The sequence below is a fragment of the Jatropha curcas genome, chromosome 5 (genome assembly GCF_041381405.1).
Source record: "Jatropha curcas cultivar XTBG-Jc1 chromosome 5, XTBG_Jcur_1.0, whole genome shotgun sequence".
Lineage (NCBI taxonomy): Eukaryota > Viridiplantae > Streptophyta > Magnoliopsida > Malpighiales > Euphorbiaceae > Jatropha > Jatropha curcas.
This window is the reverse complement of record NC_143155.1, coordinates 25,490,091-25,758,360: the sequence shown is the minus strand read 5'-3', so window position 1 is coordinate 25,758,360 and position 268,270 is coordinate 25,490,091. Positions and strand designations below refer to the sequence as shown.

The window sequence follows — 268,270 nt, the reverse complement described above, 5'->3', positions numbered from 1 at the left end:
GCAGACAAAGTTAAAAGTTTGAACTCCATCCAGATCTATGGTTATGGTTATATATGCTCCTGGTAATGGTAATAAAAATCAGCATCAGCAAGGGATCTTAAGGACGAGAAATTTCTCACCTTGTATATTTTGCCATCCTCATTTTGCAAAAGGTTCTCTTCCTTCCATTTTGCATACCTTCTGTAAGCTTAAAAGCGCTTATTCAGCTTTCTTCCATTTCCCTCAGATAAATAGAGTAGAAGTTAAATAGAGAAGAAATGGCCATTAAAGAGGAAATAGAAAATGGTAATGGTAAAAACGGTGTGCACCAAGAAGCGAGAGAGCCTTTAATGAGGAAGAATCTAGCAGATGAGGAAAATGGATCTAGAGAACAAAATAGCAGCAAAGAGAGTGTCTGGATGGTTTATCAAAGCACGTTTGTTGCGGTGTGTGGTTCTTTTGAATTTGGATGCTGTGTAAGTACCCAATTTTATATTTTCGCTAGAAGCTTAGATTAGATTGCAGCTTATGAATCATAATTTTGCTTCTATTACTAATTCAGTCAAGAAAATGTTTTTTGTTTTCAGGCAGGCTATTCCTCGCCTACTCAAGATGCCATAACAGAAGATCTCTCTCTAAGTCTAGCAGAGGTAAATTAATGGCAAGTCCACTCATCTATTAAACATCAAACCTACAGTGATAGAATTTTTGGAAGAATATACTATCACAAGCATAATAAGAATTTCATATCGCAACATCTTGGAAAAAGAAATAATAGAAAGCAATATGCATGAAAAAAAGGGAGACGTGTGTTCAAGATTTTAATTTCCAAACTGATATGTGATAGTTTGTGTTGTATGCAGTATTCTGTATTTGGTTCCATACTGACATTTGGTGCAATGATTGGTGCAATCACAAGTGGTCCAATTGCTGATTTTATTGGCCGAAAAGGGGTAAGAAATCTTTTGATGCGGTTTTCAATTCTTAGTACAGTTTGTACAATGGATATCCACCATATAACATAGTTGACATATGGAACCATGCCAGGCAATGAGAGTTTCTGCTGCCTTCTGTGTAGCAGGGTGGCTTGCCATTTACTTTGCTAAGGTTTGTGTCATCTTAAAATCTTAATCATTGCTTCAGGCTGGATAGAAACCTTAACTATGTTCCAGATATGTGATGCATTTTGTCTTGATCAACATAAAAGGGGGTTTTGGCATTAGATTTTGGAAGACTGGCAACCGGATATGGGATGGGAGTTTTTTCTTATGTGGTACACTTTCCTTTTCTCTTCCAACTTTACTTCTTATTGCTTGTTTTTATACATACTAATCAATTTTACACTGGTTGCTAATGAGTTTGATTCCATTTTGAATTTGATGGCAAGGTACCTGTGTTTATAGCTGAAATTGCACCCAAAAATCTTCGAGGAGCTCTAACAACTTTAAATCAGGTAAAGATGTGCACCTAATAGAATTTGTGAAACACAAACCTTGTTTTTTATTACAAAATAGCAAAAACAGATTGCAGATCTAATGTAATGAAATGATATATTTTATCTTATTCTACAGCTTATGATATGCGGTGGAGTGTCGGTTTTCTACATAATAGGGACAGTACTAACATGGAGGGCTCTAGCATTAACCGGTAAAATTTCTTGCTCTATTATATGCGATATTTAATCACCAAAAGAATAGAAACAGGCATATTCTTCGGGATAATATACATTTAAAATAAGAATGAACAAAAAAGAGAAATCATACTAGAACAGGAGGCTTACGTGAAGTGCTTGCAGGACTTGTCCCCTGTGGTATTCTGCTTTTAGGCCTATTTCTCACTCCAGAGTCCCCCAGATGGCTGGTAAAAGATCTCAATGCAGCAATATTTAGCAACTTTTATCTCTACACACACACATCAATTGTATAAAATTGAAAATGTATAGAACACGTCTCAAGAATGCAAATGCAGGCAAAGATGGGACGTGACAAGCAGTTTGAGACTGCACTAAAGACACTACGCGGCGAGGATGCTGATATAACTCAGGAAGCGGATGAGATTAAGGTTCTTAATCCTCAAACCTGTTGACAATGTGTTCACAGCTGCATTCAAATGAAAGTATGACAATGGGTAGTGGGTTTTTGCCTAACAGGATTATATAGAAACCCTTGAGCGGCTCCCGAAAGCCAAACTGCTAGATTTGTTTCAAAGAAGATACCTCCGCTCAGTTATTGTAATAGTTTCTCCCTAAAATCATATTTTGCTTTTACTTTCAGTTGATATCATCTTGAAAGGAAAATCAATCACAAACTCTGACATTCAACTATCACATGATCTTCTAACCCTTTACTTGTCTGACCAGATAGGAGTTGGATTGATGGTCTTTCAGCAATTTGGAGGAATCAACGGAGTCTGCTTTTATACCAGCAACATATTTGAGTCAGCAGGTAAAGATATCTCTTTAGATGAAAAGAACATTTCATTCTTTCCGTTAATCTGCTAAGAAAATATTCTTAACCATTCCTTTCAGCTCCTATATATTCATTTTGCTGTCAGAAAAAAATCAGACAACTTAATTTTGATCTGATATCTCAAAAGTTTGGGCTTTTTAGCTCCATAAACATTCTAATTCTTTTATTTGCAATGACTCAGGGTTTTCTGCCACTATTGGGACCATAGCCTATGCCATCATTCAGGTTTCTAATTTTTTCCAGCATGATAAACTTCATGTTAGTCTAAAATATATCCATCGGGCAGAAATTAACTGAAATGAAAGTATTTTGCAGGTTGTAGTTACTGGCCTTAACACAACCGTGATAGACAAAGCTGGAAGAAAGCCTCTATTATTGGTAACGTTTTATTCAAATGTCATTTAACTCAGAAGATTAAGTTGCACCCATCTCCTTTCACATACTGAAAAATAAATTTCGTTTCCCTTGTATATTAGGTTTCCGCATCAGGACTAGTCATTTCCTGCTTGATAACTGGGATTTCATTCTATCTTAAGGTTATACCTTCATTATCAGACCTAGCAACTTCTTTATAGTCTTTCTCAAATATTAACATGCAAAACAACTTTCAATGAATTAGGATCATGAAATGGCACTCACTTCTGTACCCACACTCGCCGTTACTGGCATACTGGTAATATCACAAAACATTATCAAATATGTTGTTTTCGCAGAGTGATCTCCTGCAAAAATAATTTCTAATTATTTATCTGAACTCAGTTGTATATAGGATCATTTTCAGCAGGGATGGGTGCAGTTCCCTGGGTAGTAATGTCAGAGGTAGTTAATCTACTTTGCAAATGAAAATTCTATTTATGGATTGAACAATCCCCTCCCAATATATTTAAAAAAAAAAAAACTTTTGCTGCAGATATTTCCTATAAATATTAAAGGAGTAGCAGGAAGCCTAGCAACACTAACGAACTGGTTTGGTGCATGGGCAATTTCCTACACCTACAACTTCCTTACGAGCTGGAGTTCCTATGGTAAACTGAAACAAAAATTTTATTACATGAAGAAGCCATTTTTTTCACTAATACCACAAAAAGCAAAAGAAGAAGACTTATGCGTTTGTTTTGAGATAAATGGTGCATAGAAGCTTAAAAAATTATGTTCTATGGGTTGCAGGTACCTTTGTTCTTTATGCTGCAATCAACGCATTGGGTATTGTTTTCATAGCGAAGGTGGTACCAGAAACCAAAGGAAGAACCCTGGAACAAATTCAGGCAGCCATTAATGCATAAAGAGAGACAGGAAATGAATGAACCAAAAATTGGCATCATACTTCAGAAATAAATGCTATTACCAAGCCAAGTCTAACAAAATGGGATCTGGGAAGGAATTGCTAAATGCTGATGCCCTTCATGTATAAACAAACAATTGTCACGATGGGTGCTAAGATTTGGTATATCATGTTGATTATTTAGATTCAAATCAGCTTATGTCTTCAAGGAAATGAGAAATTATCAATTTAATACAGGGGATAATGAGCAGAATGGAAATAAAGCTATAAGAGCTGAAATTATCAATAACCAACGAACTCCCAACTTTGAAAAAAAATAGCTGCATAGTTGCTTATCAAAACCATTGAAAATCAAAATAAGATGAGAAACAGTCACGAGAGAATCCAGCGGACATGATTGCCAGTTGGCTGCGCTAAAATACATTCAATCGGGCTTGATAGATCGATTAAATGAGATGGAGATTATGCAAATCGGCTGGGCGCTGGAAGACCGAGTGGCGGGAAGGAAAGGTTTTCAGATAGAGGAAAAGCTTCGGAAAACGGCGGATTCATTGTCGTTTGAGAAACGATGAGTTCGATTCTAGACGAAGAGAAAAACGACGGATTCTCGTTAGAAAAAACCGTTCTTTTCTTTCACCACTTATTTTATTTATCATGGAATTGCTCGTCCTCACATATCTTATGGAGTGTGCTTATACATGAGAATATATGGATTGTATATGTTCAGTGTTAATATGTATTGTGTTATCATCTTCCCATCACAACAATTTCTCTAGTCAAATTAGTTGAGCTATAATCCACAAGACGAGTCTGCACTTACTGCCACAAGAACAGACGATTCCATAACATCAACAATTTTGCGGTTTCTTATAATCTTTGGTGGTTTATACTGACTAGCTGGTGCTCCATTCTCCACTGCAACTAGTAATATCTCATTAAAGCTACCAGGCTTCACAATGTATACCGAAAGAGGGCCTATCTTACCCTTATCCCTCTCCACCTTGTATATGCCTCCCAAACCATCCTCGAGAGAATAACAACATTTCTTCAAAGCTTCAATTGATTCTTGCAATTTCTCCTCTCTAAGTTCTATAAAAACCTTCAATTGCTTTGGACTTGTTTCCAAGTCCAAGAAACTTGCAAACTCGATAATCTCTACTGATATCAAACTTTCCATAGCAGAAATCAAATCCCTCTCTGTTATTATTTCATCTGCAGTTTTTGGAGCTCTCATTACAAACTCCACTTCTGGGGATGAATTATGAAAACCAACAACTCTCACAATATCGCCCAACCGATAACGATATAATCCTCTATAAGTAGTCACAACTACCTCATATGTCTTCCCTACATCAACATCTGAAAAAGTCATAGCTTTTTCGCTGACAACACTCTGCTCATTCATATCAAATGGAAGAAACTCAAAATATGCAGCAGTTGGAAGCATAACGAATCGAGTTGCCTCTGGAGGTTGCCTAATATCTAAATTAATACCCACAGGACATTCTGATGCGAAGTAATCTCCACCTAAAATCATTATCTCTCCTGCATAGTACTTGAGTTTGGGATAATACTGCTTCATGCTTCCAGTTATAACACACTTAACATAACGAACATTACACCACAGTTTAGACACAATCCCATTCCAATTCTTTTCCTCAAAAATCGATCGAAATCTCTTCGACAAATCAGGTTGAGGCCCATCAAGAATATTAGAAACGGATTCTCTCATTGCAGGATTCGTAACCTGCGTGCTCAAGAACCCATTTTCAAGATCATCACATAGTTGCTTCCATTTGGACTCTAGCAGACTAAATGCTTTAACTATGCCTATAGCATAAGGAGCACGAATCCCATCAATTAAATCAGAATTTCTAAGTGCACAAAGAAGGTGGCAATACATTTGGTTCTCAATGTCAGTACCCAAAAGGACTTCAGGAGGACTAATGCAGGGAAGAACTTGAGACCAATTCACTTCACTGGTTTTTGAGAAAGGGTATGTAGATGCAGCCATAACCTTGAAACCGCCTCTTGTAGTTGTAGTAACATCAACATATAAAAACCATAGGATCTTATTCACTTCAGGCTTCGGTGGAAACAGCCTAACTCAACAAAATTCAAATCCCAATTTACAAAACAATTACTAAAAGCAAAAGATTAATTGTAATAATTAAATAAATTGATTACCTACGAAAAATTGCACTGCTGCCTTGGTGTGCTATGTAGGAAGCAGCCCTTGATAGAGCCGAATCAAAGTATGGTATCAATTTGGGGTTCATTGTACTAGTTCCAGAGCTACAATTTTTAAAAAATATAAATAATTTTGTTATGAGGGAGAGAAGAACTTGAAAAGTAAAGAAATGGAGGCACGTTTTTCACCTGTAGAAGAAACAGAGGAGTGGGTCAACGGAGAAGACTGGCTCACTATGATCGAGTTCGCCATTAGCCATTCGATTGATGTGATCAGCGTAATCATCGTAGCAAGACAACGGCACTCGGCGGTGAAAATTTGCGGCGTCAATTGATTCATGATGGCCTGCGAGGAAGGGCCGAAGATAACTTACACCAGCTTGGTGTTCAAGGATTGAGCAGAGAGTTTGAAGCTGGTGGTGCACCGCGTCTTTCGTTAAGTCCTCCAGCTTTTGCAGAAGCTCTTCGTCAGCCATCTGTGATACGGCAGCGTTTATCAATAACAGTGCAGCTATGCAGAGTTACCTTCTGCGGAGGAGAGATCAGGAACTATATTGCGGAACTCGTTAGAACTGGCCAACTATGGAGGTAAGGTAAGAAAGATAGAACGAGTTGGGTCGGTCGGGTTTTGACTTTGGAGTACGATTGATTAGCAGCTAATGGACGTATTCTTTTTTTTTTTTTTTTTTTTTTTTTTTTTTTTTTGTCCTTTTTGGCATTTATGAATTAAAAGTAAACAATAAACACATATAATTAGCTTATTCAACTAATACCTCCGTCATCGTTTGACTGATAAATTAAGAAAAGTTAGTTATTTTAGTTAACTCATAAATTTTTTTTTTCAATATCCCCTTATGTTAATATTTATAAAAATTAAATCATTCATATTAAATTATTTTTTAAATTAATCACATATTACTTAAATAAAGTTTTATTGAAAAATTAAAAATTAATATGTAATTTTATTTATATTAAAATGTTAACAACAATATGATAGTTTGACTGTTATATTTGTTGATAAAGAGATATATTAAATAAGTTTAAAATAATAAATTTTAAATATTATTTATTTCTAAAAAAAAAGAAAATATGACAATAATTTGGGACGAACGAAAAAGCAAAAGTAGAACAAAAATTACGAGATAACGGGCACATTTTAATATTTCTTGTGAGTGAGTGATTGATTTATTAATATTTTAATTTAATTTTATAAAATTATCCCTTAAATTAAGAGTATGATGAAAAAGAATAATTATGAGCACCAAAAAAATAAAAACTAAAAACAAATCACAAGCACTAACAAAGAAAATTAGAAGTAAACAATTTAATAGCATCTATCTATGATTTAATTGTTTATAAATGTCTCTAGTTTCCCCACGACCTTTAAATATGTTTTTAAATGTGTTTTTGTTGTGTTTGGCTATAAATAGCCGTGGGTATTTTATTCATTTGGATATCATACCCATTTAAAAGGGTATTTTAAATAAATTTGGAATGAATAGAATTAGTAAATTGAATATGACTACTTAAACGGATTTGTAACCATATAGATATGAGTACTAAAATTCTAAATGGATACAGATACAAAATTAGAATGAGGATAAGAAGTGAAATCGGATATAAATACTTAAACGGATCGGAATCAAAATGAGTACGGACATAAAATTTTAAACGGATAGAACTGAAATGAGTATGGATGATAAAATTATAAATAGATACGAATATGAGATAACTCAAAATTCGCGGGTATCTACTTTATTTTCAATTCCATTGTATCCAAAAAATTACAAAAATCGAAATTTTTATTACAACTACAAAATAGAATTATTTTCTTGAAAATAAAAAAATAATTTGTATTAATAATTTTATTTAAAACATTAGTAATAAAATTATTTTTCTAAGTGAAACTCACCCCAATGCAACGTACGAAAAAAGCATTATCCATTTTTCTTTTTATATATTTTTTTCTTTCAAAAACCATTTATTCTTATCTCAAATAATACTATAATTTCGGTCTCGCTAAAAGGTTTCGCTGCACCAAAATACTCAAATCACACAAACAGAAAAATGGCACGGACACAGTTATGAATATTTCCGAAAGAGCGATCGGCTTCTCTCTAACTCCCCCCAACTCCAGCGATCTCGAGTTCGTCCCCAACAATGCGGCGGTGATCGACGTCTTTCTAGGTACCGTTGGTCATGGCGGATTCGATTTCCCCAGGAAGGTTGTAGGATACGAAAGCTCGACGGAAAATACGAACGGCAACGATCTGTCAGCGGAATCATCGCCGCCGTTTGGATCACTGGCGGAGTCAAAATCTATAAAGAGAATGCCTGGGGTTAGGAGATTGAAAAAGGAGTTGGAGGATTTCCCGCCTTTTTTGTCTACACTGGATAGAAGTGGAAGGCCGAGATTTACTCTTATTAAATTGAGAAGTAATGGAAGGTTGATGATCGCTCTGGCGAGGAGCGATAGGCCTGTGATTGTACGGAGTTATGGAAGAGATGGTGGATTGATACTGGAGATGGTTAACTGGAAGCAACAATGTAACGGCGACAGCGGAGACAATGAAGAAATCGTTGAAGAAAGGGAAGACAGAGATTGTTAGTGTTTGGACATAGGAGAAGAATGATATGGATTCGGGATAGAATAACATTTTAGCAGAATTACTGGTTAAAACTTACTGGAGAAGTATTAAATTTTTTTAAGATACGATATAATTTTGTGCTTATATTGGACGGCTCAGATAAGATAAACAAGATCATATACTGATTATATGATATATTGAAATTGAATTCAATATTTTTGTCCCCGTAACAATTCACTGGCTTTTCATCCTTACAACCAAATACCCTTTGAAATTTTTAATAGTTTTATTTTTTATTTTTTAATAATTTTTTCTCATATTATCTATATATGTAATTTAATAATTATATATATATATTTTAGTTTCCTGTTAATATCCCGATACCTTTATTTATTCTAATACAAAACTAATCTATTTCGAGATTAAATCAAACTTTTAGCTTAATCCTTAACTATACATTTATGAATATAAATAAGACGGTAGAGTTTGAATATAGATAAGACAGTACAATTTATATAAGATAAGACTTTTTGACATTTTATGTATAGTACCTAATTTTATTTAAGAAATTTTTTTTAAAAATATATGCTTTTTCTTAAATAATTATGGGATCTTTAGAAATATTCATTTTGTAAAGGATGGCTATGGAAAAGAATGTGTAAAATCGTCTGCGTTTGATAGAATGACTTGTCGTTTCATGACCAAAATTGCAACTTTGTCTTTCTTTGTTCCCAAAATTGCAACTTTTTACCATGACACAACAAGAGGGAAAAAAAAAAAAAAAAGTGGCGGTGGCATCACACATAATTAAATTTCTTAACCCCAGCCTGGAAAGAATCAAGCATGACATTAAAATACCATTATGCCTATGGAGTACAACTAAGTACTAGCAGATTCAGCACTGTACAATTATGATACCAACTCAGGAAATAAAATAATTAATAAATTATCTCTTAACCCCCGTTTTGATATATTAGTGCTGAAACTCGAAAGCTAGAATCTGTAAAAAGAAATTTTGAGATTAGACCGATCGACATTACTAAAACCTTAAAATTAACTAGTTAGCCTTATACCTTTATATATCAGAAAGCAGGTCCAAAATCATCTGCTTCCTCTCTCCCATCCATCCCATGAAAAAAACCAAACCAAACCCTAAAACACTAAAACTTATTTGCCATTAAAACATAAAAGAAGGGTCAAAAACTCAAAAATCTACACCCTCTCATGGCTGTGTGCTTTCCATATACCTTTAATTGGAGAAGAGTTTGATATCTTTATAATTTTTTGTTTAGGTTGGTGTTTCTTTCTAGTAAGGACATTTTCTTGATCACCACCGTTCATTTTTATCATATCAACTTTGACAATGTGATGATCAGAAGTTCCTTTTGAAGAAAACACTGAATATGAGCCTGGAACAAACTTGTATGGTGAATTTGATGAAGCCAATATGTAATCCACCCTAGTCCCATACTTGCATGTTCCTTGCACATCTGCCAAATTATAAATTATTTAATTAATTATGAGAGGAAAAAACTTAATAAAAATAAATACTGTGATTTAAAAAAAAAAAAAAAAAAAAAAAAAAAACATACTTTGGCCTTTAGCTATCATGACCACTGATTCACATTCTCCTGCAAATTCCTTAGCATCACTGTAATGTTTACTCTTCAAAAATCTCATCACTTCTACTTTTGGAGTTGGCTTTCCCATCTCCTCATAGTACTACAATAATTAGACAATTACATAATCATATTTAAAGTGTGATAAACATGTACTTTATGATAATATATAGTTGAGTAGCTTTTAGCATTTGGATTAGGAAAAACACTAAATGTTCGATAACATAGCATTTGAACTAGGTTTTAGATGTTAAAGTAATGTTTTATAAACTATAACGTTTAGCACGCTGCAAGCTAATAGCTAATAAAACAATTAATTTTGCCGAATAAATCGTAAAATTAATCAATTACCTTGACAATATCAGTCCACCTCTCTGCAGAGTAATCAGTTTCATCAAGGGAATTAAGACCTCCAGCTAAAATATGAGGACCATCATTAGATTGTATTATGGCATTTATTTGCTTCATTCTCCAATTTTCATCAAGGTGATCAAGATGGGTGCAATAGAAATTCAATTCTCCTTTCTCAGGCACATCAATTGTGGCCTTAAGAACATTCCTGTAACCACAAGGTAATCAATGGAGACACTCTGTTAATCAAATTGTTAAATATTGAAATTACATTAATTTACTCAAACTTATCAATATTTGACTTCAATATATAGTGGGATTAGTTGTGGATTGGTTGGTGATGAAGGTATCAATTTGTCCATTTCCTTCTTGTTTTTTAATTTTGATTATGTCAATGCTTCTTTTTAAAGAAATAGAATTATTATATTGTAACCCTCATTAACCCCTCTAAATAATTTAGTATACCTAAATTTCAGCTCTAACAATGTACAGCTACTCTTGAGTTAGTTAACATGAACTTCATTTTTACACTAAATAATAAACTAAGGTTAGAATTTGTAATCAATCTTCTTTAATTTTCATTTCAATCATATAATTAAATAATTTAACTAAAATACTCTAATTAAATTGCAGTTATACTAATGTACTTCTCACCTAACTGTAGAATAAACACAGCAACAAACAAATCCTAATTTTTGACAAGACAATAAGTGATAGTAAGACTTCTTTTACATAATTTTGATGTTTTTGGCAATGAGAAAAGACAGCATACCTCAGATAATCACAGTTAACAAAAAATTAAGAAATTAGTGGAATATTTTGTTCCTCCTAGTTTACTTGTACAGAGCTATTACAGATTTTCAAAGAAGGATAAGTTACGTTTAAAGCTATTAAATTACATGTACAAAAGCACTCCATAATTGCAGACTTTTCCAAAGTAATGATATTAAAATTTTGTCTTATAATGATTTTGCCCAGTCAATGAGTAATCATGTCAAGGTAAAAAAAGCAGTTCCTAACTTTTATTATTTTCTAAAGAGGAAAAAGGTAAAATATAATCATTACAGACAGAAACAGAGCCAAAACAGAGGATTGAGACATAAATTAGAATTACTAACCTGAAATCAGTATCGTCAAAGATCTTTTGCACTCTCCATTTCTTAATTGGCCATTTGGACAAGATAGCATTTCCATACTCAGGTGCCCAACTTTCAGCAAAGACATAATTCATTCCTAAAGCAGAGGCTAAATCCGAAAGAGGCTTCATAGCTTTCTCCTCCTCTGCTTTCACATCTTGCAAAGCCAATATATCAGCATCCAACTCTTTTAAGACTTCAAGCACTGTTCTTGTACTTCTATAACTCTCTACTTCATTTCCTATACTTCTTGCACTTTGTGACCTCATAGGAGCTTTGCCTCTCAAAATTCTAGTTAAGTTACTTGCTGAAGTTGTCTCCTTTTCCTTTTCTTCTGCGAACCCCAATTGCCTATTTCTCAACAATGAAATCTCGTTATCTGGCAAATTAATCGATACCCTTAATTTTGATTTGGCATATTTTTGCTGCTTTGGTAGAATTTCATTACTATTCATGGAATTTGGATGCAGGGGAGACGGCTTTAGTATACTCTTCGGCCGATCATTTGCAGATTTGGTGCGGAAACTAAAATCTGTTGATCTGGCACCCTTTTGGGAATCTTCATTGTCAAAGTCAAAACTTGAAGAATTCGGTAATTTAGGCACTGCAGGTGCCATCGAAAACAGAGCAGCATTGAAAGTTGCTATCTTTATAGGCTGCTCTGTTTTCAAACTATCTAATTGACCGTTTGGATGCACAGTAGCAGACCCATTTGTGATAGATTCATTTTTGGTGTCATTTTGAGGCTTGGGATTTGATTTCCCGAATTTTCTTATAATAATTTTGGACTTGGACTTCCGGCGAATCGGCCACCGGAGACGGGAACAGAACCGGCGGAGCCGTTTGTTAAGGATTTTGAGCATTGTACAGAATTGGGTATGCAGAAAAAGGGATTGAAAAGATGTTTTTTATGTGTCTGAAAAATGGCATGAAACAGAGGATATTTTTGTGTGGTTCTTGGCATGAATACTAACTAAGAAGGATTAGGATTAGTGAGTAAAGATCGATTAGGTTTGTTTAGGGAGGGAGCCTTCTAGGAAATGGGTTGGTGACACTTGGCAGCAAAGTAAGGATTGATTTGGAATTTAGGGTTATTTAACAGAAAACAGGTAAGAGAAATATAAAAGCCAAGATGCTAACTGCTCTAGAAAGAGAAATGCTTGCTAAAATGCTCTTTGTGTGTATGCGTTGTACAGTAAGGAAAATGCCAGGTTTCGAACATTAACAAATTACTTATAAATTATGTCATCGCCCATGCTTTGATCATTTCCCGTGTTTCTTTCTTAATATGAAAAGTAAAAATTCTCAAATTTTCATTTTGTGATATTCTATTTAAAATCAATTAAAAGTATATAATAATAAATTATTTTCTTATCTTGAAATCAAACTAGAAGAAATTTTCTTCTTGCAAATCCTTAAAGCATAGATAATCAGTGATATTATGTTATTTATTTTAGTGTTAAGATAATCAAAAGAGTATCTTTCGAAAATTTAAAATAAAAAAAAAAAAAAAAAAATCAAAAGAGTCTTACATATCTGCAGTCTATGCAATTAGGATTCTTATTTGGAACGCCACGTCACCTGAAATACGCCGTGCATAACTCCCATGAGTGAAGTGGGACCCGACAATTAGTTTGCAGAGAGATTCATTTCTGAGTGGCTGAAAATGAAATGCGTCGAATTGTCTAAATTTATTATTTTTATAGTAATTTTTTAACATAAACTTTTTTTGGTCCAAGTCAATTTACAATAAGGTTTTCCAAGAAATAAAATAGACGGTAGACTGGTAGAGCATCATCTAATAATACTGAATATATTTCATTTATTATTCAAAATTGTTCTTTCTCCAAATTAAGAATATAAAAATAGTATCTAAGGACGTAAAAAGGTTGATAAATTGAAATCTAATTCGTACGTATAATACTAATTAAATATAAAATTTTAAATTAGGAGTTAGGTAGGTAAGGTAACAGATGGTTTTTATTTTTTTTAATATAAGATTGAATTAAATAAGTGGGTCTGTGTAGCTGGATTTGGTGTATGAAGAGTGAAGAGAAGGTATGAGTTTGAAATTACTGGACTTGTTGTGCTTGTGGTCGCTGAGTTTTCTTTTCCCCATCAGATAATCTTATTCCTGCTTTTGCATTCAAAGATCGAGACTTCACATCATATCTCACTGACCCCCTCCAAATTAAGACCTCCCATTCAAACATATGTATAAGACAAATATTTTGAGTCTCTGAATTTAATGCCGATGTCTTTCGATCTAAAAGTGTTAGGTTCGTTTGTCTTCTTGTTATGAACTGTTTGCTTTTATTTTATTCTGTTCATAGTTGAATCCACCGATATTGAAAAGTATGAAGTATATTTTTTAAGACAACTTCCGCTGCGGTGATTTTAGGTTTACCTTTTACTTTTTTTTTTTTTCCCAACACCTTCCACCATCAATGTATTGTAGTTAGAAATCATTTTAGACGTACTTCTTTCATTTTACCCTCAACTTGCTACTTTTTCCCCTAAATTATATATATTGATTGATGATATCAACAATTTTAAAAGAAAAAGAAAAAGAAAAAGGTGTACCATCTCTATTAATTTCCTCGAGCAGTAAGTATCTATAAAGGAGCAAGAAGAGGCAGTTGACTTCAGATGTGACGAATGTTGCATTGATGGAGGAATCTTATCCAAATCGTATGGACAGCTTCAATGATGAGCAGGAGTATCTTCAATGTAAAGAGACAGATGAGATGAGTAAGATTCACATGGCTGGTCACTAAAATAATTATTTGATTGAAATAAAATCTAGGTATGAAGGAGTTGATGAATGACTAGAAAGAAGTTCATCAATGCTGGAAAGGGCCACAGAGAGAGAGACACATACCATAACTGAGTTCATTAACTCAAATAGCATAATCCTGGTATCTGTTTTGTAATATAAATTACATCCAGAAAATGGACATCGCAAAATGAGAGATGATTTAGCTAGCTGCTTATTTTTCTCTATCTTCTTTTACCATATAATAATATAGGGATATATTTTTTACGGTCCACATCCCAGAAGCCCATATGTTAAGAAACTGGGCCCCAATTAGGTCCATAATTATAGAAAACAAAAAATGGAAAATGAAAATAGTATCGTCGACAGCAGGGTTCGAACCTGCGCGGGCGAAGCCCAACAGATTTCAAGTCTGTCTCCTTAACCACTCGGACATATCGACCAGTTGTTCAAGTTGTCTCCAATTTATAAATATATTAAATAATTCATATGATCAGCTATACCCATTCTAAATTTCTTTCCAATCAAATGATCAGCTCCAATAGAAAAATGTTGGAAGGGAAAAATGCTTCGAAACTATAAGTATCCTACTTTGCCTATTGGGTAGCATATATTTGCTCACTGTATTTCATTTTGGGTGGTCTATGTAATTTCCTAATTCTGATATGACCCTGCTTAGTTTGATGCCTTGACAATTATATAAGTACCGGAGTATATATGATATTCACTGGATGCATGAACTCGATTATTTGCTATTTGATTCAAACGAACAAAGATCAAGCATCCCCAGCTAAGAGAATGAACCATTTTCCAAGAGGGAAATAAAATGTCATATATCAGAACAGAACAAATAAATGAGGCAAAAAGAAGGTTCACATTTCATATATGGATTAAAAGCTTTTGACTCTATTTACAAGGTAAGTCAGCATCTCTACATGCTTCTTCGTCATTCTTTTTTTTTTCTTTCTTTCCTAGTTATACGAACTATTTATGACCCAAAAAGAACAAAATGAAACTCTCTCGTATAAAAACATAGCTTTCTCAACTCAGTTCCTGTTCCTGCAAAAAAAGATGTACAAGGCTCATTGTCATGGATTAGCAAAGCGGGCTGGAATCCGCCGCATGATAGGAGTCCGACAAGAAGGGCAGTCCTTCATCCCCTCTTCTTTGTGGAGTTCATTGCATTTTGTGCACAAGACCTGATGCGCACATGGGATAAAAACTACTGACTTCTCTTCTGATAAGCACATGACACACTCCCTCTCCCATCTTAAACCTCTAGTTCCAAAAGTTTCCTGGAAATGCACGATGTTTTCCAAGTTATTAGAGTCTTGGTTTCCCTTCATATTCACGTTAGCAGCCCAGTTGCCTGACAGGCCATAGTTTCCATCAATGCCCCTTTTAAGAGCAGCAATTCTTGAGGCGTCAGACTTCAACTTTAGATCAGATATTTCTTTCTCAAGCCTTTTGATGTCCTCCACACAATTCTTCACGTCATTTTCTGCATTTTGCCTTATCATATCCTCCTCTAGTTTTTTTGCAGCTTCAAGTTGTTCCCATTCATGCTTTATGGAGGCAGCCTGTGCAAGCCATTTTTCCTTTATCAATCTCTCCTGTTTCCATCTGGCCTGCGATTGGTTTTTTTTTTTATGCTTACAGTGAGAAAATACCAACTTATAAAATCAGGACAGACATTAAAATCTAATGCTACTTATTAACAGGCATTTCTGAGATCAGCAGAACTATACAATCCTTGACCTGATTCCTATGTAATAGGTTAAGCAACAGAGGAGATTGCCTCTTCCACATATTTTACAGATATTCTGAGAGGCTCTCAATCCTATAAAGTACCAGGTCTATCTAATCAAAAGTCAAAAATGTCACATAGTGCCATCACCAGGCATAGTTTTGAGCATGAAAATTAGGCCATTGTACTACTTACAAAGTAAAACGAGACATAAAGCAGTATTCAGCTAATAGAGATGCAAAGTCCATTAATTTAAGAGGTACTAGTATTTCTTTCTCATAAAGCATACCTCAAATTGGTTCTGTATCTTTTCTGCCTTGTCTATATTCCTTTGCAGTGTGAGCACCTTTTGTTTATGAGTTTCTAGCTCCTCCAGCAACAAGCTCTTCTGCCCATTCCATGATTGAGCATCCTTCAGGGCCTTCTGCTCTCTCTCTAGCGCTTCCTGACAACTCACGGCTGACTCTGCAGCTTGTAATTTTGCAGCCTCCAACGCCTGCTTCAGCAGAGAATGTTCCTCCTCAAGCTTCTGAATATTCGAATTAGATGTCTCAACCTGGCCAGTAGTATTAATCAAGGCATACTCCACTTCTGCTAACCTTTTCATGGCATTCTCCTCTATGACTTTCTTATCTTTCTTAAATTGTTCTGCCTCTTCCTTCTCCAGTTTGAGAGCTTTAAGCTCCGGCTTGTCTTTGCTGAGCCTACGAGCAGCCTGCATAACTTTCTGATTGGCCCACTGAGTCCAATTTTGGATATCATTCTGTAGTTCCTGCACCCGAGGAGCTATCCTTAGAATAAATTCATCTTTCTCATCTTGTGCGACATACTTCCCCACAGATTTGTCATATGGAATTCCAGCATAATAATCAGATATCTTTGGAAACAAAATGGTGTTCTCCTCTGGCTTCAATACAGGCTTCTTTCCCAAAACTGTGAGTTCAGTATTTGCTGCAGCTGAAGCATTTTTTATCCCCTCTTTCAAAGAGTCAACTGATGCAGATACAACAGGTGGAGTACTGGTAATAACATGACGACTTCCTTTCATCTCAACTTTGGCTTTTGCATTTGAAACAGAACCTTTTGTCCGGAGACCATGTGATTCAGATGGAGATTTCATTCTCTTTTCTGAAATAAAACCACCAAAACTTGTAATTTTTCCAGATTGGGAAATTGATTTACCATGATTCCTCAGAGCCCTCTCTGTATTCAAGGTTTTCTGCCAAATTGCAAGTTCTTTCTTGGTGAGTGTCTTGCGTCCTGTTTTTAATTTTCCCTCGGAGACAGATATATGGGATGTAGTTGTACTCAAGGATTTCTCAGAACTTCCTGACACAGAAAGAAAACTCTCCTTTTCTGGTTTTAGCCCATCAAGACCAAAGGAACTTTTGAGGTCAGGCAAATTTGGGAAACTTCCAAATTTTACTGTTCCTTGCGAATAACTTTGAGCATCAAATAGAGAAGAATTTGAAATATTTGGCTCCTTGTTATTCGAGGGAAAAGGTTCAGAGCTTTTGGACTTTGAACTTGATTTGGAAAGAGTAGAATCTGAAGAGCTCTCTCCTGGGATTTCTTTGACACTAAATTCACTCAGCAGATCTCCTCCCAATGCACATGCCTGTGAAATGTTCAAATCACATATTAATAACCACCACATTGCTTCCCCAGTGGACAATGAGGGCTTAACTTCCCTAAGCACATTAACCATCTCTAGCATTGTGTACTCTACCATTTGTTGCAAATTGTCAAACACAACATCTCTTATGCCATTATTTTCCTTCCCATCCTTCAATAAGGTCACAGCATCATTCACTATGTTTGCCACGAGGTCTTTATCCCCATAGTACAGCCCGAGCCTTGAAATGGCCTTTTGAGCAATATCCTCATTATACCCACTTTCAACCAGCTGCTTAATTGCATTCTGGAAAATTGTGTGTATGTTAGTCATCAATAGTTCTTGAAGTTGAAGTTCGACAGGATCACCATCCCAGTCAGTAGGCTGAGTGGAGCCCACCTCCAAACCGCCAAGTTCACTTTGTGGGTTCCGAGATTTATCTGAAGATGGCTCGAATCGAGGAAATTCAGTAAGACATGAAGATTGGTTAATCGGATTATCTGGAGAAGGATCAACTAATTTTCTCTTGTTCTTAGTTCCTTTATCTTGTTCAGACACAGATAGAGAACCTAAGTTGCTATTGCCACCACTTCTATTAGTCATTTCTCCACTTTTTGATCAATAACAAGTGTTAACCCTATGAACCAAACAAATCAAAATGAGAAAAAATTAATATATATATATATATATATAACTAAGTTAATAAAATCAACAAGAAATCAAATAGGCTATTGTTATCAATTGCAATCGGCCACAAAAATTCCATTCAATCCACTAAAACCTAAATGCAAAACATAGGATGCCATTCTACAATAAACAATCCTAACAAACAACAAGATTAAATAAAAACACAAGGAAAATAAGAAAAAATCCATACCTATATACTGAAGATAAAGAGAACGAACGGGTAATCCTTTGCTCTTTGTCGAAATGCTCGGATTGATCAAAGGGGGAAAATGAAATATTTGCCCAGAAACAAAAACGCAACAACAAACACATTACCTGCAAGGCTGCAACTAGTGAGGTAAACAAACACACACACACCTATTAACACAACAAACACCTCCTATATACAGTCAAGCATACACACACGAATACCCATTTCTCAAATGGTATACGGAACCCAAAAAACCATAAAATTAAAAAAAAGAAAAAAAAAAAAAAGAAAAGAAAAGCTATAATGCACCAAACTTTAAATGAAAACAGCAGTAAAAGAGAACCCAAATGGGAAAACAGAGACAAAATTTCTTTTACCTGAAAAAATTAGTAAAGAAGACAAAATGGGTTGGCTTCCTTCAATCCATGTGTAAGGCGCGAAGAGAATGGGAAAGTTTTAAGCAGCGCTATCCCCTCTCTGCTGTACATTTGTGACTTGTGAACTGCTGCGACGCTGCTGGGAGGTGAGTGTGGCAGTGTACTTATTTTCTGTTGTTAGGATGGGCTTATAAAGGGATTCACCAACCATGGTCCGTATTACCAATTTGTCTTTGCCTAGTCCAATCCAGCCTTTATTTTACTTCGGCTTAACCATGGTTGAAGGTACCCTTTTATGCATTTTCCTGATTTTGAAATTTATTAATTATAAAATTTGATTTATTTAAGTTTTATGAAATTAAATTTATTTGAGTTGAAAATAAATAATTTAGTTAATATAGTTAAGTGTAATTTTTGTTTTGTTTTTTTCTAACATACTCTTGTGTAAATATCCATTAAAATTAAATGACCCATATTAAATTATTTTTAAAATTAATCAAGTTATAATCAAATATTTGATTAAATTGATATTCTTAAAATATATTTTTATTTGATTTTTATATTTAATTAATGATAATGTAGTAGTTCGAATATTATATTTGTTGATAAAAAATAAAATTAAATATTGATAAGATAATAAACTTCAAATATATTAAAAATAAAGGAGATAAGACAAACTTATGGATTGTGATTGAGAATTCAATCTCCATTAAATGCATCTGTAGGGGTGAGTAAAGCTTTAACTGTGACTAAGACAAGAGCCGGATTAAAAAAAAAAAAAAAAAAAAAAAAAGACAATTATTTGTTATAGATGAAAAAGTTTAACTGTGGCTAAGTCTCAAACCGAATTAAAAAAAAAAAAAAAAAAAAGATAAGACAATTATTTGTTATCGATGAAAAAAAATAAAAAGAGATAAGGCAATTATTTGTTATGGATGAAAAAGGAAAGTAAAACAAGAATTATAGTTTAAAAGAAGCATATATAAATGAATTCATTAATGATCATATATACAATTTAAATAAATATCCAAATCTCATATTTAGCAAGTGGAGAATTATGAAGTCGAGGGTTAATTAGTTTTTTTTTTAAATGGCTTCATTTTATTAGGTTTTCTTAAAAGATTATATCATAGCAATAGATTTATAAGAAAATAATAATAATTAAATATATTATGTAAATTATTTTTTTATTCAATTGAAGGTCCGACCGACTAAAAGAACATTATAAGCCGTATAATAGAGGATAGTCCTCTCATTTTAAATTGGTAAAAACTCTTATTATGAAGAGGTCTGAAACCTATATACATATACCGTATAAAGTTGAGATATAATACTATTTATCCATTATATATAGAAATAATGATTTTCTTTTGATAATAAAATAAGAAATGAAGTGAAATATAAATGGGAATAAAAATTTTGTTCTTATATTTAGTAAGCTGGTAAGCATTAGTTTTTATTCCTAATATATATTTGCAATACTTAGCTATCCATAAATAGTTATTTTTAAGTTGAAAATTAACAAATCAAAATATTATTTTAATAATAATGTCGTTTAAATATCTTTAATTCACATTTTTTTATTATAATTGTGTGGATTGTAAATGAGTATATCTTGTCCTTAACTCATATGTACGTGCTGTCTGTTTTCTGCTAATAATTCATAATTTAGTAACCATAAAATCAAATATTAAATTAAGAAATATTTTCATTATGTAACAAACAGATTCGCAATTGTGGAAGGAAAAAAAATTTTCTATATATGTGCTATTCTGTTCTTGGAAAGGGTAGATTTTGTGCATTCATTGGATGCTCTAAATTTAGTTATTGACATATATTACCATGCATATACTATGTTCATGTTCCTGTGTATAGAATGAAATTCTTACATTCGTTGAAAATCCAATGAACCGGAATAATAATTTGGGTTTTACAATAGGGATAGTAATTGTAATTTGCTAATCAGGTTCGGTTGGTCTTCCTACAATATACACCTCGTAACTTATCTAATACGATGCATAAAGAGATATTGTTATAAACTTGTAAAAAGTCAGCAATTTTAGAAATAACATTTTGGTTTGTCAAGTATTGTTTAGGGTTTTGAGTTTAATCTTGTAGTTAATGATTTCTTAAATTTTAATTGTCTTGGACTTTAGCTTTGCTTGTTGAGATAATTGAGTATAGTTTGGTTGTGGACACAGTTGCCGAGTAGGACCAAAGAGTTGCATTTTTTGTTTTTTTTTTTAATTGTAAAATTAGACTTATTTAGATCTAGTATGTAATCTCATCCATAAACCAAATTAATAAAAATAAAATTTTTTGAAAAATTATTCATATTTATTTTTTGTTTCATCATGAACACTCTCGTTGCAACAGAAAATTATTTTTTCATTGATTTGTTTCAGTAGACCTATATACTGAATTTAAACACGTATTTTTTTTTCAATGACTTTTCAAGTGATTTGTATCAATGAATTTTATATAATGGTTTTGGAAGTTGTATAAGGATATATAGTGTTAAATATAAGCGTGAATCTTTGTATTTTTATCATGCTATGATATCGTGTCGTGCCAAATAAAATTTGGTTCTAACTAAACTTATTCATGAATCGAGTATGGGCTTGCAAAATAGTACTCAAACGTAATGAACTTGATCCATTTAATTTGTTGTAATTTTTTTTTTATCGCACCTGAGCCGAATTCTTTACCGTCCGTTTGACTTTAATCGGGCCTCTTGAATAAGAGAGAGAGAAGAGGGGGCCCCATTTGATTCGACCGTTTACAATTGTTTGCGTTACAAAAGAACTAATGACACTTGCAGAGCATGCGGAAACATCACAGCCGCGTGGGACCGACTTAGGGAGTTGCAGGGCGAATGAAATTTCGACGCGTTAATCGTGGACAGCAGCCATTGACCGAAAATAGTGCATTAACAAGTAGCTTTAAAATTTACCCATGTGCCTCCGAATTTTTGCCTTCAAAAGAACGCTGTTTGTCCAAAAACTGGAGTCAAAATGAATTCCAATTTCCCCAAATAGTGAAAGAAAAAGAGAGAGTATGGCAACCAAAGAGGACAACAGAGAAAGCCCTAAAACCTCGTCCAAGGTACGATCTTTAAAATCTCACTATTCTATTTTTATTCCGCGATCTGCACTGCTTATTTTTCTCAGCCTAGAAAATCTTGTTTGCTTCCTGAGAAAATTTAGGGGAAAAGAAATTATGAATCCAAACTTTTTGGATTTGCAGCTGTTGCCTTTGTTTGCTTACTTAGATGAATGCATCTGAATCTATAATTGTTAGAAGAGATGAACAGTAGATTATAATGCTAGTAGCAAGTTTAACAATGAGCTTTATACTGAAAATTTGGGATTTGGTTGTGGTAGTTTATACCATTCAGTGAGTGAATTTGACGTATCATATAGACTGGATATCTTAATGTGAATCCTTATATCAATTAATTCGTTAGTCCTTCCCTGCCTCTTTTCTAGCTATCTATTGCAAAATTCCTTAGCCATTGATTTCAGTTCATGGAATGAGTTATTTGTGGTATGGTTTTATGATTCCCTCCCTTTTTCTCCTTAACGTGTTAAACCTTAAACTTTAAATCTAATAACACTAAAATCTCCTAGTAAGAACCAATTCTGAGGTGTGTTCTCTGATTTTGTACCGATTAATATTTTTTTTTCAGTAAGATAAATAAGGTCATTATGAATCTTTGGAAGTATTTGCTTCCCATTGAATTACCTCCCAATTTCTTTGGAGAGTTCTGGGACAAATGAGCTCAGCTCAACTCCATTCCATCTGATGGTTTGGTTATCAGTGTTCAGAAACTTGACTCTTTTTCCAAAACCCTTAGGAGATTCTTTCTCTGCGTTTCAACAGAGATTGAAGCTCAAAAAAATTTTCCAGATCAGTGGGAAGGGTTCTAAAACATACTTCTTATTTGCTTTGGCTAATTTAACATTATATTCTTGGAGAACTATATCAATATCATTTAGACATACAGTTTCTTTCAGCTTTAGCATCTACTACGTACGACATGATACAGTCTTTCTATTATCTTCCGGTGCTACTACAGCATTATGCTTTACCTGAGAAGTTCTTTAAGGAACTCTTCAATCGTGAGAACAATCACATTTGTTAGTCTTTTTATGAAACAGATCCCTCTTAAACCTATACTTCCAATGTCAGCATCCTTCTGCATTTCTGTAGAGAGAGAGAGAGAGAGAGAGACTGTTTGATATGTCCGTTTCAATCAAGACTGTCAAGGAATTCATTGTTAAAGTAAATTTCAATGCAAATGTTCCAAAGTGCAATCTGCTACCCAGAGAGGGATCCCAGTGGTACTTGCCCGATAGGTGGCATTCTTCTTAGTCATGTGAGATTTGCTGTAACTTTTCTCCCAATATCATTTTTGAGGCTGTAAGTTTAGCGAGCTGCATGTTAAGTTTCACCTTTTGGGATAGACTTTGATTAACAATATTCTGTGATTCTAAAACTATGATCACTTTCTTGTGCTAAGGAACTTGAAAACCCACAAATATGACTCTTGCTAAGTGTTGTATCACTTCAGTGATTCCAAACATATCCATCAGTAACATAGTGAAGAAGCTTATATTGATAGGTGGTCATCCATCATAAAGATCTCCATTGTTTTGCCTGTAAATCAAACATCTGATGTCCTGAAAATGGATTTGAACATGCATGCAGCCAGTATTTTTCCTTCAATGATTGTTCTCATTGTGCTTTTAACATGGGAAGAAAATAGAAATAAAGAGATGAGACGCATATGATATTTTAATTCTGATGACAGAATCCACGAGTGGCAGTGCGATCGGTTGATACATATGCTGCACAATGTGAAACATGCTTAAAATGGAGGGTGATTCCAACACAAGAAGAGTATGAGGAAATCAGAAGCAAAATCGCAGAAAATCCCTTTGTTTGTGACAGGAAACCTGGCGTGTCTTGTGAGGATCCTGCTGACATTGAGTACAATGCAACTCGAACGTGGGTCATTGACAAGCCTGGCCTCCCAAAGACACCCAATGGTTTTAAGAGGAGCTTGGTGCTTAGACGAGATTTCTCCAAAATGGATGCATACTATATCACTCCTACAGGAAAGAAACTAAGAACAAGAAATGAAATTTCAGCATTTTTAGAAGCAAATCCAAAATACAAAGATGTATCTCTTGAGGACTTCAATTTCACATCTCCTAAGGTGATGGAAGACACCATACCTGAAGATGCAAAGAAAATTAATGCTACTGTTGGTAGTAGTGGTAAGAAAGCTAAGGCATTGAAGGATGCAGCTTGAGCCTGGAACTGTTACATCACTGAGCTGCCCTAAAGCCCATTGTTATGCGGTGTTGTGTTTTACGAGAATGGTCTGATAATGGATTTCTGCTCATTTTTCACGTCATTTGAGGATTTTGTTAGTCCAACGCATTTTGGAGATGATGGTAGAATTACAGAGCAGTTTTGTAAGAATAGTATTCGTTTTATAATTGGGTTGTCCTTCGGCATTGGTCTCATTGAAAAATTATATAAAATGTCGGATTCAATATTGGCTCAACTTTCATGCTTTAACTTTATTCATGGCACTCAATTTTTATTTTGATTTTGATTTATTAAATACTTTCAGTTATAAAGCTGTATCTATTAAAAATTTTGGACACTTCAATTTATAAAATCATCAATTAATATTTAGTGTATATCCGATAGATATATGTTATTCACCCAATAAATATTCAGTATATAAAAGTCAAAAATATGCTAATTTTTTTTTTTTTTTTTTTTGCGGTGAGGTGTATTATACTTTTAAAATTTATAAATTTAACTACATGACAAATTATTAATACAGTTTAAAATACTATATAGTCAAAATAGATAAAATTCAAGATATTATATGTAAAATTGTAAAGCTTAAAGATGTATTTATATGGTCCGCCTTAAAAGGTTTGTAGAGTAGATCCGTGTCAAAAAAAAAGTTTGAATGGTTGGAGTATGAAGCTAGCAATCCAATCATTGATACGAGTAAAATTGATTTTATTAAAGGCAAAAACTGCCACGTTGTCCCTGTAACGAAATGTGTGACAAGCTGTCAGACTTCTGAATTAGCGTCTATTACAGTGTTTGGGATCAAGTAATCATTTATTGCCGCCAATGCATAAATGCAAAAAGATGTGGGAACAGAAGCATAATTAGCTGAAAACAGCAAAGCAGCAAACATAAATAAGATGAATATGGCAAATTCATGTCCAAATAATTTGGAACTATTGTCGAGATAAAATGACTAAAAATGAGAAAGGACAGGGGATTCAGGGCATGCAACTGTACAAACCTCATTTGAATTTCCAATCATTTTTGTCGAGTTTTGTAAGAGAACTATCCAGTTTCGCTGAAAATACAGATACATACACTCTTCTGTTTCAAAGAATAGTAAAAAAGTTCTGTACAGATTTAACGGGATACTAAGAATCGTATATACAATACAACGAAAGAAAGGTATAATCTCTCTATTTGAATCGCCATAGTCCTCAGTTGTAAGTTTTCAATGCCTTTATTTCGCCACCGGTGAAATGGAATTTTTCAGATTTGGAGGCCCTGCAACTGATGATAAATAGATGGCAAATCCAGCATGCAGAATCCATCAATAGAAAAAAAAAAAGGGGATCCTCTGCAGAAACCATGTGATTCAAGTGCCGAGTGTTTCTCAGGGCCATGGAAAGAAGAATTGCTGTTAGTATATACATATATGTTCTGCTGTTAGTTGAACCTAATGTTTAGCCTTACAAGCTACTCTTGTTTGGTGTACTCAAGAAGCATATGTGGCGATCTGTATATCTTTACAAGTGTCCAGTAAAGGACTTCTTCAACTTGAAGCTCCCCCTCTGCTCTTGCAGCATATATATCCTCGCAGATGGCTATCAACCTACATCATGCAATAACTTGTTAAGTACCAGGAAGAGACTGAAACATGAAGTATCCAGAATTTTTGCTCGACATGGATGACAGAATAAAGCACACGGTTTTTTAAGAGACAGAAAGAAGCGAGGAATTCTCTTTTTGACTATGGCTACATGCAAGGTTAAATTTAGGAGTCAATTTGTTTTATTTTAAATATCAACTCACAATTTTAGTCAAATTTAAAGTGCAATTGAAAGTGGAAGTTAATACAATATGAAGACTCTGGACAGCTATCCAAGCTTTTAAGCCGGGAAAATTTTATATTTTACTGTATAATTCAAAAAGGAATTTTAGATGTAATGAAGGCAAGTGCTCCCACACTGGCCCCATTCTAAATCCGTCCTTACATTTTGTAATGATCATCACACATCAATATCTGGAAAATTAACAGACAAAAAAGAGGCCCAAAATAGAGTCTTTTTACCTGTCACAGGAAGGTAGATTTTCATATGGTATTCTCATTCTTAAGTCTGAGCACTGAAGTCTGATAAAACGGCCCACAGCGAGCACAAAAGTTATGTAGAGACCCCAGATGCTGAACTTGCTGATCGTGTCACCAAGAATACCTTCTGCAGAAGTTTTTGGGCAATAATATCATCATTGAAAAAGAAGAGAATTTTCCCACCAGATTGTCATAGCTATGACAGAGAAATGCATTTTCAAACTTACGTGGTGGAGTTTCCTCGGACATTATAATGGCCATGGGTCCTCTCAAACCTCCACAGGCACTTGCATTTGGTGAATTGATATCATGAAATGACCACCAGTTAACATCTGCATGATTTAAAATGAGATCCGCACTAACCGCAGTTTCCTGTAAATACAGTTTAGTCACGTTTCATTAAATAAAAAAAGAAAAAGCATGTCTAATGACAAGTATTAATCTTAGACTGGATAGACTACCCTTAACAGATGACATTTGGACTAATGGAAAGGTTGCTCCATAGTCACTTAGAGGTCACAGGTTCAAAGCACATAAAGTTCCTTGAAAGTTAAGGAATGCTGTGTGCATCTAACCCTCTCTAGAGTCCGCAATACAAGAAGCCTTGCACCGATTGCAGAAAATTTAATAGCTCAAGTGGCATTTCAATATAATGACTGATTTAAAGAAATGATTTAAATGTATTAAAAAGGCTTTAGAAATTACTTCCAGCTGCAACAATGTATCTAACCATAACAAATTTCTTATAACAGAAAAACACAGGACCAGAAACCAATTTCTTATGAAATACAATTAATAATTTCATCTTGCACACACACACACACACACACACACACACACACACACACAGAGGAGAGATCTGCTGAGTGAATGAAGAAAAGTAATTGGATAAAAGTGTAAAATACCTCTAATTCCAAAGGTCTGACATCACCAGAACCAGAAACACGCAAGTATCTTGGATAAAGATTGTATATCCTAAAGCTGTTTGTAGAACCATTAAGAACTTTCTGGATGTCTGATCTTTTTGGAAGATACAGAGAATCAACAGGTTTCTCATATTTCACTACTTCCTTGCCCTTTGGCCTCTCTCTGGAAAGTATCCAGACCAAAAGAATATCCATATCCATATCCCAATCAAGGGACTGGATAAATCTCCTCTGAACCACATCAGGAACAAGCCACAATGTACTTGCATCTGCTTGGCAGCATATCAACTGAATGTCATTCTTATTATAAGTATACAAATAACCATAGGGATCGAGATCAACATCAGAGTTGACATCATCCCATGGGATTTTTTCGCAAAGAGTAGTTTGATACAATGTTAATCTTCCACCCACTGTCTTGATATCAAGCTGAACACTTGCATCTTTAATGGGGTTGGCAACATTTGTTGGGTTGCCACTACTGTATATCTGTGAGAAAAAATAGATCATTTCATGAAACATTAAGATGCACAATTGCATGTTTGCTTACACTGCAGTAAGAATAAAATTCAAGTGAAATTTATTGTGTGTGCACGACCCCCTGCGTGAATGTGGCCAAATAAATAAATTTGCCCCTTAACTTCTTGAGAAATAACCACTCGCACAAATATTCTTTTATTTGGACCTATGAAACCTATGTTCTATTATTTTGGAAGAAATACCTTGGTTCTCAAGTTTGCATGTGTCCATACACTTGCAGACATGGCATAAGGATATGGAGACGATGAACTTTTTCCAAAAAGTTGTTCTAGTTTATGTATTAGGCCCATATAAATGCATGTGCACCTTTTCTCAAATAACATTAAAGATGTTCTTAGCTAGCATAAGCAGCAATTTCTGATTTCATACAACCTACTATAGTGTTTATGAATGACTTTTTCCAGAACTTGTGAAAACAAACTACTATTGGAACCATTAACAAATTTATTGGGCATGCGTACCATACAGAAAAACAGTTGTGTATTATAAGTTACTTACCAGCATAGGAGCCCAAATAACACAGAGTAAAAAGAAGAAAAGGCATATCCCATTGCAACATTTGGTCCATTTTGTTTGCCTCTCTCCTTGTTTGTGTGCAGCTCTATTCAAGACAGCATCACATTTAACAAGGTATAAACTTGCATTTATGTCTTCCAGCTAAAGAGAAAGGCTACTTATCAGTTCCAAGACTAATGAATTGATTACTTGATCTATGAAAAATAATAAAGAAATTAAAATTAATCAAATGATATCTGAGAATAATAGTGAATGCAACTTCCTACACAGGCAGAAAAGAAAACGAAACTCCATATCAAGTTAATGGAATTCAAATTTTCAAAAAGTAAACCACATTAAGAGACTTCTGAAAGCACGTATTTTCAATTGGCATATATATTAACTGAGACCCAACGACAAGAGAAGGGAAAGATTTTCCTTTCATAAACTATTTTCTGAAGGGTTTAAGGTTTGATAACAAACAATAATAGAGAGAACATTAAAACCACAATGCTAAGGCATTGGTAATTTCCATGCCACCCATGAAAGTGATAAATTAATAAAGCAAGATAAATGGAGAGTCCAATGTTAGCTAAAGCATTCTAAAATTACCTTCAGCCAGTCATACATGGTCAAAGACGTGGTTGTACATGACCAGTCCAGCACACATCGCAATTCATAAAGGAATGGCAGAGCACGGTAAAGTCTATAGCCTAAATAATTAATTCGTGAAACTTTGCTGGTCAAAAACTGTCGATACAAGGTGCTTTTATGAGGAATCCCATGACGGATTTGTATAGCCTGCAGTGCTAGAGACACTGCTTTCGCAAGAAATATAGCACGAAGCGCTACCCCTGCAGCATGCTCTTGGGAAGGTTCCAAGTGCCAAGCATATATAGTGACTGAATATGTGAAGAGGAAGAGGTTGAAAATGTAATAGATCACCTTTGCAGTGGCAAATGAACAGAGGTAAATAACGCGATCAAGGACAATCAATAAAAAGATAGCCTGCACATATGAAGCAGTTAGAAATCCAGAGAAAATAGGGGGTCACATGAACAAAAAAAAAAAAAAGATATCTGCTACACATTTCCAGCTGAGTAAGCCAGTAAAAAGGAATAAGCTCTAACTTTACTCAGAATTAAGTAATTATAAATCTCTCTCACCATATCTGCGCCTCAGATGATTCAGGGCACATGTACCATGTAAATCATTTCATGAAAAACGATGTGTCATTTGAATCATGAAACCTTGCTATGTCTGATTTAAAGCTTTTCAGAAGAAGTAGAAAAATACAAGGAGGTTTTTCAGGAGAACAATTGAAATTTTAAAGTTGCCACATTTACTAATTAAAAACATAGGGCCAAGAGCTGCCAATATAAGATGATTAATAAACATCAACTTGGTCTTATCTCTGTTAACTTCAGCACTTGCGCTTCTGAGCTAAATCAATCCCACACAGGTGATTCAATCACTATATTGAACTTGGTTTGGTTTTTGAATTACAGTACGCAGAAAAATAATATTAATACAGAAATTGATAGAGAGACTAACCATCAAGACAAATACGAACTCTTTTGGAAACTGATCTTCAAGCTGATAAACATCTAGAAATTCGCTTTTGTTTTTTATGACAGATTGGTAGAAAATTGCAACCAAGAAGAACACACACAAATCTGCACCAAATATGTATGCATAAAGATCAATCTCTCTTTTGCCTCCCCCAATGACAGAGATAATAGGGTATGGAAATCCTATTTCTTCAACAAACCCGTCACATTTTGCTTTAAGAATCTCTTTTGCTACATCAGCTGCTGGCGTTAGTGACTTGTACCATTCTGCAGATGCGCAGCTTGTCAAAGGGGAGGCATATACTACCTCAAAAACAACCAGGGCCATGTTAGGGTTTTCTTCACTTCTTTCAATGCTCTGGACATGAATCCTACTAGAAAAAGGGCAAAGATTTGGGAACTTTTCTTGGCATCTCTGATCATGAACAAGTTTAAGCAATTTGTTTATTCCCGACTCAATTCTCTCCGGCTGGATTCCATCCTCCGGCCACAAGTGGACATCCACAGACACCTGGACAAAATATGGAGGAGACTCTGCTCCTTGTGTCAGTGATTCCCAGTACCTAAAAATGCTTCTGACTATCAATTTTACCATAGTTGTCATTCCATGCAGTAATTCTTGTGCCTTTTCACTCCAGCTATAACTCATAAGAACATCTTCTCTATGCAGAGAAGCTTTTCTACAGAATTTACTGTCCACAGAAGGCATCCATTCACCATCTTTTGCAGTTATAGAGCTCTGTAGAAGGGTAAATAAGTACACAAGGAACAAAGGCAATGAACTGATGACAAAGGAGGAGTTGATTTCATGTGCAGGAAATCCTAACTCACGAAGGATGACTGAACCAATAGTCAACCCGCAGTGCTGAATGATTATCTGGTAGAGATACTGAAGCAAAATGTAAACTTCAGTATAAATCAGCATGATAACCCAGAAAACATAATTTGGGCCGGTATTTACACATAAAGCATATAAGAAAAGAGCCGCAAGATACACCATAGAAAGCAAACTAAAGTTCCACAGAAAAACAATAATGAAACAACAATAACACACGATATCGTTATTGAACCGCATTTGGGACCATACATATCGGAAGATCCTTCCTATCTGCAGACTTGTAGCATCTGAACTCATATCAGACTGCAGAGATGACGAACGGTCCAAATTAAGATGTTTATTCTTCTGGTTTTCCATCTCATCATGTATTCCATTCTCAAAAGAGAACTGTTCATTCGTATCTGAATCCTCTGGTTCAATGTTCAAGAAGCTCACAAGATTGTTGACTGCCTGATTTCCAATAGACTGCACCTGGGAAACACCATCACCTATCAGCTGCACTGCAGATCTTAAAGGATTTTCCTTTGATCGGCCCTTCTCTTTTTTTCCAGAATCAAAAAGCATGCTATCAGCTGATTCCTGTCTGATCTCGGTGATCTCACAAATTGGAGATTCTGAGGAATACTTCGGAGACATTTCTCTTTCTAGACTTTCGGTATCCAAACTAAATGGGGATTCATGCCTTTCAAAAGGACATACTGAATCCTCTCTAGTACTATGCTCTTGTTTAGCAGGGGTTTCTCCACCTTTATCAGGACTAGAAGAATCCCTTTTAGAAGTAAGAGAAATGCTCCTCCTTTTTCTTATACCTTCCCTCTCATGGGAATGGCCACCATAATTAGTAGTTGACTTAACATTGTGAAGCTCAATTTGCAAGTTGAGCATCTCAGACTTCATCTTCTCCACTTGCAAATTACGTTGGCATTTCTTCTCCTCAGATTCACGAATATGTTGCAACTGTGCAGTTTTCCATGCAGCTTTCTTCTCCTGCTCATGCACAATGGCGCCAATTTGCTCCGCTTCAAGATAACGTGAGACATGATCAAATTCACTAGAGGAGAACATATATGACTGAAGTGATACCAGTAGAAATATTATGATCTCAACCAGTGCAGATCTTGCAGTAATTCGAAACCCATAATCATATTTATAAAATCCAATCATCTCATATATGTAATCTATCGTCTCACACTTCCCAGAACTAAATACGCCCACAAAAGGAGATTGATAGGCAAGAGACAAAACAATAAGAACAAAATTGTATATGCGCAAGAACCTGAAGATCTTGTTCTTCTTCTTCAGTATTACAAGTCTCATCCGAAAGAAAACCAGGGCAAATGCAAGATAACCGAGGTGCAGAATGTCATACTCAAGGGTCCCAGTAATCAAAATCAAACAAAGCACAAGATCCAACAGATGACAATAGCAGTAAAGTCTCAGGTAGTCAAGAAATGTCCACATGCTCTTAGTTTCAAAAGACAGATCCTTCCAAACAAATATATTTTTACGTTGAGACATCATTTGACGATATGTGGATGAGCCTGAGAAACTGGAGAAACGATCAGCACGAAGTTTGAAACAAGCAAACATAAAGACCACAAAATAGCTGGCAAGCATGCGAGAATCATCCACGACAAGTCCTACAGCAAATGCAACACGTCAAATTAGCATAGGCTAACTAAGATAGAAGAAATCATGGCAGACGTAATTATCATATGAAAATTGTACGCTATGAGAATCAGACATTTTTTTTTTTTTTTGGGTTGGGGGGGTAGGGGGGGGGGGGGTGGGGATTGCAATAAGTTAGAAGACCCTATGAAACTCAACCAACTCACTAAACAATTTAAGGGGCAGGCATTCAGACTTCAAATGGAATATTTTCCAGGGCTGCAAACTTCCACAGGAATAGAAAGGAAACAATATACAAATTTAAGCATTTTGATGGTTTATTGAGAAACAAGTTTAACATGATGAGGAGAGTGAATACCTAGCCAACAGTTTTTGCAATACTGGAAATAAAGAGCAGAGCTTTTCCAGCAGTCATGACAATATACATCTGTCTCAGTTGGGGTAGGTTGATCCGCAGAAAAGATGCTATTCCAGATGGCAAAATACTCGAGGATGAGAATGGAAGCAAACAAGAAAACGAATATGGGCCACAACTTCCGTATGATGCGCCGATGTACAAGAATACAAGCAGCAAGCAATGCAATATATAGCATAGAGATAGCATTCAATAAGGCAAAGCTTGCTAGAAGCAATGCAATCATGTTTATTTCAAGGCCAAAGAGGTTAAACATATTTTCCATCCAGAACTTGAAATATATTTTCATAAGAGCCTTTTGTGTTTCAAATCTTTCCTTTCTCAAAGCAAGAATCCTCTTCTTATTCCACTTATGACTTTCCTTGGTGCTTCCCCAAATATATCCAAATGAAAATTTCCTGCTGCTACTACCTTCTGAACTACCTGTTTTATTGGATAGAATTTTAGGTGCTCGAGTAAGACCGGAGGTGAAAGAGAAAGTGCTTGTAGTTGTAACTCCCTCTATTTTTACGGATGGCAAACAATAGTCTGATGGTGGCTTATTTTCATCATTGGATATAGAACCATTTGTAAAGGCATTTTCATCTGAGACAAACAATGGACAGGGCTCTTCCCACTTGCCTCTATCTGGAACAGTATTTGGCATCTTCTCCAACCAGCGGAACACATTGTACTGAAGAGTGCAAGCAGCGATTACTAGCACTTTTCCTCTCAATCCTGACTCTAGCCCCCAAAAACCTGGCTCATACACACGGAAACCCAAAAAAAGGGAAATTTTTGAATGCTTTTGCCCGGGAAACATTCCAGCTTGTCCACCCCACATCTGAAACAGATACTCAGAAGTCACTAAAAATCCCGTATACAACAGGAATGATTTGGATGGTACCCGAGAAGTTTTGGGTAAAGTTGAACATATTACAAGGCCAAGTAAATATACAAATCCAAAAGCACTAATCGGAGATAATGAAGCATAGAATAATGCAATAAACAGGAACTTCTGACTGTGCCAAATCAGAAACCGTTTAATGAAACCAAATACCCCAGAATCCAATGGATCAGGATCCTCCGACCTGTTGTACTTGCTCTGTCTCCTCTCATAGCTATAAAGTTGCATCACTATTAAGACAGCCAGAGATTCCCAAATATTTTGCAATAATGAAGCCTCTGAGTTGTAGCCCAAATAAAAATACAGATCAATGAACTTGGAGAGCCACATCTCAAATCGGGGGAAACTGCTCAAGCTATAGATGGAGACAGAAACCATGATTGCATATACTTTTAAAGGAAACCATAGACGCCTTTTTGTTTTCTCAACAAGTTGTCTTCCAGTTATCCAAACAAGAAGCAGGAAAATATACCCAAATGATATATAATTGGGTGTTACCAAGTATACGGTGAAAAGAATAGTGAGAAATGCGATGTAGGTGCCACATGATCGATATACAGATAGAAACTTCTGTCCAACTGCACCAAGGAATGATGCTATCCTACTCTCTGAAAACAGAAAAACAAATCAGTTTTCTACGTTTGAACTTTAAAAGCAGGTCAACATATTATCATCATCAATACTACTCACAGTAGGATCACAGTTCAATTGTTGCTCTCATTTAGAATTTCTAGACCGAAGGCTAGATAAACAATGTGATTATTATTTTTTGAGATGGGATGTGACTATTACTTTTGAAATCAGATAGAGGATATATGAAAGGCTGAGAACAAGTTTCACAACTAATAAATAAAGATCAATGGGGGAGCAAACAAGCTTTGGCAAAACCACACCACCCAGGCCTCTTCACTATAAGGTTAAAAAGGGAGCTGGACTTAAAACAACGTCATTTAAAGGGAACTAGTCCTGTACAATATCAGGCAAGGAAAAACGTGGTCCTTGTAAAATATCACATGGTCTTTTTCTTTAAAGTGTCCGATCCAGATTCCTTTATCATGAGTATAAATTTTAGGGGTGAAAAGAGATGGAGATCCCAACTACCATAACCAAATTGTAAGTTCCATCAAAATGTAACAAGCAGTCGATGAATTTATACCATAAGAATGATTGTCGTGGCCATATTTGACAGTTGGAGAGGCATACACTGACAAGAGGACTGATTTGTTCAGACCCGCTTTCAAGATGCTAAATCCAACAGGAGGGCTAGTGGTATTCTGTACAATTGCTGAGAATGAAAATAACATCTCAAAGCCATGGTTATGAATGGCACAGAAGCAAGCAAGCAAGGCTATTTCCAAGAAATCCCAGGAACTATCTTGTTTATCAAGACCTGCATCAATTCATAAAGAATTATTCTGATTATTACTTTTTCCTGGTCAGACTTTGAAAACTGAAAAAAAAAAATCATGTATCAGAAGCAACTAAGAAATAAATTAAAACTCGTGCTCATGGCCATAGAGAAGGTACCAATTCAGGTTGAAGTGCTCAACATAAATGCCTACCTAACTGCAGCAAAACATCCTTACTTAAAGAGCCTGTTTGCTCCAATGCATAAGAGATCAAATCAATCTGAAGAATGTACAACAGTGCAAAGTGAGCTTCACACAGAAGAATCAGGGACTGACGCATCTTTCTGCTGATGCCATGGCTCAAAAGATAGACCAAGAAAAATATCACTGAGGCATATATCAGAACAGAACACCAATTAGCAAACTCAAATTGCCATTTTCCCAGATGCAGTCTTTATTGGTGAGTAAAAGATCTAATGCCACCACAAATTCACAAGAAAATATAGTCTTTTTGCTGAGAATATGGAACTTACTATATACAGCATGGATGAAACCAGGCTTCATGGCAATGAGGAAAATCAGTGCCAGCATAATAGCCCGAGAGCATTTTCTCAGTCCCCATGCAATTGTAGCCACAATGAACACCTTGGTATCTTCTTCCACTGTAATAATGGAACATATACCAGAATAACACAGATGAAGCATTATTGTTAAGTTACCAACACTAACTTACTTACAGAAGCAAATTAGAAATTCGAAAGTATCAAAAGCAGTGGAAGTTAGAAAAAGAATTTGAAGGACATTGGTTGATCTGTTGGTGTTTAGGGACCAAAGAGTGAGAAGAAAATCAATAATGAGAAACTTGAATATTCTAAACAATAGAAATATCTGAATGCAGTATATCTTATCAAGTAACAAACCAGGCAACCACCGATTTAGAACTCCTTAGTTTCACACAAGCTTAAAGAGGATGCAAAAAGCGATAATGCAATATTGTTTTGCAACTCAGCAAGTAACAATTGATGAGGGATTGATAGTACAATTTATTTAATATAACAACAAGACATTTAAAGAAAAATCAACCATTGAAGATGGGCTCTTGAGAGTTATAACAAAAGTGTTCAAACTAACACCAACTATTTTAACTACAACATTTTTATTGAAACTACAACTTATTATATAGAAGGATTAACATTTGACATTGACAGAGAACATAAAACACTCTATGAAACCGTATCCACTAACGATCAAAATAAACCATCAGCCTAGGGTGATTAGAAATTTTATCCTACAAGATATGTGGTCTTTTTTCAACATTTCTTTCTCAAGTAAAAACTCAATTCAGCATCTTTAGAATTGGCATTTGGATGAGTTTATTGATATTCACTCATTTTCAAGTTGCTTCAAAGGTTATTATCAACCATAAATACTGATGCTATGACAACATATTTCAAATCAAGCTCTGCACTTGCTCATTAACTCAACTCGAGTTTACTAAAAACCCAACAAGATGGTCCCCTTAAAGACCCACAATCTTTCACAAAGAATTTCAGTTGCTTGACTAAATATCAACCAGGCTTACAATATTATGATCAAACAGTAAGATACACAAAACCTAATTTTGTCACCTTGGGAATCAAATTATAACATAGTTTAAGACAAATAATACTCTTCAAAATAAATTTGATACTCCAAAAAATCACTCCTGGACAATGTTCACAAATGCGTAAGACAGACATTAAATATTAAGATATGAACCTTAAGATCAATGTAGAATAAGAATCATGTTTCTGAGTAAAAGCTAAAAAACGAGCTGATTGAAGTGCCAATTGTCACCGGATAGGTGCAAGTCTTAGGTCTCTGGGCACAAGTGGCATAAATAAACCCTAAAAATGGAAAACAGTAGCATCCATAAAGTAGACTTAAGAAACTAAAGGTTTGAGCATAAAGCAAATAAGTTCAAGTTAAAGAAACATGTGGAGGACTGGAACTAGAACATTATGATGTGTGTAGAAAAACCTTTATGGCTCAGCAGTTATTAACTTAGTTTCAGAAGAACATGCAGAGAAACAACTTTGCAAATTCACTCCAGAATAACTATAATGAATAAGGCTAGATAAGAAGCGAATGACAAAAATAAAAATAAAGAACATATATGTAGGTATATATGCAGGACAGAGTAATCTACTTATGAGTAGAATAATTAGTTGATACTGCTATAAATGTTATTTCATTACCTTCGGCAGTGGAGTTCTCATTTGAAGATCGATTGCCCTCATCAGACAAGTAAAGGAAAACAGAGTTGTTCACAAGATTGCCCAAAGCAACCAAAATACCAAGACAAAATTGAGCAAGTAGAAAGAATCCGGGAATGGGATAATGCCACAACCCAACCATCTCCCAAATTTTCATGTCCTGCATGCATATGCCAGAAATAACTCTGAACCATCTAAGATTACATTTCAATAACAGACTTATGCTGAAAGAGATAAATACCTTTCTGAGTTTCCTATTCAAGAGAGGAAAAGCTACATTGAAAATATATGTGCTCACAGCCCAAAATAGAATGAAGACAAGAAGCAGCCCATTTAACCGGTGCATACGGAACACAGAAGGGAAGGCATAAACAATGAAGCCAACATATGCAAGCAGCCCAAATGCACATAAACTGGCAAAATGAAAACTCCAGTAGGAAAGAGCGAACAAGGAAACCTATCACATAGACCGTAAGTCAAATGATTGAGCATGGATAGAATGAAATTCATTGTAATTATATCCAACACTCCACATCGCATTCATTAAACAAGAGTATTTACGGAATAGGAAAACAAACAAAAAAGAAAAAGAAAGATGGCTTTACTTTTCTATCAAAAGCTGCAACAGAATGGTTCAAGTAGAATTTGCTCCAATGTTTTCAAACCCGATTAACAGAAACCACCAAATATTAACAGACATTCAATATCAATATTCAATATTTTTGTGTATTTTTGTTATATTGAAGGAAATCGCACGATTCTAATCCAATGGGTTTTAGGGGGACACCTTTTAAGGGCATTCCTTAAAATTATTTCTCCATCTGATAATTATAACATAACAATGAGATGGTCTAGTCGAAGAAAAAGGCGATAAATGTAGTTTATGAATATGTACCGGGAACCCATACGTGAAAAAGTTGATACTAAAGGTCCGAAAAACTGCTCCCCTTAATAAAACGTTGGTATGCCTGACACCAGATCTGCAAATTATCGTGTTGTTCAGTTGGCTTGCAGCAAAAAACAAAGAGAAGTTCTATATATCTAATCAAATACTCAATCCTTTATGTCTTAGTTTGTTATTAATCAGTTCAAACATGAGCCTGCAGAAACAAAATTCTACACAAACAATTTTTATTTTGTTCATGCACAGAGGTCATCAATTCCTTTATTAGGAGAAAGAGATAGGGATTAATGAACTTTTGGGTCGGACAAACTATCAACAACACATAACACTTGAAGCAATTTTGTTGCAAGTTTGAGCATACAGCAGATAAAAATCTTTTGCTAAATACATACAAACAAAATTAAATAAGCAAATTTTCATCAGACAATTTTTCAAAAAAAAAAAAAAAATCATTGGAAAAGTTCTTAAAAAATCAGAATAATAACAGATTGTAAGAAAGCGAATTCTTCCTTTTAATTGACCTTTAGCATATAACTATAGCCCATAATTAACAAACCATGATATTACAGAATCAAAAGTGGAAAACTCTAGTTTGACTGATTGGACTTTAAATTCACAACCCATTCTGTTATAGCCTTATGTAATGGTGGCACAACATGGTGAATGGCAAGAACATGAAAAAAAAAAAAAAGAATAATAACCAGATCAACGGATGCTCCAAGTCTCACCTAGATTGACGAATGAAAAAAGAATGCCTTAAGGGGAGAAGGTGCTCCGACAAATTACTTTCTCTCATAGACATAATGAAATCCATTTCCTCCAAATCACACTTAATAAAGGATAGCTGCATCAGGAGGCAGAAAAAGATTTAGAACTGATTCAATGTAAATAACTTTGAGAAGGCAATGCATAAATTTTGAGCAGTTTGAAGAACAAGCATATTATAGATAAAAATCATTTTCTACCATAAATCACTTAAAAACCTTGTATTGCAAATTGCTATAAGATATCTTCTGAAGATATTCAAAAATGAATAGTTAATAGTTAGGTGTGCTAAAGAACTTGGATAAACTGGAAAGATATTCATCAAATCATCCATTTATCCACCAACAGCTGCTCTAGCCAAATTTGTAAGAGAAGAGTAATCAAGAGCAACTCTTCATTTGAAAGCTCTCCTTGTATGTGGAACAAATTCATCAAGTAAAATAATAAGGCTGCCCAGAATAGTTACTAATTTGCTATTTGAAAGTTTTTAAGGCAAAGGCTACCACAGAAGCACACAAACCATAGAGAACCTAGAAGGCCTCATACTCCAAAACCATAAGCACCCGAAATTGCAGCTAAAGATGTGTCTAATTAATTTCTAATAAAATTTCAACTATCTTAATCAACCAATAACATTACCCTATGCACCTTGAATAAGTGTCTTCCCATAGTTTTAATCTGATTATTTTCAAAGTTCAAACTTTTGCAAACATAGCCTTTCTTTTAGGAAGTATTTGAGAGAGAGACGAATAGGTATAGTATGAAAAGAGTTCTGCTAAATTTTAGAGATGCGTACCATGATGTAAAAAAGCACAAGGGAAATACTAGAAAAAATGTAAAGCCACTCTGTTTTCCCTGATATTTTGAATAGACCAATAAAATCAGCTATCCAGTGAAAGAGACCAGGGACCTCTATAGGAAGCTGATAGACATAAAGAAGGATAATGTTAACCCCTGCATATAGCTGAAGAGGCCTCCACCACCTTCAAGAGCAGTATAAACAAACATAAGCCACTAAGAAGATTAACATGCAATAAATAAAAACAATTAATCATGTGGATGGGACCATGTAGATGTGTGTGTATCACAAAGAAGTAACCTGAAAAGTCCTAGAAAATTGCTTGTCAGAGACCAATCCACAAGACCTGCACAGCTACCAATAAAAAAAGGAAGAGAAAGCCACGAGGGATGGCAAATACCCACACCCAGCTGAATGGGAGGCAACAACAAACAGGAAGTGACCCTGAGATAAGAGCCTTTCATGTAGACAAACAGAGAAATATTAACAAATCAATACCCATAATTTTATTTTTATTATTGTTAGGAAATACTTAAAAGAAACACAAAAATAAGATCCCTAAATTTCAATGGAAGTGTAATCTAATCTGATGAAAGTAGGACAACAAGCACTCGGGGGAAGGGGGGGGGGGGATTATAATAATGAGAATGATGAATAAATTAGGAACAAAAGAAATGATTGAGAAAAAAAATTAGACCAGGAAAATATGTCATTAATGAATGGCCAAAAGCCACCACACAATTTTCAGCAAGAGACATCAAAATGCAAATGGCTAAACAAAGCTAATCTTAAAAGTACGGCAATCTTTTTTTGAAAAAGAATAAAAAATAATTATAAGTAACCAACATGGAAATAAATTTTCAACAGCATGACTTTTGAAACAGCTCCCAAACAGGCTCATCCTTTGTTACATCTTTGCAGGCATGCTAGAAAATGACCTAAACATTTTACCAATTTGTTGGGCATTGTATTGGACAAATTATAGGCTCATCTATGCAAGTTTTCCGTATCGTAATTTAATTTGAACTGAAGAAAATCTTTTGAGATGTGCAAATAATAGTAAAAAGTGTCAATAAGGAGATCCCAACAAAAAATTGAGAAGAGCTAAATATATCCCAGGATCATAATGACTCTTTTAGCTATGTGATGAACTATTAATTAGAAACAGAAGATGTTATCTCTATTGCAATCTTAGGAGGCAACAAGCCATTTTGCTTATTGGAGTCATTCCATAAGCCAGTAAGGTAAGATAATTTTGAAAACTGAAAATTGCATAAGAACACAAACTCTTCCCTGAGATCATAAGAAAAATTCAACCCGTAAAATTAACTTGTGCTTCTGCTTCAAGAATGATGTCCAAATGATCACATTACAATTCCTATTCTAGAAGAACTTATAATAGGTGGAAAAGCAAAACTATTATGTACAAACAAATCAAAAGGTTTCAGAAATAAATGTATAAATGCGTGTGTGCGCACATGGAAATACACATATTACAAGAAGAGAACTTGGAGCTGTAGTGAACTACTGACAAACCTATCTGTTCAAGAAAAGTTAAGAAACGACCCCAGCAGGAATCTTGCCATGGAAACAGACCAAATCTGATCCCGTATATATCAACTAAAGCAACAGAAACTGTTAATAGTTGTACCACCAAGAAATAGATCACATATAGTGATTTCCAGGGCTGGACTCTGTAACAGCATACCATGGGAAAGCGTCAGTAAATACGATCCATAAAAACATGATAAAAGAACAACAGTTAAATAAAATGAAATAGATTCTTACACCATAAAACCAATTAGATGTGCCCACCAAGCATTTACTCCACTCCATCCATTTCCCTTAATCGCCCATAAAGTAAGATATACAAGTTGAGAAAGAATGACAAGAAGGGAGAACAAAATAATGGGCCACAGTAACAAAAATCGCCTCCGAAAACGAAAGCCTATAAAATTTAAACAAAAGAAAAATATATGTTAATTGAATAAAAGGGAATCAAGGGAAAAGTTCCCCCAAATTGGGATCTTATCCTATGGTGGTCTCCAATGTCCCAAAACGCATATTTCAGTACATGGAGAATATTTTCACTTTCGAGCCAATCAAGAGTTAAAGATACCAAATGAATATTATCTTAGGTATGCACTAATTGACTAAAACTGCATTCTTTTAAACCTTCCAACAACATTCATATCCAATCTCTCAACAAAAGCTGAAAAACAAGTTTTTGGTTCTTTGGAATATGACATTTATTATTAGAGTATAAAAAATAAAAATTACTGAATAAAACAAAATTATCCTTGGCTAAATTTAAAAGCTAATAATTTGATTTAACCTTATACAAACAGTAAATATCAATTTAAATTGCATTTTTTAACACATAGAAAATATATATTGAAACTTTAAATTTTGTAAAATTTGCAAAAAACGCTCTGCTTGATTATATTCAAAGGAAAACAATGATGCAAGATAAAATAAAATATAAAAATAATATATCTACATATATAATTTGTTTACTTTTTTTTCTCTCAGAATCCCATAAAATTAAAACATAAAAAGCTAACCCAAAATTAGAAATTAATCATATAAAATAAGAGCAACTATTTGAGATATTGATAATGAGAAAACTAATATGAAACTAAAATCAATGGAAATAGTTAAGAAAGAACCAGAAACATTTCACTTTTTTTACTGAATTTTTTAGTTGAGAGACTACTGAAACACAATCATGGTTATTATTATCCTCTATATGTGTACGTATACATACATACATATATTATTATTATTATTATTATTATTATTATTATTATTATTATTATTATTATTGTGAGACTAATATGACTTTTTTCAAAAATGAAGTTTAATATATAACTAACAAATTTAATCACAATATCTGCACTGAAAGTAAAGACCCAACAAGTCAAATAAATAACAGTGACAATGTGGGGCACATTGTTTACCAAGGAAGCCTCCAGTGCTCAATCAGCAAAGAGATGAATACTAATATTGATAAACTATTATTCGTGTTTGATTTTGAAGCAGCATACTTGCGCATCCCTAATAACAAATACAAGCAACAACAAGCACTGATATGCCATATCAGTCCAGATATGTTCCTCTCATTGCTGAAAATAGCATCATTATTCCAGCCAAATACCCAATTCCAAAGGAGAAAGGTTATACAACAGTATGGTCTGGAAGGCCATGAAACTGATAAGAAAATAAACAACTCACCTATTTTAGGTGCAGCATACTGAATGATAAGGAAAGCTATCAAATCAACAAGAGAAATCAAACTCCAATTAATCAAAGCAGCTGCAAAAAACAATTATAGAATAATTAATTACTTAGAAGCCATAAAAAAGACAAAAAAAAAAAAAAAAAAACAATGCATGATCCGTTCTATAAAAAGTTGTATGCAATTCCAACAATCAGAAACTGTAGTAACTATTATCCTTCCATCCTTCTGCATTGATTTCAAATAGCTCAACTGAACTCAACTAAGCCTTAAATCCAAAGCATAAAATAACCTAATTACTAATGCAGTATAGTACATGTCTACAACCCAATTGTAGAAATGTACTGTGTTTGAAATTTGAAATCGGCCATCAAAACACATCAAAGCAGCAAACTGCAAGCTACCAGTCAAAAAGCCAACAGAACAGATTGTAGAAGAAAAAAAAAAGCAGTAGAAAGTAACATCGAAAAGCATGTACCTGTTAAGAGAAGCAATGGCAAAACAAATCCGACGAGAAAATTCCCCATGAGAAAAAGGCCACTTCTTAAGACCTTAGAATCATCAGTTCTTTGTCGGTAATTTCACAATTCCATTAATGAGTTTTAAGAGTTTCATCGAAAGCATGAGAAAATCCAATTTCCCGGGAAATACAGATTTTCTCGTTTGATTGGGAGTCGTAAACCGGTAAACGCAGCGGTTGCTTAGCTCTTTGTCTTGCTTTTACTTCCAAAAACAATAATGAGAAGAGGTTTTCTAAAATTACGGGAACGATAAATAATTTTGCTTTTTTCTTTTTACATAAAATGTGCTTTGGCTATTCTGTTTATACTTCAGAATTTAGATGCTTTCTTGAAAACAATAATTTAATTAAATAAACATATATTTTTTTAAAAAATACCACGTTTTGGCATTTTCTTATATTAAAAGATCCGTGGGAACTAATTTTCGCTAATTTTTTTTAATTAGCTAATTTTCACTGATTTGGTAAGTAATTAAAATAAGTAAATGATACGGTTAAGATAAATTTGTACAAATTAAAAAGTCCAACTTATTAAAAATTTATATTTTTATTTTTATGGAATGAAATTTGATTTTTTTTCCATTATTAATCTTGAAAGCTAATTACTAGATGACTTGACGAGCATAATAATAATGCGAAAATTCTTATACAATATAATCTAATTTTAATTTAATCTTTTTAGACTTTTCGAAAGTATTTCTAATTAAAAACATAAAATAATATATTTAGATATTTTTGACATGATAATCATTTATATTTTTAATAAAATACTAGAGTAAATAGATAATTATAGAGAAGTGTAAGGAAATTAAAAAAATAAACACCTAATTTTGTAACTAAAATTAAAATTAAAATATTAATAGAAAAAAAATTGGATTTAAGATACAATAAAAACTACCTACAAAATTTAAAATTTTTAATGATATAACCAAAAAAATTATGAATTCATAATAATTTATCGAAAGTTAAATGGAGAAGGAGAATTGCCCACGGTGTATATATATATATATATATATATTTGAAAAAAGAAGATATTACATGCATCATATATCACGATGTTAATTGAAGTATTTTTTTAAATTGTCTTTTCATTAATTGCACTTTTAAATGCTATTTTAAATGCCATAAATTGTTTTTTATTTTTTTCATCTATCTTAAGTTACAGGTCACTTTATTTTTTAAAATTATAATTGATTTGTAAAATAATTAATTTATAAATTTTCTAATATGCTCATATTTAATTTATTTTCTTATCAATAGTTTTTATAATTAATTGCATCAAATAATGTAACATCAAATTTACTCTGTATAGAGAGAGAGTAAAATTTATCATTTAATTATATTATTAAGTTTTTAATCTGTATGAAAATATAATTTTTTTTTCCTTTTCTTTGATAATAAGGTTTTGGTTGAATGATAAAACTGAGATAGAGGATTCAAAAGACAACAGGAAGACAAAGGAAAATTATCCTTCAATAAACAGAAAACTTTCTCAATCATTGATGACGGGAAATTTTTCCATCCTAAATGGAAAATTTTTGTGTATGAACTTCTTTCACGGTACTCGCGGTCGTTTAAAAGACGTCGTTTTTAATTGAACAGCGGTAAAACGATGTCGTGCCAATTATTTCGCTTGGCCATACATTCATTATCTATAAACAGCTCCTCTCCCACTCGGTTCAAGAACTTACAATTGAATAGATTTTCTGGTTTTCAAGCAACATGAACTCACTAATCTCATCGTCTCTCTGCAACTGCCACATTTCAAAACTACCATTAACGCGCACCAGACTTAGATACGGACATAGATATAATTTCTGTAATATTAATGCCCAAATACCCAGCAAAAACTTGAAAATAAGTGCTAATACAAATGAAGTGGATACACAGACACTGGAGGAATCTGAGCAAGAGCTGGAGCAAGAACAAGAACCAGATGAGGCAAGCAAAGTCTCTGCTCCTGCAATCGACAAAGAGCTCAAAAAGGTTGGTTTGAGAAATTTGGGTTTTTCTGTTTTTTTTTTTTTTATTGCATATGTTTTTTAAAATTTATCTGCATAATTAAACAGGCTGTTCAAAAAACTGCTGCTACCTTTGCACCAAGAGCTTCTACAGCTACCAAAAATCCTGCAGTCCCAGGAACTGCTTTATATACAGTTTTTGAGGTTCAAGGGTATGTGTCACTGTTGTTAGGTGGAGCACTTTCTTTTAATATCATATTTCCATCAAATGAGCCAGACATATGGAGATTGATGGGGATGTGGTCTATTTGGATGTTCAGTAAGTCTTGCTTCCCTCTAATTCTGAAATTATGAGGATTTTTTTTCTTGCACCATTTCTTCAACTTCTGAGATTTGTCTTGAACATGATTGTGTTGTTTACTTGTATGTTTAACAAAAGGCTCCACAATTACATGGAATCTTAATTATTTTTGCAGCAATCCCTTCATTACGAGCTAGAGACTGCTCCAAGAATGAAAAAGAGGCTCTTAACTATCTATTTCTCCTTATCCCTTTAATCAATGTTATAATCCCTTTCTTTTGGAAGTCCTTTGCTGTTGTATGGTCTGCAGATACCGTAGCCTTCTTCGGAATGTATGCTTGGAAGGTAATAATCCTCGTTTGTTGCTTATTCAAGAACATCAAATTTTGATATTTACTTTCTCTGTTTTGATCATCACAATGAAATGTATGGGTTCTGCAGTTGGGATGGTTACAGAGAACAGAGTAAGAACTGGTTCAGTACTTTCTGCAATTTCTTTGATTGGATCGACTGAACCAATCGTATTTTCTCTGGCATGGATCGGACAAAAAATCACTTCTCAAAGATCAGAACTGCATACGTTACAGCCAACAACATGATTGCCAGTTATTGGGAATGACAGATTGATCGACTGTATTTAGGGTCTGCATTTTATACTCGCTTTTACGTTTTTGGAAGTTGATACGCTAAGGCGGAAACATGTATACAGGATTATGAAGCTCACTGTATTAAACAATTTGTAATGGCCTAATTTTGCTATATTCAAAAGAATCATAGCAAGAGCAAGAAATTATCAGAAAACATACTAGGATATAAAAAGAAATGAACATAGAAACAAAGTTCTGGAAGCATTCCCATAAGCTGATTCCAGTAAACAACACTAAACGTGGAATGAAGGGCAACACTAATAGAGGAATCTTCAAAATTTTGAATTACAAATTTGAAAATGTTTATTTACGTAGAAGTTCCAACCATTCCTGGTGGAAAACGTAATAATACAGGGAAAGAGGGGCAGGAAGTCAACTAGTCACAAATTGGGTGGATACTATTATATCTATCTGTATATATCAAAATTCCTTCAAATTTACTTACAGATCTGAATGCCACCAAAAGCAGCACATGTATTCTCAATCCTCATTCCACCAAGGTCCAGCTGTAAAAACAAGTCGCCATGTTGTTAATAATCAACAATGTCGCAGTTTTTCCAAACAAATTGTACAAGTAACAGAACATATAGAAGATACATACAACTGCAGATTATCATACAAATCCAGCTACCCACAATAGGTCGTGCTAACCACAGAAGTTATCCCAAGGCAAACTAAACTTATTATTCTCCTAAACCTTGTTCATTACAAGAACAATGAATTGCAAAAGCAAAATCAGCATTACTTTGTCCTAGTATATCTTAGTCATACGTTGGAGAATATTCAAGTTTACTGGATCCAATCTCTTTGCTCAGATAAAAACCTGCCATGAAAAAGCATCTGGTGGTTTTTAGTTTCTACACAGATAGCAAGCCAAAAAGAAAAACCCACATGATTCATGGACAATTAAAAATTTATTCCATCTCTGATAATGATATTGATATTCATAATCATGCCACTAAGAGCATTTTGTTTTCTATTGGTTCAACTCTGAAATCTATTTGGCCAATGAAATTAACAACGTATTTTGGTTTGAAATCCATTATAAAATCGAGGCAGCGAGCAAATATATAGACCTGAAAATGCTTTAAGCACCAGAATATAATTCGTTCTACATAATATGAACAGAATGAATTGTTGAATTATTTTAAATGCCTCCATAAATAATGCTTACCTCTAAAAGTACACCAACTCTACATGAAACTCTGATTTCACTAAGCCAAGATTCTTCTCCAAAGCAGACCACCACCTAATGATGACTCGTTCTTATATGTGCTCATCTTCACTGTCCTCCTCATAGTCCGAGTCAGACTCCTCACTCCTTGGTTCTATGAGAGTATTCATGTCAAATGATGGCATTTCCATCTCCTCCATGTCAATGGTCTCATAGTCCATTCTTTGTTCAAACTTCTCATCAGAACAATTAAGAAGCCAAGAAAGTGAACATTTCAGCCCCTTCTTTGAAATTCTTTTATGTCTTGGCTTTATAGTGGACTCAAGAGCATATGTAAAGAATGCTGGGAAAGTAACCAAGTCATCCAAAGGTCTTTCCATCTCCATTTTAAAGTAATCAAAGCTAAGTTTCATAATGTCAATATTCAAAGCAAGCAACTGAGGACATCCCACAACCATCTCCCTTACCTGTTGTAAGGAGAAACCACAATCCTTAAGGAAGTCCACATGCTTAACTATAGGTATTCTACTAAGGCTGACGACCTGTGGCATCTTCTCCACAATTCTGGCAAACTCTTCTGAACTCAACTCAATAACAGAATGAAGTAAACTCCATTGACTCTGAAGCTTTAACTTCAGGTCAATTCCTATAATCTCAGGATATTGTGCTATCACTGAAGGAAGTGAGACTTCTCTTACATTGAACTCTAGAAGGGATTCAACATTTGGTTTAACCGAGTCCTCTAAACCAAATCCAAGGATGTGTGGTCGCTTCTCTATCAATCTGGCTACTGCTAGTCTCGGTATACCTAAACTTTCAAGATACTCCACAAAAGGCTTGATCACCCGGCCTACTCGCATCCCCAAAATCTCTGGGTACCTAGTTAAAACACCTCCTATTTCTCTCCTTGCCACCCCAATTCCAACCAGATAAGCCACTGATGTGCTCATGGTCCCTTCAAGCTTGAATCCTAGAAGTTCTGGGTACCTCTCAAGCACCCTTGGAATATTATTTGGCTTTATATCCATACCTTGAAGATATTTAACCACTGGAGCAAGGTCTACGACAACACTAGCATGGAGGACTTGTGGGTATCTTCTTAAGAATTCAGTGAAAGAGGATTTTCTAACTCCCAGCTTTCCAAGATAGTCAAGGACAGGAATCATGTTCTTTTTCACACTACAACCAAGAACAAGAGGATAGTTGTTTATGTCTTCGATTGTGAGACCTAATTGGAGGAGAAAATCCACACGTTCCCTCATAACCTCAACCGTCACAGGAAGTTCCAATCCATCAAGTTCATCAGGAACAATGTCAATACTACGCAAAAACTCATAAACTCTGGCACGATTTGCGACTTTCTGATTCTTCATCTCTAACAAACTAGGATGGGAATACAAGGATGAGGAACCTCCTTGCTTCTTACCGAGACGAACATTGCTTGCCTTGGAAATAGATGAATCTAAAGAGCCGGATGTGAATGTTCGTTCAGCAATAGAACACCGAAATTTTGTAATGAAGCCAATCCTCTTCAGGTGACTAGGAATCCTAAGAGTTGCCACAGATTTCAGCTGCTGTTTATGATATATAAGGATAGGTAAATCTGGATGTACCAGCAAAAATCCAGGTCTAGTAATGCCACCACAGCTTCCAATCTTCATTATATGTTCAAGAAAAATCTGCAAAGAGAAAAGCGAGGTAGGTGGTTATGATCTGCAAACTGATGATCTTCCCTATACTGCACAAATTATTAAACCAAAAATCCAAACTTTTGAGCTCTGTTCTTGGGACAAAAACAAAATCTATACCAGTTTACAATACCATCTGCGACCTAGCTGAGATTGATCCCCTATTCTAGTTTTTGGCGCTATTGGTCATACTAGAAAATATATGCAAGTTTGGTCTAGATTGAACTCATGAGTGAAACATTAACACTGTCCACTTCTTTTCCTCAAGTCAGGCCTTCAAGTGTAACCAATGGCATTGTATCAAACAGTTCAACTAGTGACCAATAAAACAACGATAACCATTTTGGATATGACAAGTAGATATTAGTTAGCAGAAATAATGGAGGATAACATAAAATAATGGATTCTGAAAGACTAAATAAATAATTAAAATATCAAATCCTCAAAACACCCAATAACAAATTGAAATCCTAGAACTCAGTTGAGCTACCAACACGAGCTTTCTTTACTAAGGTTAAAAAGAAACCTAATTTCTGTTACTTTCCTACACTTCCACAGTTTATAAATAAGCAATACTTCTCACCCTAACAGCCAACTAAAGGAAATGAAAATTATCCTTGAAAAATGTGAAAACTAAACTAACATTTTAAGAGCTTTCTTAGCTCACTTCATCTTCTTAGCAATTAAAAAGCAACAAAAAGAAAAGCAAAAACTTTTCACTCGTGTAGCTGTTGAATTAGGAAAGGATGTTAATATCTAAATTCTGAATCAAAAGATGGTGAAGAAGAAGATTACTGACCTGTTAGGCAAAATCAGCTCAGAATGACAGATGCTGGTAGCCAGAGGTGAAGCTTTGGGTTAGAGAAAGAAGGGTAAGGTTTTTGGGCTCACCAATGGCTTCCTTTTCTATTGTTTTATCATGCAAACTATTTTTTGCAAACTACCCCGCAGGTTATGAAAATATCCCTTATTCCTCCTAACTTTATCTCTTTTCAATTATACCCTTCTTTTGGAAAACGCTGATTAGCTGAAGGCCCATTTTAAGATCCATCCAGAAAACCCAAACTGGTACCACACGGTCCACACCAGCGTATATAGATTCTCTATGGCAGAGGTCCTGGTGCTTGCAAGTGGCAAGAACGATTCTGGAGTTGGAAAATACAGTGACCTGGAGTGGAATTAGCGAGAAAGATGGCTTGTCAATGGCATTTCTTAAGCTTTCTCTTTATAAGTTTGCTTCTATTCCCTGCAACAACTAAGGCTTCGAAATGTTCAATCAGTGGTGGGTGAGCTTTCGCTTATATTCTCTGCCACAACAAATTTATATGCTTATTTTTAGAGGGATTGAATGTATCGATTCGTTTTGTGGCCGTTTTCAATTACAGGGTTACCGCTCGTGAGGAATATTAGTGAGCTTCCTCAGGATAGTTATGGAAGGGGAGGTTTGTCTCATATTACAGTTGCCGGTTCTGCCTTGCATGGAATGAAAGAGGTAGAAATTGAAAACTGAAATCTATCTGAAATTTTATTTTTATTCAGTGAATGTACATGAAAATCAATTATTGTATTAGAATTTTAAGGAGATTGTTCATCTGTGGAAAATCTAATTTGTTTTGAAATGTTTCTTTCTTTTTTTTTTTTTTGTCAAACATTTTGTGGATTTCATAGGTGGAGGTATGGCTTCAAACATTTTCTCCAGGTTCACAAACCCCAATCCACAGACACTCTTGTGAAGAAGTTTTTGTGGTCCTAAAGGGAAGCGGCACTCTCTATCTTGCTTCAAATTCACATGGGAAGTATCCTGGAAAGCCGCAAGAACATTTCATTTTTGCCAATAGCACGTTTCATATACCTGTCAACGACGCTCACCAGGTAAGCATTTATTTGTAATTCTTTTGGATGGATGCGAACTCAATCTGTATTATGTTATGGGAATCTGCAGTTTAGTAGTATTAGTTTGAAAAAATCAGGAATAGTGCAGTTCTTTTGTCCGGTTCTGTAAAATTTCATAACTCCTTAATCATTTAAGCTAGCAATTATTGGCTTTGGCTCATGTTCCATATCTATTTAACAATGGGGAGACCGGTCTGTTAGAATACAAAAACAGGAATGGCCTTTTACCTTGCTTAGTTTCAGCATGCTGTTGGACATGGTTTGCACCTAAATAGTTTTGCAGTCTGCTTCTTCTTGAGAAATCGTAGAAATACCACTTCCAGTAATCTTTCTTCTTGCCCCAATTCTCTATTGGTTGCTATAACAACGGTTTCTATTGTTGAAGAAATTACTTAATGCGGATAAACCAAGTAAAAGGCAGGACTGCTCACACTTTTGTTAATCTCAGTTAGTCCAAAACAATTGATCTCCTGATATTTTGCATTGTCCATGCTTTCAAGCTTAGCTGAACATATTTCAAAGCATTTGGAAATAAATATTTGAATCTTGCTTGGAACCTAAGTTTTACTGTCAAACCCAACATAGCACTTCTTTTTTAATTCTGTAGAGAATTATCCTTCTATTTGTATTGTATGATCTTTTTTAATTCAGTTGTATTTTACTGCTTATGTGCCTACTATTTAACTTAAGACTCCAATATAATTCACATGTTCCTGGATTAATGAATGACCCTATTGTTTCTCTTCTTACTGAAGTGTCTACTCTTCAACATGCTGAAATTTAGTTTGGTCAATCTGTTTCATTCCTTATTGACCACAAGGTATAGTGATTCGAGCTGTTGTTTTGTGCACTCTGTTACTTTATTTTCTTGTTGTATTTCAGGTCTGGAACACAAATGAACATGAGGATTTGCAAATTCTTGTCATAATATCTCGTCCACCTGTCAAAGTGTATGTAAACAGTAGCTCTCTTCTGCCATCCTCTTAGACTTAATAGTTATCAGCATTTTACTGCTATTTGTCTCTCTTTTTGTTTTGCTGTTAGAATGAAAATCTAACTGGTACCTGTCATGCTGTCACATCTTCCTGTGTTCATTAGTTAAATATTTGCATTTCTAGCCATTATCAAGTAAAATTTTATGACTCCCAGTTCCTTTCGGTTTGGCTCTTTAATCTGATAATTTTGATTGCTCCACTTAATGCTTGTTGTAATTGCAATTTTTCAAATGCTCTGGTTCCTCTTGTTCTATTACATCAGTGCTCACTGTAGCTTTAACTTCTCATATCTGTGTCTTCGATGGATAGTGCATGGAAACTTTCACAACTTTTATCTCCTTGTTTATGGGAGAGGGGAAACTATTCATTTCATTATTGCAAAAAAACCATCCATTCTCAAAATATGGACAGATATATAAGATCGAAGTTCACCTGATAAGATGAAGCTCAACCATCATTGTAAAACCCACCTTGGCACTGCTTCAGGGAAAATATAAAAATGTTACTCTCTCTATTGCATTTTCCAGAAAATGTTTTGGGTCTTCTATTGCAGGTTGCAAACATATTTCTTTCTTTTCTTGTTATCATTTTATACAGGATGACACTTTCAGAACATCACCTTATGGTTTCAATAGTAAGAATGTATGCCTATATTGTGGTTTTCCATGTATTTTTGAGGTCTCATAACAAGTTCTCATAATGAATTTTGAACTCATTTCAATAGTTGTTGCAACAGTCAGGTACTTCGAATTTTCTTTTCCTATCAGTTTATTATGAGGGTAAAGTTCTTGCTTACAAGGGCAAATAGTCTATTTGTAGTGCAAATGGACAGGTTGAATCACATATATGATCTAGCTCTTTACAAAGCTTGTAACGCAAAAAATACACCTTTTCTGTGTTAATATACTTTGTTAGACAGATCTTTTCTCTCCCTCTCAACCGTATTTTTTTTTTGCTTCCAGGTTCACGTACGATGACTGGTTCATGCCCCATGTTGCAGCAAAATTGAAGTTCCCCTACTACTGGGATGAACAGTGCCTTCAACTTCAAGCTTCTCCAAAAGATGAGCTTTAATCACAAACCTTACTTTTGAACTTTGATTACACGAGCATAGTAATTCTGTTGTGAACTGATAAAATACTTGATATGAAAGTTCACTTAACAAAGAGCGGAACAGAGATATTCTTGTTTGTACAACCAGAATCTGAGAATGTAAAGTTGTATATTCTAGTTAGACTGTCCCTAACAAGGAGTGGGCTTTGATTCTGAGTGATCATTGCTTGGACAATAGCTGAACAAAGGCTGCGTGCAAAACAAAGTGTGTTTGTCTTGAGGTCACGTGCAGAAAGAATACGACAGCAATAGGTACATTGAACGTGTTTCTGGCATATTCTTTTAGCTGAGAAAGAGAAACTAGTGTACGCAAACTTCACTTCCAATAACGGATAACATTATAGGGTGATGATTCAACAGCCCAAAAGCCCAAAAACCATTTCTTTTTTGTTAAAAATCAAATTCATGACTAAAGACAATATATTAATGCAATATTGATATACACTAGATCTCATTTCATGTCATGTTTGTTCGATTTAGCTATTAATCTGAGTATAATTAATCACCTCTGGTTCGAAAATTTATAGTTTTAAAAAGATACTCCAATTCATACATAGTTAGACTGTTCCCTTCCCTGCGGTTTACAGGGGCCAATAGGCAATGCTTGGCAATCAAACATGACCGGGCAAATATAGTATATTGCCAAGGACATTTCCATGATTCTGAACGAGCAATTCTGTTAATTGCGCTAACCTGCAGTCTCCAGATGACAGCCAATACATGACATTTCAGTATATGAGAATAACTCGACTCCAAGAACTCTTGACAAATTGAACAACATCATCTCTTCTTTTTTGTCAACAAACTGCGGCGTTCAGCCTCTTTTTCTGCTACCACAACATGGAACTCTGACCCAAGCATTTCATCTATACCAAGATTCAACATGCTACTCAAGTTGACAGTCTCCAGTATCACTTCTAAAGTTAAACTGAAGCCTAAAGTTGACAATACACGGATAGCATTTGCAATGCGGCAAATGTTCTGCCTTGTCTCAAGAGGTACATCTTCAGAAGCTCTACTGGATTTGGTATTTTGTTCTTCAGTATTGTTTACTTGATCTTCTGCCACAATATCTCTGGCATCAACATGTTCACCAACCCATATAAATCCATTACATCCAAGTATTAAGTCAACATCATATTGTACTAGATGATGGAAATGCTGTTTTTGTCTTTTCACAAGATAAGGAGGGACTGTCAGCAATTGACCCTTCTCAAGCTGCAACACACAATAAGTACAAGTAACAAAATTAACACAATTCTATATTTAACGAGAGCGGCTATGTTTTTCCTTTTATTTTTTTATTTTTCCCACAAGGATGCACTAAGGAATTCAGTCTTAGATTAAATAAGATAAGCTACATGAAATGAAAGCTAAGTTGTGGGATCAAATAAATGAATCAGTAGTTTTTTGGCAACAAGAATTCAAGAAGAACCAAAGGAGGAATAGGCATTAGCATTATAAGTGGAAACCTAAAGCATATAAAGTACCTTTCCTTTTACTGTAATCCAGAATGGTTGTTGTAGAAAACTGCTGTTAATTATTTATTTATTTTTAAAGTACTCAACTTCTACACAAGTAAACTAGAAATCCTGTTGTTATGTTTCTATCCCTTTTTTGGTTCCCATGTTTAATTTATCAAGATATTGAACTTAGCTCTATATCAAACCTTTCCATACTTCTGACTTCTTGCTTGCAGTTGTAAACTACCATCATTCTGAAAATTGCGAACTTCAGCCTGAAAAGGAAAGGAATGACTCATAATATTAAACCATGCATTTTTTTTTCCCTTGTGGTGACACATTGGATTGTCTTATAAAGCATTATCAAGACAAACAACGGAAGGACACAACGCTCTATACTTACACAAATAACATCATTCTCCTCGAAAACATTGCGCATGTTGAGTTCATCAACAGCAGTTCGCCGTCTCTAGCAATCAAATTTGAGAAGGCTGCACATGTTTAGTAAAGAAAGAAAGCAACAAACTACTCTATCTCTTCAATATAAACAGATATTGCAGATGTTTTATGCTTCATATAGTCATGCTCAATGTGCATCAAAATATTTTTATTATGAGAGAAGATTAATATACAAGCAAGCATCTGAATTGAGACCAGTCAACACCCGAGGTTTCATAGGACTACGAACTAGAATTGGTTCTGGAATTAAGATGGAATCTCAATCAACCACAAAATCACACTGTGTATGGAATGAGCCAGGTCATAGAAATGAATGAAATGCTTGGTCTAGAGCCCAAATGATAAACTACAGTAGCTTGCTGCTTCTCAAAACAAGAATGGATTTAGATAACTAGTACTGCAAACAGATTCGTGATCAGGACATGTATATGAAGGATTTTCATCATTTCACATAAAGCTCCTTACATGGCCTTTAATCATGAAACAAGTTACCATCAAGTATAGATGTCTTATTTATTCTCTCTTATGTTTCCAATAATATGGCTCTCAACCAATCTTGCAACACAATGAACAACTGCACACATCATAATGTGAAAGCAAAAACAATGACCAATACATGGAGAATTATATTAAGAGAGATATTTGATACCTGAATACCATCAGGTAAGTTCATGGAAGAAAGCATTAACACAGCATCTTGGTTGAAATTTATGTCCAATTTCCATCGCTTTTGGGCAACCTGGATGGTGAAGAATTAGTGGATACAATTAAAGAGAAAAAAAAAATGCTCCATTAAGCAAATTCATTAGTCTTCTAAATAATCAGATGAAAATATTAAGACACATAAAGCTTTTCCATGAGAAAATAAAATGAATGCATTTTCCATTAGTAATCATAATCAACCCTTAAACACGAAAGATCATAACATAACATCATGTTCCTTCCTAATCATAATTAATTATTACCTCAAGGACACGGGCCACTACGATATCCCCGATCTCTGGCTTATATCTAAAATTAACAACAGTATTGAATTTGTCATAGTTAGATGAAATTAATATCAAATCCTTTAACCAACAGTGACTTAGCTCTGATCAATGGACAATTACAAAATCATAAATTTGGTAATGAATGCACCTGGCGCGCAAAGACCGTACATAGACGAGCATGTTAACGCGCTCTACAACTCCACATATCGTCGCCACCATTTCACCGTCCCGCTCCGCGGTTCCATGTCCCCTTCAATTTAGTAAAAAACAAGTTACTCGAGATACACAAATCGAAAATGTAACATGTAAAAGGATAGAGCTAGGGCTAGAGAACAGACTTGAGAATGCTGTCCTCGAGGTTAATGGGGATAGTATCGGCGACGGTGACGGAAGCTTCGGAATTGACTTTGGCATGTAAAGATTCAAGCTGTTGCAGAGCTCTCTGTAATCTTACTTTTTGTGTTTGATTTAACGGTAGCTGTATTTCTCTCATCTCTCCTTCCTCTCTTAACTCCCTCTGTATTTCGTCAATGGAGAAAACCCTTAAACCCTAGTTTTAACTAAAAACCTCCCTATCCCAAAATGGTGTAGATTAAATTTTGACATGGGCCTTAAATTGGGCCTTGGTTATGTTTTCGTATAATGAGCCCATTAGGCCTTGCACATCTTTTTTTTTTTTTTTTTTACCATAAGTGTCTTGCAACTCTATTTTGTTTAAGATGTTTTACAACTTATTTTTGAGGTCAAACTAATTTCATTTTAAAATTTCTCTCTCCATAAATATTATTTTATTCAGACTAATTTCATTTTGAAATTTGCTATTATTTCTATTTATAAATTTTTTTTCACTAAATTTCATTGAACTCTTAAAATTATAAAAATGTTCCGTTAGATTTAAACGTGGTTTATTAACTGATCTTAATAGTAATATTAATCCAGTGCATAACTTTTAATTTTTAAAAATTAAATTAAATCATATGTTCACATTCAGTTATTGAAAAAGAAGTCTTACTATTGATTTGACTAACTGACCGCGTTCAACTTCAACCCTAGACAATGTTATTTTTAGTTGCTTCTCCACCAAAGAAAAACTGAGAAAACAGTATTCGTTAACTAATTTTCTTAATCAGGAAGGTAATTAGCCAATAATATAATACCCTAGTAACTTCCATTGCAAGCAGGAAGGAAAATACTGTCAGTCTTCTACCGTGTCATTTGGAAAACCACCAAACCCTTGACTTAAACCTAGTCAAATTGACCAAAAAGGTTAAAAAATAAAAAATAAAAAAACAAAAAGAGTTAAACTCTCTGTTATTAATTTTTTTACTTTTTACCACTGAAATGTAGAGAATATATAGAAATGAAAAATAGAAAGGCGTTGTCTTGATATTACATACAAGAGAGAAAAACGCAATTCCCTCCGGATAATGTTCTCTTCCTCACAATACCACCAACCTCTTTCCTTCCTTGTTAATCTGAGTCACTAATTAGTTTTGTTTTTAAACCTTCTCTTGACCGGCCAAGCAATGGCAGCAGCTACTCTTCCTCTCTAACACCACCCTAACCTTACCCTTCTCATAATCATTTTTAGGACAGGATGGCCTTTTGCACTACTCTCCATTTGCTCCTAGTTGGCCTCCTGTCTCTCCCTATTTTTCTTTCCTCCACCATTGCAGTAGCTGCTGCTGCCACCCCCACCAATGGCGGAATCCGCCTTGGCTTTATCAGAAAACCTTCATCCGATATCCCCACTTTCCGGGAAGCTCCAGCTTTTCGCAATGGGGATTCTTGTGGGACTGATAAAATCCATATTACAATGAATTTAGATGCCAATTACCTTAGAGGCACCATGGCTGCAGTTTTATCTATTCTAAAGCATTCAACTTGCCCTGAAAACTTTTCCTTTCATTTCCTCTGGTCACGTTTCCAGCCTGAAATTTTCTCCAACATAAAATCAACCTTTCCTTACCTTAACTTCAAAATATACCGCTTTGACTCTAACCATGTTCGCGGTAAAATATCTAAATCAATTCGGCAAGCATTAGACCAGCCATTAAACTATGCAAGAATTTACCTTGCTGCTATACTTCCATTGGATGTTAAAAGAGTAATTTACTTAGATTCTGATCTTGTAGTTGTTGATGATATTGCAAAGTTATGGGAAGTTGATTTAGAAGACAAAGTACTGGGTGCACCAGAATATTGCCATGCAAATTTTACTAAATATTTTACAGAACTATTCTGGTCAAATCCTGTCTGGGCCAAGACATTTGATGGAAGAAAGCCTTGTTATTTTAATACAGGAGTTATGGTTGTGGATGTGGAGAAATGGAGAAAAGGAGACTATACAAAGAAAGTGGAGGAATGGATGGAAGTGCAAAAAAATATAAGAATATATCATTTAGGGTCACTGCCACCATTTTTATTGGTTTTAGGTGGGAATATAAAAGGGGTGGATCACAGATGGAACCAACATGGATTAGGAGGAGATAATATTGAGGGCAAGTGTAGGAATTTGCATCCTGGACCTGTTAGTTTGCTGCATTGGAGTGGGAAAGGAAAACCATGGTTAAGACTTGATTCAAGAAAGCCTTGCTCTGTGGATCATCTATGGGCACCTTATGATTTATATAAATCTTCAATGCATTCTTTGGAAGAGTATAATTAATGGGAGGAGAGAATTGGAGGAGGAGTTGGGTTAAGGTAAGGGATTTGGTAGGTTAGGAGATTGAAGAAGTTGATAATATATAATAGGTAATTAAGAAACCTTAAAAGAGAGACACAGAACTTTTTTTTAATGTTCCTTTTGTTCTGTGTCTGTATATGTATATTGTTGAAATTAATTATTTTCAATAATTTTCTGGTCTCTCTTTAATGGGATTCCATTGCAAGGAGCACGAGAAGATTTTGAGTTTTGTTGTAATAAACAACTTCTCTATATATTAGTAATTGTCATTTATAAGGTTATGCCTTCTATTTTTATTTTTTTTCAACTTTTTTGTTTCTCTAGTACTTAAGAATTATTTTTATTTAATTCCTAGGAAAATATATTATTTCTTTTTAATTACAATGAAAACCAGGTAACTTAATCATGCGCAGGTGCTTCAAAAGCCACACGCATACATTTAATACAATGATATCATCAACAACAAATATTAGGAGAAAAAATTTATATATATACACATACATGAAATGAAAGCTGAATTCTCCTTATTTTGATTTATACTCAAGAGATACTTCAGGTTCCAAGTCAAGTTTCATTGCTTCCTTCCTGCTCTTGAGAAATGCATCTGATTTTTCATTAATATTAGGAGCAACACTTAAAAGATGCGGTGGATACCTCACTTTTGGGTTTTTACTTGTGCTCTCCTTTCTGCTAACAACGTTCTCTTGCTCTGGGTCCTTGTCTTGACTTGTTATATTCACTTGAACTTTAGGGAGCTCTGTATTCCGGGGCAGTTTGGTGACTTTGCTTCTCTTCTTTGTAAAATTGTCGCCTTTCTTTAATTGGGATTGATCATCATCAGAATGGATTGAAGAACCAAGCTCGTTAATGGGAGTCCAGTCGTTCAAATCTTCTTCACTTATCTTGTAATGAATCTCAATTGCATACCTTGAATCATCGAACCTTTCTTGATCTGCGTTAGCGTTTGAAGGATCACTTACAGAAACAGAACGGTCCAAAGTTGTGCGTTTAAGGCCTGGAAACATGAGGCCGCCAATGAAGTTGAAAAGCCTCAGGCAAATATTGTTAGGAGGGTGATCCTTTTTTTGCATGATTTTGATCATAACCCAAGAACGAAGATGCAAGAAATGAAGGGAGAGGTGTGTATTTGAAATGAGAATGTGCTATTCTATCCTTGGAAAATGGGTAAACAAAAGCGCATTCTTTTCCCTTTTAACCCAAAAGGGAAGTGGCTTATAAGTTATTTCTCACCCACTTTAGCAGCTAGAAACAAAAGAGAAGAGATAGGAAGAATATCAGAGAATGATCTCTATTTATCTACTTGATGATGCCAATACCATAGCATAGACAAAATGAAGTAGAATCAATTCTAACTTTGCTTGTAACTTTGAAGTTTCATATATTCCCGAATCCCAGAACACCATATGACTCACGGGGAAAACCCATATATTCCCAAATCCGAAAGCACCATGACTCGCAGGATAAACCATATTTAGTCTATTATATACCAATAATGCACAGCATTACATCGTAACAGCAAAAGTTAATCACAGAACGCTTGATTTCTCATTACACCAACATATAAATCCATGGAACAAACGTCAACATTATTTTACAGACATAAGCATGTCGAGGAAAAAGAATACTTTGGAAAGAAAAAGATCACATATCATATATAACAGTTAATATTCCATCAAACAACAAAAACAGAACTTGGAAAAAGAAAATTGCACAGGATATCATTCTATAAGTTCACATAGCCATCTATTGCCAAAATTGGAAAAATATAAAGTTTCACGAAAGGTTCAAAAACAAAATCCACCATGGGAGCAAGCCTAATACTTTTTCCTCTAGAAGACAAGCTCATGAGGCTTCATTCCTGCCTTGAGAGAAAACCTAGCAGCTAGATAAGCCTTCAAGTCTGGAACCCCCTCAATTGATTTAATTAATGCTGCATCCACAGTCTTCTGATCATCTTTCTTTTCTTCTGGAAGCACATTTTTCTCCTGAATGTGGGTTAAGACCAAAATCAATATTAGGACAGATCAACAAAATATAATAAAATATAAGTATCAATAGCAAAACCTTAGTGTTTAGCAAACAAACCTCTTTCTCTGCCTCAAAGAACTCGCCTTCTCCCTTCTTGTTCTTCTTCTCAAATTGCTTGGCAAAATATTTGTCATCAAACTTATCAACATTAACTCCAGATATGTCAACCTTGGAGGAAGTTGCAATCACATAAGATTGGTTCACTCTCCTCAAAGGGACACCATTGATCTTAAATGGTCCTGTAGTAGAAAGTGACATAAATCAACAAGTGATGCAAATGGATACGATTTACTACAAGTCTGCAACCCATAGTTACATAAGGCTCATGCCCTAGCAGACAGAACAAACAAAAACACAGAACATCTAGCTTTAAGGATATACAATTATGCTCATTAATTGTATTTAGGGTGGTTAGAATGCTTCCAGAAGACAATTAAATGATTACAGAAATGCACCAATGTGGAGATAAGATACTGAGCCGAATGCAATTGAAAATAAAAGGTGTTATCCCACTCATATAGATACATGACTAATCTTATATGCAGTTATTATTATAATAATACAGTGATACACCTTAAGGCACAGGAAAGCTCTGTCATACATGGAAATATTTTACTAAATGCCTATGCCAATCATATAATGGAAAAAAATCAAATCATCCTTACCAGTGACCAAAAGCAACCCAGAGGAAAGCTGCTTCAAAAATACAACCCTTTTGCCCTTGAACCTTCCAGCAAGAATGATCAAAACAGTACCCGGAGTAATGCTAGACCTACAGGCATAAAAAGAAACGAGACAATTGTTACACATCCTAGGCACCACTCAATGCAGATAACCCTATAAATTGATTTATCTTCTATAATCTCTATTATCATTGAAGCTAACATTATCTTAATACACAAACAAAGATAAACGAACCCAATGAAAGCAAGCTAATACATGACAAAGTTATAAAATGAATCCAGAAGTCTACTCAAATCAGTAATAGAGAGAGAAATAATGACGAAGACCTGAGCTTGGTGGGCTTAGGCTTGCGCTTGTTAAGCAGAGGTTTCTTAGCATCATCAGCTGGGTAGAACTTGGGCGGCTTCTCGGTGGGAGCAGAGGGTTTGGGTTTGGGGTCGTGCTTAGGGAAAACGCCGCCATTTTTGGCCTTAATAGCCCACAAACCCCTTTTGTGGTACATCTGAGATCTCGAAAACTTGCCGATTCCTCGAACCAAATCTGGGTTCCTGCTCACCCTCACCGTCCTTGGAGCCATCGTTTCAATTAGGGTTCTTCTCTCTCGGCAGTAGGGGTTTATGTGTTCTGCTTATGCGTTTGTAAACAAAGCTAAAATGAAATTCTATTATTATTTTAATGCCAATTTTTATAAATATTTTGTTGTCGTCACCATCATTTTATTTAAATGATTTTACTTTATTTTCATCCATCTTATTTTTATATGACTTTTTTAAAAATATAAATATGTTATAATAATATAGACTGTCTAAAACAACAAATTTCATAAAATTTTATATAATGTTTAAAACTTTATTATTTTTATTCTTATTTATTTATTATGATAGATTCAACTAATTTTTAACAAAAAGACTTAAATATAAAATCTCACATTTCTAGTATAATTGAAAAAAGATCGATCAGACTGCTATAATTTTTATTTTTATTTTATAAAATTTAATAATTTCAATAGATTTCTATTGCCTTAGTATAACCGAATTTTAAATAAAATTTATTTATAAACATATTTTTTATATTTCTAAATTAGAGAGCCGAGACCTTCCACCTCATATTAAATAAATTTTTTTTAAGGTGACAAATTTTATTATTTTTTTTTATAAAAAAAAATGCTACTAATAAAATAATTTTTTAATTAAAATAAAGATTAAAATAGCATTTGATTTGAGATATATCAAGTTTTAATACCTTATATTATTGTTTTAGAATGAAGAGATTACAGAACATACGTGAGAAAAACTAATGGCGCACGTGCAAAGCTTTAATTTGGTTAATTATTATAAATTATAGAGTAATCGATAAAAATGGTCCTTGCTGGCGCTGCTGCCGGTGCTGGTGCTGGATGTAACCGAAGCTCAGTTGCTTCATTATCAAATCTTCAACCTTGACCATCCATTTTCTCCCAATGGATTTCTTCAGATCAGTATTCTCAGAGGAACATGATTCTCCAAAATCCGAACACGAATCCAAATCCTTCAATAATCAACCCCAATCCGATTCAGATCCAAACTCCCCTCCTAACCCTAACCCGAACACCACTGATGGTGCATGGAGCTTTGGGGGTCTCATGAGAACCCTGACAACCAAATCTGAATCTGTCATCGAAATTTACCGCCGCGATCTAAAGGAATTCGGGTCGGGCCTAAAGAAGGAGATCGAGGTAGCCCATGGATCGTTAGAGACTGTGGGGCACACTATTGATGAGATTGGTAGCTCTGTGTTGAAAAGTACTGCCCAGATCATTTCCCAAGGCAAGGAAGCAATCCTCGCCGATCACGAATCCGATTCATCTGATAATAATGAGAGAAGCATTGCTAGTCAACAAAGCTTGAACTCGAAACCTTATAGTCGCTTTGATGCTCAGGTACGAGCGATTCAAGGCGATGCGACTACATACAGCGAGGAGCCAGAGGATTTGGATGATTATAGGAAATGGAAATTAGGGTTCGTTTTGGAAGAGAAGAGAGAGGAAGTTGAAAGTTTGCTTGATGAGAATGGTACTATGGAGAGTATATTTAATAGGCTCGTTCCAAATATTGTTGATGAGGAGACATTTTGGTCTAGATATTATTATAAGCTTTATAAGCTCAAGCAAGCTGAAGATGTGAGAGCTAATCTTGTAAAGCGAGCAACTTCAACAGAAGAGGAGGAGTTGAGTTGGGATGTTGATGATGATGAGGAAGAAGAAATCAAAGATGAGAGTAATGAGAAGGAGCCAATAGTGAATGCTAATGAAATTAATCAAATGGCCAACAAAGAATCTGAACAAAGTGTGAATGTAGAGAAGAAGGAGATATCTGTGCAGGAATCAAATGAAGAGAAGGCTTTGAGTGGTGAAAATGTGGCTGGTAAGCAAGGGGAATTGGAGAAGAGCAAGGAAGAGTTTGTATCAAAATCTGATGAGAAAGCAGGATCAGAAGGGAAGGGTGACAAAGAAGAATCTTCAAAAGATAGTGATGTTTCGGTTATATCGAGCCACCCATCAATGCCAGAGGAGGAAGATCTTGGGTGGGATGAGATTGAGGATCTAAGCAGTATTGATGAGAAGAAAGTGAGTCATAGTGGAAGTCCAAACAAGGTTGATTTGAGGAAGCGATTGAGTGCTGCAGAAGAAGAGGAGGATTTGAGTTGGGATATTGAAGATGATGATGAGCCAGTTAAAGCTTGAAGTAATTGTTTTGTTTATAACACCAAAATTTATTACTTTGTCTGATCTATCAGCATATTTGTGCAAGTGTTATATAGATTTTGGTTCATTTGTACCTTAAAAGTGCGAGCATTATCTCCCATTATATTACTTGAAGTGGAAACAAATGTGTGTTTAATAATAACATTTTCATTTCTTGACTTGCTTTAAGTTAAGGTACGAGAGACTCTATTGTGATGTGTATATGTATAGTTGTGATTTGATAATTTTCTCTGTTGGCTTGACAATTAGGAGCCACGCTAACCCAAGCTCTTGGAGTAACAGCAAAATTTTTGTGATGGCTACTGGTTGGCTTGCATTAAAAATGCAATGTTAACAAAGGCTTTATGAGGAATTGCAGCTTGTATGTTCAAGGCAAACAATTCAGCTAATGGATACGCATGTAAGAGAGAGTTATGCTTGATGGCATAAAGTTTCTTGCTGCTGAATGTGTACCCACTGAATCTATAGTGCTTCAGCCCCTATTGCAATGCATTTTGGTTTTAGGAATTGAAAGTTAGCTAGCATTTCAGTTGACAGAACTAAGCTGATTTTTCTGCTCTTGTTTAGTTAGTTGGGCAATCCAAGAAATTAGCAAAGAGGAATACAAGTAGATGTAGTAGAATTGTAATATCGGCTATGCATCTGCAGACGAGATCCTCGAGGCCTTTTAGTTAAAGACCAACAAGAAAAAAGAACCAATTTCTCTCTTTAGAATCTTTCATCTTCCTACATGGATTTCCCTTTTTTCTTCTTCTATCTTGCTCAAACCAAACAGTATAGGCCTGCCTGACGATTTTACGACTGGAACAGAGAGAAATGCAAGAGCTGAAAGTGTAATTGAATCAACCGGAAGTGTTTTGGCCATTGCTGCTAAGTGCTGCTGAGATTAAGATAACATTGGGAACTAGCTGAATGTGCCATGCGTACATATTCAAATATCCTACTGGAGAAATAAAGAATCAAAAACATCCAACCAGAGAGCAAATTATATGTCTACCAAAAAGATAAAAATATAAATAACTCGTTAATACAAAATCTTCCCTTACGAGAACTAATTCACACTCTGCAGACTTAAGGCTCAACTACCCCTAAAGCCCTACACGATTGGCATCAAAGAAACGTGTAGTGACCAACGCTAGAACCTAATTTACAGAGAAAAAAAAAACGGAGTAAATAAATTGAAAGAACAAACTCGTTCCGCAGCATTCAGGCCCCATTTGTACAAGTAAGAATCCTTCAGAGCAAGAAGTGCATAATAGAGACCTATCGTTGACTTGTATTTCTTCGGCCATGGGGCTGCCTCAATTTAACATCATGCAGATTTTCCTTCAACACCGACACACGTTTCAGAAGCAGAATCTGTTACATGTGTTTCAATGGAAGGCAATGTGAGAAGGCGCCTTTTCTGCGCGCGGGGTGGAAGATGCTTTGCAGGCTTTCTTGATCCTACAGTCCAGGGCAAGAAAACCCCAGTACCACCACGAGACATCCTTTTTGGACTCAACACCATTGGCCGCATTGGAGCAAGCATGACCACTGGAGTACGCAGGACTCCCCATTTAGACATCATATCCATTGCATCATACCCTCCAACAGCTCCATTAGGCATTGCATATGGGCTTGGTATGCTGGGTTGCCATAGGGTCATGGCACCTGCCATTGGACTAGTTGGTGGTGACTGGCCTTGGTTGCTGTCTGGGCGCACTCTGAAGAATGTGATGCTGACCCTATCTTTTGGAGATGAGCACATGACATGTCTTGCCATGTCAGAACTGTTTCCCCTCATCACCAAAAGAGACCTGCAAGTTTTTCGAAATCAAGTCATAAATGAACTTGTCCGCTAGAAGTTGCATGATGAAAATAAACTGGTGGCAACTTAGAAATTGTTCAAGTAAAGAAAATTTTGTTGAGATCTATATCAAGCACACAAACAATTTTATGGATGCAGCAAAATACATTTAAATGCCTCTCTGTCTACTACTACATTTGTCGCAAAACGAGTACAATGCAACATATAGAACTTAATCAAGAAAAAAATTTTGCTTAATGTAGAATTACAGTCAAACAGCTTTGATGGAGGTCTCGATGCATGTTGCATGGAATGAAGAAGATGCAGTACTAGTTGAACCTTCCATTCAAATTCAGCCACAGCAAGTGCTATTACTAGATATATAACCATAAACACAGTAAAATTATGCGATGTCGCTGCTATCTCAGTTAGTTTTTTCATGAAAAATTTGTCGAGTTGAATTTGTTCATAACTATTTTCTCATTTATGCCATCCCCAATTCTTACAGTTCTTAATTCTGCTCGGCAGAAGAGCCTGGGGGAAGATCTTAGAGTAACATAAAAATGTGGAAATTCAATTTAAAGAAACTCTCAGTGTGTACCCTTCTTTCAGTGAAAGCATAAGTGGACCTCTATAATTCCCATCATTGTCACTCACAAGAGTACGTCCAAAAGCCATTGTTGACTCTGATAGAACAAGAGTAGAGATTGGTTGATCCAAATGAGGTGGCTTCTGAAAAGGCTGTGAATATTCCTCCTGCATCCAAAACCACATACATTTGAAATTTCCTCTGTTATTTTCTCACTAACCAATAAACTGAAGATCCAAAAACAAAATGGTATATCACTCTATCCTCCTATATATGTATTCTAACTAACAATAAAGAGAAAACATGAAGATTTAGCAAAACATAAAATACCTTATCAAAGAAATGAATGATGCAACCATTTGGTTTTTTATATTCTGGTATTAGTTGCCACTGAACCAGGTGGTCAATGACACTTTCGAGAAGAGCTGGAATTGATTCTAAATCACCTGTCAAAATTTTTTTCAAAAATTGTGAAATGGCTTAATATTTTTGCAGTAATATATGCAAAGTTTTAAGGAATCCCCCATCCAAAAATGGGGAGGGAAGGAAGAAAGCCACAAGAACGAACTAATCATAAATTTTAGTTTGGTAGCACTAACTTGTTTGGTTGTTACTTATAGCTTCCTCTTTTATATGTCCAAAAATTGGAACGCCAAGCTGAATGAGCTCTCTCTTGTTTCCCTTCATCTGCTTGTTGAATAAAATATAACTGTCGCCTGCATTCATTGTTTAGGAAAATACGTTTAATTTTTATCAACAAGAAGTCTTGCCCATCAAGTGATGTGAATTTTGAATGTGAGCAAGTACAAGTTTTTCCACACCCAAATTGCATTTCAATCAACCAGCATTGAGAAATAAAAAACAAATAAAAAGAGGAGTGATATTAAAGATGTAACATGCAATAGGAATATCATAATTGCATCAACATAGGGACATTCGAATCCTTTGTATCAGCAACAAACACTTTATGATAAAAAGTGTAACAACTGCTTTTGAGAAATCTTCTTTTTTCTTTAGAAATATGTAAGGCTAACTTTTTAGAAAATAATGCAAACCCCAAAGGCTCGCTTTATCGGCCTGTTATCCAGACTTGCTAGATATCAGACGGTATCTAGGTGCTCTATTTCAAATTGAATTGGGATCGACTTACAGGTTTTAGTAACATAACATATCTTACGTAAAGCTAATGCAGCTTATTTGACCAGAGTAGAAAAATGAATGCCTAAACATATTAGAACAAAGCTTATCGTCAATTACCACAACAAAGCATGATTAATCATAAAAGTAGGACAAAGAGAAAGGTCACCTGCAAGTTCCCCATTCTGACCAGCAACTCGTAGTTCAGTAACGAAGTCAGTCAACTTAGAGAGCTCAGAATCAGTGAATAAGTCCTCATATAACTTTAAACCTTTCACAACATTCACCTGCCAGTTGTAATATCTCTCAATCAGTAACAGCTGGCTGTTTTTTTATTTTTATTTTTTTTTAAGAGCATATACTATAGGGATATCTACTCTGTGAATTCCATCTTCTTTAAGGAAAGAAGTTTTTTAAATTTTGAATTAAAGAACTCGCCATGTGCCCTTTCACTTGTTCTTTGGCAGTGAAACCTTTTGTCAACTTTATTTGATCAGGACGTGCATTGCAATCTTCATGGTTTGAACATATGTCAATGCTCTCAATTATAGGCTGCACTTCTTGAGACCCTGCATTCCAAACATAAGCAATGAAATGAACCCAGCAATGCCATGAGAATCAAACCATTATTATTAAACTTGTAATCACAAGTATCTTGGCCCATTAAAAATTTTTAAAACTAGTTCTTTTCTTTTTTTAATCAATTTGGCTTTGACTGAGTTTGAACATACAAACTAACAATCCAGAGATATTTCTGAACTTTGATAAACATGGTTCGAAGAAATTATTCCAAAAACATAATTTGGTATAGTGTTAGGACATACGTGCAAATTTATATAGGCCTAACTGTAATTGAAATTCATTTTTTAGTGATTGTTTGATGATGTGGCATAAATGTATTAAATTTTGGCAAATAAGTGCTGCATTGTCATTCATGAGACATAGGAATTGATATAAGAGAAATTGAATTGTATTGGATTTTTTAGAACAGTAAAATTCTCTTTTCTCTCTCTCCTTGATCTTCTCTCTTCTTTTACAATTTTCCTATTCAAACCCTAAGTTAGCTTCATGACTAGCAAGCCTGACAGATATCAGGTCAAAAATAAAATTGCCAAATGCATAGCAACTGTCGAACCATATGCTCATACTTACCAATATAAAGATACTCATTTTATAGAATCAAAGATAAATGACAAACCTCTGTACAAATTGATTGGCATCTAGTTGAAAGCCACTGCAGTTTTACAAGTCATAACAGGACTTTCATTCACCAACTTAAAATTCACTTTCTACAGAGAGGTTCTAATAATAGCATAATACCACAAAGTCTAATTCTTTAGAGACTAGCTAAATAACATTTTAGACAGCACTTAACATTAATGGAAGATGGTACACAAAAATCGGTGTTGCATAGTGCCATCCAATGTGAGTTACATTAATCTTCTAATAATATTTGTTTCATTAATAATAGATATTCCTTTGTCTCACTATTGTCATCTTACTATTTGATCACACATTTCCAACAAACTCAGCTGCAGCCCTTTTTTTACTTCCCTAGGATGGAAAAAATATTTGTCACATTTGTTACAAAGCTGTCACTGTCAAATTTGTACCATAAGGTACCAAATAATACCCCAACAAAACAACAAAAATGAAAAAGGTAGTTCAGCACTGTACGAGATTCGAATCTTGAATCGGCTTATTCGGCTACCCAGTCTATCACTGTCCACCACGACAATTGGGTCATACACACAACTGAGTTGACCGGGAATCTCGGCCTAGTCAACCGAGTCGACTCATACAGAGTCGTAAAAAAGAAAACTTTAGGATTAGCGATAAAAAATTGTTTTCCAACAGCCCAAAAAAGCGGGCCACCACGTGGAAGGTTCAAATGGCAGCCATGACGTCAGTGTTAACATCTGACGGTTAGCATCAAACGCCGCCTGTAATAAAATCATTGCACACATCTCCAAGTAGTTGCATCCAACGTAATGGTATTCGCTCCTCCCAAAACTAACTGTAACACCAGATGCAGACAAGCAATTTTCACCACCTCGAAACACTCAAACCCCTCTAAAACCTCGATATCGACCGTAAATATTACTACTACCACTTTTTATTTTTAATTGTTTCCCTTAAAAAAAGTTGCTTTACGGGAAAAAGAAAAATTATTTTCTATACAGTTTTTATCAGATTATAGGAATTTGATAAAAATCAAATTTCAGAAGATCCGACATGCCTTTGAAAAAAAATTAACTCAATCTAACTAGCATCGTCTAATAGAACGTTGAATTCAAAGTCAAATAAAATTGCAAAAGGGAGTTTGAATCTCGGATCTGATGGAGAAAAACTGGTTTATGTTTGATTCCTGGGAAAATGGAGGGAATAAATTAGCAGTTCCTTTTCAATATTTTAAAAAATACTATAATATAAAAGATCAGGGATTCATATATTTAAATTGCCCGGACTTTTATTTTCTAGGCTACCAAACAATACAATTAATTTAATTTGTAATATTTTATTGAAAACAAAGGAAAAAGACAAAAACAAAAACAAATAATTAAGAAGTATTCCAAACACATTGTTTGCGATGAAAAAAATAACGAAATTAAATAAAAACTATTTCTCATATTTAGCAAATCATTTTTAAAAAAGGACGCGATTTAGAAAAATTAGAAAAATTAATGTAAAATCACTTGTGAGCGATTGTCAGTCCCGATCACGATTTCCGAGAACAAACACAAACAAAATCATCAAAAGCTCACTCGCTACTGACTGATCAAAATTCTCATTCAAATTACTAAATATGAGAGAAGACAAAAGGCAAGCTCCTTTGTATAGAAAGTAATTATTTTTGAGGATAAAAGATTATACTTACCTGAATCAGTTATATCACTTTCAGGCGAATCCTCCTCTTCAACAACCTCGCCGCCGTCGTCACCGTCATCAATACCACTTTCCAGACTTTCCCTCACTTTCTCATCAACTTTCTCTTTCTCATCCAAATACACCTCCTTCAACATTACCTCATTCTTCTTCTCAATTTCACATTTCTTTTCATTCAATTTCCTCTCAGTCACTCGCCTTAGTTCCACCGCCACGTCAGCAATCGAATGATATTTCTGCATCTGGAGCACTGGGATCCAGTTCAGCCTCCTCCGATGTATGGCAGCGAAAACCGAATCATATTCCGATCCTGCTCCTCCGCTTCCGCTGACCTGCGCCAGGTGACTGCACAGCGCATCAATTATGGCGTTGGCAGCAGCGAATTCCCCGCGAAACCAGCCGAGAATGGCGTCTTTGGCGTAAGCGTCCGCCATCAACATTGGAGGCGTTTGTACGGGAACCACAGCAGGCATCACCGGGGGGACAGCTCGATCCGTCGGCGATGCTGGCCCAGCCGCCATCGGCATCAGTGATAAGTAAGGTGGACTAATTCTTCTATGTTACGTAGTATTTCACCTCTTAAAACTCCGAAACACCGGCGTTCAGAGTGTGGACTGTTACCTTCCGGGCGAGATATCGGCTGAGAATATCGGGGAGCAAGGAAGAAAAAATACGAAGAGAGAGAGGCAGGTGAAATCAAAGGGGTCACACATGGGAAGGTTTTTGGTTGATGAAACGAGGAGTATATATGAGAGAGGCACGTCCGTACATAAGTTGGGACCAGGTGCTGACATGGCAAATTGGGAGAGGCTCTGACGTGGCCAAACAGAACTGAAGGTTTGGTTGGTTGGCCGCTAAAGAAAGATGGTTAGGTCCTTTGGTGCATGTAGAACCAAAACCGGTTGTGAAACTTTGAGAGTTAGAGCTTTTGGGGAAGCTGGAAGTCAATTTACTAAAATAGGCCTCCAAAATAATTAACTGTTTTTTGTCACGTTTTTTTTTAAAAAACAATTAAAACTGATGATCGTTTCCATACTAATATTTGTCTTTTGTTTTTTTTTTTTTTTTTTTGCCAAATTATCAAATATCGTGATGATTCTCTGGTTTTTAAAAAATAGTTCTAAATCCTTTTAAAAAAAAGAAGTTCACAATCTTATTATTGAAGAAAGAAGAATATTCGAGTTTAAAACTTAAAGTACCATATGTTAAAAGAATTTAAATATATATATTTATATCATACGAATAAAAAAAAATATCAGGTATAATTTATTAATTTTACTAATTGGGGCTATCTAATAATGAAATTTCAGCTATTTGTAAATTTGGGAGAGAAAGTTCACAATATTGACGTATTGAGATTTCCTTCCAGCAACTCCTTCTAGATAATGGTACTGTTGGCCACATATTCTTACCATTGTTATTTGCTAGAAATTTGAAATTTCAGAATTTAGTGTGAAGTGTATGATGTGAGATCACATAGTTTTCATGGTGGGGTTGATTATTTTTTCTTAACTTTCTAGGGATTTGAATGAGCAGTCATACAAAGCTTCATGCATTGGATAATTTGTTGACATTTAGTTGTTACAAACAATGACAATTCCACATATTTCAAAAAAAATTTTATAATATGTACATTTTATATCTCAGCTTTTTAGAGAAATGAAATATATTATGAAAAATGAAAAGTTACTCTCAGCCGAATCAAAATAGGGAGGGTTGCCTCTGTGCCAGACAGCCACCCACCACCCCTATCTTTACCGCTGTATATATACTGATTTGCTCCCTTTGATCCTATCATGCAAGGAGTTGGGATGTTTCAGCCCCAAAAGGTAGGGAGCAGCCACGCACATTGAGGTCAAATAATAACACCCCAAAGATCAACTTTCAACTTCCTACCAAGGATTGAGTAAACCTCAAGAGACTTATTTTTATACATAAATTAATAAATAATTGTGTTCAATTATATTTTGTACATCAAACATGGAAGACTAGTACAATGTGCAATTAATGAATGAATGATTACGGTTTGTCAATCCGGATCTCAGTCATATAACTAAATTTAATACATTAATATATGGTATTTATATTTATTAAAATTACAAATGCAAAATAGCATTTCAATCGGAAAAAGAAAAAAAAAAAAAAAGCATCAATGCGATTAGCAAAAAGGGGTGAAAGCAAGGAGGAGAGAGCAGTAACTTGGTACATGTATGTAGGACCCTCGAAAGTGGCAATCCCATTCTATAGGGAAGGAGGTTCGTTTTCCTTCCATTGTTGTGGAGGGGTCCATCGAAAGCGCCTCTATTGTTGGCTTACAGGCAAGGAAGGAAAGCAAAGGAAGGTGTGTGATGTGGGCTCTCTCTCGCGGTTGGTTTTGTGCTGTGGCCACCAAACCCAAAGCGCTTTAGGCACATGCACACGATACCTTCGCCACTACTACCACAAGAGACAATCTCTACCACCCCGCTTAGCCGGCTAAACTCTAAATCCCTAGCTAAGCCGCCATTTTCACTTCTCTCTATCGGCTTCGTTTTAAAAGATTTTACTTTAATAATTTTAAAAGCCTCCCCTCTTTAGTTCTAAAGATTTTGGCTGTCTTATTCCCTCATAAAGCTTTATTTTTAATAATTTTATGTAAAATCATGTTTGCAGTTCTAAAAAAAAACAATTTGAATTAGAAATATATATAAGGACTTGTTTAATTATTATTGAACTTTATAAAATCAAGTTTATGGAAATCAAATAAATATTTTCTTTTAAATATAAACACTTGAATTTATTAATTTATTTATTATATTAAACAAGTATTAAAATTGATATATCAAATTTCATTCTCTCTATTATTAGTTTATCAATTCAATTATTTAGAGAAAAAAAAAAGAAAAACACTACCTGCCTTACGAGAATAATCACATGCTCCAAATAATAATTATTACATGCATGTGATAAGGAGAAGCATTTTATTATTATTCTATTCTATTTTTCTAAACAATGTTTTCACATTCGAATAGATTATTTTTGAGATTGTGAAGTTATAAGTTGATGCTTTGTGATTAATTAATTTTCTAAAACTGCAATTTAAATTTCTACAATTAATTTTACATATATGCATTATGTAACACTTTTAGAAATGAGTGAATTGACTAAAAACCTTTTTTTTTTTTTTGTTTTGGAAATTATTAATTACAATTACCAATACTTAACTAAAAACTTTAAACTTTAATTCAAAGATGGAAGGCATATGATTTCCAAGCTAAAGTTTTTTTCAAATTTATATTTTATTCAAATAAAAGTATAAAAAGAAATAGAAAAAGCATCAAAGAATCCCTTAAAGTTTAAAGTTTTATATTTGATTATCTGTTAATTTTCTCTATATTTTTATCTTTTATATATATATAAAATTCGAGTTTGGCTATGAAAAGATTTAGTTAAAAAGCATAACAAAGACATGTAAATTCCCATGTAGTGGGGGGAACTTCCTACCTTTGGTTAAACTTTATTGAGGTTTAGCTTTATTAGATTCTCACTTCTTAGCTAATAATAATAAATAAAAAAAAAGACTAAAATTGTAAGCAAGCCAAGCTGAACTAAAAATGTGAGACCCCACCAAACAAAAGTCAAGTGTGCACACATGAGCATGACGGGCCCATCTCAAAAGTGCCCTTAATTTGAAAGTGTACCAGTTAGATTAGGACCAATCCTTTATTCAAATCCCCAAATCACCCTGGAGAAAGTCAATTCAAATTAAACTATTCTTTCTCTCTAAATACTTGCCAATCACAATTCCATTTCTGTATTAAATCAGTATGCATAAACATCAATTTTTAATTCACAAATAGGTGTCTTATTCTTTAATGACTTATTGCTCCTCTATTATTATTAATGAGGCCAAAATAATTTTTTTTAAAAAAAAAACTCTTCCTCTTTTGTCCTTTCATTCTTTTCAAGGGATATTTTCTTATTTTCATTTTTGCTTACAAAGGAGAATATTAAAATATAAATTATTCAATATTGATTTTAATTAATTAGCTTCAACTAAAATTTAAATTCCTATTTTCAAATCCGTAGATTTTTGTCAATTTTTTTAAATTCCTTTATTCAAGTCTAATTTAATTGGTTAATGGCAAGTGAGATGTAGGTATTGGATTTAAGTTATACTATATTCATAGTTATCCTGATTTTATAATAATAATAATAATTATTATTATTATTATTATCCTTGTAATGAAAAATAAAAAACAATGGTTGTGAGTAGAAGAATCTTACCAACTTTCCAATGCCATAAAAGAAGGTCTCTCTCTTTTTTATCTGATACACTTGTATTGTGTTTTCCGGCCCCTTTTTGTGAATTACAAGTAGCATATTTATCGTGGACCATCCAAATAAACAGATGGATGGCATCCCCAAAATCAACGTTGAATGTGCCACTTGGGATCATCACGACCATCCAATATGTAAAGTAGGCAAAAATATATGGATTCCTTTGTAGATATTGTAGGATTGTTACAACACATTTTGAGTTGGCACAGAGTTTGAGATCAACAAGAATAACTATGTTAGGCCACATTATTTAAGGAATTTTTTCCATTCATCCGGTCCAACTAATATTATCGAATAACATATGATCATAATCAAATATATCTTTTTTCTTACAAAATTAAATATTCTCATTCTGTTATGCTAAATTTGATAATTTTTTATTTTTTTATTTTATATGTTATTTTAGAAAATAAAAAAAAAGTGTTAATTTGTTTTCAATCTTTTTTTTTTTTTTTTTTGTAATTTTTCAACGTTTTCATTATTTATCAGTATCCTCGTTAAATAAGTATTTACAAATTTTGTTTACTGACGTATTTAATTGCACTTTAGCAGACTTGCTTGAAAGTTAGGTTTTTGTGGACAGAAAGGGCAAAAGTCATGTGTGTAAATTAATTAAAATAGCTCCCTTTTTGAATTCCGCTAACGTGATTGTGATCGCACGGGCTTTGCCCTTTCTATGTTATCATTCTTGTGAGGTACATCTCCTTGTCACAATATTAAAATAGGACAAGAATACAACTCCTTCCTTTGATTTAGCAAAAGCTAAAAAGGTTTCAGTTTTGTTATTATGTTATTAGTCACTCTTATAATAGTTTCCACTCGAACCCCTCGGAGCCTTAGCCACCGCGCTAACTAACCCATCCACAACGCACTTACTCACCCGTCCATTTTTAGCATTTTTATTAGATTCATGATGAATTGTGTAGATTAATTTAGATTTTAATTAATAATAGAATAAGGGGAATGACTTATCTACACTCGGTGTATGAATTAACTTTATATGCGAAATTAATTAAAAATTAATTTTATTAGTTCAAATGAGAATATTTTTTATCATTCATCAAAGAAACAAATGATAAAACGGTAATAATTTTTTAAGAACTCTTTTCTTGATTGGACCACATATACACCAATTGTAGACAAAAGCTATTTGAGTCAAAATAATCTTACTTCTTTCTCTTTTCAACTATTAAACATAGCTTACTCTAATAAGGAATTTGTATAAACCATACAAGTCAAAATCAAGTTTTTATTAAGAAAAATATTTTTAAGATTTTTTTTGAAAAAGTCTTAAAAGATTATAAAATTTACTTATTTGGCAATATTTATAGTGAAAACAACACTCTTATTATCAATTTGAGTGAAGTCAATTCCAGAAATATCAACTTCAATTAACTCACCATGAAAAATTTAAAACATATTAATATATATACACAAAAAATGAGAATTCATGTTTAAAATATAAAAAAAATAAATGAAATACAATTACTTTGAAATAAATTATTAAGAAACAAGAAGATACTTAAAAGTGTCGGCTTGACCCTAAAATAAATTTCACCACTCTTTAATTAAAAAAAAAAAGGGAAAAACTATAGTTTGATAATTTTTTTTTCTTACCTTAAAATGTTGAAATTCAATAGCCCTACCTATCATATATAGGAAAGGGTACATAACTCAACAGATAGTAAAAAACAAAATATCCAAATAAAATAATTAAATGTAGAAAATAAAATAGTTGACTTTGGATACATGGATTCGACCTTTGGAGGAACTAAAGCTCTACACACATACTTCACTAATTAAGATATTAAGGCGTGCTTTCATGACCTAATTGCAAAAATCGTTTTAAATTTCTGTATTAAACCATTTTAAAAAAATAAAAATAACAGAAGAACACATGGAGATTATGTCAAAGTCAATGATTTTAAAATAATTTTGTTACAGCAAAGCCAGCATGGGCCGCTTGATCATTAGAGCTTGACCCTCGCCACACACACACCTATACATAATGGCGGTAGGTGAATATTTATTTTAAACACACTTATTTTTCTTAGGAAGAAAAAATATATTTTTTGAGTCATCCATACGGAGAGAGAATCCGAACATGAATATATTATTAGTTTATATATACAATTACCTAAAAATTGTGCTTTATTAGTAATATGCATAGGCTATTTAGATTATTCAAATTAATATGATTTTTTCACTAAGAAATATCGTACATTTCACGCTAAGACATAGCTTAATGTTAAGTGTATCTATAGTCTGACAAGAGATTCAGTTTCAAAAACTCCTTCCCAATAAAAAAAAATAATAAAAGGTCATACATTTTGGAAGCTAGACCCTATATTGGCACAGAGAGACTGAAAAAAAGGGAGAGAAAATATAACAAAAAGAAACAACAAGTGTAGCATTCCAATATTGACTTCTTTAGATAATTATACATATGCGTAAAATGAAATTAAAAATATAAAATAATAAAAAAAGCTGTTGAAATTGGCAGTTATTCTTTTACTTCAATAGAGCCTTTTATAGGTCAAAATAATACTAAATTGGTGCAAACAACTATGGTTGAGAGGACTCGAATTCAAAATCTCCTATTCCTTACATAAGTTAAAAAGAACAATCAAACCATCACCTGATTGGCAAATTGGTAATTATTATTGAATTATCATTTGAACTGGTTTAATATATGACGTAGCATTACCGTTGCATTATATAATTTCTTTTTTTTTTTTTTTTTTTTGGAAAAATATATAAGTATAGATGAAAGACAAGTGCCAACAAATCTTTGCTTCTCAATAACCCCAAAAAGCTCTAATGGTGTCATGCCAATATTACTACAATTTCTCTGTTGTTTCCTCCATTAATTTATTCTGTTCACTGCCTTTGCCTAAGTTAACTCCTACGAAGAAGAAGACAATGCAATAAACTGTTGCTGCAACAACCTTTTTTTACATATGATATATCAATACGTACAAACCAAATCCTTGACCCCAAAAAGAAGGGAAAAAGGTTAGTTTGGATCGATAAGAATAACAAAAAAGGAATGGCCATTTAACAAAAACAAAACAGTAAAAACAGAAAATGAAAAATTTCTAAATGGAGCCAAGGAATTGCCAGAGCTAACTGACTAAATCATGACAAATTGACAACTCAGTTCCCTAATTTGCATCGTCCATACAATTATAAAATGAATATTGTTACAAAAGGACCATATTTTAATTTTAAATTAGTTGAAGTCCACGTAATGAATTTTTTTTATTTTCAATTTACGTTGTTCTTAGTTAAGTCGGCATTAAGGTCAACAATTATCAAATTGAAATCTTTGGATTCCGAAGTTGAAATATTGTTACATGTTGTTATGTTATTTTAATTCATCCTGTAGCATTTTTTTTTTCCCATATGCATGCGTTAAATGAATTAACTTAAAATGGGATATTTTTAGGTCAACAAGGTGGCCTGGGCTAACTACAAGTGGGCCTGCGAGCCTGTAGTCTAATATGGTTGGTCTGGGCCCTAACCGAAAGCCTAAACTAAAAGCCTGACGCGCCTGCAGAAATTTAGCTATTTCTGAACCTATTTCACATTTTCTCATTCCAAACAGGAACCTATTTCTGAACAATTAAGGAAATATTCAAGGATGCATCATGTAAACCTTTGATAGAAATTTAGCTAAAAATAAATAATAATTTCATCAATCCAAATATAAACCTTACAATTAAGGATTTTAATACAGACAGCAATATTTTTAATGAAAAAAACAATAAAAAAAGGAAGATACTTGACAATTATTTGATCCATAATAAAAGTATTATGTATCACAAATCCTGAAATAGAAACAATCTTTATTCATCAAATTACCTTTTAATTGAAATTAGTTCATAGGCATAGCCTCTATCTCTCTTCACTTGAAAGACTTGCTCTTTCCACCAGCAAGGCTTAATGTCGTTTTGAGCTTATGCTTTGTACGATCAATGTAATCAGAGAACTTATCCTTTCCTGAAGTATTATCCAAGTTACCTTTTCCTGAAGCATTCTTTTCTTCACCAGGATGTGACACAGTTCCAATCTTAATCTTTACGCGTTTGATAAAGTCAGTAAATCTATCTTCAATGTGGACTCCTGATTTCTCATGTTCAATGGTGACATGAGATGGTTTGACAACTTTTTCAGGTTTAGCCTTAGCTCCTTGACCATGAATTGTATTTTCTGCTGTAGGTTCAGGTTTGACAGTAACTTCAGCTCCATGGGATTTCTTCTGAATGAGCTCAAATGGAGTAGCTGATGATGACTTGGGTTTCTCATTTGGAGGAGATAGGCTTGAGTAATCATATTGGATTTTAACAGCTTCAGTTGCTTGCCTAGTTCTCTTTGCTTTGGGTTTTGAAGAATTGGGTTTGGACTGGATCATATCAATGGTGTTTTCAGGCCTAGAGTGTAGGCGAGCAGAGATGCGACGAATGGTTTGGGAGGCAGGAGAGATCATGACTGTTCTACACATCTTCTCACACACTTCGATGGGGCATCTATTGCCTTTCTTTTCCATTCTTTGCATGCCTAAGAGTTTGCTAAGGTGAAGGTAAAGGAAAAGGCTGAGGCAACTGCAAGTTAGAAAGGCTCCAGGAGATGGATTTTATACTGTATAAAATAATAACACAGATAGATCGATCATATTCCTCGTGATTCTTGCGTGAAAATGAGTTGTTATGAGCAGAAATTTTGATTGGACGTTTTGTCTAATATTCCTAATAATTGCTGGTAATAAAGAGTGTAAAGAAGTCTATACATGGAAATTATTGGAAGTTTGGAACCACATTCTCTACTTTGGTGATCATTTTCCTGCAGAATCTAATAAGTACAGCTTGAAACTAAGATGAAGTAATTGATGTGATGATCCTTGAGAAAATAATGGTTCAGTTTGCTAATTTCAGCAGAATTGTCAAACAAAATAATTGATGTGAAGAACCTCTGACAGGGAAATTGGTTGTGTCGCGGAAGTCTTTTTGCTTTTCTTGCTTCAAAACGACAAGGATTCCAAAGTTAGTTCACACCCCATTCAGTTTCTTAAATGACTAGTTTTGATCTGCTAAATTGTGTGCTACCCATGGAAGAATTTGTTAAGAATTAATCTCAAATAATTCCACAATAACCTAGATCGTGCAAACCACTAGATTCAACAAAACGGATTGAATAAGAAAAGGTTGCGTACCTGACATCGTTGTTTGTCGATCTTGATGTGTAGAATTAGGTTTGCAGCCTTCCAGAGAATTGAAGAATCGATTTAGCGGAAGCAGTACGAAAGGAACGTAAAACTGAATCGTATTCAACTCCTCTGGGGACCACGACCTTTATATACCTGTAGGGTTAGTACAATTCCTATTTCGGTCCTTTAACGAAATAGGAATTATATAATGGTCTCTACACTTAATATCTATAATTAGTTGATACCTCAATAGTCAATTATTCACAATCAAGACCACATTTGAAATTGACTTTACAATTGGACTGCTGTACATATTTAATTTTACATATTAAGCCCACAATAGAAAATTAAATCCAACAATCTCCCACTTGGGCGAACATATGTTAAATAAAATACATACACCAAAATGAGCTCAACAAACGCAGTCATACAAGGTATCCAAAAACAATCTCGTCCATTAGTTATATTGATAAAGAGCTGAAGAAACATTCGCCATAGATCTCATGACTAAGTTCATCATCAACTACATTACCAATACCCCTAAATGACATAGATTCATTATAGAAGTGTAGCATGAAAACTACATGTAATGTGATCATCATGTCTGTTTCCAACTGGTCACCAACAAAAGTGAGATCAAGCAAAACAATAATAATAATACAGAGTGTAACCATCAACCAAAATGAGTACTCAACAAAATTTCATAATAAAACATATCCAAAATAAAATAGAGCATTCAAAAACATAATGTATGCATAAAGAGCAAACTCCCACTAAAACTAGACAGTCTCAAACAAAACGATACCCATATGAGCGGTGTGCTCATGGAAAACTTTCGGTATCACTGCCTTTGTAAGCGGATCCGCAATCATAGAGTTTGTTCCAATATGCTCTAAGGATATCTGTCCACTCTGTACCCTCTCCTTCACAGCCAAGAACTTAATCTCAATGTGTTTTGATCGAGAAGAGCTCCTGTTGTTGTTGGAGAATAAAACGGCTGACTTGCTGTCACAATACAACTTCAGTGGTCTTTCTATTCCACCTACTACACGCAGCCCAGTGACAAGGTTTCTCAGCCAAATAGCTTGATTGGATGCCTGATAAGATGCTACAAATTCAGCTTCCATGGTGGAGGTTGCCACTAGAGTTTGTTTCACACTCTTCCAAGAAATAGCACCGCCAGCCAATAGAAAAACGTAGCCAGATGTGGATTTTCTACTATCTTGGCATCCAGCGAAATCAGAATCAGTATACCCAATGATCTCAAGCTGATCTGATCTCCTATATGTGAGCATATGTCCCTTAGTCCTCTGAAGATATCTCATGACTCTTTTGGCTGCTTTCCAATGATCCATTCCTGGATTGCTGAGATATCTACCTAACATGCCAACTATAAAAGAAATGTCTGGACGAGTACAAACTTGAACATACATAAGACTTCCTACAGCTGACGCATAAGAAACCTTTTGCATTTCCTGAATTTCAAGTTCACTCTTTGGACATTGTTGATTTCTAAATTTATCACCTTTTGCAATAGGGGTATCCAATGGTCTAGAATTCTGCATACTAAATCTCTTGAGCACTTTATCAATATAGCTCTTTTGTGATAATCCAAGAATACCTCGAGAACGGTCTCGATGTATCTGAATCCCTAAAACAAAAGAAGCTTCACCTAAATCTTTCATCTCAAAATGCTTTGAAAGAAAAACTTTGGTTTCATGTAGCAAGACTTTACAATTAGTAGCAAGAAGTATGTCATCCACATATAAGACCAAAAAGATAAACCTACTCCCACTGAACTTATGGTACACACAATTTTCAACAGTATTTGCCTCAAAGCCAAACGAGACAATTACTTGGTTGAATTTAAAGTACCATTGACGAGAAGCTTGCTTGAGTCCATAAATGGATTTCTTTAATTTGCATACCAGATGTTTTGGATCTCCAATTATAAAACTTTCTGGTTGCACCATATATATTGTTTCATCAATGTCGCCATTGAGAAACTCAGTCTTAACATCCATTTGATGAAGCTCAAGATCAAGATTTGCAACTAAGGCCATGATTGTCCTAAAAGAATCCTTCGAAGAAACTGGAGAGAAGGTTTCTTTATAGTCAATCCCTTCCTTTTGAGTAAAGCCTTTTGCTACAAGACGTGCTTTATATCTCTCCACATTACCTTGAGAATCCCTTTTGGTTTTAAATATCCATTTGCAACCAATGGGTTTCTTTCCTTCAGGTAATTGAACAAGATCCCAAACTTGATTGTCTTGCATAGACTTATACTCTTCGTTCATTGCCTCAATCCACTTATGAGAGTCAGAACTCTGCATGGCATGATAGAAACTAACTGGATCATCATCTATCATGTCTACAGTATCCTCATGTTCCTGAAGAAACACTATATAATCATCTGGAATAGCACTTCTTCTCTCCCTAGTAGATCTCCTCAAAGGCATTTGAACAGACTCTAATTCTTGAGGTTGTTGAATTTGTTCTTGAGGAAGAATAGCATTGTCTTGAATTGGATCTTGAATAGTGACAGGAGCAACTGGAGTCTGTACGCTATCAGAAACAACAAAAGGAATGAGAACCGAATCATCCTTACTTGGTTCCTCTTCAAAGACAATGTTTCTTTCTTTATTTCTCCCTCCAAAATCAACATCCTCAAAAAATGTTGCAATTCTCGTTTCAAAAAAAGTTCTGGAAGTAGGATTATAAAACTTGTAACCCCTAGACCGCTCAGAATATCCAACAAAGTAGCTGCTGATAGTTTTGGAGTCCAGTTTTGTTTCATTCGGCTTGTAAGGCCTTGCTTCAGCTGGACATCCCCAAACATGAAGATGCTTTAGACTAGGCTTACGTCCAGTCCAAAGTTCATAAGGTGTTTTAGCAACTGCTTTAGATGGAATCCTATTGAGAAGATAAGCTGCTGTCTTTAACGCTTCACCCCACAGAGACTCTGGTAAAGTAGAATGACTAATCATACTCCTTACCATATCCATAAGAGTCCTATTACGTCTCTCAGATACACCATTCATGCTGGGAGTACCAGGCATTGTATATTGAGGGACAATTCCACATTCCTGTAGGAAAAGCGCAAAAGGTCCTGGACGTTGTTCGCCTGAACCGTCATATTTACCATAATATTCACCACCACGGTCAGATCGAACAGATTTAATCTTCTTTCCTAGTTGATTTTCAACTTCGGCTTTATAAGATTTAAACACGTCCAAAGACTCAGATTTTTCATGAATGAGATATAAGTAACCATAACGAGAATAGTCATCAATGAATGATATAAAATATCTTTGGCCATTTCTAGTTGCAATATGGAATGGACCGCAAATATCTGTATGAATCAGTTCTAAAACATTGGATGACCGAATGGCACCTAGTCTCTTTTGTTTAGTCTGTTTTCCTTTAATACACTCAATACAAGAATCCAAACCTGTGTAATCAAGTGTATCTAAGATACCATCAGAAACAAGACGCTCAATTCTCGATTTGGATAAATGACCCAAACGTCTATGCCAAAGTACAACTGAGTTATCAATATTCAACTTTCTTTTGGTACCTCTTGTAGTAACATGCAGGGATTCATGATAACTAGTATCAATGTCTAACATATATAGATTATCACATTCATTCAAGCAACCAGTACCCAAAACTTTTGAATTCATAGATAAAGTGAATACACTGTCTCCAAAAGAACAATGAAAACCAGATTTGTCCAAAAAGGAAACAGAAATCAAATTCCTTCTAAAAGAGGGAATAACAAAAGTATCTATAAGATCCAAAAAATAACCAGTACTTAAACATAATCTAAAATGTTCAATTGCCTCTACTTCAACCGGATCGCCATTTCCTACATAGACGTATCTTTCACCGTCAGTTGGCTTTCTGTAGTTGAGGCAGCCCTGCAATGAAACACTTATATGAGCGGTAGCACCAGAATCCATCCAATAAGTGTTTTTAGGAGCTGAAGTTAAATTAACTTCACAACAGACTAAAACAAGGTACTTACCCCTCTTTGCAAGCCAAATAGCAAATTTAGGACAGTCCTTTCTCAAGTGATCCGTCTTTCCACAAAAGAAGCATTTTGGCACATAAGGCTTCTTTTGTACTGGATCTACAGCAGTAGCAGCAGCAGGTTTCTCAATAGCCTTTTCAACAGTCTTTGCAAAAGGCCTCTTTCTTTTCTTGTTCTTGCCCTTCCCAGCTGAAGAAACAAAATGAGCACTCTCTCTTTTGTTAGAATTCATCTTTTCCTCCTCATCAACACAATGAGAAATGAGCTCGTTAAGAGTCCATTTATTCGGCTGACAATTATAGGAAGTCCTAATTTGTCCATACTGAGAAGGAAGAGAATTCATAACCATATGGACTAAAAGGTCATCTGGTAAAGCCATACCCAGCGCCTTCAGTCTCTTTGCAATCTGAGACATGCTAAGAATATGCTCCCGAACACCACCATTGCCAGCAAACTTCATGGAGGTTAATTTTCCTAAAAGTGTTCCCACTTCGGCTTTGTCATTCTTGACATAAGCCCTCTCCAGCTCGGCAAGATAGTTTTGAGCATTGTTCTTTTCAGCTGAGACAGAGTCTCGAACATGTTCTGGGACTCCTTTCTGCATGATCATCAGACCTAAGCGATTAGAACGCTCCCACTTCTCATACTGAACCCTTTGAACATCAGTGCTCGTATCAGTAAGAGGAGCAGGTTCGTCCATCCTGAATGCAAGATCCAAATCCATACAGCCCAGAAAGATCATAATGTCTGATTTCCAAGACTCAAAATTTGATCCCTCAAGTTTAGGGACACAATCAGGATTAAATGACATGTTAGCTGACATCGGAGAAAATAAACAAATAGATAAGTATAAGCTCACAATCCACAAATGAAACAATTCACATAAGTAGAGATCAAAAAATGGAAATAAGATACAGACACAACATTAATATTCTCATCTTTGGATGTAAAACATTAACTTGTAATTAGTATCTCAACGCAGCAATCAAATATTGATAACATAGTCCTGACAAATAATAAATCTTCCTTTGGGCCGATATATCATTGTCATGAAAATAATCAAACAATTATCACATACTTATTGCCAACATGTATTCAAAACTCAGCCAGATAGCAACCTTCCTTTGGGCCGATTAACTATCCGCAACGAATTCTAATACACCTGTCTAATATTCTAAAATAAATCAATTCAAGCAATAGAGGTCACTTTGGTGACTTATTGATCAAATCAATTTATTTTAATAAATATCAAACAGAATAGGGACTTAATCACTCCAAATTTTAATCTCAAGTCGACAAATTAATTCATTTAATTGTAATTAAAACAAAACAATTGCAATTAAATGAATTGATTGTCTAAATATTTAATAATCTAAAATTATTTAGCCCAAAAAAAAATTATAATCTAGTCTTTAAGTCACTAAATTAGAGACTAAGTTATAAAATTGGACTAAATAAATTTGAATAAACAAAGTTCGGGTTCTAAACGAAAGAAAACAAAAAATTAGGGGCCTAATACTAAAAAACAGAAAATTAGGGGGCCTAATCTGAAGTTACAGAAACTTAGGGATCTAATCTGAAGTTACAAAAACTTAGGGGCCTAATCTGAAGTTACAGAAAATTTAGGGACCTAATACGAAATTTTTCAGGGACCAAACCGTAATTTTTCATCCCTAACCCTAAAACCAACAAGAGACGGAAACTCCTTTCCGCCGACTCTCTTCAAAGAAACCTATACTGTTTTGTTTTGTTTTTTTTTTTTTTTTTTTTTTTTTTTAAACAAGATCCGGCCACCAAAAAAACAACAAAATACCAAACGAACAATTAATCGTCAATGGCGTTAGTTCAAAACCTCTTACCTGTTCTTGGAGAATCCGAAGAACAGTGAGAACAAAATTTTTTTTTTTTTATTAAACAAAACCCTCAATTCGTAAATAGTAGGGTAAACAAATAAAAAGAAAACATACGAAAATCAATCTAAAATCTAGCAATTATGCACAAGGCTCTGATACCACTTGTTAAGAATTAATCTCAAATAATTCCACAATAACCTAGATCGTGCAAACCACTAGATTCAACAAAACAGATTGAATAAGAAAAGGTTGCGTACCTGACATCGTTGTTTGTCGATCTTAATGTGTAGAATTAGGTTTGCAGCCTTCCAGAGAATTGAAGAATCGATTTAGCGGAAGCAGTACGAAAGGAACGTAAAACTGAATCGTATTCAACTCCTCTGGGGACCACGACCTTTATATACCTGTAGAGTTAGTACAATTCCTATTTCGGTCCTTTAACGAAATAGGAATTATATAATGGTCTCTACACTTAATATCTATAATTAGTTGATACCTCAATAGTCAATTATTCACAATCAAGACCACATTTGAAATTGACTTTACAATTGGACTGCTGTACATATTTAATTTTACATATTAAGCCCACAATAGAAAATTAAATCCAACAGAATTGGGAGAGGAAAAGCCAATCAGTTGGCATTAGCCCTTCATTTCCATAAGAGAATATGCTTCCAAGCTACCAAAGTCTACAAGTCAAGGAATGCCACTAAGAAAATTTTCAGAATCTTATGCCTTTTTTAGCTATGTGATACAATGTGTATCGCACCTTTCTTGTTCCTTTCAGACCTTTCTTTTTTCCTTTCATTTTTGCCTAGCTAGCACTTGAAGTTTCAATGAGGAAGAACCTTTCCTCTTTTCAATCTCTAATTCTTCCAGACAATTACCTAATTGATGAACGCAAATGTTTTCCTTAAATATTAACATGCAGTGCATCATGCATTTTCAGATATTTCCAATAATTAGAAAAAGATACTTTTATAGCTTATCTATATGATAAAAGCTGCAGACCTGCAATAATCTGTCTTATTTTTCAGTGTTTTGAAATTCGGATCAGACCAGTCGGTTCAACTGGTTGAACCATGAACCAGCCATTTTCCAGTTCTAGTTGAGCTCATATCCGGAACTTTCAAGCCCATGCATTCATTATTTGAACCAGCCAGCTTGACCTTAAACCGCTCAAAACTGGATAAATTCGGCCGGGTCAGCCGCTTCGAATCTGCTTTGGTTTTTAGTTGGTACAAAAAATTTTCTTTTTTAAAAATGTTTTTTTTGGATATTGAAACATGATCTTGGGTATAAGTTATTGTATAAGACTTGCCTATACCTAGGGTTTGTTCGGCAACTTCAATAATTCGATTTTGAAGACAAAACTGATGCAGTAGAGTTGGCAGTGTAACAGCATCAGAATACTATTACGAAGTATTTCTATCAAGTAATGGACATGCTTAAGAAGACAGAAAGCATATCCCTCCTCTGATTAGCATATATTAATATAAAGGCTGTGATATATTCAAAAAAAAAAAAAAAAAAAAGCGCCATTAACAGCCTTTTTTCATACCAGTAACCAACATTTTTGGAAGATGATGCTAAAATTAGTAATATCAATACACAAACTTAATATTATAGCTTAAAGCTTTAAGCGGACATTCAGGGAAAAAAAATGAAGAGGTACATCTCGTACAACAACAACAAATATTATTCATCAATAAACATAAAGAAGATATGTCTTGTAGTAATTATATATACTTAAAAAATTTGTGAGTTCCCTCCACCGATACTGGATGTAGTTCTGATCTTAATCCTGGCGCGATCAAGATATTCTGAAAACTCATCTTTTGCTGATGCATTCTTTCCATGATCACTAATATTATTAGGCATTGGCACATCAGTACTAATATTTGATATAGTTCTTGACATCTTGATCTTTACTCGATTGATATAGTCAGTGAAGCTATCTTCAATTTGCATTTCCAGTTTCTTTCCTTCTTCTGTATTGGTTACTTGGCCATGATTGGCAATATATGTTGCTGGAATTGGCTTAGGCTTCTCAACCGCCTTGCCCTTTTGGGTTATGAATGATTTGGGATTTTCTGAAGAATTTGGTCTGGTTTTCACAGGAATTGACGGTGAAGAACCGCGAAGTGTTTTGATAGCAGAACAGACAGTAACTGCCTTGTTGATCTTTTCATATACATCCATGGAAATTATTTTTCTGTTTCAGAAGTTATGAAGAAGAAAATGAACAGAAGCTGATAGCAACGGTAGCTTTTGTCAGGCTGAAGGATTTGGATTTTATACTGTCTTATGTATTGGGATATTAAGCAGAAGGTGATGGCTGAAGCAACTTGTGAATAACAAAATGATGATAATTTGCCAGTGTGATGGAGAAAGATTCTGAATGTTTACTAAAAAGAAAAGAAAAAAACCCTGTCAACTTTTCAAAACGATGTGATGGTATTAGACTATTAGGAATCTAGGATGTGTGAATGAACAATTAGAGGGAAAAAAAAAAACATATTTAAGCTCCAAAATTTATTGAGTTTTGCTCCATTAAGTCCTCAAACTTTTATTTGTTAATGGAGCCTCATATTTTTGTTTTAGTTAAAATATTTTGACTTATTTAATTGCAGGTTTGTATCTATTACGAGATCGCATATGTACTTACTATTGAAATAATGACTTGGTGTGCATTTAATTGCAGGTTAAAAAATAAGTAATCAGCAGATTTTGCTGAAGTAAAAATGTCATTTAAATGGCTAGTTATTTTGAATAAACTTTTATTTAATTAAAAAAATTGGTGATCCTTAGAATAATAATAATAATAATAATAATAATAATAATAATAAAAGAACTTCGACATTTTATCACAATTTAACGAAAAGGATTAACAAAAAGATTATTTCAACTAATTATTACTTATAAATTTCATTAAACCAAGTAATGATTCACCCTGTTACTGTTAGGTTATATACCACTTCCATGTTTTCTTTATAAAAATAGAATATGATAAGAACAGCTTAAATTTCAAGCTAAAATATTAGATTAGAGGGTAGTTTTCTCCTTGAAAAATGACACAAGTGAAGAAAATATCAGTACGTTTCGATGACTTTACATCAGCATCAACAAAGTATCAGATTCTGGACCCGTACCGAAATATGGCGTGAAGTAACCTCCATTGCAGGAATCTCAAATTGTAATAAGCATGACACGGGAAGAAGGTGGATCATACGCTTCCATCCAATAATTTTTTCAAATTATGCAGTAAAACTCCAAGAAATGGACATTTCAGATTCACAACAGGAAATGCAAAACATGAAAATCCTCTGCAAGCTGTCCAGGAAAAAGATTCGTGGATAATTTTCTTTTACCTCTTTTTGGAGCACTGGGAAAAGGAATCTGAAATATTTATGCCAGATGATATACACACTTGTAGATCTTTATCTGCTATCTCCTTATAATGGGAACGAATATGCAAGTATAAGAAATTTTTTATTTTTTGACAAATGCTCAAATTTGTCCCTCATTCAGCTTCTCAATTAAAACCCTTTCCCATCCATAAATTTTACAACCTAAGATGAATTGAGAAAAAGAAAACTTGTAGTAATGTCCAGCACAAAATAAAAAAAGCAGGAAAAAAAAGAAAAAAAGGAATGTTCTTTCTCAGTTGCTTACACATTCTACAATTGCAAAAGTGGGGAAAGAAGGTTGGTTTACAATATCCATTCAACAGACAATCACAGAGCTGCATACATGCGCCCATTCACTCCAGTCCCTATCCACGTTTGAGGACAGGCTATCTCTAAAAATGCATATTATCTCTTCAAGGTATAATCATTAGATTTGCAGTATGTGTCAACCATAAGAGGCAGCGTCACCAATTTCAGAAGAATTACATTTCTATTAAACGATTGCTTATAAGAACTGGAATAAAAGGCAGCTGCATTAATGAAACTTTCATTTCCTCTTCAACACCTACTATAGACAGCAATATATATATATACCTCTGAATGGCAACAAGTTACAGGGGTGCTTGACTATAAAACCTCTGTAGTTTTAAAAGATGGTTGTGAAAAATGAATTTGGTACCTAGGTGGTACAAGGACCGAAAAATTTCTCGGCACAAACAGGAATGATGACAGGACATCCGTTGGGAAGGAATCTACAATCTTAGAAAGATACATGAAAATCCTTTATGCGCAAAGAAATCAGGTCCTTATGACAAGTTTCTTTACCCAGGATACTTGCTCTCAGAAGTGAATCTTCAATGACGGAAAGTCTTCACTACCTGCTCTATACGTCTCCGGCAAAGAGGACAGTTTGTCAGATGTGAAGAGCAGGCTGTACAACAGCACATATGGCCGCACCTGTGGAATATATAATAATGAGCATACAACTGAATCACTCAGAATTCAGAACATGCCACTCTCTAAACAAAGAAGAAAAATTATTCCAAAAAATCTTTTGCAGTTATGTGCAAGTAAGGCCTAAAGACCAGATAAATGAAGACATAAAAATATATATAACTATATGACCTTATAACGTCTTTGTGTGCCTGTGCATTTCTAAATATGCATAATATTTATGTGTAAGTTGAGAATGAACTTACGGAAGAAAAACAGCATTATACTCCTGCTCAAGGCATATCACACATAGATCTGGAATTGGGCGTTCCCTCTTACCATTGTCTGATCCATTTTCAGCTTTTCCATTTGAACCTAAAAAATGATTGCAAAAATCTATCATCATATTATTCTCTTCAAAATAACTGTTATAAGCAAATTTACCTTCAGAATCTTGATCTTGTCTCTTAGCAGCAGCAGCAGCAAGAACCCTGCAAATTCCACTATTGGTCAAAATGGATAATAAGAAGAATGTAAGTAGATAGCTGGCTGGTAGGCTAATATAATACAAGTATGATTACAATATAAAATGATGAAATCCTTTCCAAGGGATCACCTAAGCTAGGAACTGAGCAAGATCTAAACTTTCACATATAAATTGCATGTACACACAATTTAAAAACAGAAGAGACCTCCACAAGTAACCTAATGCCAAGTGTGCCCTTCAGAATGACTCGTTAGAGGCAGACCAGCCTTCAGTCTGAACAACCTGCTGATGTTGAAAGACAACTTGTCTCGCATTTTCAGAATCTGTTCATTCTTGGGACATGAAACAGTCTCTTACTTCTAAGACCAGTACCAAAGCAACCAGACTTGCATTATGAATTCGAATATCCACTGGATTCTTGGTAATCATTTATTAAGACAGATGCTCATGCATATTGGAAAAACGCATTCATATTTTGTATTAAAATTTTTCATTGTGATAAATTAATTCTAACAATTCGTCATAGATAGCACTGCAAAATGAAATAAAATATTTTGTATTAAAATAGTCAATATGATAAAAATAATTCTAAGAATTCATTATAGCACTGCATAACAAAATAAAAACAATACTTTGAAGTGTGGCCCAACAGACCTTCACTAATTTACTTGCAAACACATGCTGCTATATTATAATTGTCTTGTTATTAAAAATAAAACATCATATTTGAACTTTAGCTTCACCAATCCATCGTTCATTTTCATTTCCATAAAACAAAATGATTAACTACGATGATACATACCTACTCTGCAGCTCCCAACGACGCCTTCTCTCCATAATATAATCTAAGGCATGCTTGGCAATTAGAAAAACACCAAAAACTGTCAAGCCAACTGAGGCGTATCTGTACCACCTGATACACAAACTTCCATATGTTTTAATAGTTTCATCTTTGTTAGTTAATGTCAAAGGGAAAGGAAGTATTATGTGCAAGAATCTGAACCTTGCCCACTTTCCCAAATTTCCAATGAGTTCATCAATAGATTTTGGAGATATATAAAATGGCCCTTTATGGGGACGCTGAATCCGAACTGTTCCAATATCATCTTTGACAGCCTGCTCATAGATTGAAGAAACTGAAATAGCATCAAACGAATATGATAAACCCAATATACTTCGGTTTCCAACATTGAGAGGCTAGGAAATTAAGAATTTGATTACAGCAAATATTCAGAATGATAGACCGTGAAAATGGGAGCAATGGTCACATTAAGGCTATGTTTGGTAAGCCTTAATGGAGCAATAATAGAATATAATCGAAAACATTTCTAATATAATTTTGGAACGTAATGGAATGTAATCGAAATCATTCTAAAGTAAACATTACATTAAACATACTTCTGATTACATTACATTACGTTCCATTGCGGCTTACCAAACACAGCATAACTGTAAAACATTCGTGTGTAGTCCAACATAAAAAAGTTCTAGTCATTGCTGTTCTTTTGATGTTCCCTTGGATAAGAGCTAAGTAATCCCAGACGATAGTTACATTTTGGCTGGAAGGCATTAATGGAATAGTTTGATATCTTATAACGTGGAAAACCTCTCACAAACGAATCAAAATGACATGGCCAAAAAGCAAGAGCGTGGAATCACAAATCCACACACCCCGCAACCCAAAAAAATCTCTTTTTCTTTCTTTTCCTTCTCTCCAAGATTAATGATGATGCCAATAGTGCACTAAAATTTTTCAACTATACTTGCAAAATTTGATAACACATTTACATCATCAACTATGCAAATACCTACTGAAATTGATCTATACTTCAAAATTTGAAAAAGCTAATTCTGCAGCCATCATAGTCCCCAATGATGCATATAGTAATCTCATAATTAATTACAATGGAATTGGCAACCCACCAAAAGTGTACAATAAAGACAAATGTAAATGATTCAAATTATTGAGCAAAAAAATAACATACCTCGCCAACCGCAGTCAATGAAGTGCCAGTTGGAAGCACCCTTTCAATACGCTTCACACCAAGCATCTGAAATTACAATAATCAAACAAGATTCGACAGTGCAAGCACAACTCCATATATGGAAAAACAAAGAACAATCCAAACCTTGAGGCCCTGGAGATAGTCTAACGTCCCGCGCACAATAGATCGTCCAGACTCCTCAAAAACTTCACTTCCAACAGTTAATGCAAAACCTGAGGCACCTCGGGCCCCCACGACAAATACTCGATCAGTCCCATCATCCTGACACAAGATCCCAAAACACAATTGGTGGGTTTCTTAACCAACCAAACATCATATGAAATACATTTAGACTTTAGGCAACAGTGTTTGACTTAAACAATTACGCAATCATAGTTATTAAACGCGTGCTTCACTTGCGCGCAGGGGCTGATGCCTTGAACATCAAAAGGCGGGCAAGTTGTCCAAGCAAGGGCTCAAGCACAAAGGTGCGCGCCTTGCAGGCACGAGGTGCAAAAACAGGCTTGCCTTTGTGTTTTCAATAGCTGAACATATATTTTAGGGTTTTGTGCTGTGTTTTATAATATTAGCTGTAGGATAGGCCTTTTTCAATTTTTCCCCATGCATAGTTAGCTGAAGTTTCCTTTCATGATTATATGATCTAGCCATCTTCACTATTCATATATTATATATTTACATTAATAATAATAATAATAATAATAAAAGAAGAAGAAAAGAAGAAACAATTTTCAATCAGCAACAGATTCTCTCAGTCATTCGAAACTAAGGCATGTCTCTCTACCTCTCAGACATTGAAATTAACATATGTCTCTCTCTTTCAATCTCTCTTGCTTCTACTCTCTTCTCTAATTCAATGGCTTACCAAACATAATAGGTTATGATTTTTTTCTGGTTTGCAAAATTGCAATAAAAAATAGAAAATACCATTTGTAATATAATTAATGTAACCAGGCATTAAAAGGAACAGATACTACTTTCAATCATATTTAGAAATTCTAATCATTTAATGGTGTAATTCAAGATTTTAAATGTTCAATGTTATAAATGAGAATTTTTTGTTTAATTTTTAAGTTGTAATATATTTATTAATTTTTTTTATTTTTGCATCTCACCTCACTCGGGCAAGAACCGAGGCTCCAGCAGCCCTGCCTTGCGCCTTTAATTACTATGTATGCAATATGATTAGCATTCCAGACGAGCACATGCACATACACAAACGAATATATAGAAAAGAGTTCTGCCTCACCAGGTACCATGGGACCTCTTTACTCATTGACAGCATTAAGGCTGAATCTTGAATCCAAGATCCTGCATCATTGTGCTTAAGGAAGTGTTGTTCGGCCTGAAGAATATACAAAAAAGATTATTCACATACCGTTGGAATGATAAAGACTATCACATATGATGCACATAATAAAATTAGCAACAATAATTTGGTGTTACCGTCTCCTCTACTATGACACCTCTCAAGCCACTATACTCGCAATTGATTGGAGTTTCTGAGCCAACTCTTCCAGATATAGCAACAACCAGTGGTAAGACTTTACTTTCAGTATCAAGTAATTTTGCTGAAATTAGAAAGAAAAAAAAAAACACACGTCATTTAGGGAACAAAATGTCATGGATAACAATGTAATAAATAGTTCGTTAATTTGGTTCTCAATCCTCACCAAAATCCCAACACACCAAAAAAAAAAAAAAAAAAACAGACATTTTCACCAAATATGCAAAAGATGTAACGCACAGTTGATCAAATTAAGTGCACAACCAGTGAAGAGGTTATTAAAGTTACTAATATCAGAGCCACTAAACTAAGCAGCAATTAGTTTAACCTCAACATCTAAAGCTCCGCGCTTTACCATGTAAAGAAATTATTAAAGCAGCGTCTATCACATGTATTCAACTATATTCTAGAGCTACTTAGATATTGATAGCATATTAAATAAACAAATGATCATAAAGGAATGCAAGAGTCTTGTGCGAACAACATTAACTGGAGTCAATTGGGATGTTAATATACCTAATTCCTTAAGCTGATCGACTCTTGAGACCGACTTAAGAACCTCCGCATCCCTATACCATCAGAAGACCCGCAGCAATAAGCAAACAAATAAGTACATAACAAAACATATTTGTAACTGCAATCACCATTTGTGAGTTTAAACAAGGCGTCACCTTCCACTGCTCCTGCCAAGTAAATAAAGTGCAACACCACTCAAGCAACAACTAATTCCACCCCATGGAAACATCTTCCAAAAATCAACTTAACAAAAACCAAAACCCTAAGTAACTCCAAATCCTCTGAATTTGAATTGGTACAATGATTTGTGAACAATATCGCAATTGAACAGCAACAAAAGTAAAATCCAATCTGTTGAGAAGAGGAAATAAAATCTGAAAAACTAGAAACGAAGCTAATGCAAAACGGAGAGAAAGCTAAGGCTCGTGGGAGGGAGGGAGAGAGAGAGGAGGAAAGAGAGTTTGGAAGATAGAGAGATAGAGAAAGAGAGAATCAGGTGCGAGAAGTGAAGGAAAAGGAGAAGGAAGAGAGTGAGTAAAAGTGAAGTAAATTCATCAGCTTTTTTTGTATTTATTCACTTTCTGTGGTGTCCGCACTGTTACCACTAACCCCAAACAATATATTAATTGCTAGAAATAAAAGCGTGGAGGAGGGAGAGGGACACCGACCGGCTTCCTCTTCCGTGGTGGGTGGTGACTGACGCGCGCCAGTTTACCTGTGCTAAATTATTTTAGGTTAACATAATAATTGCGTTATAATCCAAAAACTTAACCAAATGAATGATTATATCCGGTTAAAATACAATATCCGAATTCGGAACCCTATTCGTAATTAGGTATCAAAATCCATATCAAAACGCATTTTTACTGTTGGAATCTATTACCAACTCGATAAAATTATCCATTGAATAATTAAATTTATTTAAATATTGGACACAATTATATAGTAAAAGATATAAAAAATGATTATCTTTTTAAAAAATTAATTAAACGGCGGGTATTCGAATACCTACACTCAAACCCACTCCGAATCTGTTGTCCAAACCTACAGAAATTGGATTAATATTAAATCGAATTGCATAACCGACGGTTCGGGTAATATTGGTATCCGCACACATAACTAGTTGTTGGGCCGGATCCGCTAGTTTTTGTTTGGCTGGATTTTCCATATGTAATAATGGATTGACCGATAAAGAAAACGTTTCCATCCGAGAAAGAAAATTTTCCCTTTCATTGACAAATGACACAGAAAATTTTCAATATTCAACAGCAGCTGGATAATGCTATGTTTTATCTAAAATCCATTAATAATATAAATTTCTATAAAGAAAAAGGAAATAAGTTATCAGGACCCTGGACGTTGCTAGCTATTACAACATTTTGTTGTTAATGAAGTTTGATTTATCAGTAACTGTTCTATTTGCAGACAAAGGTGGGTCAGAATAATTTCCTACAAGGATTTGTTCTGAAACAAATAAGTTTGCTGCTTCAGTGTAATGGTTCCCATCCCAATTCACGTACTCAGTAGTATTATCACAGGGTCTTGCAGTCACTATACTGCCATTCAAATTCTTGGTTACTCCACAAGCGATTCGGCTGTCAAAATTCAATGGCGGCCCACCATAACCGCAACAAGCTGCTAAAGGCTGTTTGAAACCTGAAAAGCCATAGCCTATCAGATTTCGTAAATATACCTGAAACCATAATTTTTTTTTAATTGATTGATTAGTGATAACTTACCATACTGAGAAAAATTTGCTATTAGGTTCGATTTTATTGAGAAAATGTCTATATAAGTAACATTAGCATCAGGAAATCGTGCCCTAAACTGTGCACAAAGATCAAGTAATTGTTTGTTGAAAACAGTTGCTGCTCTGTTGTGTGAGTTCACACATCCAAACTGGTCAAGCTTTGATGCCTTTTTACCAAATGTTGAAATGATTCTGGGTAAGCAGCCAAGTGGTCCTGTGTTATGAATCCAGAAATTTCTGGCTCCGGAATCGTATAATATCTGGAGTGTCAGGAAAAGAATGAGTAATTTAACCTCTTCTGGTCAGAAAAATTACCTCTTCTGATTAGGAAAGTTGAAATCGATAAAAAGGAAAAACCTGAATTCCTGTCTGAAATTCTGACAAGATTTTTGGAATAAAAGCTACTACTTGACCCTCTGATTTCGAATAGAATGCACCATCTAGATCATTCTGACCGACATCAAACATATAAAGGCCTTGCTTGAAATCATTCTCCAGGGGAAGATACTTCTCAAGCTCTCCATCTAAGACCAAATATCAGGTAAGTTACGAAAATGACATTTCAAGTTTCGACCACTATCAGACATTAACGTAAAGTCCTTAATTTTATTATCTAACACAAATAAAAAATAGATACCTTTTGCTAGTAATTCAAGAACCCGAGACTTGAATCTGATAAACTGGGCCACCTGAATCCCAAATGAAAATGGACTAATGGAAGCTGCATTTGCTGGTAGTATAGTAGACCCTCCAGTCGCAAAATTACACCCCTTCTGAAAGTTTGGGGCACCAACAGAGTCCAAATACGGATTCAGAAATGGGTTGCCCATTGCTTCCACTGCCAAATAAAGTAAATTAATAAATAGAATACGTACACAAGTAGCTGCACAGTAACGAGTTCTTAAAAAAAAAGAAAGAAAGTAGAGAAAGACTACTCAGAAAATCAATAATCAAGCGGCCATCACAGAACCGGCCAGCTGGCTCCAAGAAAAAGGTTTGTCCATTAGGAGGTCCAACCGGAAAAGATACTCCGGCAACCAGACCACCAGTGTCTGAATTAGAATCACCGAAGTTGAAAACTGCAGGATAGCTAAATTCCAAAGGAGTAACAAGCAAAGGCAGAAAAGAAAAATAGAATGCTATTGCTTGCAGGGAGTAGACTTCAGAGGCCATGGTTAAGGACTTAAGGAGTTAAGGTTAATTGCAAGCTTTGAAACAATTATGGAGAAGAAAAAGAACCATCTATAATCAAATTTCTCTTAAGTAGCTGCAAAGCAAAGACAAAGATGCTTTTGCCTTGCACACAAAAAACAAACATGCGTGAATGGCTGACATCTTATATTAGCTGCTGTTCGAATTAAAAGAAGTGGCTTTGTAGTTTACCAATAATTATTGCATAAAGATGCTTGCTTCAAAATTAAGTACAAACAGAAAGATTCAAGAAATGATGGTAAATCAATACACACAGTAGCCATATAAGTCACCTTTTTTTTTTCCATACATTTTGGGTTAATTGTATTTACTATTTACTCGATGAAGCAGAGTTTTTGTAGTCTTCAGGTCTTCTCTTTTATGTTACAAATAGGTAGATGGTGATGTTCATACCATAAATTAAAAACTAATTCTAAACCACCTGTAATATTGGTCTTGAGCTTTCTCCTATGGAGACTAATAAAATAAATCATACCCATAATTCGGGTTGATTTAGTTGAGCTACCCGTATATAATTTCTGAATAAATTCATATAAAAACTTGGAATTCATAAGAAAAATGTAACATACAGTTTGAATGGGCAACCAGTTTTTATTTTTGTTTGTGAGATTTTTGTTTTCATGCATTGGAAAGGTATATTCCTACCAACTTAATTATGAATAAACTGAGAAAAGCTACATCAGTAATTCATATATTTAAAGGTTACGTATATATCCCAAAAATCCATATCAACAATATAAGAAGGAGACTCTGAATTTAGATTCATTTCTCAGTCAAGAAATATATTTGCAGAGCTCTCAATGGAAGGTGTCGTTTTTTCTAGATAGAACGACAGCTCGTTAGGAGGTTGAGTTTGGCGCGAGGCGGAGGCATGCTTCCTCATAACTGAAACGAGCCCAAAAGTAATAACCATAGGCCCATAGTTTCCTAGTCCGTTACCCGGCCCAAAAAAGAACGAAGGGAGCCATGTCGGGGAACAAAAGGCCAGTTTCTCTAAAACCCTCTTCAGCAACAACCCCTAAAACCCCCACTGAATCTCTCGTCTCCGCCTCTCTCCGGACGTTCTTCATTTCTCTCTTGCCTTCTTCGTACTAATGGCTTCAGCGGTTCTCCGTAACCCTAATTCTAAACGTGTTCTTTTCTCTTCCAAAATCTACTCCTGCTGTCGAGGATCGGCCTCCGCTCATTTCTCCATTTCCGATTCTCTCTCTGGAAATGACACAGCTTCTGTTTCCGCTGGTACTTGGTGGAGATCCATGGCCACCTTTACTAGAACGTAAGCCCAATCCTCGATTCTTCAATTTTGTAAGGGTTTTGATTTTTGCACTTAAATTTGTAACTATTTTCAATTGTAAATGGACAAACAGCAAATGACGTTTTAGTATCTTTCACTGTCAGTATCAATTTTAGTAGAAAAATACTTGTCCTGCTAGTAATTATGGTAGAACTTAGAGATTGCTTTTGGATTATTTTTTATGAAAATGGATACCGTTCGTAGTTTCGTACTGATGCATAGTAAAGAGAAACAGATTCTTTATATCTCCTCTTTTTATCCTTACAGTAAGCCTCACGTTAACGTGGGAACAATTGGGCACGTTGATCATGGGAAGACTACCCTGACTGCAGCAATTACTAAGGTTAGCTTCTTGATGTATTCAACATTTCCGTCAATATATAATTTCATTTGCTTTTAACTTTATCATTGCAGCATTTTTGGAATTTATTTGTTTGCAAATTGGTTATGGGTTTACCATGAATGGAAGATTCACTTACCTAAGACTTCTAACTATTTTGCAGGTTCTAGCAGAAGAAGGTAAAGCTAAAGCTGTAGCTTTTGATGAAATTGATAAGGCCCCTGAGGAGAAAAAGAGAGGAATTACAATTGCTACGGTTGGAATGTCATTCCTTTAGTTTGTTTCGTGCCTATAATTTAGCTATGCTGGGAATTAATGACTGCACGCTCCCATTTATCTTTTTTCCTCATTAACCAAATTTAGTTGGCCTGAACTTTTGCAGGCTCATGTGGAGTATGAAACTGCTAAACGTCACTATGCCCATGTCGACTGTCCTGGACATGCAGATTATGTCAAAGTAAGTAGGGAATTACATCATGAGGCAAAGATATATAAAAGTTTTATGGTCTTTGGCTTCATACAAAGTCAGACTCAGACCAAATTTGAGCCATTCTAAAAGATGTATAGGGTTGAGATTTTTGGCAGGTTTGGATTATGTTCAAAAGGCATGTATTTGTACATTGCTTGAAATTAAGTTATGCATCTGAAATGCTATTCAGAACTGTAGACTGTTGAACTGAGTGAATAGCAGTCATGTTTTTGGGGGCTAGTTCCTCACAGTATTTAAGTCAGCTGTGTGACTTCTAGTTTTCCCAACTAGTTTGGGATTAAGGCTTAGTTGCTATTGTTATTATTTTTGTTGTGTAGTTTTACTTCTTTTAAACCGTGTTACGGACTCATTAATTTATTTACCTAATCATTTTAATTAATTTGCAGAACATGATTACTGGAGCTGCACAAATGGATGGTGGAATTCTAGTTGTATCCGCTCCTGATGGGCCCATGCCACAGACAAAGGAACATATACTACTTGCCCGTCAGGTGAGCACCATCTTTTATAGGCTTGTGAAGCATATTATCTTGTTCCTTTTGCACCTTCCTGTTGTCTGGTTTTGTCATCTTAGGGATTTTTAAATGAATCGGACAGGTTGGTGTGCCATCACTTGTGTGTTTCCTGAATAAAGTTGATGCCGTTGATGATCCAGAGTTATTAGAGCTTGTGGAAATGGAGCTTCGTGGTAGGTTTGCCGTGCTCTTTTAATATCAGTGTGTTTATTGACTAAGGTTTCTTGCCTTTTTTTCTTTTTGTTTGCCCTCAATTCTTCAGTCTTCAATTTCTGGCAGAACTGCTTAGTTTCTACAAGTTTCCCGGAGATGAAATCCCCATTATCCGGGGATCAGCATTGTCTGCTCTTCAGGGAACAAATGAAGAAATAGGGAAAAAGGCCATCTTAAAATTGATGGATGCCGTGGATGAATACATCCCTGACCCTGTCCGCCAACTTGACAAGCCTTTCCTTATGCCAATTGAAGATGTTTTCTCAATTCAGGTAACAAGACACATTTAGTATATTTATGAAGATTGCAAAGAACAAAATGCTGTGCTACAAGCAGTATCTTTGTGTTTCCTCTTCCTTGGTTTATCTACATTCGATGGGTTTTTTAGCTCATGTTTTGGTGCTCCTAGATTCATATTACTATAAATTAGTTTTCCTTTCATCCATAAACTCTTACCACGGATGTATTATTTAAATATGTGTCTTGGGATACCTCTTTTTCTTGATTAATGTTATTAGTTGCGAACCAGATCTGTCTTGTCATTCTATTGTTGAAAAAACTATTCTAATTCTACAGAGTAAGAGGAGGAAGTTTCTGGTCTGAGTTAAACGTTTACTAAATTTTGATTTGTTTTTGTTTGTTAAAGGGACGTGGTACTGTTGCAACTGGACGGGTTGAACAAGGGACCATTAAAGTTGGTGAAGAAGTTGAGATTTTGGGATTGGTGCAGGTTAATTTTATATTCAGCTGTTCTTCCTTTTTTTTGTATGTTCTTGCAGTTTATGTTGCCTGTGAATCGTCCTTCAGTTGGTGAAGTACTCTGATTCATTTAATATTGATTTTGGTTCTTGGTGATGCTCTCAGTTTATTATTTAGCATTTATGTTGACTAAGAGATTTCGTGATGTATTTATGCTCCTGACTTTGAGCTGTCTTTTTTAGGGTGCTCCTGTAAAAACAACAGTAACTGGAGTCGAGATGTTCAAGAAAATATTGGACCAAGGACAAGTAAGTCAGTAGTTCTAACTTTCTACGCACTCAGTGGGTTATTGAGGCTTCTTTGGAGCAATTATTTGTAGAATTGTGGGTTAATGCTTTATTTATTTTACTAGGCTGGTGACAATGTGGGTCTTCTCCTACGTGGTTTGAAGCGAGATGATGTGCAAAGAGGGCAGGTAAGTGAGAACATGTGACAGTATCTGTGCATTTACTAAGACCTATATGATATCTCCAGCAGTTCAGAAAACATGTGACAGATTACTAGGGCTATTTCAGAAAACAAATTATCTGTGCATATTACTAAGACCTATATGATATATCCAGCAGTTCAGAAAACAAGAACTGTTTGATTGTTCTTTTGGTTTTGTGGGGAAACAAGAGCTAAGTTTAGGCCTGCCAATTGGGCTGGTACCCTAACATTAAATGACTTGTAATTCAAGAAGTCAAGGCTTTTAACAAGCCACTCTCAATTCTTTGAATTTTAAAAGAAGTTAAAAATAAAAGATTCTACGCAATCATTTTGTTATTTCTATTGTTTAGGTGATTGCCAAGCCTGGAACTGTGAAAACATACAAGAAGTTTGAGGCGGAAATATATGTACTCACAAAGGATGAAGGTGGGCGTCATACCGCTTTTGTTTCCAACTACAGGCCACAGTTTTACATGAGAACTGCAGATATTACTGGGAAAGTTGAGTTGCCTGAAAATATTAAGATGGTTCTGCCTGGGGACAATGTGACTGCAACTTTCGAGTTGATCTCACCCGTTCCCCTTGAAGCAGGTTTGTTCAACTAGATATCTTGTGCTTTCGAAATTAGAATATTGCGCTCCTTGTTTTATTACCAACACATTGTTTGCATGTGAACTTTTAACTTCTAGAAGTGACAAATGAATTTGGTGTTTTAACAAAGACACTAGGCGTCTGTGGGTCTCTAAAGCATAGGAAAAAAAGGTGATCTAAAGCATGTAAAGTGGTCTATGCTGTTATTCATTTACTTGTAATGACATGTGCTTGAACTTCTTAGCTATGTTTGTTGTCTCCAAAAGGGTTGTATCTATATGTTGTCTTGATATAGTACTGCCTGCATGCAACAGTTGATTTTTATATCCTTTGATATTGCCTTTTCATTTCCAGTGGACTATGAACTAATATTGATGTTATTACTTCATAAGTCAATAGATCCTATGTACGTACTGGATTTTATGCCCTTCCAAACTGAACACCTGTTTTTAGTTATTTCTGGTTTGCTATTCTGCCCCCATAAATCTATACTGTGATAAATGCATGATTATTTTCATGACTGTTGTTAACTAGGGCTGCAGCCTTTAGATATATTTTTCTATGTAACAGTGTCTGTTTTCTGACATAACAGGACAAAGATTTGCATTGAGAGAGGGAGGTAGAACAGTTGGAGCTGGCGTGGTCTCGAAAGTAATTAGCTGAGTCATTTGATGCCAAATCCTTTATGCTTTTTCCCCTTTTTCAGTAGAAGTGCTCTAGGTAAGAAGACGTGATTGATATTTGATGAGAAAAAGAAAAGGGATGTGATACTTTCTTACAAAGCATTTGATGCAATGTTGGTTCTAGGCATTACTGAAGAGATTATTAATGATCACAAATTGAGTTTAAATTTGAAAGAATGGTTGTCTCCGGGTCCCTCTTCCGCAGCATGCAATTGATCAACATAGCTTGATCTTTAAACCCTTCAGGTTTTATGTGGGTATTAAATAATTTTCCTTTCCAATTGTATTAATGTTTGACTACATGTCACTAATCATTATTACTGACGATTTTTCTGCCTAGCTTTTCATGGCTGCTACCATGTATAAAAAGCCAATTGTCATTCATAACATTTAAAAATGTTTTTACTGGACGGATAAGGCTCATGCTCTGCCTGGTTTTACCAAATTTATGCTTTGGTTCAGTAGAAACATTTATAGATTTATTGATTCAGTTCGCTGAGCAAAATGGGTGCAATTTAAGCTCCAAAAATGCCTACTTCCAGTGGCTTCTCCGAAATGCAGAGGTGGTTGCGAACTTGTCAAAAAAAAGTTAATAGTGGCAGTAAGCCAGAAGCCAATGAGTTAGCTTAGAGCTCTTTATGATTCCTATGGGTGAATGACGAAAGTTAGCATCATTTGCGACCATTACTATGTTTTCTAATCTAACGTTGCCCTGTTCATATGAAATATCTCTATGCCACAAACCTACCACTTTGGCGACGCGATTGAACCAATTAGAAAAATCATCTTTCTTTCTGGATCGGATTAAAAGCGGACCTGTTAATCAATGACTTGCACGTACATAGAGACCCAAAACGACAAAAGCAACAAGGATAATTTCCACGCAAAATTGTATATGTTCACATACTTCTGTTCCACTTAACCTCCCCTCATTCACTTCAATTACAAATGTGTAACCTAAAAATGAGAAATAGACTAAAGTTAACTGACAATAGAACATGCACGACTCAGTCTCTCAGGAGCTCAAGGAATGTTTTCAAAGCCCTACCTTCTGAAGCCAAGATCCAATGGCAGAGTCCGTACATCTCATACCATATACTCCTTGAGACTGCCAATCTGAGACATCCTTGCAAGTGCAATAAGGTCTTTCTCTCTCTCAATATAGCTCTTAAATTACAGTATTTACAGTTACAACCATCGCCCAGTCATGTCATCCAATCAATCGACTTTTTTTGCAACAGTGTCTCGCCATTCATTGCTCATGTAAACTTAAGCATTGCCACCGCCATCAGTGTTGCAGCTCTGAAGTATATGTCTTTCAAACTTTTATCCACAGTTTCCAGCATATCTTCATCCTTCATACCTAACTTACTTGCATTCTTGCTGACATATGCAATTGTGTCGCTCAGTCTATTCACTGCCCAGGAAAGCCAGACCAGCCCAAACCCAAAACCTGTAGTGAAAAGTTTTGATGCACAAAAGGGTGCCCTCCCACAGGCTAATTTGCAGACAACAGAGAAGAGAACAGCGAGACCAGTCCCAGCAATGCCAGCTGAGAACCGGGTTAAGAGTGCAGGAAGTTCAGGACCAGATTTCTTCAATGATAGGATTGCGGTTTTGCCATGCCGCTTCTTGTCCATCATCAAGGATAGAAGGCTCTCACATGCATGGAAGTAGTTTCTTTTGTAGAGATCCCTTTCTGAAATACCTCTCCTGCTATTCTTCTTCTTTAGCGATGGCTTGAGCTTTATTTTTTCAGACCTGCTAACAGCGAGGAACCATTAGATAGGAATTTTTTTAAAATTAAAAGAGAGAGATAGAGGAAGAGGAAAAAACAGAAGTAACTTGAACAAGACATTCACATCTATCAGGCCTTCCAGCATAACTATAATAATTGTCTACTGTTGTGAGGTCAGCACCAGTGGAATCCAGGAAGTAAAAAACAAAAGATCATAATACCAATTCAAGAAAAAAAAAAATGCATTTGCATTATTCTGTGGACAAGTCCATCTCATGTTATCTTATGTAGTACTTGAAGTCTTGAACTCACCAAAGAGTTTGAATATCTATACTTTTACCATTATTTCCGGTAATTCCTCATTCTAACATTCACAGCCATATATGGACATCCTCATTCTAAAATTCATTTCCAAATTATGCTGTGGATACCTTCATCCACTTTTGTGCCGACAATCATCATCATTTCAGAGTTGTACTTCATGCAAGGGAAAGGGAACATTAATTTGATAAAATGAATCTCTCCCTAATCAATCTTTGTTTCTAATTTTGGTCTCATTTTCCCTCAGCAGAATTCTCAGTCTAGCTTAAGCATAGCAATTCCAGTCTTCAAATTTAAGCTCAGAGCCTCAAAAGAAATTTAGCCACATTATTTGAGATTGCAAAAGAAAAAAGGATAAACGGATTGTCTCATTTTGGATATTCTCTCACCAAATATGCTAGTTATGGAAAGATCAAGAAATTAATAAACAAAAAATGTGAAGAAAATTAAGTGCTTCTGCAACAGATAAGAGTCAGATACCTCTTCAAAGGTGCAGCTGCCACATCGTTGACCTTCAACGAAGAACTGATAACACTAACATGTGCTTCACTTATATCAGGCCTGTACAATCAGATAATTAAGAGTTAGATGCTTAGGTTACCAGCTTGACAACAATGAAGAAATAAATAAGAATATTTGAAGTACCAGGTAATCAGATTAGCAATGGCAAATCTTAAATGTTAAGACATGTTTGCTCAACTTCAGCAACTATTAACAATAACAAATCAAGAAAATTGCAGCTCCACAGCATAATAATAACAAATACAGGAAAAAAGAAACAATGGGGCGTAAGTAGCAAATATTTATTGGAAAGGGAGAATTTACTCTTTAAGTCTTTATTACAACTTTACGTAAGAAATTTATCTTTAGTTGGTGCGACCTCTGATTTAGAAGGTGTTTAGCATTTTACAGTTCAAATTCATAGTTCAAGATCATATGCTTAATGAAAATAATGACCAATCCAGTATGCCGCTTAAAAAACTAAAGATGAGAAAGAAAAACAAGCAATTTATATAAGTTGAACCTTATGATATTTAAATGCTACATAAACTAGTGCTTGCAAACTGAATATGCTTCTGATTTAAATCAATCAGGTCTAAGTATCCGTACCAGCTAAAGTGGGGAACAAGGATAGACTGCTTTGTTTGCTTAGTTGAGTTCTTCGACAAGTAAAACTCAGCAACAATAGAAAGAATATCCTTAATCTCTGTCCCACTGCCAGTGAATAATACACGACCATCTGGATGAACTGTAATTTTAGAACTACGCGCCATATCTCCCACAAAGTCAACTAAAGGATTTGGGGCATCGTATTTTCCACTTGGATAAATGAGAGGAGCACAGGGCTGCTCATGCACATCCAAAGCCAATGTCTGAAAACCCATCAAATCAGACAGCACAGATAAATCTAATCCATCTTTCTCTGGGTCACTTGATCCGGATGTGAGAAACTTCAAGATTTTCTCATGTTTAGTGCATTGTTCAGCTATCCCATAGCTGAAGAGTACAGAGTCTGGGCAAGTGTCTGCCAGCATAAGAAGAGCATTAGTTTGATATATAAATGTATTCTGAAATTGTATATAGAAAGTTATGCTTCTGGAAATGCACAAAAATAGAAGTAAAGAAGAAGCAAGGAAGCGTGGCAGCCTTCTAGTGCAATGGACAACTGATACCATTCTTTTGACTGAACTTACCCTAACCACCAGGGTGACCTAAATCCTCTTAGGATTTTTATTAAATAAACCATTTATCGTCTCAGAGATGAATTTAGCATCATTTTGTGCACTTATACACCTATTACAATTAGTATCCCAGCAGCGTATTCCACAAAATAGTCTTTGTTTTATGCAACTGAAAATTACATAGTCCAGGTATTGCATTTCGCTGCATAGCCATCAAAAAATACAGTAAGTTACAATTACAAACCTTGCATATCAATGAGTACAGGCCTTGCAACTGTTGAGTCAATCTTGGCAAACTGGTTGTGCTCACAGAATCCACCAGTGGGTCTCCATGATTCATCATGCTGTGGCCTCAGCCTAAAGGAGTTCAGTTTTTTTATTTCTTGTCTTGCTCCCTGACTTGGCAAAAAGGGCGGGCAGTCCTGAATTAACAAAAGATTTGTCAATCATTACTTATGAACATCAGCGGCTAATAACGGGAAACAATATTTTTGTCATAAACACATTAAGATCAATTTACTGAGCATCACCCAACAAATCAGAATATTTTCATTAGGATGATAAAATCTTCCAAAGAAGCTTTTATTGCCTTCTATTAGAAAGTGAAAAGCTAAGTTATCTCAAATATAATACATGTATAAATTTACCAAAAACATATGCGGATGAATCCAATAATCAAAACATGTAAATAAATTATGCAAAACTAGCAAATAAATAGACTTCAGTGTATCACTAGTTCAATGTCAGAACTACGCCAAATTAACAGTAAATTAGAAGGATCATTTACCCATATATGGTCGAAGCAAATTGGGTCATGGAAACAAACTCGAGAGAGTTCTGCAACTTCTTGGCTGCAGGCACAGGAGTTTTACCAGTACAGTCGACAACAACAAATCATCTACTTGTCACAAGAAGACAGCATAGTTTGGAATAGTGCCATATGGTTAGTTGCATCTTTATTATCAAAAATCTTAAGTTCGAACATCACCATAAACGGTTAGAAGGAACTGAATTACCAAAACTGTGAAGTTATAGGCCTAAATCCAACAAATAACATTGTCAAAAGACGCGAGAAATTATTTATAATTCTCCATATTATCAAACGCATCAAAGCAAAAAGGAACTCGAAAAAGAAAATGCAAACAAAAACCAAAAGAATTAAAAATCACCAAAGATAGATAATCCTAGCAAAACCCAAATAAATTAAAACCAAAAAAAAATAAACAAATCCAAACTACAATTCAAAAGCTACCTTGATGACTCCTGTCCGTTCTTTGTAAAAGACTAGTCCTGGACCAGGAGGGTTTCCGTGAGAAGCCATCGAGTATAGCTTCAACATTATCTCTGGAGAGAAGAAACCCAGCTAAGAAATCAAAATTTCTGATGCCAAAATCTCTTATATTTTCTTATACCCTTGACCCTTTTCTCACAACACCATAAACTTATCCATCCATAGACCTTAAAATCCAAAGATATTGGCTAATTTTCATTTTTTTTGAGTGGTACCCACAATGAAATATGCTGAGATTGATATGAACCAATTGTTTGATCGAGAATTTTCCCAGCTTCAGGACCTGTGGCAGAGGCTCTGCCTTGAGAATCCAGATTGGGACCCTGAAACAGACAAAAACGTCTCTGCTTGTTATGTTATTGGAATTTACTCTGCGAATCCGAGTTTATTTCCTGTGTTTTTCCCTCAATTTTTTTAATTTGGTCCTGCATTTCGTTTCCGTTCTATCAACGGTTGATTTTGGTTGGTTACTAAAGTTTGTACGGCATCGATGACGAGAGGGATGATCTGCTGGAAGAAACCTAGGGAATGATACCGTCTCCCTGTGCGCTGTGCATAGATAAGTCACAAGTGGGAATAAAAATCTAGGTAGGGCCGACGAGCCACTTGTATGAGGTTTTCTCTTCCATTGCGCCAATTAAATTTCTATTTGAAAGGAAAAATCAAATTTGTGTAAGCAAGCATCCGAAGTTAGATTAGAATAATAAAATATGACCACTAAGTTAGGCAAAACCAAATTAATTAAACATAAAATTAAAATATAAAAAATTTAATTCGATTATATCTTCAATGTCATAACTATTATAAATAATATCAAATATTAAATTTAAAAATAAATAAGCGGCCCATCAAAAATACACAACTAAAGAACAAACTAAAAAATAAAAAATAAAATTTTAAATTAAGAAAAAACCAAAATTTGAAGTTTCTTCATTTTAACTGTGGATAGAAACATGGATGAGCTCTTACAAGTTGTTCAAGTTCTGGTTAAGAAAAAGCTTTAAAAAATTCAGCTTAAATTGAATTTGAGTTTAAAGAGATTCAATTCAAGAGCTTATTGAACCTTATTAAGCTATTTTTGTATATCTATCTATCTATTCATATATATTTATCTATTTATCTTTATCTATATCTATATCAATACATAAAAGTGAAAATGAGGGGAATAATGAGATTACTTGTAACGAGCTTAATGAATGTTTTAAAATCCTAAAATATCCTCAGTCATTGGATTAATAATAATAGTTTGAGTTTATTAAATAATTTGAGTTTTTAATAATTGATAAATTATGATTTTTTTATATTTTTATTAATAGATTAATATTATTCTTTTAATATATTATTTTAATTTAACTTTCAATCATTGATTATTTACGACATTAATTATTTTAAAAAATAAATTATTATTTTAATTTTAAAATAAACTTCAAAATGCAAAAACAAATACAAACATCTATTAAAAAATATTGTTTGATGCGCGCACGTGTGTGTATATATATATATATATATATATCACTTTTAGAATTTTGAAATTTTTTTCTTATTTATATCTAAGTTTTTCATAGAATTAAATCAACATTGAATAACATAGGATCATATTATTTAGTTTTTTAAAAAAGAATATGCTAATTAAAGTTTAACCTTACCATTTTCAAAAAAATTTAAGTATAGTATTATAATTAATAATAAATTTTTTATTTTATCTTCTATAAAATATAATTATTTTATTAAATATATTTGACTTTTAATGTTGTCCTATCATATTAAAATTAGTTGAATAAAAATATTATTCGCTTATACTATAAGTATTATTAATTATGTCTTAACATCATATAAATGTCTAAAGAATATAAGAGAAAAATTATAATCATACTTAATACTATATAAAAATAAATTGATGAATATAAACAACGAATAATATCAAATATTAACAACGTGCAATGCACGTCGCAAAAAACACTAGTGTGTGTGCATATATATATATATATTGCACGTTGCAAAAAACACTAGTGTGTGTGCATATATATATATATATATATATATATATATATATATATATATAGAGAGAGAGAGAGAGAGAGAGAGAGAGAGAGAGAGAGAGAGAGAGAGAGAGAGAGAGAGAGAGAGAGAGAGAGAGAACTTGTAAAAGATTCAAGCTTAACTTGACTCATTCACACTGCACGTATGTATATGGATAAATAAACTGAAGTCATCAATATATATATATAAATATAGATGATAGATAAATAATTAGATAGAAATAGATATAAAATATATAGATATGGATGCATATATTATAAAAAATTAAAAAAGAAAAATCTATAAAACAGAAAGTAAGAAACTAAATTTTTTAGGTTTATCTTTGTGTGTAAAGATAGTTAGATAATAAATAAAAATTATTTTCAAAATAAGGAGAAAATTGTAAAATTTATTTTAAAATAATAAATAAATAAATAAATAATCACTTTCTATTTGTTTCGGTTTTAACATTAAAATATATGGATAAATTTTGATTATATTAACCTTATAAAAAATTACTATCAATTTTGTTTTCAAATTAATAGGCAATTTCATATTAATATGGTCATAAAACATTCATTTTGTTTTTACTTATAGATAAATATTTCATTTTAAAATATTAATTAAACGGAAAACATGTAAGGGTGTAAATGAGCCGAGCTCAAATCTACGAGGCTCAAAGCTCGGCTTGATATAATTTAGTTCGACTCGAAAATCAATAAGTCTGAAAATTTTAAGTTTGAGTTCGGCTAGATGAAAACTCAAGTTCGATTTGAGGCTCGAGTTCAATTTAAAAATTTTGAGTTTAAGCTTGACTCCAGTAAATCTAAAATAAATAATATATATATATATATATAAAAGCTCGGCAAGATTTTGAGCTGAAAATCATTAGACTCAAACTGATTTGAGGGAGCTTTTTCAAATTTCTTTCGAGCCGAATTCGAATAACTGACAAGCCGGCCCAACTCATTTACACATTAAATGTGATGAATGTTTGAGTCATTAAATTCAACCCAGTACGAATCATTAAAACATTTGTCGGACCTATTATAATTTCACGTATCCATTGCTTATATTTGCTAAAATAAAAAAAGATTGAATTGGTTTCGCCAAATTGAGTAAATTTGTTATTCTAATTTTGCAAAAAAATGTTCACACATTCACATCGCATTAAAATTATGAAAGTAATTTACGAGCCGTGGATCAGTTGGTAATATAAACTGAATATGTAGAAATAGTTTTCAGATTAGATTCTTGCTAAAGTATCTGTAAGAAGGAACAAAAATTCTTAAATGTAATGTAATTAAGTCTCGATCTGAATCAGATGATCCTAGGATAAAAAACAATTATGGAAGTAGACCGCACAGGCCCATTATTTGGGCACAGAATCTATAGTCTCTGCCACAACCCATAGTTACGTAGCATCATCTGTTCTTTTACCCATCTCTTTATTTAAGACCGTCTCTCTCATACGCGCGTGGATTCTCACCGTGTCAAAACCGTACTTTCGAAATCCCAACATTTGCTTCAGTTCCAGCTTCCTTTCAATTGCGCGGACTATGACCGCCTTAGGCATTTGATATCGGAATTAACTATTGACAGATTACTTTTAAAAAATGAAATGATTTTTATTTTAAAAAATAAAATAATTTAAAAATTATTTTATTTTTATAGACATAATCTAAGTAAGCCTTTATGTCGCTCATCGTTTAATTTTAGATAAAGATGGAAAAATTTCCTGAAATTAATAAATAATAAACTATTGAAAGATTATTTTTAAAAATTAAATCACATGTATAATAAAGCTATAAGAGTAATAAAACTATTGAAAGATTATTTTTAAAAATTAAATCACATGTATAATAAAGCTATAAGAGTAATAAAAGGTACAATAGAAGTAAAAAAAAAAAAAAAAAACATTTTAAACAAGTTATGACTCAGCAGATAGTAAAAAACATTAAGTAGAAGGGTAAGAGCTTGCAGCTGGTAGTTACCGACAAGAAAAACAGAAGTTGCCTTGACCAGCAGCATCAAACTCATCCTTAAACATTGCCTAAAACTCAGTCAAATTTACCGAAACAACCCTATCTCCCTACACAGTTATCCTCGTCAGCGCGCGAGTCTGTTGTAACCACATACCGGGCACCAATTATTCTCTCTCCTTCCTCTTTATAATAATAACCCATTATTATTATTTTTTATTACATCACCCTTACCTCATCATCATTTTTTATCATCACTTTCCATTTATCTCTCTCTTTTTGCTTTTCTTTCTCTTCCTCGAAACCCTAGCAATCAAAATTTTATTAAATACCACAATCTTCATTCATTCGTCAAATCAAATCCCAATCCCTTGATTTTCTATCACTTCCCCGAGAGAATCTCACTTGTGTCCGGTATTATAGAGGGCATGGGAAGGATTCTCAGAGAAACTAACAGGCCCTCATCGTCTTCCTCATCGTCTGCTTCTAATTCCACCACTACATCGACTTCGGTTACGGAGACGGTGAATGGGTCCCATCAGTTTAAGATCACAGGGTATTCGTTGTCGAAAGGTTTAGGGATCGGGAAATATATTGCGTCGGATACGTTTAATGTAGGAGGTTATTCGTGGGCGATTTATTTCTATCCAGATGGGAAGAGCGTTGAGGATAATGCGACTTATGTATCGCTGTTTATAGCGTTGGCCAGTGAAGGGACCGATGTAAGGGCGCTTTTCGAGCTGACGCTTTTGGATCAGAGTGGGAAAGAGAGGCATAAGGTTCATAGTCATTTTGGGAGAGCGCTTGAGAGTGGGCCTTACACGCTCAAATATCGCGGTAGCATGTGGTCAGATATTCTTGTTTTCGCCCCTAAATCTTTTGTTAATTTCTGGAATTGATACGGTAATATCTTGATTTGGTGGGTTATTGAGGTCCACATTGCCTTGATTAGCATAATATGATTTATGATGGGATTTTGAGATGATTGCGTAATTGGAGTTAATTTTTATTTTATTTCTTATTCAAAAGAGTAATCTCCGGAGAGGGTTAGGATGGTGAAATAGGTGGTGGATTTGTGACTTTTGGTAGCTTATGCAAATGTTTTTTGGGGTTAATTTTTGCTGCTGAGCTCTTACGCTACATGAAAATGAATAGCTTGTACAGGATAAAGATAATTTAAATGGCGTGCATTTTTGAAGTTATTGGATTTTCTTGTAACTTAGAAATTTCTGAGTGATATATGATAATTTAGTTTATAATTCGAATAAGCAACCAATTTTGTTTTAGTACATTATAATTTATTCTCTGAACAATTGCATTAAAAATTGACTGACTGATAAGATTATGGTATCGTTTGAGTTGTGCAATTTTGCAATATTTCCCTCCTGCACCATAGCTTATTAGAATCTTTCCATATATACAGCATCCTTGTTTGTAAGTTTGTTGGGAGTTTCTTTTGATAATCAGAGGGATGCATGGTTACACATGCCTACCTGTCATACCTCAGAGGTTGATTTGCTAAAGGTTTTTAGCATTTGCACACGAAGTAGATATTCTAATAGCTTCCAAATTTGCACCTTTGCATGTCAGTAACGGTTTACCACTGTAAGGGAGAATGCATCTGCTTTGAACTATTAGTGGTACAGCAATTTCGTGATGATTTACTGGCCTCTAGGAACCGTATGTCATGTACTTATGACTCGGTGGCTGGTACAGTTGGCATTTTGTTATGCCTAATCTTTTTCCATAGTTCATTGTGTATGCTAAATTTTGTGGATCCATATTTTGGGTCTTGATCTTCTTTTCTGCTATCAACTAAATTTTATACTTGTTACATGCAATTGTGTTTTGAATAAATTGTTTGTATTCTTTTTCTCTGTGGCGGACTATAACGGGATTAAGTGTTGGATGCTGCAGGGGATACAAGCGGTTTTTCAAAAGGACTCTTCTAGAGTCATCAGACTACCTCAAAGATGACTGCCTTCAAGTTCATTGTAGTGTAGGTGTTGTTAAGTCATGTACAGAAGGCCCTAAGACTTATTCTATAGCAGTTCCACCTTCCAACATTGGCCAGCACTTTGGACAACTATTGGAAAATGGAAAGGGAACTGATGTAAATTTTGAAGTTGATGGAGAAGTTTTTGCTGCCCACAAATTAGTACTTGCCGCTCGATCGCCTGTATTCAGGGCCCAACTTTTTGGCCCAATGAAGGATCAAAACACCCAATTAATAAAAGTTGAAGACATGGAAGCTCCAGTTTTTAAGGTTCTATACTTTACCATCTTTCCCTTTGCTACTGGTTTCTTATTCTATCTCCCAGATTATTGGCTTTCTTCAGGATTATTTCTGCTATTTGTTTTGTGCATAAAATTAAATGTTGCATATTTACTTTCCATAAGCGCTTGCTATGTTTTGTTTTCCATAAGCATTTGCTTCCTTTACTTCATTCCTTGTGCTGCAATCACTGGACAAAGGGCAATTGTGCTATTTTTTTTATATCCCCTTCAAATTTAGCATTGCTGGGTTTTCTAGTTAATGCAACTTGTAATCATACATGGTAAACACTAGTTCTATTCACCTAATGCTTTGGTTCTCCTTCTTCAATCCTTCAGGCATTACTTCATTTTATATACTGGGATTCATTACCTGACCTAGAGGAGCTTACTGGTTTAAACTCAAAGTGGGCTTCAACTTTGATGTGTCAGCATCTGCTTGCAGCAGCTGATAGGTATGCATTGGACAGGCTTAGGCTGCTTTGTGAGGCCAATCTGTGTGAGGATGTGGCTATAAACACAGTAGCGACTACACTAGCCTTGGCGGAGCAGCATCATTGTGTTCAGCTGAAGGCTGTGTGTCTCAAGTTTGTTGCAATGCCTGAAAACCTGAGAGGTTAGCAGCTTCTTCAAAATACCCGGTGAATCAGTATTGCATGAGTTTGCAGATATGACTGTGATGCGTAATACTTTTTAATAGTTTTGAATAAATGTGTTTGCTTTTAAATACTTAAATCATGTCATAGCTTGCACTTCAAGATGGATTTGTTTTGGCTGAGTCATTTTCCAGCTGATTAGTATATAGCTTCAATATTCATACCTGTAAAAGGACAACAAATTCATTCCAGGAAGGGCTTTATTTTTCATTTCTTTATGAAACTTGTTGCCTTTTGACATTTTTGGACACATCAGCCACTTCACGCAAGTTGAATTTGCTAACTTCTTGGATTGTTTTAGTTAGTCACCCATTATGCATAACCATGGAATATGAAGTATGCAATCTATTGATCAACTGCTTAAAATTTCTAAATTCACCTGTAATGCTTCCAGTGAGGTGTTCCTTTTCCTTCTACGATGAGCTAAAGGACTCGTACTACATCACTTGAAATTCATCAGCAGTTGGAAAATATATTTTTGCCTGGAGTCAATCCTGATGTCAAACTATATTAGTGCTTTTCTGGAAGCTTACACTTGTGACATTTTTGTTTTTCAGCTGTGATGCAAACGGATGGCTTTGAATATTTGAGGGAAAGCTGCCCCTCTGTCCTTACAGAACTCTTGGAATATGTGGCTAGAGTTAGTGAACACTCAGTTATTATATGCAGACATGGGAATGAAGCTATCCTTGATGGCAGTGACCTGAATGGGAGGCGAGTGAAGCAAAGGCTATAGGGTATGCATCTTTGTAGCAACACAAACATTTAAAGAAACAAGTTGTAGGAGTAGAAAAGATTTTCTGCTTAGTTTGTAAGAAATGTAAAACTTAGTTGCTGATTCAGTGTCCATTATTGGCTTGCTATGTAAAGGTTTCTTTCGCAGGCTGCAGTCTTTCCCCTTTCCTTGAAATTTTTTCATTTATCACTTTTGCATTTTTGTTGGATGACTGGTCTGTTATTGTTTCTCCTCATTACTTGCTTAAAAATACATTGAAATCAACCACTGATGATCACAGACATTGCATGTGCGATTTGATTGTTTTTATGGTTCAGTATGACTTTTGACATTTTCCTTCTATTGGTTCAGTTTCTGTTAAATCTTGAAGCTGTAGGCATTTACCCTTAGCGGAAGGTATTACTAAGTCTTGAAAATTAATTGTTAGCATATGATGAATGCCAATCACTAAGCCAACGTTACGTTATACCGACAAAACGTGGCCTATGGTGTTATTTATAAATTTAAATTTTTATGGATCAGATGAAAAAAAAAATGAAAAAATGATAATATGAATTCAATTCTATAGATTTAAATATAATTAAATTAAATTAAATTAAATTAAATTATACTAAAGATGAAAATTGTAAATGAATTCTATAAATCTAAACAAGCCAAACCTTTTTTATAAAAATTCTTCGCCCTTTTAGCCTTCTAAAATTATTATGTTAATGATATTTTAGAAATAAAAGTAAATGAATATTTAATTTTAAATTTATTTCAAACATAAAATTAAATTATAAATGAATCTTATCTATTTTTGAATTCATTTGTACCAAATGTGTCAAAATATTGGTTTTTGATTCACCCCAATTTGATTTGACTTTCTAACTCTACAGAAGGCGATTAATAATAAATGATATATCTGATTCTAAGTATTGAAACTTTTCCCTCAATATAAACGACGCCGTTATTAAATAGTGCCTAATTGGCTCCTTTCGTCATTCGCGTCGTTTCGAAAAATCCATGTTTTCCCCAGAGCTTGAAACGACCTTGTCTTTATATGAACCTGCAAACAGAATACTCGTGGTTAGGGTTATATTGGTAAATTAAATAAAATTAGGTATTTCAACGTTAAACTGAACCTGTCTTGCTTCTTTCTTTACTTGCTTGAAGAGAGTTGTAGTGATTTGTCACCGCAGAGGAAGGAAGAGTAAAACGAGAGCCGCTTTAGTTCAATCTTCTTTCAAGATTCGATCGAAGAATTATGGTAATTTTTGTTGTCCTGTTATATAATTCATACTTCGAGTCTTTTTCTCTTATTTTATAAATTAAACAATAACCTAATTGTTCAATTTTTCTTTTCCATTCAAATACCCTCGCTTCTCCCGGCGTGGTTTGGCGGATTGTAGCTGTTCTTTTCGTATTTCAAGGACTTGGTGGGTAGAGAAGTGACCGTGGAGCTCAAGAATGATTTGGCAATTAGAGGAACGCTCCATTCTGTTGATCAGTACCTCAATATCAAGCTCGAGAATACTCGGGTTGTTGATCAAGACAAGTACCCTCACATGGTACCGCTTTTTTCCTCGTCTCCTCTTTTCAGTTAATTAGGTGTTTGAGTGTTGGCTTGCATTGTGATGGTTTCTTGTTGGCAATAGCCTTTTTGTTATTGGGGCATTAGAGTTTTGGGTGTTTTAGGTTTGGTTTCATAAGGGCAGTCCTCATAATGTGGGAATATAGGGTTTAGACTTTGTCAAGGTCAAATGTGTTTTTGGTTTTAGGGTTTTTGGCATCTCGTGATTTCTCAATGATTGACCATTGCTTATTAATGGGAAGTTTCGGTTTTGGTGTATAGCTGGGAATTTATGAATTACTCGAGTGTCTATTTCCAGTTCTCTGTTTCTTAAATCATAGGTAATTTGGTGATTTTTGGCTCTCAGTCGCAAACTACTGGTGGAATGTTGTTGGTAAACATTAGTGCAACGTGCAAATCTCTGGTCTAGTATTTAAACTAAACATCTGAGCCACTACCTCCATGGGTCAATTTTATTCGTTTGTCTGTAGATCTCAATTTCCCTTGTATGTTGTTCATTCCAATCTCTTGCATTTTCTTAAATCGCTGTAGATTAATCTCTGCCCGTTGTTATGCTTTCTTATGGGGATTTTCTCTAAAAGTTTCACATGCCTTAGGGTTTCTTATGCAAAATTTAAAATCTTGGTATCTATGTCTGGGACTGGGATTTTCTTAAATCAGGTGTTTTAGTTATCCTTGTTGTTAGTAGCCCTTACGGCATCTATGTTGGCTGTTTTCAAGTTTCAAAATTGGTGTCCAGCACGTAAATGTCCTCCAGTATTGTGCCTTAACTTACCCATGTGGTGGAGTCGTTTATAGGGATCTGTAAAATCAATTTCTCTGGTCTAGTGCCTGTGTTGGTATTAACTATATTGGTTTCTTGTTAACTTATACTGTTTGAAAGAATAGCCAACTCACCAGAACATTTGCTCTGATCATGTATGAAAGCTTTATGTGAATGGTGAAGTTGTGAATATGATCAATTTTATGGATAAACACACATAGTGGGAGCAGTACACAAAAGAATCAAGTTGGCTTGCATTATATTGTTAAAATGGATGCTGCTTATGCAACATGTTTAAAGAATATGGATTATGTGCTATTTATATCCGATTGCATATGGGAGTTTCTTGTGAATGGTGTAAAAGATTGACATGAATATTGAGTATTCTTTTGAATGATGGCATGGAGCTCAATGTAGTCAACGGATTATGAGAAATCACTGTCACAACAAGCAAGGACTGAAGATTTATGATGGATGTATAAAAAAATATTGACAGAAAGAAAAAAAAAAAAAAAAAAAAGAAAAAGAAGGAAGTGTTTATGTTGCTAGTACATTGTACGAGTTTGTCAAAGTCTATCCTCTTTCCTCCCATTTTTTCTTTAATCTCTCTGTTGGGAGTCCTGTCCATTTGGTCGAGCATGGTTCATTTTGAGTGAGCGCATATTTTTATTGATACATATTTCAAAATAACACCCAATAATATTTGTTTATTGTATAAATGCTAGGACACATGCTTATGTTAATGTGCTTATATATGTATGCATTTGTGGACCTATCTTGCGGATTAATACCATGCTCAACTCTTTGGTTTATTGATAACCTTCTCAAGATAATACTCTTTGGTTGATTTGCTCTTTATGGAGTTTGTTGACCCAACTGTTAGTTCCCTAAATCCACAAGCGCACATGTGAACCTGATGAAGTTGTTGGTTTTTCAGTTCGGCCTTTGCTGTTTCTGAATGATATTGCTACGTGGCTCTAATTATTTTGTGTTCAATGGCAGCTTTCAGTGAGGAATTGTTTCATCAGGGGATCCGTGGTTAGATACGTTCAATTGCCTCCAGAAGGTGTTGACATCGATCTGCTTCATGACGCAACAAGAAGAGAAGCTCGGGGTGGCTGATACTTGTTTTAACTGTTGCTTCGTGTTTGTATGAACATCTCATGTAGTAATTGTTTTTGTTTAAACCAAAGCCGTCTTGCCATTCAAAATTCTGTATGCTGAAGCGACACTAATCAGTTGTTTAAATGGTGAAACATTTTTCAGTCAAGAGTTTATGTTCCATCTCCTTTTCTGATCCAAAAGCTTCTCTATCCTACTTAATATAGGTGCCTGCAAAGCCCCTCTCTATGACTGCCTCTTACGGTAGTGAGAAGATGGTGCGGGTGCCCTGTATTCCTGAAAACTTTTTGGAACTAAGGTCCTTTCATTTTGACATCTTTAGGTCCAGTGGCTGTAGCGCTGGCTAAGAATATAAAAATAACATTTGATCACTTAAAATTCACCCAAATTACACTTTTATATTATTATTCTTTTTTAAATTCTCACAACCACTATTTAAATATATTTTTTAACACAAAAATTCTTTTTATTAAAACTTGATATTTTCATAATTTTCTAGAAAATTTATTAGAAGTAATATTTTAAAAAATAGAGTACCAAAGATTAGAGCAAAATTAAAGACAACGAAAATTGTTTGTTTGTTTGTAAATATAATATAAGAAATTGTTTCCTTTTAGAGTGATACATAAATCAGATTTTTCTGCATCCTATTCTTATTTCCTTTTCAATTTCCATTGATCATTCATATTTTCCTAAATATGGAAATATAAAATATTTAGGCTAATTTCCAATTTTTCAGTGAAGAAATCATATATAATATATTACCATTTTTGAGGTTTTGAGATAGTCCTTTAAAATTATGGTAAATCATAAAAGTCATACAAAAAAAGAGTTTCGATATATACATTGGCAACTTGATTTCTATTATTGAAGGTTTTTCATGGCAGAGAATAAACGTGTAAACATTCCTGTAAGATTCTAATCTTTCTCTGATCAGTATTTTCTATATGCATATAGACATGAAGACTTTTATATTTTGTTTTGTTTTTTCAATATAGACTTGTGTTCTGAAATCGGATCTCAGTTGCTGTTCAAACCGTGCAATGAAAGTGAAGGAAAAGTTGCAGAAAACCAAAGGTACAGTATTTCTAATTAAGTTTTCTGATGAAGGGTTTCAGTATTGTTTATTGTTTATTTAATCTGCTGAGCAGGAGTGTACTATATCAACATAGACACAGAAAATGGGTTGGTGCTAGTTTCAGGGTTTGTAGATCCTCCCACAGTATTGAAGACAATTGGGAAGAATACACAGCTTTTGGCTTATGAAAAGGACTCCATCGACGCAGAGAAGAAACTAAAGAAGTTATTAAGGAGAATGAAAAAAGAAAAAAATAAAAAAGATGGTATCCAAGAAACATGTTCCTGTGATTCTGATTCCGAGGATGATGATGATGATCAAAGAAAACCTTACGATACATTTTATATGTCTAATCCAAATAATGGCATTAGAGTTAATGATCCCAGAGTTTTTGGAGGTTACAGAGATCCTTCACTTTGGTATGGAAGGCCATACTATGCAACTACGCCATATGGCTACCCAGGAATTAATTATCCTGCCAATTACAACAGGCCAAGGCCACCGCCGGCAAGGCCACAAGTGTTGTCAAATGTTTACGCTGTCTACGGTGGACAGAGAGAACCGCCGGTGGGCAACTCCCTCTACCACGCTTTCAGTGATGATAATGTTAGGGCTTGCAGTATAATGTGAGTCTTACGGGTCATAGTTGGGACTAGGATGGTGATTTAGAGGATAGAATTCTAAGTTTTCTTTCTTGAACAGAACATGAGGACTAGATATGTATACGTGTATGGCAATATAAATGCAATAATATCATAGATCAATTTTCAGCCACCATCATCTTTTTTATCTGATCAAAATTTTTGAAGAATTCATAAATGAAGAAGATAATTCTTAGGTATAATTACCATTTTATTTAATTATTTTATCTCTTTATTTTCAAAAATAGATAACTTTATATTTAACGTGTAATGTGATTTCGCACTTGCATTTTTTAGGTGTAATTACTATTTTGTCCCTATATTTATAGTATATTTTGTAGAATATATGGAAAATAGGAGTGGAAGGTCAAAGTAGTAATTGTTGATTGTGAACGTTTTTTATTTTTTTCATTGTTGATTGTGAACTTGCTTCATTTTCCTTATTTATTAACTTTTTTTTTTCTCACTCTTGAAAATCAATGAAAGATTCATTTACCTTTTTATATTTGGAAACTCAATGTTAATATTGTGACATACATGCATTGTTCATGGAAGTCAAATCTTTTCTTAATTAATCAAACGATTACTCCATTTTTTTATTTTGAAAATGAAACAATTACTCAATTAGACAATTACCAAAACAAAACACTGTTTATTTCTATAAGAACACCCTCTATCCCTTGATTTATCCATACTACAATTTGTATCAATGGAAGATAGAACTCAACTTTCTTCTGAAAATCCCAGTGTGCCGGCTCCGGTAACTCTCTTGATTCAATTATGTGTTAATTAGTTTATTCTTTACTCTTGTTTTTATATTTTTAAATTGTATTATTTGCAGAATTTTCATTTGAAAGTGAATCTCAAATGTTGCCTAGCATGTCCAAGGAAGGCAAAGAAGAAGATAGAGAAATTATATGGTTTTTATTTTCTTTCTTCTCCCTCTCTTCTTTCTTTTAATTCATAAAAAAATTTCTTAACATTTTCTTTTTTGTTTTTGCTATTTCTAGGTGTGGTTGCTGTCACCATGGACAAAGATCATGGGTTAATAGGTGTTTCAGGTACTATAGACCCTCAAATACTAATAAAACAATTTGCAAAATGGGGAAGAAAAGCAGAACTTTGGTCCCCTGTTAAGGAGTCTGGAAAAATGGAAAAACACCAAGATTGTTCTTCCCATTTTGGTGATTCTAATTCTAATGCATCCAAAAATGGCAGTAATATCAGTTGGCAACACCCCGATCTTGTTTTGAAGAAACCTGTTAGCAACCGGAAACCCAAGAAATCTTGCTGGTTTTTCAGTTCGTTTTGCAAGGGAAAAGGTGAGGAAAGATCGCAGGGTAAGGTTGAGAGTGTAAGTAGTCCAGCATTCAGGCATAAAGGAGCGAGTTCTGCTGGTAATATTAGGCCATTCATTTCAAGAATGGGCAGACCTCCTGGATATGGAGTCTATGGGCCATATGGAACACAACAACCACCACCGCCTTATAGGCCGATGGTGTATGGAGGAATGGCGACGCAACCACTACCTCTGTGCGGTTATTTGGGGTCAGAGCCGCCGCCTCCTTCACCGCAGTTTAATCCCATGATCCACTACACTAGATATGAGGACAACTATACTTATTGGTGAACTGTCTATTTTCAGTATTTTATTTTTTCAAGGTTTCCGAAGAATGATGTCATGTGTTATCTTACTTGGAAATTATATAATATTATTCAATTTCAGTTTATTTTTTTAATATTAGAGACAAATATGTTGTCAGGATGTATGTGCATTTACTATTAGACTATACTTCGATATCATTTTTTTATTATTTTTATAGTTAGAACTATCTATACATATGTACATGGTTATTCAAACATTTAATTTTAAAAAATGTAACCTAGGCACAATTTATTCAACTTTTAATCATAATGATTATGCAATTTTAAAATTTCAAATATTTATAGTGCATAGAAATTGACAATAAAAAAGAAAATATTAATTTAACCTTTAAATGTTGATGTTAATTAAATTTTTTAATTATGTAGATTTTAACTTAATTACACTACTAAAAAAATTCTTAAACCAGTCCTCGAGTGTTTGCTTCCTAGTATTACACGACAAGTCAATTATTTTAGGTGACAAGTCAAACGACTGGTATCTTTGTTCCACCTTCCACGAACAATAGATTCATTTCTTGTTTGTATGTGATTTGTTCGTTTATGTACGACATAGTTGTTTATTCTTAGACGACATCAGCATGGCTCCACCCGACAAATCCCATTATATCCGTCACAAAACGACGTCAAACTTAAAACACGGCGCTTGGATGCCAAAAGTAATTTACTGATTTATCCCGCTTTCCTTCCCTCTGTAAACTTTCCCACCTTTTGATCGCCGGTGGTTTTTCCCTCTCTACTTGGTTTTGGAGATGGAGAGTACCACATTTGTTTAAATATTCTCACCTCCAATTCTTCTTTCGACTTCCTGCGAATATAAATACCTATACGAAATATCTCCTGCCAATTTCAGCTGAATATATGGATTCAGATTCTCACTCGCCAACAAAAACCCTAACAACGAGGTTACTCTCTCTCTCAATTGCTTTGTTTACCGGGGAAAATGTTGGAAAGGAAAGGAATTTGGTATATGCTTTGTGTTTGTCTAGTTTCTCTACATCTTACGTGAAGTTTTATCTGCTGCCCATTTTGTTATTTTCTGGTTACGTTAAGTCATGAACAATATATGATTGACCGACTCCAAGTGTAGGTTATACCGTCATAGTATCATGATTGGACATTGGTTCTGTTGGATTAAATGGATATCTGAAAATCTTGCATCTATTTGCAGGCACAAATGCTCTGCATGCTACAAGCAATACAAGAAAAAGGAACATCTTGTTGAGCACATGAAGAGCTCTTACCATTCAGTTCATCAGCCAAGATGTGCAGTGTGCCAGAAGCATTGCAAATCTTTTGAATCTCTGAGAATACATCTCACTGGTATGATAGTATTTGTAGTTCATCCTGTTGTGTTTGCTAATTGGTTGTCTATAATGGCTCTTACTCTTATCATTTAGGTCCGCTCGCAAAAGCAAATTGTTCGAGGATTTTCTCTGACCGAGGTTGTGATCTTTGCTTGAAAGTTTTTGATAGCTCCAATTCTCTCAGCAAGCATAGGGAAATGTGCTGCTTGTCTGCACCTGGTTCTCTTGTAAGTTGATTTTTCAAATTTGAAGCATTGGTGCCAAAATTAAGAAACAAATCTTATTGAACTTCTGGTTTATTTTGCGAATCAAGTGAATGATAAATGGAAGTTATTGCCCTCACTTATTCATAGTCATTGGGATCTGGAACCCTCGGTTTTTTTGTTGCAGGTAACGAAGGTACCACCTTTCAAAGAATCACAAGTTTATATTTCAGTACCAGCCAAAGAAACTTATGCTGGAAAAGGTGTTGAAGCTGTTGCTATTGACTGTGAAATGGTTGGTGGAGGAAGTGATGGAACACTTAACCTTTGTGGTAGGGTGTGCCTTGTTGATGAAGATGAAAATATAATTTTTCAGACGTATGTTCAACCTCAAATTCCTGTCACTAATTATAGGTACCTCTAATCTCCTCTTCTATTTCTTTAATGAATAACAAGAGAATGAAAAATATCTTTAGGGACGGGCCTTATTCTCATTCACAACCGTACATATGTTTCAGATATGAAGTGACTGGTTTAACTGAAGAACATCTAAGAGATGCTATGTCACTTCAGGAAGTGAGAAATAACATTTTGGAAATTTTGTACAATGGAGAATCTGTTGGTAAAGTAAGGTTGGATGGTGGAAAAGCAAGGCTACTTGTGGGCCATTCTTTGGACCATGATTTGGATTGCTTGAAAATGTTCTATCCTGATCATTTATTGAGGTACGTTAAAATTTTTAATAGGTCAACTTGGCGGTTGAAGCTAATTTGTTTAATATTGTATCATAATATTAAAGAAATTTGTGATCCTTTTCTAGTGGCATTAATCACCTTTGTCCAATTTTGGCCGGAGCCCTGGAAGGAATTCTAAGATTAATGTCTCTGGCATTGTTTGAGGCTTAAGTAATATTGTTGTCCATTTTATTATAACTGGAACGTAATCATATTTCCTCATACAATTGGATGTGCATATCTTTTTCTTATGTATCGGGCATTATATTGGCATTCTAGATGGGATATGTTTTGCAGTGACTTTTCTGTAGTATCATAAATGTCTAATCTCGTTCTGAGACATTTCCTTTCACATCCTGATCATATGTGTGATCAGATTGTCATAGAGGTGGTTATTTCTGTCCCTCTTTGCTGTCTTTTTTGTGGAAAGGTTAAGCGCGTTCCAAAACCCATTGGTGGCTGGCTATCTTTAAAATTACCAGAAAAATTTTATTTATTGACAAACCTGTTTTAAGCGACCACTTTGAGACAACTTCTTTATTGAATGACAAACTACGAATGAGTGCCATTCACCTATATTATGATGGGTAAAATTAGTAAATCAATAAAGGAAATAAAGTAAGCAGCTTTTTTAGAAGTTTGATGATAGAGTTAGACATTAATCCTGGAGATGCTGATATTTGAAATAAGTAGCTGTATCTTAAGGGTAAGTTTCATTTCGCTTTTCTTCCCAGATGTGGATCTGTTACGCATGGACATAGTAGGTTGAATGACAAAAAAAAACACTATTTACTTTTGATTTGACATAAAAAAACTCTATTTCTAAGAAGTAAAGCTATACGGTTTGAAGTATTATGCTCATTTTTTTCCTGCAGTAGATTGAATTATAATTATGCAGGGATACAGCTACATATCGTCCATTGATGAAGACTAATCTGGTTAGCCATTCTTTGAAATACCTCACGCAAACATATCTAGGGTAAGTTACTCTTCTTTTTTGGTTTATCACTCCCTATTTTTAATTCTTCTCTGCTACCTAAGTGCAAACATATATCTTTTGCTTTTTCCAATTAAAATTCTTGAAAGAATGAATTTAAACATTGTCTTATGCACTCTGATTCTAAAATACTAAATTTTTAGTCCCAGGATTTCTTAAGGAGATGGGCAAATCGTTCTCAATTCAAAGCAGAAAGACTGGAAACAATATTCCTAGAATAGACTACGTGCCGCTTATATGTCGTTCTCTGTTTGCAAATAACTGTTGGCAGAATTTGAGAAACATCATATCCTACTCTTCACATAGAGCACTACATTACTTTATCTCTTTCGTATTTTTATTTTTATTTTTTTGGCAACTAACAATTGTAATTTTCTGAGAGTCTGACAAAGATCATACTCTTCCTTTCCCCTGTATCTATATCTCAGGGACCTTGGTCATGCAATCTATATAAATCACATTATTGGTTTTGTGATCATAAACATTTTGCTTCACAGGTATACTATTCAGACCGGGGTACATGATCCATATGAAGATTGCGTATCTGTGGTGAGATTGTACAAGAGAATGCGCGACCAAGATCATCAGATGGTGGAAGGATCAGAATTGCAAAGTACCTGGGGTGGTTTCGACTTTTGGAAACTTAGGGAACTTGAGAAAAAGACACCAGATGAGCTATATGAGATCTCCAGATCAAATTACAGATGTTGGTGCCTGGACTTGAAAGCCAGCAATCCGGCTTAATGTGCAACATGCTTACTATGTAGAAAAACATCAGTGTCAAAAAAAAAAAAAAAAAAAAAAAAAAAAAAAAAAACCAGCTGTATTCTCCTGACTGACCTGCATCTTTCCAAGTAAATGATGTAAATGGTTGTGTTTATGTTTTAGATTTCTTGGTCAGGTCCTGTTTGCTGCTTTCTAAGCGCAATTATGATGGTATATGACCTATTTTGGCAGGTTGCAAGAGCTCCCAGAATCATGTATTATATTGAATATTAAACGGCGTATGGAAATTAAAATTCTATCTAAGCAAAATATTGATATATTTACAATAATTAATTTCTTGCAAAATTAAAGAAATAAATTAAATATAACAGAAATTTAGTTTATATCAAATCCTTAATAGTTGCAAAATCAAGGAAATTAAGGAAACTAATTAATGCTGATATCACATTCTAATAATATATATGATTTATAATATTATTTTATAGATAAAAAAATAACAAAAATTATATCTTATTATTAATTTTATACATTTCAAAGTATATTTATACCATGAGGATTTAGGGGGACCATGGCCTTGGCCCTTGGGTCTGTATAAGAATCAGAAGCAATAATAATATCTGGTACAAGTGAAGCTAGGATAATTATTTTAGAAGGGCTAAATGAAAAGTTTTTAAAACTTTTAGGAAGTTAAATAAAATTTTTCAATATTTTAAGGATTAAAATCATTTTTCATAAGAAAATTAAAAAAAAAATGTTTTTTTGGGGGCCAAAGGCCACTTAGTCCCTAAGGTAGGCTTGGCCACGGTTCCAGAACCGGCGGTTCCGGTTCCGGAACCGGCGGTTCCGGTTCCGGAACCGGCGGTTACGGTTCCGGAAAAATTGGAACTGGAACCGAACCGAAAAGGTCCGGTTCCGGTTCCAGTTTGGAACCGTCCGGTTCCGGTTCAGGTTCCGGTTCCGATCCGGTTATAAAACCGACGGTTCCGATCGGTTTTTCGGCGAATCGCATAATTTTAAATTTTAAATTTTGAAGACCGGTTTAAAAAAAAAATTATTTGAACATAAAAAATTAAAAAATACACCTAAAAAATTAAAAAATACTTCAATTAAATTTATTTTTTTTAAAGACTTGAACATAATTATTTTTTTTAAAAAAAATTTTCAACTGAATTTATTTTTTGTTTAAAAAAGTTTGAACATAATTTTAAATTTTGAAGACCGGTTTAAAAAAAAAAAATATTTGAACATAAAAAATTAAAAGATACACCTAAAAAATTAAAAAAATACTTCAATTAAATTTATTCTTTTAAAAACTTAAACAAATTTCACAACAAAATTTAAAAAAAAAAAAAAACCTGACAGTTTGGCTAGAACCGCCGGTTCGAACCGGTTCGAACCGGCGGTTCTAACCGGCCGGAGAACCGGCGGTTCCAGTCCGGTTCCGACCGGTTCTCTGGAACCGCCGGTTCCGGTTCCAGAAAATTTGGAACCGGAACCGAACTGGAATTTTCCGGTTCCGGTTCCGGTTCGGCCCGGTTCCGGTTCTCACCGGTTCCGGTTACGGTTCCGGACCGGCTCGAACCGACGGTTCCGGTTCCCGGAACCGTAATATGGCCATCTCTACCCTAAGGGAGCTCCGCCTATCTGGCAGCGAATCATAAAGGTTCATAGGACTGATCAACTGTTGTTAAAACCTAGAATTCATTTTCAGAAGAAAATTAAAAACACTTGGAACGGACAAGAAAATGGCTTTGTCACATATGGTAATTATGATTATGAGACAATGGATGATTTGTTAACCCATCGTTAATCTTAAATTTGTGCGTTTAATGATTTAATGCTCCATAATTGACAGGGAATAATATTCTGTGTGTTTCAATTGGTCAAAATACTTGAATTTTACGGTGATGCCCCTATCCCACCTCTTAAGCTTGACTTTGCTTTCAACGGTCAACACGCTAACAGTGGGAAAGCAACGTAATCACTTCGCAATTAAGTATAAACACATAGTACTTAAATTTTCTTTTGTCTTCGCTTTTCTTCTTCTTCTTCTTCTTCTTCCGTTCGCTTCTCTCTCCATGAAATTGTATGCTGTTGCCCTAATCCAGAAGCAAAATAAGTAAGTAAACAAAAAGGATGGCGGTTTCGCTGCAGCAGCCGAGTCAGCAAAGTCTATGGGACTGGGTCCTCGAACTCACCAAGTCCGCTCAGGACAAAAACAGCGACCCGCTCCTCTGGGCCATTCAGCTCAGCTCCAGACTCAACTCCGCTGGAGTTACTTTGCCGTCGACCGAGTTGGCACATCTGCTCGTCTCTCACACCTGTTTCGAGAATCACGTGCCGATCATGTGGAAGTTCCTCGAGAAGTCATTGGCTCTCAAGATCGCTCCTCCTACTCTTGTCCTCGCTCTTCTCTCTACCAGGTACGTTACTCACTTTTTGGCCGAAGTGCGCTCTTTTTTTTTTCTTCTACTGCTATTTTGGCTTTTTAAAAAGTATTTCTACGTATTTAGCTGTTGTTGTTAGAAATTTGCTCGTTTTTAACAATTGAATGCTGTATGAATTATCTACATAAGAAAAAAAAAGGTCGCTTAGTTATCATTTTATATTTTTTATTATTGGCTATACGATTGTGAATGTGCTCGTAGTCTACGGATATGTGTAAAACAGCGAGTATGTTTTCTTTAGTCCTTTACTTGGTATATTATGCTATAATTGAGTGCTTTCTTCTGTTGCTTTTTTCATGTAATTTTTGTCCTTCTTATGTTCAGCTGAATGGCGTTCCTTTATTTTGACCTATATGCATCACTTAAAAGCATAGTTTTTTCTTTATTCTTGTTTGTGTTTCTCCAGCCCATTCCTTCTTTGATTTTTTTTTTTTTTTTTTTTTTTGTGCTACAGGGTGATCCCAAATCGAAAGCTTCACCCAGCTGCATACAGGCTATATTTGGAACTCGTGAAAAGGCATGCTTTTTCGTTTTCATCTCAAATCAACGGACCAAACTATGCAAAGTAAGCTTTAGTTATTTTATTTCACAGCAGAAGATTTTCATAATTGGCATCGTTTTCCCATTGAATTTCAACTAGTATATCATCAGGTTTGGTCACAATGTATTGCTGGTCACCACTAATTGTGTAGAACACGCAATGGACCCATATTTACTCATACATCATAAATGAAGCTAGAAAGAGAAATGGGGAATATTAAGAATAAGAATTTGGATTTAGGTTGCTTAACCTGAGAATTAAACTGCCATTCAAAGGGGCCCTTTTGTGGAACTTCTTCGTGATTAGTTCTGCACATTGTTGATGATTTGTTTCTGCCAAACTTTGTGCAAATATTGGAAATAATGACTCTTAAAGTCTGTAGCTGAACATGATCATTTGACAAAGATTATTATCCATCAAAAGTATGTTTAGCTTAGGCTCTACTGTGCTATGAGTGATGCTTGTTTAAGGCATCTTTTCACTCCTGTAAAAGTTGATGGCTCTCTCAAGTAGTTCCATTGGCTGTATAAAGTATAAACCATATAGTGCCTTACAAAAGTAATTAGAAGCTAGAACCAACTCTTTTAATGTATAATTGGTCAGGCTGTTATGGTCAAATGGGTGGCTTATCTGTTCACTTACTGTATAAAGGTCTAAAGGCGAACAGCCAACCACAAATTCATTCTGAAATCGACTTTGAAGTGAATCTACTTTTTGGGCTCTTACGTGTTAGTTTTGGTACCAATATGGTGGCAGCAGTAATATCTTCGACTTCTTCTTGTTTAGGACTTTGCATCTGCAGAAACAGAAATAATTTGTGCCATTTTCTAAGTTTGCATTGGCTAGTTAGTTGCATGATAAAGATATGAACACTGGAAAACCATTTTAATTTGTAATTTGTTAATCGTTTAATGCTTGTTTCTGCAATTTAGTTCTCTTCTTATGACTTCCAAAAATATCAACATTTCTTTGGTGCAATTACAGGATTATGAAATTGACTGATGACGCTCTCCATCTTTCCCATATATTTGGCCTTCAAGTGTGTAAACCTGGGCTTATTCTGGTTGAGTTTGTCTTTTCAATGGTCTGGCAGTTACTTGATGCATCATTGGATGATGAAGGGTTACTGGATCTTACCTCAGAAAAGAAATCTAGATGGTTGACCAGTCTGCAAGATATGGACATAGATGGTCATGAAAGCTTTGGTGAGAAAAGAAATGAGCATAATGAGGGGCTGAAAAGTGCAAATACCACAATGGCTATTGAACTAATTGGAGAGTTTCTGCAAAACAAAGTAACTTCAAGGATTCTCTACTTGGCACGTAAAAACATGTAAGAATTATATTTGGGACTTTATTTTATTTTATTTTTATTGTAACTTTGGGGTTTGACTTTTCCTCTGATTGGAGATAAGAGTGAAAAAAAGAGCTTTTATTAACTTTTTATCTTCAACCTGAAAAATGCCTCATGGGTGTATTTTTGCAATTTACTGAACCATGAGAATAAGCCTGTAGTAGAAATTGGAGAAACATATTTCAACAAAATGTAATTAATGCAGGATTCTCTTATCATTCTTAGGTCCTCACACTGGCGCGGCTTTATTCAGAGAGTGCGACTGCTTGCAGCACATTCGGCAGCCTTGAGGAACTCAAAACATATAACTGCAGAGATACTTCTGCAGTTGACATCTGATACACGGCAGCTTTTGTCTGGGGATACCAAAAGAATATCACAGCAAGATTTTCATGCTGTCATGTCTTCCAGATCTCTGATATCTTCTGCTGGTCAATGCCATGGGGCTAGTTGGTCTGCGCTTTGGCTTCCAATTGATCTGTTTCTAGAAGATGCTATGGACGGATCACAAGTGGCAGCAATCAGTGCTGTAGAAAATCTTACTGGTACATGTCAATACTTGCGTTTTGATGCTTGAATATAGCCTTAGTTGAAGCTGATAGGCAGTTCATCTTCTGGCAATATTATTAATCCAGACTTAATATTGCAGGTTTAGTCAAGGCTCTGCAAGCAGTCAATGGTACCACATGGCATGATACTTTCTTAGGTCTGTGGATGGCATCTCTACGGCTTGTTCAACGGGTAGGGACTTGTGCCAACTTGTTAAAGAGATTAATCCTCTTTGGGGCATCACATAAAATCATGGTTGGAAGGATATTCTTTAAAAAAATTATCTATTACAATGCTTTTAAAAGCATTTTCTTGTTTTTCTTTTTTATAAAGTAAGATATTTTGCGTTTGACTTGCAAGTTGCTTGCTATAAGTTCTTTTTACAAACTAATTGTGTATTGGTTGAAGGTAAGGAAGATATGCAGTGTAGTGTCATGATGCATTTCAAACTCTCTGTATGGATTATGTTTGATTTAGTTCTCAATTAAATGATCCAGTTACATAAGAAAAAAATATGCAATAAGATTTTAAAGGTTGCACAATTTTCAATGTTGTTCTGGAATTTTATGCACATGTGTATGTGTGTTACACACACACCATTCCAGACTGACTTTCATATTTTTGTTCCTTTTTTCTAAGTGTTTGTCCATTTGTGGCCTTTTAGGAAAGGGAACCCAGTGAGGGTCCTGTACCTCGCCTCGACACCTGTTTGTGCATGTTATTGTGTACTACAACACTTGCAGTAGCTAATATCATTGAGGAAGAGGAAGGTGAACTCATTATGGAAACTGAATCCAACCCTACTGACCAAATGAAAGAAAAGCAAGGTCTTGGAAAATGTCGCGAGGGACTCATTACAGCATTACAGTTGCTAGGCGATTATGATAGCTTGTTGACGCCTCCTCAGTCTGTCAGTTTAGTAGCTAATCAAGCTGCTGCTAAAGCTATGCTGTTTATCTCAGGTGTCACCAGTGGCAATAGCTATTACGAAAGTATGAGCATGAATGACATGCCTATGAGCTGTTGTAAGTGATTATAGTCATCACCCATTGAAATTTCTATTTAATTGGAGGTTTTACGCTGTTAAAGAAGCAAGAAAGGTCTGATAATGTTACTGTACATTTCCAGTGTTACCTTCTGCCTACCAAAAAATTTTGGTGCAGAAAGCCATTTTACTTTCTCAAGAAATCCGACCATATATGTCGACTTCATTAAAATTTATGTAGGATTGTCTTTCTCTTCTCAGAAAAAGATCATTTTGATTATTTTATTATGTTTATATTGCCGGGTGGTCTTGCCTTGATTTGACAAGACTGGTGAGAAGCCTTTCTTCTCTCTCTCCATCTCCACCTACCAAAGTACCACTTCTTTCAACATCCTTTTGGTGTCCCTTTGCTTCTGACTTTATGAGGGTCCAGGAGTGTGAAATGAGTTAATTTTTCCTTCTCCTGATCACACTTGCATAATTTATTGTCTTCCCTAACTATTGTCGCATGTTTACAGCTCTTTTGATGACTTCTCCTGTTATAACTTTGTAATAATTTGTTGTTTGCCCATGATGCTTGTTGATCCTCTTTTCTTTGTTATTTAGCAGCTGGAAACATGAGGCACCTGATTGTTGAGGCTTGTATTGCTAGATTTCTGTTAGATACATCAGCATATGTTTGGCCAGGGTATGTGAATGCACACTCCAACCAAATACCACGTGGTGTTCTTGGCCAAATGCCTGGCTGGTCGGCATTGATGAAGGGGTCACCTCTAACTCCCTCGATGATAAACACTTTGGTGGCAACCCCAGCTTCCAGGTGAGCTGCCAGTTGTATGTTTTATTAACTAACTACAACTATTATGCGTCCCACCATGTCCCCCAGCTCCACCCCCCAGTTAAAAGATGGATGGTAATTTTTATTGTCCGATCAAACAAGATAGCAGACTGTCAGTGCCAATATGACACGATAAGCAAGTTCTTTGTTGTGGTTCACTAGTTGCTTAGCTTTGAATGCAGTTGTTTAAAAGATTGTGGATCAGTGAAAGAGGTAAGAAAAATTTTAAACATGGGTTTGAGTTTCTAAAACTCAGAGATTACAGGGTTCTCTCAACAAGCTCTAAGTGATTCCAGGGTTCTCTCTTATTGAGCCCTAATTCTATCGTTAAATTCTATCAAATACTCATAACTAGATCCAAACTTGGGACCCTAATAGGGTAATTTAGAAATTGAGTCATATTTGGTGGAAGGACAATAGAGGATAATTATCAGTTGTTTCCATAGGAGTATCGCCCAATTATGTAAATGGGTCTGCAAAAATGTCCTTAGAATTATTAGAGAATCATTAGTGTACCCTGATATTGCACTATAGCTTTTAAAATTGTAGGCCATTTTGTGTTTATTTTGTGGCCTAGTGCTGTGAGGTCTGGTTCAGGATGTGAATTTGTTTTCTTTCTCAATTTAGTTTATGCTGGGACGCTGCTGTTGGTTGTTTGTGAAGTTGAGTCTGGCCTTTATAGTTTATATACTATGCCTAATAGTCAAAAATTTCAAATGAATGGATTTGCAGTTGAAATCATTTCCCGTTTGCCATAATATCATTATTAAATAACATATACAAAAGAAAAGATTCATATTCAGACTGTAATATAACACATAAAGGCAATAGATGTGTAATTAGTGAAACTACTCCCTAATTTCCTAACTATGACCTGGTCTTCAGTTACACCATTCTTTTTCCTGAAGCCAGGTATATCAGATGCTCTTTTTTGTAAATTTACCAAGTGGTATGGCAACTGAATTTAAGCTCATGGATTTGATGGAAGTTTACCAGAGATCGAGAAAGTATATGAGATTGCACTCAATGGCTCTAATGATGAGAAGCTATCTGCTGCTACCATTCTTTGCGGAGCATCTCTTTCTCGTGGTTGGAATATACAGGTAATGGTTTGGACGTCATGTAGCTTCTGAGTATCTGTCTTATTTTCTTCGCCCGGCCCCCCACTCGATATCATTGTTATTTTATATGGTATCTGTCTGTTACTTGCAGGAACATACCATTCTTTTCATTATAAAATTGCTATCACCACCTTTTCCTGCTGATTACTCTGGGAATGACAGCCACTTGATTGATTATGCTCCACTTTTGAATATTCTTCTTGTTGGACTATCATCTGTGGACTGTGTGCAAATTTTATCCTTGCATGGTTTGGTAAGTTTGAATATTTAACAATGTGTTCTTTTACTGACTGGTTTGAGTGTGTGTTTAAGAAAAGGGAAGGACAATAATAAACCAAGCTCATAAGAGAAATCTGATAAAAATTGATTCATTCATAGAGTTACCCTCTTTTTGAAATTGTTGTCTTTTGTGTGCCAATGAAGAATGCAGTGATGCTTGTATTCAAGAACATGAGAAAATTTATGTAAAGGGCTTGTAGATGTTAAATAATGGATATCAAGCTGTGAAAATGAATGAAAAAAAATATTTAGGACTTATTATCATTAGCTAATGATTTTTTACATTTATTGTCAGGTTCCACTACTTGCTGGTGCATTGATTCCCATCTGTGAGGTCTTTGGTTCAAGTGTTCCCAAGGTCTCATGGACTCTCCCATCAGGGGAAGAAATAACTTGTCATGCCGTGTTCTCCAATGCATTCTCACTTCTGGTGAGATTGTGGAGATTTCATCATCCGCCTCTTGAGAATGTGACAGGAGATAAAACACCAGTGGCCTCCAAATTAGGTCCTGAGTACCTTTTGGTGGTACGGAACTCCCAATTAGCATCCTTTGGAAGTTCACCTAGGGATTTCATCAAAAGTAGGAGATTTTCAAAAATTTTAAATATATCTCTAGAACCCATATTCATGGATTCTTTTCCAAAATTGCAACTTTGGTATCGGCAGCATCTTGAATGCATCGCTTCCACATTTTCTGGTCTTGTAAATGGTACCCCTGTTCACCAGCTTGTTGATGCACTCCTCAATATGATGTTCAAAAGGATAAATAGAGGTGGTGTTCAGTCTTTGACTTCTACGACATCTGGTAGTAGTTCATCAGGCTCTGGAGCAGAGGAAGCTTATGTTAGACTTCAAGTTCCTGCTTGGGATATCCTAGAAGCAACTCCTTTTGCACTTGATGCAGCCCTGACAGCATGTGCCCATGGAAAATTATCCCCCCGTGAACTAGCTACAGGTTTGTAGAAATGGCTTAAGAAAGTATTCTTACATCAAGTTCAATCTTTAATGGACGAAAACAATTTAAATTTCTCAAAAAAAAAAAAAAAAAAAAAAAAGAAAGGACATATTCGGGGCATAAACCTATGAATTGATAGAAAATTTGAAGTATAACAAGGAGCTTTGGAGAAAAGAATACTGTTGAGTTCTAAGAAAAAAAAAATGTACTGTAGGCACCAGTGCTGAATGTTTTAATTGTTATATGCATTTTTCTAATCTATTTTGTCCTATCCCTTGCAACGCAGGACTCAAGGATCTTGCCGATTTTCTACCTGCATCTTTGGCTACTATAGTCAGCTACCTTTCAGCTGAAGTTACACGGGGCATATGGAAGCCAGCTTATATGAATGGAACTGATTGGCCTAGCCCTGCTGCCAATTTATCCACTGTTGAACAACAGATAAAGAAAATACTTTCTGCCACTGGTGTCGATGTCCCAAGCCTTCCTGTAGGTAATTAAATGTTCAGATGGATTATTGTTTTTCTTTTTTAAAGTTTGGTTGAGGGAACTTTCTTTATTAATTGATGAACCGTCTTTCAAGCTCCTTTAGATGTGGTTTATACATTTCGGAGATCTATAATCATATTCTTAAGTTTTAGATTCTGATTTCCATCCATATGTTAGACATGTATATCCAATTCATGCCATGCAGTTGGAAGCAATATGTGAATATGCTTTAAAGTTTTGCACAAAAAAAGCTCATGCCTGATTTAGATTGAGGAAAAAATCACAAAAGATACATTTCCAAACACCAAACTGAAAAAAAAAAAACAAATAAATAATGCAAGGGCTCTAAAGTTGTTTCTTCTTGCAGGGGGGAACTCTCCAGCTACTCTTCCTTTGCCTCTAGCTGCCCTAGTAAGCCTTACAATCACTTACAGACTTGATAAAGTGTCTGAACGACAACTTGTCCTGATTGGCCCGGCCTTGAATGCCCTTGCTTCTAGTTGCCCCTGGCCATGCATGCCCATTATAGCTGCTTTATGGGCCCAGAAGGTAAAGCGTTGGAGTGACTTCCTTGTGTTTTCTGCCTCTAGTACTGTCTTCCACCATAAGGGTGATGCTGTTGTTCAGCTACTGAAGAGTTGCTTCACAGCCACTCTAGGTTTTTCTGCCCCTCACATTTCTAGTAATGGAGGTGTTGGTGCCCTTCTGGGCCATGGCTTTGGTTCTCACTTTGTTGGTGGTATCTCTCCTGTTGCACCTGGATTCCTTTACGTGAGAGTGCATCGTTCTCTCAGAGATTTTGTGTTCTTGACAGAAAAAATTGTATCTATTCTAATGCATTCTGTTAAAGAGATTGCAAATAGTGGGCTGCCTAGAGAGACCGTGGAGAAATTGAGGAAGACCAAGTATGGCATGAGGTACGGACAAGTTTCTCTTACTGCAGCGATGATGCGTGTCAAGCTTGCAGCTTCTCTTGGAGCTTCTTTAGTTTGGATATCAGGTGGATCGAGTTTGGTTCAATCTTTAGTGAAAGAAACTTTACCCTCTTGGTTTATATCAGGCCATTCATTAGAGCAAGAAGATGCAGAATCTGGAGGTCTAGTAGCCATGCTTAGAGGTTATGCGCTTGCATACTTAGTGGTGCTTAGTGGGACATTTGCGTGGGGTATAGACTCAGAATCACCAGCATCAAAACGCCGGCCGATGGTTCTTAGTTGCCACTTAAAATTTATTGCAAGTGCACTAGATGGGAAAATATCGCTCGGTAGTGATTGGGCCACTACACGAGCATTCGCAACAGGAGTTTTGAGCTTGATGGTGGCTTGCACGCCAAAATGGTTAACTGAGGTCAATGTCGATTTATTGAAGAGACTGAGTAAGGGATTGAGGCAATGGAATGAGGAACAACTTGCTCTAGACTTGCTAGGACTTGGTGGAGTTGGTACAATGGGTGCAGCTGCTGAACTTATTATTGAAACTGGGTCATAATCCTTCTCTGCAGATATAGCTAGTAGTAGGTTTGATACCTAGAAGTAGTAGGTTTGATACCTAGAATATATCAACTCTATTTATTTATAATTTTCTGTTAAATCATACCACATGTAAATTGAAATATCATATAGTTTTGTATAAGATAATAGGATTTGTTTTCTATAGACACATTTCATATGTAGTAAATTTTGCTTTTGTTTCGTTTTCTTGACCCTAATGATTGTATTTGTAGATTAAGATTGATACAAAACCAAAGATGTCTTGACCTAAAATAAAACATTTTTACGCTTGTGATCTGCATCCACGAGGCTTATACATTTTTACATATTACTATTTTTACATTTTAGTAATAATTTGCGAAATACAATTAGATAATAAAAAAAAAAACGTGAGAATAACTTTCGATTATAAAAAAAGGTAATTACTATTTTATAGTCTTAATCTCAATCCTGTCACAGTGCCGCTCAACTTCAATCGGTGACTATTGGGTCTGTAGATTTTGCGCTCTAGCCTTCCAAGTCGAAAATACATAGAGGAGGGAATGAAGCGCGAATAAAATAAAAAGCGACTGGAAAGACTTTTTTTCTTTTGTTTTTCTTTTCTCCTCCTGATGATAAAGAAATGGAAGCAAATGTGTTCAGGTTGACATGGTCAATCCCTCTACCATCGCCTTCCTCTCTTCCTCAAGTGCGCGCCTTTCACTTTAAGTCCGGGAGGCCAGCCGGTGCAGGTTAGTCCCTACACACTCGCTTTTAACCGTTAAACCGTGTTTACGTGATATTATTTGCTCCTACTTCAACTAAACTGGAAAGCACTTTTGATTTTGGCCCAGTTTTGAGGAGGAGCCAAGCCAAAGAAGAGCCAATTCTTGAAGGATTGCCAAAGGAGTATTATGATGAGCCACTTCTTGAAGGAATGCCAAAGGAGTATTATGACGATGTACGTATGGATTTCTCTCCTTTTAATTGATAAAGTTTTGTGCTTGGTTTTGTTTATTTTTCTGAATCAGATATCGCGATTTGCTAATTCCTTTTCATGGGTCTATTCTTGACTTGTCCTTTTTATCTTCCAAATATTGTATCGTATTGCTATAAATTCTGTGCCAATGAGAAGAAATTTATTGAGAAGAAATTTAATTTTATGTTATAATTACTTTTCATGTATTTTAAGCTTCATAGCCTAAGATTCAATTATAAGTTATAAATCTAGATATTTGTATGTCTTGAAAGTGGTCTGGAAAAATGTTCTGACTATGGAACTTTGCCCTTTTCCGGGTTATAGCGTTAACTTGGAACTTGTGCGTTTAGTCTCGGGTTAACAAAATGAGGAGTTAAGGATGAGAGTTTAGTCTCAATCATTTGTGTAAAACTCAGGGCATTTCATTGCAATACTGCAGTGGCTATTAATGTATAAACAAGTTTGTTGTAATTTGGAATCCATTTGGTTTGTTTAATCACATAATATCAATTCTCTTCTCTCATCCTTTAAAAAGAATTCTTTGAATTATGAATATCTTGCTTGAATAGGTAATCAAACTATTTGTCTTTAAATGGATATTAAGACACTATTTGTGCATGTGCTGCATATTTCTGAAGATATAGTTACTTTCTTATATCATTTAAAAGTTGCCTTTTACAATATACTGGCTAGGAATGGCAAGCCGAACAAAGGAAAAAGTCTAAGGAGTTACAACGCCGCCGCCAAATCGAAGATGAAGAAGAAGAAAGAAAGATTGAAGAGTATCGTGAAATTGGTTTACGGTTGAAGGGATATCCAGAAGAAGATGTTAAGAAAGCAAGAAAATTGGTTTCAAGCTTTATAAGAGCAGAAGAAGAAGTGGAAGAGGTAATCAGCAATCACAAATGAAGAACTGATGTGAATCAGCTGCAATTATTTTTCAATTGAAAAACTTTAGGCTTTAAAATTATGAGAATGTGATAAATTTAAATTATTAATGCCCCTGCATGTAATGTGCATTGTATTCAGACAACTTGAACAAAATGGACCAATAGGTAACTTAGTAGTTAGAACTTCTTCTAGCTTGGCATGGACATTTAGAAACAGTTTGGATTACAGAACTGAGAGAAAAGTATAAATCTATGTTAAGGTAACAAGGAAGAATTTGTTAAGGTTTTCACCTTATTACTTAAGCTGTGGTTCTACAGGTTTTCCATGAGCATCCTTAATGTTCTTTGACTGCATATTCTGGCAACAGGCTATAGTTTTGACTTGGTTCTTGTAGCAGCGGATAGGAATCCTTTTTTGAAAAATGATCCTCCAAAGTGGTTCATGCTTTCTTTGTCATCCTTGTGGAGGATCTTTTTATGTTCTTGGCATTGCGACAATTTATTTTTCTGTTTTCATCCTCAGGAACTTTTCTCAGCATGATGATTTGAGTGAAAATTAAACCTGATGAATGATGAATGTTCTTATCTGTTTTGAACTTGATTTTGTGCAGAAAATTGAGGAAGCTGCAGAGAAAGGAGAACTAAATGAACTTGTTCTAATGGTCATATGGAACCGCCTTGATCTTGCTCGACGTGATGTTAGTGAATTATATCATGCTTATTATCTCTCTAGGAATTGCCATCATAAAAAATTGTTGTTTGGAGATATAACTTATGTAAAGAATGAGATCTCATGAGTGTTAGTGAATGATAACCTGATTTATGTCAAATTTGAGGCCCAGATCATGCTGGTATTAAATATATGTGCATTTTCATGAGTGCTTTCTTGCGTACTGACGCATTGGTCAATTTTTTCCAGGATGAAAAGGATGCTGTTAGAAGCCTTGATCTTTTATACAGAAGGGTTGAGGTATCCTCCAGTTCAGATTACAAGCACCTTCTGGCACGAATCAATTTCATTGTGAAATTTGCTAATTTGTTTTACTTGTCTACATGTCTAAAGAACTTCATAAGAAACTTTATTTTCATGATTGAGCTGCCCTGTGAAGCTGCCAGTCCAGTGTTCTTATGGACTTGATGTTTGGTTTTATATGTTCTTGTCTAGTGGAGTTAGATTGCATTGTTTATATGCTAATACTCTCTTGAGAGTGGGCCATAGTACAATAGTAAGGTTGCTCCTTTGGGGCCACAAGTCAAGAGTCATATGAGAAACAGCTTGTTTATAGAAAAGCAGGGGGAAGGCAGTATAAATAAATAACTGCCCTGGGGATTTAATTCAGGTTTGTTTTGCATGTGTTTTTTTCTGTCTTTTATCTGCTAGTGGTGCCTACTGCACAATATAGTGTGTTTAATTCATTAAAATGGCAGCTGTTGCAGTGTTTTAAACAGTTTTATCATGCACTGGAGTGTTTGAAATAGTTTTATCATTCATTTTTAAGGAGGAAAGATTGATTCCATGTTGTACTTGCATTTCAGATGGAGATTTTGAAACGAGAGGCTACTCCTGCCATGAGATTGCTGAACGATCTTTTGAATATGCATGATGGTTTTGACGATGAAGGATGGCTGAAAGAATGCAAAAAATGCATGATTGATACCTTTCCGCGTGAAGATCCATTCAGCATTCTTGTTCCGGCAGGGTTTGACATTGATAAGGTATGTTATGCTAGGCATATCGCCCCTTAATTTAACATTGCACATAGTTTCTATGTTTCAAACATATTAAATCATTAAAATGGCCAAATTTCTTTTTTCAATCAGCATCAAGGGCCATTGCAACCACCACTAGAAGCAGATGATGTTCTTTTGAGGGTAGATTTTGTAAGGGAGGTTGATGCTTTGCTCCAGGAAGTTCGGCATGAGCCAAGTGAAGAACAGAATATAGAAGGGTTTGATCCTGAATCTGTTGCAAGCAAGCTGAAGCAACAAGAGAAGCAACGAACAATTAGGAAAGTAGAAGCTCTGCTAGACCTAGCTATTAATTTAAAATGGTAACCATGTACTTGGTCCTCCCTTTATTGTTAGAATAGAGCTTTGCTTTATTCATAGAAAATTCTTTCTTGATTGAAGCTGTATATTTTACTATAGTATTTTGAGCCTAACTCCATTTGCCAAGTTTGCTTCTTATTACTCCCATTAACAAGGGAATCTTTTCCCTCGATTGTAAACCACATGACAACCGTCCCTGTTATGTGCAAGCTGCTCATGCACACGTCATTTGTATTTTTTTGCTTCAATTAACAACACTGAAAAGTGAAAACCAGCGAAAGAAAATGAGAAAACAAAGAAAAATTGAAACATATGGATTTGTCATCTTGTGAAAACGGACTCATAGTAAATATACAATAATTGCAAAAGCATCAATTCCTTTGGAAAGAGAATAGTACTTGAAATTTCTTAGTGGCATTATTCTACAAAAGCTCGAATCATATAATTACAAAGTTGGCACTAACAGAAACTGAGCAAGAGGGAAGACACTAACTACCAGTGCTTCTGGCTTCAAACAATATGCAGCTGTGAGATTTCATTCCATAAACAATTAACTCTGCCATCTGCTCAACAACTGGTTCACCATCATTTGAAAAGAAACCTGGGAATGGAAGAGCAGTATCAACCAAACGAAGCCATGTCATTCCTTCAGGAAGCTGGGGTAGAATAACACTCTCTGACTGGTCAGCAGCATTAAAGGCCATGAATAGATTACCAGAAGACTTGGTCCTCAACGTCATTGCCAAGAATTTGCAGGACGGATCTTCCCATCTCGGTGGAGATTGGTCAGTTCCATACCAATCAATATTTTCTTCCTTCAAGAAGTTCCTTTTTTGAAGAACATCACTCCACCGTGTTCTCAATGAACTCAAAAATGAGATGAACTGTGTCATCTGAATACCAAAACCTGTTGACAGTGAATTCCAATCAAAAGGTTTCCTATCACCATATGAAATGGAACCGCCAGAAGATTGACCACACTCATCTCCCATGTTAAGAACAGGAACACCCAATGAAACGTATAGAATAAATAAATAATTACGGATTTGTTTAAGTCGTCTTTCAAGGACAGGAATTTTGTTTGTAGGTCCTTCTTCCCCACAATTCCAACATAACTCTGAGGCTAGTTCATCACTGCTAAAGCTGACCAAGTCTACTAGAGGAAGTCCAGAATTCCTGGCAATAAAATTGAAAGAAAAAGCCGGGCCTCGTCCACTTGAAAAGATGTCTCCACTTCCACAAAGCCGTGTTGCAAGGTCACTAAGAAGACTTTCACCTCTCAAAAAGTTTCTTACATCAGAACGAAATTTTGTATTTATCTCTGCCCATCTTTTCCAATGAGGTAGGCAAATTTCCTCTGGTGTCATGTCTTCAGGGTCCCAGCAATCTGCAATAATTTTGGTATTTGAAAGTAAAGGATCAAAGGCTATTGCTTCAACCAAGGGAGGGCGCGATAAAATTTCACCATGAAACCCTCTCAGTAGAAATGAGGCATTCATGAAACAGAAACCATCAATATGGAACTCAGTCACCCAGTGCCGAAGACTATCTAAAATCATCCGTTGAACAATAGGATAATTACAGTTCAAGGCATTTCTTGACTCTAAATCTACAACTCTATTTGCATAATAATAGGAGAAGTCGTCAATTCCTTGCAGTGCTCCAGCTTCAGCAGTATGAGTGAAAACAACTTCCAGTAAAACCTCTACCCCATTAGCATGCAATTCCTTCACCATCTCCTTCATTGATGTAATGGCAGATATCGAGCCACCAGAAGGCCCATATAGATTCGATGGTGAAAAAAAATGACATGGAAAATATGGCCCTTTTCCCTCATCAAATGGAAATATTGGCTCTAATAAGACTGCATTTACACCAAGATTTTTAAAATGGTTCAACTTCTCTGTCAAACCTGCAAAGGTCCCATCAATATCACTATATAGCTTACTAGACTTGCTTTCAGTGAAATGCTTCACATTCAACCGATAGACAACTAGTTTCTCCATGGCCAAGTTTGGACGAACATCATCTCCCCACTCAAAAGCAGGTACCTCACATAACCGCCCAAGATACTTTGTAGACAAACCAGATCCATCATCTGCTGTACAGTTAACAATGATTCTAGCATAAGGATCCAAAAGAACACGCTCCACATCAACTTTACCTGTTCCCTTGCATCGATAGCCATAACTTGTAAAAGTCCATGCACTTTCCAATGAAGCGTGCCATACATCACCGGATCGATTAACATATGGATCTAGATCAAGCTCTAAAGCAGGTTTGTCTGTTGTAGAGTCATCGTACAAGCATAAAACCACACCTTCAGCATTTCTTGAAAAAAATGCAAAATTCATGGAACCATCATTTGAAAAGGAAAGACCTAGTGGATTTGGATAACCTGAACTAAAACCAATTGGCACACAAAAATTTGTCTGCCTGTGATTCCTGATTTCTAAGCTACTTGAATCACTATTGAACATAGATTTGAGCAGAAATGAGAGATAGATGGGAGTTTGTTTTGCCTCAAACTCCAGTTCAAGTGCAAATCTACCAAAAGAATTCTGTACAAATGGGGTATCCATGGTCCTGGCATCCGGGTCTAAGTGTTGAGAATCCAATGGCATGAAACATGCCGAATCAGATCTATATATCCCCCAAATGAGCGTCAGTTTGTAGTCTCTAGTACTGATATCCAGAGATGAAACCTCAATATAAACAGCATGTTTGCCATTTTTCTTTCTGACAAAAACTTTCACATGACCACCAATTTGTGACCTAAATAGATAAGTTGATACCTTTTTCCACTCATCAACTTCAGTGCTTGTAGAAAACATCCGTTCAGTTTGCTGAATAGGAACCCGCGCCGCAGCAAATGCTCTTGAATGAAGAGTCCAGGGTGGAGTTTTTCCGACATTTTTTGCGATTTCTCCAGCCAAGTGCCTTTTATCTACATCCATTCTCCCAAAGCCCCGTGCGACTCTGTTGGAAGAGATGTAATGTGCAGTGCCTATCAATTTAGATGACTCCACAACTACAAAGTTATAGCAGCATGGCCTTATCATAAGTGATGGAGGAAGAGTTGTCATCTTTGGTCTCTCCTCCGTAAAGACAGATAACTAAAAGCAGCAAGCAAGCTCAACAAAAATCCTTGCAAGCAAGAAGGAGCATGAAGTCTTCTACAAAAATGACATCCTGATTGAAATTACAGAGATTGACTCCATTAAACAAAGATCAGAAATATAAAAACGGTAAACTTCACCCCTTTTTTTTTTCTTTGAGACAAATTTCACCCATTTTGAATCTATTCCAATATATATATATATATTTAAAAAAAGACTAACTAAATAAACTCGGAATTTTACTTGTATCGAGTAACTATCAAATGAATTAATAAACTCCATTCAAAAAAATAATAATAATAATAATAATAATAAACACACAGGAAATTTTTCAAAATTCAAATTTATATATATATCCACAAACATCCATCTGAATAAATCACCTAATTATTGAATTTATAACATTAAGGTTAGAACCATATTAGAAAAATAAAAGAAACCTGATAATCAAATTTTCAAGAGGGGGTGATAAGGAAGAGCCAAGCAGAATGCAAGAAGTTAATGATGAGCATTGTATTATCCAAAATAAGAAAGAAACACAAATAAAATGAATCAAAGCATCAGAGAAAAAAAACCTAGAAGCAAACTCCATTAAAAAAACTGAACTTACATTAATGAATTAGCGATGAACAGGGATGAAGAGAGAGAGAGAGAGAGAGAGTGAGAGTGGGGAGAGTGAGAGTGGAGATGAAAATATCAACTATCATTATCAAGCTAAGAAAATAAGCTGGAACTTGTTCGTTTCTGGATTTTATAGCGCTTTTAAGCACCGCAAAACGCACGCTTATTCTTAAACGGCGACGTTTTCTCAGTTTGATACTTTTATCGTCTGGTTCAGCAATTTCAATTTAATTATTAGGCACTCAAATTTGACTAAATTTACAAATCAAATTCTTTATTGACGAATCTTAATATTTTGTCCGTTAATTTAAAAAATCCTTAAAATGGATCAAATTATTAAATTTGATTCCCAGACGTTAATAAGAAAAGATTCTAAACTTGAAGAAACGATTTAGTGTGACCAAGGTATAATTTAACGACTAGTCGTTTAATATTAGCTCCTGTCGTTCCTTCCCTTCCCACCACCACCTATAATTTTGACACCTGGTAAGTCAAAAACACGCCTTCACAATACTATGCATAAAGAAATTTCAGAAAAAGCAAAGCAAGCTGTATATATTGTAAGCTCTTCTTAATGTTTCTACATGAATTGAAAGAAAAATTAAATATTGTTTGGATACACATATTTGTAATGGGATAAAAAATTTATCTAAATTGAATAACTGTTAGAATGTTTTTCCTAATCTATGCAACTGCAGAATTGGCCTCAGAATTATGTTTACTACTCTTTTGAGTGTTTCTTACTGTTGCAACAAGCGAATTGGTTTCTTCCTCCTCAATGATCCGTCGTGTCTCAACTTCACCACCCTTGAACACTGGGTGTATGTATGCATCCTGAAGATATAGTTTCAAGTTTAGGTTTGGATCTGTAGCTCGTTCAAGTGTATCCCTCACCATTGCTTCCTGTGATTACAATGTCAGATAAGTCATTATCATGCATGCCAACAATCATAGAAATCCTAATTTAAGAGGGAAAAATGGCATCTGGATTATTTAACCCAAGTACTTAATTAAAACATTATCAGGTTCTAAAAATTGCCAGAAGTGCTCCATTAGGTATAACTAAATGATCATGAAGCTAATGTTGGTCCCACCAAATAGTTTGCCCATTCATTGTATTTACTTCATTAATATGTTTTCCGTGCAAAACCCTCCAATTAGACATCATTTAGCTAAATACAACAGTTTAATAATGACCGCCTCGAAAATCCAATATTATCTTAATCATAATTCTAGTCTCAGATTCTTAGAAATACTATCTTTGAATTCCTTGGCATATAATCATTCTTAGAAAGACTTTAAAACATATAATCATTCCTGACCAACCTGTAGTGGGAATTTTACAAATGCAGATTCAAAACGCCCCTTGCAGAGTATGTGGAACCAAATTGTCAGAATAGGAAGTGGGGCAAGTGATGGTGTCAATTCCTTGGCATCCTTTGTGCTCAGCAACCCCAACAAAAGTAGTTGAGATATCATTAAACCAATCATCAGTCGCCGATGCACATCTGGCCAGAATGCACCTCCGCTCTCATATTTTTGGTTATATACATTAATAATCTTGCAATAAGAAGCAAATAACCATAAGCAGGCCCAAACATTTAGATTCCTTGGTGATTCATATGAGAGAATTTCTATAACATTTATAGATCAGACAAATGGTTCTATAAAGTGATATTGTGAGCAAAAGAACTCTTCCCCCAGTTATTGAGCATGAGTAGTATGTTATATAAATTGTGAATAACAGTGTCTAAAAGAACGTATTAGTTTTTGAAAGTAGTGGTAAATCTTCAGAGGACAGGAAATAATTGCTGTTTTCTATGTAGAAATAATAATTATTTCTAGCTTCTGTTCATAGTCTATATTACTCTCAATCTGCTTTCTTGTGCTTATTGTGTCAGAACATGAAACAAAAGAGCCACTTCCATAAGCTACCATACCTGATGGCGAAATACCACGTAGGCAAAGGCAAAGAAGATGATGATGAAAGGAAGAAGTAAAGGTGTCACTGCAGCATAAACAAGTCCCAGCAAGAAATAAAATTGTATTCGAGGTTCATATGTTGCGAAGTCCACACAACCAGGATCCGTTGCTTGATCCCTATCTTGATCTGTCTTAACTAGAAATGTGTTCTTCAAATGGAATATGACTAATGGAACCAATCTGAGGATCTCTGCAGCAACTGCTGCCCAGCCATCCACCATTATATAAGTAATGAAGAAAGTGGCTTTTAGTGGGATCGACACACCAATGGTTTTTGGAATCCTGGAGAGAAGAATAATAATACCTGTTAGGAAGCCCTAAAATCTGACTCCTGCTGCATGGAAAAAACATCTAAAGTAAGTGAGAGTCATTAGGGAAAGTAACATACTCCGTCGCAGACTGATTAAGAAAAGTCTTAAGCTGATCCAATGCTGTTCCCGTTACAATGCTGCCAATGAACACATTAAAAAGTAGAAACAAATGATACTTTGCAGCTGATCTCCTATCCAAAGATGACAGTGATATAAATCCTTCTATTCTGGACATCATCATAAGAATCATTGGAAGTACAATAAGGAATATCTTCAGAGCAAGGCCTGGAAGAATGCCTTGGATTAAAGACTTGACAGATTTCCTGCAAAAAAATTCCCAAGGAAAAAGTTGGAGCACCACATGCTAGGAAACTATAATTCCACACGCATGACAAAGTAAAGAGTTAATCGATCCTATTATTTTTGGCAGCACAGGCATATGAATAGGCTATATTTTCCGGCCATCATTAAGATAAAGAAGCAAAGACATTTAACAAATGAATTTCACATGCTAAGCAAAGCACCAATTTGATCAAGCTCATTGTTGTGCTGCTACTCAAAAATAGTTGTTTGGCATTTATACTCACTTACCTTTTCATCTCATTAGCTCATGGAAAGTTGTATGGCATTTACATCTGTTTCTGAAAAGGTGAATGGTTGCCAATAGATGCATTTTAGGTATTAGTAAGTAATATGAGATTATTTGCTGGTAGAAGATTTTCATCCATAAGGTGGTCAGCTTATGAGATAGTGGATAAGATAGAAAAGTACTTCAAAATGCAATGAGAACATTTTGAAGATATTAGCACTTAAGAAACACAGCTGACTATTACCAAAGTAAGAAATTGAAAAATTTTAAGCATTCAGAAGGAAGGATCAATAAAAAAAAAGAAGAAAAGCTTACGTTTCTATTAAAGGTGTTAGGAAAGGAAAAACCTTCTCTATCCCCTCAATGCTGGCTAGAGACTGTACAAATGCTATAGGAATCATGAAAAAGAAAATTAAGAAAAATAGTCCGACTGCCATTAGTAATCTTCGAATGGTGAGTTCAACGTATGGTATTGCTAGATTATCCCAATATACATCACGAGGCTCAGGAGCCCTTTCAGTCAACCAAATTGTTGGGTTGCTTGTTTGCTGAGTTTGAGCACAGACAGCTGCTCCCCATCGGGATCTGAATGAAACAAATGCTACTGGAACTATAGCGTTTGGATCATTCATAACCTTTTCTCTTTCTCTATCTTCCTGCATGAAAGTGCCATAAATCAGAAGAAAACGAAGAAAATGTTGCTTTGATGCATTTCTTACTTTTATTTTCATTTGACACCCTTCATCTTTTCCTCCGGATAACATTGAATTTTACGAATTTATTTTAGTTTCATGAATAAATACCAAAATTCCCGACTCCTTTTTCTCTCTCTCTTTTTTTTTTTTTCTATTCTCAACTCTTTGATAATCAGAAGGTCATTAGTAGCAAAAGACAAAAGGAAACGAAAATATATTGGAAGTCTGCAGCATCTGTTCAATTCCATGAACATCAAAAAAATTCTGTACTTTAACGCACTAACCCATTTCTAATTCGGTTACCACTCCAGCTCACTTTTTCTCTTTCAATTATCAGCAGTGCCTTCTTTGACAGTTGACTCTTTAACATATTGACATTTCAATCTATCCTTTCCAGTCTCAAAACCTATCCACATGTAAGGCAAAAACGTTTGAGGTGTTCATAGCGTCTCTGTCTCTTTTTGGCAGGTAAGGATTGTGAAAGATCTACCAAGATCAACCCATTCATTAATCACTTGAAGCAAGAGCCATGGGAATTCCACCTCCCTTGAATTAATCAACAGTTTATTCCCAGTAAACTACTGTTAATAAACCATCACCAGTTTCTGTGACAACTGCCACATTTGCATTATGTTAAAATAGACAGAACAAAGACTTCATCCCGTTATTTAATAAGGACCAATTTCAGTGGGTTTCCATCCAAAAAAAAAAAATTTTGCAGACGATGACCCTCTTCGTTGAAATACTATTACAGAAGCAGAAAGATGGATGGAAACACAAGGGTCCGCATAAATTTTTGCCTATGACTGAAACAATAGCCACAGCAGGCGATAAAATAAAAAATATGTAAAAAAAAGATAAACTTAATGATGTCAAAGAAAACATTGAATAATAAATGGACATCAAAAAATGAATCTTCAAAATAGAATATATGAAACTCACTTCTTCACTAAGCTTTCCAATCTCAGCAATATAGAAGTCAATTGCATCGACTGTATCTCCCCAAAGACCCCAGAAACCTGTCTATAGATGGGTAGACATTGATAATTAAAATATACCAGATATTCTATTCAGACATCTTTTACTGAGAAAGAAATGTAGAGCACATAGCTATAACAGATGGTTTACCAGAAAGTACCTTTGTAGTAGGCTTTACAGAAGGATTTCTCTCATATTGGTTCTGGTGGTAAATCAACCAATTCTGCAAACTCTTCTTCTTTGCAACCAAGTTTGCAAGATTATTTGCATTGCGTACTATCTAAGAAATTAAATCAAGCATTGATAAATTATAAAACTCTAGTTGCAATGAAGTTAGAAACTCTTATTGATGCTTCCAAACAGTCCTTAAGTTCAAAGAACCTTCACTCATTAATAATGTTTCAATCCGTGTGAGAGTTCCCTACTTTTGAAATTTTTGCAGCCTTATGTGCTATTTTTTTACCAGTAATTGTTTTAATTGACACATCTTGACGAATATGCATACCTGATGAGTAAGATAATGATCAGGATGATTTACACAAAAGAAATGTTCAACATGCTCCGTGACTGATTCATCAGGATCTGGAGGAATATTCCTCACAAGAACCTGAAATTTTTTTTTATTTTTTTTAACAAGATAGAGTTAGTACCAGAAAGATAAATCAAAATTGATGGTTAAGCAACTTTTATATGGATCGCAACCAATCTTTCATAGACATCAAACATGCATATGGTATGGGGAATAGAAATGTAATCCATTTCTTAAAGTATATTGAATTGAATTTAAATATAGAATATGGAAAGCATGTGAGAACCTTAGTTCTAATTTGATGGTCTCCCATAAGAACCAATAAGGTATAGGAATCTAAAGTAAATATCAACCTGAGCTGGATAAACTATGGTTTTCCAAAAGGATCGTGATACCTATAACTTCTAAACCAAAGAAATAATATATAATTATGCACGCTGAAACAGTAAATACATAATCGAAGAAGAAACAAGCATCACATAACATCAAAAATATTTCATAAACTCACTGTGAAATGGTCAGGACGACGGCTTTCGGATGCTAAAAATTGCAACCTCATTGTAGCTATTTTCTTGTATTCATTGTAGATCACATAGAAAGTCCAAAAGGTGAAGACATATGACATTATAACGTGTGCCCAAAACCTTGAAAGGAGTAGCATAAGATTCTATTAGTTGATAGAAAAATGGATCAAGCGTCTGTAAGTTGAGAATCATTATAATCGACTTTCTAAAACCAACTGGATTACAATCAATAGTTTGAAAATTTTTGTTAGTGTAATTTGACTTGATATCAACACTCTACCAGCTAAGTCCATGATCTTTACTTGAAACCAGCTAAGTGAAATCTTTGGAGACTCTTGATGATGTTCCGATAGATCACAACCCTGTTCTAGAAGCAAGTTTATTAAATAATAGTACAGCTGTGCAGTGCACATTGGTCTATGGCATCTTAATGAGTTAATTGAAGTTTCAATCTAAACATTAAAGCAGCTACACCTAGAAGCATTGTGAAATTATAGAACTTAAATTTCAAGGCTATAATTTGTCCAACAAAATTGAAAGGTTAAAGCAGCATTTTCTCATCTGATGTCAACATTTTCACCTCTTCAATTCTCCATACCTAGAGGCATGTTATTTCCTAAATAATGTAATCAATATTTCCATATCCTTAACAAATGAGAGGTGATAAGTTCCATATTGATCAGAAAATTAAAACACATGAAAATTGGTAGCAATTTATTTCTTACCTTTGGGATCCAGCTGGAATATTTGATATTGACAACTTGTCAATGTCACTGAATGTAAGATCCTTGATTTGTTCCAATGTCTCCCCAGTCCAATTGACAGGAACCAGGACAGCAAAAGCGAGTATAGTAATGGGGACAAATATTTTCAAGCTGCACATTAAAGTCATCATATTAGATGGTTCAGCCAAGCTAAACAACAAAATTACATAGTCCACCTATTGTGCTAAGGAATATATATGCACTTGTCTCAATGCTATTTAAGATAGAATTCAAATTTGGTTTTGAAAATTGAATAGTTGATCTCACACATAAAACATTAAGTTCATTGCTAAAAAGGAACAAAGGCTATGGAAAAATTTGGTAATCATTATGATGCAAGAGGAAACAACTTGCATTTTGGATAAAGCTCTTTTATTTTCATGGTATGTAACCAATCATTTGATAAATTGACAAAAAACGGATACAATATATATATACAGACAAAATTCACAAGAGATAATCCCTAAGAAAGATCTGAACATATACATAATAAGTTCTGCATAAAGATCTTGAATATGTTCAGGATGCAAGGATAAGAAAAAGAGGGAAGAAAATGAATATACCCCAGAAGGTAAATCCGAATATAGACTACAGAATCAAGGCCAGCATGCTCTATAAGCTCTAGTTCTGGCATTCTCAAAGCTGCAGGCATCCAATTCAGAAACCGTATATATGTTCTAATGTCCAAGTTTACAAATTTGGTTACAGCTCCCCTAGAGTGTGTTGGGCTAGCTCTTATCCCTTTACGATACCATTTTGGGAAGTAAACTCTGTCATTAATGGGTTGAAGCCGTAATATTGCAAATGCCAATAGGAATGCGAATGCAGATAGAATATTAACAGCAGCTGAGTAAACAATGTCTTGAAGATTGGCCATTTCTCTCCCTGAACAAGACTAGTGGCAACCTACACTTCAAAGTGGAAAGAAGTGAGAAACATCTACAAGTTTAACTCCAGCTAGCTGGAGCTTGTTATGTCTTAACATAACAATAAATTGCTTAGTTATTAAACTTGGATTACATTCTTGGAAATTTTGCATTGGCACTCAAAGGAATTTTGCTTACCAATTGGCAGAAAATTTAAAAAATCCTAGATAGTAATAATAGCATAAATTGTGTGGATGATGTAAATACATGGCCTATGAAATCATTGTGACTCAGCCGCCCAAATTAATCCTTAAATGGAAAATCTATTACACCAGGTATAAACTCTTTAATTACATAAAAATGTTTAATGAATACAAAAACAAGGTAATTCACCCAAAAAATTGGTTTAATCATTGATAAGGCAATAAATAAATACCTACAATATAAATAAGTAGCCAAATGATCAATGTATCTTCTCCATGAAGTCTGAGAATATTAAAGAAGTTTATTCGGTTCATTCATTCAAATTTCTAGAGAACCAAACAGAAAATTCTCGGAAAACCAATGAGAAACAGAGGGAAAATAGAAAAAATAAGTACCTGTGGCCTTTTTTGCACAAAACTGAATTTGCAGGAACGAAGGGGGAAACGTAGTTCGATCATTTAAGAGGAAGAAAAGAAAAAAAAATAGGGTTTTTAATTTTGCAAGCAGAATTCGTAAACTCTTACCATGTCGATCAATAGGACAGAGAAATGCAAACGGAGGTAAGTTTGGGAATATGGCGGCAAGAAGCACGGAGCCGGTTTGTGAGGCTTGTAACGGTATATATTTGAGAACCATAAGTTGACAAACATTTGAATCCTTTGTTATTATCAATTTGACCCCTTCATTCTTTGCTTATTGTACTCCATGTCGTTAATTGCTAAGTGAATAAATATTTTATCTAATCCAAACGCGTCGTTTTATGCCGAATTAAACAATGAAACATATTTTCATTTTTATTTGCGTCATATTAAATATTATTAACTATATTTTCTTTGTACAAATAAACAAGATTATAATATTCAACAATAACAAGTAATAAAAATGAAAATTATTAAAAGAGAAAAAAAAACTTAAAATAATGTAAATGACAAACAAAATTTTAATATTTTTATATATTTATTTTAATTTTTTAATAACATACTATTGATATGCTTGCAGCAACATGTGGAATGCGATTCCTGATCTTAACGTTGGATGCAATTTCCATGTATTGATAGAATCGTTGTAACGGGAACGGGACAATGGCCGGCAGTTTTGCCGTTTACATCCCGGCTTCAATCAATTGAGGTTGGGAGAGGAGGGGATTTGATGTTCATGCTAATTAACAATTATTTAATAATTAGGCTTATTTTTAATACGAAATTGCATAAACTATTTTATTTGGTTCAATTTATTCATTTTACGTGAATTGCTCAATTTATAGTTATTCGATTTTGAATTAATCACGTATTTTAACATATTCACTGTATATAATATTAATTTCTAAAATCCATATGGAGCTACCACTTTTGGTTCAAAAATGAAAACATTTTTTTTTCTCCTTTTCTCTTCCTTAATATCTACAGTGACTAAGAAAATGAATTAAAGCTTGGATGAGATAATGGATTGACTGAAAAAAAAAAGAAAGTTTGAAAGGTTGGTGTTGGTTTGGGTAACCGTAAATTGTGGGTACGTTAACATTGAATTTTGTCAGGAATATGGCAAAAGAAGCCTGGTGTAATAGTATTTCACTTTGTGATTAAAACTTGAAATTCTACAACAACAATTTTCAGGCAATATGAGTTGGATTTAAGGGTGGACTCCACAAAGTTAGTTATTTTAACAGCATTCAGCTATTTAGCTTTGTTCGGCAACAGTCTTTGAAGTAATATTTAGTGTTTTGATTGAATTAAAATACTGATTTTAATTAATTATGTGTTTTATAATATCGTCACCTTTTGGGGAGGTTCATTTAATATCCAAAAACTGCTCAGCAACAGTTAAACAAGTAGACAATGCTAGGTGAACTAGAAAAGTTTAGATAAAGCCGAATCTCGTTTAGAGTTTGAAGTAGTGTTTCACAAAACGTTGAGTCTGTTCGATAAAATTAGTTGTTGAGTCTGTTCGGTAAAATTAATTGATTTATCAGCTGTTAACTGTTTTTAATAATGTTTAGGTGATAGTTGTTTAGTAATTTTTCATAAACTCTAAAAAACTAAACGTTACATAAATTATACAAGTGAACTTTTTATAAAACATTATATTAATCTCTAAAACTTATTTAAATGTTATGTTATAGAATAATATAAAAAATAACTATTAGCATTCTAAATGCTATTTACTGTGTTGTGAAATATATAGTTTAAAGAACTCGAATCCACAACTTTCTATGAATAAAAAATCCAATTGGTCCACGCTTAATTAGTAGAAGCCATAAGTTTTAAGTTCAACAATTGAAGGATATTTTTATGGACTTGTCCTTTTCCAATTTTATGGGGAGAACAGAACTTGGTGAGTACACATTATCATAACCTCCTCACAAGGGTTACTATGTTGACAAAGTAGAGACACCTTTACTTGTCATTTTTTGGTGAAATTTGGCAGTTGCCACGTTTTTTAAGATAAGGATGAAATTTGGATCATGCAGTAGTGGACATTCAAGGTAGGAATTGCTGTCGTTAGTGTAACGCCCATAATGCATATCGTATCTACCCATGATTGAGGCCACTAGACCGCATTTACGAATTTTTGTTTTTTTCCTAGTCACTCGAAATAAATTCACTTCACTTTTATTTTTTAAATTTATTCAATAAATAAATTAAGAAGAAGAAGGAATAAAAAGATAGAAGCAATCTAATACAAAGTCAAAATTACATAACCTCAACAATGCAAAGGATAAGAATTTCACATCCATAATCTCGAGGAAATAATGACTTCCTTCGCTTTTTCTTAGAAAAAAAAAATAAAAATAAAAGCAAAATCATGTTAGCATTTGAAAGGAGTAATCACCGTTAATAGAGTCGCAGCAGGCCCCACAACCAATATGGCAGTGAGCCGCGAATTCGATCAATTAGTGGGCCCTTGCCTCTTCACCTATGGAGCTCCAACTACCCTCCGTTACCGTCTGATTATTTTCATCAAAGTCGTCACTGCTGTGAACATCATCGTCAAGATCATCGCTGAAATCGTTTTCCTCGCCGTCGTCGTCATCGTCATCTGCGCATGCATCTGCAACTGCACCAGCACCAGCACCAGCACCAGCACGATTATCTTCATCGGAAGACAGCGGCACAAGCCAACAAGTCCCATACAAGTGGCCGTTTAAACATACAAAATACTCCAACCCACCTTCGCGCGAGCCAAGCCGCCTAGACGCGCTTTTCGGCACCAGCTGAGCTGAAGTCATACTCCACACTCGAAACCCGCAGTATGGACATCTAACTTTCGTCTCTAGCTCTACCCGCCGTCCGATTAAGCACGCTCTCGTTCTTGATTTCATAAATCCCTGAAATACCCCTCTGTAAATTCCCAAATCGTCTTCATTATCCCCTGTCGGATGCTCACACGGATCACTCACGTAGAGCAAATCGTCCCGACATTTCTTCGTTAGAAAGCTCCGACCCGATGTTTTGGAAAACCGAGAAGTTTTAACGAAGTGACCTGCTGAAGCTTGACTCACTTTGAAGTTCGGAGTTGACTCACATCCGCAACAATAAAACATAAGCTTCGCAAGCGTTTGCCAACTATCGGCGAAGGGAGCATTAGGAGCACCGTTTGTCAATGTAGCTAACATGCGCGGGGCGCGATAAACACACAGTTCTCGCCATAACAACCGTTTGGCTATAGCACGAAGCTTGCGGTTAACGGAGGCCGTCGCGCAGAGAGAGTGCAGGTCCCATTTTATGGACTCAAAGACTAGGAGGAGAATCCGCTCGTTGAGAATTCCCGACTCATCTGGGTCGGATCCAACATTCGGTGGGTTTGTTCTTAATCTCCTGCTGGCACTCATTAGGAATTTGCTTGACCTATCGGAATGTAATGCTCTTCACACCGTTGTTTATAACTCCAGGCTCTATAGCTAAACGATTGACGCGTGACCAAGACTAAAGGACATGTTTTCCTAAGACAGATGCTTGTTGTGGTGACAAACACGTGTTCTCCTACTATTGGCTAGCTGACGCGTGGTGATGTACAATTGCTTAATTTCCGTGAAAGAGAATCGAGGAATAACGTCAGCGATTGAAATTGAGTCCCGTGGCAGGACACGTGTCGTAGCCCTGATCAGATTGAGAAATATCTTTTACGTGGCTCAAAAATATCTGACGTTTTACGTGGCATCTTTGGAGGCTTTGTTTGGACACTTTAGCACACCTTAAATAACCTTAATACGCTTTTTCTATTATGAAATTTATTACTTTAACCCTTCGTAATTTATCACACCTTACTTTGCTTGTTTGTCAAAAAAAAAAAAAAATTATCACACCTTAAATTTATTAGCATTATTTAATTTTAATTTGTAAGATGAAATTAGTTTTACCTTACCATAGATTTTGGAAAAAAAAAAATTCATTATAAAATTATTTTAATTATATAGTACACAAGCCAAATTTTGAGTTTAGGCCAAATTAATTAAGATAAAGGTTTTATTTTTGGATTAATCAGACAAAATAAAAATAAGCTATTTCTTCTACACTTTAGAAAATAAAATTAAATATTAAAAAAGGTTACAAAACTAATACGCTTTAATAATATTCCAAACTTGTCAATAATCCTACATATTTAATTCAACCAAACAATGAAAAACACAATATGATCATAATTTTTTTATTTTTGATTTTTGATTTTTACATAATTTAGCTACATCCAATTAAATATAAAAAATTACCAATAAGAAAATTCGTAGAAATGAAAAATGAACTAATTGTAAATTACTACGAATCGATTTTTCTTGTTTTTAATTTTTAGTTTTAATTTTTAGTTTTTGATATTTCTTCTATTTATCTTTCAATTTTTTTATGAATTTTATTTTTTTAAAATGTACCAAAATTTTTTTGTTGCTTTATATTGAATAAAATTTAACTTTAATTTAAAAACATTATTTTATTTTTCTCGTAAAATTAAATTGAATTTAGCTGAAATAATCAAGTATTAATTGTAGAGTGGAATTTAAAAAAAAAAACCCATTTTATTAATTTCAAACATGTAAATTATATAAAGCTAAAAATTAAAAATAAACTATAATTAATACTCTCTATCCCACCATGTAATTCGTTTTAGTATGATAATTTTATTTCAAAATATAAGTTCTTTTGAAAGCTGAATGATATTTTTTTAATTTTATCTTATTTATATTAGTAGATATAATATAATGATATAAAGCAGAGTAATAATGTGAGATAAAATGAACTTTTGTTCAAATTATTTTTAATTTTATAAAAATTTAGAAAAATTAATTATTGTTTTAGTATTTATATTGTGGGAGACCAAGTAATAAGTACAATTATCGTAACTAAAAATAAAATGACTAAATTTATTAGACACGTGTCATCCCTCTTCCCTTTTTCATCCTTTTCCTTTAAAAAATTATTAATGCATTTTCCTTTTGGAGCAGCACATGCCACATGGTCGCAGCATGGACCACTAGAAAAAGTAAAAAGAGAATGCGTATGGAAGAGGCAGGAAGCACCGAGACACGAAACTAAATTTTCACAGCACGTGTGATGCACGTACTATTTACCACTTACACAGTGTTTTAAAGAACTGAATCAGAGAAATTTTTCAAAATTTAAAAAATTAAAAATTAAAAACTTAAATCAGTGTAATATTTTTTATTTGATAGAAAACTAAATTTCTGATTTTTTTTTTAAATATTCCTGTAAGTAAAAAATTTTGTGTGCCTTTCAAAATTAAAATTTTTTAGTAAGTTCCATCTTGTACAGAATTTTAAAAATCATTTAAATGAGTTAATAAAATGAAAAAAAAATCTTGAATAGCTCATTTTATATTAAACAAGTAATTAAAATCAATTTAAAATATCTCAAATTGAAAATGATACTATTAGATTTTCATTTTTAATTTGTATAATGTATTTTATACATATTCATGTATACTATTGATTAATAAGGATTCCAAGTTTCATATACCTAATTTTGTAATTATAATTCCTCAAAAAATATAATTCATTCTCATTGATTAAGCAGCGACATAATTTAGTTTTTAACTTTTGATGATACACATATTCATTTATGTTTTTACGCATTTACATAGCACACCAAAGTTAAGAATGTATGCAAAAATTTTCATTTTTTTTGTTTAGTTAGAAATTTTTATTTTATTATAAAAAATTTGAATTAGAATTGCATATGAATATTTAAAATTGAAAGAAATTAAAATTTTATTTTTTTATTTATATTTCTATAATATCTATTGATTTATGTTTATATATTTATTTCTACATTTTTATTTTTTATTTTTTTGCGTTACATAGTTATATTTAACATATTTATTACATTTCATATTTAATATTTTATTTTCCATTTATATATTTTCCTATTTGTATTTATTGTATATTATTCTATTTAATTATATATATGGCACGAATGTGGAAAAAATTTAATCAAATCTAACCGTACAATTTTTAAAATCGAAAGTAGAATCTTTGGGTTGTCAGATCGATGTGGACAAGAGCTTTTGTGTCAATGGATGAGTGGGCGACACATTGAACTGCGTACCAGACACGACGGCAATCAGTTCGACGGGTACAATATCCGCCACTAGATATATTCTTAGCCACTTAAATTCTGCCGCGCGTCCTAATTGCTTAACAACTTTCCTGCACGTGGCAACATATATGTACTGAAGTGATTGTATATTGTACTCCGGGGACACAATTATGCAGGTCAAAAAATCTTCATTCTACACGGTACACGTATACTTTTCTTTTGCAACAGTGGAGTTGCTCCACATGCATTATATATATATATATATATATATATATATATATATATATATATATATATATATATTTATTGTGAATTTAGGTTTTTAAATTATAATCAAATTTCTAGCTACCAGCTCAGGTAGGTAGCTAGAAGTCCACGTCACCGAACTTGGCCATAGTCCAATTTTTAAATAGAGTTGCAATTTATAATTTCTGTTTTTTTTTTTTAATTTTAAAATTTACTAAATGGGAGTGATTTATTAGTGTTTGAAATTTTATATAAATTTATAAAATTTTAATGTATATAAATTTTATTTATAATTTCTTTTTTTTATATAAATTTTAATGTATTTATTTCATTTGTTTTGTTGTTTTAAAATTTACAGAATATTTATTATAAATAGATATGAATATAGATAATTATGATTTTGAAAATTTGTTTTGTTTAGTATTTTGTTATGATTATCTATTTTATATGTTAAATAGGTATATAAATAATATATCTCTTGTCTCATATTTATATTTTTATTTATTATCATATTTATATTATCCATCTTTGAAATATTTTTAAATTTTTATATTTTGGAGTTGAATAATTAAAAAGAAACTTTTAATTTTTCTATGTTTTGTAGAATAAATTATATTTTACTATTAAATGATTAAATTATAAATAATAGTTACTTATATATTATTCATATTGAATTATTTGAATAATAAAATTTTATGATTCACTGAATTTTATAATTATTATCTATGACATGATAATTTAATAATGTAAAAACAAATCTTTTGATAATATAGAAAATACATTTTATAAAATAAAATATATAATAATAATGTAACTCTCAATTGGTGTAAAGCACGGGCCTCCATCTAGTTTAAAAATTATTTTTTTATTTTGGAGAATCAATTAAAAGGATAAAATTCAGAAAGAGGGACCATTTTATTTGATGGAAACAATCTATGAAAACTCTTTAATGATTGTCCAAAATAGAGAGAGGAGGTAGTGAAATAGACTAAGCCTTAGGGACCAAATCGTACTTTACGCTAAAATACTTTATTGGATCCCTTTGAGGCTTTGAGCTTTTCATGCTGTGCCACTTGTGCACAGATTGGGCTTGTATGGATCATTTTGTAGGCCCAAAACCAATATTTAAAATATGCAATTTATGACCATCTTAAAACGGCTGAAACTATTACATTAAAGGCCGGCTCAAAAGAATATTCTGGTTTCAGAGTTAAGCCCATTCTGAAATTGGCCTTGGGTACAAATGATTGTTGCAGTTGGTAAGTCACGTGTAATTGCAAAACACTCACCGCATCATCGTTGCACATCGAGCGCACGTTAGAGCGCTACCCGCTACATATTTTAACCTATACTCCTTAAGCGCACCTTAGCTTTCGTCACTACACCACACCATTTCTCATATCTTCCACAAAACACAAACAAAACTCCCAATTGGACTCTTCGAACTATCTGTCCTCTCTTCTTTATCTCACTCTCGGAGAATTAGGGTTTCTGCAGTCTCAATACTAACTTTCTCTGTCTGGTTTGTGCTTTTCAATGCCTGCTAATTACTTGCCCAAATCGCGCCTTGAAAACCCTAGACTTTGCAGAACTCCTCCATTTTGTTGGGGATTTTGGGTTATCAGTGGATTGGTGTCTTCGCTTTGGTTGGAATTGTGTGTCAGAATTTGATTGAAGCCCGCCGGCGATTCTTGGATGGCGCCAAGTCGAAGGAAGGGCGCCGGCAAAGCTGCTGCGGCTGCAGCTGCCCGCCGCCAATGGAAGGTGGGCGATCTCGTTCTTGCTAAAGTCAAAGGCTTTCCTGCTTGGCCTGCCACGGTACGCCCTAGACATATATCTCGAATATATTGCTGTATCTATATGTCAAATTTGCTTTGTAATCAGAGATGTAGTTAGGCTTTTGGGTTGCATGCTAGTGTTTCTTGGGATTTTCTCAAGTATGGTACTTGGGAGCCCCGGTCGATACTGTGGAATCTGAATCAAAGTTTTGAGTTCTTTTAGGGTTTCAAATGGGAGTGCTGGGTTGCTTTCCCACTGTTCTCTAGTGGGCTTGTAATCACCTTTGGCAGTGGAACTTTTCACTAGCCTTTGTGCGCATTTCTTAAGTTCTTTTAAGGTCTTTCCTTCTTTTGCCAACCCTCTTAATCAGTTCTCGTGTCAAAGTTAAATATTTGGTAATATTACCGGAAATTGGTTATATACCAAATGCAATGATTACCTAGAAGTAGACTGATATATAATCTGCGTCTTTAATCTAATCAAACTAAGGATTCTAGTCTTATTCCTACACACCTACTATTAATGTACATATGCTTATAAATTTGGTTGTTGATACCAGGTAAGTGAGCCAGAGAAGTGGGGCTACTCAGCCGATTGGAAGAAAGTACTTGTCTACTTCTTTGGAACGCAGCAAATGTTAGTCTTTTTGTTCAATATTAATTTTTTCAATATCATGATTTTTAGTTATTTTTCTGCTTATGTGTTACTTTATTGATAACCAATCAGTAAACTAGTTGTTGGTAGGGATGATCCTTTCAACTGTGCACTAAATTGTAATGTTTGCTTGTTTGCATCCAAGGAGTTATAGAGTTATAAGAAGTTTTGTTTTGGTATGGTAGTAAATGTAGTCATTGAGAAAAAGTGTGATTATGGTGAAGTGCTGAAAAAATGAATGGTCATGATTTAGATATTCCCCAGTTGTGGTGTTGTTTTGATAAAGAAATAAGTGATGGTTGTAATCAAAAAGGGAGTGCCTAAAGCAATGGTGAAGTGGTAGAAAATGAATGCTCATAGTTCAGAACTAAGATTCTCTATCTGGTCATGGACAGTTTAATTTGGTTCATATCGGTTTACCTGCTACAAGTCCTAAAATAACTACATAAGATGTATCTAGAATATGTTCCCCCCTCGGTCATGGTATGCTATTACAGGATGATAATTTTTCTAATAGAAGCTTTGTCAGTTTTGTCCATTTTTTTATGCTATTTATGCATATATTTATTTTTTTGTTGTATTTTAATGAGACTAACTTGTCATTTCAAGTGACTTTATCCACTTAAAATTTGTTCATTAGGTCAACAATGGACTTTTTTTTGTTTGGCTACATTAAGATGCTGCATAATCTTATGGTTGTGGGTAGTGATGGGTGTCCATGAAGGCAAGAAAATTTAGGTTTTGGTAGACAAATACCTTTTTTCTTTTCTACGCCAACTCTCAAATACTGAAAGTGCTGTCACCTGTCAAGACTGCAAAAAGAGTTCTATGAGAAGCCGTTGTAGGATATATACAAATTCATGATCCTTTTGTTCTTTTTATTTATTTATTTATTTATTCATTTTCTGTTTGTTTATCCTTTTTTTTTTTTTTTTTTTTTTTTTTTTTTTTTTGAAAATCTGTTTGTTTATCTATATATTCACGAGATATGTATTTGATGAAGTTGTGGCTAGTTGCTTCAAGTAACTTCATGAGAAAAATGTATTCATTGGTTCAACAATAGAGCTTCATGTCATTAAATGACATTAGGAAGCTTTGTTTAGACTGCATTGTGGGAGAGACAAGGTGCTTTTAATAAAAGCAATTTCAGTTCAATAAACAAATACCATATTTATCTAAGTAACACTCTTGAGGTTAATTTACCTTCTAGTAAAGGGAGAATGAGGGGCTGAATTAGGTTTTTTCGGTGTTCTCATTTCTTGAAAAAATTATATTTGATTATTTTTCCATTATATTATCTTTGTTGCAACATGTCTTTACATGTTTTAACAGTAACAATAGCACCCATAGTTGGAAACATACTTTATCCACTTGCCAATATGGTTTTAGGTTATGTTTGTGGCTTTACTGCACAAATTAGTCGAGTGAAGTGCTTGTAAATGCCCCTTGGGCCGGTAGACTGGATCTTTGAGATTGGAATTTGTAAAATTCGCCATGATATTTTTAGATTGGGATAAGGCGGCTTGTTATATCTTTCAAGAAATTTATGTAAAAAATATAGATTGGAATTTGATTTTTGCAAGGCCCTCCTATCTTGTACTTGAATGGGCTATGTGCTTAGTTATTAAAGGCATAAGACGCACCAAGGTGCAAAGGCTGCGCGCCTATGGCCAAAGCATGCCCCTTGCAATAAGTAATTATGCGATATCAGGAAAAAAAAGCCCAAAAATCTGAATAAGAATTGGCAGGATAGACGCTTATATTTTAAGGTGTTGGAGTTAATAGAGAAGGAAGTAAAAAGCAAGAACATAGAGAAAAATTAGAAAGAAAACATAAAGCAAATATGAGAAGAGAAATTAAGAGAGAGACACATTTGAATGGCTGATCATTGGAGGCTGGATTGTAGGAGGTGAGTGAGGTGTTATTGGAGGACTAGAGATTGGATAGGAAACCACAACCGGTTTTTGTGTAGCATTTTTTTCTTTTGTTTATTTATTTATTTGTAACCAAATGCTAGTGGATAGATTTATGCTAAAAGAAAACTCTAGGTGACTATTCTGGGCAAAAAAAGAAAGAAAAAACACGTTCTTTTTTTTTTGCGCGCACCTCTGCCCAGAGGCAAGTGCCTTAGTGAGGTCGCCCTCTAGACATTTGAGGCACAAGTCCTTGCACCCTAAGGAAAGTGCTTCTTTAATAATTATGGCCGTGTGTTACAATAATGATTAGACATGCAATTGGGAAGTTTATGTTCTTTTATAATTTGAGTGTCTTTTCCTCTGATTTTACAATAAAAGGAAAGAATCTTTTAGGATTAGGATGAAGAAATTGAAATGCTAGGGTTAAGACAAATTTTATGAAGCTAAATAGCTTGCCTAGAGGTCTGTTTGGTTTAACTTTTTTGTGATGGCTAGTACCTTGTAACAGTTGCTAATACGTGGTAGTTGATAGTTGTTGGTTGATGAGTGCTAGTTATTTGGTAAAGTTTAGTGATGGTTGCTGTTAAAATGTAAAATGACTTCTAAGGGTATATATATAAGGTTTTTAAAAATAAATATACTATTTTTATTTTAATGTGTCATATAAATAAAAATATTAATATTTAATAGTTATTTATTATTTTTAAAGAATTATAAATAAAATGATCACATAAAAATACTAATTTTAAGAAAAGTAGTTTTATTTGTAATTATTTTTATAAGGTTAATATAATACAAATACAAATTAGTTAACAGTTAATAGGAAAAAGTTCTAAAATGCAGCTCATGGAATGAGTGATTAATTGAGACTTGTATTAGTTATTAGCTACTAATTAAAATCTTTATCAAACACGTTTGACCTAACTATTGAGTACGAATCAACTATCAGCTGCATGAAAACACTGAATTATAGAGGCTTTCAAAGAAATGGGAATAATGTAAGTTTGGCTGACGTGAGTAAAATAACTCTATATTATTCATTATTTTTATGACCTGAGTTCAATGCTCTTACATTGCTCTTTATTGCATTAATACGGGTCAACTCGGTATCTTTTAAGACATTTCAAATGGTTATTGGAGTGTTCTGCTTTTGGCTAAGTGCATGCAAGCCATATCTGCTTCTTATTATTTCGGTAATATTTGATCTTGTGCCCTCTCTTTACATTTTTCTTGCACCATTGTTGCTGCTATGTGCTGTCTTTTGCTGTTCTGCGTTAATGCAGGAAGCATTTGCATGCGTTTTGGACATAAAGTTTTCTCGCAACATCAGAACCACAAATGCAATTTTCATCCTGAATAAAGTTATCTGCCTTTCGAAAACTGCTATTAAAATAATTATTAGTGGTTGTTCATTTTTATTTTATTTTATTTTCTGTATGACAATTATTTGTCAATCATATCATTATTGTGTTTTAGAGGACCTAGAAAATGTTATTTTCAGTGCCATATACTTAGTTATATGTATATTGCTGCTAGCATGACGATGAAGATATTGAAAAGGATTGATTGGATAAACTATTGGTGATATTTTACTAGAGGCAAAACAATTGAATGGATAATACTTAAAGGAGATGACTAGATGTCCTAGGGAGTTTGGTAGTAGTTCTTATTCTATTGTTTATTAGCATTAACTAATGACTGAGGCTACTGTGTCCATGCTAGTTTTAGCTAATTATGCAAGTGAGAGTTTTGGTATAATTTTGCATATTAAATAATGAATTCTGTGTTATGCAAAAAATATGTTCCTTGGACAACAAGGTATGGCTTCTTATGATATTATGAATCAATGAAGCTTCAATTGTTTGGCACCACTCTTCTTTGGTTTTTGTAGTTTCTTTTGGTAATCCTGTAGAGGTAGCATCCTGAGACTGTTGGTACATAAGAAGCTCACCCACCCACCCACCCACCCGAAAAAAAGATACACAAAAGCCCCTCTCATTCATTTCTTTCATACACTATGTTCCATTTTTGATGTTTGTAGCAATTTGCATGAGAGTTGTTCTTTTGTTGAAACACAATGGACTGAAATGTTCATAGGCAATAGCCCTGTTTTTTTGATTTGGAATTAGAGGCAATATTTTTATATTGTAGTACCTGTCAAATGCTAGCGACATTATGATTTTCTTCTAAAACATGTGTAAAGCATGCTTGTGGATTTGTGAATGTACTTCCATTGTTGTGTTCCATGAATGACAGTGATGTTCTATCAGATAAAAGGTGTTAGTTGAAGAAATGATTTTATGCATGGTATCCCTGAACCTTGAGTTTGTGTATCTATTGGTCTGGGATATCACTTGAGATGTTTCCATTTTTCTTTATTAGCCAATTTTCCTTGGATTGGAATGTCTTGAATTAATTTTGCCTTTGGGTGAGTATGTTGCAGAGCCTTCTGCAATCCTGCTGACGTTGAAGCATTTACTGAAGAGAAGAAACAATCTCTTTTGGTCAAACGTCAAGGAAAAGGTGCAGATTTTGTTCGTGCAGTGCAGGAGATTATCGACAGTTATGAGAAGTCAAAGAAAACAAACCAAGCTGATGATCTCAATTCTGGAGAAGAAGTTACTCTCGCAAATGGTGGGAATTCAATGGAGTCGTCGGCTGATTTTGAGTCAAAGGGTCGGACTGAAACTTCTGAAGCAACTGTTACAGGTAGAAATGATCCTTCTCTTGGAAGCAGCGTTGCTCCTGATGTCTCAAAAATCGGTTCTCTGCTTGATAAAGAGGCCTTATTAGAGCAGCCCACTGATAATGTCGTGGTCACAGCAAAACCTGTTATAACTACATATACTTCAAGAAAGAGATCTGGAGGCCTACGTACCCGTAAACGTGCCACAGAGAAACAGGATTCTTCAGTTGAAAGATCTAGAAGCTTTTCACGGTTAGAATCCTCTAGATTCCAGAACCTTATGATTCCATCTAAATTAGATGGAGACATGAATGTGGGGGATGCATCAACTGAAGTGATCCTGGATAGATCATTACGAAGGAACAAGCGAGTACGGAAATCACCAGATGCCTCTGAATGGGATGATGTGGATTCATCTGCTCATGTTTCAAATGGAAGCATCGAAGACAACAGTTCTGAAATTGTAACAGTTGATTCTGATTCTCTGAGTCTAAATGAAGGCAGCACTATAGATAGTGAATCTAAACCTGAACACTCTGAAACTGTTGTTGAGTGTTTGGAGGGAGATGTTGAGTTGAGCAAAGGGCTTGATTTTCAAATAAAAGCTGTGGTTATAAAGAAGAAAAGAAAACCAAACAGAAAGCGAGTGACTAATGAAGCAGCCGAGCAACATGTCAGGTTGGAAACAGAGGCTGATTTAGATGCTGGAGTGCATAGTAGTAGCCAAAATTCACAATCTTGTGAAAACTTGAATGAGAGGCATAATAAAGAAGATGGAGATGAGCACTTGCCTCTAGTGAAACGAGCTAGGGTTAGGATGGGCAAATTATCATCTTCGGAGGAGGAACACAGCAGCTTTTCTCAAGCTGAAGAAAAAATCTCTCATGGTGTTGCTCCCTCTGAGGTACACAATGGCTTATGTCCAGTTGAAGAAAGAAGCCCTAATGAGGTTGCAGTAGCTATGGTTGAGCAGATTGGCCCGCCAACTAACTTCAATGATGATTGCTCTGCTGATAAAGGCTTGTTTTCTGTGAAGGGAGCAGTGGATAATGCATCAACCCAAAAGGTCTTTGTTCAAATTCCGGCAAATAGGTCCCAGCTGTCAATAGTTAAGGAGAATCAGTCTTTTGGCTGCTCAGCAGATGGTGAAGCTGCTTTGCCTCCTTCCAAACGTCTTCATCGTGCTCTAGAAGCCATGTCAGCAAATGCTGCAGAAGATCAGGCATGTGGTGGGACAGCAACCATGAAAACATTAATGAATGAGAGTTCCAGTACTCTAAGGAGAAGCTCTTCTGACACGATCTTTGAAAGGAAAGAAAGTGATGGTGCAGGAGAACAGAGTGTAGAGACTCTTGGCCTTAGGACCTCTGCTTTCTGTTCAAGCTCTGACACAATTTTGGATGAACCTATCAAATCACCATTTGAAGCAGACATTTCTGTTCAACCAATAGCAGGTTCCAAGAGTCGAGAACATTGTGAAGATGTCTTGAAAGAGGCCTTGGAACATGAACGTGGCAAAGATCTTAATCAATCATGTGGAGGTCAGGCTTTTTGTACTGCTATTCAACAAAGCAGAAATAACTCTACACATAATTTTGACAGTAGACAGGCCAGTCTGCGATCCAGTGAGGGCTTATCAGATGAATTGTTACTTCTGAAGGATGAAGTCTGTTCTGAAAGACTTCAGTTAAGAGATGTTGGAGCTGAATACATTGGTTCTTCTGAGCATTCTCAACTGATTCCAGCTCTTATCTCACATGCTGATGAAGCTTCGAAGGTTACATCTCAAAATGGTTCAAATGTGCTTCAGTACAGTGCTGAGGATACTGGCTGTGAGAATACTGAATCATTGAGGTCTCCAATTCACGGCAACAATCAAGTTGATGGCATGTGAGTATCCATATAATATTTTGGCTTATATTGGCTAAATTTGCAGGCCTATGTCTCATTACAGCTAAGTTTGCAGTCCTATATTAAATGGTTTTTCACCAATAACTAGTATTTTTTTTCTCCATTTCATACAAGCATTTCACGGCAACAATCAAATCAATCGCATGTAAGTATCATTTAATTTTGGCTTATAATGGCTATTCGCAGGCCTATGTCTCATAACAGCTAAGTTTGCCGGCCTATGTTAAATGGTTTTTCACCAATAACCAGTACTTTCTTTTTTTACTCCATTCCATATGAGTTTTTCTCATAGAATTAAGAAGTAGGAACAGCTACTGTTCCTAGTCATCTTTTGTCACAGTCTAAGATCTGCTTCAAAAGGTCTGAATGTATCTGAGGGCACCCTTGTGAGATCGACAACCTTTTTTTTTTGTATAATTTCAATTATCCTTATTGTTACTGAATTTTTGTCATAGGTCTGAGGAGGCAAAAGGTCTCAAATATGAGAAAAGACGGAAGGAAGCTAGTTATGCTTCTATTTCTGATCATCATTTGCATCACAGTGGTGTCTTGGTAGCCCAGTCAAGTCCAGTTCCGGCTGATGGAACAGAATCTCCTGCACAAACATCTCCACCCACTACCTCAACATGCCATGTATCTACCTCAGAAAGTGCTAATTTTGTTCAACATAGTGGATGTTCTACTCCCAATCATTCACACCAGAAGACAACTGTATGTACATCAGTTGAAGAAGAAAAAATTGAATTACTGGTGCCGCAACTTGCAAAATCTGCTGGCAGATGGAGTAATTATGCAGAAGCGCATGCTGCTTTATCATCCTTTGAAGGAACGCTTGGATCATTGACCAGGACAAAGGAGAGCATCGGTCGAGCAACTCGCATAGCCATTGACTGTGCAAAGTTTGGTATTTCTAACAAGGTAGGATCATGGTGCTTGCATGTGTGAGCTTTACAGTTTCTTTGTGTTGGTCCTGTTAGAATAGGTGAGAATTTTTATTTGGTTAGGTTATATGATTTTGTTACCCTAATCATTCTTCTGGGCTAACTGAACGCGAGAACATTCACGAGTTGAGATTTCATTTATTGGAGAAGTGATTTCAGACTGGAATATTGTGTTCCCAGCAACCAACCATTACTAGTGGATGTGCATGTAACATTTATTAGCATGAAAGGCGTATCAAACTGATTAGAAGGTTTTATTAATGTTCAGATATTTAGCAATAAATAATAGTCTGTTTATGTAGACATGGCAAGAAAATAGGAAGAAATATGATTGTCCAATTTGAAGTTGTGGTACAACCCTTCGTTTATAAATAGAGGGTCATGTGATGCAGTATGCTAGAATCAGTATTATGGGGTTTCTGAGGGGTTTGGTTCTGGGCACAGTTTTAGAAGGTATGTATTGTTTATCAAATGCCATTTTTTTTTTAAATTTCAAAAAAAAAAAAAAAAAAGCCATACTTTTAACTCATCTTGTAACAATCCTACACTTGGTTAAGTTGCATTTCCAGTTTGTAGTATTTTGGGTTGGTTTATCATGTCTGAATATTTTTTTGATTGGTAAAATTCTGTGGTTATGTTGCATGTTATGATAAGGCTTCATGATAAGCATTATTTCTATGCTTATTTTTTTTGTTTGTAGTGTTTAGTTCAATTGAGAAAGGGAATCTTTTCTTGAAAGGAATAAATTTGTTTGAATGAAGACCAGAGTGCATGGAGTTCATTTGCTTTATCTCTGGAATAATGATTTAGTTGCAATTAAAGTATACACGTGCAATACATTGTCTTCTGATGCATAGCTTGTCTTCAAAACTTAGGTGGTAGAGATTTTAGCCCGTCATTTGGAAAGTGAGTCTAGTTTACACAGAAGGGTGGATTTGTTTTTCCTTGTGGATTCTATCACTCAGTGTTCTCGAGGTTTGAAAGGTAAAGTGCTATCCTTGTGTTATTTCAAATTGATGGGAACATGTGGTATATGTGATGTTTATTTTGGTCTTGAAATTCCAGGTGATGTGGGTGGCATATACCCTTCAGCTATTCAAGCAGTGTTGCCACGTCTGCTTTCAGCTGCTGCTCCTCCTGGAAGTTTTGCACAAGAAAATCGGAGGCAGTGTTTGAAGGCAATCCTCAGAACTCTATCTTGAATTGTGCTTTTGTTATTGGTTTTCTGTATTGGTATTATGTCTGATATCTTTGTGTTTCTTTTATAGGTTCTGAGGCTTTGGCTGGAAAGAAGGATCCTTCCAGAATCTGTTATTCGCCATCATATGCGGGAACTTGATTCACTAGGTGCTTCATCTTCCGCTGGTGCGTATTCTCGCCGTTCAGCAAGAACAGAAAGGGCTTTAGATGATCCTGTTAGAGACATGGAGGGTATGCTTGTTGACGAATATGGAAGGTTTGCTTTATTGAATTCCATGTCTATTCTAGAATAATTGAAAAAGTTGTAGAACGTGTTTTACTAAATTATTTCTTGTTGCATCAGCAATTCAAGTTTTCAGCTTCCAGGATTTTGTATGCCCTGTATGCTTAAGGATGAAGATGAAGGAAGCGATTCTGATGGGGAGAGTTTTGAGGCTGTCACTCCTGAACATAATCCTGAAACCCCTGAAGAACAAGAGACCTGCCATCCAATTGAAAAGCACACACACATCTTGGAAGATGTTGATGGTGAGCTTGAAATGGAGGATGTGGCTCCATCTTGTGAAGTTGAAGCAAGTTCAACCAATGGCATTGCTGGAGTCAATGGTGTACCGAATTTGCACGATCAATTAGAACAGAATTTTCCACTTCCCTTTGCCCCTCCTTTGCCTCAGGATGTGCCACCATCATCACCACCACTGCCAACATCACCTCCTCCACCTCCACCTCCACCGCCACCACCTCTTCCTCCTACTGGTCCCCCTTCTTGTGCGATGCCTGATTCTTATGTTAATGGTGTTGATTCAAAAATTTATACAAATTCGCATGTGAGCCCTAATTCTTGATTGCATTCTCTCTTTGTTATTTTGTCTCACGTTTCAATTTGTCATTATTTTGTTTACTGATTGAGCTGATTTTGCAGAATATGCAAGATGACTTGCGAGAATCCAGGGCTCAGCAGCCAACTGCACCAAGGATCAACCCATCATCAATGTCCAATGGAGTGCATTATCATGCTACTGAATGTAGGGATGAGATGCAGATTTGTGACTCTACAAGCTCTTTCAGCAGTTATCCTGTACACCCAGTGCACACAGACGGTTCTACCTTCCACCACAAGGCTTATCCTCCAAGGCCTCCACACCGACATCCTCCAAATCAATTCTCTTATGTCCAGTCAGGCCAGCATGTAAAGTCTCGGAGAGAGAATCCACCTCCTTATGAGCACAGATACCACCCGTCACATAATGGTGATGGTGGAAACTTTTACTATAACCACGAGAGAATGAGACCAGCCCCATATGAGCCCAGTGAAAGTTGGAGGTACCCAGCACCCCCCTTTTCTGGTAAGGTTATTGTTTGTATAAGTTCATTTCGTTCTATGACCATTTTATGTTGCCCTATTATAGCCACTCTTGCATCTTATTGTCAATGTCATGTTCCCCATCCTAGGGCCACGATATCCTGATAAAGGTAGAACACCTTACTCGCCTGGTCCATATGGTGGCCCCCCAAGAGAACAGACTAGGATACCTCATCAAGGGTGGTCATTTCCTCCCCGGGAGATGCATCATAGAAACTTTATGCCTTTTAGACCACCCCCCGAAAGTGCAATTCCAGTTTCTAATAGAGGTACATTATTTTTTAATGGATGGTTGTATTTTGAAAACAAAGTTGATTTTTTTCCTTCCTTTTTTTGTTCTCTTCGGTTTTTTACGTTGCTATTTCTTTTTACATCTTAAGATTATTAGGTCAACAAATTATTATGCAGTGGCACCTTGCTCAAGTGATTAATGTTACATGTCATATCTCATGTATCTTTCTTGTATCAGCTCCTAGCGTTTGGCGACCAAGATGAATTCCTATTACTGCATAGCTGGGAATGGTATGTTGCCACTGTTATTTTTGCATTCATTCATTTTCTTTTTTACAAGTCTTGCCAAGTCTTCATCAATATTTCTCTTACTGATCTGTAAATTTATACTGGTTTATGTATGTCAGAATCTGTTATTATCTGGCTTCTTGGCTTGTTCAAAACAAGCAAGACTATCGGGTGGTCAATGCTTACTGCTATGCACAGAATGTATCATTGAATGAGGATTTGACTCAGACAATCAGCATTTTGACATGCTTCATTGGTTGTATATATGTATTCTATCCACTGTTTGCAAAATGCAGAGGGCTGCAAGACAGTCATGACGGAGATTGGGAGAGCTGTAACTGAACTCTAGAATGCCCGTCTGTCTGTGTATCAATTTTTATTTTTCTTTGATCTTAGCATTTATATGTTGGAAAGCCTCATAGGAATTCCATAGAAATTTTCGTTGGGCCATTTGTTACTGGCTTTTTAGCTTTAAATAGTTGCCCCCCCACCACTTGATGTAAACAATTTGTTTTTTCCTTTTTTTGTTCTATAGTGAAATTTTCCTGGCCCAGCTGGATCAGAATTCAGAATGAGAAGCAAATTCAACTATATATTATTTTTATCAGCTGATTAATGATGAATGGCTGTTAGCAAGAGCTGAAAAACCAAATCTTATGTGAAACTTGATAGAAAGATAAAACCAGAGGTGTTCCTATGTTTCACCTTGTAGATTGACCAATGTATATTGTAACTTGTAACTTCTCTGTGTAGATGAAGATTTTGCTTTCAACTACTTCAATGTCTAGTTGCTTCAGGTAATAGCCAGTTTCCTGTTTCTTGTGAGCTTTGAGATGCCAAATAAAAATTATTGTGGCAATTAATTCTAGTTCATGTGCTGTTACATGATGAGATGGTCAATTGTGGGGCTATTTGTCTTGTCATTTTTTGGCTTAATCACAGGATAATGCAGCTTTCCTTGTCAGTCTTGTCTTATATAGTGCTTGATGATTTCTTTCATTAATGACAAATTCAACAAGGTGGTTGAGTGCACCCAACCTCTTTTAAGACTTTGTGAGTTGTGAGCTCACAACGTTGACAAATGATGCCAATTAGTGTTTGTACAAGTCCCATATTGTTTTCACAAATAAAGCCTGCCTATTCTTTTTGTTTTCATAAATAAATCCCAGATTGTTCCGAGTATTGAAATTGCATTTCATGTTATTGACAAAAGCTGTGCATTGCTTTTATCAGCAGATGATGTAATACTGTGATGCAGGGGAATATGTTGTCTTCATTTCTGAGCTGTTCTTTGTGTTTGGGATGCCAATTTATCTGCATTTCTCAAATATATTTGAATAGTAATTGGTGTTTGAAAATTATTTAGACCATTCTATGTATATGGAAATTATTTAGATCAATCTTTGTATGTACTGTGGTTTTTCCAATGTCGTCGCAATGCGGGGCTGGTCTTTAGGTATGTTTTGATTCGAAAAGAAAAAAAAAAAAAGATAAGAGAATTATGTAAACAAAAAACTTTTTCAAAATAAAAATAATAATTATAAAAATAAAATTAAATAAATAGTACTTATTAATTATGGGTTTCTAAATTGTAATCATTATTATTTCTTTTACAGGTAAAAATGAGCAAAAAAACAAATGCAGATATAATGGAATGCCCTAAAGAGGCAAAGTTATAACAATTATTAGATGTATCTAAACGTAACCAGTTTAACATGGATAAGAAGGCAATTTGGACATTTTACTATCTAATTTTAGAAAATTAATATCTTTTAATTTTTGCGAAGAAATGAAATGTTACTGTTAAATTGTATTATAATCCCAATTATTAGTCTGTAATGAGAAAAGTGACGTGTCATGATTTGAATCCATCGAATACCTGTTCGGAGCAAATCATTTATGGCTTCTACAAATAATTCGTCATGGCCAGTGGCCAACGAGAAATCAAACCTTTCGATTGAGAATATAATGAATTAATTAGAAATCGAAAGAGAAACCCATCGTTCAACACAAGGTTCTTAGGCGGTTCCAGACTTCCAGTCAGTCAGTCGGGCGGGAATGGGCGGTTCTGCATCTGTCCCTGAGAAATCAATCCATGAATTCACTGTCAAGGTATTCTTCTTCTCTCTTCTTGTATTTCAATTTCGAACCTCTCTTTACAGGATACGTAACTATATTTGATGGATTCGTTGTTTGGGATCAGGATGCGCGAGGCCAGGAAGTCGACCTCAGCGTCTACAAAGGGAAGGTTCTCCTTGTCGTCAATGTCGCCTCTAAATGGTTTATCTTTTTACTCGCTTTTTTCTTTTTTCCTTTTTTCCTTCTGGAGATTATTACTTGGAAATTTGAAAATTCTGAATTTTGGGTGCTTTGGAACAGTGGATTTACGGATTCAAATTACACCCAGTTGACTGAGCTTTATAAAAAGTACAAGGACCAAGGTTTTTTAACTTCCTCTCTACCTTGTTTTTCGTTTCTTTTGAAAATGTTTAGGTTCTTCTAAATTTTTGTATCTCAAGGGTGTGCTTAATTCTTTTCTAATTGGCTTATTGCGTGATAGTATCTCTAGATTACATGGCTGTTGCTATTTTATAGGAAACGGCCGGTTAAGGCAGTAGAAGAAAATATTGAAAATTTAGTTAACGGCATGGTTAAAATAGGCCTCATATAGGCTGCGGATGCTGAGTGCTTCTTATTTTCATGTGAGCGTGACTTCATAACTGAGCCTTTTGTCCAGAAAACAAGATGTCCCAAACTCATTTTCACTTCAAGAAAGTTTTTCTTTGGATCTGTATACACGTTTGCTGTTGATGTGCTTTTTTAGGTAATGATTGCTCATAGCAATTGAAGAGTTTTGAGCTTGCAACTATGCGGGTGCAAGTTCAAGTTTTGAGCTACCAGTTGATACAAAATGTTGATCTCCAGATTTTACAATCTAGGACCCAGTCTGGTGGATAACACCGAGCTTTGATAATATGTAGTGACAACAATTCCATGTCTTTCTTTTTAATGGTTCTTTTTTACAGTTTCTTTGGGTTTATGGATGCAATCTCAGGTCTTGAAATCTTGGCTTTTCCATGCAATCAATTTCTAAAACAAGAGCCTGGGTCAAGTGAAAATGCGCAAGAGTTTGCTTGTACACGATACAAGGCTGAATACCCAATCTTCCAAAAGGTATGCTACACTAAGTTGCTACTCCATTAATTGGAAGAGGTGGTTGATGTGATTATTGCTTCAACTGCAAAAGATGATCTTTTCCATGAAATGAAGTTGAGTTAAAAAATGGAACAGATTTTTCTTATCTTGCTATCAGAAGCTGCAAGAATTTGCTTTACACTTGCAATAACTTTATCTAGTTTGGTAGTTTTAGTTTAATACTTGATGCTCCTTTCTATGTCCTTTACTTCGACCCCACATATTATTATAGTGACACTGTGGTTGCTTGAGTGCTACATATAAAGTCATGCCGTTTAGCAACAACATTTGAAATTGAGTGATCGTAATTGCTCATGTAGTGGGTGGGAAAGTGATCTACTTTTTTACCACCCATGTAGTGGAAGCACATAATGTAAGCCTTTGGCAGAACTTGATCACTATATCCTTTGGGAAGAAATTATTTTTTATCTTGTACTTTGTTGAACTCCAAACACTTCCCATGCATATTAAGAGATTAAGTGCATAAAGTTAGACATTTGGTAGTTTCTGAACCTGCATGTCTTGTTAACTGTAGGTTTTTATTAATAAATTTCTATAGCTATAGATCCCTCATATTTATCTGACTGTTTATCTGTAATTGCATTATGATTTAGTGGAATAATGCATGTTAATTATCTGGTGAATGCTGACCAAAAGCTGTTATACTTGTCCATTATGATCCTCACTTCCTGGAGATATTTGCCAATGTTAGATTCTCATCTATTTTAGGTTCGTGTCAATGGGCCGAATACAGCACCTGTCTACAAATTCCTAAAGGCGAGTAAATTTGGCTTTATGGGATCTAGCATAAAGTGGAATTTTACGAAGTTTTTAATCAACAGGGAAGGGCAAGTCATCAATCGCTATGGCCCAACCACCAATCCTTTGTCTTTTGAGGTAATGTACCACCCATGTGCACCGGGGAATTTGTGGCAGCCTGCGAATGTTTGGAAAGTTTTGATATCACTCGAATACTATCATGTTGTTTGTTTGTTTCTGGATGCAGGATCATATCAAGAAAGCATTGGAAATTAAGTGAGGAATATGCTGTAAAAAGATGGGAGTAAAAAGACAAAAAGAAGAGGTTAATCGTTTAAATGGCGAAGAGGCTACTCTCCTATCAATTTAGTTATTGTATATTATGAACAGTGAAGTTTTTCTATATCTGGTATTCGGTTTGCAGATTAGAAAATACACACTCTGTAGATAGTTTGCTATCAAGTTGTTCCTTCCTATTGAGCTTTTCCAATGAAACTTCTTATGTGTGATTGTCCGGTTGAAATCTTGATTGCTTGGCTTTGGATTTGCATAATCAGAGCCTCGGACGATCACCTTGCAAATGGTTATTTAAGTGGCACTGTTTGATTAACATTCAGCAATAAGATTCTATCAGTTATCCTATTTGAAATTTTAAGTTCTTTAAAAAAATCATTAAATATGTCTAAATTATAATAAATTATTGAGTAAATTGATTATATTATTCTTATTTAATATTAATGTTATAAGAAAATTATTAAATTGAGATAATAATTATTGGTTATATACAAAGAGTAAATAAGGGAAAAAATATTTATTACCTTTTGAAACTATCATTTGAAATTATGAATATGATAAATATTTTGAAATAAATTAATTTTCAAATGTGAAAAATATTACGGACTAAATGCAATACTTTGTTGCAACTGAAATGAAATAGGAGTAAACTTAACTCCTATCCACGATAGGTTAGGTTTTGATAAAAAAGCACATGGATAGTTTGAAAGGACAAAAAAAAAATTGAAATCATTGTAGTAATATTACAAAAAGTATTATTTTCTTTTTATTTCATAAAATATATTTAAACATAAATTGAATTGTGAGCATATAATAACTATTAGCATATAAAGTTTAGAAAAATATTAGATAAAAAAAATTCATAATTTTAATAAGTTGAATATATATATATATATAGACTCGGAAACAAGTTTGAATACACTCAAAAATTAAACATATTTTATCAGATTCGCGAAATTGTAAGGGTCCTATTTAAAAAAAAAGTTAATTAATATGCTAATTGGAAAAAAAAAAAGTGGGAAAATATGAGGAGACAGAAAAAGGTAAGTCTCCTTGTATCTGTGTGTCAACACGTGGTGTCGCAAGTTAAAAAAAAATCATTGAAGTCTAAACTCAAACGAACAAAATAAAAAATCGTCCCGACAGCTTCCATTTTCATTTAGTTCAATCCAATTATGAACCAACCTATACATTGGCTACTTCTCGATGGAAACTTCAACCATTTTCTTGCCTACCCACTTCAAATCCTTGCCTATCTCTTTGCGTCTATCTACATCAAATCCATTGGGCCTTATCGCTTTCTGGTTTCTGTTTTCTTCTCCTAATCCAGATAACATTCGCAAAGAATGAAAGAAGCTTCCCGCTTGCCAAACTTTAGCTCAGCAGTAGGACATACCACAGCACGTGAAGATGGGCTCACACAGAAGTCTCTAATTAACCAAAGGTCAGAGAAAATGACCCGTGATTCCACGTGTCACAATCTCCACCCGCAAATGAGTTGATGTTGGTCCCACATGTCCCCGCTGGGGCAATGGAAGGTTGTCTCTTGAAAACGTCGTATCGCTTCCCACGCTCCCATAAACATAAGCAAACGAAGAGGAACAAGAGGCGCAAATGAGTTTGAACTGGTTTGTCACGGCCGGCAGCAATGATAAGTGGCCGGCATGTCGGATTGACTAGGACTATAAAACTTAGCTAGACATGGTGCACGTGATTATGGAGTCTAGCTAAGGTTCTTCTGCCCAGTTGTGGGCTCTACTCGTGCCAGATAGAATTTTTAGCTAAGTGTCATTTTTTTGGGGTTATCCTTTAATTGTGGCTATCTTTGCGACCTTGAGAATTAGTAGGTTCATTAGTTGGAAACCTGGAACTAATGCATATGTCATTAAGCTCTAACTACTTGTTTAATGACTAGTTTAATGGAGTAATTTACTGATCCTTCATTGATTATTCATAACGTATTGCTTCATGCTAATAATAATTAAACAATTCTCCTCTTAAGAAAAAAAAAAAAAAAAAACTCAAAATTTTGCAATCTTCTGCCAAATGGAACACGTGTCAATATAATCGACCATTTTGTTACGTGAGGGTCATTTGTTACCTTAAGAATTTAATTAGGAGTACCTAATCGCAACATTCCATAATTAGTCAAGTACCTATAATAATGATTAAAAGGTTTGGTGACAACATTCTTTTTAATATTTCCTTTGCTAGCATTTTCATATAATTGCATCTTCATTTAACAACTGCCAATTAATAATTAACAAGTCAAATATTTCATTAAGAAAAATAAATTATTTCTTTATTTCTCAACAAGATAGAAAATATAATATGCATTATTAACTAATTGTATCTAAGTTATAAAATTTATTATTTTTTTTTTATTAAATAAAAGAAAAACACAATTATGAATAAATTCTTTCACAAAACTATAATAATTTTGTAAAGGCATTATATAAATATTATTTTTTTGATTAATCTTTTTTCATTTGGTACCCATTAGACTGTTACCTTATTTTAGTTAATACATCCATAAGAGGGAGGTGTAATGTATGTGCATGAATGAAAGGAAGTTAAGCATACCATTCAAAGGATAAGCCTCAATGGAAAGAAGTTGATGACTAGTCCTTTTCAAATTGGTTTGGCTAGGAGACAAACCCTAACAGGTCTGCTTTGCATCGTTTTATAACCATGGCCCATTTGCCCAAAACTTGTCAACCACCACATATTTTTTCAATCATATCTTCTACAGTCTACACCCATTGCCCCCTTATATAAATAACTCAAAGTCCCATAATCCCTTCAAGCCATAACTCAACTTTTATTACTATATATTACACTAGTGAAACTCAAGATTACAGCTTTAATGGCGGCTGCAAGTGCATTTTCAATGAGGAGCATGAAGGTAAGGTCATGGCAGCGATTTTCAAAGCAAATTAGAGAGCAAAGAACGAGACTTTACATAATCTGGAGATGTGCAGTGATGCTTCTTTGTTGGCATGACTAGTTTTCTGGTTCTAGCTAGATCTTAATGTTGAAGGGTCAACAACTACAACGGCAATGGAAGGCTTAATCAAGTAACTGACTTTGTTAAATGAATGGAAGCTTAGATGTTGAAACATGGTTTGACTGGATCAATGTGTATATTTGAAGCCTGTAGAATCTGTCTGATCTAATTCTTAGGAAGCTGAAGAAATTAGGGTTTTAGAAAGCAGGGGAAACGTGCTGTGTATTTTATGTGTGAAATACTTGTACTATAGAAAAGAACTCTGATGATGGATGCTTTTCTCCACTTTTTATATCCAATCTCTGTAAAACAGCCCTCTTTCAGCTCTTTTTGAGGTTTCATTAAAACACCCACTAACTTCAAGTTCATGTATAATGATGCTTTATGATCTGCAACTTTGAGGAATTTGGGACTTACTGTGGTACTCAATTTTGACTACCCAGAGATTCAATTCTTGAGTAATGTGGATTTATACTGGAAGCTTAGATTTTTAAGTATTGCAGCAGTTTCAATTGGTAACAAAATTGCCCCAATTGGCTTACCTTACCATAGAATTTGAAATTTTGGGGAGCATGTAATTTTTTGTCTTGCATAATTGTGATTTAATCCTAGGATTGGCAGCTACTATGCCGCATAAAGTAGTGTGGTGAATCTTAGGATTACTGCAATTTATAGGTCAGTTTTCACTTAGATCATAGGCAAGGCATTTATGAAGGATAGAAGATGTAGGATCAACCCATATTTCCTTTTTGGCATATCCAGAATATTTAAGGGAAATGAGAGCAGTCAGGATTTGACTTTTGTTTTTTACACGTCCACTCTACAAGGTTTTGTAGATATCTTGAACTTCACCATGTTCATTTACCCTATTCCAGAAGGTCAGGTCTCGGTTCTATTCAAGTGGACCAGGCTAGGTTTGAGCATAAACTTGCAAATTTCCATCTACTTGGTATCATGAGAAAGGGGCATCAAAACATAATAACCACATGAGATTAACGTACCCAGATGAACTTATTCACAGATTTATTATTTGATCAGTCATTCAAAAATAAACTCTAAAAGTAGAGACATTATATGTAGAGTTTCATTAATCTGCAAAACTCGCATGGAATGTTAAATATGTTAAAACAAGAAAGAAAGAAATAAAAACCCAATAAAGCTATACGCAATCCATGTAGAAATAATTATCCACCATTTACAGACTGGTGCGGCTCTTACATTTCTGGTTCTTCAAAGAAATCCCATCCCTCGTCCAATAGCTCTTTCCGATCAGTCCTCTTGTCTTCTTCATGTTGGCTTTTAGGTGACTGATCATGAATAGAAGATGTAGGGCTTCTCTCTTTAGGGCTCTTAGATGTATCCCTTGGCTCAGAAGCCAGATCAGATGCACTGCTTCTAATGGATGAGCCTAAGATGGAACCTGTGCTTTTTAGAGATGATGATGAACCGGAGGAGGCTAAGATGCAACTTGTTTGGGTAGAAGAAATAGATTTACTCAGTGGAACATTCTCATCAAATCTCTCTTTCAGCAGTCTCACATCTTGACAAATAACAGATATTTCTCCTCTGCAAGAATGACAACAACAAACATCATTTCTATATACAGACAAGAATGTGTGACAACCACAAGAATTTTGGATCCACTATCCTAGTGAATAATCATCTTCGAGTCTTAAGATAAAAAGTAGTTACACTAGGGGCAATTGCAATCCAAAAAAACGGTATTGTAGGTTATTGATAAATGATGAAAAAGACACCTGTATTATGCAAATTCACAACTTAATTTTAATTGTAAGTTATGAGAAGACTTACTGTAATGTGTCAACAACATGACCGCGATCCACAAGAAACTCCCTCAACTACAGAAAACAAAATTAGAAGGATTAATTATATCATTCTTTTTATCTGTTTGGGACTTCATGACAGTAATTATCACATAGCAGCAACTATTTACTACCTTAGAATTTTCCTCTGCCTGTCTTTGTAGTATCTTGGACTCCTGTACCACCTTGTCCATGATGGCTTCTTGTTCAGCAAGAGCTTTTTTTGCAGATTCTTCCTTCTCCAGCTTCTGTTTCTCAGCAGCTTTTCTTAGCTCCTCTGCAGCAGCAAGACGAGTCTCTAGTGTTTGATTCATCTGTGTAAAAATATCATTTACATAAAATGACAAGATAATCCTTGTATGGGATCATCAGGAGGGAGAAAAGAAGAGAACAAAGAAATTCACATTAAATTTTAGTGGCGTGGGTCCAAATTTTAGTTTAAGTAATGAACATTAATTCATTGCACAAAATAGAATTTCCCCTGCTTAATGGATATGCATTTGCTACCCATGAGGAATTCTTTTGGTTTTACTGCAGGACGACGAAATGAATTTTGGATCGTAGATAATTTCTCAAGATAGCCTTTGTATTAAAGCTTTGTGTTGACTAGAGAATACATCGCACAAACAATAGATAATAATGGAAGAAGCAATACTCAATATAGATAGATAAATAATAAGTAAAATTAATTAATTTTAGTTCAGTATGTTTCTCCTACTAGAAATCCAAATATAGATGCAAAATGTGAATAATGTTATTTAGTACCAATCTCAACATGTCACTGAATACTTAAGAAATATACTCAAAGCAAGTCATGAACGGAGATGACCGACAGACAACAGTAGCAACTCAACATCTACAAGTAGGAAGCAGAGAAACAATCAACTTCATTATAAGGAATACCTCATCAAGTATTGCAAGAGCTTTATCCCTTTCATCAGACAAGCTGAGTAGCCGACCCTGCAACTCCCTCACTTCAGTTGCCAGAATTGCCTTCTCACCATAAATTTCCCCTGCATGCTGCAAAAGCAATGAAAAAAGTTCAGCATCTATTATCAGCTGTTAAACCAATATGTAATCATATCTATGACCAGTGGTTACAGAGAAAATAAAACTGTAGTACCATGTCATTTGCCTCCTTTGCATGTCTCAGCATCTGTTCAAGTTCCTCCACCTTTTTTAGAATATCCAAACCTGCACTAGCAGCTTCTTCTTTTGCTTGCTCTGCAAGCTTCTCTTGAAGCTCAACTTGTCTCATCATGTTCATACTCGACTCCATTGCTAAAAACAAAGTTTTCTGCATCATGAAATCAACAAAAGAAATGTGAATTTGTTATCGATTGGAATGTATAAGCAAATAAGAAAGAGACCTCTGTTCATGCCTCAGCTTTATGTATGGAGGAAATTCATGTTAACCATAGATTTATAGTTTTATTATTGTTCATAATAGACAAAGATTGTTTTGTTGAAATTGAAAATGGAATCACGCATCAGTTTACTTTCAAAATTAGCATAACACATCATACAAATAGTCTCAAGTGATGGTGGCCATTTGAAACTCCAAACCAGCCTTAAAATACCTTGTTGTTTTTAGCAGCTTCAACAATATCTTCAAGAAAATCTATTCTGATGTCCTCATTGGACTTCAAGGTCTTACAGCTATCAATAGGAGCAGCAGAAGTCACCAGTTGAAGATGATCCTGAACAACTTCTGTTGTCTCTTCAACGACAGAATTTTTGAGAAAAATATCAGTGACATTTACAGACTCTACATGAGGACATGTCCCAGATTGAGGCATGTCAAAATCATCAGCTGAGAGACCATTAATATCTTTCAACTTGCCACGATGCTCATTCGAGCTGCCTCCAGAACTACCATTTTTCACCATCCAAGTAGTTGGCAGGAATTGGGAAGTTTCCTCATGCCCAACACTGACATTAATGTCTGGGCTTTTACCCAATAAAGCCGGCACCTCAGTTTCAGTACTAACAAATACCTGGCTTAGATTAGTATTTTCTTCATATGAAGAAGCAGTTGACATGAGTTCAGAAGTCTGATTTGCAGATGACTGGACATCTTCTTGGCGTTGAGGCCTTACCAACAATATTAGTTCCTCATTTTCAACATTTCCATGCACCTGAATACCTTGAACTTCTGAGTCACAAGGTAACACTGCAGTTGGACTTGGTGCCTTTTCTTGATTACTTGAATCAGAACGATGGACAACACTAGTAATATCATTTGTACAGGTACTCTCGCTTGGTATTGATATTGATGGCAAATCTAAAGCAACATCCTGATGCGTTGATGATTCTGTTTGTTCCTCGTGTTCAGCTGCATATTATAATTCAATAAAATGAATGAATAAACCCTAGGAAACCATTGTAATGGGTAATGGGTAATGGGTGTATAAACTACAGTCATCATTGCCACCCACAAAATCACAAGAGTAAATTAAAGCCAAAATGGAACAACAAAATTCTGATTTTAATTTGTATCGTGCATGTAGAACAGCCTTCAATAGGACTTACCGTCAATTATATTACTTCTTCCACCTGCGACACCACCTGTACTGCAGTCCTCATGAGGAGAACCTTGAATGGACTGTCGTGGAAGATTAGGAAGAACCTCGGAAACAACATATTCAGCAGCTGCATTAGCATCTTTGGGGTGCTCAATAGCAACAGCCTTTAAAATGCGCCAATCAACCTATTGACAGTAAGATCAAAGATAAATGCTACGGTCAGAAATAAGAACCAAAAGGACAGGTTAAAGTTTAACAGTTAAACCCGACTAGAAAACATCTAAAAGAATTATTAGGTGAATCAGAAAAAAAATTCTCCATGCTTGCAGATCCATATAAACAAAAACAAGTTGTCCATGGCCAAGGCACTACCTCGTAGGCAGATAATGGGTAAAACATTAAAAGGAATCAGCAAATGCATTTCAAAGTTAACGAGAATCGAGTTATTGAGTAGGCATATCAGGTTTTGCGGCCTCCAATAGTAGAAATTTCTTATCCTAGCACTTGATAAGTTGAAAATATTCACACATGTAAACGAGCAAGTAATCATTAATTAAGCATAAGCAAAGTTATGAGGTCAGACAGACACCTGCGGAAACAGTTCCATCAAGCTTCCATGAACTGTTTTGAAACCCATGTTTAACGGCTAATAATCTGCAACATTAACAGAAAAATTAACTCCTCCAATTTGACAATTGAATGAAATTAAAAATCAGTAATCGATAGGTAATTCTCGATTAAAAAAAACAGAGAGATTGTAATCTCAGCTTCTTTGGTCAAAGATTACCACGAAATAAAAGGAATAAACAAAAAAACCTCGAATTTTAGGTTTAAATCACTCGAAACTGAGATCAATTTCAACAGAATAAAAAAAGAGTACAGTATTGGATTTCCTTCCCGTCCCTTTGCGTTTTTCTCGGCAATCAAACAGAAGGAATTACAAGCAGAAGTACTGACCTATCGGTTGCTCACGTTCTAGAGAAATCGAAACTCGAAAGGACGTATAAAGAATAATGAATCGAGAGACAGAGAAAGACGAAGGGGTTTTGCTGGGTATTTGTAGTGTTCGTTTTTGGGGAAAATAAGTCGGCTGACAAGAGGAGGTGAACCAAGGAACTAAGGAATTGGATAGAAATGTAATACCGGAAAAGGCGTAAGGGTATTTAAGTAAAAGTGGATAGTAATCAGTATTGTTTATCGATTTATTTTCATGGGGATTGGATTGGTTGTTAGGAATTTGTACATTGTAGTTTTGCATGGTGGAGATTTAGTGCGCGATATTGGGAGACGCTATGCGACTCATTACTCGTTTCTTTATAATTTATGGTTATATTGGTAATTTTGGGGCGTGCGTTTTCCTTGAACTTTCATCAATTTTCGTTTATTCAGAGTCACATGAAATATAAACTTGTATTTCACACCTACATCATTGGTGATTCTGTCACATCATGGGTCAGTCCAATCGAAGGAGACAATTCTATTCATTGGCTCAATGATGCATTTTTCTGTTGTCATTAATAATTTGAGAATAAAAATATTTTTTTATTTATTGGGAAATCCAGCAACATGAAATAACACTTGCACTTCCGATGGACCGTAAAGATAGCCTTTTCTTTTCTCGTAGTTAATCAAATTAATGAAAAATTTTTATGAAAATTAAAAAAAAAATTTTATGATTGAAAGGATTCAAATCGTGATTTCTCTTTACGGATATATACATTCTATAATATAAATGTCAGAGTAATCGGAAAGAAACGATAAATGTTTTACAAATGAAAATAGAATTATATTTCTGTAAAAACAAAGAAAAAAAGGGAAAAGTGAGCATGTACGTATATACTCCGATAATTTGTAGGCATGCCTTGTTAATGGAGTGGCTGGTTCAATGAACCGGTAGTTTCTATCACAGAAAATTATAAAATGAGACCGAATTCACTCTTTCTGGTTTCGGCCTGATTTCCATGCCAATTCCGGTTTTTGTTTTCTTTTGCCTTTTTCGGCCATTTATAGAGACAAGAATCCTGCGCCATTTCTGGCCAGTTCCGATTCCAAAGACAGGAAACAAAAGCGGCTCTGGTCCAAATTCACTTCAACCATAATCTGAACTAAGCCCAACTTCGCGTAAAGAAACAAGTTACTCATTTAAAAAGTGTTTAAAGACTCAAATTCTTTACAATATTATTTGACCAACATAACACAGGACGCTACCTAACTGAGACTATGCATGTGACATTACCAAACACAGGACACTACACAGAATTTTCATATTCATGTCCATTTTCAAATTTACTGTGGACAAAGATTGAGTATACAGAGAGAAAGAGTGAGACATGATACTGCAAGGTGGTCGACCTAACTCCTTTTCAAAATTACAAATGGCCATTCACACTGATTACAGAGGCTCCAGTGGAACAGAAATAAAACATTGGAAACTGCTGCTGTTTAATTGCCTAACTGGAATCACGCAGTCGCCTCTTATTGCCTGGCACAGGTGACTCTTGTTAGATTCGGTAGAACTCTCGATTGACAGCAATTATCCTCCAGACTTCTTTGGGATATTGTTCTGTTTACCTTGTCCTCCCTAAAAAAAACAAAAAAACTAAACTCAGGTAAAATATTATAAAGCCAGCATCTCTGAATAGATATCAACATAAAAAGTGTGCAGTTCACTGCTTTGCGCTGACAAAGGATCAACAAAATTTATAAGTTTGATGCTGTAATGCTCTTCCAAATTCCAAATATTTTGCTCCATCAAATAATTTGTACTTCTGAAGAAACCATGTCTGTAATTTTTACTTTCAGGCTAGCATAAATACTCAAAATGGAAGATGGAGAAAAAGATTCAAGTTTTGCATTTCTTGATTTGAACAAATGTGATCTATCCAAAATTAACCATCATTATTAACTGGTTCTATTATTAAGCAGCAATTAAATCAGACATGAAAACAAGAATTAACAAAGTGTTTACTCACTGCAGGCTTTTGACCAGACAACCTTCGATTGGATGGTGCTCGTGCAACAGAAGAAGCAGCTGCAGCAGCTGCCACACGAATCCTGAAAAATGTACACTCCACATTCGTGATATGAACAAGTAAATTCACTATATAATCAGACCCAGGAAAATCAAATCCATCAATACCTTTTATGTACATCTACATATACATCTGTCTCATCCACAATTTCCTCCTGCATAATATTGCGCGAAAAAAAACACCAAACATTTTCATTTTGGAAATTTGGTGCATAAAGAAACTGCAGAGATACTTTAACAGATAAAATTAGAAGTTTTGAAACCAAAGGTGGGACACTTTCTCAAGTTAGAGCCACAGCCGAGTCAAAGTCAGTGAAACCATCAGAAAATGGTGGAAAAGACTTACTTGCAGAAGTTCTTCAAAAACATCCTCTAATGTGATAATACCAATGACTTCCCCATCTTCAATATCCTCTGACAAATGAGGCATCATGTTTGTAGCTACACCATTTGGTTCAAGAGTTAGATTTTCCTTGATTGTGGTAGGCCTTGCAGCTTTCTCAATGTCAATGATGACACTTTCTGATTTATCATCATGCTTGTTTAACAAGGGTGTGTTTAACTCAGAATCTCCATTGGCAAATTTGCTATTATTGAATTTCTTGCTCTTTGCATGAACCTTCACTACAGCTGCCATATGGCTGCTTCCCTTCTGAAACTCATTGAGTATATCATACAAAGGCATATCTGATGTAACCCTGGCATGTTCAGGCATAAAAAAAACCTACTTTTGATATAAAGAACTAAATAGAAGGGGAAAAGAAAATAAAAAAAGGGAAAAATTGGATTCAAGAGCACACCTAGGAATCCTTCTGATGGATACTGCACTGACTGGAGTCTCTGTTTCTGCCCGAACTGTCAACAGACTTTTCACCTGAATGCCGGTCAAAGTAGAATTATTAAGTAACCAACTTCTAAATTACCTTGGCCAACGATACCAAGAAGTCACTTTCAACATAAGGAAATTAGAGTTTCTATTTTCACACTCACCAGAAGGAGCCCAATAATGTTCTTTTGACTTCCAGAATAGACAGGAACACGACTATGACCTCGAGCAAGAATTTTTCCAATTGCTTCCCTATGTTGCAGCAGTAGAATCAGTCTCTTCATATTTAAAGTATAAAGATGTAATTTCTAGATAATGGTGATCTTACAACAATAAAAAGTCATGCAAAAGCAATCTGTTAAAAGTAAGAAAATTCATAACAAAAACTCACCAGTCCAATTTTGAATTGACATCTAAAGAAAATGTGGATTCAATAGGTGTCATAGCCTCCTCCGCAGTCTGCATATTACAAGCATCAGAAGATCATTTTACAGGGGTCTTAGAAATTGTCCAAATGAAAAAATGAGCAAGCCCAGAACTTATATAAATCATGAAAAGATTGGCCAAACATAAAGCCATACCAGCAGAAATTACAAAATAAAAGCAAGAAAAATACACACAAATGTTACTTTTTCATCCAGCAAATGAGTAGTTGTATATCCAAACAAAATAAAATAATAATAATAATAACAACAACAATACAATAGCCTTGTTATATGCAGATATAGTTCAAATGAATAAAAGCAGCCTTTCATTTATGTAAAAAAAATAAAGGCCAGTCCTATTATTGCAAATACCACAACTAATAGCTACTGCAGCAATAGCTACCTTTTCAGTTAGATCTAGTGCTCCGCTGATAATTGTTGTTTCATCGTGTGTGAGTTCACCCCCCTTGCCAGCCTAAAATGCATGGAAATAGTATGTTAACAAATGATAAAACCAAGAGAATTAAAATCGTTCTATAGCAATCTCATCAAACTCAATTGTCAAATTTACAAGCAAGCACGTGAGGTTGCTATATCACACCCAAAACTTTTTCATCGTGCAAGAAAAACAACAAAAAAATCAATAAGACCAACAATAGAACTAAAGATTAGAACATTTTGGATAAATGTAAGCAGTTATATGCCATACGGTAAAGCAATATGTGTTACCTCTTGGCCATGGATAGAGACAAGTGCTTTAAGCTGAGCTCGTCTAAACAAAGCATCACTGTGTCCTAGTGCAGCATCCAGAATCTGAAACCACATCAAATTTGATATGATCATAAATTCAGTAATTGACTCATAGGGTAATTTGATGGACATCAACTTATCATATCACATGGAATGTCTTTTCACTTCTTCATAATACATATAATGCTTCAAAAGCTTAATATCTAGTCATAATGCGGGAACCTCATATTGTACTATCCCTAAGCGTCTTGCAGAAAAAGGTTGCCCCAGCCCCATTGCAATAAATTGCAAATGTCTCGCGGCAGTCAATGCAAAAGTATGTTTGCTTTTGTCTGCTAGTAACATGTGATATGAAAAAGTTTACCTTCCCTATCGGATAAGCAATGGGATAGCAGATGATCATCAAAATACGCACTAGCCAAACGAAATTGGCACCAACAAACAGTCCATATCTCGAACAAATTGCTTGTGGAATTACCTGATCCAGCATAAATTAGAAGTAAATTAGTCCCAGTTAAGCTAGAGTGTAACTGTTACAAATAAGCATAACCAAGTCAAAGCACATTGTACCTCCCCAAAAGCAAGGACAAAAGTAACAGATAGCAGAACAGCAACAAAAGGATGAAAGATTTTATCAAGGCATATAGGAAGGGCCTGCAGAGCAGAAATCGAGAAAATAGAACAAATCAGCGAACAGTGCAACCCTGTTTTAATTATATCTTGATTTGATTATCAGTGAACCAAAATTTTAGCTACCTCCATAGCACAAGCATTACAGAGAAGCAGAGTTACAAGAAGTTGGTGTTGCTTCTGAACCACTGGTATTATAACAGCTGCATGTAGAAGAACCAAAATATAGGTCAACAAATGAACTTCAAACATTCCATCATAAAAGATTTTCACTAACCAAACACAATTCAAGAAAAAAAAAAAGAAAAAGAAAAATCAAAATTGACCAAATAGCAAGGTGAGTAAATGAGAAACAGTGTAAAAAGGATTGATTTGTAGGGACCAGCTTGCTTCTTCTCAGTGGAGGAGCCGCTTCTCTGTAGAATTTCGAGCTCCACAAGGCCTAGAGACATCAAGCCCAACGTAAGGCCGGACATAATTCCGGCGAAGAGTACAAGCAGGCAAGACACACCGGCATAAACGAACCACCAAACATTCCCAAACTCAATGTCATCAGGCTCGAAAACGATATCATTAATGGAGAACATGGTCCTGGCCAGGGCTAGGGCATTCACGATCAACATCCTCGTCTTTCCGTTGACAGAGAAAAGAGGGACAGAGATTGTTTATGTTTTTCCTTTTCAGTTATAGGATGGTGGGGACAACAATGAAAACGACAAGGCGTACATAATGAAGATTTATGGGAGCCGGACACCAAAGCAGCCATCCGCATGCGTTTTTGTTTGTATTGGGCCCTCATCCACTGCACTTCATTCTATGAAATGCGTGTGCTGTAATGTATTGTTCCTTCCTTTGACCCAAATCTAATTAATGAATACTCAAAACTCACTTTAAACTTAATTTGAAGGAATGATGAAACAGTAACTATGTCATAAAAAATTATATATATACTAAAACAAAATCTAAAAACACTATTCATAGTATTTTTCCACAAAAACCATATCCATTTTTCATACTATTTCCATTTTGCCCTTGTGATATTTACTAAATAGTATTTTTCCAATTAAACCACATCTTTTCCATCTTTTTTCCATTTTGCCCTTTGTCATATATTAGAAGTTACTGTTCATTTGAATAGCGTTTTAGCTTCTGTTTTTACTATTTTGCCCCTATTCATTTCTAATCATTTATCATTGCAATTCTGATTGTATTTTTCTAAATTTCATCACTTTAACGTCTTTCTAACATACTCATAGCCACGTACTGAATTCTCTACCATTTTCACAATGTAAATTAAATTAATCTAATATTTTTAATAAATAAGTTACCTTGATATTCAGTATTATTAGTTTAAAATTTACGATAATTAGTTTAATTTTTGTTAATTTATATAGAACTGATAAGTTTAAATCTCAATCTATGAAATTCACTAAATAATTGCTTTAGCATTTTTTTCAGTGAATTGCCATTTAAACCATCACCTTTTTATCCTATATTATTTTTACTATTCCTAGAGGCTTCTATTTTGACTATTATATCCCTACAAATGAATTTTGGACATTAGCATGTATAGATTTATCTTTCTCTTGAACCAAAGATGACTTATTTGATATTTATCTCTTTTCCACATAAACATATATTTTATTTTAGTTTCATTGGTTAATAAGTCATTTTTTAGTACTTTTTAGATAGATTACTTATCTCAATTCTTAAAATTTAACTATTTGAATATTAAGAAATTAATTTTTTTTATTTATATAAACAAAGCTTAATACAAGTTTATAACATTAAATTAAATTGATGAATAAGTATAAATTTTAATAATTAATTTTAGAATTTATGACATAGTCAATTTATAATTAACTTAACCGATTATTTTTTTTAAATGGCAATGCATTCAACTGATTTATTATTTATTATATATTACCATGTATTCAACAAGTATAAAACCATTAAACTTTTAAATTTTTAAAATTGTTATTGTTCTATTGACTATTTTAAATTTTTTTCATTTGAAGTAATTTTTTTACTAGAATTAAAAGATTCATGAGCATTTTATGAAAGTAATTGATAAAGTATTAAAAATTTATATCACTTGATAGATAAATTTTGAGAAATTAAGGAACACCAAAATTAGATTTTTTTATGGATTCAATATTTTTCATGGCAAAAAATGATAAAAAATAAGTGTGAATTTTACATTTTTCTTAAAAAATCATTTAATATTAAAATATAAATAAATATGAGAGCATGATACCCTAATATAATTATAAAATTATTTTAAATATTATTCAAAATATGATTTTACATGTATTGATGGAATAAATTTTATATTAGTAAAATAGATGAACACATATTTCTTTTTAAAAAATATAAATAAAACTAAACATTAAATAAATAAAAATACAGTAGGTGCGGGTAAATGTGCTTGTTAATACTAAATTGTGAATAAATCCGCACCCACTTTCAAATGATTCAAACGGCACCGTTTCTCTGCCCCCGCTCAATCTCTCCCTGCGGTTTAAGTTAAACCCTAGTCCCAATTCTCAGACGACGTTCATCTGTGACTCTGGTTCTGTAGCTCTGGCTTGATTGCTTGATAAGTCCAGGTATGCCTTTCAAAACCCACTCCATCCGCGCATATTTCCATTATCTTAAAAACCCTATATGTGATTCTTTCCCAAATCCTCAATTCAACATTCAAATCAAATACATTTCGAGTCTCAAAGTTGTATGGCGCAAAGACCGTAAACTAGATTTTGCTATAGAGAAAGATAAGCGGTACAAAGTCTGCGCACGAGTTGTCAAAGAGGTCCTAAACGAACCGGGTCAAGTTATCCCGCTCAGATACCTTGAGAAAAGGCGCGAGAGATTACGCCTCAATATAAAAGTCAAAACTTTTATTAATCAAAATCCAGGCCTCTTTGATACTTACTACGACAGAATCAAACCCAAATCAGAATCTGTCTTGTTTTTGCGTGCTAGTGATCGGTTAAGGAATTTTTTGGAAGAGGAGAAAAGGATTCAGTTGGAAAATGAGGGGTTGATTGTTTCAAGACTCTGTAAATTGTTAATGATGGCAAAGGATAAGGTACTCAGTGCAGATAAATTGGTTCACGTGAAGAGAGAATTTGGTTTACCTAACGATTTTTTGGTCAATTTGGTGCCCAAATACCCCAATTATTTTAGGCTTACAGGGTGTCCTGGAGAGGGGAAATCGTTTTTGGAGTTGGTTGAGTGGAACTCTGAGTTCGCTAAATCGTTTATTGAGCAAAGAGCTGAAGAGGAGTCTCAATTGACAGGGATTCGGGTTAGGCCTAATTTCAATTATAAACTTCCACCAGGGTTTTTCCTGAGGAAGGAAATGAGGGAGTGGGTAAGAGATTGGTTGGAGCTTGATTATATTTCACCATACGAGGATGTGTCACACTTGGATCAATCTTCACCAGAAATGGAGAAGAGGACAGTTGGAGTTTTCCATGAGTTGCTTTCTCTCTCACTGTTTAAGAGAGTTCCAGTCCCTATATTGGGGAAATTTACTGAAGAGTACAGATTTTCTAATGCATTTTCTAGTGTGTTCACTAGGCATTCAGGAATATTTTACATTTCATTGAAAGGGGGGATTAAAACTGCAATGTTAAGGGAAGCTTATAAGGACAGTGAGTTGATTGATAAGGATCCGCTGCACGAAATCAAGGATAAGTTTGTTGAATTGTTGGAAGAGGGGTGGCAAGAGAGAGCAGATCAGCTGAAGACACAAAAGGAAGTGTTAAAAAATGACATGGAGATGATGGCGACGAGGAACTGGGACCTAGATGGACAAGGGAGCAGCGAGGAATCAGATGGGAGAGAGTTAGATGAGCAACCAGAAACAGAGGCGTAGAGGAATTCAGACCAGAATGGAGAAAAGAGCGATGAGAAGTCTGATGGGCAAAGTTCAATCAGCAACTGTGAGTTTGCAAGTTATTTTCTTATCGGAAATTAATACTATGAATAGCATTGTAACCTGAATTCAATTGATGATTTGTGGATCTACATGTACTTCATGATTCTTTAGAAGAGATGTGTTTATGCTCTGTTATAGGTGTAATGAGCAGTGCTTTTAACGTTAATATCTGTTTCTGGGGCAATAGGATTCGGTTTTCCACATATGTTTATCACCGTTAGAATTTCTTTTCAAGCAGATACTTTGATGGTGTAGGTTCTGGGTACAACCCTGTTGTTTAACCATTATTGGGAAATAAATGATAATAAATCGACATGAGTTCATTGTCTCTGTCTTATATATTTCATGTATATGCATATATAAACCTATCATGCAGGCTTTTGTACTTTAAGTCTCTGTTTATCATTCTGATATGTGTGTATAATTAGGTGTGGGTTTTTGGTTCCCGTATTTAATAGCTAATTTTGCTGAAAATTAGATCCTGCAGAGAACTATTTCAACGTTGCATGCTGAAAATGCTTGTGGTGTGATAAAAATAAAAAATAAAGAAAAAAAGATTTAGAAGGTTCAACATATTGCAGGGGTGTAACCTTGTTTGTCACTGTAAAACTGCTGTTTTTTTTAGTCCTTTCATACCCTAATCATGCATAATATTAGATGCAATCAACATTTTTCTGTCTTCATTCTGTAGTAACTTAAGGATGTGTTAGCTTTATTATTATAGTATCATTGTTTTATGTTCTGTCAGCTTTATTATATTATATGATTGTTCTATATTCTTAACTTGGTGCCACTTTTCCTAAGATTGTTGATACAGCCATGTCAGATGTTTTGGGTTTGAGATCTATCTATTACTCTGTTTCTTAAACTTAGCATGGTATTTCACTTCATTATTTTTGTTTCATACTTTAATTATAAGCTCATTGCCATTAATGGTCTAAAGTCCTGTTCGCGAGTGTTTGGTTTGTTTGACCATAAGACATTGTTTTTTGTGCTTTATTCTGATCAAATTAAATGGATGTTATTATTCTGCATAAAATTCTGGAGTTCAGGAAAATATGGGCCATTGTTTCAATGCTTTTTTAGAAGTTAATTATAGATGAATATGTTCATTGAATGAATTTAGTCATCATTGTGTTCCATGAAACTTTTAAAAATCTTGATGATTCACCTGATTTTTAATATGCATAATAAGTCATGAACTTCTCTTATAGGAAATTTAAATTACTTTCCATTAGGATTGGTAAGTCACCTAATTCCTTATCACACAAAATGAATGTCAAAAAAAATTCAGAACCTGTACTAGTTCTCTTCCATAACATCAACTAACAAAGTAGCCTCATCCTCTTTGTTATTCTTTTCTTTCCTTTCTTTATCGTCCTGCAAGAAAATTAAAGGAAACAAGAAATTCATGAATAGGCACATATAAAGGAAGGAACTGGTATGAGATTTGTTGAACCATTCATTCCTTGTATCAATATTTTCATGTGAGTTTGCGTAACATGCAAATGAAGATAGTCATCAACACTCTTATGTTAATGCTTGTTGCGTCTTTTTTAGGATTACAGCTAAAGATTGAAGCCCAGCCATTTCCACGCCCACTTTGCGTCTCCCAGTTTGCTCTAGTGAATTATGCATGTTCTTTGCTACCATACACTCCATTGCCACCAATAACACCTCGTCTCCCACAGCTTTCGCCAGTTCCTTCCTCTCCCGATGATGAAGATGCTAGGCATAGCCATGGAGATGATGGAGGTGATGATGACGAACACGATCACAATCATGAACATGAGCATGAACACGAGCATGGAAATGGACATAATCATAGTCATACCCATCAACATGAAGAGGGTCACAGGCATGAGCATGGGCACGGACATAGACATAGGCATAGCCATAGGCACACATACAGCAATCCACGCGAGTTAACTGCACAACAGAATTGTTGTAGGTGGTTGAATGAATTAGATGACGAGTGTGTCTGCGAGCTGCTGGTTCGCTTGCCGCCCTTCCTCTCAAGGCCTGCACATGTTTATACTCTCTATCTTGATGAGTCATGCAATGTAACTTATGCATGCCAAGGGCGAATAATAAGACGGCCATGATAATGGAATATTAGCTATGGAGTTTGTCTTTGGTCATCTAAGTTAAAACTAGCTATATAGTTGTAAGGTGTACTTACATGATTTATTACTTTCTTAATAGCTCTGGTTTTTCAGCAATTCTGTTTCCTGAGTGTTTATGTTATACTTACAGTTTGATGATTGTGCAAGCTAGGATTGTTATGGTCATGTTTTCACCTTTTTTTAATTTTTTTTTCTTTTAATATGAGAAAATAAAAATAGAAAGGCATTTTTTTCAGGAAGCTGCAATCTATTTTTTCATGTACAATTACTTATGATCTTGTTTCGGAACTCTGCAAGCTTTCTTGGGTATTTTCAGAGACCATTGAAGGAATTCCATTTAATGGAGCTCAGCTCGGTATGTCAGTATCCCCAATTTTATGCCTAAAGAGATTAGAATGGGACAGTGTTCTTCCCATTTATTAGGCAAAAACTCCTTGCTTTTGGAAGCAAATGTTGGAGGCAAAAACATCTAGGCAGGATTGCAGGTGGCTGGCAGGTGCCATTGTCTTGTTGTTTTATATAATAATTAAAAAATAATAATTTTATAATTTTATATTTAATACTATATGAAATTAAATTTAAGTAAACAAATTTAAAATAAATTTTATATTTTAAATTCATTTTAATTAAATCATATGAGAAATAAAAATCAATCTTTTTTTTTTCACATTATTGGTACGAGGAAAGAATGATAATAAAAAAAAAAGTTAGAAAAAAAGAATTGAAAAGGCCAGGCTATAAAGGAATATTAAAACTGGTTGATTCAATTTCATAGGGAGATATCGGAGATTTTCTCTATGCTTATTTGACAGTTAAGGAAACCCTAGGGATGAGCAAATGGTTCAATTAGTCGAAATTTCAAATTAATTTGATTCTATTTCAATAATTAGTTTGATTTTTAAACAATTTAGTTCATTTGATAAATTTTAGTTATTTCAATTGAGTTTGGTTTTGGCAATAAAAAAAACTAAAATTAACCAAATTGACGATAATTCAATATATTTCGAAATATTTTGCTGTATTTATATATATTATTTTATTGAATTTTCATTAATTCAGTCGAAAATTTTTAATTATTCCTGAAATTTTAATTTAATTTGATTTATCTTTTTTATGAAATTCAATGTGATTCAGCTTTCTTTGAAAAAAAAAAAATTTCAAACTTATAAAAATTTAAACGGAATCAATAAGATCCATATTGGTTTGTTCACCCCTAATAACCTAAACTCCCCCGAGCCAGTGAGTTGTTTGTAGGCTGACTCGAAATTTTTGTTTTTTTTAGAAAGCTGACTTGTAAATCGTAATTTAAGTTTATTAAAAAAAAAAAGTACAAGTCAACGGGTTAAATTTTAAAATTTTTTATCATTTCCCAAACTCGGACCCGCCTCCGAACGGAGATGTAAGTCCATAGCGCTTAATCGCCATGTGTATTCACTAGGCTAGGCTTCAATAATATTTTTATCAGCTTAAGCCTATTGGACCTTGGGCTACTCAACCTCCATGGTTTTTGAACTTGGAAGAACAATTCTGAACACTTCTTACTCTGTACATGTAATCAATGCTTAGCACAGTGGAGTTGCCTATTTATTTATTTATTTATTTTTGTTAGCAGGAATGTCTGCACCATCGGCTGAATGTATTTTTCAGATAAAAACTTTTCTACAGTAGAATCTCTAATCTTGCACGTAAAATTTATACAGTAGAACCAATATGGTATTATTATACATGGTACACCAACACAACAATGTCACCTAACAACTACTTATCACAAAAAATGAATGTTCTTCCATTAATTAACAATTCAAGAATCCGTTAAAATTCCATAACGTAAAAAACCTGGAGCTAGCCCGAGTCTTGATCACCCTCTTTTGTTTGTTTATCTACTAAGCATGAAAAACCTAATAATATAGAAAACAAGAAGATTATGACCACAAACACTGTACCAACTATATAATGAAACCTGTTAGCGAAGAACAAGCATAAGCGTCAAGCGACAAAAATGGCAGAAACCAAGCTCCCTGTAATTACCATTTTAACAGCCTTCTTCTTCTCACTGCTTATTAGTATGGGCAAGGTCGTCAATGGTATTCCACCGCAGCCATCTCAACGCCCTTTATGCGTGTCTCAATTTGCTCTAGCCAATTATGCTTGTTCAAGAATGCCACCATCGCCGGCATCCGACATTTTTTTCCCTCATCCGCATCCTCATCGGCGACCACGCCAACACGGGCATAGACACCCTCCTCCTGGAGCCCATCCGTCGGCTGTAGAGAACTGTTGCCGGTGGCTGAGTGACGTGGACAACGAATGTGTTTGCGATTTGCTTATTCGGTTGCCGATATTTCTTGCGAGACCTGCACATCAATTCACGATTGTTATTGGCGACACCTGCACTATTACTTTCTCGTGCAGCGGACGAGTGAGACCTTGATCCATGTGGCGGGGCTGCTGTTTCTAATTAATACTGATAGTAATTAATTATATTTATGTTTAGAATAAATAAAGTCTCTCTAAAATGATTTAGCTTGTTCAAATACATACTGAATTCTAAATAAATAAATTTTAAGGAATAATTAATTTAGCATTTATTTTAATTTTACCAAATTTATAACACTCCCATTACATTAAAACGATTGGTTGAAAAAGAAAAGAAAAGAAAAGATTATTCAAAGTTGATCGTCTCTTTCTAAAAAAAAAAAATATCAGTGGACTGTACCAGTTTGCAAAAAGCCATTAATTCCTTATGCATTGTATTCTATTCCTTCAAGGAGAAAGGTTTGGTTAAAAGAGGTTGTTTGTTTCTGTTGTATGTGATGCTATGCTATGCTATTGCTAGCTGCGCAATGCATGTCAATTCAATTCGAAAAATTGTGCAATAAAAAGAAAATCCTGCTCTCTTCCATCTTTCTTTTTGGTTTCCTTTTTCTCTTCTTTTACTTTTTCTTTTACTTTAAAATGACTACCTTATCTGGCCTATTTATCTTTAATAAGTTCATGTACGTGCAATGTGATTTAATGTTTCGTACTTATCATCTGTTATTAAATTATATCCTTATCATCACAATTCGAGATTTCTAATCAAGAGAAAACATCGTAACTCACTCATTAATGTCATTGAACTAAAAGTTATTTGTTTGTTATGTATTTTGGACTGATCAGGGATTTTAGTTATTGATCCAATAAAAATTATATAACTGTATAATGCCTCAATCGTTTCAGTGGATGAAATAATAGAGGTGTAAGTTATTAAGGCAATGCAAAAATGTTACTCTACCAAGAGAAGAGGCACATCAACGACAGAATCTTGATTTTTCAAGGTCGAAAACGACAAAAGCCAGAAAAGGCAACGGCGGTGAGATTCCATGCTACAATGAGGATTTCTTTTTCATCTTTTGGACATTTGAACTTAGCTTAAAAGACAGAAATAGTTTCTTATCTTGATTTTCATGTCGGTCCAAACACATTTCATTCTTGGCCATCTACCCCTCGAAGGATAGTGTAATCAAATATTGGCAAGAAATTCACAAGAGAAAATTTCTATAATTGATAAATCCAATTAAAAAAGGATAAACAGTTTGAATGAGACGGTATCTATGAAAAAGGAGATCAATAATTAAGAAGAATGATGTTGGGAAAAGTTACAGTGTTAAGGAAACCAGAAATTTTAACATGGACTCAATCTTATCTACTTTGCAAAGGCATAATAGAACAAAGGCGCTGGACCGACGAATAAAATAAATAAACAAGTCAATGCGCATTTTCATTTTTCTGTACGGAAAAGTGCATGCTTCGCTGGATTATAGCTGCAAGCGAGCGCAGATATGGATGCCCTTTTTTTTCACACAATGGTACTTCTGATTATTGCCATGTAATTAAGATTATGAAATCCAATTCATATTATAAGCTTATGGTATTTTACTATTTTTGACAAATCATCCTCTGAAAAAAACAATTACTGCTATTTATTACTCAAAATTTATTATTTTCGACAAATATGGATGATGATGATAACACATATAATTTCAAGAGACAAGACATTGTGCAATGTAATCTTTGGCTGTTCCTGCGCTAACACTACTACTTCCGGTGGCTGTCAAACTGTAAAGAAACCGTCTAACAATGGCAATACTCGGTCTACCCACAAGCGTCTTCCACATCTCATCATCATCCTTATTACGAAAAAACTCTGTAGCGTCAATTCTATGTATATTCCATCCTTTCACATTTTTAAGCCGGCGAATTTTCTCCACTTGACGGAGAGCTAATTTATAATTATTGCTCTTTATTTCGCGTATTGCTTCCTGAAGAACTCTGGCACTTTCTTCTTCATCCAAGAATAATTCACTTCTGAAATGTTTGTCTAATTCTGGAACTCCAATTGATTTCCTAATCCCTCTTGAATAATCCGCATTGGGATCAAAAATATTTCTCACTTCATCAACCATTCCTTTGTTAACCATTTCATCGACTCGCTTATAGAGAAACTCTTTCAGTACCAGCATTGAAACGTCTACCCACAAAAAGCAACAATCGTATCTTGATCGGAACTTAAACTCTGGATCATCAACTAAGGCTTCAATGTATGAATTGGAACCTCCAACAATAATTGGAAGTAAGCCTCGGATCGAAATTGATTCTATAGTTAATGAAGCCATGTTGCAGAAATCTTTTGCTGTGAAATCTGCATTGGGATTTACTACTCCTAAGAGATGGTGAGGGACTCCTGAGCTTTCTTCTTCTGTAATTTTGTTTGTGGTAACTTCAAGCCCTTTATAAACTTGCATTTTGTCGGAATTAATAATTTCAGCCGGAAATTGCATTGCTAAATCCAGAGAGAGTCTAGACTTTCCGGTTCCGGTGGCTCCCATTAAAATCACCACCTTTGATTTCTGCCACCTAGGCGTTACAATGTCCATTTTGAGCCTTCCGGTAGGAATATCAAGCACGTGACTAGGAGGGTTTGTTGCTTGGCGTAGAGACATTGACAATCTCATGATTAACCTGTCCAATTACGAGTTTATTACATTAAAAATTAACTAATGAAATGTATTTAATTAAGCATGCATATATGTATATAAAATAAATATTTTTTACTTGACTATTACCTCAACTCATGGTGGCCAAAATCCGGTTTTTGGAACCAAAATTGTCGGTTCTGAACCAGTGCGAACCGGAACCGAAACGAACCGAAATCAGTCTGAACTGGTTCGGTTTTGGTTCCACCAGTTTTGGAACCGTGAACCGGCGGTTCCAATTTCGGTTAGAACCGACGGTTCTAGTTTCGGTCAAAACCATCCCAAACCGGTCGAAATCGTTCAAAACCAGTCCGAACCGTCTGAAATCGATCAAACCGGTCGGAACCGTCGATTTTGGAAACGTTAAGGAACCGGAACTGTTTGGTTCTAAACCATAACTGGAACAAGTTAATTTTCGGTTCGGTTCCGGTTCCAAATTTTATGGAACCGTGGCCACCTCTACCTCAACTCAAGTGTGAAAACACACATATATTTACATATAAAATACTCATTCATGAACAGTGATTCAAGTGATAAGATACATATAAGTTTATTAAACAATATCTGTGAGGTCAGAATTTGACCTGTGGAAAAAACAAAACAACTGTGGAGGAGGAAAAACTGCCAATCTTGAAATGAGAATTGTCGTACATCCAAAGAGTAGAGATACTGATTAAAAGAAAAAAAGATATAATATAAAATTAATATTCTTTCAAGAACTTTACCTTAGTATTGGTATAAAGGAAAATCCAAGTTGAAAAAGTGGGGAAATGCTTTATTTTTTATTTTCAAATGTGATATTAGTTAAAAAGGATGGGTGAAAGAATTGAAAATAATATTGGAGAGAAATGGGAAAGAGAAGTAATAGACAATGATTGTCATGAAATTGGATTCAATTTTTATTTTTCTTACAAGTTTGCAGATATATTGCATGAAGCTTTGGTAAGGCTGGTATTTATAGAGATTTTTTGAATGGTGTTTTTTGGCTAAGGGCAAATTCTACCTTGACATTCTTATTCCCAAAAGCCAATCAAAAAAATGGAAAAAAAAAAAAAAAACAACAACAAAAGGAAAATGTTTGGACCATTCAGCGACATGGAAGGACATGAATAATATGGGCACAAAAAGAATCTCCTCCAGTGCTTTTGCTATTTTTTTTTTTTTTTTCGATTTCCAGCTTAATTATTTTAATAAAACAATAATTATTTAATAATTTTTCAATTTCATTAATAATTGTTTAAACAATGGAACGAATATTCGATCACTAGTTTATGAATGACGACACATGAAAAATATGACGTGTTGATTATCCGGGATGGTCGAAATTAGGCAAATGAAGATGCTGGGAGTTTGAACATATGGTGTAAGGAGCAAGGACATGCGGTACAATTACAAAAATTCAACGTTAAAGTGGACTGAGAAACTTGCTTCCGTCAAGATGCCCTATAGCCACAAGGGAATAATTATGTATATTCGCCTGGTTGTACTCGACTATAGACGACGCTACTTTTTTTTTCTTTTTCCTTAGCAAACACATCCGATTCCCTCAACCAAAGCAATGCAAGTGGCGGTGGGGGACTTCCCTTACCTGAAACTATGTTTCTTGGCAGTAACTTGAACGATGGTGATGCTATAACTTTTTACCTTACTTTTTCTCATTGCCACAGTACACATTTGGTCCCAGAAAGTGATTTGAAGACAGGTTCTTATATGATCGAGTTAATATGCATTGAGACTAGATCTTTTTCTTTGAATATATTCCTATTAGTTTGATATATTTTGTCAGCAAAATCGAACCCTAGAGTTGTACGGAAGGAAAACTCTCATCCTTAAAGATCGGATCAAGTTGTGCAATTATTTTCTTAATTTCCTATATGAAGAAATTTGTTTTAATGGGATTTGGTTGGTTTGATCTACAGACTTGTGAGCGTGATTTGCCTAGTGGCTAGCCTGGTTGCTCCCACTAATATTAAGCATAAGTCATATAGCTGGAAATGGTCCACTTACCTATACTTCTTCTGCCTTTATTTGCATTGCGCTATCATGCCCTTTTCTTTTCGCCAATACTGCCATGATCGAGTATTTACTTTTGTGGCGCAACAGGTGATATATAGATTCTAAGAATTCCTTCACTGTAAAGTGTTCTCCGTTTGACAAATCTGATAAACTGACGAATAGAAATTTATGAGAACTAAGTTTGGTAATGTGAAGCAGCTTTCAGTGATTGTGAAAATGGTGGTCTTCACTTTTACTTTACCTAAAGGAAAGTAAAGGCAGTAGGAGTATGTAGTGGTGGCGGTGGAGTAAGGTGTGCTTTGGTTTTACAAGTTACGAGCACTAAGTTAATGTTTGGCTCTGTTATGACTTGAAAATGAGCTCAATCCTGTATTTTTTTTTTTTTTCTATCAATAATTATTTCATTTGATTAAGTGCATATAATTGATGAGGATTTAGAAATATGAAACCTTTTGAATTATTATGGTCGCACAAGTCAAGATATGGCAACAACCAAATTTGAAAATGAGACATCAAAAATTTATTTTTTGAATATGAAGGGAAAATATTTACCATAATATTTGGAGATTATGAGTAAAACAATATTTCTATTTCTACCCATTTAACCGATCAAATGCATAAATTAACTCTTGCACTTTATACAAAAAATTTTATAATTTTACTGAAATTTATAAGTTTTTAAAATTAAAGTGTTTAATGAATCAAAATATAATGATAATACTACAACATTTTTTTTTATATAAATTACAAAGTGAATTTATACATTTAACAATATTTAATTATATCAAGTTAGATGCAAGAAAATATAATTTTAAAGTCGTTAGAGCTGAGTTGATTTCGATATAAAAATAAAGTTAAAGGATAATATCATATTTGTTTTTTTCTTCACGTAAAGGAAAATCTTGTAATTGAAGAAAACAAACACGGTATGCCGCGACAAGATTTGTAGGACCATATCACTTGCTCATCGCCAAATTATATTGAAGCTCCCTACTTCTTGCTTGGTGGTAGGCTAACTTTGACCTTTCTTTGCATTTTAGAATATATGGCAATTGCAAGTTGTTCTTGCTAGATGTAGATGCTAGCTTTTCATCACGTCAACTCACACTCACACTCACAATATTAATTGAACTTCTATATTCTACAATTTGCTCATAACATTTTTGTTCATTACTATCAAATTGCTAGCAATCCAAGTGATTATCATTGATTTCCCTTAATTTCGGCTTTTTGACGTCGGTCGATGGGTTGGTTGTGTCCTGCCTATCTATAGTTCCTACATTAACTATATCGGTCCGACCGGTGAATTCAAACCGAAATGTGCTCAACCCCAAGTAATAAAACAAAACTATAGGAGCCTTCTTAGGTAATGATTATATTTATATATAGGTTTTCCTCGGGTAAAGGCTTTAATGCATAAGTGGTATCATTTCAAGTACTAATCTCACAGGGATGGGATTCATATAACTACAAGCTGTGTGGCAATTATTTGTCCTTTACGCAATAATTTAAGTGCATTTCATTATCACTAAAATTCATATCACCACATTAATTCTTTTTTTTTTTTTTATATTAATGGATATTGTATAAAATGTATAATATTGACAAACGTGTGTGATAATGATAGCCATATTAATTATGTAATGCGTAATTTTTGTACTCATTCAATGAATGATAATTTAAGGTTGTCAAAATGGACGATGGAATCATATTCAAATTTTAAAAATCAAACTAAGGAGGTATTGAATTTTTAAAACCAAAAACATACTTTTATAGCCCTAGCCTTAGGTTTGCAGTAGAGCTATAATTAATTCATTACAAATGTCTTTCTATGCTTTAATTTTAAAAAATTTAAAAAAAAGAATTGCACAACATTTTTGAATAAATAAACTTGGCCCAATGCGGAACTCATGAAAGTGTGAAAGTAATATTATTGAGCCCAATGGGCTTGGCCTCTAATTATAAAAAAATCGAACCCATAGTTGGAGTTGCATTGCATGTTCCTCAACGTGCTGTGTTTGCGCAGATAAAAAACGGCACCAACCCCCAATCTGGTAAAAGTAAAACGACGAAAGAAAGTTTTTTCGTTTGGAAGCCAGAGCAAGTGAAGAGTATACTAAAGAAGGGAGTAGAGATGAAGCAAAATGTCTTATTGCAAGAAAAAGCAACGAAAGTACTTAATAACATTAAGCTAGAAATAAATTTAGCGCGAAAGCTTTTTATTTTGTTCTAAATCTAAACTGTAGGGAGATTTAGTTTGAGATTTGATTAATTGGGATTGGATAATTCTGGCAAACGTCGAAGGATTAAGGGCCCGGTCGTCCCTGAAGCCTGAAGCAACAGGCACGGGTAGAGCCGATGACGACGATGACGATACCATCGACGTCGTTTTCAAGTCCCTGAAGTGGTGGCGCCGTAGACTGTTTTCTTTAATGGCGGTTCTCTCGCTCACCAGAGGCTCTGCCTTTCGGTTCGTTCTTTTGCTTCTCCTCCTCGCTGCCGGTTTCACCGCTTTCATTTCTCTACCCATCGAGAAGGCATGTTTATACACTATATCGTGATAGGTGCTTAATACTTAGGGTTTTGTGATTGCCATTGTTTGCATTGAGCTTTTTGCTGAAAATAATTGCTTCTGTTTTGTCAGTTGTTGAAAGATCTTTTGCTATGGATTAAACACGATCTCGGGCCATGGGGTCCTCTCGTGTTGTAAGTTGCTCCACCTCACAGTTTGAATTGTACATTTCGTTTTCCTATAGCTTATTATCATTTTTGTTGATTTCGATTTAAGGTTAAACAGTGAACAGTTTATTCAAAATCGAAATCAATTTCGAGCAGTTTTTAGGGAAAGAATTTGATCTGGAATCAGAGGAAACTTCAATATGTTCACAATTTTTTTTTTTTTTTTTTTTCTGGGTACCATTCAGATATATTATGTTCTTGTCCAAGTGATTACTATTATATTTCCTTTGTCATTGGAAGCCGAGTGCATTTTTGGTTTTGTTTTCAAGTACAAAGCTTTGTAAGAAATACCTTCTAAGTTGAAGAAAATTTTCAGTGGTTTTTATGATTGTGGAACTAAATTGGTTACCCATGGCTGAGCATCTTTCATTTCTATTTCTAACTTACGTCTCATGGGATTTTGAAGGGCTGCTGTCTACATTCCTCTCACAATACTGGCCGTTCCTGCTTCAGTACTCACGGTAGGCTTTGAGCTTCTTCCTGGTGGATAATGCTTCTGTTATGTCATTTGAGCAGCTTTCCTTAGTTTCCATGGAAATATCAGGAAAATCTCAATTAAAAAGTAAAATTTGTAGTTATCAATCTTTGTTTGAGAATGACATGTTATAGATGTTTTTGATTTCCAGCTTGGGGGTGGTTACCTTTTTGGGTTGCCTGTAGGATTTGTTGCTGATTCTATTGGTGCCACCATTGGTGCAACTGCTGCATTCCTTGTTGGTAGAACAGTGAGTTTCCTCCACCTATGCTTCGTTGTTATTTGTGTGTGCACATATTGACTCATTTTGCATACTCAGAATAAGTAACTTTTTCCTGATTCTTCAGGAGATATTGGGATGTAAATTAGAATAATTTGTTTTTCTAGTCAAGCAATCAAAGTTGAATCTCTTCCAGTTTTTTAGCAGACATTAACCTTTTGTTATTCTGACTCAGATTGGAAGATCATATGTTATGTCCAAGTTAAAGAATTATCCCAAGTTTGAAGCTGTTGCAATTGCAGTTCGGAAATCTGGTTTTAAGGTAAAGCTCTATCAATCTCGTGAATTTACTGTCCAATGTATGATTTAACATCTGATTGTAGTTATTAATGTGTTTGGCAATTACTTTTCGTTTTGCTGTTAGCTGAAGCATTACTATGTCAGAATTGTAATGAAAGAAATGAAAGATGTTAATGTTTAAAGTCAGGGGAAAAAGAAACAAACAGAGGAAATCAACATTAATAGAGAAAAAGGAACCAAGAGAGAAAATTTCCCGTCAGATCTGTTAAAGTACTGCCAGACAGAAATGGTGTTAAGTTGACTTTGATCTTTCTCTTGGAAGTATTCTTTACATTGTTAAAAAGTATTCAATATTTCTGGACACATAAAGGCATGCATGAAAATATTTCAATACATTGTAGAGATTGAATTCAAATTGAGTAGATACAGTAGCTGTAAACCTACTTTACTGGAAAGCTTGTGTGTAAAGCAAGAGTGCTGGGGCTTGCTTCACTTGCTGTGCATGAATATTTAACATTTGTTAAATGAAGTTCCTTGATCCTAAATTCTTTTTGGTTTGCTGAGGGGTCAGTTATGATGAAATCTCAAACTTAGCCTAGTTCTAAAAGTTGGTTTACCTTCTGTTATGAATTGAATTCTCCACCTATAGTAGTTCATTTCTGTGTCCTATTTGGCTCCTCTGTAGATGCAAGAATATCAAATATGAGTTTGACATTATAATATTGCTTTGGTTAAATTCTTCTTTGAAGGCTGCCCCTAGTTCAGTTGTTTTCTTGGTATTACTTGACAGGTGAATTGATATGCGACATTCTTCCTGTGAATTTTCTGATTTTCTTCTTGTGATTTGTCTAACAGATAGTTTTGCTTCTACGGCTTGTTCCTTTACTTCCATTTAACATGCTGAACTACCTCCTGTCTGTAACTCCAGTTCGTACAAAAGATTTCATGCTGGCATCTCTTTTAGGAATGATGGTAAATTAGTTATTAGTCCTCCTAAAACCTTTAATAATTGTTAGTAGTCGTTTTGCTGTGTTGATCATGGTTGATGCTATTAATAGCCTGTCATCTTCTCAATTATTGTTTTAGAATCATCTTATTAAAAAAAAACTATTTTATCAGTTAACATTCTGATAATGACTTCAAAACCTGTCTGTAGATATTTTCCATTTTCATTTTATGATCATATATCTTTTAAGTGCTTTTGGGCTTTGGCTCTGTAAGACTTCAATAGGGCTTAGTTTCAAAACTTACCTAGGTGAAGAAAAGAAACGACAAATGTTATGCATTTTTTATGTGCATGTAAAATATGTGTTGAGTAAGGTTTTATTCTATTTCTCATTCCAATATGACCCAGATTTTACTACCATAGTAGCACTTGTATTCAAAACAATTTTTCTTCCCAATTAATATATATTCTTCCCATTTTTCAACGCGTGATACTGTACTGGAAATTGCAACTACTGAATTTTCCAAATTATCCATCCCTTTCAAACAAATTGAGAAAAACATAGAAAACAAAATGACAGATGAATTGGAGGTAAATAGAAATTTTAATTTTGAAAGAGTTATGCGACACACATACAAGTCTCCAAGTCTTATTGTTCTGTGAGTGACTGAGTGGTTGGGACCAACTGACCATATTGAATGTGGAATGTTAACAATTACCACTTCAACTGTTTGTTTTACAAGTTGGACTCTTTCAAGTTTTCCTGGTGCTTGTAATACTTGGTGTCACTGTCTTCTACCAGTCAAGGCATGTAATTTTTTTTTTTTTTTTGCTGTAAATGTACTTGAGCTCACTGTTTGTTTCATATGACAGCCAATCACTTTCGCACTTGTTTATATGGGAACAACTTTGAAGGATCTATCTGATGTAACACATGGATGGAATGAGGTTTCAACAACTCGTTGGGTAAGAGCTGTCCTACCATTTGTTCTTGGCTAGCACCATTCTGTCTACAAAAACAATGCAATTACTTATTCCTTTATGACTGCCGGTATTTTGCTGGCAAATAAGAGTCTAGTCTTTCGTGCATTCAGTATCCTTTATGTGTTATCAAATGCACTGAGAACTTCCGCGTCTTTGTCTTGGAATCATTTGAATGACCATCTCTAATAGTATCAGCACTGTTTTCTTGGTCTAGCTTGATGTGGTATTTACTTGTTTTAGAATGAACGCAAATGCTCTTAGGTTTTATTTGGATGGGTAGGCATTTTAAGTGAAGGCATTAAAGCGTGATGTATTATTAGTTTTAGTGTTTATGATATGTGGATTATCTTTGGCTGGGTGGAACCATTGAAAGGAGATTAAATTCATAAAGGTGAACAGTTACTTGTTTGAGTGCCAATTTAATTTTCCACTAAAGGATATCTGAATCCATTCTCCAACATTTAGAAGTTTTTTCCCTTTCTTTACAACCTAAAGTTTGAATGACATAAATTGAAGAACTAAAACTAAATTATTAAATTTCAATCTCCAATCTGAAATTCCAAATACACTATGTTCTTTTATGAAGAGCTCAGCTTTTGCTTTCTTAATGTATTCAGATGCTGCTCCATAACTATTAGTTTAGTTTAGAGCATCAAGGAATTCCTTGCATTTTATTAAATTGATCTTATATAAGATGATGCATTTCATCTTGCTTTCTTGTTTTCTTACATGCTCTTTGTGGCTGCAGATATTTATGGCTCTGGGATTTGTGATATCGGGTAAGTTGACATCAAACTTGGTCTTGTTACTTCAAACCCTACATGACTAGTAACTGAAGTGGATTAAATGCTTGTCCGATATGTTTCGACTTAGATCATATCCTGTTGGTCGGAGCTGGTGTGCTGAAGACCTAGAACTCCTAGAATAGACAAAGGAGAGGATAACCTTTTTCATTTGAGTTGGTATATAACAAGCTTGAACTAATAAGTAATAACTATAAGACATTTCGACCAACAACGTGTTGGTCGGAGTAGTAAGTGTCCTCGGTAGAAAACACAGGTTTGATCCCTGTTCTCGCTTGATAAGAGGGCAAAAAATCTCTGCATTTTATGGCCTGAAGGGGGATTAGCACTCTTGATTCTATAAAAAAATGACGTTTAAAGGAATGCAGAGTTTATTAACTTAACAGCGACATACAGGACAAAGCTATACACAAATCCTAGAACTAACCTTTTGCGGTGTACTTTAGGCATGAGGCTGAAGACCCTGAATTTTATATTATATTTTTTGATTATGACGTACTAGGGAACTATTTATGATATTATCTTCTAAGACTTATCTTCCTTTTGTGCCCTTGCTTTCTTCCAGCCATTATGATGGTTTGTGTTGCTAAAGTTGCCAAGGCTTCTCTGGACAAAGCACTGGCTGACTATGCTGAAATGGAGGGCACGATTGCAGATTCGCAATTGGATATAAATGAGCCTCTTGTAATTAAAATTGATCCAATGAATGAGGAAAATGAGAAATAATTTCATCAATATAAATTCTTTTTGACAGTTCTTTAACTTGGTTATTTTCTTAGGAATACAGAGGAGCAAAATATGATAGGAGAATTTTTTTTTTTTCTTTTTTAATTTTAATGTTCTCATACTTGGTGAATACTGAATGTAGCACCTATACATGGGATGTATGAATCTGCCCATCTATGGTAAAGTGTTATAAGGGTGAATGCACACCAATATTTTTTTTTCTTTAACCCGGAAATAATGTAAATTGAAGGTATTGTTGATTTTCCGATTGTCATTTTCTCAATAGATATAATGTAATGTAAGTGTGCTATAACGCAATTGAATGCATTTGGTTATGTTATATTATAGCTTACGAACATTGTTTAACTTATTTTCTCATTAGGCATGTATTATATAGAGCGGTAAAAAAAAAAAAAAGAATTATGTCGTGGCATTTCCAATCAAAATGACTCCCACTTTTAATCAAACCAGAATTAGTCAGAACAACAGTTCTCAGATGAACTTAACTTTTTCTTCACAAACAAAATATTAATACAGCCTTCAATAAGTATTAGATGGATTGCTGTGATATAGTGTCAGCCAAAGCCATCGGCATCACAAAAAGGCCCTTGCTCTCCAAGAACTTGGTTGCGGCAGATGGATTCACTTCCAGCAACCTTGTAAATGTCTCCTCAAGAGGTTCAGTCCTGAACTGCTCATGAACAATATAGTGATGGTATCCCTGCAAATCATCCAAGTCTGTAAGATTTCCCTGTGAAATCAGAGAGCTAAAATGGAAAGAATGGATTCTTTCGCATTCGGATTTATACCTCTAGGAAAATGGAAGGATCAGAACGCAGTTCACCTCCCAATCTGCTCCGGCTTAATTCCTGCACAGCCATTTTCCCTTTCAACTCATTAAAACAATCACCAGAAAAGTTCATAAAGAATGATATTTCAATATAGAAACACCAGTTAGCTGTTGGGTATCATCATAAATAGGATGCAACTGAACAACAGGGTCAAAGAAAAACCATGTCATGGTTAAGTACATGTTACTAAGTCATTAAGGCAAAAGTCGTTATAAAGATTATCGACAGATAGTTTGATCCTTTGGGCAAGCTATGAAACCAAGAACCTGGGAAATTGCACGAGTAGACTATATAAGTTCTGCATGTGTATGAAGTGTATGAAGAGAACTTCCAGTACATGAAGGAGGAACTTACCTTCACCTGAAGCTGCAGGAACTTGACATAGTCAATAATATCATCCACCATAGCTGTTTGGCTGCCCTGAAAAATAAAATTAACTAACAAAATAGATTAACATGTGGACTCACTAGCATGGGAAATAATAGGATTTGGGACCATTGCAGCTTTGCATAATGCAAAGGTACACGCTTACTTATTTTCTTGCTCTAGCTTTGCACTCTGCGGTATTATGCATTTTAGATGACACCATAGCTGATAACATAGACTAATATAGCATTTAAATCAAAAAAAAAAAATGCACGAATTTCATCTTTGCATGTGGTTTCCACGAAGCACGTACCTCTACAGATTGTGGAACCAAGTTGTGCAGTGCCTTGAGTCTTTCAGCAATTCGTTCCCTGCGTTGCTGAGTTAAGTAAAAGAATTTCAGGAAAATTACAACTTATAATTTTTTTTTTAAAAAAAAATATCAAAATCAAAGAGCATATGCCCATAAATTTTTGGCATGTTTCAATCTATATAATGACATTAGCAAGTCCAATGGTCTGAAAAGGTGTTCTGCTTACACGATCAGCTCTTTGTCTAGACACATTGTAGCTCGAGTTGGACAGAAAAACAGATGCAGCCACTTTTGCTCTTGGACGACTATATGATAGGTTACCAATTGCTTCACTTGGTTCCTCTTCCCATGAAGTATGACTCTGTATCATGAATTTTGCATCGCATTACCATTATAAAATTCTCAACAAAATCTTTAATCTTGGGGCAACGATTTTCAAAATGATAAGATGATTTCTAAAGCAGCAAAGTGAGAAAAATTGACCTGGGATTTGCTATGATGTTGTAAGCATTTGCATTTCTTCACGGGGTCCCCCTCATCATTTTGTTTCAAACATCTTACCTGTTTAACAAACAAGAACAACAGCATATTAGTGAATTTATCAAATTTAAAATACAGCATGTTACAGAAACCACTAAGGAGCTCAATTCCATGAAGAGAGAACTCATTTGCAAAAAACATTCGTTAATCCTTTGTTATATATATTATGGGTGAAGCAGAAAAGTCCTTTACATTGAGTGAATCTTCTTGATTGTCAACGTTGAAAATGCAGGGATGGAGGTTCAATTTCCAAGCATCCATATCAGAAGAAGAATCAACAGGGTTAGAACCACAAGCCATTCCTGAACTGTTGTACAGTAATTCAGTTTGGATTCCAGTCATTCCTTGAATGAAATGTGAGTCGCTAACAGTTTGAGGAATGCTCTCTAACACATGAGTTGGAGCTTTTTCAACGAGCGATGAATTTTCAGTAAGAAACTCATAATAATTTTGTGGTGTTCTTTGGCAGTGAAACCATTGAGACTGAGGTAAGGGCAGAGAATTAGTCATGTTCTTGCTCCTTCCATCTGACATAACAGAGTGCTGATTAAGATCATCATCAGCTCCATAAGAGACATGATTATCAATCCCATCAAGATTCGGTAACATCAGCTCTAGAGGGTTCTGATAGCAATTTTGCCCTTCCATTCTGCCAAATCCGAAACTTGCTTACCAGGAAGTATAAACAATGAGAAGAAACAAGAGCATAAACACTTAAAACAATAAGGTTTACAACTTTTTAACTGGAAGGGCGTTCAGGTTATCTTTAAACAAATTACAAATACAAATTAATGAACAAATAACGTTTTTTTCTTTTTTCTCTCAAGAAATGCGCATATAAGAGATGCATATAAAAAGCAGATATATAACAGGATTGATGGCCCAAAAAAAAAAGAAAAAAAAGGGTATTGAAATATGTGGACGGTCCGAGATTTTGGCGGAACCAACAAAAACCCATGTAACAAAAACGCATATTGGTGCATCACAAGGTGGGTCTATTCTAATCTGTGACAATAACAATGTCAGGGTTCCCAAGATCAAGACAGGCATAGATAGATCAGAAGTGATGGTCACCATCACTTCATCAAGTAGCAAACAAATATCCATATGCATAAAATCAATAACATGTATGCTAAAAACCTAATACCCACCAAAGAAAAAAAATATTGTTCAATATTTTCCTATTAGACAAACAACTTCCAGTGAAGGAAAGAAAAAGAAAAAGAAAATCTTGAAGAAAAGCAAGAGCACGGTCGAAAAAAATAGTAACCAGTGAATAAACAAAACCCATAATAAGATTGTATAGTTACTTGAGTTTGAAAAGCTAGCGAGCAGCCAAAAAAATACCAGTAAGGCAAATGTTGTAATGGAAAGAAGAGACGGCAGAAATAATTTTAGGGGAGAAAGGAAACGGCTTTTTAGCTGTGAATTTCTAGCATTTGGTTTGCTGTGTACGTACAGCGTGTTACGAACCACGCTGCCATGGCCAGAACCTAAAGGCGGTGTGGTGGCACATACAATTTTCAACTTTTCTTTTCTACCCTTGTATTGTCTTCATGCGATCCAATTAAGACTGAGACATCAGACAACTATTATTTATTTATCCCAAGGTTGCTTAATGCAAAATCAATTTCTTAATGCAAAATCAAACAAGCCTCGGTACAATACGTGAGTGTTATTATTATAAAATTATATGAATCTTCTATGAAAATTAATTTCATAAATAATAATATCATATCATGAATTTATTGCAATTGTACATACACGTTAAAGACCAAGTAAACCAAATTAATATCAATACAAAGTCGGGAAAAAATTTTTGAAAGATAATTTTAAAATCATTTAATTTAATATATTAATGAATAAAACAAAACATAAATAATAAATTAGAAAACAACTAAGCAGTTTGGGTTGAATAGGTGGAAGTAGGAGCAAAAGATAGATCCATGGTAAATTTTGCCCATTAAAAAACTAAAAATTGGGCTAAAACCAAAACTAAACTGGAGCCCAAAATTAAAAGTCAGCTGCAGGGGCTGGTTTGGTCTAAAAATGAAAACCTAAATCAAACGACATGTCTTATGACTCTTACCCAAAATACTAAATATAAACCAGATATAAACGAGAATATTCTTTCGATCGGCTCGGCTGGTGTTCTGTTGCGTTCTCAGCTAGTCATCTCTCCTTCCTTAGCGACCTCAAACTCTATTACCTGTTTTTCTCGCATCCCAATTCCCCGTTTTTCTTTCTCTTGCTTTCTTAACTCCAAAATCAACCGAAAAGGGAATAGATCAATTGTTTAATCAATCAATAATGGCAACTACTGAGGTTTTGCAGCTCATAGAAGAAGGTCTTGTGTCATCTCGTCTTCTTGATCCTACAAAAGGTACATCTTCTCCTCATTATAGAATCTCTATCTTTCTCTCTATAAATCTTCCTTGTGTGTATTTATGTTTTTACTCATTATATCAATGTAAAGTTGCCAGTTTTATCCTTATTTTTTTGGGGAGTGAAAATGAATTGCTATTAACTATTAAATTTCCTCTCACAAATGTTGGATTTGATTAGATTTGACTCCAATTTGCTGTTTTATCATATTAATTGTCGTACCCAGGTCCCATTTTTAGTTAATTTTGATTATTGTTCTGTTTTCCTTCACCTTTCTAACAATTATGCCTCTTTATGCCTTCTTGTTTCTTCACATTTAAAAACGTTGACCATAATGTTTTTCTTCCATTTAATTGTTGCCAGCTGACACTGCAAAGTCCCGAGGCCTGTCAATTGAGAAGAAGATTGAGTTCCTTGAGAGCTTGACTGGCAAAGTGACTTTCTAATTCTATCTCCTTTTGCTTTTTCTTCTAAAAGCTTATAGAGCTTTCAGCTTTGGGTATATTATATTTTTGTCTTATTTATTTTAGGTCAGCAACAGAAGATCTCGGAGATGGATAAACGACCGCTTGTTGATGGAACTTGTTCCTCGCTTAAATGCAGAAGAAATTAGAGGCTTGTTTGCTCCACCACCTTGGGGTAAGCAATGATATGTCCCAGAACTAATTGGTTTATGCTTTCATACATATATATCTTAGAACCTAGATTTTTGGATTTAAAATTACTATGCTTTCAGCTTACTACTAGTTGAAACCAATCATTTTTTAGAGTCGAATTAGACCCTGGTGAATAAAGCTATTGAGAGATTAGAGAAAATTTTGCAATTTCAATAGCAATTGATCACATAAGCTGGCAGATGATGCTGATTTCGAATCAATAATCTTTTTAGATTATTACTATCATCATGCGTCGTACGAACACTGATTTTGGGTTCTTTTACAGGCGATGATGTACCCCTGTCACCATTTTGCATGACTAATGTGGGAGAGTGGGAGAAATTTAGGAATATAGACATGGACAAACAGGTTTCTTTGGCTTTTGTTCATCAAAGCATTTTTTTTTATTTAATTTTCTCTACTGTTAAAGCAGATTCCCTTTTGTTTATCATTATTGATGTTTTTGTAGTAAAATTGAATGTGGCATTTGACAGGAATATAAGCTATTATAAATCTTTCTAATATTGTTCTAATTGTCAATCGTGAATTATTTCTCTGATATGTGATATATTATTTGGTAGACCATCTTTTGATGGTAAATGTTTCTGAACATTTCCTGCAGATACACATTTTTTATGCTAAGAGCACTGATTTTGTATATAAAATGGCAATATGCTCTAATGCAGTTTTGATTTCTTTATGTAGGCTCATATTATTGATGCGCTAAATACCCCATCCACAAAGAGGAGGGGTCGTGTGGATGCTGATAAGGTGGCTGTCTTAAATGCGTGGCGTAGAATAGATAGCCGAACGAGAGAAGCACTTCGCCGTAGCTTTCTTACAGATCTTATTGAGGGCTATGAGGTATGTTTGCCTTATGCTTGTTTGGAATCAACAAGGTCACTTGCATATTAGTTTGGAAAGTACTTTTTCTTTTTTGCAGTATTGATTTTTTGTAAATGTGCAAGTAGTGTAGGGTTTGGCTGGAATGATTTCTGCTACATTTGAACCTAACTCGAGCCTAAAGGCTGAATTTTGACCCACTTATTCAGCTGTTGATATTGATTTTCTGTACTTAATATCAATCATAACATATGTTTTTGATATTTGAATAAACATATGTTAAAGGGAATTTGAAACTGGAAGGTTCTGGCCATGTTTCAATTATTCTATGCTCATTGCATCACAGTTCAATGACAAGTTAGTCTTGTCTGTTGGCAAATGTTATTTTTATATCGCTTACTGCTTACTTATAGTCCTTTGTTTGATTCTACCACATTCATAGCAAATTCATATGGGAGTCCTGTGCTTGTTTCCCTTAGAAATCTTTATTCTTGTGAAAAGCCAGATTTCTTTTTCAGGCATGCATAAGGACCTTCATTCAGGAGAGTGGAGATGAGGAAGTTCTCGCATTACAGGTTCAAGATCCCTTTCATAGATTGTTGCTGCATGGAGTTTGTGAGGTATGTTATGGGTAGCAAAACAACTTACCTGAATTAGGCTCCGAGCAAACTCTAAGTGGGTTATTGTCGGGATAATAGAATGATTGTGGAGAAAAATATGATCACCTGATGTCTGATTATACAGATGCATTCAGTTTATGATTCTTTTTCTCTGCCTTATGACATCAAAGTACTATGTGTGACTTGTTAAGGTCTATGCATCTATGCAGTTCTACAACTTGGTGTCAGTGACGGTAATGGAGTCCAAGGACAGAGAGTCATTGAAGACAACTAGGATAAAAAAGAAGAAAATGGGGGCAGTTGAGCTACCAAATATCACCCTGTCCCACTTTCTAAAAATGTCCAAGGAAGGTGTTTGGTGACCCAATTAGGCAGGAGCTCTAAGTTGTGTTTATAAATAAAACTCGCAGTGATCGGCGGTTGTAACTCCCAGATCAGGGTGTAATACATTATCTGGATGTAACATTTGTTCTCGTTGTACCATTTATGATGTGTAGTTTATGTGACCTCTAGCTTCTCAGAAGCTAGAAATGTACATTGTATGTTTCCAATCAACTGAAAAAGTTGATTGTAATTTGTAGGTTCATTCTTCACAGTACAAGCTACTTCATTTGTTTCACCCTCCTTTTATTGGATGGATTTGAAGTTTCAGTTCTTTCACCTGCCTTTCATCTCTTGTTAAGAATCTGGTGCCAACTAACTGCAATTATTAAAGCAACGGACCTTTTAAAATGTAAATTTTCTTGAGAATTGAATGACTCCATTTTGAAGTTGCCATCATTGCGTGTTTGAAAACTAAAAAGCCCTAGAAATCATCCGCCCCCTAGCGGTCGTTGGCGTGAACAACTTGTAAAATACTTTGTGGTAAAATAAGCATATTCGCTGTTCTTCCTCTCTCAGTATCCTTTCTTTCTCTGTCAATATCAATATAGCCACTGTTTTCTTAATAATAAAATAAAATAAACGCCCGTTAGCTGCCGTTGACTCTTCTAATGTCTTTACTATGCAATGATAAAAACTCGGCTAGTATTGTTAGATAAACTCTGCTTGATGGCAATTTTATTTCTGTAGAGTATCGAATATGGGGAAACAACTTGTTAAATATTTTGTGGTACGCACTCTTTAATCTCTCCAGATATAAACAAGCACTTCTGTTGTTATATATATATATATATATCTGCTGTATCTTTCTTGATATGAATTGGTTTCGAGTTTTTAATTAGGTAGATGCGTTCACCGACTCAGCGTTCAAGGGGAACCCAGCGGGGGTGTGTTTGTTAGAAGAAGAGAAAGATGAGAAATGGTTGCAAGCTGTCGCTACTGAGTTCAATTTCCCCGGAAGCTGCCATTTGACTCGCATTAATGACTCAGGTTTTTTTTCTTCAAATCCCAGATTCCACCTTAGGTGGTTTACTCCTGTTGCTGAGGTACTCTACACTTCCTTGACTGATCTATTAGTTTTTTTTTTTTTTTTTCTGAAGAATTGGCTGGGTTTTGTTTATTTCTTCAATTAGCTGTAATTGCAGATTTTTGGTTGATTGTGCTTTCATTTAGAATTAATCAATCTAATTTCAAAATATTAAATTCCTTTCCTGCAGATTAAGCTTTGTGCTCATGCAACACTAGCAGCTTCACACACTCTCTTCTCTAATAATTTGGTAAATTCTAACATAATTGAGTTTGCTACACTATCTGGGATTTTGACTGCTAAGAAAATTCCTGAAACCAGCAATGACAAATCAAAAGAGGGATTTCTAATTGAATTAGACTTCCCAGTAGTCCCCACTATCGAATTCAACTCTGTTGATCTTGCTCCAATTTCTAAAGCTCTGAATGGTGCTTCTATCATTGATATCAAAAGGACTGCTGTCTCAGATGACCTCTTTGTAATCCCTTCTTTATCCTACAAGTAGTTGCAGGTTATATGTGGAGATATTTTATGTAGCTAAATTAAGCTCCATGTTTTATGTAGATTGTGGTGCCATCTGCTAAAGTTGTTACAGAATTAGAGCCTCAGTTTGATGAGGTACTAAAACTTCCTGGAAGAGGCTTGATTGTTACTGGGGTTGCTCCATCAGATTCTGGCTTTGATTTTTATAGTCGATTCTTTTGCCCTAAAATGGGGGTCAATGAGGTAAAGTAAATATGTTGGCATTGGGTCTCAGTTACTATTATCTAATTGCTAATTACTTCCCTTGCAATTGGAAGATTTACACTAATTTATGGAAGTAATTCAAATTAGTTCTTCATGTCAACTATCAAGCTTGTCTCAAATTCCTACGAGTATTGAGTCCTGTAAAATGTAATAGTAAGGAAAGAATTTCAATCTCAAATTGCAATTCAGAAAAAAGAATTAACTAATATAAAGACTACTCCTTTCCTGCAACTTTTCATCAGTGAATCTTGTTGGTCTAGACATGCAGGCAATGCTAAAGTCTGTATGTAGTATAAATTAATATGGAGTATGGAGCTTATTTAGAAATGATAGAATTTGGTTTTATTAATATTCAATTCCATGAAATTTAGTTTTCAGGCATTTTTAGGCCTTATAAATGAAAACAAATATGCAAGCAGTTCTCTTATGTTACGTTACATGCTTGATTGAATGCTCAGGATCCTGTTTGTGGAAGTGCGCATTGTTCTATAGCCCCCTATTGGAGTAAAAAGCTGGGGAAGTGCGATTTTATGGCATATCAGGTGCTGTCTCTCCTCTCATGCACATACTAATTCTTGTATTTTTGTGTTTCTGAACACACTAATAGAGACATTGGATGAATTTTTCTTTTTTTCGAACATTATAATATTTACTCAAATTGTTCAATTTCTTTGGACAGGCGTCAGCAAGAGGTGGAATATTGGACATTCATTTTGATGAGCAGAAGCAACGAGTGCTGCTGCGAGGAAAAGCTGTTTCTGTGATGGAAGGCTGTCTTTTCGTTTAGATTTTTGGAATTATTCCTACCGTGCATGTATAATAATTTGGAGTGATGGAATCATTGAATTGAAGATTTCCTTTCAATCCCAATTGAAAATTCTGTATCTGTGAACTGGTTTGATGCGTGTCAATGAACACCTTCTCTTATGTATCCATTTCAGATTATTTTTTCCATTTTTTTAACAATATAAGAAATTTTTTTTTGTCATTCATGGAACGTGTAAAAGAAACAAATTTGTCTCACGGGGCATCATAAAAATAAGAAAGATAATGAATTATTCATTGAGGTGATAAGCGGTATATGAATCTTACACTGAATTCTTGATAGCTCACACTAAATTTTTGATAGCTCACTTGTTGGATGGAAGATTTAAAACCCTTTACAGACTTAAAACCCTTTACCTCTTTATTCTTGGAAAAAAAAGAGAAAAAAAGACGACTAGGTATTTTGCTTAATCATCCTGCTGATAATTTACCATTCATGTGAATAGATTTTACTGTTGGACGGAATCTTTTCCGCTTGAAACGGAAAATGACATTCAAAATTTTCCTTAAACTACGGCATTATCGTAATAGGACAGCTCTGCTACTGTCCTTTCTCACTTCGCAAGTGATTTCTGTGTAAATTATGGAGAAACAGCTCGTTAAATACTCTGTGGTACTCTCTTCCTCTCCCTTATTCGCTCTTAATAGATATTTTTATACCTTGTATCGGTATGAATCGTCTTTGAGTTTCTACCAGGTGGACGCGTTCACGGACTCAGCCTTCATGGGAAACCCAGCAGCGGTATGTTTGCTAGAGGACGAAAAAAATGAGAAATGGTTGCAAGCTGTAGCTACTGAATTCAATCTGTCTGAGACCTGCTATTTGACTCGCATTACTGATGGGGAAACTGTTTCTTCAAATCCCAGGTTCCATCTCAGGTGGTTTACTCCTGTTGCTGAGGTACACAAATTAAATTAATTGTTTGTTTTTAAAATCTTAAAGGAAAACTCTCAATCGAATTCCAGTTTTTGTTGATTTTGGGTTAGTACTTTTACTTGATTAGTTTGTATTTGCTAGTTCTTGATTGGTTTCTGTTATTCTAAATTCGGAAATTGCAGATTCGTCTTTGTGGTCATGCGACTCTAGCAGCTTCACACATACTGTTCTCTAATGGCTGGGTAAATTCTAGCACAATTGAATTTGTCACACTATCTGGGTTTCTAATTGCTAAGAAAGTTACTGAAATCAGCAATCGTGAAGCAAAACAGGGCTTTTTCATTGAATTAGATTTCCCTGTCACCCCATTAACTGATGAATTCAATTCTGTTGACATTTCACAAATTTCAAAAGCCCTAAATGGTGCTTCCATAATTGATGTGAAGAAGACTACTACTGAGGGTGACCTCTTGGTAATATCTCTGCCTTCATCTCATTTGCTTTTTCTTTAGTTGAATTGAAACCAGTAATAAACTAATACTTGAGTGAGTAAATTTTTACTTGGCATATCTAAATAGTTGTTTTATGTACCTAAATGAAGCTTTGCATCCTCTGCAGGTTGTGGTGCCCTCTGCTAAAGCTGTTACAGAGATACAGCCAAATTTTGATGAGATAGTAAAATGTCCTGGATTAGGGATTATTGTTTCTGCAGTTGCTCTGCTGGAGTCTGGATTTGATTTTTATAGCCGATACTTTGCTCCTAAAATTGGGATCTATGAGGTACATGCTCACATTGCAGTGATTTTAGTGAAGTGAATGTAAGATTATTTGTCAAGTTTCATGAGCCTTCATTCCTGCAAATTAGATTAGAATATCACAGTGAGTTTCATTATTAGTAAATCCTTGTTGTTCTAGCGATCGAGGCAATGCTAGTTGCTCAAGTAAGTAGTGTAAACTAACAAATATTTTTGGCATGTTAAACATCTGGATGATGCAGGATCCTGTTACTGGAAGTGCACATTGTGCTTTAGCCAACTATTGGAGCAAGAAGCTAGGGAAGTGTGATTTTATGGCATATCAGGTACATCATCTCATCCGTGCTCCCTCGGTCTAATATGCACAGAATGATTCTTGCACTTTTTTGAATTTCCATAGAATTTGATCGTCTTAAATTACATATTAGTGATACTGTTCAATTACTTTGGTTAGGCATCATCTAGAAGCGGAACATTGAACATTCATTTGGATGAGCAGAGGCAGAGAGTGCTGCTGCGAGGGAAAGCAGTTACTGTGATGGAAGGTTCTCTTCTAGTTTAGATTTTGAAGCTAATTTGAATTGTGAAATAATGTCAGTCATTGTATTGCAGAATCTTCCTTGAATTTGTATGTCTGAAACCTGGTTTGGCACCTTTAAATGATATGATGAGATCTTATGTTACTAAATCGAACTCGATGGGTTTGGATTGGGGGGCTAAATCAGAACATTGGGGAGTTTTGAGAAGAGTAATCTAAGAACCACGAGGTAGTCAACCTAAGGCTCTCCTAACTGCCAACTGCAAACAGCCAGATGAACGAGCACGAGGTAATCAATACGTCAAAAAGATTCGTGACCAATCCTTAATTTTTCATTAATAAAAAGTATCAGATTTTTTATTAGCAGATAGCTGTAATAAATTTCTCATGCAACAGTCCTTAATCATCTTTAATTGACAGTGGATCGAGAATTTATATCTGTGTTAATTAAGACAATCAATTCTTAATCATATAAAACCACTCCACTGAATTTCTCAAGTCATCTCTCCCAAAAGAATACTATCAGAAGCATAGCGGAGGCATTTCTCCAATGGCTAATAATACTCAGGTTTTTTCTCAATTTATTTCTGCAAATCATTTAGAAAAATTCTCTTCATTGATCTAATTATGACGATTAAACACAACCCCAAATGAAAAACGCTATTGTAAATTGCTGCAGGTTTGTGTTCTGAAAATGAACATAAATTGTGAAGCTTGTGAGAAGAAGGTTAAGAAATTCTTGCAAAAAATCCATGGTAATATAAGAAGTTAACTTTAATGCCAAGAATAACCCTATTTGTTATAATTTTTGTTCACCGTTATTACTTGGTAGGTGTGCACTCTGTCCAGATAGATGCAAATGAGGGAAAGGTGACAATCTCAACCACCAGAGACCCTGAAATATTGGCAGAAGAGTTGTTTAAAAAGGCAGGAAAGAAAGCAAAGGTTTTATCGAAACAGAACTCCCTTGTTAACAACGAAAACTTAAACAATGCCGATGGATTTGAACATGTTCAACTGAAGCAACTGGAAGAATTTTCCAAGAACCCAAGGCTGAAACAAGTAGAGGTTGCCCACATAAAAAAAATAAACATGATTTTCAAAGACAACAATGATGCCGACTCGAGTCGTACTGAAAATAACCTGCCTGAGCCTAAGCCTAAAGTGGAGAATGGACCAGCCAAACCTGCCGATAATGCTGGCCCAAGTCAATCTAGTGACGGTGGAGGCAGCGGTGGTTCAGATTCTTCTCACCATGATTTCGAAATTACTTGTGGTGGTGCTGGCAAAGGTTCGTGTGAGGAGAAAGCAAAGAAGCCACTACTGCCACCCAATAGTCCTGCCACTGTTCCTCAGACACCACCATCGCCACCGGCAAACCCCCTTTATGCTGACGTAAACTGCGAACATATGAGTTGCACCATTATGTAAGCTTCAACAAATCTTTTATTAAGGATTTTCTTTTTATTTCCTATGAATAATGATATGACACTACTGCTACATTGCTTTCAATTGTAACAACAATAAATTACGTTATAAATTAGAAGTTGTCAAATTTAGAATATGAAAATGCAATTTATGCTGTTAATTCTAAAATGAGATACAATGCTATAAGCATACATTTGCAAACTAAACATGAAACCAGCAAAAAAAAAAAACTATGAAAAGGAAGTCAAGTTGAAATTGGCACATGAGGTCCCCTTTAGCAATAGAGAGGAGCTAAATCCTAATCTCTTGGACTCCATATCAAACTCCAGTAAATTATCCTCCATCTGATGCCCACCGATCACGATCGACGCTCTCGCATTCACCCCACCATCTACAAATCCCAAGCACCACAAATCCACCCCATCTCTCTCAATCATCACCATCGAATTCCATCCAAAAATCCTCCAAAACACATCCTCACTCTCCATCACGAAATCAACAGTCGGGACCCCCGGTCCCACACGCGTGCTAATGACATCAGTCGCTTGATAACACACATCGAAGGGCTTCACTACACTCGTCACAGTGAGGTTCAGCCCAGCGGATTCATTAACAAAAGCTTCTACGAAAGCCCTGTAAATAGAGCTCTCTAAGGTGGTATACGAAGTGTCGGTGCTGAGCTTTGTTCCTCCGAACCCGTTCTCATCGAAGGATAGCTGCGAGGAGTTGAGTTGAATAGGTTTTCCGTTGACTTTGACGGAAGTCAAATTTATGTAATACTCATCGGACGGTTGTTGATTGTAGGATATTACGGTGCTGCCAACTGGATTCAAAAGGAGGCCAGTGTAAACAAGCGATTTCGAGAGATCAACTCGTGGCAAAAAGTAGTAGGGGCCACTAGTTGCAAAGAACGCCACGCCGTGTTCTGTGGAGGAGCCAGAGAGACAAAGCGCAAAATAGTGCGGAGAAGAGACGGCATCACTAATCTGCACCGGAAGCGAATGTTGAGACCTGCCGAGTGCGGCTAGTCCAGTGACCTCCTTGGCAAGACCATTAAGAAGGAATGGCCTTGCACAGGAGAAGACAAACTCTGGTACAATAACCATTTCACCAATAGTTGTCCCATCGGTAGTGGGCAACGCGAGCGAATCGACCAGTGCGGTGGCTAGAGTGGCCTGGCGAGTGATAGGGTTTTCGGGGTAAAGAAAGCAGGAGTTGTTGGCGCAGGCGGGGCCAAGAGTGTCGTTGCAGTTGCCGCACGCAACGGAGTGGAAAGAAGTGCAAAGAGAAGAACTGCAGGGGATGTGTTGGTAAGAAGTGGAGTTGTAATCTCTGAAGCAGTCGAGCCAGGTGAAGGAAGCGCCTAGGTCGAGGTGTAATTTGGTGGGTTGGAGTGGGGTTTTCAAATAAACTGTGATTGTGTAAAGGAGGCTATCGGGATCTTTTTGAATAGGTGCTACTAGTGCTTTCTGGGCAACAGCCGGTGGACATAGGAGAATTGAGAAAGAGAAGAAGAAGAAGAAGAAGAAGAACAGAGGGAACATTGGGGTCGCTTCTTTGTTTCTCACTTCTCAGTGTATAGTATTGGTTTTTCTTTGAAAGTGGAAAATGACACTTACAGCACAAGATTCTATTAGGCGTTTATTTGCACCAAACTTTGACTAATACTATTACAGCTGTAAAATTTTCAAGGCTTTTTAATGGCGGTAAAGTGGAAGTCAGCGCATTTGGTCCCTTTGATCAGAAGCGAGGAGGTAAATCCCAATCTATTAGATTCTAGATCAAACTGTAGCAGATTATCTTCCATCTGATATCCACCAATCACGATCGATGTTCTTGGGTTGGCCCCACCATCCATAAACCCCAAGCACCAAACGTCCACACCTTTTGATGCCACCCTTACCATGGAATTGGATCCAAAGATCCTCCAATATACGTCTTCACCTTGCATTACAAGATCAACGGCTGGTACTCCCGGTCCCACACGAGTGTTTACTATATCCATTGCAGGGTAACAGAAACTGAATGGCTTGGCAGCTTTAGTTAGGGTGAGGTTCATAGCAGAGGATTCTTTAACAAAAGACTCGGTGACGGCCTTGTAAATTGAGGTGTGCAATATCGTGTAAGGAACAACTGTGCTGATCTTCGCCCCGCCAAAACCAGTCTCATTATCAATGGCCAAGAGTGTCTGGTTCAAAGCCACCACCTTACCGTTGACTTTAATGGAGGTCAATCCCACAAAGTACTCAGCAGACGGTTGATTTACGTATGTGATAACGGTACCTCCAATTGGATTCAAAATCAGAGGTGTGTAACTCAGTGATTTTGAGACGTCAATTCCAGGCAAGAAATTGTAGGGTCCATTAGTACCGATAAAAGCCACACCGGAAGGTTGCCGTGAACCAGACAAACAGAGAGCAAAATAGCTGGGAGCGGAGAAGGCAGCTCTAAGTTGCGCTTGCAGTGAAATGTTGGATCTTCCCATGGCAGCCATGCCTGAAACTCCTTTAGCCAGGCCTTGAAGAAGAGAAGTACGCGCACAAGAGAATATATAGCTTTCGACGAGAGCGAGCGGACCCTGAGTTGACCCATCGGTGGTAGGCAAAGCGAGGGAGTCAATTAATGCAGCTTCTAAGTTGACTTGGCGAGTGACTGAGTTCTCCGGAAAGAATTCGCAAGTGTCGTTGGCACAGGCGGGGCCAGGTGGCTCAAAGCAATTGCCGCAAGCGCGAGACTCGAAGGAATCGCAGAGAGGAGTACCGCAGGGAATGTGTTGGTAAGTGGTGGAGGTGTAGTTGTTATGGCAATCTACCCAGAAAAAGGAAGCTCCTAGATCAAGAACAAAGTCGGTTGCTTGGAGAGGAGTTTTTAGGTAAAGGGTTGTGATGTATTGGTGTGTGGTATGATCTTTTCGGATTGGTAAGAGAAAGGCTGCTTCTTGTAGAGGAAGAAGTAACAGGGAAATTAATGAGAGGAAGAAGAGAAGAGAAAGAGACATGTTTTTCAATTCAATTCTTGGTCTGTAGTGAAGTGAAGAGATGAGTCATGAATGTATAATTGACTGTAGTGTATAAATCTGGAAGTGGAGAATCCATGGCAAGATATTAGCAGGTAATTAAAATTTAAAAAAAAAAAAAAAAAAAAAAGGGCGTATATGGGTAAGCTTGCATGTAAGGAGATGAAGATCTGGGGTGCATGACAGAGTGGAGTCAACAATTATCTGCGAGCTGAGCTGTGTTGCATTTTCCATTCAACGTTCCATTGAATTAAATAATAATTTAATTTTAATAAAAATAAAAAATTTATGAACTTAGTGTTGTGTTGACAAATAATAAATCAACAAGGTAATGGATCAAATTTGATAAGTCCATTAGGTACTTGATCTGTTTAAGTTGAGTGGGCCTAGCAGCCCAACGAATGACCAGCTCTCTTTACAAGCATAAATAGAAAATGGGCCTAGAATTACATTTGACATAATTATCAAGTCCATGTCTGGACGATCTTATCTAGAATGAAATTTCCTTTTCAAGTTTTTTTCTGGAAAGAGAAAACTTGCCGATATGGCTAACGGGTTTTTCTTGTAATGTTATCCATTAATGCGTGTTGGTCTGACTAATTTGTATTACTAATATTTAATTATTAACAATATGATTAGTTAATTGATTTATTGAGTTTGTTTTTCTGAAGCAATCTGATTTGAATATGACAATTTTGGAGCTATCAGCCACTCCACCGATGTCCAACTCAATAGCCATCAAATATTATGTATTAATATAGCTCATCTTTTTTTTTAAACCATCGCTGTCCGAACTCTATTATTAAAAATTGCTTAATCCGATCAAGATTTAATTACAGTTAATGCCGCTTGCCGCTCTCTGCAGTAATATAGCTCATCTTATTACTTATTAAATATAGACATTTTTTCTCTGTATTTTATGGGTATCATCATACTTTTTTTTTTGTTATTTTCCCTTTATTAATCTAACTATCCAGGTTAGATCCTTACTAAATTTAAACTTGTGTTATCGAGCCCATGATTTATTAATTTTTAAAAACTTATATTAATTATTCTTAATATAAACATTCTATTAAACAATTAATACATTCTCTCCATTCTATACAGTTTATAAATGTCTCAAAATAATACTTCTATTTATATTTTTAGAAATATTTCTTTTTTCACTTTCCCACAACATCTTTATATAGTAATCTATGTGAGTAATCAACATTGATTGAATTTATTAAACAGCGAAAAAATTTTTAAAATAATTAATTTTGAAAGTTTAATGTATTAACTATTCATCTTATGATTCTTATTCTGAAAGTTTCAAGTACTCGTTGGCATACAACTTTCAGGGTTTTGAAGAGTAAATATGAAAAAATAAGAAAAGACTTATAATTAGATTAATTTAATTGAAAAAAAAAATGTAACACTACAACTTTGTGAAGGAGGAAGTAATAATGATAAATTAATGATCATAATGATCATATGGTCAAAGTCAAGATTAAAAAACAAATCAAGAGATTTAAAGTTGGCGTGCTTGAATTTTCCCTTCCTACGTGGGCTTTTTCTTACTACAACTGCATCTATATATAGGTAGATTTATTTATGGCTTGTCCACTGCAAACAACAATGGCTTCCTCAATTCAGCACCTTCTCTTCTCTTCTCTCCTCCTTTTCTTCCTCTCCTTATCTGTCACTGCTCAACAGTCTTTCCGTCCCAAGGCCTTAGTCCTTCCTGTCTCAAAAGACGCTGCCACTCTCCAATACGTAACCCAAATCAAACAAAGAACCCCTTTAATTTCCATCAACCTTGTCCTCCACCTTGGCGGAAAAATCCTCTGGGTTGATTGCGACCAAAATTACATCTCATCAACATACCGACCAGCTCGGTGCGGCTCCGCCCTCTGCTCACTGGGAGAAGCCAATGGTTGCGGCAATTGCTTCTCAGGGCCAAGGCCAGGCTGCAACAACAACACTTGCGGTGTTTCACCTGATAACCCTATCACTAACACTGCTACCGGCGGCGAGCTTGCTACAGATATTGTATCTGTCAATTCCACAAATGGGTCGAATCCAGGTCGGGCAGTAACCGTGCCCAAGTTCTTATTCTCTTGTGCACCTACTTTTTTATTACTGGGTCTTGCTAATGGTGTTGTGGGCATAGCTGGACTTGGTCGAACAAGAGCTGCATTACCTTCTCAATTTTCTGCTTCGTTCAGCTTCCATAGAAAGTTTGCTATTTGTTTAGCATCAAGAAATGGTGTAATATTTTTCGGAGACAGTCCATATAATTTCTTGCCTAATATCCAAATCACATCGCTCACTTACACACCTCTTTTTATAAACCCAGTAAGCACAGCTTCAACTTCTACACCAGGCGAGCCATCAGCAGAATATTTCATTGGAGTAACTTCTATTAGAATAAACGACAAAAAAGTAACATTAAACGACTCTCTTCTGACTATTGATAGCCAAGGAAATGGAGGAACTAAAATTAGCACAGTGAACCCATACACTGTTTTGGAGTCATCCATTTTTAGTGCAGTGACTGAAGCCTTTATAAGTGAGGCTGCAGAAATGAACATAAGCAGAGTGGGGTCAGTTGCACCATTTGAAGTCTGCTTTAGCAGAAGGAATGTGGTTAGCACCCGCTTAGGGTATAGAGTACCTAGTATTTCTTTAGTTCTGCAGAACGAGAATGTGGTTTGGAGGATCTTTGGTGCTAATTCAATAGTTCAGGTTAGTGATGATGTTTTGTGTCTTGGATTGATTAACGGTGGATTAAATCCAAGAACTTCGATTGTGATTGGAGGATATCAGCTGGAGGATAATTTGGTGCAGTTTGATTTGGCTACTTCAAGACTTGGATTTAGCTCTTTGCTGTTTGGAAGACAAACTACGTGCTCCAACTTTAACTTCACTTCCATTGCATAGTTTCCTTTCTCTTTTAATCTTCTCGAACAAATTATTAATAAGTGGCCATGGTAGATGATCCCTTGAGGTTGGCTGCAATTGGAAACTTTTATATAAATTTATAATGAATGTACCTTCGAAAAGATTAAACGAAAGTTTGATATTTATTAGATATCATGATTTTGACTGCTGAAATAAATAATTTGATTAAAAGATAATACGGATTAAATGCAATGCAACCAATGTTGACCAAGATAATTAAGTTATTCGGTTAACTGACCAAAACTAAAAATATTTTTCTTCTTACCAGAAATTATTCTTGTTGCCACCTTTAGTTGTCTCAAAAATTGAATTAAATTTATGACTATAATAGTGTATAGTTAACAATCAACTGTCGAATGGTTCACTTTGATTTTCATTTCATTTTAGGGTTCAATTGAAGTTCAAGTTGTTCAATTTTACATAATGAAAAGCAAACGACAAAAGGTTCAATTCTCATTTATTAAAATCAAAATCAAACTCAACTAAACTAGTTGATTTGATCTGACCTTTTCAATTCAGCTAGTTTATGCTCAAACCTACAAGCAATGAATTCATAAACTTATCTTTTTTAAAAAAAATTTATAATAATAAAAGATTTGAAAGAGTATCAGAAGCCCACACGCATGTAATTTGAAAAACTACCAATGGGTTTTAGCAACGTCATTCCTCTAAGAAAGGAAAAAAAAAAAATTCTCCGAACAGCAAACGAACGGTCGTCGAAAGAAATGACCCGGCGCAAAGGCATCACAAGAAATGAAAAACTACAGGGAAGATGACTCTGTTATTTGTATCCATAGCTTTAAATAACTGTATTTTTTGCATTGGTATCCTTTCCTTAGCTAGTGGCAAAAAAACTAAAATAAGAAAAAACAATTCAACAAGTGTCTTTTTAACAATACATTTTGGCGATTGCTCTCAGCGTAGGATTCTATCTAGCCCCTTAGCTAGTATGGCTCAAGAACACATTATAAAACTCAATTCTAATTAGGCAGAGAAGCAATCAGGGAGCACTCAGACACGCATAATAATCACTCAACATATATCATGTTAATGAACCATCACTTGTGCCGGGCTGAAGTTCTGTTTTGATGAGCCTTGATATCGTTCTGAATTCTATCAGCGTACATTGGCAAGCGAATGATCTCATCGATCTCCTTGAACAAGACCTCCTCATTAATGTTATCTCTTATGCTCCGCATTACCTGATTACATGTCAATAGCAGCTTTTTCTTGGTTTAAAGCATTCAAGAAACACATCACAAGAGGCAAAAGAAACACAAACCTTTCTATACGTATTGAACTCATTTGGGGTTGATTTGTCCGTTCTAATCCGCATAAATATCCAAACCTGCCTCTCGGAATCCCATGAGCATTCTATAATCCTCCCTGAATATAAAGACAGATCTGATGCATCTGTACATTGAGTGGTCAAAACATCAGCAGATTATTAGAGCTAGATAACCAGTGGACATCAACTTAAACTGAAAATGAAAATGAAAATAAAAATAAAAATGGTTACTTTAGTAGCAAGCCCTAACAAATATATGAACCAAATAAGTTTTTCAGGAACAGCAAGTTTGGAAAATAAATTGCAGGATAAGTTGTTGACAAACACTGATGTATACTAGCAAAAAAAACCAACCATTGAAAACAACTCTATTTCCCTCCATTAGCTTCTTTCTTCCACGTTCATAAAGAAAAAGAAGTTGGCGATTAGGATCTCTCAACTGTCAATAACAAACAAGAATTTAATTATCTCCAGCTAATCATAGTGCCAATGCAAATATACGGCAATCCAACAAGAATTGTTAGCAGTAAAACCTCAAAAAGAAAGTCAACTGAGTTCATATGAAGATATTTCCACTTTAGAAGACCTTCATGTGTGCGCGGCACATAGGGGTCATCCCATCCCTGGCAGAGCAAAAACTGTCAGCATCTGCTCCACAACCCAGTGACTAATTGAAGATAAACATGATAAGCGTTTTACACTTGCTAAATGGAAAGGGTAACACAGAAAAGGTTTGTAGTAATTAAATCACATTAATAAAATACTGACCAAGGAGTTGAATAACAATGCTCAAACATAATTATGAAGCTCTACAGGTTGGGAAAACTATAAAATAACAGTAATTCAAAAAGGTAAAGGGAAGGAAGAGGAGAAAGAGGAGGAGGAGAGAGAGAGAGAGAGAGAGAGAGAGAGTGAGAAGGAGGGGGAGACTAAGAGTTTGATATAAAACAAATACTATCAGATTCAACAATATTGTATTCATTATTTGTTCTCTATTCTGCTTAACGAGGTGTTACTAATTTTCCCAGCGCTATTTGCAGAATCCCCAAATTGCTTCTTAGTCACCTGAAATATGAGACCATCTGCTTCATGTGAAAGCCTAGGAATAAATTGCTTTAGAACCTTGTCAACAGTAGATAGCAGCCAAAAGTCCTTCCTCCTTACCTGATAAAACATCCAACTTCCATATCAATTTTCCAGAAAATGAAGGTTCTATAGATAAAATAGATGGCAGCAAATTGTTTGTGGTTTTTCCAGTACATACACTAAATGGCTCCATGTCATATCTATAATATGGATTCATGCTCTTGGAAAGAGCCTCTCGCTCCCAATTTCGAGGTTCAATCACTTCTTTAACAAGCATCTTCCATCTCTCATGGAAGGGAAGCTGTAAACGTTATATCTAATTAGAAGATGAAATTTTAGAAGTAACTAATTGAAAATAGAATACACAAAAAGAAATCTTCATTGATTTACAAGTTTGCATTTAAAGCAAAAAAGATTCAAAGAGAGAAGGAAAACAAAAGCTTCTCATAAACGAATAGTATTTTTTTTTTTCACCCAATGCGAAGTTCATGAATTAGCAAAATGGAAGGTCAATAAATTAGCAAAATGTCCTGTGAAGTTTCTGTCATCATCATAAAAAGGTAACAAAGATCACCAACACTTCTCCAAATATTGCAAGTGAGTTTCAGACTATATTTAATTTCAGCATTGTCAATTGCTCACCAGACCCTTCAGAATATTTTAATCAATTTGTTGCACGTTGTCACCATTGTTATCTTTAAAGCTGGTTCCAAACTTCCAATAATAAACAAGAGTCTATTTTCTAAAGAGGTGCTTCTTGAATCACTGGTGTAAAATTGAAGCTCCCAGTGTAGATGATGAATAAGAATGGAAAGGTCATGAAGGACTTTCTTTGGGCTAGAGCAACTAGTCAGATCATTTAATCAGTTTGGACAAGTTTGTTGGCCCAAATCTCAAGGGGGGTTAAGTATTGGAATCTGGAGTTCAAACTCCAAAATATTGCCCTAGTATGTAAAATGGTTGTCTTCAATAAAGATGCTCCAAATAAAAACTTGCATTCAAGCACTTTGAAGCTAAGCTAACCTCTATCATAGATGTTTGATTAATTGCCATCACATCATAAATAAGGTATCTTCTCTCTTGCTTCTGTGTGTTAGAGTCAGTATCAATAACCATCTCTCCATCAAGCAATGTATAGTGATGAGTCTGATCAAGCACACCCTGCAAGGGAAAATGCAAGAGAATGGCAAAGAAAAAGACTAGTATATCTGTTATAAATGGGGCAGATGAGAATCACAAGATCAGAAGCTTTTCATCTCAAGAATTGACACGCACACACCTTATTCATGTTTTTGCATGGGAACCGCATGTTGACTTTTCGGAAGTAAAAATTCCTGTCAATCAAGTAACATCCATCCCTAGTTATTAGCATCATGTACCGTGTTCCATCAGCCTTCCATGTGGCATAATAGTATCGCTGTCTTAAGAGTTGTAAGTTGTCCCTGCATATTACATCAAAAGAAAGAAAACTTTTTTAGTGATACTCAAGAATCCGCACTGGAAAAGTCAACAATGCAGAGTTCACTATTTAATAGTTGTTTTCTGATCATTTAAGGAGACAATTACAAAATATTGTAATCCCTAAAGCAAATGGAAGACCTTTTTATTTCTCCTTCAGGCCAAAGGGCGACTTGCATGGTTTGCAATATATATATATACACACCATGCAACACCAACCATACTGCTATTACCTTTTCTTCCCAGTATAGACTGACAACAGTTAAGACCACTAATGTGCCAAACCAGTCACTGAAAATAGTTTCAGACTTGCTAGATAAATCTTGAATCATTCATTCACGTTTTTATATGCTTCAGCTGATCTTATAAAGCAATTCTGATGTAAATTGCAGTCAAAAAAAACACAGAAAAAAAAATAAAATGCTCACAACAAATAGCTTCTTCCAATCAAATCCTAAATAGAAAAATATAAATTAAACTGATCATTTTGTAGAGTTACAACTCTAGAATCTAAAGGATCTTACCTATTGAGAGAAACTGGGTGAGACCCTGGAAAATGAAGATTTCTTCTTGCCTAAATAACAGAATTTAAGTTAGGTGGAAGTGATGGTGAATCAGAATCAAAATGCTCACCACATCAAGTACAAAAAAAAGCATTGAAAATCAACAATGACTTTGTTCCTTGCATATGAAAAATTCAAGATTTATATGGGCTTAGGATTAATTCTAAAACTTCAATTAGCAATTTTAAATTTTTTTACACCTACAACAGGAGAAACATATGCATAAACCATTCAACATAAACTATGCATCATCTATTTAACTCTATGGATAGACTACGACTGCCCCTGGTACAGAAGAAGAGTGTGCTTTTCAGTGATAAGACACAAAACTTACATAAAAAGTAGAATAAAGCATTGGAAACTCTTCAAATAACTGATCCATTCAAGATAAAGAAAGAATTGTACATTCCAGCAGCAGAGAATACAAATAGCATAAAAAACTAGTAAAATAAAGAATTTGGAAAATCGTCCTGAATAAAAAAATCCATAAATATGCCAAATCTGGAACTCAAAGCCTTCCAGTTAAATGGAGAAAGAAGTTGCTAGCATCAACAATAAATCAAACGAGCCATTAATGGGTCAAAATGTGATTGTATATAATTATTTGTGACAGTATGTCAGAAGCCTGAAACATATTGGAAGTAAAAAAAAAAAAAAAAAAAAAGACTTAGCACTTTTTGAAGATCAGGAAAAAAAATAATGATTTGAGAAGATACTAAATATTCAAATACCAAGATAATCATCACTTCTTGGTTCTTGCTAAACAAAGAAGATGTTGAAACAGACAGTTAAATTTGAATTTCATCTTTGCACATATACAAACATCCCACAAATGAACATAAATTAGTAAAAAGCACGGAAGACAAAAAGTTTTTCTTAGTGCTTACTGGTACTCCCAGTTTAAGTAATTGATAGCAGATCTGTCGCATTGCTTGTTGTTGATCAGAACACACAGCATTTCCCAGCAGATCATCATTGGTCATGACATGATCTCCCACATAATGCTCCTAATATTTATGAAAGAAAATGTTTCTATAATTGTCCACAGCAATACAAATCCTTAAAAGCATTATTTGCACATCAGCAACACAGAAGCCATACAGACAGGAACCAATTTCAAAAAATTTGAGCTGCACTGCAAACAAATTCACCTTCAATTCCCAAAGCTTGATGGCCGTTAAAAATTTTATTATGATATAGATGGAAATTCATCCAGAAGTACCATTTTGAGTATTACAAGATGATGAAAGCAAAAAAAATATGAAATTAGTGTTCTAAGTACATCATCCTGCAGAACATTAGTAACATATTTCCTAGGCCACATTAACAGGCACAGTTACATATAGAGAATGGAAACCAATAATATAATTTGAAAGCTAAAATATACTTTTCAGACACTACATACATGCAAAGGAGCCGCTCCATTTCTATGATCATGTACAGCTTCGCTATTAAATTCCGGATCAGATGATCTTTTCCACTCTGGAGTTTGAGGGCAAACAACTAATGCAGGTTTCTCTTCTTGATAACACATGTATAATGAATCAATGTAATCTTGCTTATAGATTCCTGGAGGACGTGCCCTAGCAAAAATATCTATTGCCTGCACAATAGACATTCTAAATCAAAGCAACTTCAACCTCAATGTTGAACATTAAATTAGACAAACATTGGAAATATGGAAACTATGTCCCCTACCTCTGTGACGGAAATTGATTTTGTACGCTTAAGAAAATGAGCAATCATATAACCTGTGCGATTATGCCCATGTGTACAGTGGACCAGAATATACTTCTCTGAGTGCGTTTCTCGGGACTGAAATTGCAAAACCTAAGAAGAATATGCAAAAATTTTGAATCAGAACTCTGAAAGATGAACAAACTTGAGGCTCCAGTACTTCCAGAACAAGTCATCAAACCACCCTTGGCACTAACATGACAATGATTCCTTATACCACCAGTAAGCTAATAAATAAATAAATAAATAAATAAAAAGAAAAATTAAAACAAGGAAAACCAGTGCATGCAAAAGTTTTCCACAGTATTACTAGGTAAAAGAAGCATACCTCATAGACAAACTTATCTATAGATGCATCATCAGGTACATCATCCCTGCCCTTGCATCTAATCTGGCTCAAGCAGATAATGTATTTATTTATCTATTAAGACCTAATTTCAACCCATGTCTGATAATGAGAGCACAATTTGATAATGAAGATTCAGTGCAAACCTTAATATGACCAATTCCTTCTCCCAACCAGGCTGATATGGGGTAGTAACGGTTAGTGTTTGTTAGATCAATCACTAAACCAAGCTGAAAAGAGCAAGATAACAACACTAAGATCTTGTTTATCACCAAATATGAGAATTTTTCATGTGAGCTTATTTCTTTAATAAGACATGCAGAGACCAGTAATATGCATTGATCTAGTTAAAATTTGTTACTTTTCAGGGGAAAATAATTCTTGGGCTGCATGCAAGAAACTGTCGCTTAGAGTATATTCTAAAAGCATCACAAATGCTACATGCAAATATAGTAAAATGGTTGTCAATATTTGACAGAGAAATCCAATAAGTCATCCAACACTTTTTTCGTCTTCTTCCATGTGTATTTCTCCCTTCCCTTCTCAAGAATTATATTAGCAAGGAGAAGGCAATAATTTAGCTAACACATTGAATACAAATAGTGTCCAACAGCTTGCAGTAAATATACTCACTTCTCTTCCCCGTTGTCTTTGTTCATATATCACATGTTTGGGCGTATATCTTTTGCTGGGAATAATTTGACTGAAGGACTCACCAAGTGGAACCTTTGAAGGAATTATACAACCTACAGCTTCACCATATGCAGGGCAATCCAACCAGCCTGAAAACAGAAATCATAATGATTATGAATTATAACATAGGATGAAATACATAGAACGAAAGACTCATAGTCTGCATACATATAACAGAAAGCGCATACCCTGGACCTTGGCTCAAATTGTCAACAAAGATGATAACATTGATTCAACCATGATAGTAAGAACTTCTATATTATTGTTTATTAGCAAAACCCAAGTATTGAACAGATGTAGAAAAGGAAAAGAAAAAGAAAGAAAAAGAAAAGCTAAAGATAAGAACCCAAAAAAAGGTAGGACAAGATAAAGCCACATACATTAATTAGCCAAAGGTCCACACAAGAAGGTCAGGTCACACCAATAACAGTCAATTTTATCCCTTTTATTCCGGGACAAGGTTTAAACAAACGCTTAATCGGATCCAACAATGAATTAAACAAAATCAATTGGCGGAACAACAGAACTTCTGCAGAAGTTGTATCAAGAGAAAGTTGATAATAAAGGAAAGATTACAGCAATGTGATCTATCAGATGATGAAAATGGGTTTTGTTTAATATTTTAGCAATGCAGAATGAATTCTACAACTCCCATATAATTGCATCTCACATGGTCCTATCCCAGCTTTCAAGTTGTAGCATCTCTAACCCAGTCCATACTGCTCTGCTCGTCTGTATTTGGTACAATCACTGGTCTTGATTGCAAATAGCCAAGTCATTTTACATAACATATCTCACATATAAACTTACTAGATAGGCTTCAAGTCCAAATTAAATATGTTCTTTTTTGTTTTTGGCACTCCTTTTTTCATTGCAATAATTTTACAAAACCTCAATCCAAAATATTAAACAGTAACTAGGGCAGATATTCCTATTCTAGTTGGCATGCTTCTTGAATCTTGGACATATCATCTCTTGTTATGTAGCATTAACTATAGCCGGGTTACAACCATTCCAAATGCTCCGCTTGCCATATATCTCCACTTCCTTAGCCCATTCAATTTATGGGCAAAAGACTTTTTCCAGCAAGTACTTCAAAGCAATCAGTCCCAAGTACTACAGACACAAAATGCAATGCAGCCGATAATGTGAAAAATCATGCAATTCATTGATTTGGGTACATATTGTCAAGATATTCAACAAAATCCGTACATGCTAGAAGAGCATAAGACCTACCATGAGGGAGCATGTTTCCATTATAAGATCCATGGTTTCCAAATTTAAACTGCCGATCATGCATATGTGATGGAGGGACATGCACTTGACCCTCGCTTGGGAATTTCCTTTTCATTCTCCATTGTCTTCCTCCACTATCCTAAGCCATCAAGCACGTAAAATCATTAATCATAAATAGAACAAAGTTAACCAGCATTTATCAGCAATTCACTATCATGCGTTATAGTACCTAAAGCACAACAAAGATTTAAAAAAATTAAAACTACATTATCTGTATTCCACATCTGCCGTCCCCAGTTAAATACAAAAGCCTAAGAATGATCTACAAAGTGCACTTCACACAGTCCACAAGCCCAATCCAAAAACCAAAAGAGACAAAGAAAAGGAGAGAAGAAGACAGGCAGAGATAAGTTGTAGATTACAAGGAAATAAAACTATTTTACAACCTCCAATGTGAAGATTAAGCTGAAGATTCTACTCAGAAAAAAAAAAATCCTAAACAATAAAGCCAATCATATAATTTGGTAAAGCAGTATAGTATTACAAGGCATAAGAAAATCAAATAATAAAAATGAGGTATTGATCTGCTTCTGCAAGAAAGAAACTTCAAGTCCAAATTCCAATTTTACTGTCCCAAACAAGAAGATTACTAGGCAAGATGGAGAAAGCAACAGACTGACAAAGTGAGAAGTAGAGATACATACTGCTGCACCTACATGCTCGCGCCCTGCAACTTCGCGAACAAGACTTTCCTCTTTATACTTTTTAGATTGCGAGGAACCATTGAAATCCATAGTGAAGTCACTAAAATTGTGCAGTAAAAATTATCGGCTTGGATTTGTGAGTCTGTTCGATTATGAAGCTAACTCATATGAATTACAGAATTAGATTGCATCAACTATAACAATGGAGCTCGATGAATAGCTTAATCGGGCTATAAAAGGAGTGATTGCAATAAAAAGAAGTTCATTGGATTTACGCATCTACTTAATCATTGCGCAATCGATAAGAAATTTGAAACAAAGAATGTAAAGTTGTTAAACTGAAGCATATACCCGTGCTTCTGCAGAGAACCTATTGAGAAGACGACCTGGTGGGAACTGGAGGCACTTCTTGCCTTCAAGGTATATATAGCTCCCTGTTTTAACTGTCTGTAATTTGCGTGCGTCAGATATTTTTACGTTTACCCAATCCGGCCTAAATTTGGAATATTTAAGCAGGTGATGTCCTCCACCCGCTCAAAATGCAGGCCGAGCTCACAACGGCCCATATTTTGGTCTTATTTTCAAAACTTTTTTTTTTTTCTTCAAAATTTTAATAATATGGTAATTTAAATGTAAAATATTAATAACTATTTAACACTGTTCAAAATTGCTCTCGCAGTCGCAAGTATTTGTCGTCTTAAATTTCATTGATGTTTTATTTGTATTTTAGTTAAAAAAAACACAGATTTAAAAAAATAAAATTACTTATTGTAACCATATAATTTGAAAGTTCCCTTCCCATCCCTTTGGCGGCCCGGCTAAACGTTTACGCGGAACTACAAGGGGCACAAATTAAATAAGTCCAGGTCTATGTACGTCGTCGTTTAGATAAGCCCGAAAACCCTTTAGAGCAGGCCCGAGCCCTAACACGATAGACTGTGCAGAGTTCAAAGGTCCCGTCCTCATCTCCCGCTCCATTGATTAGCCTTCATCGTGCTTCTTGAAACCCTAGATTTCGCCTTCCTACATCTAGTCCAAAATGAAGCTTGTCAGGTGAGTTTTTGTTTTATTTAGTGCTTTTAAATCTGCTTTTCTTAAATCTATTCTTCATGTTTCCGTTTGATAATTATTTAATTATGTATCTGGTTCCTTTGGCTCCCCATTTCCAGGTTTTTGATGAAGTTGAACAACGAGACTGTATCAATTGAGCTTAAGAACGGAACCGTTGTTCACGGCACTATTACAGGTTTTTCTTTTTCTTACATCATTTGAACACCTTTTTTTTTTTTTGGCCCAAGGGTTTTTGTTAAACCCTAGTTGGTATTTCTGATAGCTTAAGGTACATTAGTAAGTTTTTCCAGTAATTACTAGAGTTTTAGCTTGTCGAAAGTTTAATTTAAGTTAGATGCACTAGTTAGAAGCGTTTCTATATTGAAACTGAATATGAGGCACCATGATAAGTTTTCTTTATATTTTTTTTTCCATTTTTTTAATTTATTCTCACGTAATTTCGAATACCAAAATCCTAGAAGTTGAGTGGGTGCTTTTCATAATTTAATCCTTACCCAAGGTAATTTACTCACCCAATGAGTCATTCTGAAATACGGTAAAGAGTCTCTAGTAGTTGTTGAATGAATAATGTGTATGTTTTTTTTTTGAAAGGCAGAATATAGGGGATTATTTAGTCCGTTACTATGTTTAAATATTACTGTGTATTTGCTCATGGTTAATATGTTTAGCTTGGCAAGTGCTTGAGTAGTTATGCTAAAAGATGAAGTTGCACAATTTGGTCTTTTCAGCAATTTCCTAGTGACATTTGGATGTATCTGTTGCTATATATATTCCACTACCATAGCTTCTCTAGATACCTCTAGATTGACTTGAAATGAACCAAAGTTAAAGGAACATAGGTAACAGTTCGCTTGTGTAAGACCACAGGTGAGGTGTTTGATGGTTGATCTTTTGTCTTTTATGTACTAATCATTACGATTGTGTTTAAGATTCTGATACATTGTTGACTAAATGGAGTATTAAATTACTGGGTATATCATATCCTACCTACGTGTGGATATGCAGAAATGTTATCTTTCAGATGAGGCTTGTATTCTGAAAATGTATCTGTAATCCAGTATTTTTTTTTTTCTGTGATGCTTAAATCTGTTGCTCAAAATAACTGGTATGATGCATTATCTTTCTCCTTAAGAGATCTAGATATTAAAAAAGTTGTTGTTTGTTGTTGGGACTTCTCTGTTGAGAAGTAACCATAATGTTCAGGTAGTTCTTGAATATAATGTCTAATGCTAGAAATAGAGGTTTCCCTCTTGCTCTGTCTGACTTTTTTGGTTCATTGCCATTTATTGAGATTTTCTCATTTTTAACACCGTCTACATTTTCTTAAAAGTTGATTATTAAGCCCATTAGTGAAAATCAATGTCACCTATTATTAGGTATTTTTTATAATTGTTTCTTCAGATGGTGATGTGGATATACTGGATTTCTGCCTCTTTCCTTTATTAGTTAAAAAGCAATAAATTGTTCTAATTCTAGATTTTCCTAATTTGCCAAGGGTGTATTTTATGAGTTGAAGCGGATTATAATGAAGCTTCTGTAGGAGTATGAGATAGGTCATGGCTTTGATTTTCTATGGATCTTTACAGGAAGTATAAGTACTATTTATGCAAGACATTTTGATTCTTAGAGAGTTGGCTTATGCAACAGTATTTCCTTTAGCTAGCATTTTTCAATTATCTTGGACAATTGAATGTTCCAAAATTTCAATTTGTTAATGCTACTCGACCTTGGTAACTAAAGACCTATTTAGAGAGCTCAACTACATACAATTGATGAATGCAAATCTATTGAACTATTACAAGAATTGTGTTTTCCCATTCAATATGTTATCCCAGCAAACAGTTAAGCAAGTATTTAAGTATATGTTGCTTGTCTCAAATGCCATCTATGTGTTTTGCCAACAACAAATGATTCCTGCATTGTGCTAACTCGATATATTCCCCCCCCCCCCCCCCTCTCTGAATGATAGATTTGAAGAAAGATTTTTTTTTTTTCGGGATAATTAATATTTTCTGCAATTGAAAACAGCAAATACTCTTTAATTCCCTGGATATATGCCCAAACAGTTGAGAAATATTTGGTTGTAACTGGTTGATTTGCTGATTCTAGGTGTGGATATTAGTATGAATACTCATCTGAAGACTGTTAAACTAACACTTAAGGGGAAAAATCCAGTAACTTTGGATCATCTAAGTGTGAGGGGTAACAATATTCGCTATTATATCCTTCCCGACAGCTTGAATCTTGAGACTTTGCTGGTTGAAGAGACACCTAGGGTCAAACCTAAGAAGCCAACTGCTGGTATGACTATATTCTCTTCAGCTTCAGTTTGATCTGTATTTATGTCACTTTCTTGGCAATCCCACGCCCTCAAGACTATTGCTAATAGTGTTTAATGGCTTTTGAAATACAGGGAGGCCTGTGGGACGTGGTCGGGGCCGTGGACGTGGTCGTGGACGTGGTAGAGGCCGCTAGATCTGCTGCACGTATTTCAATTTTTGTGGCATCTGGTTATGTAAAACGCCTATGTTGTAAGGAGAATTTGTTGGTAAAGATAGGAACGCAAAGAATGCTATTGGTATTTTTACAATCCTTTTCGCCTTATAGAGGCTAACTTGCTGATTCTGTGAGTTCTCTCACTTCTCAATGGTTGAATTTCGTCGAGCGCTAGCAGGAAGTTGGGAATTGACGAGTTCATGATTTGTTACCAGCGATGTCTTTTATCCTTAAATATGTGTCTAGCATTTACCATCATTTTCTGAATATCCAATTCTGGATTATCATTTTACTAGAATATTGTGTCTAGCAGCAAATGATTATAACTCCCATTTTCAACCTGCGTGTGAAAGATCGTCCCAAATTGTCTCGTTCCAGTTGATAACTCGTGCTTAGCATCTGAATGATTAGATTGGGTGATTGTGGAAATCCAAATATTACAAGCGTTATCCTGAAATTCAGAAGTTCAGATTAGATTGCTGTTCTGTTTTTAGGGGCCAGCTCCCATGGAGAGCAGTATTGGATCAGTCAAACACTTGTACTCGATTTACAGCAACAAATTCTAATCTAAATTGTTACCCAACCAATGACAGTGAGCATCCCCCTTAGGACTTTCGGCCTAAATTTCTGGCCCAAGTTTTTGAACATAATATGCGTTGTGTGTGAATCTCGGAAAAATGGGATAAATTTGCTTTGGGATGCCAAACCCTAGTTACAGCCAATCTTGACCGCTAAGTGACGTGATCAAGAAATAACCTTTGTCATTGGTGGGGATTCAAATCGTATAAATTCAATCGCAACCTTCTAAACAGTGCAAAGCTAGAAAGAAAAAAACTGTTCACGGAGCTGCTGAAAAGGATGGGGACGAAACCGGTGAAACAGGCGATGGTCGTATTTGGTGCTCTGGCATTTGGATGGCTGGCGATTGAGATGGCTTTCAAGCCAATTCTGGACAGAGTTCGTTCGGCCATGGATAAATCGGATCCTGAACGTGATCCCGATGATGTGGACGATGAGTCCACTCGCAAACAATCACCCTCTACTGCTGATGATGTCATCTCCGACGAAACACCAACAACAACCTGATCCACGGCGAGTTATAGGTACTGCTTATTAGAAAGCTCTAGAAACTGTAGTATGGGTTTAAGACTTTTTCAACTGAGTTTCTGCTCTGTTATCAATTCGATTTTAATTTTAATTTTAATTTTTATTATCATTATAAGTTGTTAATTTTGAAAAATGTGCGTATATATTTATGTAATAAAATTAAAAACTGGAGATAGGTGAGGTTTAGTTAAAGATGAATGGAGTCGATTTACGTGGCAGGTGCAACCAATTGATTGTGAAATTTTGAGACATGAAGAGGTTATTAGTTTTAACTCCGGTAAAATTAAATGAAAAATCCCTCATTCTTTTAAGATTACTTCCCTCTAATTAGGTGACCTAAAGCTTTCTCCATCTATGGAAATCGATACTGCAGCACAGAGAAAATACAGCTCATAGGCAAAGTCCCTTTCTCTAAAGATTGAAGGGATGAGTTACAGTGGCCCAAATGGTATTTTGGGTATTATGTAATTGTAACCTCGTGAAATATCTATTTTTAAAAACAAGGCAAATGGTGAATTGGTGACCATGCGATTTGCATGATGGAAGTCCTCACTTCTGACCAGTAAACAAATTGATTACTGCGTGTTCTATACAACATTAAATGGTGTCGGTTCACGTCATTTCTTTGACTCCTCCAGCTTATCTTATCCAATTTATTTTCTGATTTTAAATTTTTTACATAAATAGCAGTCCATCTTAGTACGATTGCAAAAACAAGTTTAACTAATTATATATAAAGTTTGGTTTGATTAGTGTTAATCTTTGATGGATGATGATGATGATTACGAGGGCGGTATTTGTGTAATATAAAAGAAAATTAAAACTTTTCGAGCTTTGAGTAGTAATTATGTATTTATGTTGAAGATTCTCTAAGTTGGCTCATTTGGATTTGGAGAGTCCATCAACATCAGAACAATTGCTGGCATTCTTTGCTTTTCACAGTGTATTATCCTGAAATTCAATCAAGATCTTATATTTTTATATTATAATAGTAATTATAGACACATTAAATTTTAAATTTAAAAGTAAATTCTATAAAATTGTAAAATTCAGGGGTCAAAATTATACTCTGAAATGTTTTAATTATAAAGTATGTGTTTAGCAATAATTTTTTAATTTTTTAATTAAATGCCATTTTAAAAATTGCGCCGGAGGTTATATTAGAGTGTGCCTAAAAAAGTTAACTCTTAAAAAGCGAAAATTGTATTGTTATTATTATAACAAATCAAATCAGTAACCTACTCCTCCTAAAAAGTTAAGAATTTATCAACAAATGGATAAAAAATATTAATAAAAAAATATTATCCACTAATAACAATATATTGAGTTAAAAGGTTTATTTTGGATTCATTTTTTTTAAACTGAAAAAATAAATTAACAATATGGGTACTCCAAATAATTTTTTTTTAATAAATTTGAAGGGATTTAAAATTGTATTAGCAGGTGATATATTGTATATAATTACAACTAGGCAAATACACACTTACCAGTTGAAGTGCCTAATGCAAATAATTTTAATTGAACTCAATTGTTATTTTTTGATAAAATTTTATTTAGAAGGAAAATAATTATGAAAACCCTGTATGCAATGACGTGGCAGGATGTGGTCGATCCATTGAGAATCACTAGAACAGTGGTGAACCGAAGGGCAGATGAGCCAGCAGAAATGCAGAAAATCCTGTCATTTATGGACTAAAATAAACTGGATGACTCCAAAAATTAAGCTTTAAGCGTACATCAATGCACAAACAAAACCAGCTAAAAAACTTGAGAAAGTGACCCATGACCCGATCATTACTCTCGCAAATCCTCCCCCAGTAATAAAAGGAAAACCTCGTCTTCTATCTTCTCAATCTCTCTCTCCCTCTCTCTGATTTTCTTCAATATCTGCACGTTTTCTTGACCCCGAGTTTTCGTTTTTCGAGTGGGTTAATGATTGCTAATCTCCCAGGTGCGATAACTCTCTCTCTCTCTCTATTTCGTTGATGGCGTTGGTTTGTGCTTTGTGGGTATTGATTTTTTTGCCAAGGAATTGTTTCTGTATTAATTGAATGATATATGATATTTGCCCTTTTGACTGGGAAATGTAAATATAGTACTTGTGTTTTTCTTTTTTCTTTTTTTCTTTTTTTTTTTATTCATTTGTAAATATCTGAGTTTTGTAGCTTGGCTTGATTCCTCCGGATCAAACCCATTAGCTGCTGTACTTCCTTTGCATGTTCTAAAATGTAATATGTTATGGCTTTTTCTTTGTATTAAGTGTAATTTTTGGTATTTTCTGGTGACTGAAGTTTTGTTCTTTCATTTGTGTTCAACATTATATTGTTTGTTTTGGCGAGCGAATTTTTTATGCTTCAGAGCATATGATTACTGTATTTTTACCTCTTCGTCTTTCTTCTTCTTTTTTTTTTTTTTTTTTTTTTAGAAAAATCAATTAAAAATTTTGGACACAGGCTGTTGAATTTTCTCTTAACCTTCTCTGGAACCATAGAATGCCCCACAAATATTTGCTGCAATTAGTTTGGATGCACATGATCTTGTTGGGTTAGATTTGGTGGGTGTTATCTGCTTGTAGATGTTCACACTTCACAATGACAATTGCAAGACTACACTTGTTTCCACCCTGCAGCACCTTTTTGGGGAATTATTGAAGCTTTTGTGTTGCTGTTTTCTTAGTACGAGTAAAAAAGATATCAGTAAGAAGGATGCAATATTTTCACAAATCAGAAAGATATAAATTTAAACTGATTTCTTTTGTAGCTTTGTCTAGACCAAAGGAGTTGTCTGTTTTCAAGTGCTTTATAAATTTGTATGTTGTGAAAATTGTCTGTTCTATTTCTCATCTGAGCAGTTGGGATCCATTCAGGGTTTTCAGTCCAATAAGGTAGAAATTTTGGTCCCAATTACTGGAATCTATCGATCTTTTATTAGTATTTTGTTTATGGGTGCATGTCTTCCCTCCATTTGAAATCTTGTTCTTTCAATTTTCTTATTTTTTTTGTTATAGTAATTTGAGATGAAGACTTTTCATGCGGTACCCTTGTGTTAATTTACTCAACAAGAGTATGGCATCAGTTGAGAGTATGGGATCATTAAGCAGTGACATCTTCTATGACATATTGAGGCGTCTTGATGGCCCAACATTGGCAAGTGCAGCATGTGCTTGTGCTGCATTCTGCTCCATCTCAAAAGAGGAGAAGTTATGGGAAAATGTTTGTTCTTCTATGTGGCCTTCAACAAATAGGGAAGATGTGAAAAGTTTAATAGCATCCATTGGTGGATTCAGAAAGTTTTATGCAGACTGTTTTCCGCTTATTGTTAACAAGGAAGTTTTGGAGTATCAATGGAATGAGAATCTGGAGTACCCTGAAGAATGGAATGAGGCTGAATACTATGGTGACATAGATGAATTTGTGAGTATTGCACCATCAGATTTTGTTTCTATTGTTGATATTAGGTACAAGGATAAAACAATCTGTTCAAAAGTCCTGTGGGGAATTCCTAATGCCAATGGATTCAATGGCTGGTTTTACAACTGCCCATTTCGGATTGATCTCCTTACATATGCAGCCAGGGACGATGACAGTGAAGGTGAAGTCTTCCTTTCAGTCTCTGATGGTCTGCCACCAATTATATCCATGGAAAAAGAAAGAAAAGATGGAAAGCTGTGGAGGGAGCTTTGTGATGGGCTTCGGCTTAGTTGGATTGTCGTAAACAAAAAAATTAAGCAAGCTGCTAATCTTGCCAGCTGGAGTCCTCTTGGTGGGCAAAGGCATTGGCCAACAGACAAGGATTTTGTGATACGTTTTGGATCCATTCTTTCAGCGAAAGACATTCTTCCATGTCAGGTAGTAGAATGCATCCTTATTATGAAGTTTAGAGTAATTCGCACAGAAGGAGAAGGCAACCATACAACTCTCAAACTAACAGAGCTGAGTATGCAGTTGGAAGACATGGAAGGTGCTCATGTGAATGGAAAAAACAGTTTGCTCATTCTCAAGGAAGCATTGAGTTGCCGGAGGAGCAAAAACTATAGTGAAGTTGTTGAGTCATGTCATTTGTACTCAAAGGTGCAAAGTGAGTTAAAAGAGGAGAAGATGAGAAATGAAAGCAGGATAGATAGGCTTTGCATCATTAGTGGCATTGCTGCTTTCCTCACATTCTGGTACTACATTTTGTGAAATGAAGATGTAACCTTTTTTCCTTTTTAACACTGTAGTTAGCTGAATATGCTCTAACGAACTATGTACCTTTCTGCTGTAAAATCCAATTTTGCCCTAGCTAATAAAAGTTAAGTTACTGATCTTTCTTCCCCATGACATGAGGAAAAAATCTTGTATAAAGTAATTAATGAAATCAGTTCTAGTGTCATCCTTTGATATGTAAACTAGGGAATGATCTGGTATCTTGCATTGTTCTCCAGCCTGGTAGATTTGTTTCTATGTTCTGCTGCAGTTTCTACTGCCATTGGTAAAACTTTTTTTTTTTTTTTTTTTTTGTTGATTGTCTCGTGGCTCTTGTGAATCATCTTATTGCTTTCTGGAGCCAACTCTTTAGCCATCATATTTCATTGATGCTTTTAGATGAGAAATGAGTGGAACGTTACGTACTGGCAGATTTCATCAACTATATATATATATATATATGAAAAATAAATTGTTGGGTGAAATAAATTCTGATTAGGTTATATATTGTGTAGACAGGGTTAAACCCTTATCCACATTCTCCTTCTCCAAGTGGGCTAATTTGAAAATGAGAGGAAGCACTAATTAAAGTACGGTGGCAACTGGTAAGGACAGGAACGTTCTAACACTAGATGGATAAAAAGCAAAAGGAAATCATGTATCCTATCTATCCTATGCAATCATTCCATTCTCTTCTTGCTCATTATTATAATTTGACTTTTAGATAGAAATGCCTTGCAGTACTGCACCATCTCACTTTCATGCTTTGGCAGTGAATCTGAAATTGGAAGATAATGGTGTTGAGTGATTTTATTAATTAATTAATCTGTACCACCTCATTTCTGCATATGTAGCTTTCTCCTACAATTAATTCATAAATGCTGGAGACTCTTTATGTAATGCCCAATGTGCCAAAACGTAGAATCCAGTCTCTAACTAATTAATGAATGTTAAAATTTTAAATTTATACTTAAAAATTTCAATTAATTTTATCTATTATAAATAAAATAAAATTTAATTTTTCATAGCAGTAAATACTCTTTGCTAATCTCGTTGGCATTGACAACTTCCACATGGATTTCTCATCGTTGGATCTCTCCCGGCATTTCTTCTCAGTTATAATTGGAAGATCTTTTCTTTTAAGTATTGTCATTATTTTTTCTAAAAAGGAACAAAAAAAAAAAGTTGATGGGTTTGATTATTCTTTTAAAACAAAAATTACTAATTTATGCTACATTCGTAACTATTAAGGTTTCTCTCCTCTTTTTTCTCTAGTTTATTTAATCTTAATTTTTGTTTTGAGGCTGCCGCTTGTTAATCAACTGTAGTCCCTTACGTTTTTACTTTTAATCTTTTATTCGTTTTTTAATAAATTCATATATTTTTTTTAATTGGTCTGTTTTTTTATTGTTATTTTGTCTCCGTATTTAGAGTTCTTTTATCTGTAAGGGTTTAATTCATTCTTCGCGAAGGTTTATTATTAAAAAATATGATATTTGATTTTTTTTTGTTAAATAATTTAGATATTGTTTTCCTTATGTGTATTTTCAATCAACGGAGCATTTATTGATGCTATTAATGCATAATGACTTGACTTAAACTCATATGTATACGTCATATGCAATAAATTTTTGGAAAACTAATCAAAGTATAGAAGATTTAGAGAATTATTTTATCGTCCAAAGGACCAGTTGCTACTATAAAGATTTATATCGATTAAAGTTATTTTTAATAATGAATTATATTTCTAAAAAATGTATGTTTCTGATACATAATTATGTATTCGTCGCGAGGCACGTAGCGAAATGTTTGCCCACGTCAAAATCAACAACAAAAAAAAATCTATGTTCATTTCAAAATTTCTACTTATTTGGTAAAGAATTAGGTGATAATTTATAAGAATTTAATTTTTAGTTGGTCACCGCATTTAAGTTTAAGAGGCAAATTCAATCTCATTACTGTAAAAAATTTTGAGTTTTACAAATCAAAATTAACCAAAAAAAAAAAAAGAAAGAAATGCGAGAATAATTATTTTCTTAAAATAATTTTTTGATTTTAAAAGCATTAAATAAAAGATAAGATAGGAGAGGTAAATAGTCATTAATGTCGTGACGGTTGCGGGCTTGGGCTTATTAGGAAATAGAAGGGAAGGGGACCCTCGGCTGGTTTGAATAATCCAAAAATTGTTTATGCTAACTGCCAAACAGAGCCTTGTATTATTCCCGTGAATGGCTGCCATGTCAAATTGTCAAATCACTTAATAAAGCTTCCCATTCATTGGTTCACTACATTCGTTAAGTAATGGAGTGAGACCCGAGAATTTTACATGTAAATTAAAAAGAAAATATAACTATATTTTAAAATAAATAAAAAAATAATTAATATATTCAAATTAACTTCAAAAATTACAAACTACTTAAAAATATTGCAAATTTAATAATTAATATTTTCATTATAATTTTTTTTTAAGAAAAAATAATGCAATGTGCAAGCATAACGTATGTACGATAATAAATTATCTACGATATGTATAAGTATTAAGATTATAATATGATTATTCTTTTCCCCTTAATTGTGTTAATCTTGTGAATATTTATTTCTTTTTAAAATATAAATTTCTTATTTCTACGTAAGAGTAAGAGACAAGATATTTGCATTATCCTTTATAAAATGAAAGAGAACACGTTTTTTAAATCAAGTGGGGAAGAAATACAGAGAAAAAACCAAACTTGTTTCCTGTTAATTAGCGAATTCAATGGACGGGTAATTTCGTCAATGAAAAAATTGTCCTATCATCATCTGTGTTATGTACTTTTGTCGGGTTTAACTTTGGGCCACTTCTTTCGCTCACGATCCCATTTACCACCGCCACTCTCTCTGTCTCTCTGTTATATACTCTTCGAGGTATTTTCTTTTTTTACTATTCAGTGACAGAAAGATACTTCAAAAGTTAAAAGTGCTGTCTTTAATAAATCTTGTTTATTTTCTTCTTCTAGTAATCAAGTTTTTACTTCTTTAACAGTATGATATCCTCTTGAATTTTCTCAAATAAAAATTTATACCACGCCCACTGGCATTCAATTTTCAGCTGCTTCCTCTTTCTCCAATGCTAATCAACTAATCCTGAAACGTATTGAATGCTTGATAAATTTTTCTGAGCTTGTTTTGATTTTCATTTTATGATTCAGATCCTGGCTGTAAGTCAGTACAGTTCATCTCACTATTTCTTTCAAAAGCGTTTTAAATGCTTTTTAATTATTTCATTTTCTTTCTTAACTAGACAAAAGAAACCATCCCACATAATGTAAATCAGTTTTCGCCATTAAATGCTTTCTTTCTTCCATTACCCCACCTTCTGAAAGAACGCCCCTTTCGTACCATCTTTAAAGTCGAACACAATACAGTATCTCTTGAATCTTTGTTCTTTTAAACAAAATGACCAAGAATAACAGCACCGGTAACAGCAGTCCGTCTGCACGAGAGCAAGACACAATGACCCACTTGGATTTCTTCAAGAAATTTAAGCGCTTGAACCCTCTTGAGCCTTCTTTAGGCATTCTTGGATTCTTTTTTGTCACTCTTCTCTTCATTTGCTGCTTCTTCTACTTGGATTACCGGGCTTTCACTCGCGGGTTGCGCTACCATGGGTTTTCTTGGATGGGATTGGTTAGTCAAACGTCGTCAGTAGAAATGGGTACTGACAAGGGACGGCCGGGATTTCTTGATAAAGATGGTGACTCGTGTGATATCTTTGACGGGAACTGGGTTTGGGATGATAGCTATCCATTGTATCATAGTAAAGATTGCTCCTTTATAGATATTGGGTTTAGGTGTTTAGAGAATGGAAGGCCTGATAGTTTCTACACCAAGTGGCGTTGGCAGCCCAATCGTTGCGACTTGCCCAGGTACCTTTCCTTTGAATTTGATCTATCAATTTAATTTTTTTGTTTGGAGGTTTTATTCTATTTAAACCTTTTTTTCTTGGAGGCTTTATTTATTTACTTTCTTTTTCCTTTTTTTTTTTTTTCAATTCAATTCGGTGACTAAGAAAATCTGGAACGAAATGCAAGTATGGAATTATTTTTGGGCAATGTTTGGATTAGCATCGGTTAATCTGGATTTTTATCAATTAATCTTATTACCTGTTAATTTGTATTAGTTTCGTTAGTTGCTCGAGGGAATGTGCTATTTTTCTTTTTACTAAATATAATTCAGTTTCTGAATCAGTTCCTCTATCAAGTCATGCTTTATTTTCTGGAATTATTGGGTAAGTTATTATAGTTCAGTTTGAATTAATAAAAAAAAGTTCTGTTCTAAGGGAATTTCAATTCATCATTCAGCTGGAACATCTCCTTATTCTTACACTTATTCTGTCGAGACTAGATGCTTTTTGTTAAACCTTATTTGTTTTGAATTTCTAAGTCTGTTTACCTCCTCTAGCAGTCTGCAATTTTTTATGACTTGCATTTTGCTCCCTTCTTCCTTGAGAATAGATTTGATGCAAAGGTGATGTTAGAAAAGCTAAGGAACCGTCGGCTTGTATTTGTTGGCGATTCGGTTGGAAGGAACCAATGGGAGTCTCTCCTCTGTATGCTTGCCACTGCTGTTCCTGACAGTTCTTCAATCTATGAGGTGAATGGGAATCCAATAACAAAGCATAGAGGCTTTCTGTCGTTCATGTTCAAGGAATATAATTGCACTGTTGAATACTACAGAGCTCCATTTCTAACGTATCAGGGTCGGCCTCCAGCCAGAGCTCCAGAAAAGGTTAAGATGACTTTAAGAGTGGATAAATTGGACTGGACTTCACCACATTGGAGAAATGCAGATGTATTGATTTTTAACTCTGGCCATTGGTGGAATTATGAGAAGACCATAAGAGCGTAAGTACTACCTATCTAATAAGTTTCCTTAATGACTATCCGTGTGTGTGGCATGCACTGGTTTCAGCTTTCTACTATGGGATTTTGGAGAAGACCATAGAACTTTGGCTGCAGCTGATCCTCTTAGAGATATTTTGGTTTTTTCAACCCTACACAAGCATTATTTAGGTGTAGATGGGTGTGGGAGAGAAGCACCAAAAACATAATTGCCTGATGTGTCGCTTCTTCATATTGGAACTAAGTAATCTACTCAAATACCACCTTTACTGGTTAAGCCAAAAGCTGACAAGCGCATCTTTATATCGTTAAAGCACGCATGCTTATTAGTGTTTACTGATAATGATGTTCAAAACTAGGTCAGACTCCCTTAGCTATATGCTTCATAGACAGAAGAAATTTCAAAAGGAAACATGCAAAAGAATCTCTATGTTTCTTTTCACTAGGGTAATATATTACCAATCAGTTAACACATCTTACCTGCAACAGTACTGCCACCTTATTGTTGCTATTACGGACATCGGTTGCATCTCATTGCCCCCATTACTATTACCATCGCTCCTGCTATTTCCGTCATTCCACCTCATTTGTGCATGCTGCAATCTTCCATGCATCTGTTCTGAACAAATGAAAATGAACCGAACTTGATGTCTTGTTCTCCCTCTGAACCCAATTGAATGATTATCACTGGCAGAAGATTGGGCAAAACTAAACAATAAGTTGGTTGATAATTGATTTATCTTCATGCCCTTGTTTTGGAAACGGAATGTAATAACTCTGGTTTCCTACTTTCAGCTAAACTTCTCCCTTTTCCTTGTTGCCTTTTCTATATTTACTGGTTTCTTAAAGTTTAATGATACTTTGTTATTTAGATTTTGAAAGAAAATTTGAATGGGTTTTCACTTGTGTGCACATACTTCATAGTGTTTGAATTCTGGGAAGGAAATTGTGCTTGATTCATCTTGTTTTGATTATACTGATAATATATGATCTTTGGCTTTGTGCTTTTGTTAGGGATTGTTATTTCCAAGAAGGGAAAGAGGTAAAGATGGAGATGACTGTTGAAACTGCATACCGAAGGTCACTTGAAACTCTGATCGACTGGATGCATCGCCAAATAAACATGAGCAAGACCCAAGTCTTTTTTCGCACCTTTGCTCCTGTTCATTTCAGGTTTGCCTGAATCTTTTTCGTTTATTATCTTCCTCATGTACTTACTTTGTTTTGGCTTTAAAAGAATACAACAACTAAGCCAGCTTTGAGAGGCAATAACTATATAAGTATATCCACTGAGCAATTTGAGATTTATTAGAGCTTAGCTGTCCTTTTTTTACTTTAAAAAAAAATTTTCAACTAGCCATGCTCATGTTGTCGCTATGGACTCTTTGGATCAAGTTGTTTGAGCAGACTATATCCATCATGCAATCTTCTGATTGTGGGGATGAACCTGGCTTTGTTTATTTGTTTCATCTGCCACATTGCAGAATTTGTAGGATTTTGACAGAGACTTTTGATTACTTTTAGAACAATTTATTTGGTCTGGACTACTGTAATTCATCAACATTTACTCACCCTATGCTTCTAGGAAGATGTTATAGAAGCTATCTCATTGTCATCAACCTTTTATACAAGGATATCAAAGTCCATTGAGAGCTAACAAATTTGCTGGATTAACAGAGGTGGTGACTGGAAGACTGGTGGTAGCTGTCACTTGGAAAAGCTTCCTGACTTGGGTTCATTGCCAAGTTCATTGCTAGATTATCGTTTCAAAATACTTTTCGACTTGTTATTAGAACACTCGAATGACTCACTTGTGATGAACTTGGACTTATTGAATGTGACGAACATGGCAGCAAGAAGAAAGGATGGCCATGCATCTTTGTACTATTTAGAGCCAGGAATTGGTCCAGCTTCTCTCCACCGTCAAGATTGCAGCCATTGGTGCTTGCCTGGCGTCCCTGATTCCTGGAATATACTTCTTTATGCACTTTTTCTCAAGCGGGAGTCAGTTCTTGCACAAAATTCAATAGAATCTTCTCAAGCACCATTGTGATTGGTACACAAAAGCTTCCTGATTTTCCAAAATGGTTAAAGGACTGCAATTTTGTAGACAAAAATGGCACAAGCTAAAGTTTCTTACACTAACAGGCAAAATGATCATTTGTGAAGTTGGTTTCTGTTTGACCAATCATAGTTTGCCACAAGCCCTTTCGCAAACTATCAAGTGATACTATCATTTGTTGAAATGAATTTTGGCCCACTACCATGAATATACAATGATCTGTCAGTAGATGAGCCTAATAGGCTGCAAGGAAATCTTGACAGCAGATTTTTAGTACAGGCAGGTTGATGAAGCAGAGCTGATAGATAAGAAGAGATGTACAAAAGCATGTTTATGCTCGTTACATAGATTGTTTCATCAGAAAGAAAAAACAGAAATAGAAGAATGATGATTATGCTACTTTATGCAATGTATATGTGTATGTAGAGCAAGTACTGAAATTTTCGGAATGAAATTTGCTCCTCTTTTTGCTTAGTTTCATACTCAGTAAGTATTTCGTTATGCCAGTTTTGAGGATTTTATCTTAAAATTCTTCTGAAAACCACTGACTTGTGCTCGTATTTGACAGCAGTTGCATGTTACAAATCCTATGATGAGTGTTGTTCCCTTTTAAGAATTTTTGCTTACCTAACAAATTAAAGAAAATTTATTTTTTCTGCATGTTAAATATATTTTTGTTGCATTACGATCTTGCTGATTGATGATGATGATAATGCTGATGTCTTTCTAGTTTGGTTTAGGGTTTCCATCACGGACCACTAACTACAAATGGTGATTACAAGAAGTTTAAGTCCAACAAGATATCGACTTAAAACTAATTTTTGAAAATGGCGTGTGGTCACAGAGACTGGTAGAGATTTCTATTTCTGTTAATCATTCTTTTGTTTTAGCAATCTACATCCTTTTTATCTAGGGACCAGTATAGAATTTTGACCTAATGTATTCATTAATGGAAAACAACTAACAAAACCAAATATGAACACATAGCTATCCATCTTTTTTTTTAATTTTTTTCCTGTTGACTGAAGAAAGATCCAAGACCAATCAAAACATTTTTTGCACCATTTATGACTTATTGCTTTTATCTTAACAGGAAAGGAGTTTTCACTCGCTCAATGTTTCAGCTTGATTTAACAGTTAGTGGATCTAAATTTGCAGTCAATCATTCTTGTTATTACTCAATCCACAAACAAACATAAATCCATCTCTTTACAAGAATCCAAAACTAGAAAAACAGGAGATAAGAATGAAAGAAACTAGAAAATTTAATCAAACCAGAATTAGAAATGAGACCATTAATGGGGATAAGGTTGGACAGTACACTTCTTGTTATAGATAACATTCTTGGACTAAAATCAAGAAGGAAAAAGAAAAAAAAAAATCCCACTTATTGGGATCCAAGATGCTTAATCTGTAAATGGATATTGCTCATACCTAATTGAACAATCATGGAGCACAGAACGAGCACCGATCCTGTTTTGACAAGTGGAAAACATATTTGATTTAGCTGCTCCAAGACATGTTTCGCAGTCTAAATTTGTGAGGTTCTGGTTACAAACAGCATGACCATAGGCAAAAGCATTTGGATAAGGAGAGATATTGTAGAAGTCATAATTCTTGGTTGTAGGTGTCACAGTCTCTAATTCTTTAACCACGTAGTCTAGACTTATACCAAAAGGATCACCTTTTGAATATACTCCAGAGTTGCAGAGAACTGTTAGCACCTGTGTATTAGGAATGCTTGTAACTCTGTTACTGCAGAATTGAAGAAAAAATACAATTATGATTTTGGCTGCCAATTTTTGAGGAAGACCCATTTTGTGTTCTTGGTTTTTGATCAGAAACGAACCTTGTTTGACTTTTTTAACTGGTGGGTTCTTATTGGTTTCTCCATCAACTCCATGATAAATGTCTTTAGTGTTTTTTGTCTTGTTTTGTTGGTACTGTATGATTCTTGAAAATTTTTTACATGCCGGCTTTTCTCTGCTACGGTGCGTCATGGGTCATTAGTAGACTGGTGATTGAGAGTGATTATGGTGTCGTGTTGGTATCAAACAAGACTTTCCTGCTATCAAATTGAGTTTTTCTTGCTTGCCCTTGTTCCTATTATAAGATTCAATTGAAAAGGGCAAGAGGTAAATGATAATTGAATAAGTGGTTAGAATCCATATTGAGCTTGCTGTTGTTCATATCACAAAATAAATTGAAAGAATGAGATAAATAATTATCGGGTATGAGGTTAGAATCTATAATAATTACTTCTTACACAGTGGAAATCAATATATGTACTGATGTTTTTGTTTATGTGGCTTGAAACAAAGAGTGCTTTTTACGTATAAAATTAAAGCAAAATAACCTTAATATTTCTAGTTGTAACGTTATTCTTTATTAAAAAATATATATATGAAATATTTTTTGGTTTGAGAGAAAGAAATATTGCACAGTTAAATCACTACTACTTTTCATAATTTTTATCACATTTGAGAAAATAATTTGTTCCAAAATACTCGTTAAATTTGTGGTTTCAAAGAGTAATAAATTTTTTTTTTCTATGTTTACCCTTTATGTATGACTAATAATTATTACTTCAATTTAATGATTTTCCTAGAAAATTAGTGTTAAATTAAGGATAATATAATCAATTTATTCAATAATTTATTATAACTTAGATAAATATTAATGATTTTCTTGAGGGACGTGAAATTCAAAATGTGACAAGTATTATGGAATAAAGGTAGTTATCGAAAAGCATTTATCATTGGCTATGCAATATGTGTCATTAATTAAATTTACAGGACAAAATTAACCATTAATACTCTTAATTATTAAGATTTTCTCCCTCACACACTAATATTTATTTTTTAATAATTTTTCTTTCTGAAGCTGATATATATATATGTAGACACACACATAAATACTCATAATGCCCAAGCCAAAAGTTGGCAAATGGTTATTTTGGTAATTCTTGAATAAAATTAGCTAGCTTTAATAAAAATAAGCAAGCTCTCCAAGTTGTTCCACTTCCTTAACCAATTTTTCTATCTTCTCTGCCATTTCCATCAACAAGAATAGAAAGCTTGCTACTGCAAGTCCATCGCCATTCTCTAGTTGTGCTAGCTTCGGAGGAGTTATGATCTCACGTAACTCTACTCTAGCTTCTTTCAATTTTGGAACTATGAGTATCTCTGCCTGGCATTTTCTCATTTTCTTGATGCTGTCTCCTAGCTCCTTCAATGTCCATGCTATTGCTGTCCCTACTGCTTCACTTGGTTCTTTCATTGATTGTCTCAAACTTTGCGAAGGCTGATTAAAACATATAATAATATGTATTAGCTTAAAAAAAATATACAATTACGATTTTATACGTTAAATGAATTTAAAAAATTTATAATTTAATGTATAAATGAGCGGGCTCCACTTATATGATAAGACTCTTCTCATCACGTGAAAAATAATACATACGAAGTAAAATAGTTCGAACACAGTTACGCATCACACGAGAAAAAACATAAATAAAAAAAAAAGAATAATTACCTCTCTAAGGGATTCAAGGCAGGCTTTGATTGAAATGATGTTGACAGCCAAATCCCTAAGAAGCTCTCCTATTGTTAGGTATTTGTCCCATGGATGAGAGACCCCAAATTTACCATGCCATGGTTCCCATCTTGCAAAATTTGCCTGAAAAACATATAAACATAATTAAATAGTTCTCCATCATCATCCCCACAAATCTTGATAATTTATATATTATTTCTATTGCAAAAAGAACAAATTGATTATATAATATTTTAATTACCAAAGATTCATCCTTGGACTTGGAGTTGAGCAATGATTTGCATTTGCTGAAGTTGACCGGTTGCCTTTCTTTTTCACTATCAAATCTGAAATAATCCTCCAAGCAACCTACAAAATTAATTAATCAAGCAATTTTACTCTCCGAAAAACGTCAAAAAAGAAAAATTAATTAACAGTGAAAATTATGTAATTAATTAGATTTTTACCTTCAATAGAAGTGGCAAGGGCTTGGAATTTGGAGACAGTAGAATCATGAAGCTCATCACTAGCCCATATAGGAAAGATAAATAAGCTTGTGAAAATGCAGATGACGAAACCCAAAACTATCATCAGAAGCCTTTCACGTGCTATTTCAATGACCATAAAACGTCGACCAGACACTGCCACTAAACTAAATGTCAGGATAAATATCATTGCTCCATAGTCATATCTTGCTTTAATGCGCGGTGTCAATCTACAGTATGTTGCTGCTCCACCTGAAAGATTCACAATTGTAATTAAAGAGTGTCTTCAGGTAGACAATACGTGTAATATGTAATAACTAATTGAAAATTACTTGATATTTTAGTAAAATAACAGTAAATATATTTTTCAATGGTTTAAATTATTCCAAGTTGCATAATACATGCATAAAAATCATCACTTTAGAGTTTGCTGCCACACATAGTGCACAAGACAGTGGCCACTCAGTAAATTAAGAAAGATAAACCTCCAAAAATTCTGGAACACAAAGAAAATTAGAGATGGTGATGGAAAAAGAAGAAAAGAAACTGTACTAGATGACAATTAACGAAGCTTTTTGCTTCAGAACATAAATGAATTGTAACAATTAAGATTTATATAAAACTTACCGAAAATTAACATAGCAGTTCCAATAATAATGGAACTGCTAGTCCCACCAACATGTTGAGCTAAATTTGCAGTTAAACACCCTAATCCACCACCTAATATGGTTCCCATTCCACGGTTTAAGCCCTTGCCAAGTGTAGCACCTAATTAATTAAAACAAACATTCATATTATCAAAATTGATTGTAAATTAAGAAATAATAACAGTATGTATGAACTGAAGAAATTACCTGCGTAAAACTCGAAGATGACAACAACAGTCATTATAGCCCACATGGCATTATCATCTCCAACTTCCTTGTAGAGAGGATCAAGAAAGTAAAGAAGAGAAACTAAGATAAGAGCAACTCCAACTTTGATACTGTGAATCCATTTTCTCATGTCATCTTTGTTTTTCTTTTCTCTGAGAAAAGAAATGATGGGTAAAAAAGAAGGCATAATGGATTTCTTTCTCTCTTTTGTGGAAACTACTGCTGCTTGCTCTACATCATCTGGAATGTTTACCACAGCAGAACCCATTTTGGTTTTGATCTCTTCTTTTGATTTTCTACTGGAAATGCAGCAGTCAATGAATTGGAGAGAACCCAATATGTAATATTTATATGTAGAGATCGGTCAGTCTAGATTATGGCAAGTGGTGGAAATGTAGACGTTTGTCTCATTGATCTAATTAAAGTGGTCATAATTAAGTAAACATTTAGCACTTTAAATTAATTAATTAAACCATAGATAGAAATATAATTAAATAATTATCAGTAAAACATCCAAAAACGTAACATTAAAATTAAAATTTTACTAAGCATTTGTGCGTATGTGGAAGGACATCAGTGGCCATAGTGGAACACGCTCGCACAACACAAGCGTACTCTTCTTCTCACTTGTTACAGTAACTGAAGTGAAGAATGGTCTTTTCGCATAATTTCTGCAAGTTGATGAGGTCTAATGTCCTAGTTTTATTCATTAGCTGTGATGCATAAAAATGGAAATACGGAAAAAAATCTTTTTATACTATAAAAAAATGGATATTTAAAATATTTTTAAAATGCGGAAACACTTATAAATGAATATATCCGTACATCATAATTTATTTATTAACGAATAAACTACAGAAAGAGATCGAGTTAATTGATTGGAAAATCAATTTTCTTTTTAATATTTTGATTTATCATAAAAGGTTTTCCTATCCAAATATGAATGTTTTCAACAAAAATTCAAACCAAATATTTGGTAAATTAATTAGCTATTTCTTGAAAAAAAACAAATTCGTCGGTTGGCTAGTCCTTGTTATAGATGTTTTATCATTAAAATGGGTCGAAAACAAGAGAATGGGCAGCATTGATTCGAGAATATGATTTGAGAGAGCTATATATGTTTTATCATTAAATTGTTGGTCTCTTAATTAATAAGTTATATTTGAAATATATATAATAAAAAAAATTAGAATATACATTGAAATATTTCAGATATAATTATATCAAATCAAGTCAGACTACACAAGTACTAGAAAAGCAGGCAATTCGTTATTCAACAAGCACTTTGATTATCTTGTCAACCTAAATTGGTTGCAAAACTTGTTGCAGCTCATGTACTGACTCATGCTTCCTTTAAGCCCATCCCTTCCCTGTCTTTCTGTGACTCTTTTTAACAAAAAAAAAAAAAAAAAAAAAAAAAAAAATATATTTGTGCAGTAGTAAATATGAAAGGAAGTTTCGCAATGTGTGAACAAAAGAAAGAAAGTGGAAGATATATAATAATGAGATAAAGGTTTGTTGATAATATAAATATTATGAGAGATGATTGAGAAGAAAGTGAGAGCTCCTGGTAATTGCCGTCGTGGAATTTCACTCTGTCGCGTTATGCCCCCACTTTCTTATGTTTGTTACGTGATCGTGTTCGCTATCTAATACCTATTTCTTCAATTAATTTTTGTTAAACAGAGCTATTATTCCAATATTAAAAAACCATGCATTCTTTCAAAGACCCTTTTATGTACAAATCAAAAAACAAATAAAATGGTCTAAATAAGCCACATTCTTCATCTGGAATTGTACAGACATGCCATCTGGAATGCACATTCTTCATCTCTTGTAAGCAAGTATTTCTAACTCTCTAAACCAGTATTATTATTACAATCGCCAATGTTTATATAATAATCTTAAAGTTTCTGTTTAACTTTGAAAATGTTTGTACGAAAATCGTACCTTTTTCTTCCCATGCCATGTACAATCCACTAACTCATAACTATTATTCCACGCGTTTTTTTAAATGGTGTCCTGTCCTGTCCTCCATTTTTTTTATTAAAAGAATTCTTTGATACGTGAGCTTCGTCTTTCTGAACTCATTGTACGTTTGAAAAACAGAGTCAGCTGATACTGACATAAACCTGCCAATTTAAATGTGTAAATTTTGTTTTTTCATTGCACCTAAAATCTACTTAAACTATGCACAGAAGGATTAATTGGATCGACTTTTCTTTCTCCTTCATTACCCTCTTCTTTTTGGTGAGAGCCAAGAATCCAAATGACAGGTTTTAGTTATTTTGGTAATTTTACAGAAAGAAGGAACAATGAATCAAAGAATCAATTCCGTACACTTTGAGTAACATATAAATAAAAACAAAGAAAGCAAAGAGGAATTTGTTTTTCTCATTTGCAGTTTTGCCGTACGTATATCGTCTCTATCAAGGTTGATACACCGTCATCCTCCACTTGATTCCAACGGCGCAGGAATTCAATATTTTGTTTATAGTATTTACATAAACATCGGTGAGCTAGCTAGGATCTCGATCATTAATTAGTCGTGGAGTTAGGTCATCAGTGATAAGGAATGTGAAACTACCGTCCAAAGTTTGCAGAAGCTCTTCTTTCTCAAGTTGACTTGTTTTTGATTGCGTGCGTCAACTCGCATGCTAATTTATTTGATCAAATCAAATTCATCTTATGTTATTGATTTCTCCTTTTGTGGAAAAACTTTTTAAATATAAGATTATTCTCGATTTGTAATTACCCCTTTTAACGAGTGTTTGATAATAAGATCTTCATTTTAATTTTTTTATATGTTGAAATGATTTAGTAATACTTAAAAAATATTAGTATTTATTAAACAATAGAATATTAAGTCATTGTAAAATCAAAATTATGCTAGAATCTTAATTTAATCTTAAAAAAATTTTTAATAAGAATTTTGGCATATAAAAATGGTATAATTGGTTGTTTTTCTTATTCCGATTTCATGAATTTAATCATTTTTTGGGTTAGAAAATATTTAAATTATCTTTTGCATATAAATAGAAATAGGATATATTATCTTTTATCATATTTTCAAATACTTAAAAAATGAAATGTGAGGGATAATTCAGCCAATCGAACCTTATCCCATATAGGAAAATGATAATGAGTAGCACTACTTAAATTTAATACTCCTTTTCCTCTCAAAAAAAAAAAATTAATTAATACTCCTTTGTGGGCTACGAAAAATCTGCCATTGAAAGTCACCATATCTTGATTCTTGAGGTGACCAACTTATAGTAGCTTTAGCAATATTACTTGTTCCATCGAAACATTTTGAGCATTTGTTTGCCATTGACGTAGAATAATATATACAGAGAGAAAGAGAATGGCAGGCAAAGAAATTAATGGTTCTCTATCTATCTTCAAGTTGGAATGCATTTCAGTCCTCAGTTACCATAGTAATTAAAAAACCCTAGTGGGTTCGAAGAAGATGGACCCGTCTTTAATATGGAAATATAAAAATCTGAAAAAGTAACTATCCATTTAACCTGTACTATATGTAAAATGGTCTTATCTGTATTTATGATGTTTTGGAGTAATCTCCAATCCTTTACAAAATTTTGAGATGAAGAAATCAATTATCTAACGTAAATTTTAGTTTATTTTATCAACAAGCAGTTGGCTCAATAGAAATTAATTGAATTTGAATATAAAATTTACTTAAATGTAATGAATAAGCCAAGATCAAACACTATCAGGAGGATCGATGATAAAGAATGCTGCTCCACAATAGAGCTAATCAACCTCACGAAACACATGAGAGATGGTAAGAGACCAATATAGAAGAATATAAAGAAATAACAAAAGAAAACGATAAGATGTTCATCCTTAAAGTAACTGATACTTTAATCTAATGGTAAGGTGAATGAGAGTACGTATATTTTAAGAATCAGTATTAGAATTTAAATCTTAAAAATAATAAAAATATATTTAAATTAACAGTATGTTTTCGATAGAGGAAAAAGAAAAGCACACGTTTATATAAATTTGATAAACAGCCAAAACCTAGTTGAAAGGACAAAATTAGAATGTTCCTGTCAGTGATATTTTAGTGTGCACGACTAATGTTTATGGAGAAATATATATAATTAAGGAAGTGAAGAAAAAAAATATTTGAAGCTAAAGAAGTAGAAGTAGAAGATAAAAGAGGATATAAAGTGGAGAGTCCACTAAATTAAACCATGCTTTTCTGATATTGTTGCAAAGAGAATTAATGGTGCTCCCTTTTCATTCATAAACACTACTATTTTTTTTTTTTTTTTTTTTTTAATTAAGTATAGGCACTTTCTTTTGTTTTGTAGGACAAGCACGTCATTGCATGTTCCAAAACCATTGATTTAAGAAAGATGTTCGCGTCATGTCCAACCCCAATATAATAAATAAATAATATTTTTTGTGAATTGTCATCTTCTAATTCTCTGTGACTCATCCCTTCACTTCATTGCACTGTGGGAGGATAGGATGCAGAGTTGTTGGAACCCATCTAAACAACATATCAGATAAGCTATTGGTATTGGGTTATTGGACCATCCATGCTTTTCTTTTTTATTTATATTTTCCAAAAATCAGAGATTGGTTGGGTTTTAGGTATTTGATGCTGACAAGAAGAGCTCTAAGATGAAAGTTGGAGTTCATTGATTCAAATACACCACTGGTCGATCTGTTTTGGTTATTTCTGGAAGCCAACACGTTGCCAAATCCAAGCCATCTTATTTTTTTATTCTTTTTAATTGAGTATTCCATTAGTATTAATTGTTGCTGATTGAGTGTCACGATTACTGATTTTCAACTTCATGTCCAAAATTGAAAAAATTTACAATTTTAGTCAAGAACCGAATTTTTTTTTTTTTTTTTTATCACTTCTATTCATTTTCTTTTATTCTTTTTCAAATGTAGAATTATTAGGAAAATAAAGTGACTTCTTTAATTTATTAGAAGCTCAATGGGCCTCAGATAAATACCATTCTATAAATCCCCTTTGAAACTCCGTGTACTTGAACTACAAACTTGCAAGCTTCAATTTATAGTTAATTACAGGCTTCTTCAAATTTTTAGCATTCGTGATCGGTGGGTTGGGCCTGAGCCTGGCCCATTACTAAATCCCACTTGATGAGTCACTTGTGACTCATGATCCCATGTAAACATTTTCACTTTTAGTAGAAACGAACGGGGGAAAAAAAAAACATAGTATAAAAATAGTTCACCTTAGTCCTCTTCATCTAACGTTTGGTGGAATCATTAATGATGGGTCGGGTCGGGTCCTAATCCAGGCTTTACTGTTTGTCAAATCAAAAGTGGGAAAATAAATAAGGTTTGAATGCTGCAACTAAAAAAAGAATGGCCGGTGAGAAATGTTAGGGAAAATGGTAGTAGTACGAAAATACAAATGGAAGTGAGCTGTAATGTATACAGTTTATAGAATTTATACACTATCTGTCGTACCAATAGCAAATTTTTTATCGTTCACATTTTGGAAAGAAGGCGGTTGGCTAATTAACTCGTATGCCTTCATTTTTAAGGCTGTGGTAGTAAATGCTCACCTCACTCCAGTTGGTTATAAAATTTTAAATATATCTACCAACTAAATTTTCCTTTCACTTACTGTTGTGAGTGTGACCCACATTTGAAAATAAAATAAAAAATAAGGAGAAGAAAAGAAAACGTGGTACGATCCACACAGCTTGAAACTAAATGAAGAAAAGAAAATTTTCCCGTGGATCTCAATTTGTTTTTAGGTGTCGTGATTAATGCGAGAAAAAAGAGAGATTTGGAGAGTTTCAGTTTTAGAAAGGATTCTAAAATTAGGGTAGAGAAAATAGTGAAGATAATTTGGGGTGTTTTTTGGGAAACACTTTTTTGAGTGCCATTATTTTTATATTACTCTCTTTGTAATCCTACTATTTTTAGTGGAAGAAATATTGGCAGTTGTTCCGTGGACGTAGCCCTAAACAGTTAAAGGGTGAACCACTTAAATATCTGTGTCATATTTCTATTTTTCCGTTGTGTTATTATTCTCGTAATTTTATTGTCGGGACCCTAACAGGTGTCAGAGCTGAACGTTCCAATAGATCCAGCCAGGCAGATAGCGATATCGGATCCGTGGATATATTTTGAAAATAAATATACCACGACGACGAGAAAATTACGACGAATCCATTGGTGCAGTCCGTTCGAAAAAACATTGCAAAATCGACCTAGTGATGAATAGTAAAATAGTAACGCAAAGTTGATGGTGAACAGTACTATTGGCGTTACTGACTATTCACATATAGTAGTACAGTTACTATTCACGCATACAGGTACTGTTTACATATATTATTACTCTTCACGCATACGGTCACTATTCACGTATATTACTATTCACATATACGGTTTCTATTGGTGATAATATTTTGCACAAGTCAAAAATGGACGATAGAACAACAGGCAAAATGGTTAGACTCAACTCATCAAACTATGCAGTATAGAAAATATTAATGGAAGATCTTCTATGCTGCAAAGATCTCTTTGAAACGATTGAGTTGAAAGGAGTCAGGCCAACTTCAATAAATGAGACTGATTGGAAGTCGATTAACAGAAAAGCAGTCGCAACTATTAGGCAGTCTGTTGAAATGAGCGTCATAAATCATATTGCTCATGAGAAAGATGCCTATTCAATCTGGAAGAAGTTGGAGGACATGTACGAGCAGAAGAATGCCCAGAACAAAGCTTTTTTGATTAAAAAGCTTATAAATCTAAAATACAGCGATGACGAAAGTGCTTCAGATCACTTGGGCAAATTTCAAGAAATATTGAACTAATTGACGGCGTCAAAATAGTGTTTGACGACCAGTGCAGGCATTATTCTTATTGAGTTCCTTACCGGACAGTTGGGAGACGCCGACTATTACGCTCAGTAATGTGTCAGAGAGGAATCTAACCTTAACCGCAATTAAGGAAAGTATTCTGAATGAAGATACTAGACGTAAGGGGACTGGTACGAGTAGCAACTCAGATGCACTCCTTACAGTTACAGAAAGGAGGGGGAGAAGCAAAACTAGATACCCCCAAAATCCAGACAAACGTGACAATTCACGGAGAAGATCCAAGTCAAGAAAAGGTGTCACTTGTTATCATTATGGCAAGCCCTGTCACATCCAAAGACATTGCAGAAAGTGGAAGAAGGAACAAGCCAAAGAAAATGATGAGGAAAAAGACAATACGGAGGTAGCTTCAGTAGCTATTGATGTTGACGCACTTGGTGATGGTAGTGCGATGATTTCTCATGCTGGTCTCAGTGAGTGTTCCACTAGTCAACAATCTCTTTAGATTATTGACTCTACATGTTCTTATCATATTTCTTCAAAGAAGGAATATTTTTCATCACTTACCTTTGGAGATTACGGCCATATCAAGACTTTGACTGGCACATATGTAAAAAATTGTGGCATTGGAACAGTATGCATCAAAATCAATGCTGGTTATGATCTCTAGTTGGAAGATGTGAGATACACTCCTACGACAAACTTCAATCTGATCTCAGTTCATTGTCTTGATGAATTGGGTTATGCAAATCTGTTTGTCAACATAACTTGGAAGCTTTCCAAAGGTAACTTGGTGTTCGGTAGAGGAAGAAAGTTCAACACCCTCTACTACACCCAGGCCAAAGTTTGCACGGGAGTGGTGAATGCAGTTGAAGATTCATCTGCTGAGTTGTGGCACCAACGACTTGGTCATTTGAGTGAGAAAGGAATGGAGACTCTCACTAAGAAGAAAATGCTACCTTTGAAAGGTTTGCCTCTGAAAATATGCACTGATTGTTTGTCTGGTAAACAACATAGAGTTTCCTTTCAAAGATCCCCTTCTCCATCTAGAAAACCTGGTATTCTAGAATTGGTACACACTGATGTTTGCTCAATGGGTGACAAATCCTTGAGTGGTTGTTCATATTACGTCAGCTTTATTGATGACCATTCTAGAAAGGTGTGGGCTTTACCATTAAAGTCAAAAGACCAGGTGTTGGATATGTTTAAAGTCTTTCATGTCAGTGTTGAAAGACAAACGGGAAGAAAGCTAAAATGTGTTAGAGCTGATAATGGTGGTGAGTACAGAGGACCATTTGAGAGGTATTGCTCAGAACACGGCATCAGACTTCAGAAGACAGTTCCCAAAACTCTAGAACAGAATGGAGTTGCAGAGAGAATGAATAGGACCATTATTGAAAGGTTTCGATGTATGCTCTCTCATGCTAAACTTCCGAAAACCTTTTGGGTTGAAGCAATGAATATTGCAGTTTACTTGATCAACCTTTCACCTTCAACCTCCCTCAACGAAGATGTACTAGAAAAGGCGTGGTCAGGGAAAAATATTTATTACGATCATCTTAGAATATTTGGCTGCAGGGCTTTTGTTCATATTCCAAAAGATGAAAGATCCAAGCTTGATTCGTAGTCAAAACAGTGTATCTTCTTGGGTTATGAAAATGATGATTTTGGGTACAGATTATGGGATCCAGTTGAAAAGAAGCTCATCAGAAGCAGAGATGTCGTATTCCTGGAAGACCAAACCATTGAAGACTTTGAGAAAAATAAGCCAAAGTCTATCAATGAGTTTCCTGTTAGTCTTGATGCAGAACCTCATATAGAACCACAAAATGATGAAGAAGATGACGGTGAACCTATTCAGAATAATGCTGAACCAGCTCCAATAGAAGAACTGCCTCAATTGAGAAGATTTGCAAGAGGCAGGATACCTTCCCAGAGATATTCTCCTAATGAATATGACTTGTTGACTCAAGGGGGAGAACCAGAGAACTACCAGGAGGCAATGGAAGATTGTAAAAGGAATGAGTGGTTGTAAGCCATGCAAGATGAGATGGAGTCCTTGCATGAGAACCAAACTTATGAGTTGGTGAAACTGCCTCAAGGTAAGAAGGCACTGAAAAACAAATGGGTGTTCAGGTTGAAAACTGAACAGAACAACTCACAGCCGAGGTATAAGGCAAGACTGGTTGTGAAGGGATTCGGTCAGAAGAAAGGAGTTGACTTTG

At 34.8% G+C, this 268,270-nt stretch overlaps 55 protein-coding genes and 1 non-coding gene across 80 annotated transcripts in view; 30 read left to right on the top strand and 26 right to left on the bottom strand.

The window, feature by feature from the left end:
* Positions 1–3,920, top strand: part of LOC105650053 (Major facilitator superfamily protein) — a 3,925-nt gene extending 5 nt beyond the window's left edge. The window contains exons 1-19 of one of the 3 annotated variants that reach the window (XM_012236929.4): positions 1–152; positions 227–455; positions 567–629; positions 843–932; positions 1,027–1,086; positions 1,187–1,252; positions 1,367–1,432; positions 1,551–1,626; positions 1,775–1,839; positions 1,948–2,040; positions 2,129–2,209; positions 2,339–2,423; positions 2,629–2,672; positions 2,763–2,825; positions 2,924–2,983; positions 3,067–3,120; positions 3,207–3,266; positions 3,358–3,472; positions 3,615–3,920. The exon at positions 1–152 is cut by the window's left edge and continues 5 nt beyond it. In XM_012236929.4, coding sequence (XP_012092319.1) covers positions 258–455; positions 567–629; positions 843–932; positions 1,027–1,086; positions 1,187–1,252; positions 1,367–1,432; positions 1,551–1,626; positions 1,775–1,839; positions 1,948–2,040; positions 2,129–2,209; positions 2,339–2,423; positions 2,629–2,672; positions 2,763–2,825; positions 2,924–2,983; positions 3,067–3,120; positions 3,207–3,266; positions 3,358–3,472; positions 3,615–3,730 — 1,455 coding nt within the window. In that variant the 5' untranslated portion in view covers positions 1–152; positions 227–257 and the 3' untranslated portion in view covers positions 3,731–3,920. Of the gene's footprint in view, positions 456–566; positions 630–842; positions 933–1,026; positions 1,087–1,186; positions 1,253–1,366; positions 1,433–1,550; positions 1,627–1,774; positions 1,840–1,947; positions 2,041–2,128; positions 2,210–2,338; positions 2,424–2,628; positions 2,673–2,762; positions 2,826–2,923; positions 2,984–3,066; positions 3,121–3,206; positions 3,267–3,357; positions 3,473–3,614 lie in introns of all 3 variants that reach the window. The other 2 variants (XM_089721108.1, XM_089721107.1) reach the window with 2 other exon arrangements.
* A 419-nt stretch (positions 3,921–4,339) lies between these two features.
* Positions 4,340–6,552, bottom strand: LOC105650235 (putative indole-3-acetic acid-amido synthetase GH3.6). The gene is made up of 3 exons (XM_012237104.4): positions 6,109–6,552; positions 5,917–6,024; positions 4,340–5,831 (listed from the first exon to the last, which is right to left on the bottom strand). Exons 1-3 carry the CDS (start codon positions 6,393–6,395, stop codon positions 4,520–4,522), a joined length of 1,707 nt encoding a protein of 568 aa, XP_012092494.1. The 5' UTR covers positions 6,396–6,552; the 3' UTR covers positions 4,340–4,519.
* Positions 6,553–9,335: 2,783 nt separating this feature from the next.
* Positions 9,336–12,816, bottom strand: LOC105650052 (DNAse I-like superfamily protein). Of its 2 annotated transcripts, XR_001047660.4 has the most exons (5): positions 11,596–12,816; positions 10,478–10,685; positions 10,100–10,229; positions 9,581–9,997; positions 9,336–9,507 (listed from the first exon to the last, which is right to left on the bottom strand). XR_001047660.4 is itself a non-coding variant. In XM_012236927.4 (4 exons), exons 1-4 carry the CDS (start codon positions 12,474–12,476, stop codon positions 9,720–9,722), a joined length of 1,497 nt encoding a protein of 498 aa, XP_012092317.1. In that variant the 5' UTR covers positions 12,477–12,816; the 3' UTR covers positions 9,336–9,719. The 2 variants fall into 2 exon arrangements, 1 of the variants encoding a protein (XP_012092317.1); XM_012236927.4 differs by having other exon boundaries at positions 9,336–9,997.
* A 1,933-nt stretch (positions 12,817–14,749) lies between these two features.
* TRNAS-UGA (transfer RNA serine (anticodon UGA)) lies at positions 14,750–14,831 on the bottom strand. The gene has a single exon. It is a non-coding gene; the product is annotated as a tRNA-Ser (tRNA).
* Positions 14,832–15,244: 413 nt separating this feature from the next.
* Positions 15,245–19,178, bottom strand: LOC105650051 (putative E3 ubiquitin-protein ligase RF298). Of its 2 annotated transcripts, none has more exons than XM_012236926.4 (4): positions 19,006–19,178; positions 18,629–18,761; positions 16,426–18,388; positions 15,245–16,017 (listed from the first exon to the last, which is right to left on the bottom strand). In XM_012236926.4, exons 3-4 carry the CDS (start codon positions 18,352–18,354, stop codon positions 15,478–15,480), a joined length of 2,469 nt encoding a protein of 822 aa, XP_012092316.1. In that variant the 5' UTR covers positions 18,355–18,388; positions 18,629–18,761; positions 19,006–19,178; the 3' UTR covers positions 15,245–15,477. The 2 variants fall into 2 exon arrangements, with proteins under 2 accessions (XP_012092316.1, XP_012092315.1); XM_012236925.4 differs by having other exon boundaries at positions 18,629–18,753.
* A 2,774-nt stretch (positions 19,179–21,952) lies between these two features.
* Positions 21,953–24,547, top strand: LOC105650050 (methyl-CpG-binding domain-containing protein 4). The gene is made up of 2 exons (XM_012236923.4): positions 21,953–22,110; positions 23,819–24,547. The coding sequence occupies exons 1-2, from the start codon at positions 22,063–22,065 to the stop codon at positions 24,320–24,322; spliced, it is 552 nt and encodes a 183-aa protein (XP_012092313.1). The 5' UTR covers positions 21,953–22,062; the 3' UTR covers positions 24,323–24,547.
* A 777-nt stretch (positions 24,548–25,324) lies between these two features.
* LOC105650049 (piezo-type mechanosensitive ion channel component) lies at positions 25,325–43,816 on the bottom strand. 3 transcript variants are annotated; one of them, XM_012236922.4, is made up of 21 exons: positions 43,505–43,816; positions 43,023–43,103; positions 41,577–41,736; positions 41,325–41,482; positions 40,089–40,245; positions 39,786–39,972; positions 38,953–39,068; positions 38,216–38,300; positions 37,562–37,777; positions 37,303–37,480; positions 35,599–35,727; positions 35,279–35,452; positions 34,873–35,106; positions 32,774–34,324; positions 29,932–32,426; positions 28,990–29,385; positions 28,381–28,539; positions 27,322–27,831; positions 26,644–26,788; positions 26,399–26,543; positions 25,325–25,939 (listed from the first exon to the last, which is right to left on the bottom strand). In XM_012236922.4, exons 1-21 carry the CDS (start codon positions 43,551–43,553, stop codon positions 25,804–25,806), a joined length of 7,461 nt encoding a protein of 2,486 aa, XP_012092312.1. In that variant the 5' UTR covers positions 43,554–43,816; the 3' UTR covers positions 25,325–25,803. The 3 variants fall into 3 exon arrangements, with proteins under 3 accessions (XP_012092312.1, XP_037492492.1, XP_037492491.1); XM_037636564.2 differs by lacking the exons at positions 38,216–38,300; positions 39,786–39,972; positions 40,089–40,245; ... (2 more) ...; positions 43,023–43,103; positions 43,505–43,816 and having other exon boundaries at positions 38,953–39,058; XM_037636563.2 differs by lacking the exons at positions 38,953–39,068; positions 39,786–39,972; positions 40,089–40,245; ... (2 more) ...; positions 43,023–43,103; positions 43,505–43,816 and having other exon boundaries at positions 38,229–38,300.
* Positions 43,817–45,218: 1,402 nt separating this feature from the next.
* On the top strand, positions 45,219–46,579 carry RPH1 (resistance to phytophthora 1). Its single transcript, XM_012236918.4, has 4 exons — positions 45,219–45,532; positions 45,616–45,826; positions 45,984–46,153; positions 46,250–46,579. Exons 1-4 carry the CDS (start codon positions 45,269–45,271, stop codon positions 46,274–46,276), a joined length of 672 nt encoding a protein of 223 aa, XP_012092308.1. The 5' UTR covers positions 45,219–45,268; the 3' UTR covers positions 46,277–46,579.
* Positions 46,580–46,695: 116 nt separating this feature from the next.
* Positions 46,696–50,268, bottom strand: BSM (Mitochondrial transcription termination factor family protein). Of its 3 annotated transcripts, XM_020685344.3 has the most exons (4): positions 50,117–50,268; positions 47,630–49,308; positions 47,057–47,278; positions 46,696–46,961 (listed from the first exon to the last, which is right to left on the bottom strand). In XM_020685344.3, exon 2 carries the CDS (start codon positions 49,288–49,290, stop codon positions 47,722–47,724), a length of 1,569 nt encoding a protein of 522 aa, XP_020541003.1. In that variant the 5' UTR covers positions 49,291–49,308; positions 50,117–50,268; the 3' UTR covers positions 46,696–46,961; positions 47,057–47,278; positions 47,630–47,721. The 3 variants fall into 3 exon arrangements, with proteins under 3 accessions (XP_020541003.1, XP_012092310.1, XP_012092311.1); XM_012236920.4 differs by lacking the exon at positions 47,057–47,278; XM_012236921.4 differs by lacking the exon at positions 46,696–46,961 and having other exon boundaries at positions 46,963–47,278.
* Positions 50,269–50,381: 113 nt separating this feature from the next.
* ABP1 (endoplasmic reticulum auxin binding protein 1) lies at positions 50,382–53,505 on the top strand. The gene is made up of 5 exons (XM_012236917.4): positions 50,382–50,599; positions 50,703–50,809; positions 50,986–51,189; positions 52,093–52,160; positions 53,168–53,505. Exons 1-5 carry the CDS (start codon positions 50,509–50,511, stop codon positions 53,277–53,279), a joined length of 582 nt encoding a protein of 193 aa, XP_012092307.1. The 5' UTR covers positions 50,382–50,508; the 3' UTR covers positions 53,280–53,505.
* A 322-nt stretch (positions 53,506–53,827) lies between these two features.
* RRP4 (ribosomal RNA processing 4) lies at positions 53,828–56,785 on the bottom strand. Its single transcript, XM_012236916.4, has 7 exons — positions 56,568–56,785; positions 56,378–56,479; positions 56,206–56,251; positions 55,890–55,979; positions 55,185–55,250; positions 54,988–55,056; positions 53,828–54,536 (listed from the first exon to the last, which is right to left on the bottom strand). Exons 1-7 carry the CDS (start codon positions 56,720–56,722, stop codon positions 54,099–54,101), a joined length of 966 nt encoding a protein of 321 aa, XP_012092306.1. The 5' UTR covers positions 56,723–56,785; the 3' UTR covers positions 53,828–54,098.
* A 946-nt stretch (positions 56,786–57,731) lies between these two features.
* On the top strand, positions 57,732–59,002 carry LOC105650234 (putative galacturonosyltransferase-like 4). The gene has a single exon (XM_012237103.4). The coding sequence runs from the start codon at positions 57,827–57,829 to the stop codon at positions 58,895–58,897; it is 1,071 nt and encodes a 356-aa protein (XP_012092493.1). The 5' UTR covers positions 57,732–57,826; the 3' UTR covers positions 58,898–59,002.
* A 1,559-nt stretch (positions 59,003–60,561) lies between these two features.
* Positions 60,562–62,305, bottom strand: LOC105650043 (large ribosomal subunit protein eL6). The gene is made up of 4 exons (XM_012236915.4): positions 61,975–62,305; positions 61,630–61,736; positions 61,022–61,203; positions 60,562–60,921 (listed from the first exon to the last, which is right to left on the bottom strand). Exons 1-4 carry the CDS (start codon positions 62,223–62,225, stop codon positions 60,766–60,768), a joined length of 696 nt encoding a protein of 231 aa, XP_012092305.1. The 5' UTR covers positions 62,226–62,305; the 3' UTR covers positions 60,562–60,765.
* A 693-nt stretch (positions 62,306–62,998) lies between these two features.
* On the top strand, positions 62,999–64,559 carry LOC105650042 (BSD domain-containing protein). Its single transcript, XM_012236914.4, has one exon. It carries the CDS (start codon positions 63,108–63,110, stop codon positions 64,368–64,370), a length of 1,263 nt encoding a protein of 420 aa, XP_012092304.1. The 5' UTR covers positions 62,999–63,107; the 3' UTR covers positions 64,371–64,559.
* Positions 64,560–65,376: 817 nt separating this feature from the next.
* On the bottom strand, positions 65,377–71,519 carry LOC105650040 (oxidoreductase, 2OG-Fe(II) oxygenase family protein). Its single transcript, XM_020685518.2, has 7 exons — positions 70,785–71,519; positions 68,345–68,475; positions 68,076–68,193; positions 67,369–67,485; positions 67,100–67,215; positions 66,782–66,936; positions 65,377–66,190 (listed from the first exon to the last, which is right to left on the bottom strand). The coding sequence occupies exons 1-7, from the start codon at positions 71,317–71,319 to the stop codon at positions 65,704–65,706; spliced, it is 1,659 nt and encodes a 552-aa protein (XP_020541177.1). The 5' UTR covers positions 71,320–71,519; the 3' UTR covers positions 65,377–65,703.
* A 7,263-nt stretch (positions 71,520–78,782) lies between these two features.
* LOC105650039 (uncharacterized) lies at positions 78,783–79,837 on the bottom strand. Its single transcript, XM_012236911.4, has one exon. It carries the CDS (start codon positions 79,668–79,670, stop codon positions 79,020–79,022), a length of 651 nt encoding a protein of 216 aa, XP_012092301.1. The 5' UTR covers positions 79,671–79,837; the 3' UTR covers positions 78,783–79,019.
* A 7,957-nt stretch (positions 79,838–87,794) lies between these two features.
* On the bottom strand, positions 87,795–88,570 carry LOC149496465 (uncharacterized). Its single transcript, XM_089721715.1, has one exon. The coding sequence runs from the start codon at positions 88,404–88,406 to the stop codon at positions 87,954–87,956; it is 453 nt and encodes a 150-aa protein (XP_089577841.1). The 5' UTR covers positions 88,407–88,570; the 3' UTR covers positions 87,795–87,953.
* Positions 88,571–89,841: 1,271 nt separating this feature from the next.
* On the bottom strand, positions 89,842–95,744 carry DAL1 (E3 Ubiquitin ligase family protein). The gene is made up of 11 exons (XM_012236910.4): positions 95,216–95,744; positions 95,061–95,113; positions 94,484–94,608; positions 94,287–94,382; positions 93,164–93,301; positions 93,020–93,085; positions 92,038–92,150; positions 91,837–91,947; positions 90,992–91,038; positions 90,814–90,922; positions 89,842–90,571 (listed from the first exon to the last, which is right to left on the bottom strand). The coding sequence occupies exons 1-11, from the start codon at positions 95,287–95,289 to the stop codon at positions 90,469–90,471; spliced, it is 1,035 nt and encodes a 344-aa protein (XP_012092300.1). The 5' UTR covers positions 95,290–95,744; the 3' UTR covers positions 89,842–90,468.
* A 516-nt stretch (positions 95,745–96,260) lies between these two features.
* On the bottom strand, positions 96,261–98,201 carry LOC105650036 (GDSL esterase/lipase At1g54790). Its single transcript, XM_012236908.4, has 5 exons — positions 97,746–98,201; positions 97,448–97,648; positions 97,168–97,334; positions 96,800–97,070; positions 96,261–96,716 (listed from the first exon to the last, which is right to left on the bottom strand). Exons 1-5 carry the CDS (start codon positions 97,981–97,983, stop codon positions 96,430–96,432), a joined length of 1,164 nt encoding a protein of 387 aa, XP_012092298.1. The 5' UTR covers positions 97,984–98,201; the 3' UTR covers positions 96,261–96,429.
* Positions 98,202–99,018: 817 nt separating this feature from the next.
* LOC105650037 (GTP binding Elongation factor Tu family protein) lies at positions 99,019–103,675 on the top strand. 2 transcript variants are annotated; one of them, XR_002286176.3, is made up of 13 exons: positions 99,019–99,298; positions 99,584–99,659; positions 99,820–99,912; positions 100,039–100,113; positions 100,533–100,637; positions 100,744–100,834; positions 100,941–101,146; positions 101,521–101,604; positions 101,816–101,881; positions 101,986–102,048; positions 102,413–102,653; positions 103,246–103,373; positions 103,461–103,675. XR_002286176.3 is itself a non-coding variant. In XM_012236909.4 (12 exons), the coding sequence occupies exons 1-12, from the start codon at positions 99,117–99,119 to the stop codon at positions 103,314–103,316; spliced, it is 1,353 nt and encodes a 450-aa protein (XP_012092299.1). In that variant the 5' UTR covers positions 99,019–99,116; the 3' UTR covers positions 103,317–103,675. The 2 variants fall into 2 exon arrangements, 1 of the variants encoding a protein (XP_012092299.1); XM_012236909.4 differs by having other exon boundaries at positions 103,246–103,675.
* Positions 103,676–104,192: 517 nt separating this feature from the next.
* On the bottom strand, positions 104,193–108,742 carry LOC105650233 (uncharacterized). Of its 2 annotated transcripts, none has more exons than XM_037636565.2 (5): positions 108,330–108,742; positions 107,322–107,499; positions 106,506–106,920; positions 105,876–105,956; positions 104,193–105,100 (listed from the first exon to the last, which is right to left on the bottom strand). In XM_037636565.2, the coding sequence occupies exons 1-5, from the start codon at positions 108,414–108,416 to the stop codon at positions 104,596–104,598; spliced, it is 1,266 nt and encodes a 421-aa protein (XP_037492493.1). In that variant the 5' UTR covers positions 108,417–108,742; the 3' UTR covers positions 104,193–104,595. The 2 variants fall into 2 exon arrangements, with proteins under 2 accessions (XP_037492493.1, XP_037492494.1); XM_037636566.2 differs by having other exon boundaries at positions 104,193–105,097; positions 108,330–108,734.
* Positions 108,743–112,609: 3,867 nt separating this feature from the next.
* LOC105650035 (BTB/POZ and MATH domain-containing protein 2) lies at positions 112,610–116,181 on the top strand. The gene is made up of 4 exons (XM_012236907.4): positions 112,610–113,216; positions 114,287–114,635; positions 114,983–115,259; positions 115,857–116,181. Exons 1-4 carry the CDS (start codon positions 112,798–112,800, stop codon positions 116,033–116,035), a joined length of 1,224 nt encoding a protein of 407 aa, XP_012092297.1. The 5' UTR covers positions 112,610–112,797; the 3' UTR covers positions 116,036–116,181.
* Positions 116,182–117,127: 946 nt separating this feature from the next.
* LSM2 (Small nuclear ribonucleoprotein family protein) lies at positions 117,128–119,641 on the top strand. The gene is made up of 3 exons (XM_012236906.4): positions 117,128–117,284; positions 117,427–117,585; positions 119,374–119,641. The coding sequence occupies exons 1-3, from the start codon at positions 117,282–117,284 to the stop codon at positions 119,491–119,493; spliced, it is 282 nt and encodes a 93-aa protein (XP_012092296.1). The 5' UTR covers positions 117,128–117,281; the 3' UTR covers positions 119,494–119,641.
* A 590-nt stretch (positions 119,642–120,231) lies between these two features.
* On the top strand, positions 120,232–121,338 carry LOC105650232 (Heavy metal transport/detoxification superfamily protein). Its single transcript, XM_020685365.3, has 2 exons — positions 120,232–120,570; positions 120,645–121,338. Exons 1-2 carry the CDS (start codon positions 120,537–120,539, stop codon positions 121,199–121,201), a joined length of 591 nt encoding a protein of 196 aa, XP_020541024.1. The 5' UTR covers positions 120,232–120,536; the 3' UTR covers positions 121,202–121,338.
* Positions 121,339–121,921: 583 nt separating this feature from the next.
* Positions 121,922–122,842, top strand: LOC149496464 (uncharacterized). The gene is made up of 3 exons (XM_089721347.1): positions 121,922–121,972; positions 122,054–122,132; positions 122,223–122,842. The coding sequence occupies exons 1-3, from the start codon at positions 121,922–121,924 to the stop codon at positions 122,840–122,842; spliced, it is 750 nt and encodes a 249-aa protein (XP_089577473.1).
* A 674-nt stretch (positions 122,843–123,516) lies between these two features.
* LOC105650033 (Exonuclease family protein) lies at positions 123,517–127,170 on the top strand. Of its 2 annotated transcripts, none has more exons than XM_012236905.4 (7): positions 123,517–123,840; positions 124,046–124,197; positions 124,275–124,408; positions 124,572–124,798; positions 124,903–125,109; positions 126,017–126,097; positions 126,613–127,170. In XM_012236905.4, exons 1-7 carry the CDS (start codon positions 123,818–123,820, stop codon positions 126,857–126,859), a joined length of 1,071 nt encoding a protein of 356 aa, XP_012092295.1. In that variant the 5' UTR covers positions 123,517–123,817; the 3' UTR covers positions 126,860–127,170. The 2 variants fall into 2 exon arrangements, with proteins under 2 accessions (XP_012092295.1, XP_012092294.1); XM_012236904.4 differs by having other exon boundaries at positions 123,519–123,779.
* A 1,671-nt stretch (positions 127,171–128,841) lies between these two features.
* On the top strand, positions 128,842–138,091 carry REF4 (reduced epidermal fluorescence 4). 2 transcript variants are annotated; one of them, XM_012236903.4, is made up of 12 exons: positions 128,842–129,264; positions 129,743–129,853; positions 130,814–131,161; positions 131,408–131,727; positions 131,832–131,923; positions 132,396–132,756; positions 133,326–133,536; positions 134,543–134,657; positions 134,767–134,928; positions 135,250–135,910; positions 136,197–136,403; positions 136,767–138,091. In XM_012236903.4, the coding sequence occupies exons 1-12, from the start codon at positions 128,978–128,980 to the stop codon at positions 137,885–137,887; spliced, it is 3,996 nt and encodes a 1,331-aa protein (XP_012092293.1). In that variant the 5' UTR covers positions 128,842–128,977; the 3' UTR covers positions 137,888–138,091. The 2 variants fall into 2 exon arrangements, with proteins under 2 accessions (XP_012092293.1, XP_012092292.1); XM_012236902.4 differs by having other exon boundaries at positions 133,323–133,536.
* Positions 138,092–138,340: 249 nt separating this feature from the next.
* On the top strand, positions 138,341–141,912 carry PAC (pale cress protein (PAC)). The gene is made up of 7 exons (XM_012236901.4): positions 138,341–138,620; positions 138,723–138,829; positions 139,541–139,735; positions 140,349–140,435; positions 140,657–140,707; positions 141,274–141,453; positions 141,559–141,912. The coding sequence occupies exons 1-7, from the start codon at positions 138,512–138,514 to the stop codon at positions 141,790–141,792; spliced, it is 963 nt and encodes a 320-aa protein (XP_012092291.1). The 5' UTR covers positions 138,341–138,511; the 3' UTR covers positions 141,793–141,912.
* Positions 141,913–142,103: 191 nt separating this feature from the next.
* On the bottom strand, positions 142,104–145,664 carry DBE1 (debranching enzyme 1). The gene is made up of 2 exons (XM_012236900.4): positions 145,516–145,664; positions 142,104–144,978 (listed from the first exon to the last, which is right to left on the bottom strand). The coding sequence occupies exon 2, from the start codon at positions 144,870–144,872 to the stop codon at positions 142,275–142,277; it is 2,598 nt and encodes an 865-aa protein (XP_012092290.1). The 5' UTR covers positions 144,873–144,978; positions 145,516–145,664; the 3' UTR covers positions 142,104–142,274.
* Positions 145,665–146,054: 390 nt separating this feature from the next.
* Positions 146,055–153,567, bottom strand: LOC105650230 (ERD (early-responsive to dehydration stress) family protein). Its single transcript, XM_012237100.4, has 12 exons — positions 153,365–153,567; positions 152,463–152,805; positions 151,861–152,010; positions 151,120–151,255; positions 150,588–150,689; positions 150,243–150,362; positions 150,047–150,127; positions 148,725–149,065; positions 147,898–148,143; positions 147,467–147,791; positions 146,853–147,086; positions 146,055–146,429 (listed from the first exon to the last, which is right to left on the bottom strand). The coding sequence occupies exons 2-12, from the start codon at positions 152,774–152,776 to the stop codon at positions 146,211–146,213; spliced, it is 2,268 nt and encodes a 755-aa protein (XP_012092490.1). The 5' UTR covers positions 152,777–152,805; positions 153,365–153,567; the 3' UTR covers positions 146,055–146,210.
* A 2,054-nt stretch (positions 153,568–155,621) lies between these two features.
* Positions 155,622–156,863, bottom strand: EDL3 (EID1-like 3). The gene has a single exon (XM_012236899.4). The coding sequence runs from the start codon at positions 156,796–156,798 to the stop codon at positions 155,860–155,862; it is 939 nt and encodes a 312-aa protein (XP_012092289.1). The 5' UTR covers positions 156,799–156,863; the 3' UTR covers positions 155,622–155,859.
* Positions 156,864–161,118: 4,255 nt separating this feature from the next.
* On the top strand, positions 161,119–173,298 carry LOC105650028 (protein HUA2-LIKE 2). 2 transcript variants are annotated; one of them, XM_012236896.4, is made up of 12 exons: positions 161,123–161,575; positions 162,096–162,172; positions 166,550–168,682; positions 169,159–169,621; positions 170,520–170,628; positions 170,710–170,822; positions 170,913–171,100; positions 171,188–171,671; positions 171,767–172,190; positions 172,297–172,476; positions 172,677–172,729; positions 172,846–173,298. In XM_012236896.4, exons 1-11 carry the CDS (start codon positions 161,453–161,455, stop codon positions 172,700–172,702), a joined length of 4,320 nt encoding a protein of 1,439 aa, XP_012092286.1. In that variant the 5' UTR covers positions 161,123–161,452; the 3' UTR covers positions 172,703–172,729; positions 172,846–173,298. The 2 variants fall into 2 exon arrangements, with proteins under 2 accessions (XP_089577845.1, XP_012092286.1); XM_089721719.1 differs by lacking the exons at positions 171,767–172,190; positions 172,297–172,476; positions 172,677–172,729; positions 172,846–173,298 and having other exon boundaries at positions 161,119–161,575; positions 170,913–171,075; positions 171,188–171,619.
* A 1,302-nt stretch (positions 173,299–174,600) lies between these two features.
* On the top strand, positions 174,601–177,329 carry GPX5 (glutathione peroxidase 5). The gene is made up of 6 exons (XM_089721720.1): positions 174,601–174,838; positions 174,930–175,006; positions 175,106–175,167; positions 175,782–175,900; positions 176,651–176,818; positions 176,928–177,329. The coding sequence occupies exons 1-6, from the start codon at positions 174,785–174,787 to the stop codon at positions 176,958–176,960; spliced, it is 513 nt and encodes a 170-aa protein (XP_089577846.1). The 5' UTR covers positions 174,601–174,784; the 3' UTR covers positions 176,961–177,329.
* A 2,413-nt stretch (positions 177,330–179,742) lies between these two features.
* RTFL14 (ROTUNDIFOLIA like 14) lies at positions 179,743–180,309 on the top strand. The gene has a single exon (XM_012236895.4). It carries the CDS (start codon positions 179,841–179,843, stop codon positions 179,979–179,981), a length of 141 nt encoding a protein of 46 aa, XP_012092285.1. The 5' UTR covers positions 179,743–179,840; the 3' UTR covers positions 179,982–180,309.
* Positions 180,310–180,979: 670 nt separating this feature from the next.
* On the bottom strand, positions 180,980–185,447 carry LOC105650026 (ELKS/Rab6-interacting/CAST family protein). Its single transcript, XM_012236894.3, has 9 exons — positions 185,287–185,447; positions 184,919–184,983; positions 184,337–184,514; positions 183,385–184,139; positions 182,928–183,101; positions 182,708–182,824; positions 181,939–182,118; positions 181,794–181,840; positions 180,980–181,547 (listed from the first exon to the last, which is right to left on the bottom strand). Exons 2-9 carry the CDS (start codon positions 184,964–184,966, stop codon positions 181,196–181,198), a joined length of 1,851 nt encoding a protein of 616 aa, XP_012092284.1. The 5' UTR covers positions 184,967–184,983; positions 185,287–185,447; the 3' UTR covers positions 180,980–181,195.
* A 998-nt stretch (positions 185,448–186,445) lies between these two features.
* On the bottom strand, positions 186,446–190,770 carry LOC105650025 (CBS domain protein with a domain protein (DUF21)). Of its 2 annotated transcripts, none has more exons than XM_037636629.2 (13): positions 190,374–190,770; positions 190,118–190,194; positions 189,932–190,015; positions 189,726–189,839; positions 189,341–189,424; positions 189,015–189,086; positions 188,578–188,645; positions 188,351–188,438; positions 188,161–188,234; positions 187,707–188,058; positions 187,469–187,581; positions 187,302–187,383; positions 186,446–186,910 (listed from the first exon to the last, which is right to left on the bottom strand). In XM_037636629.2, exons 1-13 carry the CDS (start codon positions 190,612–190,614, stop codon positions 186,863–186,865), a joined length of 1,497 nt encoding a protein of 498 aa, XP_037492557.1. In that variant the 5' UTR covers positions 190,615–190,770; the 3' UTR covers positions 186,446–186,862. The 2 variants fall into 2 exon arrangements, with proteins under 2 accessions (XP_037492557.1, XP_012092283.1); XM_012236893.4 differs by having other exon boundaries at positions 187,469–187,515; positions 190,374–190,760.
* A 1,696-nt stretch (positions 190,771–192,466) lies between these two features.
* LOC105650024 (Ubiquitin carboxyl-terminal hydrolase family protein) lies at positions 192,467–193,874 on the top strand. The gene has a single exon (XM_037636618.2). The coding sequence runs from the start codon at positions 192,603–192,605 to the stop codon at positions 193,872–193,874; it is 1,272 nt and encodes a 423-aa protein (XP_037492546.1). The 5' UTR covers positions 192,467–192,602.
* Positions 193,875–193,939: 65 nt separating this feature from the next.
* On the top strand, positions 193,940–196,302 carry LOC105650229 (uncharacterized). The gene has a single exon (XM_020685633.3). It carries the CDS (start codon positions 195,440–195,442, stop codon positions 196,040–196,042), a length of 603 nt encoding a protein of 200 aa, XP_020541292.1. The 5' UTR covers positions 193,940–195,439; the 3' UTR covers positions 196,043–196,302.
* Positions 196,303–197,763: 1,461 nt separating this feature from the next.
* LOC149496462 (uncharacterized) lies at positions 197,764–198,636 on the top strand. The gene has a single exon (XM_089721879.1). It carries the CDS (start codon positions 198,063–198,065, stop codon positions 198,492–198,494), a length of 432 nt encoding a protein of 143 aa, XP_089578005.1. The 5' UTR covers positions 197,764–198,062; the 3' UTR covers positions 198,495–198,636.
* Positions 198,637–200,003: 1,367 nt separating this feature from the next.
* IPT3 (isopentenyltransferase 3) lies at positions 200,004–203,410 on the bottom strand. Of its 4 annotated transcripts, none has more exons than XM_089721061.1 (2): positions 203,086–203,410; positions 200,004–201,064 (listed from the first exon to the last, which is right to left on the bottom strand). In XM_089721061.1, the coding sequence occupies exon 2, from the start codon at positions 201,055–201,057 to the stop codon at positions 200,086–200,088; it is 972 nt and encodes a 323-aa protein (XP_089577187.1). In that variant the 5' UTR covers positions 201,058–201,064; positions 203,086–203,410; the 3' UTR covers positions 200,004–200,085. The 4 variants fall into 4 exon arrangements, with proteins under 4 accessions (XP_089577187.1, XP_020541099.1, XP_037492482.1 ...); XM_020685440.3 differs by lacking the exon at positions 203,086–203,410 and adding an exon at positions 201,804–202,023; XM_037636554.2 differs by lacking the exon at positions 203,086–203,410 and adding an exon at positions 201,663–201,797.
* A 1,739-nt stretch (positions 203,411–205,149) lies between these two features.
* Positions 205,150–210,589, top strand: LOC105650023 (SNARE associated Golgi protein family). Of its 2 annotated transcripts, XM_012236890.4 has the most exons (9): positions 205,155–205,631; positions 205,739–205,800; positions 206,240–206,294; positions 206,460–206,558; positions 206,764–206,850; positions 207,684–207,800; positions 208,648–208,740; positions 209,507–209,537; positions 210,127–210,589. In XM_012236890.4, the coding sequence occupies exons 1-9, from the start codon at positions 205,527–205,529 to the stop codon at positions 210,285–210,287; spliced, it is 810 nt and encodes a 269-aa protein (XP_012092280.1). In that variant the 5' UTR covers positions 205,155–205,526; the 3' UTR covers positions 210,288–210,589. The 2 variants fall into 2 exon arrangements, with proteins under 2 accessions (XP_012092281.1, XP_012092280.1); XM_012236891.4 differs by lacking the exon at positions 207,684–207,800 and having other exon boundaries at positions 205,150–205,631.
* A 131-nt stretch (positions 210,590–210,720) lies between these two features.
* On the bottom strand, positions 210,721–213,899 carry LOC105650022 (uncharacterized). Of its 3 annotated transcripts, XR_016320854.1 has the most exons (9): positions 213,668–213,899; positions 212,550–213,006; positions 212,301–212,378; positions 212,044–212,178; positions 211,818–211,883; positions 211,671–211,729; positions 211,493–211,558; positions 211,097–211,156; positions 210,929–211,008 (listed from the first exon to the last, which is right to left on the bottom strand). XR_016320854.1 is itself a non-coding variant. In XM_012236888.4 (8 exons), exons 2-8 carry the CDS (start codon positions 213,003–213,005, stop codon positions 210,838–210,840), a joined length of 1,032 nt encoding a protein of 343 aa, XP_012092278.1. In that variant the 5' UTR covers position 213,006; positions 213,668–213,892; the 3' UTR covers positions 210,721–210,837. The 3 variants fall into 3 exon arrangements, 2 of the variants coding, with proteins under 2 accessions (XP_012092278.1, XP_012092279.1); XM_012236888.4 differs by lacking the exon at positions 211,671–211,729 and having other exon boundaries at positions 210,721–211,008; positions 213,668–213,892; XM_012236889.4 differs by lacking the exon at positions 211,671–211,729 and having other exon boundaries at positions 210,721–211,008; positions 213,705–213,892.
* A 583-nt stretch (positions 213,900–214,482) lies between these two features.
* Positions 214,483–217,480, top strand: LOC105650020 (R3H domain protein). Its single transcript, XM_012236886.4, has 7 exons — positions 214,483–214,740; positions 215,106–215,176; positions 215,273–215,381; positions 215,685–215,767; positions 216,104–216,262; positions 216,760–216,861; positions 217,071–217,480. Exons 1-7 carry the CDS (start codon positions 214,668–214,670, stop codon positions 217,221–217,223), a joined length of 750 nt encoding a protein of 249 aa, XP_012092276.1. The 5' UTR covers positions 214,483–214,667; the 3' UTR covers positions 217,224–217,480.
* Positions 217,481–217,735: 255 nt separating this feature from the next.
* LOC105650021 (uncharacterized) lies at positions 217,736–219,951 on the top strand. Its single transcript, XM_012236887.4, has 6 exons — positions 217,736–217,972; positions 218,085–218,288; positions 218,460–218,747; positions 218,834–218,995; positions 219,475–219,558; positions 219,696–219,951. Exons 1-6 carry the CDS (start codon positions 217,943–217,945, stop codon positions 219,801–219,803), a joined length of 876 nt encoding a protein of 291 aa, XP_012092277.1. The 5' UTR covers positions 217,736–217,942; the 3' UTR covers positions 219,804–219,951.
* A 256-nt stretch (positions 219,952–220,207) lies between these two features.
* Positions 220,208–222,161, top strand: LOC105650019 (Phenazine biosynthesis PhzC/PhzF protein). Of its 2 annotated transcripts, XM_089721245.1 has the most exons (7): positions 220,208–220,454; positions 220,539–220,742; positions 220,901–221,191; positions 221,337–221,498; positions 221,716–221,799; positions 221,928–222,018; positions 222,086–222,161. In XM_089721245.1, exons 1-7 carry the CDS (start codon positions 220,425–220,427, stop codon positions 222,109–222,111), a joined length of 888 nt encoding a protein of 295 aa, XP_089577371.1. In that variant the 5' UTR covers positions 220,208–220,424; the 3' UTR covers positions 222,112–222,161. The 2 variants fall into 2 exon arrangements, with proteins under 2 accessions (XP_089577371.1, XP_037492484.1); XM_037636556.2 differs by having other exon boundaries at positions 220,212–220,454; positions 221,928–222,161.
* A 134-nt stretch (positions 222,162–222,295) lies between these two features.
* On the top strand, positions 222,296–223,566 carry LOC149496461 (uncharacterized). Its single transcript, XM_089721246.1, has 3 exons — positions 222,296–222,579; positions 222,691–222,766; positions 222,844–223,566. Exons 1-3 carry the CDS (start codon positions 222,562–222,564, stop codon positions 223,440–223,442), a joined length of 693 nt encoding a protein of 230 aa, XP_089577372.1. The 5' UTR covers positions 222,296–222,561; the 3' UTR covers positions 223,443–223,566.
* Positions 223,567–224,983, bottom strand: LOC105650016 (putative aspartic proteinase GIP1). Its single transcript, XM_012236882.4, has one exon. It carries the CDS (start codon positions 224,981–224,983, stop codon positions 223,670–223,672), a length of 1,314 nt encoding a protein of 437 aa, XP_012092272.3. The 3' UTR covers positions 223,567–223,669.
* On the bottom strand, positions 224,971–226,645 carry LOC105650017 (putative aspartic proteinase GIP1). Its single transcript, XM_012236883.4, has one exon. The coding sequence runs from the start codon at positions 226,435–226,437 to the stop codon at positions 225,127–225,129; it is 1,311 nt and encodes a 436-aa protein (XP_012092273.1). The 5' UTR covers positions 226,438–226,645; the 3' UTR covers positions 224,971–225,126.
* A 1,420-nt stretch (positions 226,646–228,065) lies between these two features.
* LOC105650014 (putative aspartic proteinase GIP2) lies at positions 228,066–229,528 on the top strand. Its single transcript, XM_012236880.4, has one exon. It carries the CDS (start codon positions 228,073–228,075, stop codon positions 229,375–229,377), a length of 1,305 nt encoding a protein of 434 aa, XP_012092270.3. The 5' UTR covers positions 228,066–228,072; the 3' UTR covers positions 229,378–229,528.
* A 632-nt stretch (positions 229,529–230,160) lies between these two features.
* Positions 230,161–238,917, bottom strand: LOC105650013 (uncharacterized). 3 transcript variants are annotated; one of them, XM_012236878.3, is made up of 17 exons: positions 238,510–238,916; positions 237,806–237,944; positions 236,510–236,658; positions 236,023–236,106; positions 235,859–235,921; positions 235,492–235,623; positions 235,199–235,396; positions 234,681–234,800; positions 233,755–233,804; positions 233,052–233,214; positions 232,796–232,933; positions 231,951–232,073; positions 231,752–231,850; positions 231,220–231,309; positions 231,041–231,125; positions 230,681–230,811; positions 230,161–230,600 (listed from the first exon to the last, which is right to left on the bottom strand). In XM_012236878.3, the coding sequence occupies exons 1-17, from the start codon at positions 238,597–238,599 to the stop codon at positions 230,457–230,459; spliced, it is 1,998 nt and encodes a 665-aa protein (XP_012092268.1). In that variant the 5' UTR covers positions 238,600–238,916; the 3' UTR covers positions 230,161–230,456. The 3 variants fall into 3 exon arrangements, with proteins under 3 accessions (XP_012092268.1, XP_020541000.1, XP_089577370.1); XM_020685341.2 differs by having other exon boundaries at positions 237,806–237,939; XM_089721244.1 differs by lacking the exons at positions 235,859–235,921; positions 236,023–236,106 and having other exon boundaries at positions 238,510–238,917.
* Positions 238,918–239,414: 497 nt separating this feature from the next.
* On the top strand, positions 239,415–242,290 carry LOC105650012 (small nuclear ribonucleoprotein SmD1a). Its single transcript, XM_012236877.4, has 4 exons — positions 239,415–239,562; positions 239,679–239,755; positions 241,690–241,881; positions 241,994–242,290. Exons 1-4 carry the CDS (start codon positions 239,549–239,551, stop codon positions 242,053–242,055), a joined length of 345 nt encoding a protein of 114 aa, XP_012092267.1. The 5' UTR covers positions 239,415–239,548; the 3' UTR covers positions 242,056–242,290.
* Positions 242,291–242,791: 501 nt separating this feature from the next.
* Positions 242,792–243,292, top strand: LOC105650011 (outer envelope membrane protein 7). Its single transcript, XM_012236876.4, has one exon. The coding sequence runs from the start codon at positions 242,935–242,937 to the stop codon at positions 243,160–243,162; it is 228 nt and encodes a 75-aa protein (XP_012092266.1). The 5' UTR covers positions 242,792–242,934; the 3' UTR covers positions 243,163–243,292.
* A 1,548-nt stretch (positions 243,293–244,840) lies between these two features.
* On the top strand, positions 244,841–247,486 carry LOC105650010 (F-box protein At2g27310). 2 transcript variants are annotated; one of them, XM_089722088.1, is made up of 2 exons: positions 244,841–245,134; positions 245,609–247,486. In XM_089722088.1, exon 2 carries the CDS (start codon positions 246,213–246,215, stop codon positions 247,362–247,364), a length of 1,152 nt encoding a protein of 383 aa, XP_089578214.1. In that variant the 5' UTR covers positions 244,841–245,134; positions 245,609–246,212; the 3' UTR covers positions 247,365–247,486. The 2 variants fall into 2 exon arrangements, with proteins under 2 accessions (XP_089578214.1, XP_012092265.1); XM_012236875.4 differs by having other exon boundaries at positions 244,842–245,134; positions 246,191–247,486.
* Positions 247,487–250,251: 2,765 nt separating this feature from the next.
* Positions 250,252–254,783, top strand: LOC105650009 (protein trichome birefringence-like 11). Its single transcript, XM_012236874.4, has 4 exons — positions 250,252–251,272; positions 251,861–252,250; positions 253,262–253,420; positions 253,925–254,783. The coding sequence occupies exons 1-4, from the start codon at positions 250,803–250,805 to the stop codon at positions 254,298–254,300; spliced, it is 1,395 nt and encodes a 464-aa protein (XP_012092264.1). The 5' UTR covers positions 250,252–250,802; the 3' UTR covers positions 254,301–254,783.
* Positions 254,784–255,573: 790 nt separating this feature from the next.
* LOC105650008 (antifungal protein ginkbilobin-like protein) lies at positions 255,574–256,282 on the bottom strand. Its single transcript, XM_012236873.4, has one exon. It carries the CDS (start codon positions 256,124–256,126, stop codon positions 255,716–255,718), a length of 411 nt encoding a protein of 136 aa, XP_012092263.1. The 5' UTR covers positions 256,127–256,282; the 3' UTR covers positions 255,574–255,715.
* A 762-nt stretch (positions 256,283–257,044) lies between these two features.
* LOC105650226 (aluminum-activated malate transporter 8) lies at positions 257,045–259,537 on the bottom strand. The gene is made up of 6 exons (XM_012237096.3): positions 259,183–259,537; positions 258,956–259,096; positions 258,311–258,580; positions 258,106–258,212; positions 257,844–257,987; positions 257,045–257,612 (listed from the first exon to the last, which is right to left on the bottom strand). Exons 1-6 carry the CDS (start codon positions 259,469–259,471, stop codon positions 257,295–257,297), a joined length of 1,269 nt encoding a protein of 422 aa, XP_012092486.2. The 5' UTR covers positions 259,472–259,537; the 3' UTR covers positions 257,045–257,294.
* Positions 259,538–268,270: the final 8,733 nt, after the last annotated feature.

Bases quoted from the DNA above. Each gene is read 5' to 3' on its own strand.
- BSM (XM_020685344.3), bottom strand. From the start codon at position 49,290: ATGAAGATTGGAAGCTGTGGTGGCATTACTAGACCTGGATTTTTGCTG.
- LOC105650232 (XM_020685365.3), top strand. From the start codon at position 120,537: ATGAAAGTGAAGGAAAAGTTGCAGAAAACCAAAG. The intron at 120,571-120,644 runs GTACAGTATTTC...TCTGCTGAGCAG, and splicing joins AAAGTTGCAGAAAACCAAAG to GAGTGTACTATATCAACATA.
- LOC105650021 (XM_012236887.4), top strand. From the start codon at position 217,943: ATGGGGAAACAACTTGTTAAATATTTTGTG. The intron at 218,289-218,459 runs GTACTCTACACT...CCTTTCCTGCAG, and splicing joins GGTTTACTCCTGTTGCTGAG to ATTAAGCTTTGTGCTCATGC. The intron at 219,559-219,695 runs GTGCTGTCTCTC...TTCTTTGGACAG, and splicing joins GCGATTTTATGGCATATCAG to GCGTCAGCAAGAGGTGGAAT.
- LOC105650040 (XM_020685518.2), bottom strand. From the start codon at position 71,319: ATGCCGATGGCGGCTGGGCCAGCATCGCCGACGGATCGAGCTGTCCCC. The intron at 68,194-68,344 runs GCGAGTTCTTTA...TACAACTGGCAG, and splicing joins AACAAGTGAAAGGGCACATG to GTGAATGTTGTGAAAGGTTT. The intron at 66,937-67,099 runs GTATTTTATGTT...TTTTGGATGCAG, and splicing joins TCATTCATTTCTTTGATAAG to GAGGAATATTCACAGCCTTT.
- LOC105650010 (XM_089722088.1), top strand. From the start codon at position 246,213: ATGCGGTACCCTTGTGTTAATTTACTCAACAAGAGTATGGCATCAGTT.
- LOC105650020 (XM_012236886.4), top strand. From the start codon at position 214,668: ATGGCAACTACTGAGGTTTTGCAGCTCATAGAAGAAGGTCTTGTGTCA. The intron at 215,768-216,103 runs GTTTCTTTGGCT...TTCTTTATGTAG, and splicing joins ATATAGACATGGACAAACAG to GCTCATATTATTGATGCGCT. The intron at 216,263-216,759 runs GTATGTTTGCCT...TTTCTTTTTCAG, and splicing joins ATCTTATTGAGGGCTATGAG to GCATGCATAAGGACCTTCAT.
- LOC105650042 (XM_012236914.4), top strand. From the start codon at position 63,108: ATGGATTTCTTCAGATCAGTATTCTCAGAGGAACATGATTCTCCAAAA.
- LOC149496462 (XM_089721879.1), top strand. From the start codon at position 198,063: ATGGCAGAAACCAAGCTCCCTGTAATTACCATTTTAACAGCCTTCTTC.
- LOC105650229 (XM_020685633.3), top strand. From the start codon at position 195,440: ATGCAAATGAAGATAGTCATCAACACTCTTATGTTAATGCTTGTTGCG.
- ABP1 (XM_012236917.4), top strand. From the start codon at position 50,509: ATGGCTTGTCAATGGCATTTCTTAAGCTTTCTCTTTATAAGTTTGCTT. The intron at 50,600-50,702 runs GTGGGTGAGCTT...TTTCAATTACAG, and splicing joins TTCGAAATGTTCAATCAGTG to GGTTACCGCTCGTGAGGAAT. The intron at 51,190-52,092 runs GTAAGCATTTAT...GTTGTATTTCAG, and splicing joins CTGTCAACGACGCTCACCAG to GTCTGGAACACAAATGAACA.
- LSM2 (XM_012236906.4), top strand. The intron at 117,586-119,373 runs GTACCGCTTTTT...GTTCAATGGCAG, and splicing joins AAGACAAGTACCCTCACATG to CTTTCAGTGAGGAATTGTTT.
- LOC149496461 (XM_089721246.1), top strand. The intron at 222,767-222,843 runs GTAATATAAGAA...ATTACTTGGTAG, and splicing joins ATTCTTGCAAAAAATCCATG to GTGTGCACTCTGTCCAGATA.
- RPH1 (XM_012236918.4), top strand. From the start codon at position 45,269: ATGAACTCACTAATCTCATCGTCTCTCTGCAACTGCCACATTTCAAAA. The intron at 45,533-45,615 runs GTTGGTTTGAGA...ATAATTAAACAG, and splicing joins TCGACAAAGAGCTCAAAAAG to GCTGTTCAAAAAACTGCTGC. The intron at 45,827-45,983 runs GTAAGTCTTGCT...TTATTTTTGCAG, and splicing joins GTGGTCTATTTGGATGTTCA to CAATCCCTTCATTACGAGCT.
- LOC105650233 (XM_037636565.2), bottom strand. From the start codon at position 108,416: ATGTTGAAGCTATACTCGATGGCTTCTCACGGAAACCCTCCTGGTCCA. The intron at 107,500-108,329 runs GTAGCTTTTGAA...TTGTTAATTCAG, and splicing joins AACGGACAGGAGTCATCAAG to GACTGCCCGCCCTTTTTGCC. The intron at 105,101-105,875 runs GTATCTGACTCT...CCTCGCTGTTAG, and splicing joins GCAGCTGCACCTTTGAAGAG to CAGGTCTGAAAAAATAAAGC.
- LOC105650019 (XM_089721245.1), top strand. From the start codon at position 220,425: ATGGAGAAACAGCTCGTTAAATACTCTGTG. The intron at 220,455-220,538 runs GTACTCTCTTCC...AGTTTCTACCAG, and splicing joins AGCTCGTTAAATACTCTGTG to GTGGACGCGTTCACGGACTC. The intron at 220,743-220,900 runs GTACACAAATTA...CGGAAATTGCAG, and splicing joins GGTTTACTCCTGTTGCTGAG to ATTCGTCTTTGTGGTCATGC.
- LOC105650226 (XM_012237096.3), bottom strand. From the start codon at position 259,471: ATGGGTTCTGCTGTGGTAAACATTCCAGATGATGTAGAGCAAGCAGCA. The intron at 258,581-258,955 runs GTAAGTTTTATA...TGAATCTTTCAG, and splicing joins AACTGCTATGTTAATTTTCG to GTGGAGCAGCAACATACTGT. The intron at 257,988-258,105 runs GTAATTAAAATA...TATGTTTTTCAG, and splicing joins AGTCCAAGGATGAATCTTTG to GCAAATTTTGCAAGATGGGA.
- LOC105650016 (XM_012236882.4), bottom strand. From the start codon at position 224,983: ATGTTCCCTCTGTTCTTCTTCTTCTTCTTCTTCTTCTCTTTCTCAATT.
- LOC105650049 (XM_012236922.4), bottom strand. From the start codon at position 43,553: ATGGGGAATTTTCTCGTCGGATTTGTTTTGCCATTGCTTCTCTTAACA. The intron at 35,728-37,302 runs GTAATGAAATAA...CCATTATTACAG, and splicing joins TGAGAACTCCACTGCCGAAG to TGGAAGAAGATACCAAGGTG. The intron at 32,427-32,773 runs GTATTCACTCTC...CATTTGCTGTAG, and splicing joins TTGCAAAAACTGTTGGCTAG to GACTTGTCGTGGATGATTCT.
- LOC105650023 (XM_012236890.4), top strand. From the start codon at position 205,527: ATGGCGGTTCTCTCGCTCACCAGAGGCTCTGCCTTTCGGTTCGTTCTT. The intron at 205,632-205,738 runs GCATGTTTATAC...CTGTTTTGTCAG, and splicing joins TTTCTCTACCCATCGAGAAG to TTGTTGAAAGATCTTTTGCT. The intron at 208,741-209,506 runs GTAAGAGCTGTC...TTGTGGCTGCAG, and splicing joins AGGTTTCAACAACTCGTTGG to ATATTTATGGCTCTGGGATT.
- LOC105650014 (XM_012236880.4), top strand. From the start codon at position 228,073: ATGGCTTCCTCAATTCAGCACCTTCTCTTCTCTTCTCTCCTCCTTTTC.
- LOC105650025 (XM_037636629.2), bottom strand. From the start codon at position 190,614: ATGTTGATCGTGAATGCCCTAGCCCTGGCCAGGACCATGTTCTCCATT. The intron at 190,016-190,117 runs GTAGCTAAAATT...TCTGCTCTGCAG, and splicing joins GTAATGCTTGTGCTATGGAG to GCCCTTCCTATATGCCTTGA. The intron at 188,059-188,160 runs GTGTGCTCTTGA...TGAACATGCCAG, and splicing joins TCCATCAGAAGGATTCCTAG to GGTTACATCAGATATGCCTT.
- LOC105650039 (XM_012236911.4), bottom strand. From the start codon at position 79,670: ATGCAAAGAATGGAAAAGAAAGGCAATAGATGCCCCATCGAAGTGTGT.
- LOC105650043 (XM_012236915.4), bottom strand. From the start codon at position 62,225: ATGGCTCCAAGGACGGTGAGGGTGAGCAGGAACCCAGATTTGGTTCGA. The intron at 61,737-61,974 runs GTCTTCGTCATT...TTATGCCTGTAG, and splicing joins CCTAAGCCCACCAAGCTCAG to GTCTAGCATTACTCCGGGTA. The intron at 61,204-61,629 runs GTAAGGATGATT...TTTCTACTACAG, and splicing joins TGGGTTGCTTTTGGTCACTG to GACCATTTAAGATCAATGGT.
- LOC105650009 (XM_012236874.4), top strand. From the start codon at position 250,803: ATGACCAAGAATAACAGCACCGGTAACAGCAGTCCGTCTGCACGAGAG. The intron at 252,251-253,261 runs GTAAGTACTACC...TGCTTTTGTTAG, and splicing joins TATGAGAAGACCATAAGAGC to GGATTGTTATTTCCAAGAAG. The intron at 253,421-253,924 runs GTTTGCCTGAAT...CTGGATTAACAG, and splicing joins TTTGCTCCTGTTCATTTCAG to AGGTGGTGACTGGAAGACTG.
- LOC105650234 (XM_012237103.4), top strand. From the start codon at position 57,827: ATGGCCTTTTGCACTACTCTCCATTTGCTCCTAGTTGGCCTCCTGTCT.
- LOC105650035 (XM_012236907.4), top strand. From the start codon at position 112,798: ATGGGAAGGATTCTCAGAGAAACTAACAGGCCCTCATCGTCTTCCTCA. The intron at 113,217-114,286 runs GTCAGATATTCT...TGGATGCTGCAG, and splicing joins AAATATCGCGGTAGCATGTG to GGGATACAAGCGGTTTTTCA. The intron at 114,636-114,982 runs GTTCTATACTTT...TCAATCCTTCAG, and splicing joins TGGAAGCTCCAGTTTTTAAG to GCATTACTTCATTTTATATA.
- LOC105650235 (XM_012237104.4), bottom strand. From the start codon at position 6,395: ATGGCTGACGAAGAGCTTCTGCAAAAGCTGGAGGACTTAACGAAAGAC. The intron at 6,025-6,108 runs GTGAAAAACGTG...TAAAAATTGTAG, and splicing joins CTCCTCTGTTTCTTCTACAG to CTCTGGAACTAGTACAATGA. The intron at 5,832-5,916 runs GTAATCAATTTA...TTGTTGAGTTAG, and splicing joins AGCAGTGCAATTTTTCGTAG to GCTGTTTCCACCGAAGCCTG.
- PAC (XM_012236901.4), top strand. From the start codon at position 138,512: ATGGAAGCAAATGTGTTCAGGTTGACATGGTCAATCCCTCTACCATCG. The intron at 138,830-139,540 runs GTACGTATGGAT...TATACTGGCTAG, and splicing joins CAAAGGAGTATTATGACGAT to GAATGGCAAGCCGAACAAAG. The intron at 139,736-140,348 runs GTAATCAGCAAT...GATTTTGTGCAG, and splicing joins CAGAAGAAGAAGTGGAAGAG to AAAATTGAGGAAGCTGCAGA.
- REF4 (XM_012236902.4), top strand. From the start codon at position 128,978: ATGGCGGTTTCGCTGCAGCAGCCGAGTCAGCAAAGTCTATGGGACTGG. The intron at 131,924-132,395 runs GTAGGGACTTGT...GTGGCCTTTTAG, and splicing joins CTCTACGGCTTGTTCAACGG to GAAAGGGAACCCAGTGAGGG. The intron at 134,929-135,249 runs GTAAGTTTGAAT...ATTTATTGTCAG, and splicing joins TTTTATCCTTGCATGGTTTG to GTTCCACTACTTGCTGGTGC.
- DAL1 (XM_012236910.4), bottom strand. From the start codon at position 95,289: ATGTTTCCATGGGGTGGAATTAGTTGTTGCTTGAGTGGTGTTGCACTT. The intron at 91,039-91,836 runs GTATGTATCATC...TGGAATTTGCAG, and splicing joins CGTTGGGAGCTGCAGAGTAG to GGTTCTTGCTGCTGCTGCTG. The intron at 90,923-90,991 runs GTAAATTTGCTT...ATCATTTTTTAG, and splicing joins ACAAGATCAAGATTCTGAAG to GTTCAAATGGAAAAGCTGAA.
- DBE1 (XM_012236900.4), bottom strand. From the start codon at position 144,872: ATGACAACTCTTCCTCCATCACTTATGATAAGGCCATGCTGCTATAAC.
- EDL3 (XM_012236899.4), bottom strand. From the start codon at position 156,798: ATGAGTGCCAGCAGGAGATTAAGAACAAACCCACCGAATGTTGGATCC.
- LOC105650022 (XM_012236888.4), bottom strand. From the start codon at position 213,005: ATGGAAGGGCAAAATTGCTATCAGAACCCTCTAGAGCTGATGTTACCG. The intron at 212,379-212,549 runs GTAAAGGACTTT...TTTGTTAAACAG, and splicing joins ATCAAGAAGATTCACTCAAT to GTAAGATGTTTGAAACAAAA. The intron at 212,179-212,300 runs GTCAATTTTTCT...TTCATGATACAG, and splicing joins AACATCATAGCAAATCCCAG to AGTCATACTTCATGGGAAGA.
- LOC105650024 (XM_037636618.2), top strand. From the start codon at position 192,603: ATGCCTTTCAAAACCCACTCCATCCGCGCATATTTCCATTATCTTAAA.
- LOC105650026 (XM_012236894.3), bottom strand. From the start codon at position 184,966: ATGGGTTTCAAAACAGTTCATGGAAGCTTGATGGAACTGTTTCCGCAG. The intron at 184,515-184,918 runs GTGTCTGTCTGA...TACTGTCAATAG, and splicing joins TGATGGAACTGTTTCCGCAG to GTTGATTGGCGCATTTTAAA. The intron at 182,825-182,927 runs GTACTACAGTTT...TTGCTTTTGCAG, and splicing joins CAAAGGAGGCAAATGACATG to CATGCAGGGGAAATTTATGG.
- LOC149496464 (XM_089721347.1), top strand. From the start codon at position 121,922: ATGGAAGATAGAACTCAACTTTCTTCTGAAAATCCCAGTGTGCCGGCT. The intron at 121,973-122,053 runs GTAACTCTCTTG...TATTATTTGCAG, and splicing joins ATCCCAGTGTGCCGGCTCCG to AATTTTCATTTGAAAGTGAA. The intron at 122,133-122,222 runs GTTTTTATTTTC...TGCTATTTCTAG, and splicing joins GAAGATAGAGAAATTATATG to GTGTGGTTGCTGTCACCATG.
- LOC105650011 (XM_012236876.4), top strand. From the start codon at position 242,935: ATGGGGACGAAACCGGTGAAACAGGCGATGGTCGTATTTGGTGCTCTG.
- LOC105650051 (XM_012236926.4), bottom strand. From the start codon at position 18,354: ATGACTAATAGAAGTGGTGGCAATAGCAACTTAGGTTCTCTATCTGTG. The intron at 16,018-16,425 runs GTATGCTTTATG...AACCAATCGCAG, and splicing joins AGATACAGAACCAATTTGAG to GCCAGATGGAAACAGGAGAG.
- LOC105650033 (XM_012236904.4), top strand. From the start codon at position 123,736: ATGGATTCAGATTCTCACTCGCCAACAAAAACCCTAACAACGAG. The intron at 124,198-124,274 runs GTATGATAGTAT...CTTATCATTTAG, and splicing joins TCTGAGAATACATCTCACTG to GTCCGCTCGCAAAAGCAAAT. The intron at 124,799-124,902 runs GTACCTCTAATC...CATATGTTTCAG, and splicing joins ATTCCTGTCACTAATTATAG to ATATGAAGTGACTGGTTTAA.
- LOC105650036 (XM_012236908.4), bottom strand. From the start codon at position 97,983: ATGGCCTCTGAAGTCTACTCCCTGCAAGCAATAGCATTCTATTTTTCT. The intron at 97,649-97,745 runs GTAGTCTTTCTC...TTTATTTGGCAG, and splicing joins CTTGATTATTGATTTTCTGA to TGGAAGCAATGGGCAACCCA. The intron at 96,717-96,799 runs GTAAGTTATCAC...ATGGCTTTTCAG, and splicing joins AGCAAATTTTTCTCAGTATG to GTTTCAAACAGCCTTTAGCA.
- LOC105650052 (XM_012236927.4), bottom strand. From the start codon at position 12,476: ATGCTCAAAATCCTTAACAAACGGCTCCGCCGGTTCTGTTCCCGTCTC. The intron at 10,230-10,477 runs GTAATTGATTAA...TAATTATTGTAG, and splicing joins GGTGGACTGATATTGTCAAG to TACTATGAGGAGATGGGAAA. The intron at 9,998-10,099 runs GTATGTTTTTTT...ATAATTTGGCAG, and splicing joins CATGATAGCTAAAGGCCAAA to ATGTGCAAGGAACATGCAAG.
- LOC105650037 (XM_012236909.4), top strand. From the start codon at position 99,117: ATGGCTTCAGCGGTTCTCCGTAACCCTAATTCTAAACGTGTTCTTTTC. The intron at 99,299-99,583 runs GTAAGCCCAATC...TTATCCTTACAG, and splicing joins ATGGCCACCTTTACTAGAAC to TAAGCCTCACGTTAACGTGG. The intron at 101,605-101,815 runs GTTAATTTTATA...TGTCTTTTTTAG, and splicing joins AGATTTTGGGATTGGTGCAG to GGTGCTCCTGTAAAAACAAC.
- GPX5 (XM_089721720.1), top strand. From the start codon at position 174,785: ATGGGCGGTTCTGCATCTGTCCCTGAGAAATCAATCCATGAATTCACT. The intron at 175,168-175,781 runs GTTTTTTAACTT...ATGCAATCTCAG, and splicing joins TAAAAAGTACAAGGACCAAG to GTCTTGAAATCTTGGCTTTT. The intron at 176,819-176,927 runs GTAATGTACCAC...TTCTGGATGCAG, and splicing joins CCAATCCTTTGTCTTTTGAG to GATCATATCAAGAAAGCATT.
- LOC149496465 (XM_089721715.1), bottom strand. From the start codon at position 88,406: ATGGATGTATATGAAAAGATCAACAAGGCAGTTACTGTCTGTTCTGCT.
- LOC105650012 (XM_012236877.4), top strand. The intron at 239,756-241,689 runs GTTTTTCTTTTT...TGCTGATTCTAG, and splicing joins TGTTCACGGCACTATTACAG to GTGTGGATATTAGTATGAAT. The intron at 241,882-241,993 runs GTATGACTATAT...TTTGAAATACAG, and splicing joins ACCTAAGAAGCCAACTGCTG to GGAGGCCTGTGGGACGTGGT.
- LOC105650050 (XM_012236923.4), top strand. From the start codon at position 22,063: ATGGCAACCAAAGAGGACAACAGAGAAAGCCCTAAAACCTCGTCCAAG. The intron at 22,111-23,818 runs GTACGATCTTTA...TTCTGATGACAG, and splicing joins GCCCTAAAACCTCGTCCAAG to AATCCACGAGTGGCAGTGCG.
- LOC105650013 (XM_012236878.3), bottom strand. From the start codon at position 238,599: ATGGATTTCAATGGTTCCTCGCAATCTAAAAAGTATAAAGAGGAAAGT. The intron at 235,624-235,858 runs GTATGCTTCTTT...TATTCTTCTTAG, and splicing joins TAGATAAGTTTGTCTATGAG to GTTTTGCAATTTCAGTCCCG. The intron at 232,074-232,795 runs GTTAGCTTAGCT...TAACGTTTACAG, and splicing joins ATCAAACATCTATGATAGAG to CTTCCCTTCCATGAGAGATG.
- LOC105650230 (XM_012237100.4), bottom strand. From the start codon at position 152,776: ATGGCCAATCTTCAAGACATTGTTTACTCAGCTGCTGTTAATATTCTA. The intron at 151,256-151,860 runs GTAAGAAATAAA...ACTCCTTTCAAG, and splicing joins ATTCCAGCTGGATCCCAAAG to GTTTTGGGCACACGTTATAA. The intron at 150,128-150,242 runs GTACTTTCTGGT...ACCCATCTATAG, and splicing joins CTGTAAAGCCTACTACAAAG to ACAGGTTTCTGGGGTCTTTG.
- LOC105650017 (XM_012236883.4), bottom strand. From the start codon at position 226,437: ATGTCTCTTTCTCTTCTCTTCTTCCTCTCATTAATTTCCCTGTTACTT.
- LOC105650028 (XM_012236896.4), top strand. From the start codon at position 161,453: ATGGCGCCAAGTCGAAGGAAGGGCGCCGGCAAAGCTGCTGCGGCTGCA. The intron at 168,683-169,158 runs GTGAGTATCCAT...TTTTTGTCATAG, and splicing joins AACAATCAAGTTGATGGCAT to GTCTGAGGAGGCAAAAGGTC. The intron at 169,622-170,519 runs GTAGGATCATGG...TTCAAAACTTAG, and splicing joins AGTTTGGTATTTCTAACAAG to GTGGTAGAGATTTTAGCCCG.
- RRP4 (XM_012236916.4), bottom strand. From the start codon at position 56,722: ATGAGAGAAATACAGCTACCGTTAAATCAAACACAAAAAGTAAGATTA. The intron at 56,252-56,377 runs GTGCATTCATTA...TGTTAATTTTAG, and splicing joins GTACGGTCTTTGCGCGCCAG to ATATAAGCCAGAGATCGGGG. The intron at 54,537-54,987 runs GTTTGATATAGA...TGTGTGTTGCAG, and splicing joins GAAGTCAGAAGTATGGAAAG to CTTGAGAAGGGTCAATTGCT.
- LOC105650008 (XM_012236873.4), bottom strand. From the start codon at position 256,126: ATGGGTCTTCCTCAAAAATTGGCAGCCAAAATCATAATTGTATTTTTT.
- RTFL14 (XM_012236895.4), top strand. From the start codon at position 179,841: ATGGCGGCTGCAAGTGCATTTTCAATGAGGAGCATGAAGGTAAGGTCA.
- IPT3 (XM_089721061.1), bottom strand. From the start codon at position 201,057: ATGAGATTGTCAATGTCTCTACGCCAAGCAACAAACCCTCCTAGTCAC.